This window comes from Patiria miniata, unplaced genomic scaffold (assembly GCF_015706575.1).
Source record: "Patiria miniata isolate m_02_andy unplaced genomic scaffold, ASM1570657v1 HiC_scaffold_24, whole genome shotgun sequence".
In the NCBI taxonomy this organism is placed as follows: Eukaryota; Metazoa; Echinodermata; class Asteroidea; order Valvatida; family Asterinidae; genus Patiria; species Patiria miniata.
In genome coordinates, this window is record NW_024037063.1 from 6,190,581 (window position 1) to 6,469,774 (window position 279,194).

The window sequence follows — 279,194 nt, forward strand, 5'->3', positions numbered from 1 at the left end:
CTATTTTGGCTCGTTTCCTGAGACCCAAGTGTTGCCATAAGCAATGTGGCCACTCTCTGGTATGTGAACCTGGTCACCTCAACAATCTGAACTTGTCAATTTAGTAGGAAACCCCTTTGATGTGAAACAATCACACAGATTCTGAAAAGGGGATTTGAAAATGTTTAAAGCTTTTTAACAGCGCTCTATGATTTGTTACAGGAGTTTTTCCCACGAAAAATATCTGTACTACTTTGCAATTTCTGAACCTCAATTTTTTTATCATCACCTCTATGCCATTCTATCCTTACGAAGTAAGCAAAGAACAGGTTTAATAATGGGTACAAGCAGGTATTTTACAATTGATTGGCAGGTTTTGCAGTGGGATGTATTGATATATACATACAGTTATAGGTTTCAATTCATTTCACTATAAAAACAATAAAAAAAACTTATAAGTTGCTTAAATTTATAGGATTTAGGATGGACTTCCTAGAAAAATATTCACAACCTCATTTCCTTTACAGTTCCAGCTATTAAAAGGGAAAAACCAACCAAACTTAAAAACATCTGTTAGTTAGGTCAGATTTCTCAATGAAAATGTGAACACAGAAAACAGGAAAAGTTCTGGCTACCTTGCCACCTGTGGTACTCAGAATTTAACTTTTAGGGTAATCCCCTGATATTAGCAACTTTTGAAAATTAAATAGTCATATCAATTTGTCAGGGTTTTTTGTGTACCGGTAACTCTTTTTTAATAATTCGTCTATAAATCTTACAAATTCATGACGATATCTGCTACAAATCTGGCAAGAATGTGTTTTGTATTTATCAGACATCCCCTACTGTCATGTTATGAAATATGAGAATGGTAATTCCAATTTGATTTTTAAAAATGTGGTCACCTCAGTGTGGGGTAAACTTCCGTTCACTGTCTCCATGGGATTTATGAATGCATATTCGTGTATGTACTGTACATACTTGGTACGTGCATACGTGTGTAGGCGTATCTGTAGTCTTGGCAAGCTATTGCTGTCCCCCAAACTAGCCTGTTTGGTCATTTCAGTTTCTGTTAGTGGTCAGTGGAAATACAAGGTGAGTCAAAAAAAGAGGAACCCAAACCTCAAAAAATATATTTCATATTTGAAAAAAATGTATAGCACCAAAATAATAATGACTGGAAAGCCAATTTCATAAACTACGTTTAGATAAAAAATAAAATTACTCAAATCGTTTAAAATATATTACCATTTAAACACAATGACCCTAAAACCTCTTTCATTCAAAAATGCGATTTCAAGAATCGTCTTCACAATTGTCTTCAAACATCACCATCGATAAAACCTCAGTTTAAAGGGAATATACATCATTTGCTTTTACTGTAATTTTCAGAAATGGATGGAATTGGGGGGTTGGAAATATATAGCAAATATAGTTACACTGACTTTTTTGAGGTTTTGGGTTCGAAAATGCTATAAAAACCAAGAAAAACAATCATTTTCCTGTAGTCTGGCTCCCTGACTCCATATAAGAAGAAACAGAGCAGTTTACATACATTGGGGAATTGTAAGGTCAGGGAACCAGTCTAGCTGGCTCGTACCCGTTCATAGGTTTGTAATCGATTGCAAACAAGTGCGATGGTCAAGTGGGGCCAGTATTTGAAAAAAAAGCCAGTTTTTTCCAACGCTGATCGGCCGATCAGCGTTGGAAATTGATACAAAAATACCACTTTTCTTGAAAATGACAGTATACCAGGTGCCATGATTTTACAGGAAGCTTTACACTGTCATTCACTAACAGTCCAGCAAGGTATTTCAAAATGATTTGGTAGTTTTATTTTTTTAGGTTTGCAAATGTTGTATTTTCCCTTTAAAAGTAAAAAAATATTCAACAAAGTCCTTTTGAAGACCCGTCTTTTCAAAAAAGTGGATTTTTATCAATCATACATGTAAGCAGGGTTAATTAAGATATTGTGTACTACAGTTGTTGACAGTTGTTGAAACAAGTATTCTGTGTCATTTTCTTTGTTGTTCCAAACAGTCAGAACACACAATAAGTTGCTTTTTTATGAAACAGGTTTTAGGGTCATTGCATTTAAATTGTCTTATTTTTTTAAACAGATTGAGCAATTTCAGAAATGTTTTCACCTAAAAGTAGCTTATGAAATTGGCTTTCCAGTCATTATTATTTCTGGTGCTACAGTGTACGTATTTTTTTAAATATGAAAATAAAATCCAATATAATACTCACGCTTTAATGAATAAGAGGATGAAACTGAAGTGATTCTCAGTTGCTGCTAACCTTGTTAAATATGCGGAATCAGCCAGGGAGAAATGATGCAAGGGGAAGAATCCAAGATGGACGTTTAAGTCCCATTTTGTATGGGGGGGGGGGGAGAGCTGGCTGACATGTGCAGTCAACACATCAAGGCCGTAAGCAATGACAACTGCACTTTAGAATCAATGATGTTATTTCTGTAAAGCCAGTTTGGAAATATTTTAAAGAAATAGGTGGACAATTAACATTGGTCAGATGCAAAGAAGTTGTGGGGGCAGTTAGCCACTTAAATCCATCCCTTGGATTCTCTTTTTACAAGACTAACTTCGGAAAAAAGGCACATCCTACAATAATTGGCCTTAAGTGCCCACATGATCCTTCGTATGATAGTAGATATCTATCATAATTGTCAAATATCTCATTTGGTACCAACACCCCTTGAATAATCCCATCTGTACCTGGCATTCAACACACTACACATGACTGACCATGCAAGAATTATCACTTCATCCCACTCTTGACTAATTAGTATTCTATGATTGATTTTTATGATGACATCACAGGTTGCATGCATCTCAAACAATAAAGGGTTGCATCTGAAAGCAGTCTTTGTGTTTTTTTCTCAATGGCACAATGAACCACACCTGGGCATCCAGGCACAGAAATTCTTCTGTTTCTTTTCTTTTTGGAGAGACACAACATTTTTTTGACTGCTAAAGTAACATAAATACCTACATCTTTTAAAAAAGGTCTTCAAAATTGATAACCTCACAAGCAGCAAATTATTTGAACTCCTCATCAGTGTTTGGTTTAGACATGTGATGACAGCACAGATGGAATACAAGTCTTACAAACAGAGTGAAATCATTTTAAACAAAAACAATATTTTTTGTAGTTGCTCTCTCTTCTTTCTACCACCCCTCTTTTTTAAACAAACAAATGTGAATCTATTCTATGCTTTTGTTGTAATCCAACACAAGGGAAATCTGTAAACTGGAGAAAACAGAGACAATCTGCTATCGAGAAAACAGATAGGAAGCCATAAAGAGCAGGAAATTTAGTTGAATCAAAAGACGAAAACAAATTGTCCCTGGAAATAAATACCAAACATTTACTATTTGCAGGAAGAGGAAATGGAAATCTCAGTTGAACTATGAATTACAGAATACTATTAGTTCAAAGTTTTTTTGGAATTGTTGAGGTTTTCAGAAATTCACTGTGTCTCAACCACAAGAAACTCAATATTACATGATGCAGGATATTTAGCAACCACCCACACTAAATCAAGAACAGCAACAAAGTGGGAGGAGCCTGTACCAAGTATACAATGTAGACACAGCCTCTGGAATGTATAAAAAGGACACCAGATGAGCGGCCAGACAGAAACTGAATGAACATCAGTAGCTGCTTCATACAGGAACACTTCCAACACTACTGAGAGAGTTTGAATTGTTTTCCTGAGCTATCTTCATCGACCAGCAATCCAAGAAAAACGTCCTCCACCATGTTCCCTCATCTCAAGATACTTGTTCTCTGTATCTTGCCTATGGCAACGGTGTATGGTGACTCTTATGATTGTCAGATTCATCAAGACCCTTGTGGTTGTCAAGATCATCCTCAAGAAATCGTATGCGAGGCTCAATTTGGTAAGTTTAAATCGAGATGAATTCTAAACTGGTTTGAGTTTTGCCATTGTAGTAATGTCAAGCTTTTGGAAGCAAACTCTGTCATTTAAAACTGTAAAGACATATTGTCTGACACAAAAACTATTAGAAAAAAATCCTCATAACGGGTGTATTTGTGATTGTCCCAACAGTCATCAAAGGCAAGATTGTATCTAAGCACTTCACACAGGAGAGAGATCCTCTATTTGGTCGTATTCACACTGCTCATTACGAGGTGAACATCACCACTGTCTTCAAGGGGATCGGTATTGTAACATCAGATAACCTAATCATTCAAAGAAGGATGGAGAAGTGTGATCGGACAGGTCTGGATGTTGGAGACAACTACATTATCACAGGTAAGTAGATGCAGAAGCATTGTCTTTATGAGGAACAATTGTGAAAGTAGTGGGAATGCAAAACCAAAGAAATTTATAAATATTATCGAGTTATAAAAAATTAAAAGAAACACGACGCCCTCAATTTTAAAAAATCTACTTTCATTGCATGGACCATGATTTTTTTTCAAAATTCACTTGGAACACAACTCTACATTCAGCACACAATTTTGTTATATTTCTCTCCACAATGAGCTTTGACTATTTACAAAAAAAACACCATACTTTCTTTTCTTAAAGCAACCTTCCCCAATTGTATAAAATATATCACTAAGAAAAGATTCACATGTATCATTTCTCATTCCTCGAGCACCCCCACCCCTTGTAGCAGTGTAGCACAGTAAAAAATGAATCTGTAATGTCAATGCACGTCCCTATCAAATATTTTAACTACTTGCCAAATAATCTACCACTTTTCTTCTGAGAGAAAGCAGATATTTATCTGTTTCTATAATTTCTTATCTCTAGGACACACAGATTTTATTACTGGTGAGTTGCGATCACATGGTTGCCAGTGGAATGCCAAATGGACGAAGTTGACGTCATTCCAACAGCAAGGTTTAATCAACGGAGCCTACCTTGAGAACTGCAACTCTTGTGAGGTGAGAAATTAACACAAGATAACTTCAATTCAAGCCCAGTCAAATAGACTTAGAAATCTGTGTACCAACCGATCAAGAAATACTTGAACATAAAACAAAAGAGGCAGGTCTACTGACTCTACTTTCTTATGTAGAAAAAAAGGTATGAATGATTCTTACTAAAAATTTAAGTTTTGTTACAAATGTATAGAAACAAATACTATCACTTTATGGGACTAATTAAAAATACTTTCATAAATTGAAATGACCTTGAGGTACATATTTGTTCATTTATCAGGTATATAACCTGCACCAACATGTAGCAGTTTTTAAATGACAGGAATGCACTATAGAGCTTGGGTACATGGCATCTGTCAACGGTTCACATTTTAAGGACACAGTAAATTTACAAACACAGTTATTTACTGTAAATAATGTCCTGCATTTTTCTGGTTCCTGTTATTTCAGATTTCTACAGATCTACTCCGTATGGCGTCTCATGGCCGTAAGGTGTCAGCAGCCGGAAAAACCTGCACCTTCAACTACAGAAGCTGCGAGGGTCAGGCACATTACAAGAAAAGAAGTTGTGTCCGATGTGGAAACCAGCAAGACTGCTCATGGGTACGAAATGATAGATATGAAAATTGCTACAATACAAACACACTCCCCGAAATACTCATCTATTAGTGCAAACTGTTTTATGAAAACTCACTTTCGATGTGAAGAAATTTACACATTGCAGGAGCAATCAACCACTCTAAATATTTACAACTTTTTAACCATATTTCTTACCAGATCCATATTTCTGATATTTTCATATTTGTGCTGCCTCCCCCACAGCCCCCCCCCCCCCCCCCGCCACCCTTGTGTGAGACAAAAGAGTGTGTTTAATTTTTACTTGAATTTTAAAGTGTGTAAATCAAGGTTTGCTTTCTTTACCGTGTGCTACAGAAATTTAATGTAATTCTTATATAGGAGTACGTTGTAAAATTAACATCTGAAATAGAACTTTTTGATAAAAAAAGGACAAATGCATTTTTCATTGCAAAATGTAAAAAAAATGAAGGGGAAAAAAACACACCATTGTTACTGTGAGCCAGAAATAAAGAGGCTCGCAATGGTCCCTGCAGGAGACTAAGTCAACATATCAGCTCAAATGTCTCACAGAATTGTTTTAGATCGGTCTTAGCTTATGGCAATTTTGCACTCAAAGTGTCTATAATCCGTCCTAAATTAAGCACACAGAGTATTTGAATCACTGTTTCCATTTTTGTAGTCAAAAATACTGCATGTTTGTGCCTAATGAAAAATAAATTTGATTTTGGTATCAAGATTAATTTAGCCTGAGTATGCAGGGTTCAAAGAACATTCCAATGATTGTGATTTTTTTAATAGAAAATGTGATGTGCAGTGAAAACAAATCAAAGCTTGTAAAGATATTTATATGCTATGATGTTTCTGTCTTTCAAATTTGTTTTGGAAAGAACACACCACTTACATCGTAACTTAATTAATGTGTAAATCAAAATTTAGAATTATATTTATTCCATTTAATTGATGATATTATGAACTCTTCTTCCTAAATGCCTGTTTTATTCCACTCCTTACAACATATGCCTTTGACATCCATGATGAAAGTTGATTGTGAAATATGCATTAAGCACTGGAGATTTATTTAAAAATTGATTCTTCACTTTCTTTACTGTAAACTATTCTTAGTTTAATATCCAAACAACTTTGTAAAACACATTTACATATAATTTGTAAAACTTTGCACATTTGTTCATGTCTTATGATTTATCCTCAAAATCTCTCTAACTTTGTGCAATTTTAACTTGCTTGTTAATTCTGTATTTAGATAATAGACATGTAGATTAGTCATTTATGTTTATCATGTAATACATAATGTTTTACAGTTACACTCTTAGGAAATATGCTGCAATATGACATTTATTACTGATTTTATTAATACACGATTTCATTGACTGAATATAATTTCTTTGTTGTTTTTGTATTTGTTTGTTTCAAAATTGGTTTCTAGAGTGAATGGGATTCCCTCCAAAGCCTCTGTTGGGAGGGGGGGTTGCATGACTGAACTTCACTTGACACTGTAGGGGCATTTTCCCTCTTAATGTAATCTCTCATTACATTAATCTTTCACAAACTGTAGAATGGAAAGAGCATGAGAATAATTAATTACAACCAAAGCGTACATGTGTTTTTTTAAGGGGGGGGGGGGGGCATGGCTTGTTTATCCCCACGTTCCTCAAGTAGGGTGCAGTGAATACATATCAATGGAATTTCTGAGAGTTTTCTTCGGAGTAAGTGTTCTTGGAAGTGTAGGTGGCAGATTAAGGGGAAGAACAAGGGGGGGGGGAGGAGACATTTGCCCTGCCAGAAATCCCCACTTTTTGATTCTGAAAACTTCAGAAATGTATAATTCACATGAACATGAAAAAGCTGGGTACCTCCACTTTCGGAAACAATTATTCCACCGTTGATGTTGCTTTGACTTGGAACTTTTTCTTTTTTAAAAATACCCATCAATTCAAGCTTGAGCTTACAGGGCATGAATCTAAGCTGCCCCTTTAACTTCACCCAAATTCCACCCCACTGGTCTGATATTGACTCCCCATTGAGTACAACGTCTCTGTCATCATGAGTTTAATCACACTGCTCCCCTGGTCTCTGGGCAGTAGATGGCTGTCTGACATGGTGACATTTGCTGAGCCAAAGGCAGACTAGGGGTGGTCTCACAACAAGACACTCATTGCAGAGTTTGAAGGGGCTGAGGTGCAAAGATGGAGGTCGTTTTCCAGACAAGTGTGTGGCTATGGATGGGGGTGCTGCTTGTGTTGGGGCAGATGGAACCACAAAATCTAGCAGCTCAATGTAGTTGTCCCATTAAACACCCACAGGAGAAAATCTGCCGTGCTGATATTGGTAAGAAACTGCAGACTATTTGGTTTATTCTTCTAAAAGTACCGTGTGCACAAGTCCAGCTTACACTGTACAAGTCATGCAGGTCACTCATGAAACAGCATTTGGGAGACGGAGTCGTTCTATACGTAAGGTCCAAAGTGTGACATTTTTTCCTGTCCCAAGTACCGGTACATGTACCGGTATCTTTTTTTTTTTTTCTAAACTGCCATTCAGGAATAATTAAGAATGACATTAAACAATGTTTCATTTTGTTGGATAGGTATAGTTTGCGATTCATGATCACTCTTGGAGGACTGCATTTATGGAGGACATCATAATTATAAAATAGATGTCAGATTGGATATAACAGGGATGGGACCCCCAAATGTGTAGAATGGTATTAAAGCATGGAGGAATGGAATGGAACCACACAAACTTTGAGCAAATTCTCTGGTTTTTAAATTATGATTTTTTTTTAATAAACATGAAGGTATAAATGTCACGATAAATGGTCCTTTCCTTGTTGACTCGATGGGGCTGCTAAAATCTGCATATCATACTTGATTACTGAGAAATAATTAAAAGTTGTTGTGTTGGAAGCACTAATTGGCCAATTCCCAAGGACTGCCAAATATGGATAACAAAAATAACAATAAAACATTCATAACCATCCTTGTAGAACGATTATAACTTTAAGATTAAGCAAAATTAATTCCTGTTAATCTACCCTATATGAGCGCAAGCAGACACTTTTCGTCATAACAGCCATGTGGTAGTCTGAGTATCACCCGTTATCGACGGAGCCAAGTCTCCTGTATAACGTCTGATAATGTGATATGTCTAAACATGCAGATATACATATGCAATCTGCGCACCATCCAATCGGAGTTGAACTTTCGGCATTAACAGCAGTTTGTTTCACTGACATGAAGTTTAGAATTTCTTCTTGTTATAATTTATCATGTCAATCATACTGAGTAAATTTTCTAAAAAACAGAAGGTTAAAAAAGCCATGTTTTGAGGAGTGCATTGATTTCAATGCTGTTTTAGCGTTACTGTACATAATCAGATTTAATTTGCTTAACAACACTAGATGCAAAGCCTTCGCAACCACAAGGCTTATAAGTCATACCTCAGGGCGACAACAATCTCCCTCATGTCACAACTCCTATTATTTAGAAGCAAAATTTTAATCTCGCAAATAGGATACATCGATTGCTTATGGTCCAAAACGACCAGATTTCGTGGGGGAAGGATAAGGAAAATTGGGGTTAGGGGTCCTTAAAGTTGTGAACAATCCTCTGGGAATGTCCCCCTAAGGTACCATTATAAAACAATAAAGAATTAATATCACCCGTATTTCAGTAGAAAAAAGAAATGGAGAACAGTGATAAAATCCTAAAGAATCACTTTGAATACAATTCTTTGATTCAGTGATACAGGGCCGAGTTATTGCGGTCCAATCTTCAGGAACAGGACACTCAGCAATGGGCGGCCTTCTTGAATATACCATCAAAGCAACCAAGGTCTTCAAAGGTTCAGAATCTATCGTATCCCGAGGAAAGAGGATTAAAATGATCACATCAAGTTCAGCAGGGAAATGTGGAGTTACAGAGATGGCAATGGGAGAACTTTACATTTTGACAGGTGAATGAACGGAAGATTTCTTGATAATTTCACAAAGTAGGAATGCATTTTCCTGGAAAAAATCAACATTTCATGGGAAAGATTCAGACTCCAAATTCAAGGAAACAAATTAATTAGCAAATGCAGTAGCTTCACAAATTTTAATCACAAGTACTGAACCTCAGTTTTAGTCCTCCAGAGCACATTCTACTGTCAAGTGTGTAGATACTAGACCTGTGATGATATGAAATTGACTCAAAGAGATTTTATTTGGTTGTTTTCCCTCATCTTGAATGAAGGTCTGGAGCTTGAGGGAGAGGTTTTCTTCAGTATGTGTGAATGGGTTCAGCAATTTCAAGATTTAACATTTGACCAACGTATAGGACTCAGGTCTGGATACATTCTTGGATGTGGATTTTGTCTGGTAAGTGAGAGAACCATTTGCATACAATTTCTTCTTTTAGTGTAAAATACATGTTCTCCAACTGCTTAGCCTTAAAGTCTTCACAGGATAACAATGTAGAAGTTATTTCTCATTTCATATTGTTTTTCAGATTGATCAACAAGATAACAGTATTCCTGGTATCCATGACAACCAATCATCAGTGACTGGTAACATCTGTTACCATGATCCTCTGGGCTCTGCACATCTTATGATTGAAGACTGTGAGAGTCTGTTCTCAAAGTGTGTACCGCAAGAAGACATGGAAGGAAATAGGTGTGCCTGGACAGAGAGTAAACGCTACAATAAGTGTGTGGCCAAACGGCTTAAAAGACACCAAGCAATGCAAATCAAGATCCATAAGAAACTGGATGGCAAAAAAGATGGCTGACTTCCAGTCTATTTGGGTCAATTAATCAAACCCATATCATTTAAGACTATGCTTAAAAATATATTATACATAATTCCTCATCTGACAAAATTCATACAAATTAGACAAGAACTATCTCCGCTAATGTAAAGTTTATATTATAAGTTGTTGAACAAAATGTTAGCTGCCAAAACATAGTTGGACAAAATCTTATAAATTTAAACATAATTCATAAATGCCTGAGACAGTTTACCCATTCGTGTTGGTCAAGAGCCTGTCATGTGGGTGGTTTTAAACTGATGATAAAACACCAGCTGCTTTTAAACACATTTCCTGCATTCTGCACCACATTGCATAGTTTGCTGTGCGCGCCATTTCCATATGATTTTTAGCAATACATGTGTGAGGCATACATGTATTTACCATATAGACATGGCCAGAGGGCTATCTCACAATGGCTGGTTTCAAACATGCGACATGCAGGCCCTAGCCGGTTTTAAATATACGTGTGTTTTTTTTTAAACCAGCCAAGCAAATATTTATTCCCTTAATATTATTGTGAATCCTTAAACTAAAACTGCAATAATGTTTTGTGATTGTTCATATACTCATGTAGAATTTTACATGTAAACAATATATTGCAGTGCTTTTGTATTCTCTTTTGGCATTCATAATGACAGAATGGGCACAAACACATTGATCCTGGGTGTGTATCTGCTTAATACTGTTTTTTTGGTGTTTTTTTTTTTAAATAAAAGCATACATTTTATTGACAATTTTCTTCCTAAAGATTTAACTTTCATGAAACCCAGCACTTACAATAATTTTTTTTTTTATTGACAATTTTCTTCCTAAAGAATTAATTTTTATGAAACCCAGCACTTACAATAAACATCCATGCAACTGGGAAGTCACAAAAAAAGAGGAAATTCAAATCTTTCCAAGACTTTGTACAGTGTTTTTCTATTTTCAATGGCACACATTGGAAGTGAAAAAAGAGGAAATCAGCTGATCCGAGGAAAAGTTGCATGCCTGATTATAAATGAACATTATATTGTATAGCACAAGCACAACATGGCTTTAGTTTAATATGCTGCATAAATATCTGAATAAATTATTAAAAGTAAAGGAAACTTAACAAGTTTGTTTTTGTGACTGTAATTCCATTTGATTTTACATTAAAAGGAATAATAAACTTCAATGAATATTATATTAAAGAACAGTCCCTAATGCAAATTTTCCATGTGGGGTGCTGTGGTTCAGTGGTTACGGTGTTCGACTCGTGTGCCGTGGTTCGAATCCTGACGGTGGGAACATGGTGCTGTGCTCTTGAGCAAAGCACTTTACCATTATTGCTTCGTCCTTTGCACAATTTTCTTGTGCAAATGAACAAATTCAATGTTTCCAGTGAAAACAATGTGTAATTTCAATATCTTATCAAAATAAGGGAACAGGTGAGTCTTTTCGGTATATCATAAATGTTTTTGACGTGAAGACAATGTTGATGGAATGTTGTAAACCCGAGGCGCAAATCCAGAAAGATCTCAGACACACTACAAGTGCAACAACATATCTCATGACGTCACTATTTTGCAACCCACGCTGAGGCACACCTGCTGGCAAAATGCAGGCAGAAATGAAAACCCCATGAAGCAAACTTACAAATTGCTGTTCTGTTTTCTTTACATCCACCCTATGGCATCAAAAGCACATGTATAGATAATAACATTGAACTTGAAAAGCTAGAGGGGTGTAAGTATCATCACAAAAATATCAGCAGAAATCAAATAAATAGTTGGGAAACTTTTGACTTTATTAGTGTGGGAAGCTGGGTAAAAACTATATAACTGTTAGCAAGGTGAATACAAAATCACTTTGTGAGGCCGATTTGTACGACGACAGAACTAGTCCATTTTCTAGTCTTTTCCTCCTGCAATGGCTACCGTAACTTCAAACACAATTGCTGTTCTTTCAATTAGTATAATTATAACCATCTCTGTTACCTCTGTAAAAGGTTGTACTTGTCAACTGAGACATCCACAGCAATATTATTGCGACGCCAATTTCGGTAAGTAGGTTTAAGGTTTCTCATTTGATTTGATGAGTCATGTACACTCAGTGAATGAGTTAGCTTCAATTACATAGTAATTAATATGGATAAAGTATCACAAAGACAATCTAATGACTAATTCTTGCAAGGCACCGGTAAGTTTGCGGTGGCACCATGTGAAATTAATCTCTTTTGTGAGTATGTGGTGGTTCTGAGAAGAACCGGTTGAACTCAACGTTTCGGACAGCATATACTCTGTCCGTCGTCAGGAGACAAACGCTTACCAAAATCACTTAATGAGAAAACATGTCCGCCTTTCATCAATTTCATAGTTTGCGGCTGTGTCTCATTGGTTTCCAACCTGATCAGAGATAACTTTTATCACATTGAATTATGTAACAATTATCATTTTCAATAAGAAACAACTGTACAGAAAGGGTTCAAAACAAGATTTCAGCCCCTTCATACTGTAGTTTCTTAAGAAGCCCATGGCAATGAGGCTTGGCCTCGCCTGCTTATAGCTAACAAGGGGAGCACGGCTTCACGAACAGAGAGGTGTGCCACCTGTTGCCCTCTTCACCAAACACTCCCTGACATAAACACACACAAAAACTGTAGCAGCCTAATTTGCATAAGCAACTAGTTAACACACAGAAGGAAACAGAAGAAAACTGATTTTATTATAGTTTAATATAACCGAATGAGTAGTCCTAGTTATATAGTGGAACACTACCACCCTACCCCCACCCCAAACCCCACCTCTTTGCAAATAAAAACCAACAAATTAGTGACCAAATCTAAACATAAAACACATTTTCAAATGATCATAGTTAATTTTAAAAAATATACTGGACTAAAAAAATGTCCCCATGCAATAGAATGATTAAATTTGGTAAAAAGGTCTGGGTCTGAGGGGGTCATGCAAGTTGGGATGGGGGTTTCGGTGGTGGGGGGGGGGGGGGGATGGCACATGCTTTTTCACACAACAAATACATGTACACAACATATTGCATTTATTACGACCAGGGGAGAGCATGAACCATGTTCTTTCTTTTTGTATTTGCAGTTTTCCGAGGAAAGGTGTTAGGAAAATCCCCATTCCAGTCAGCAGAAAGCTTGCCTGGACAGTATGAGTATCAAGTCCAGGTACAGAGAGTGTTCAAAGACCAGGTGCAGGACGGAATACATCGGCAAGTTAAACTTGTGACACCAGCAATGGAGGCACTGTGTGGTGTACCAGAGTTAATCATCACCAAAATATATCTCATAACAGGTGAGTTAACAACTTGAAATACTGCATCATGGTGAATCCAATGTACATACATCAAATATGTCAATGCCTATACATTTAAAATATTATTTTTGTTCATAGAATAGAACACTTAGAACATTCTTCTGATTCTTTTGTTGATAACAATCTCCAGACGTCAGTGGGAAAGTCCAGTACAGATACATCATTACAGAAAAACATAATTATTTTGAATCCATAATGGTCGTATTGAAATTAATAAACTTTTCTTTTCATAAGGAAGGCCACACTTTTTATGAAAGAAAAATATATTTGGTATCCTTGCAGGTAAAGTACTTGAAGGCCAGATGCAGTTAAGTGTGTGTGACTGGGTTGCAGAGTGGGAGTCCGTAACCAGACCACAACGTCAGGGAATCAAGCATATGTACAAGAAATATTGCAGCAACTGCATGGTAAGAAAGCATAACAGAGTTTCTTTTTATGTGAATGTTGCTCCGACGAATAAGAAAAAGCTGTATTTAAAACTCTTTAAAAAAAATTTCAAATTGTTTTTAAAAATGGGAAGATCTTCCCTCTGTGTAGACGGCTTAAAACAATAGTTTCATCTCTGCAAAACAGTTCACCACAGTACTGTTGATGTTGAAACGTATTATCACACTTTTTTCTCTGAATGCTGAAGTACATTGTAGGAAGCCGGATGGTTGTGGGTAGGGATTCATGTGTGAAGAGTGGGCTGACCATACTGGGGGACTGTACCTACATTCAATGTAGATAACAGATGGCCAAGCTTTCGATAATAATGTATATTAGACGAAGACCGACAGGACAAAGACATTGATGAAGATAATGTTTAAAAACTAATTAAGTATTTCTATCTGGTTCAGTGATCATGATGTATTAGGGAATGCTCTGGTGATTTCCCCGGAATGCTCTCAATTAATCAATTAAAACATTCTAATTTGGTGGCGGTGAACAATGACTTGGGATTTCCCTGAGTGATTGTCAGACGTGTTGTTCATCACTAAATCATAATTATTATAAACATAATTAAATCAAACCTGTCGGCTTACGCTTGACTGAATACCAACCCCCACAAATCACTGTTATTGCTGATTCTGTAAACCAATGCAGAAACCTTCCTTGGTTCACTGAGATTAAAATGAAATCACAACCTTCAAGGATATTTTTAAATTTTAGTAAACAATGAAAAAGATTAAAGGATGAACCAATGAATGGGAGGTCTGCAAATTGGTTTAACTGGACATTTCAAACAGTATGCTCTGCTCATCATCAGGAGACATGATGAAAAAGATGATTGAAACCCAAAATTTATGACCTGTACATAATTATAATAAGTTAGAAAAAGAAATTGATCTTTTCCATTGAGCCACGGAGTTGAAGATTTTTTATGCTTACTAGCAAGAACCAAGTCAATGTATAACACACTTTCTCTGGGAGCCATGTAAAGGCGCCGGGCTGGACGTACCGAGGTAGGCTTAGAACAATAAACCTAAGATGTTGGAAAAAGCTGGCATCGAGAGCGATTTGTTTTGAGTTGGGTCAAAGGTGTGATGATCTAAATGATATTTTGATAACTATACAGTTATACTTTTACAAGAAAAGAAGGAAATAAGCTAAGCTAGAAGTAATTTAGTATCACATTTTTTTATTTAATCATTTAGTTTTTAATTTCTGGCAACAGAGTAAAATTTACCATTTTCAATACCCCTACAGATCCGAGTCAACTCACCCAGTCCTCTATCCCATCCACTGCCTCAAGGACCATTGGGATATTTTCATGGGTGTGCCTACACTTCCTACACACACCTTAGTATTGGCATAGAAGATTGTGAGGTGTCTTATGCAAGCTGTGTGCAACGGCACAACAGTGGATGCAACTGGCTTAATACCACAGGTTACCAAGAATGCTTAGAGAAAAGGAAAATTGAGTTGCAACGAGCAACAGAAAATCAAAAGCTTGGTTTAAACACTATCAACCAAGAAAGCAATTGGTAACTACCTTGCAGGTGGTAACCACTTATCTGGAAAAATAATTTTAAAAATGGGGCTGGCAACAATTTCATGATTGTTTAAACTTCCCCCACTTAAACAACTAAAGAATTGTTACAACAAGCTTTGACAATGAAAAAAGGATGGAATGTTTAAACTAACATTATCATAATAGCCAAGTATAATAGATCACTACATGTATATATTACTAAGCGAGGTGACAACTAATAATTACTGAGGTAAGAGCAAGTTCACACTGATTAACACCTTAAATGTACCTAATTGACTAAATAATATCAATGATGTCACATCATTGTCTTTTTGTAATGAATAAACATAATTTCCCATTTTGAAAAAGACAATGTCTTATTGATATGGAGATATTTTCTTCCGTTTTTGCATTATCCACAACATGAAAACAACACAAAATTTTAATTTCAACTGCAACAATATTAAGCTCAACTTTATCGGTAATGGAGATGTGCAAAGACCTTTGTGCGAGCAATAATAAAGAATTCTTGGAGTGTGAAAAGTATTCCCGGGTTATGAATGGTCCGAGGGCAAAAACCCACAAACGGTGCGCTTCTCGTGTATTATCCTTTACTTATAAACTGGATTTTGATCTCATTAGTGACACTCAGTAACATTTTGAGTGTTTGATAGAGGTATTAATACTAGGTGTTACAAAAACCTCAAAAGCAAACACAGCAAGTGATATATATCATGACACTTTTGCATGCACAAACCTTACTTGCAAGAAGTTTAATTATCACATGAACAAGACTCTTTTCTTTTAATTCTTTTTTCGTTTTTTTTTTTTTGGGGGGGGGGGACAGGAGAGGGTAGGGAGGATTTCAATCTTTCGAGTGCCCACATCAAGACAAAATGTTGTTGGGATAAACCTGCTTAAACTTTAATACCAGATTCTGAACTAGAAAGTAAGAGGTTTGTTTCTTGACTAGGGGTTCAGTTTATCATCATTAAAGTCCACTTATTGAAGGACTAGTGTATGTGGATCACATCAATGTCATGGATGAGTTTGAATTATTGCTCTAGATACAAGTATTTGTAACTAAAAGTCAGTGTATTATGAATCAAATAGAATGGAATTTTAAAATAAATGGCTGAGAAAAAATAAATCAATGAGTTTAATTCTGATTTTTACAAACAAGTGAAATATTGTTTTTACAAAATTAGAAATGGTCTGTAACTGTACTTCCTTTTATTCTGGATAAGTCTGATATGTGGATAAAATAAACAGCTCATTCAAGAGGGCGCTATACATGTCATCAGTGGGTTACCAGTTGAAGGTTTTTAGGAACAACTTGATGCACACATTATGAGAAGTGAGCCCTCTACAGCTGATTAATTTACAGTACAATCGACCGTGATTAGGATGGGAGGGAGGAGGAGAAGGACGGGGGTAGTAAGGAGTGGATGAGAACACTTGTAGGGGTCAGGAGAGGGGAGAGGGGAGGTTTGTGGGTGGCGGATAGTGATGGAGGGGGTAGGTTTGGTGGACGTGGAAGGTAGGCCGTACACAAACATCAACATTGAATGTTGTTATGAATGAATCTAATCTTGCATTGTAAACAACAAGAAGGGTCAAAACATCAGTCTTGTTTCCCTGAGAGAAAACAAATTCAATTGTTGTAGATACAACTGATCCAATCTTTCTTCAAGACCAAGTTGGTCTTGAAGAAATTTAACCCCAGGGTATCTGTCTATTTACACACTCATATCAGATAACTTGTCATAAAAATATCTCAGTTTGTTTGACTTGCATTCCATGCTGATTCAATATCCAATTATAGTTATTTTAAGAATTAGCCGGAAACGTATTATTACTTTCCTTGGAATTTTTAAATTGGTGCCAGACTGACCACAAAGCAGCACCACATCATGTACATGTACCATTGCAGGATGCAGTGTCGATTGCATTGAATTTCTCAGCATTCCAAAGTACTTGGTCTTGGGGCATGCAGGGTGGATTGGAACACTTTTATTCATGAGCTGTAGGGAAAATCCAAGGGACTTGAACCATGAACATTATTATCTTGTACAATAAAAGGCATACCATCCCTGTTTTCCTCCTAAAGCTGATATCAACAGGGATGAAGGGGAAAAGCTGGTGCTCTCATTTCTGATCCTTTCAATGTATCACAGCCTTGGAAACCCTGTCACAGATTGTTTAGATGGGACCATTAAGTCATTTAGTCATCTACCCACATCTTCTATTCCCTAATAGAAAAGATTCTTTGAACCAGAAAAGCAAATAATTACATCTTAAACTTTCTGTTTACAAACAACATATAAAAGGAAAGCTTTCCAGTGCTTTTACTCAGATAAGAGTGATTCATTGAGAAAGGGAAAACAACCTTGTTCAGTGGTTAAAGGACATTAGATGGCAGGGAACTGGTCATTAATTTAAGAATTCAAAGGTTTCTTGGACTGGTTACCAAAACAAGACCAAACTACCCCCTGCTACCCACCCACTTACACATTGTGACATCACAGATTTAGAATGCCCATATATGGTCATTTCAGTCACAGCACCATAGGTGGAACCACTAGAGTTTGACGTCACAGAAGGACGTTTGATGGACCACAAATAATTGTCATGGAATGACCTTCTGTCCTGAAGCATTTTGTGGTTTAGTTGGAGATTTTTATCCAACAGGATCTGGTGTTTTTGAGTGATGAGAGTAAATCTTTCAGGTTGTTTAGCATAACAAGTGGCTTCAGTTGATTCTCTGTGCCTTATATTCTCCCCCCCCCCCAAAAAAAAATCTAAATCTTTGAAATTTATAAATGCAGGAATGAAAGTGAGCTTCGACAGTTTAGTGGGGAATTTGAGGTATGCAAGAAAAAAATATCGCAGTAAATTACACCAGATGAGAAAGTCAAAAAGGTGCTGGTAATGACAAATGATATTGTTTGATCAAGTCCTAAGACAATCTGACAAAACAAGGCATTAAGAATACAAACTATTAAAGATTTGTTTTTATAACTGCTTGCATTTGAATGATGTCCCTTCTGGGACACTTAAATTTGCACTTCTTTTTTTAAAATTAAGTTTACTTAATACTGTCAAAAAACTATTCTTCAAAAATGGGCAACTTTTCATGGTACAAACAATGCCCTGAACCAATCCAATTTTTTTGTGGCCAATATTTACCCACGTTGCCTTTCCTAATGAACTCTGTTAACAACCTGTCACTACTACAAGTCTACCCTGTGGACATAGGAGCCCCATTTCCAAACTGAGCAGGTTGCTAGACTTTCCTGTTTGGCTTTCTTTACTATTTTACAAGCATTTCCAAGACTTCCGTTCCTCACTAGACAAGGGTGGGTAGGAGAGGAGGAGTTAGATTATTTGACCCAGTTTTGGTCCCACAAAAAAGTGTTACTATTAACAAACACAAATGATGGATTTTTGTAAGTAAATTGTGTCAAGATCTTATCAGAACTTTTGACGGTTGAAACATCTTCTGAATTCCAGCAAATTGATTGATGGGTTCCATTATATACCATAAATAACCCAAATAGTCCTGGAGGTATGCACAATCTGTTAAGTTATGGTACGGTGAGTCAGGGGTTACAGAGTTCATCAACTGATAGACGTAGTATCCATTTCATAGTGCCCCCAAATTTAAAGGCACATAAACCATATTATCTCCTTTGTGGGTGTCTTCCAGTTTACTCGACGACGTTGAAAAACAACTTCCCTTTTTTTTGAGGGAGAAAGAACTGAAACTGTAGAAAAAGCACTGAATTCTGCATTCTGCTTGGTTTTATACATGTACGATAATTACAATTGAAATACAATATTTTAGGGCATAATAAAGTGAGGGCTTTACAATGTGTACTTATAGTAGTTTCTTTTTTTTCGTCTTGTGGTCCAATTTGTTTTATGCAGCTGGAAATCTCTTAATAATGCAGTAATTGAAACTGAGCAATTCACTTTTAATTGGTTATGGTAAAACATCCAAAGAGCAGATTGTGAGAAAGTTTGTAAAGTCCAGATGTGTATGAAAATTGCAATTTCCCAGTTACAAATGAGAATTAGGGACACTTTGATATTGGAATGACAAAGCAATAATTCTGGAAATACACAAACAAATGTTCCACACAGCACAACCACAATGGAAATACGGTATGCAGCTCATAAACACTGAGAGAACAAACAGCACTGTATTGTCAGTCTACAAACCAATCTCTTGTATACATTTGTATACAATCAATGTCATTCGATACAATGAATGTCATTTGTATACAATGTATTTTATTTGGATTAATCTAAGCAACATATGCCTGCAACATGCTGAACCAAACTGTGACATCACAACATTGGGTATGACATCATCAGCTTCAGCTTCAACCTTTGCAGATACAATATTACATTTTATCTTGCAAGATTGATCGGCTATATACACATAATATATTTTCTTACTCCAGGAATGCACCATCTAACTTTAGATCTACTTGGATCTAAGAGAGGGCAGGTGGGGCTGAAGGGGCTTTCAAGAAAAAATAGGCCTACAATTAACTCTGTCTGGAAATATAATGTTATGATTAATTTTGAGAGGAAGTTTGATTATGTTAATATTTTATAAAGGAAATAAACGGTGGAGGATCAATGGACTGTGAAGGATGTTTTCCATTAAATAAAACATATTTCTTTCTTTTCTGTCTTCTTTTATGAAAACAAGGATGCACTTGTCACTGAAGATCTTTCTTTACGAAAAAAAGGAAACCTTTGGTTTAAACACCAACTTTAATGAGAACATAAAAACAGCCTACTTGTTTTTGCTGCTGTAGAGACAGGATGAAATTCAAGGCACACCTTTGCAAGAGTCAATAACAGGATGTGCCAAGATTAAAATAACTGGCAAACCTCTCCTAAAATATTACTTATTAGAAATATTTCTGCTTGGACGCTTTTCATTGCCTTCGTGTTGTTGCAATACGCTTCAGCTTGACTTGTTTACGATGGGATTGAACAACAAACTAGATTAACATCCGGAGTTTGGCCTTCAACCTAAAATAAATCATACATCAACATGAAATCTTCATGCAAGAGCAATGATGTCAGACAATTCAATTATATCAGACAATAAAAAATATGGAAAGGAAAAACGCTCTTAATTATAATCGACTTGACTTGTAAACAGCAAATTCGTACACACAAAATTCAAAAATAGTGAGACAAAAACTCAATTTCCGACAACCTGAAATCAGGATTGATGATTATCACTTATCAGAACGTTGAAAAATATTTTGGATGACTTTTCTTATGGCTGAGGACAGCCTCTAAAATTCAAACAAGCAAAGGGCAACATTTTTAATGGAAGTTGCAAATAGTTCATCATCACAGGCAATTTTTATAACTTAAAAAATGTCAAACCATAACAAACATCTAACTATATTCGTTTGGTATGCACAGGTGTTTCCAACATCAAAGGCATTACAATTGGTTAGAGGCTTCTTGCACCAGGTATTTAAAAAGCTATAAGAGAAGAAACACAGTACAATGAACAGCCGCCAAAAACATCATTGCTCGGTCAATGAACCCATGTTTTGTCCAAAATCCAAGACTTAAGCTGGATAAGTGAAGAGTATCAGTTGTTATTATGGTGGAAGTGATTTACACACATTTAGAATGAGAATGACTGGTGAAATGAGCTTATTGTGAGAGCAATGGACCAAGACTCAGAAGGCATTCTGATTGGCCTATCAATTACACGTTCAAATTCGCAGATAGTCTAGTATAGGGTCATAATGGGTCACATGGGGTCAAATTTAACAGAGGTTAATCTTCAATGAAACTAGATGATCCATGTAGACCTAAGTATACGATACCAGCTCTAGTTGGTTGTACAAGGAAGCTCGACACCAGCTCTAGATAGTTGGTTGTACATTGAAGCTTCAATTCTGAGAAATCCAACAGATAGTCAAAGTGTTGAAGTTATGGCTTGACGAGGGTGTGTAAGTTCTTGCTAAAAATACCTGGGTGGTCAATATAATTTCTCTATTAAACATCTCCCCACCCCCACCCCCAACAAGTTTAACTAATAAAGGTACTACTAAATAAAAGACAATCTGATAAAAAACAAGACCAAAACTGAGAATTCAACTGTCCAACTGATTGCCCCACAATTTCAGCCGAGCAGCCAAACAACATAATCTGAAAACTGGATTAGCCAAGAGACTTAGAACTACCCAAATTATTTCATCCATGAACAAAATAGGAAAATATCTTGAGTTGAACATCATGTGTTGAACAATCTATGAATTCTGCCACCTTCAAAATACTATTGTTCATCATTGGCAACATTGATTCAGATTATGGTTATCAATTTGTTACAAACTAAATACCTCCGAAAGAAAAACACAGTGCACATACCCTGTTAATTTAAAGAGAAACACTATCCTTAATCCTGAAATGAAAGAAAACATTTCTAACAAAGTAGGAAATAAACACTTAGTGTATACAGGGAACCATGCATCTTCATTACATTAAAGCAATCACAGAAGGAAATCAAACACATCCAGAAAGTATCGATTGTTCATCTACGTTTGTCAACTTTATTTAACAATTATTTTCCTCAATTACTCTGGCCCACTTATCTTGTAGGACATATTTCCTGTGTAGACTACCAGTAGTGAGCTAGCGTGCTACTCTGTCTTACCTGGAAATCCCCCCATTTAACTCTGTCAATATTCATTAAACATTTGAGCTGAATATAGTCAGTCTCCTCAATCAGCGTATAATCAAAGTATTCAACATTTCAACTTGGCCAAATTCCTTGCTTGACTTAAGGGGATTTCAAACATTTTGCAGTCTGCAGTGCTGGCAAGGTTATATCAGGCATCATGGATAATAAGGCCTATGAGGGATCAGAGAAAAAAATCCAAAAAGCATATTTATAGGCCTACATGTATCAGACAGAGCCTTAGAGGTCAACTTGGGACAAGTGTAGGAATTTACAAGTGATGAGGGTAAATGATTTGGCAGGACTTTTGACATGATCAGGTCAACTTCTAACAATCCACACCACTTAAGTCAAAACACTGCTTCCTTCCTCATGATCACAATCACTAAAAGACTGCAAAAATAATTTCTGTGGAAAACCACAAATATGTCAGGGCGGGTATTATAAAGAAGAACCAATTAAAAACAAGATTTTCTCATCAATCATATTCTTGTGCAATTTGTAAGGTTTATACATGAGAGGTACAGTTTGAAGCAGAACCCTAGCCATTCTCAAGATAAATAATTAGCCCTAAATGTTTTGGAGTGACAATTTGGCAAAAGAAAATAATGATGAAAATAATGAAGAAAATAATGAACAGCAAAAAATAAACTCTAAAGAATTTTTTTTAAATTATTATAAAAACATATGTTAAAATGTTTTGGCCTAGAAGTGAGAAAGCATTGGAAATTATAGAAGTTGAGTTTATCTGACATATAAAAAAGTCTTTGGGAAATTTATTCACTGAAGAATTTGGGTTGGGACCACAGGCAGTTAGCTTCTATGCATGGTGGTAGTGGTAGCGCAGTTTGCAAATCTCCATGATTGTATTCTTGATGAAAGTCGAGCTAACAACAGATTCCATGACCATAGCAAACAAGTGCCTGCCTCATAATGTATCTTCAAGGAACTGTTTGTTTAAGAGAAGCTTCTTGAATTCAAGGTTGTAGACATTGTACCAGCAAATTTTTCTTAATAGAAAGAAGGTGAAGTTTGGTTAGTAGTCCCTCCCGACAGCAACTTGTTTAAGAAATCTTTGCTCCAGGCCAATAGCATGACAATGAATCGTGGGTAGAGGACTAGTTGCCAAGTTTGACCGTGTTCTTATTCCTCCATGGTTTGACCCAGTACCATCCTACATTCAAATGAAAGGTTAACTTGTGGTTACCTGTCTTCCAGGCCTAGGGGGAGCTGTATGCTCCAGGCTGTGAGCATGACTGTAAGAGGTGGGTAGCCAAGTTTCAGCCTGTACCATCCTACAGCAACCACTTACTCTAACCACAGTATAAAACCCAAGGGACTATCAGACATCAAATGAATCAGTGGAGGGTGTCTGTGCGCAGTTGGTTTCATTTGACGTCACTGCGGTCAATGCAGCTTCAGTGTCTAGTCACGTAGTGTGCGCACGATTTATTACCACCTGCTTTTTTATCATCAAATTTGGCAGTTCTTATTGCAGGGTGGCTTGTGATGAGTTGAGTATCTGGGTGGGGGAACAAGCTGATGTTTTGACAGTCTTTCTGTCCTCCTCAAATTCCTCTTAATTCCTAGAAACTGTAAAATCTCACTTTGGGATTTATTTTGACAAAATTTGTACAATGACAGGAAGGCTTAACTTTGAAGTAAAGTTCTGCTGGGAAAAGGAAGAAACAGAAAGGGGCTAAACACATTCTGGGAAAGTTATCAGATTTTCTGTGCCTCCTTTTTTCAGGTAATATGCCTTTGGGGAAATTATGAAAAATCTTTTGCAATAAAAATATTCTTGGAAAATTTTTCCTTTTTGAGAAAATGCAAATAAATAAATAAAATACAATAAAACTTGGTTTGCAGGCTACATTTATTCTTGTACTACTTCATTACATGCACCCCCCCCCAACATACTGGCAGAACCATGCATGCCTCCAGTTTTGCCACACATTGCGTGATTGTCCTCATGGTGTGACAGCAAACAGTTACAACTCCGCCCATACCATCACCTTCATCTCATCATAATGCCAATCAACCTAGTCACTCAAATCCTAACCCTACAGGCATCTCCATCAAATCCTACCAACGTTATTATTTCCACATACTTTTTCACACCTCACTGTCACTTTTACCAGGTACGTGCAAATAACGCTGAGCATGGAATGAATAGTCACAGGTTGGGGTAATATGGAGTGCTTCTTTCCCTTGTCCAACCCATTCAGGGATGGTGTTGGGTAAATATAGTTTGATCTTTAAAACAAACTTCACCGTTTCATCATAAAAAGACTGCAGCCACAGAGGGTCATCCATGAAGTTTCTTAGCAAACAGTTGTCTAATAACCAAACTGCTACTGTGTACAGCCTCTTATGAATCCAGAAAGTACAACCTGCTAATTATCCACTCAAGCAGGAGGAGATATAACATAGTGTTAAACTAAGACATGTTACTTAAGGAAATCTGAACCATGGTGATTGTTTTCTGGAAAGCAACTTGATGGACACATATTGTTCTATGAAGTATACTAAAACACTATATGCAGAACATCTTTTTAAGAACAGAAAACTTGTGAAGAATAGGTGATCATTTATCTTGAATCATTTTCAATTCCAAATGCACACAATATTGCAAACAAAATGGAGAAGGAAATAACTGTTGGAAATCTTTGTTGAACTGTTGAGAATGTTCGGGAATAATGTATACATACATGGTTTGATCATTGTCCCCATTAGTTGAATGGTGATCGGCTGGCACCCCCTTTTTATTTTCATTAAGAGTCAAATGTGGTGTTACCACATAAAGTAGCCCGAATGTAAAATTTAAAAAGCCAAAAAATGACTTTCTCTCTTGTGTTTATTTACTGTATAGTGTTCAAATATTTGTGACTCGAGCTAAATACTTGACTCGACTCGACTCGACTACACACTGTGACTCAACTTGACTCGACTCGACTCGACCTTCTTGACCTAATGACTCAACTCTACTCGAGTCACTTCTTTAAAATGACTCGACTTGACTTGAATCACAAAAATCAGTGACTCGTTACAACTCTGGTCTGCATATAGTACAAATAACCCTGAATACACTCAGGAAAAAAAGAAAAAAAGATTGCAGACGGCTAGATGGAATAAAATAAGTTTCTGCAGACTGGCTCCAGTATCTCATCCATCACTCTGTCTGCATCTCACCTCAACTAGCTCCAGATTGTCTTGATCTGAAGAGTAGAGCAATGATCTGAGAGACAAGACATACTCTAAGAATCAATGAAGACAGCAAGCTATCCCCAACTATAATAGTCAATCTCCTTGCATCTCATTCATCCTAGATCTCCTCAAGGCACTGACAAAAGAGATCGCGTGTCCTCTGCATTCCTGACTGACTCTTGTCTAAGTAGAAGGCATTCCTTGCTTTCTTTAAGTCTCTCAAGAGTATATCCCTTAGTACAATCAAGGTGCCAGCCATTGTAGTCCCTCTCTGAATACTTCACCTGTTTTCGCTTGTTGATGCTGTTGTTGTTCTGATCATCCTACCTCCATGTTCTGTGAAGTGCCCAGAAATCACTGATGGGTGTGTAGTGCCAAACACATTCCACAAGGATTTAATTTCTGTAATCAGATTTAATTAAATCCCACTTTTTTAAGTGACCTGACTGCATGCATATTTCAACTGGATAATCCTGGTCTGATCTCAGGTAAGCTGGGGCTGAGGCTCTTTTAGGGAGGTGTCATCTTTTACAGGATGTTGTCACCAACTCTTCTGCTTATTTGGCACACAAACAAAGCCTGAAAATAGGAGAATCTTAACACAATGAAAAATCACAGGTTGGAGGATTTGCAATGGCAACGCAGCAAAATTGCTCCTCCAGGCTTGACGGAATATTGAATACATGTATTTTAAAATTCACTGGATATTCCAAAAGTTCAATGAGTGTGCCTCAATTGATTCAATGGAATAATGTTAACACTTTCTTTTTCTCAATGAAATAAGACATTTGGACTGAATTGCAAAGCCATTCTTATGTGGAAAGATTAACCTGCACATTAAGTGCTTGTTATTTATACAGACCACAAAGGTTTTAATTTTTGTTTTTTTACATTTTGAGAATGATACTGAACAGATGTGACTTGTTCATAAACCTGCTTGATTTTTGTACTTCTATACAATAATCTGATGATATCTATCATTATATCAAGTAAACATCAAGCTAAAGTTTCAGACCTCTACCTTTCCAAACTACTGAATTCACAGCGCCTTGAATTCTTGCACATATTTGCTATTTAACCAATTGAACTCAACACAGAGAGGCTGGTTTTAGTTTTCATCCATAAAAGCTGATTTATGAACTTCTTGAGTAGATCTGTCTGTGACTGAGTCAAATGTTCCGATTATGACAAGTGAGGTGTGTTTGAGAGGACCTATTACAAAATGTTAGGTCAAGATAATAAATTCACCTGACATGCTAAATCCAGTGGCTTTACACAGATAAATACATGCAGAAATAAGTACAAGTTGAAATCACAGAATAACTTCATCATTGCACTATGATTTCACCTTGCAGCATAAAAACCCGTCCTTGTCCCACGAAACAGATGAATTTTCTACATACTTGGAATTCTTGCTTTTGTGGAAGTATCTTTGGTTGTTAATACTTGTTCACCTGGACAGCCACTGTTTGGAAGCTTGTACCTGTAAGCTTTCCATTGTAGTATTGTTAGTAGGACTATACACTACCCCTTTTGACTGATCTGCCCTATACACCTAACTCACTGAGCTGGTATAGCCACTGGTAGTCCATTCTTCATGTGAAGGATGTATGCTACTTTCCTGCAGCTTTGCAAGAATAAAGACTGTTGTTTGGCAAAGTTTTAACATTTTTGGCATATTTTGCATTCCAATCCAGGAGTTCTACAGGAAAGCATCAGGTGATTTTTTTTTATACATTGTATGATTATAAAATAAAGCAGCTACTCTGAATCTCTGAAGGTTTTATGGGTGGGGTGGGGGGGGGGGGGGGGTGGGGGGCAGGGGACCTAATAGCAATAGTCCTGCTCTCCCACCTCATTCAGTACAGTGTACACAGTTCCTTTTCATACAGAAAGATGCTATGCCTCTAAAAGTTACCCACATCCTGGGGTGGCAGGATTGCATGAAATGCCAGGGAAATCTCCAATTTCTTCCATTTATCTCATGGTACAGTTCTTTTCCTAAAACTAGCCAGAAGGGGTTCATTCATAGATGTGTCAAGGACTTTATGTCAAGGAAACTGAAACTTGGAATTTTACAGTTGGAAAGAAAACGTTTCGTGAGTCATGTAGGAAGTCGATCATAATTATGGGTGGGGAAAAATACGATTCTTATCTCGCAAAGCCTTCTCAGAAAAATATCAAAGCTGGGTTCCTTTTTGCTTTCAATAATCCAACCTACGTCAAAGTCAGGATAGACTGATGATAGCAATTTGTCCAAATTGTCAGAAATTGTGTTTGAGAGTTATGACCAGTATGCGTATGCCAGCGGCAAAACAGAAGACAGGAATGTGGGCTGCAAATGCACAATACAACAGGTTGCATGTAAATCATCTGGGGACTTGAGAACAAACATTCCTGAAATTACAGAACTATATCCCTCCTTACAACTTAGATATGTGGTGGAATTAAATACCTCAGACATTATTCAACCACCAAAATATTCAGGGCTTTCTAAATTCTAGGGATGTTTATCACCCGATACATTTCAATGGGTTGAGAAATCGAGGCTAATGTCAGTAGTATTGTAATATTGATGTAAGCGTTGGCAACTAGCTAATAATGGGGAAAATTTAGAGTCATGACTAATAGACAGACTTTTGAAGAAGACAACATCTGAAGGTTTCTACTCTGCTGAAGGACACAGTTACAAGTACAGTAAATCCTTGAAACTTCAAGAGTGGTATCAGTTTCAAGTTTTTAACTCAAGAGTTAGTAAAAGGTCAAGTTGTAATTCAGACCTAAGGTTTGTGAACACAGACTACTTGAAATATTCAGATGAGTCCAACATTCAATAAGAGCTCAAGGATGATGAAGGAAGGAGTCAGTCGTCATTATTTTCAAAACTTCAAACTTTAATTAACTCTAGGCTCTGCAATCTTTTTCCAAAATTCTCTCAAAAGTTCTAATTATTTGCCTATGTTAGTGAAAGTAGTATTTTCAGTGCCTCAGTACAGCTGCCTTGAAAGACTGCGTTTTGAAAACAAGCTTATGTAGACTGCCAGAAAACTACCATTTGAATAAAGCCTATTCAGTCATTTTCATATTGATGAAAGGCATTAATCACCACACAAATGTTTGACAACCAAACAAGAATCCTTGCAAAGTGGCAAAGTAGAGTAAATGTGAATGTCCTTGAATGCATTGGGTAATCTAGGCTTCTTCCTCACCAAGGGTAAGGAGCAAGCAACCATTAAGTAAACAACATATCACTATCACAAATAAGTCAGAGCTATACCCACTCTGAATTTGATTGGTCTATAACTTGTACACCCACCTACCATAGCCAGTCCCTTGATCTATTAGGCCACGACCACACTGTTATTGGCAGATCAATTGCTCCAGTAACCACAGGCCAAAGGGGTGACTCATGCAGAGGGAGCAGGCATACTACATAGAATAGCCAGTGACTCCTGTAAGGATAAATACAGGCAGCATGGCAGGGTAGTTTTCAGTTTGTCACCCAATGCTCCACGTGTTCACAACGTTCACAACAAACTTGAGAAAACACTCCATGATATCTTAGTGTTCTATGGTTACTTACATGGATGCTCCAGAGAAAACGTCTCATTAAAGCACAGAGCAAGCTGGTGAATTTGCCATTGGACAACTTGAATAAATCAAGCTAATTGATTTTCCAGACAAGTCTCTTGATTCTATCATAAGATGGATTTCTCATCATTAAGTTTGATTTTCCTCCTCTTCCTGGCATATCTTGAGACAACCCAGATGGTCTTAGGATGTCAATGTGCCCACAGACATCCACAGCAACACTTCTGCCAGGCTGAATTTGGTAAGTTATTCCTGGACAATATTGTATGTCATTAGTCTAAATGATGTGTCAAGTTTTTAGAAATTATTTCTACAATGCATGTCTATAACACTTCACATCTGATTACAATACTGGATATTGTGATACCAACTTTATCAGCAAACTTAAGTATCTCTTTTGAAATATGGTAGTCTTGGTCAAGGCGTTCGGCAGTAGTGTCCGATGATCATACACAGCAGCCACACACTTTGCACTCACACGTACGTAAACTACGACCTCAAACGGCTAGGCTGCAATAGGCAAATCAGGTGAGGCTGAATATTTTGCAGACAGTTTTTGTTTTTTTGTTGCTGAATTTATATGGAGTTATATTTGCAGACTCCTCACTTATGTCCATGTAAAATATGAGCCTCCACGACCAAGTACTGAAAAATAATCTCATAATCATTGGCACACGATGTCATTGCTGGAATCCAGTAAAACCCAATGGATGTTCCCAGGCGTTCATTCAGCCCACCTGATTTGCATATCCTAGTCACGTGAGGTTTCTGTTTGCGCTTCACGCAAGTATGTGTGAGTGCATTTTTTTTCTCGGCCAACCTTTGATCATCAGTTTCTATCATCAAATGCCTTGACCAAGGCTGGAATAGAAACATGGGTATTTCCTACTTTCATGCTTTAAGAGTGGACTGAAAATGAGATAGATGCTAAGGTGTTTGTTTTGCCTGTTGGTTGCATGATCTATCAGCTCCCGGGGTTTTTTCTCCATATTTTTGCAAAACAATTCAGCATTTGATTTTGCTCAATTGCATGATTGCACCTGGCAAATCGTGCACAACAGAGTTTTTTTAAAATTTGTACGAAGTTTGTTTCATGCCTAGGAAACAAATCGCCCTCAAAAGTCCTTGCTATCATTTGATCATGCTCATACTCTTGATGAAACAAACCTCTGCAGTTCTATAGTCAAACAACAAAAGTGCAAAGTACTGAAGCTCAATAACACTGCACATTCCCTTAGGCAATGGGCAGTGCTTGGTAAATTCCAACCCTCAATCCACCCAATCATCAGTTCTCACACCTGACCATTATGAAGAGTGTTGACAAAATACTGCCACTTGTATTACAGCTATATCCCTCCAACTTGCAAGACAGTTAACCTCCTGGCAACTTGTTGATTAGTTGACCATTGGTTGATGGTTGTCCAGACATGCAAGGGTATCTGGTTTATGGGAAGGAACCCCAAACCAAAGTACACGAACTAGTAGTCCTACATGTACGTGAGCTTGGACCCTTGATGCAGGAGTCCCTGTAATTAGTGACCCCATACCACTTGGAGTTACACCCGAACAGTACATTAACAACTTATTGTCAGGTTAGACAATAGGAGAGTTACTGAACAGAGTCAGTTTAAACTCCAATTCTGACAGTACAACTAAAATATTTTTTTAAAGACACAGGTATTTCTTGGTGTCAGTAATCAGTTTGTATTTCAGGACAACTTGAAAACAAAGTTTTTAAATTCCCTAATGGTAAGAACTACTCAGAGGCAAACCACGATACATTGGCCACTTGCACAGCCAGTATTATAAACAAGAACAGATTGAAACTACTCTAAGATTTTAATTTATGAAATAAGTTAAAATTGCAATAAACAACAGAATAATCCTAAATTGAAGCACTTTGTTTTGAGCAAAGCCAGAAACCTTTCTGGATAAATCAACAATCACCGAGGAAGAGACCTCAGAGGATCGGTCCCTAGGCACAGGTCAAAAACAAACGGACTCTCTATGGATACTAGTTGAGAAAAGAATATATTACTGCAGTTGAGTAAACAAAAGGCACACATCTCTCTCCAGCTACTTAAAAGTAAACACAAAAGGGGAAAAGTGCATTGTATTGAAGCACAGCTACGAAACTGAAGTGGAATTCCTCTTGCCTAGGGATCAACAGAAACTTTTGCATGTTTGTCTGGTAAATCCATCATAGATTTCATATATTTGCAGCATTTGAAAGTTGTATAAGTTTTTGTTTGTTCCTCCAAATTCACCTGACACCCTGAAATGTACTCCCTCCCGGCACACCCAAGGAAAATCAGCTTAAATTGTCAATCCCCAGTTGGATTATGAAATTGACAACTTCCCAAGGCAGTTGTTGAAAACAGCAGCTATAAAAACACTCTACTCCCCATGAATTTCTTATAAGTCAAGTCAACTTCAAATTATGTGATCCAAAAATATAGAAACATGATTTGCAAAATCAAAATTATTGCTAAGACAATAAGGTTGTTACTTTTCTAGTTTAGTGTTGAAATTCTTACTTTTTTGCATGTTGGCAAAAAGACGGAAAGAACTCATTCATTGATTTTTTGGTCACATTTTATAACTAAATTCCTTGAACCAAGTACAAGAAGCTGACAATTTCTGACCCAATATGACCAGAGTGTGTTTCCAAGGTCAGACAACTTTCACTTTGTGCTCACAATCACCACAAAAAAATCAAACATTTGTTGAGGTTGTAACTCTCAATATCGCCTCATTACTGGCATTAGGCAAGAGATCTATTTTGGTTTCTCTGATTTAACTAACAAGCTATCACATACAACAGCCTGATTATTGTTGGCTTAAGATGATCTATAAATAGCTACTGAGATGTAACAATGTCTTTTTTTTTCAAGCGTAATGAGGCATAATTCTTTCTCCTTCAAAATTGTAAGCTGCCCCTATTTATAGACAGTTCTTTTTTTCAAACCATAGCTGTAGCTCTATGTTCAGACACAGTCTGCCATGAAGCCAAGGAATATTCACTGTACAGCAGAAAATACGTTCATTGTTATTTCCAGACACAAAATGGGGCAGGCCACACACTTTAACAAAATCAACATGCCATTCAACCACAATGTAACCGCAATGCAAGGATAATTTCGTAGTAGAGGGTTTATTTTGGGATGTGTCCCTCAAAATCTGTACTGTGTACATTCATTTGATTGACTGTGTACAAAGCCTTAGAAAATAACGAAGGGGTTGATGTGAAGAAACGCAAACCGCAAACTCCACACACAAGAGCAGTATGAAATCTTCCTGAAATAGAATCAGACTGGAGGATTTGGCTGTGGTGTCTCAACCAAGCAACCACGCAGTGATCCCTCAAATGGCTCAAACTGTCCTTGATTTATAAAACAGCCAACATTCCAAGCATGGATGGCCTTTCATTTCAAGTAAAGGTCACAAACACCAAAGTGTTGATCCCCTAAGCAATACTCTTATTATTGCCAACAATCATTCACCAGTCACAATCAACAAATAATTACTGGATTTACCTAACAATGCAGCTGGAATCCAAGGCCTGATGATAAACACTAAACAAGGTCTCCACCCAACAATAAGCACACGGAGACCTTAGGCCCATGTCACTGTTCCCTCAACAATTGATTTCTCAATGCAGTTTCTATTGGCAATTGTTCAACACTTTAAGACAGCGAAGTACAACCAGAAGTTTTTTAGACAAATATTTAATGATAAAATCTTTTTAAAAAGTTGGAAAGTTACCCCCCCCCCCCCTTTTTGGGGGGTTAACAATATTCCTCCGACGAATTAAGTGGCTCCTGATGATAATAATTTGATGAGTTTGTGAGACTAGCACATTTTTTGGCAATATACATGTACATACAACTCTGTTGTGTACCATGGCATGTTTTTGAAACTGAATACCCTACACGACACAATCATCTACAGTCAAATGTCATTCCTAGAAAACATTGATAGCTATTACTGTTTGTCAATGGATAAGGCCACAAAAAAAATCTCCGGTTTCTGGTATGCGCGCGCGTCGCCGTAGCCATGCGCGTCAGCAAAATGAAAAAGTTTGTTTTTTTTTAATGAAAGATGATATCTCAAAACCGCCAAATTCACTGGTTTGACTGGAATCCTGCTGCTGCACAAATTTAACGTGTTTTTAGATGGGGTTATGATCAAGAATAAGCGTTATGTGGCTTTTCTGGACTCCCATGTATTTGCACTAAGTCTAGTCGGGCACCATTTGCAGTCATCAGCCGACATTTGAGGCAAAAAAATCAGGTAAAAAAAAAAAAGCAGCGTCGCCGCACCACTTTTTGGGCAAGCTCCATACCAGAAACCGGAGACTTATTTTTTTTGGCCTAAGCTTACAACACTGAATACTAGACATACATATTACCACAAATACAAACAAAATCCTGTTCAACAAACTAAACAAACTTTGCAGAGGTATAATTTCAAGATCTGTTGTGCAGGGTACAGGGCAGTGATTGTCTCATTACCAGGAATACAGATTAGCTCAATTTACTGCCAGCTTTTCAGACAAATTCAGTTCCATTGTTATACTGCAGCTCTGACAGTGGTTGTGAATAGGAATCAAAAAAGAGCATTCTCCTTTGTTCAATGGTATGGCTGATCCTGCATGAAACCTAAGGAGTTAACTTTAGCTGGCATTGAGTCCAGCATTCATCAGGCTTGAGTGACTGTAACTGACACACCGTCTTCTTCAAGGAACCATCCTTCCTGATATAATCCCCCAGTCGACCAGGAACCAGGAGGCCTCATTAGCTCATAGGAACACATCCAGGGTAGCTGATACATGGGGGCACACAACCACAAAAGGGGGAGCATACCCCCCTCTCCCCCCCCCCTCCCCCAGTTCTTTCAAGTATCCTTCAGTAGGTTAGAAGATAAGGTAATCATCAATTCAACTATTCAGGATTATCAAGTCATTCAAATAATTTGATAACTGATTCCATTTTCTTCTTTTCAAAACAGTTATTCGTGCCAAGGTCATGAGTAAAACCTTTGAGCCAATCATGCCATCTCAATCCCTACCCACTACCCCTCAACCTACAACCAAACCCCCATGGAGATTCCCTGCAGTCAGCAAACTGAGGATGGCCAAACCTCCCAAGACACTTCGGCCCTTGTCTGAAGGACAGATGGAATCTTGGAATACCTGGGCAATGAGACTGAGGTACATGGTGCAGGTGGAGAAGGTCTACAAAGGAGAGGAGACGATACTAGCAAGAAGCAAGATTGAGATTGTTAGTCCTGCAGATAGTGGCATGTGCGGTGTGACGATGCTGGAGGAAGGACAGAAATACTTGCTGACAGGTGAGGACAATCATTACAATAGCCCTTTTGCACTGAGCAGCCATCTTTGAATGCCCAAGAGGCCTGCTCCAAAATAAAGTACCTCATCAATGATGCCTGCAAAGCAAAGGATCTTTATGAATAATGGTCCAAACCCAGGTTATGTATTAAATAATTACTACAGACTTAAACATGGATGTTTCCAAATGGAAGCATTCTTCATTTTAGGTGTGGGGCTGGGTTGAGGCACAAAAGGTTGAGACTTTTCAAGTTGTGTTCATGTAGAAGGCATCCTCCACACACATCATAACTCGCCATATAAGTTTGATGGTGCAGAATCCCATGGGAATGAATGCAGTTACAGTGTGTCTGGTTTCCAAAAGACCTGTTTCCCTTCAAACTTAGAACAGGATATGTGATTGGGCGGATGATAGCAGACTTTTTTTGCTGTCAGAGGTCAACCGTGAAATAGGTTGAATTAAGGCCTTAAAAGTGTCCTGTAAAAAGTGAAAGAATGTTATCTTTGGAGAGATACAAGTACTCAAAGATGGAACATACTTAACTACTGTATGATGTCCATCTTTCCTAACTGATATAACCAAAGCACGCTGACATCTAAAACTTCTTTGAACTATTTGCAGGATATAAAAACACAGACAATCATGCTTGAAATGTGATTTTTTTTTTTTTACCATCTATATGCAAGTTACGCATTGTGCAATTTTTGGCACAGTTAGCAGGACATTCCAAGGGGCATTCTAAATTTCCTTCCCCTGATAATATGAATGTCCTCACAGCAATTATATTCAGACAAGTTTTTTTTCTGGACTTCTTTACAGGAAGCTTCTCTGAGAAAGGGCCGACAATTCACCTCTGTGACTGGGTGGTTGAGTCACATCTTGTGACCAAAACACAGAGACAAGGACTCAAGTATGTCTACAAGAAATACTGCGATGAGTGCATTGTAAGTCAACTTCTTTACAAAATATTCCTAACTGTGTATTGTGCTTTAGCTTATAGTTGAAGGCCAAAGCTTGATCAAAGGCTAAAATGATTTGAAGAAACTGATGCCATTGAGGAGGCTACAACCTCATTTATTGAAACAAAACACAATGGCTGTAGGCAGATAAATAAACAGTCACTCACAGCAAATAGCTCATCAACATCTTATAATTAGGTACCTTCATGATATGACCTCATAAACAATTTATGAATATAGCTGCAACAACATTGGTATAGACACCTGCTAGACTAGTATAGTTTGTCACCTGCTAGGCCAATCAATTACTAGGCTCTTGTAATAGATTTATCAATAAACCACTAACTCTATTAACTGATGTTTACTAACAGAGTGAAGGGTTTGCAGGATAATCAATACTGACTGGCCTCGCAAACAGTTTGCAATAACAAACAAAATAAGGAGCTACATCTTGTTGATGTCTCTGAACAAAATACTCACTTTAGAAGGCTGAGGATCCACCCATCTAGTGAACAGAATTACAATTTTTTTTTCAGTCTGTCAAATATGGTATCAAAAAGTTATGCGTCATGTTTCAAGTCTGTTTTACATTTATATGCAGCTACTATTGGGTAATGAAAACCAGCTGGAGCAAAACCATCGATAGTTCAGACATATCTTGAATTGATTAAGACATCCTTTTCCCTCTCATTTCAGATCAAGCCTGGTGTCATATACTGGCCTCCGGAAGCCAAGGAAAAAGATGTCTGCGCTTACAATCCCTACTTGTTCCATGAGAATGACTGTGCTGCTTTGTATTCTGCTTGTGTACGCAGGCCAAGTGGTATTTGTGAATGGCAAGTTACAAATAAAATGAAAAGATGTCAGAAGGGGGGTGGCATGAAATTGAGATCAGGGGGAAGACATGCAAAGAGACATAGTGTCTCATGAGCTACATGTACATTTATGAAGAAAAAAACCCAATCAGTATGTATGTGACAATCACACATTGCTAGTGTTCTTCTAAATACTTGTACTGTAATTGTCTGAGATCATAACCCTGCTCATGAGACCTAGCAAATGTGGATTTTTTGACAACCCTTTTGGGAGCAGAACGGAGTGAAATTTCTGTTTGAGACAAACCTGTTGAGTTATCTGTGAGAACAGTGATAATTAAATGCACCTGTCATTTGTAAGTGTACATCATGTCCTTCATGGATGTGACATAGGGGTGCGTCGAGTCAATTTGTGGGGTATGTCATTGTTCCTCAGTAGATGCATCACAATATGTGAAAGGTGGGTCAAATAACGTCAAATGTATGCATTGGTGTGTCACTGACAAAGTGTAGATTCCACAAAAGGATGTTAGACTATGACACACCATTCCAAGGGGTCATGGGTGCGTCATACAATTGATAGGTGCATAATAAAGGTCTCGATAAGACAGATATGAATGGTCGAACTGAATGTTGACAATGAACAGAAATGGCTCAAATTAAATTTGCTAAATGTTCAAATTAAATCACACATGCTTGTTATTGAACTGTAAATAGAATGCTTAGGAACAAAATGGATCAGGCAAAACTATTTTTCATTGACCATTTTTGTTGTTCGGCTTCAATGTTTTGATTCCAACAGAAAAAAAAAACCTGTATGTTTGACCAAATTTAAACATTTACAAAGAAGATTATTTAATGTTTATTTGACACTTTTGTGAAAATCAATCCTGTAAATTATTGGATGCTAAGTTATATATTGCTCTGTAAATACACCCTTTGTATAAATTGCTGACAAATGTTTGTGGACATACTATTATATTTGTAACTTATATCCAATATGCATCATACTGTTCTGATGATTGCTGTTTCGCTGTATGGCCGATACCTGAAATCATTCCTACAAACAGGTGTCTAAAAAGTTCATAAATACAAGGGAGGGGAACCATGTAGCTCCATCTGATCTAATAAGACAAGTCCAAGGCCAAACTGGCCCTGATAACTGCTGGAATGAATGTTTTCAAATCCAAAAACTGGGTCTGTGTCAATTCAAGAAAATGAATGATTTAAGAAAGTCTAACTTTGTTATTAGCACAGTGGAATTGATCACCTGGGATATTATTACACAAGACCACATTTCTTTTTCCTTATTACTGGCGTGAAGGTAATATACATATATGTGACATATATACTGCTGTGATGTTCTATTGGTTATGGACTTGTCACCCTAAAGCAAGACATTTTTTTGATAAAGGTTATTTCCTGAGTGAGGAGTGAGGAGCGTATGAGTCAGATTTACAGGTTTGCACATTCATCAAGAGGAAATGTAAAACTTAACGTTAGTTAGCAGGGATGAAATCATAGCTTGGGCACTATCTTTAAGAAAAACCTTGCAATACATGGAAATGTCTAGAGGTCTTATCTTGATGTAAAACTTCTCACAAGTTTGTTTCCTATGATAGACATGCAAATGATGCAAATAAGACAACACTGTGTTTCTTTAGATTAAGCACCTGTCAATGACGCCACCCATCGCCTGCACAGTGACAAAACCCCTCACCTGTTAATGACCACACCCACCTGTGACCACACCCTTCACCTGCAAGTGACCCCAACTACATTTAAGTAGCCCCACCCATCTGCAGGATGGTTAATGCCTAACTTGGAACACTGCCCATATTCTTATTAGGGACAGGATTTGCTGTACTTTTAACTTCTTGGCTATTTATTCTGAATACCATATTAAGATTCAACATAATCCAACATGTGGAGAATTTAACCAACAGACAGCTTTGATGAGAAGTCTTGGATGGGTAGAACGATTAACAGTTGTAGGCATTGTCTTTGTTTATGCAATTTGTGATTACTACGTGCACCTGCTGAGGTCCTACACATTGTGATGATTTTTCCACAGTTTCTGTTGTTTGAAACAACCTGTAAGAAAATGAAGCATTTTTATATCACTTAACACAGTCTATTGTAATTTTTAAAAAGCACTGAACTTGTTAACTTGACCAAAAACAGAATATTTTCCCTCCCTTATCATGGTTGAAGTGAGGGTACCGGTATAATCTTTTATGAACATATATTGACGGGTACTGGATACAGCACAGGTATTGATATGTACATTATGTAAATATAGGACAAGAACATGTATGTATGGTGCTATATTATATAGCTTCTTTAAGAAGCACCTGTAAGATAATGTAAAGAAAGTATTCATTCTTCTCTATTTTTTACTAATTATTCATAATAGAATTTTATTGTTCTGACTTTTTATGTATAAAAACTGAAATACATCAGCATACATGTATATATCCATTATTTTCACTTACTATCTGTTATCAAACAATACATGTTGAATTTGCTTTGCAGATCAAAATGTTGATAAAATTATTTTGAACAATATTGCCACAAGTCAAGAAACTTACCTTTTCTTCTCAAAACAAACACACTTTCAAGAGCTTTAACTTCAAGATGTACATGTATCAGTGGTAACATTGAAAGGAATTAATGACAACAATGGCAGACAAGTAAGCCTTCTGAATAATTTTTCACCACAAAATCCCAGACTATAATTTCAACTTGAAGGTCACTGCTGCTGTTGCTGCTGACACAATGTCATCACTCCATCTTGACTTAATAGCTTGAGGCATGATTATGAATTTCCTGCTCGGACATTGGTTAATTACAGACTCCTGCTGCCTGACCACTAAGGCTGGGCTGTTCTCACGGAATCTCTATTGACCAGAAGCAAAATTTACTTCACTTTCTCAGCACTTTCTGAACTGTCCTTAAAAACTAATAAGGAAAAGAGTAACAGGACATTGACACTGATGCGAGTGGAAATACAATTACACTGTACGGAACTCTACAATTTATAAAAGTGTTTTAATTTGCTGATTCCTGATTTCCTGGTAGTTTTACTGACATTTCCTGTAAAATGATATGTAATTTGCAAAAAGTACAGTCAACTGTTTACAGGTGTTTTGGACAAGTAACGTTGTAATAAACATACTCATACACATATATCAGATACACCGTTGTGTTTGTTTTGAACCTATTGTTATTTTAATGAATCTGGTTTTATCATTCTTCAAACTTTAAATTAAACAAGAATATTCAATTCATATATTTTAAGCTTAAAAAATTGCAGAGGTTTTGGAAAAGGAAATTTACGTACAACGTCAATGGATTAACAGAGTGACAGTCTTGAGATTGAGCAAAATTCAGAGTTCAAGGGGAAGAGTTGTAGTGTGTTGCTTTCCTGTGACCATGACATCTACCTCTATGTAGGTTTAGTTGGGTGTGGCTTTAGTAAACTCTCACTTCCACCTTTGAGAAAAATCCTGCTACGATTGAAACATCAGGCTCTCTATCTTTCTTTTTATATTAGATGATAAGTCAAGAGCACTTCCATTCAATTTTGGGTACAACTAGAGTGGTAAACAATTTTTTTTTTAAATATTTTCAATTAATTTTGAAATTGTTCATCTGTCGATAAAGGTGATTGTAGATGGAGTTTTCCCCAGCATTAACAACTCATGGCATTAGCACCTACACGGGGTGGTACATTGAATTATATCTATACCAAAACAAATCTGATAATTACAATCTGATAACCACATTGGGGGCAGCATTCATGTAGGTATTTGAGGAAGACTGACTGTAAATGCTCCTGAAATGCAGACAAGTGCATACTAAGAAGATCCTTCCTCAAGATATACTGCAGGTCTCGCACATCTATTGACATTATTCCTAGACTAGTGTAATAGCTTTTATGGTGCATGTAGGATCTGTAATCAGAAGCAACAAGACGAGCAAGGGAACATCTCATGCAAAGTCAAAATGATGGAACATTTGAAACGGTTACCGACGGGAAAACCATCTGTACAATGCAGTAATACAGAACCAAATATGGCTTAGATAATATAAACAAGGTTGTGAATTTCAGTTAAAATTCAGTTTTTGGAGGACGTCTTTCAGATTATTCAACTGGGGTATGTCTACAGCTTCCAACGACCCAACCTGTATGGTGCAATATATGATATCACGACCATAGCAACAATAAAATGAAAAAATCAATCTTCACCAATCAGGAGGCCCAGGAACGCCTCTAGCTTGGCTAACAGGGATCTAGGGAAATTTCTCTTTAAATAAAAAGCTTCCCTGTGGTTGGCTAAATGGAAACATATAGACACAGAGAAAAAAAGAATACAGAAATAGAGAAACAAATTAGTCTAAAATAAACTAGAAAAAAAATTGTTTCCTCCGTCCATGATATCGATGCGCTGTGATGCTTATGTTTTATATTATGTTATGTACATCGTCAAACTTTTTCCTGCTCTGTCCAGGACGGTCCGAGAGTATATACGGTAAATAGGGTAATCATTACCCATTCACTCATCACTTTCACGGTGTGAGATCTTGTTGGACTATTTAATAAATTTTATTTCATTCTGAAATCCATTGTAAGGATGAAAACAGAATAATGGCATCCTGTGATTCTCCTATGTTTCCCAAAGAATTACTATTGTTTGAAGGACGACCGCAAGGCTGGAGAGATGGGAGTTTGGAAATGTAAACAGGGGGCTTGTACAATGTAGGCATAAACGTGACAAATCAGACAACGAATCAGGTGCCTTCCATATCAGACAGGTTGAACTTGAGTAATGATCATGGGAGAGGAGCAATGACTAAAATATTCAAAAATTAGTTCCAGTTTGAGATTTAGTAGTGGGATAACTTCAATCACGTTAAGGAAATAAACCATTGACTTATTGCTTGAGACAGGTTCCCTCATTCACCCATGCTGCTTATTTCATTTTAATCCAACAACCAACAGAAACCATAATGTATAACATTGCCACTTAAGAACAAGCAGTTTAGTCCAGAACAGATGGCTATCTCATTGCCAAGAGTGATATTATTACATTTTTCCTTTGAAGTAGCAATGTTGCGCTTACAAGTGACTGAAAAAGGAATGCAATTGCACGCTAAGATAACAATAAGAGAGCAATCTTCTTACAGATGGTCCAACGATTAGGGACTGGTTTCATTAAGCGATTCTCAGTTTAATTCCAACCTGTTCTGAAGGATGGATTAACTCTTGTTGACCATCTTTATGCAATTGCAAGGACCCCTGGTTACATCAGAACATTCATTCTCATATCAGGACATTCATCCAGATGGTTTACACTGGTCTCAAGTCATCATATTTTTTTATGGGGGGGGGGAGACAAATGATTGTGCTGAGTGACGAGTTACAGATCTCCACATCTCCTGAAAGTACTTCCTCCTTTACTTCTTATTTGAGACTAAACATGACATTTAGCTGAATTTAAACAAAAAATATATCAAGACCAAACTACTCCTTCCTTCTGTCCCATAGTATTACGGCCGTAGGGGCGACGTTATGATGGCATTAGTCACACAATTCCTCCCACAATTCCTCCATTTGTTTTCTGCTGTTCTAAGAAGTTGTGCCCAGTTAAGACCAGTCCCAACCTTGATGTTGTCTGCCCACATTTTCTGCTGTTTTCCCCTTCTGCGGCTACCATGCATCTACTAACAAAATATTATTATAAATAAAAAATACAATTGAGATTAGAATCAATGTCATTTACGATTTGAGGCAGTACAGGCCAGAAAGTTTATTCACTGATCCCCTTCTTTCCATGTTCATTGTAAGTACTAAAAGGTGAAATTATCTGACTAAAATATCCAGAAGGGAGTTCCATACAAACTCACATGATTCAAAGTAAATTGGTTAATCAAATCACGTACAGATTCCAGTGTATCATAGCATGTATCACGTACCGGTACCTGGTCCCTTGAGCCACATGGTATGATGTACAGGGTATTCATCATCATCATCCTTCGGCTGCGGAGCAGGCGACTATAAGCTTCTTCCATTTACTGCAATCTTGGGCAAGTGTTGCGATTTGGTCTGGTTGCAGCATGCCATCACTATCTCCAAGCAGGCGTTGAACATACGTTAGAAATGATGTGCGTTGTCTTCCTGGTCTCTTTTTTTCCATAGGGTGGTGTATAGAGGGCATATAATTTTGTGGGTTGATCGTCGGACATGCGGAGTATGTGCCCAAGGAACTTGAGCTGCCCAGACACACTCCACAAGTGGGTTTGAGTTGGTCATAGTGTAGATGGTGGCATTGGGAACATGGTCGGTTCGTTTGATGCTCAGCATAATGCGCTAGCTAGAAGTGGCAAAAGCCTTTGTTTGTTTGTTTTCTGTGTCTTTGGAGATGACCCATGCCTCACATCCATAGATGAGAACTGTTACACATGTTGTGTTGAACAACCTCATTTTGGTGGTAATTGGTAAAGAGGGGCTTCTCCACAGCTGTTCCAGCTTCCAAAAAGTCATCCAGGCCAGTGCCTTGCATCTTTTGAGGTCGGTTTCGACAACTATGATGAACACAAAAGGAGCAAGTACATCCCCTTTCAGAACTCCAGTGGACACATCAAAAGGCTCAGAGATACTTCCACCCACCATGACAGCACTTCGAGAGTTAACATACATGGCTTGAATGGTGCTGACCACTGCTTCGGGTATGCCATAGTGGTGTAATATATAAAACATGACTCTGTTGACAGAATCAAAGGCTTTCCTGAAGTCAATAAAAGTAACAGCAAGAGGAAGTTGGTGGTTTTAAAACCTTCCACTACCCTATACGAAGGACATGAATCTGCTGAGCACAAATGTGTCCCGGATGGAAGCCAGCTTGGTTGCTCCTCAGTATTGGATCAACGGAGGGGCAAATTCTGTTGAGCAGAATTTTGATGAAAGCTTTTGCAGCTACTAATGTGAGAGTGATCCCGCGGTAGTTAGATCCCTTTTCTTGGGCACAGGTACGATGACATTTGTGGTACACTGATGTGGTGATTATGTTGTATACACCTCAGAAACCATGGATGACATCTAGACCCACTGCCTTGTTGGTTCCGCAATAGCTTTAATGGCTTTGGCTGTCTCATACCGTGAAACGACAGTGTGATGGGCAAGTCCTTTACATCAGGTGGAGGAAGCTCAGTTAGGTGGGCCATTTTCATTGTTGAGTAAGGAGCTGAAATATTTGCTCCACTCTGAAAGCAGTTCTGTGTCACTAGCAAGGACTGTTCCATCTCTTTTTGACTTTGACACTGTTTCTCTTGTCCTTCTGCGAGAGGTCATGGATAATTTTCCACGTTGTGGTGTAGTCTCTCAATTCATCAGCTAGTTTTTAAAAGATCATCAATCTTTTTGTTGAGTGAGGCAGTATCATCCTTATGATTTACTGAGACAGGTATTGAGTTTTCTCCATTCCTCCCCGGATTTTTGTGATTTTTATATTGAGTACCTCTTTTTGGCCTCATCCCTGTCATCTTTAAGTTTCATGGCCTTATCTGACACCCAGCTTGGCATTCCACGTATTTCCCAACCACGTTCTCAACCACCTCCTTTACAATTACACTGAGTGGTTTCGAAGCTGTCATACTGGTCAGAAATTGTTGAAGTGATGTCATTCTGGAGTGCTTCAAATCTATGGGATAGCTCAAGTTGAAACTTCTCAGGGTATTAACAAATACTTAAAAAAAAAAAACAATTTTAAGTGAAGAAAGTAATAATAATATAAAGGAGTAATAATAATGTAACACGCTTTGATCTTAGTTAAAAGCCCTATATAAGAACCTGCTATTGTTATTTTATTATTAGTAACTACAATTATATTGTGCCTCTACTTATGAACCAGTGAGCCCTCTGTTGACAACCTTATTTTTTTTCTCCAAGGCACAGCTTGTAGCTCCAGTTGTTTGTATTTACTCTGACACCTTTCAGCAGTCTGACTTAACATCCCTTTTTGCACAATTTCCCAAGTGACAAACACATACTTCTGAGAACAGACCAGCTACATTAAGGGTATGTTCATACGGAGGGCGGAGAGCTAGTCTGATAGACAAGGCTAAGTCTGTTTGAAAAACATCCATGGTTGCGAGGCCCCTATACTCCATCTGACTCTAACACTCAACCTATGGGCAGCATGATAGGTCAGTTGTGTGGGAGTTAGGTTGTAAAAAGAAGCCCCGCTGAGCTGCAAGTGGAGCTAGCCCCACAATTTTTCCGGGCTAGAATTCGGGATAACTCCAGTCCGGAGCTACAATCCTGGCCAATTCTCGCTGCCTCCCCCCCCCCCCCCCAACCCCGACCCCCACTCAATGTTGTATTTCATTGCGCGGTGTGTGCTCCAAAAGCTTGAGAGAACAACATTGACCATGAGGAGCAGGGGGAGTGGGTGATCATGGGAGGCTAAGGAAGTGTCCCAACCATTTTTGCATTCCAACAACAACTACTTTGGGTGGGGCTAGCTAGCTATCTCCGCAGAAGGCCCCCTGTCTGAATGACCCATTGTAAAAGATCAGGCATTAAGGGGAAGTGGGTTGCTGGTTTGCGAGTTTGTTTTGTTATGTAGGGTAAAATTTGTCTGGACAGGCGTCAATTTGTGTGCAATGGGGCGCAGGTTATCTTGTGTGTGTCTGGAGTTAAAATTAACATAAGCCCAGCAACAGTATAACCACTCTGAAAAAGTTTATGTGGAAGGGAGGGGGCCAACAGGCACTTTGCTGTAGCACAGGGTTCAAAAGTGAATGATGAGTGAGTAGAAACACTCAAAATGTGACGAAAGGGGGGGGGGGGCAATGTGTACCCAAGCATGAAACTTTTCTCTTACTTCAAAATTCATTCAATTCGCGTGAAATTCACTGAAACTATATGGACAAAACAATTTAAAATGAAATTCATTAAATCAAATTCATCATCTTTTAAGTCAAGTTTACACTGGAGTTTCAAAGTATTTAAATCTAAAATAAATTTCCCATGTGATTTTCACTGTAACTCTTTTGGTCCCTTGTTGCAATCTTTGGAAATCAGAGAGTATCGTCAATTTCACTGTAAGAGATGGGGAGAAGGTAGTAGGGCTATCATTTTGCTTTGCATACAATCACGGCACATTATATCTTTTGTTGGCCATTTTTAGGGACAAGGTACATCACTACATGTGGCATGACTCCAAGTAAATCATTTACCAATAATGTCTACAAACGAGGAGAGTGCACAAAGGATGTAAGCAGTTGCAATCACCTTGCAATGAACACACAGCCTAAGGGAAGGGCGGAAACCAGAGCAAAAAATCAGGAAGGCTCAGAATTAGACGTGGAAGGAAGCTGGAGTGTGTGCTCACACTCAGACATTACATGGCAGAAAATACAGTACCACGGTCTAAACGCTGATATCACTAACAGCTGCACAAATTCAAACATTATATTAATCTTAATTCATAGGAAAACACTTAATCACTTACTAATCATCATCTGCTGTTGTTAATTTGTTCAATATGGGCTCTTTGCATTAACTGGGCACTGTTCTATGCAACTTTGAACTTTTGTCTTCTTGGTTCGAGACAATAACCTTATCTGAAGTTCAAACATTCTGAACAAGTCATCGTTGAATTCCCCCTTTTCCAGATAAGTTAAAATGATGCTCCTTGAAATACATGATTCACCCGACATCAGTTTTACTGACATAACATAAACAAAACTTTGCTTTTATTTAGCACTAGCAACAGAGGGCGCTGTTACAGCAATCCTTCAGTAATAAAACTGTATGAGACGAGGAATATATCAAATTATATTAAATAACACCTAATTATATTAAATAACACCCAAATTATATTAAATAACATTGTACGGATATCTTCCTTTAGATGAAGGCTGACCTGATCATTTCATCATGAAACATTCTTATCAATGTAACAAATCAACAAAATCATTTTCCTCTGAAGTTTCGACCTTTGACTAAGCCTTTCAGGAATGACCGTCCTCCCTCTCTCTCTAGCTCTCTTGGGATACGTTCAAGGATTGATACAGTTGATGTGGAATATTGCCACCAAAAAAACAAATTCCACTACTCATGCAATTTGCAATGACTATAACAAACAATCTAAATCACAAAAACTGATAACTTGTTAAAGAGATAATTAAAAAACAAGAAAAAAATTCTGAAATGATATACTCAACCAAAAGGCCCTAAAATGCTTAGCTGATGTTTTGCCAAACAAAAAACTAGCCCCACCCCCCCCCCAACCCCTTTTTGGGTTGGCCAGAAACATTGTTGTCATAAATCACTATACTTTACACAACAGTTCTTTTGTTTAAAAAAACACGAAAATAATTTCGCATTACTTTTGTTAGGAAATCCACCTGATATCCTTAAGTCACACCTTAGAGTTAGACAAAGCTACAATGTAAAACTTAAAAAGAAGCTAAAACTCAAGACAATAACTAAACAAACCAAATAAAATATGAAACAAATACTCACTACAAATCTGTACACAATTTCTAAGCTAGAATTTCAACAACAAAAAATCTTGGAAAAGTGTCAGAAATAAGGTTTAATTGGAAGAAATAGGGAAAATCCCTTGAACGTTTAGATTACACACCAGGATACAGCAGTAAGACTTTCTTGGAAAATATCTAACAAACAAAAACACCCAATGTACTGGTATGTTAGTTCAATACATCGGCCCCTAGGGGGCTAAAATGCAGGATATGCAATTCAAACTGGATGAATTCTAAAGAACGTGAGGCTAACATTGAGTGAGTGCAAGTTGCCAGCAAGTGATGACATTCAGACCACTATAGAGTCATGGTATTCGGGTACTGCAAGTGTAGAACTGGTATCTATGCCAACTTCTTCAACATCAGATCTGTACAAAAGGCCTAGTAAAACAGTTTTTGAACAGTTTTATCAATAGACTTACTCAGCGTCTGTGAATTGAATACATGTACTTGCTTATTTGTGCAGAATAGAGTCTACAATATCCTTGTACCGGTACACGTGTTGCACACACCTGGATCATAATTTGCATGTAAAGGACTGATTACAGTACGTTTTGAAAGAACAAATAGCAACAGTCAACAGCTCTTCATATTTGGATTTCACACACTTGTACGTCACAAGTAATATCTCTTTCCATTGTTGGCCAAACCATCAAGAACCTGAACTCGTCAACTTCGCAGCTCTATCAGTTAAAGAATAAAGTCCATCGATGCTTCTAAAACTCAAATCCTATTCAAACACCTGCTCACTTTGACTCTTTAGAAGGGCAAATCTCTTTGATTAATAAATAATTAGAATAATAAGTTCCAACTTAATTCTGGGGTACCCCACCCCAGTACAAAAGATAAAGCTGGTAACGAGAAAGAACAATGGAATTTCGGAATGCTTGAATCAGGTGTTCAACTTCCATATGTCAAGTGCGGTCTATCTTACATACATATTTGCCCAAGATAAAGTTTTTGACAGCAGTGGTAGATCTTCAGGAAACTTCAGTCACTTCACAAGGGAATCGCTTAGAAGTCAGACGGGACCACGGCACAAGGAACAATGAAAATGCAAGGATCTCCAGGAGTAGTTCTGCTGTTTATGTTCCTTGCAAGGGTTTGCCTTGGTCACATTGAGGAACTAACAACATGGCAAAGTTGCACACCACGACACCCACAACAACATTTCTGCCACTCAGACTTTGGTAAGTGTTTAAAACTTAATAATAGCGTATTCTTTGTTTCTTATTCTATGGTACTGTGCTTTTTTTCCAAGGAATTTAACATAAATTGAACTGTTACTTGCATCTAATGCTATTTTGTAGTGCCACAGATTTTGTTGAAATTTTGTAGAAATTTCAGATTGATTCCAACAAATTTTGAATTCCAAAACTTTATGTTTTCAAAGGCGAAATTAATTTGAGGGCTTAAAAAAATCTGAGTTTTCTACACTTACATTGTGAATCCAGCAGTAATATACTGCCAAACTGAATCAAACATGACAAAACGTATCCAAATATTTACATGTACATAACCAGAGATATCTAAATCTATCGTGAATTGAATGTATAAACTCACAGAATTGTTTTGGTTTTATTTCCAGTTATCCTGGGTAAGGTTTTGAGCAAAGAAAATATAAATGTACCAGAGAAAGATCCCACAGTAGAAAAGGAAGTAGCAGCAACAGCAGCAGCGGCATCTGTTGTCATAGCAGCAACAGCTATTGCAGCATCAACTACTATAGCAACAAGCACCATGGAAATGAATGCAGCTCCAGCTAGAGATCTCCTCACAACAAATGGAACACCAAAACAAGAAGCATCCTTGGTAGTAACTCCTGACGAAAATATATCACCTAGGCAACAGATGCCAGCAGTTGCATCATCGGATGAAGACATGACAGAAGAACACAAAACACTTGGCCACATCATCAAATACAGAGTGAAAATCAACAAGATTTACAAAGGATCACTGTCGATGGCTGCTGGTAATACTGTTATCATTCATTCTGTGTCAGAGAAACCATCCCGTCAAGGGAAATGTCTCCAACTAAATGAGGAATATATACTCAGTGGTACGTAGCAATGCAAAAAAAATTAAACACTAAGAAATTATAAATAACATTCACTATTACAATGTTATCAATCAATGCACATTGCAAGTGAGGCTGTTGAAAAGATGCCCATAATACTAATATGAGAACAGTGTAGTAGGTTTCACTGCATGATTCAATTTTTGTTATTACTTTCAAATGTTCTTTTCGAAATTCAATCCAACTTAACTGATTTGCTGTTCACTTTATCTCCTTCATGAATTAGTCAGATGTGGAGTGTAAGTTAATATAAAAGCTGTTCAACCCAGTCAATTAGCACTCAGCTTCAGCTTATTATAGCTTGCTAAGTTTATTCCACTCAGTCCACTGATCTACAAAAGTGATTTCTGCAATATCTGTATCCAGGGTTATGTATTTACAATCAACATGTTTTTAGGTTATGTAGAACTCCCTGGGGAAATGTTAATTGTTTTCAGGGAGGGTGGAAGATTGGAATTTTTTTAGGCTAATCAAGAGATTACAGATTGATAAAAGGTCACACATTTTATCAATTGTAGGAATAATTGAAAACACAAACAATGTAAAATCTAGGTGAAATATCTACCCTTGACATTTGCAACGTTTGGTGGTCTTGCGGATTGACACCACAAACACAAAACTCTTGATAGGAAAAGATGAAGCAAGATAAGTTTCTGAACAAGAAGAAAGCAAACAAAAGTAAAATGGTTTGCAATTCTTAAAACGTGTACAGTTGAATTATCTGAAAGAGCATAGATGTAACTAGAGCCACTTTTTTCAATTCTTCCCTCTGAGGGTCTCAGACAATTCTCCCGTGACATCAGTTTATATTTGCAGACTTCATGCACCTGTAACAGTTTTCTAAATTCATTAGATTAATGGTAAAAAAAACTTCCTAAAATACACATTTTTCTAACTGAGCTCTCTCATCATACCTTGACATTTAACGTTCAAAGATGATAAGATTGACTTATTTCATCTTGATAGCAAGAAAATGAGGCAGTCAGACGGTAGATGTTTCATGGATTCATATCTTAAAAATGTCTTCGTTACAATATTTAACTGGATAAATTCAACAGGCTTGGGATGCAGTAATGCAAGACTAATGTTGATTATTTTGTTACAGGGACTATTTCTGGAGGTGACTTTTTTCATCATCAATGTGACTGGAGAATCTCTTGTCATCAGATGACAGCCACTTTACAGCAGCAACTCAGACGTGTGTATTCAAGACACTGTAACACATGCAATGTAAGGATCATTTCATCGTCTCATTATTTAATGCAGAATGTGCTAATGACATCTTTCCCTCTCCAAAAACATGTGCTAAATGTCTACCCAGACCGTTATGTGCATCCCTTTAGACAACTTTATGAATCCTTTTTCCAATTCTATGTTCTCTTTTGAGATTTAAACCAGACATATTGCTTTCTAGGGTTTTCAACTCTATTTCCATTAAATTGCATCTCCTACTTAATCAAAAACTGAGACTGAACAACAACAAAACTGAGACCGAACATCAAAACTGAGACTGAACAGCAAGGATCTTCTCCAATACAGGCTTTGTTCAACATTTAAAGTCCTCATGAAAAACTATCTGAATTTAATTACATGTAACATCACGTCTTTGTCATTGCAAATATTTCAAAGTGCATTTTCAAAGAGCAAGGACTAGACTAATCTTCCTGATAAAACAATCAAAACGTGTCTGACTGTTGGAACCATGGACCCACTCATGAAGAATGAGTGTGACTTATCGTAGAACATTAATGTGATATCAACCTGTTTCCATTTTGTTGGCCAAGTACTCTACCATACTGATTTACATCTGCTTACGTGTTCACTCCGTTGTTGGACTTTTGAAAAAAAATAGAAAGGATTGAATATCCAAAAAACATTGTCAATGCAGTATAAAGGCATACATGATAATCTGACTAAATTACATTTAGTGGTTGAACTCTACACCGAAGCAAGTTGAATACTAGTCCTGCAGCACTGGGATTACTTTAAGGGAAGTGATGAGGGGCTGGACAAGGGAAGGAAACAGGTTTGCCTCCTTGCATATTCGTTTCATGGTACCTCAACCTTGCCAAATCAAAGTTTTACAGAACTGCCCTCATAAATTCTCACTCAGAGGAAAATGCTATAAGTAAAAGGGAAATTCATGACTTATCAGAAAGGAAACGGTAAAAAAGCCAGGAACATCAATTACCTCTTCAGTGACCTATATACGGCCTTTGGGTAAAGCTTCAATTTTAACATGTAGTGAACATTTCAGTTCTAACATCATTTTTCAAATCTTTTTTTTTTTTAATCACATCCTTGCACCGAATCTATTTTTGTGACTCTTTTTTTTTACCGGTATCTGTCTCTATGTGATTCAAATGGGAGTGGTACTCCTTCGTTTTTTTTTTTTTTCTTCTACTGTACTGAGGATAGTGATACACTTTAAATTGTTACTCTTCATTATCGGTAATTTTTAACTTCATAATCCTTTATTCCTGCAACAGATCAAGACGGCCCAACAAGCACGCGAGTCACTGACCCTCCAGCCATCCCCAGCAGATTGCACACAATGTGTCTACAACCCCAGCTTCTACACTGACAGAGGATTGCAGGATTGTGAAGGGTTATACTCTGCATGTCAGAAAACTTCGCAAGGCACATGCTCCTGGTCTACACATCAAAAGATGAGAGAGTGTGATAGCATGAGAAAGAAATCCTTCAACTATCCATCACCAAATCTTAATCTTCCATGTACACAAACAGTCATCTCAACTCCAAGTTCTAAGAGAACCGGCAAAGATGATAAAGCATCTTCAAACAAACAAACATCCCCTGACCTCAGTTCCTCTCAAATCATGCCAAAGAAGGAACAAAAGAGAAAACGAACAACTGACACACTTCCTGCGCTGCCTGCTGACAAGAAACTGAATATCTCAGATGAAGATGATATGAAACAAGAACCTACTCCAATCTCTACAGATGCATTGCCAGGTGTCAACCAAGATCCTCCTGCTGTAGATCTATCCTCCACTTCTGATCAAGATATCACCAAACAAGGAACTGCTCCAATCTTCACTGACCAGGTAAAACAAAAAGATTTGCCACATGAACACCAAGATCCCTCCATGTCTGACCAAGGTTCAAGAGATACCAACCCTTTCTTCAGTTCTCATCATGTTCACATGCCGCATCATGCCATGGGCTTACCTCCACCACCAGTAGCAGGCCAGGAAGCATCAGATATCTTAGACAAGATTACACAACAACATCTCCAGAAGCAAAGAGATGAGGATACACAAATGGCAACATCAATTTTGTCACCTCATCAAGATGAACAACAGCCCAACCCTGACACTGGAGACTTTAACACATCAAATGCTATGCCAGTTGATCTCAAGACAAATTTATCATTACAGTTTGAAGAAATTACAGAATCTTCTAAGAATTCTTCTGTACCATTCAGTAACTACACAAATAAACAAATTACAATCCAACCAACAAGTAAACCAAATAAATCAAAGGTGACATTGTTTTCAACTACAATGAATCCTCAGCCAAGTGAAAGTTCAGACAGTAAAGATTATGATTCAGACTTTTTTAAGCCTCATTTTCCTTTATCAGGGGATGATCCAATGGCAGTACATGAGGATGAGTTTAGTAGAAACCCTTTTGATTCCAAGAATCCTTCCTCTATCTCTGACATGGCAGATGCATTCCCTTATCCACCTGTTGACAGTCAGGAAGCCAAAGGAATCTTGGAAAAGATTACAAACCATTACAGGGAGCAGAGGACAAAATCATAGTATGACTTGCCAAAAAAAAAAAATTGGGAAAGGATAATTTTAACCAACCACAACTTGCCTTTAAGTTATAGTTCAGAGTTGAAATGCATATGTCGAAATCTTTTGGATCATCCTAAGGTAATTTGAACCTGTTTTAAATTATAAGTCATTTAATCAAACAATGTAAAAGAAATTCTACATGTACCGGTAGTCCTTAACTGCTTCATGAAGTGACTAAGTATGGCACACAAATTTAAACTCTTCTTCTTAACCGTTGTTTTTAAACAAGTATGCAAACAATTACTTTAATTTAGAAAGTTAAAACAGCAGATTATTTTTATACATAACAGTGAAATTCCAAGAATTATCAATTGGGGTCTGTTGGCTTAATTTCATTAACATTGAATACTCACAGTTTTAATGAAATTATGTAAATTAGAGAAAAACAATTCAGAAGCTTACTTAGGTGGGACTCGAACCCACAACCTCCTGCATGTCTTACCACTTTGCTACAGAGCTCACTGGGGCAGCTGGATTGTTCAAATCCAATCACTTTCTGTTTGATGAAATTCTTTTTTGAAGGGCAAAATCCAATATTTAATTTACATTAATTTACCAATCGCGCCCCCCCCCCTCGCCAAAAAAAGACCTAACAATCATCTTTTGTATTTGTCACAACATGCTGTTGACTTATTTATATCAAGAGAAACTGTAAATACTTGTTAGAGCATTGGAATTATTTTTATGTTCCTCTCTAATTCCTATCTGCAGTCAATGAACATATATTTCCATATCTATATAGTATGCACATTGTACTTCTTTCTGACCCAGTTCTCTAGCCCTGATGAGAAGACCATTAACCTTCACCTATATTTGTTCATCCAGATTGTCAATGCCAAGGCCTTGTATGCATACATGTACATCTCATGGGTGGCCTAATCAATTAACTTTTTTGTTTATTAGTATGCATCTAGATAAATGAACCTGTCGCAGATGAGTTATCACACACAAGTGGGTGCACTAATTGGCTGTTTCGTCACATTGCCAAAACAGCCAATCAGGCATCAGGACCAGCTGTATAAGAGGAACAAAAATCAAAACAAGTCTAGAAACCAAGACTATGAGACGACATCTACATGTAAGTCATGCCTTTCTGAAAGAACCAGCAGAAATCTTTCAACAGTTGTGCTATAACTTTGGAAATAGGTACAAATATAATATTTGATATTCGTCAAAAATGTCACCCATAAATCGTGTATTTATTCACAGATAATTATGCTGTAAACTTGTAAGACTCTTTCATCACCAATCGGTTCACGATAGAAAAAGTAGTTTCTCGACCCCTATATCTTTAAAACCCCCAAGCTCAATCAAAATTTTAGAAAGAGAAACATTTTCTTAGCATTGTTTTTTTTCTTCAATTGTATAAATTATTGAAAATTCGATTGTGGAAATTCTGTAATATTCAAAACTAAGATCAGCGTCATAAAGTTGAGAAAGTTTAAAAAGTCACCAAAGTTTGTTAAGTCATATATGGACCAAAATCAGAATAATCAGTTACTATTCCTGCAGACAAGATACGACTTAGTACCACATTAAGTTGATAAGAAAACCACAAACGAGGCTTATCGGAGTTGGGGAACTCTCTGTCAAAAATAAATCTGGTATTATAAATGTCAAGTGACTCAACTCAAAATATATAGTAGTCAAATCCGTGAATGATAAGATTAAATAAAGTGATCTTTGTAACCAATTTGCATGGTGTGATTTCTGTCAAATTTAAAAAGTTCAAGTATATACAGAAATAAGGGTCATATATCCCAGTACGTTTCCACTTTTCAACCTGGATCTTCAGCTGAATTTGGAAAGCTGGTCTGAGGTTGGTTGTTCAATAAAGCTGATTGCTAAATTGTAATCTAAGCTTAATGCAATTTGAGGTTGAATGCTCAAATTAGAAGGTTATTTAGGAACTTTATATCTGGCAAGCTGCATAATCAGCAATGGGCCTATATGCAGGAGGGATGAACTCTTACTAATAAACGTATTCGATTTTCATACAGCAGCCATCAGGGAATATTCATCCTAACTGACTTTTTGGGGATTAACATAATTGTATAACTAACAAACTGAGCAAATATATCCAAATTTTGAAAGAAACCAAAGAAAAAACTGTCAAAATTTTAAAAAAAAACCCACCCACCCTCACCCCTAAAAAAAAAAGTCTAAAGTTCTTCTAAACCATTTTACATAAGTTAACGCTTATAGTATTATTCTCTAAATTTTTTCAAACGAGATTAAAAAGCTAAAAGAGACAATAACCATCCAATGGGTCTGTGCAAGAACTAAAGTCTGCCCTCTACAGCCTACTGATGTTAAAATTTGGTGTCTGAAGTGGAAAGACATGTGAATCACAAGCCTACCGGTACCACACTCCAGGGCAACACAAATCGAAACCGGAGGAAATTGGACAGAGATAAATGGTAGCCAATTTCCAGATTTCGTTGTCAGCTTTCAACGTGTACGGTCAAAAGTTGGTTCAAAGTCTGTCAAACTTGTCCACATGTGTTCTTCTTTTATCTCTAATTTTTTTCCCAACACAAATTCAGGAACTGGTTTAGAATCAAGTTATGTTTAAATTGTAGATTAACACAATCTAGGTTTTTTTTAAACGGTGGAAATTTTATTGGAATTGGTTAAAACACATATGGAGTGGGATTGAGCAAAAGACAAAATTTATCTGCTACAAGCATCTTTATTTATTACATAAAACCATGGAGCTATTGACAGGATTTCCTGGAGGTTCTTTATTTTGAGTTCACCAGCTTCATCACCAATTTCAATTGCAGAAAGTTTTCATACAGAAACTTATTGTGCAATACATCAAGAAAAATTGATTGAGGCCTCCTTTGCTTTACCATATTTAACTGACTCAACAAAACCCCAGCAATTAAGCTGAGGGGTAGAGTTGTAAGACATCTGTGCTAATAAGCAGGACATCTTGAGTTTGAATCCCACCGAGCAAACTGTGACTTCCTGCAAACTCTTGGACAGCACTGAGCATGCAGTGCTTATAATAACTTATGTTGAAGAGTAAAAAAAATAAATAAAAAGATATTAAAATGTATGTGGGATTGATGAAAAAAATGTTAACATCTTTGGCTGAATTCATGGGGTGACTATAAGTGCAAGTAAATTAGCATGGTCCACTCCCTGTATCTGATGTATAACTTTCCAGTGATTGTACATCCCACATTTTTTGCTTAGCGCGTCAACATTTACTATTCTAGTCAACACTTTTTGGGGCCTTGTCTTAAGGTGTTCATGATTGAATTCAGTGCACTTGACCTTAGGTCACATAAACACTGTGATCCACCACATGAGCACAGAATTAGTACAATCTCTATGGCAACCAATCCCACAGGGAGTAACACCAGTCGATGTAACTGTCATGAGAATGGCAATCTACCTGTAGCTTCCTGAGTCTAGTATTATATCAGATTAAGCAACAAGTTGGACAGGACACCATACCTTGGAATGGTACATGTACATCCTGCAGTGGACAGACAGTGCTCAACGCACACCAAATCATCCTCATTTAAATTCAAGTCAAAATTCCACCATTCTTCAAAAAAACAAAAATCTGTGAAATTAAGATCTAGATCATCAGACACTTTAAGCTGACAAGTGTCAAACCAAACTGTCCTGTGAAATGTACTGAACTCATGTGAAACTGCTTCTTTCCAAACTAAAGCTGTTTCACGACTGAATAAAAAGTGAAAAATTCAATGTTTCCATTTTCTGCTTATCAATAAAACACAAAAAGAAACCAAAAAGGGAAAAGTTACAAAAGTGACACCAGATATCACCAGAGAAGACATCTGAGGAACAACCTGGAGCCAATGTCAAGATGTGTAACATTGCCGCTGGAATCAAGATACTGGCAGTAGCTGCAACTATTGCATCCTTCCAAACTGTGGAGAGTACAGCGAGTTGTAACTGCACACGAATTCATCCACAGCAACACTTCTGTACAGCAAACTATGGTAAGGACTAATTGACTAAGTTTTCATTGTAAAATCTGTAGAATCAAGTACCACATCGCTAACTAGTGATTTAGTTTTTCATGTACAGGACGGTCTGCATTATGTGTCTATTCCCCATCCATCATTTTCAATAAACATGGTGAGTCAAAAAAAGTAGAATCCAAACCCATATTTAAAAAAATAGGCAGCACCAAAAAAAATAATGACTGGAAAGACAATTTCATAAGCTATTACTAAAATTGTTCAATGCGTTCAAAGAATATCACCATTTAAACACAATATAACCTTCGAACCTCATTCCTTCAAAAATGCGATATCAAGAATGGTTGTCACAATTGTCTTCAAATATCTAAAAGTCTAAAAGTTAAAAATATTCAACAAAGTTCTTTTGAAGATCCGTCTTTTTTTCAAAAAGTGGATTTTATAAATCACATTGTTTGCCTAACCAGGTTTGTTGATAAAGATATTTGTAGTACAATAAATGACAGTTGTTGAAACAAGTATTCTGTGTCATTTTCTTTATTGTTCCAAACAGTCAGAATACACAATAAACTGCTTTTTTGTTTTTGGGACAAAACAGGTTTCAGGGTCATTGCATTTAAATGTGATCATTCGACTGAGCAATTTCAGTAATTTTTTCATCTAAAAGTAGTTTCTTAAATTGGCTTTTCATTCTTTATTATTTTTGGCGATACATATTTCAGAAATCTTCAGAACCGTTCACATTTTCTTTTACTTTTTGAAAAGACCAATTATTTTGTTAGATTAAAAAAACAATTTTCTCTTTATATAGGCATAATCATCCAAGCATTAGTACGCTTGGTAGGGCTAATCCTTTCCACAGCAAAACAAGAATTTCAATTATCAACATTACAGACTCAATAAATAAACATGTCACCTTCACTTAAAGTTTAGGGAACCATGGAGTATACACAGCATGATTTATACAGCTTTGTTTGGAAGGAATTCAGATTGTTTATTAATTCTACATGATCTTTCACCATTGCCATAGTAACACTCCACGGTAACAGCACTTCCTTGTTACAGTCTACTCCAGATCGGAAAGTCTGAATTTTATTTAAATGTACAAACTTGAATGCTTTTGCACGATAACTTAATTTCAAAATAATGATAAAATAAATATGTCCTCTAACTAATTTGTCATGTAACTGATAAAATCACTGAACCAACTTAGTTTATGCATATGGAAAGGTTGGTATTAAACAACAAATCTCCCAAAATGGAAGACAGTTGCTTTAAGTTACATATTGTTTGGTGAAATTGAGATCTTCGTTTAACCTTATAAACATTTTACTTTACTACATAAACAAATATCTGTTGATATCATTTTTCTCAGTGATTCGCGGTCGAGTGGTTTTGATACAATGGCAGCTCATTCCAGACTTGGACACAGAGTCAACTACAGTGACAGAAACCCTGACAAACCCTACATCATACATGACATCAAATCCCCTCACACAGGGGCCTGAAGCAACAGGCAAAGAGGTTGACAAGTCAACAGCACTCCCATCATCCCAGGACCAGGACCAAAATGGTATGATAATATTTTTTAATTACATTGTTCCTGGAGGAAACGTAACATATTTGCATACAAGGATTACTGAGAATACCAGTATTTTTGAGTATCACAAGAGGGTTTATTCAGAATATTATCCAATTATTTAAAGGTAATATATACAACATTTCCCATTGCTGTTATTTTCAGAAATGGATGGATTTGGGGGTTTGTATTTTATAGCAAATGTTGTTACACTGACCTTTTCAAAGTTTTGTGTTCGTATGCTGGAAAAACCAAGAAAAAAATGCTGTTCTTGTAGTTTGTTTCCCTGACCCTACTTCAGATGAAACGGAGCAATTTATATGCAGGGGAATTGTCAGGTCAGGGAATCATCAGCTTGCTTGCACCCATTCACGGATGTGTAACCAATTTTAAACAAAATGTGGACAAAATAAATTTGGTAAATTTTGTTTTAATTTTGAAAAAAATTAACTGAATTTGAAAATGACAGCACACCAGGAGCTACGATTTCACAGGATTTCACAGTCAAGTAAGGCATTTTGTACTAATTTGGTAGTTTGTTTGACAAACTTTGTTGATGTTTGCAAATGTTGCATATTACCTTTACTAGGATCCATAAGGGTTTGAAAAAAGCAACCTTTCCATTTCATCCTTCAGGGGGGTCTGTTTTCGAGGAGATTTTCAAAACTGTTTAATTTATTCTATTGTTTTCTCATTCCTTCCCTTCTTATCGATGTTTTTCCAATATTTATAGAAACAGCCAATGAAAAATTTTACATACCTGTACCAGAACTGTCCTTTACTATAAAAAAAACCAAGTTATTTAGTATTGAAGTCTTATTGACTATCAATCAAGGTTAATTCTTAATCTTTAGACAAGAGCACCCCTCCCCCCCCCCAAAAAAAAAGCTGATCTAATCCCAATCTAATATTTAACCTGCAGAATTCATTGACGCGATGCCAGCTCACAGACACAACAATCAAAGAGCCAACAGAAAGGACAAACGACTGCTAAAGAATCGCATCATCAACCAAGAACCATGGAACTATGAGATCATCTATATCATCACGATCCAGACTGTGTATAAGAATGTGGGCGGAGATTCACTGATTGAGGGGGAGGAGCTGGAGCTTAAGAGTCCATATCCAGGCATGGGATTCTGTGGTGTGGAACTCAGAGCAGGCAAATCTTACCTCCTAGCAGGTAGGCTGTGACATTCAAATATGAGCTGTTTTTACTTTTTAAATCACAACGCTAAGAAATATTTTCAAGTCTCACATTGCATACTGATATTTAACACTCTTCTCTGGTAACCAAATTTGCAATCAGGTATTCAGGCTTTAACATGGAAACCTTGTCCACAGTGGCTTCTAATAGGACAGATGTGTGATTCTGAAATTAATACTTATAGGATACGGTAGTACTTTTTTTAGAAGACAGCCAATATCTATTTTCTTTCTTTTTTTCTTCGAAATTTTGTAAGAGAAACAAACACGCCAACACCCCTGTGCAACTTCAATCACTCCAAACAAACAAAGCATATCAAGCTGTGATACCCAAAGCCCCGTTCACCCCTCCCAAACCCCCCTGACCCCCATCTTCCACCCAACAACCAAATCATGCCTGCTCTGATGAGACGTTTCCAACACAAAGTGATAAATGTGACAAAGCTAAGTTTGCACTTAGCCTCCTAATTCTAGAGGGCGCTATATCATTATTCAGCTCCAATAGTTCCTGAGATTGTTTCATTCAACATACGGTAAAATCAAAGCCTCCTAATAAAAGTAAACTTGACAGGACCGACGGTGTTCTTAAACAAGGTCTTGGCATGTTTCATTTCCATCTTCTATGATAGTGTCATTGAATAAAGATTTGTGGGGGGGGGGGGGGTTGAAACTCAAAATAGCACTGACAATACATCTCTAAAAGATGTTGGCTGACTGTTGGCTGCACTTGATCAGATTGTTGAGTTTGGCTCTTCTTTTACCAGGGGGTGAAGCAGGCCAGATCAATATGTGTGACTGGATTCAGGAATACCGCCATATCTCCAAACTACAGAAGAGAGGTCTAAAGAATAACTACGGTCAATTATGTGACATGTGTCAGGTAAGAATACAGCTTTTGAACAATTTGAGAACTTTGAGACCTTATCAGTACAGGTGGCCGTGCATTGTAATTAAGCACCCCTCAATCAATTTCGGAGAAAGAGTTGTCTCTACATCATCTCATATACTGTGTGTGGAATTTTTGAATAAAGACAATTGAGAGGAGCTTGTGGTGAATTTTTATGCATTTTACTTTTTTTTGGTTTGGCGTTATGTGTTGTATGGTACCTTTTTGCTTTTGTAGCCATTTTCCCCCTGTGTTGCATTGGAGGTTTTCTACTTTTAGCACTCTTAAGGTGCATGTGGTATTTGTAAATAATTGATATTTTGAATGCTTTTGATTTGGCTTTTTAAAGGTTTTTTAGGTTTCAATTGTTTTTTTTCTGGCAGTTTGGTTTGCTTTCGTGTTTAAGTACTTGTCACTGTAGCACTTTAACTAACGTTCATATTTTCTTTTAAGTATTTTCATTGCCTATAGGTTCTATAGTTTTTTATTGTGAGGCACTTTGAGGTATTTTTACATAAAGCGCCATACAAATGCCTTTATTATTATTATTAGAGACATTTGGGATTATTTCCCATTTTGTAAATATTATTACTTGGTCAGTTGGGTTGGGGGTAAGCCACCCAAACAACACTTGGATCCACCCTTACCGGTACATGCTCTAACACAATCCATCTGACCTCTGTAGATTATGACCTGTGGTAACCCAGAATGCACCAGTGATCTTCCTTCTACCACATGTGTCTATCTGCCACCACACGACGACCACATCCAACATGGGATAGGTTACCATGACAATGATTGCATTGCCAGGCACTCCCGTTGCTATGCCAAGGGAAGGAAGGCAGACAAATGTGACTGGATGAAAAGCTCTGATATGAAAAACTGCCAAAGAAAAGGTCGTAGAAACAAGAACTGAATTGGGATAGGTTACCATGACAATTGGTTTCCCTTCTGAATGAGTTTTCTGTTTCACAAAATCTTGCATTTCAACTCGAGTAGCCACACTTTAAAATATCATCAGTCACCTATAGAGGGCAGCAGACTATCACCTGGAACTGTGCAACTCACATGTACCATACCACAGGGCATTGATGAGCTCAATAAAAAAATGAATCATATAGTTTGCTTTCTAATTGCTACAGTGTTTAATTTCACAAACTCTAGATTTAAATGAAACAACTATATATTCATGTTTTCCAGTTAAATTAATTGAATTATTAGAATAGTTCATTTCATAGAGCTTATTTTGCACTGTATGTATTTATTAGACTTTTTAAGATTATACACCATTCATAAGCTGTAACTTTATCATTTAATTGGCAGCCTATTAACAAATTTAATCCTTATTTACTCAGTTTGATTTTAGGTAAATTTTATTGTTTGTTTAAGCCAAAAGTGATTTATGTACCATACTTAGATAATAGATGCTGAACACACAATCCACTTTACAAAAATTGTATGTGTCACTATAGGCCCTGCTACAAACCCTGCCAGGAACATGGTGTTTTTACTTTTGGTGGGCAAGACACTTAACTACAATTGCTCTACTAAACCCAGGAGTTATTTTTAATGGGTACCTCTGCGCTGAGCTCAGCTGCTGCGTGGTCTCGTGGCCTAATGAACGGGGTAATAAATTTGTAAAGCGCTTTGAGATTGTTGATGACAATTATCTACAATCCTTCCCAATAATCACTGTATGATTACTTGGACTTCCATCCAACCAAATTTGTGTTATTGGTGACGACTCTTAACTATAAAATTTCAGCTCTTGTAAGCATTCTTGAGATAAAGAATTTTCACAATATAGTATGGCTCCTGTAGACAAATTCAGAGACAGTAAAGAACACCTTTAGGGCACCCTACGTACTGTTTGAGAATTTTAGGTCAAAGGGGTGTATAGAAGAAATTCACACTGTATAATTTCTTCATCCTAATTCCTAGAATTCATGATTCTCTTAATCACATAATAATCCTAAATTGCAATGGCCAGTTTGTAGAGAGAATCTGGAAGAAACTGTGCTGTCCACAAATGCTTTGATAGCAGTTAAAAATAATTTTTGTTTTAAATAAATTGCATGCAAATCCACATGCCTTTGGAGCGCAGTAAAACCATTAATCTTCCCTGCATCCATCCATAGAGGGTGTTCATGTAGGATTATTTCCTTTGTCAATCCTTTTTCAGAGTTAAAAAAAGAAAAGATTCTGAGTCAGAACTACTGCTTCCATTGAAAAGAGAATAGCCATGTCAATTGCAATTAAACAGAATCTTTACACTTGGGTGGCATACTTGGGCTGTATGAAAAGTTTTAGAACAGAGTCCAACATTCTAAGAAGTTGAAGTCTACAATATGTTTCTGAAGGTTTTCAAAATGACATCACCACTTTTAGAGTGGCAAAATCCACCATACTAGGAATCCATATCCCCTACTTTGAAAGACACCTGGTGAGATCAATTGAGATCTCAAGTCTCTTGAAAGATTAATGGCAGAATGAATCAAGCTAGTATACATCCTGTCTACTTGGAAATGGTGATCTCACAAGGATTTAAGACGCTACATGAGGACAATCATCTTTCCTTTCAGTTACAAACACTTCCAAGTCATTTTAAATATTTTGATAACTAGACGGTGACAGTATTATGATGTAAACATACTTTGGCCTACTGTAAACTAGTGATATTTAAAGATATTTGATATTATTTGACTTGAAATTAATTATCATTAGGCCTACAGTGGTTCAACCTTGCCCCAAAAAGTGTCACTTGACATTTTACTTCCACGAAAATCAGTAACTCTCTCATTCTTAACAAGAACTGGAAGAATACAGAGTTAGGGAAGTTTTTGGTCTCTTTATTTGACCCCCAGGCACAAAACCACAAAACCACACAAACCACAAAGCTCTGAATCAAACCACAAGATTCTGAAAAGCTCTGAATCAAACCACAAGATCCTGATGAAATAGGGGCTTATAGGGGCTGGTTATCCATCTGATCAGAGCACGCCTAATTTTGCGTTATTTAATTCAATATTATTTTCACTTACAGATTTTTCCCCTAGTCTTGTGGTAGTGAGTATGCCATCTCTAGGCAAAAGCTGCTGAGAACAGTTTAACAGTGAATATATAACATCTTCTTTTACCACAACTGTGTAGGCATTTGGAGATTGAGTGACTTTTCTGCAGATCACTGCAGAACCACAAAATTGAAAAGACATTAAAGTTGCATTTTTACAGCAAAGACTCAAAGAGTGTAAACGTAACTACGTAAACAATCAAATGGGAGTAAAATATAATTCTTGAAATGTCATGGCAGACACAATAAAAATGGCACTGAAAAAGTATGGTCTGACTTTTTATACTCAAAATGAATCAGCCTTTCAAAATGTCAAGAGTCCTCATATCAGGCCATTCCACCAAAAAAAACGATCCCTGAAAACAAAAACATCGAAGTTGGATAATAAATCGGGATTCCGAGTAAAGAAAATAAATTCTTTGGAACATAAAATGCAGATGACTCAAAACCACATACCATGGTAACACAAGTAGGTGATGAAATCCCAACTACACGGACTAATAATTAAAGGTCAAAGAAGATCCTTGTGTCTCAAACCACCATCTGTCTGATGAACAATTAAGATAAAACAATGACATCCAGTCCATCCTTGGATGCTTGACTGGCTCAACCTTGTAATGTGATATTTAATTAACCAGGAGTGTTGTCACTTACAGGTAAACAATTCTTACAAATTAATTAAATTTTCTTGATTATTTCCTGCTGACATTGAAACTGGCAAGTTGCTTTAATTTCTGTAACATTAGCAAGGTCTCCCAAGAGTGTGTAACATTACTCGACATAGCAAGACCTTTGGATAAGGTTATGAAGTATGAAATCATGTGACATGAACCAAAACACCCCGAGGGGAACAGATTGAGTGGAAGAATGTAACCACTCCCAGAAACTAAACCTTGGCTTGATTCGGGGAGTTTAGGATTTCAACAGTGCCGGATCTAGCAGAACTAGATCAAATAGCACAAGGTGCGAATGTTTAAAAGAGAGCTGTAGACAGCAACCTTTAGTCACTGATCTGTAGAGCAACTACTACAACTTGATTCCATATTTATCCCTGCGCCAACTAAGTATTGGTTTGACGTAACCTTGTTATCTGAATCGTTTCCAATAAGATTTGATTTTAGTAACCAGTATATCATGGGCCCATCTACGGTACTTCTTGTTTCTTTCTTCATGCTTGGTTTGGTTCTTCCGTCAGTCTTGAGCTGTATGTGTCAGCCGACACATCCACAACGACAATTCTGCAGAGCTGATTTGGGTAAGTAAGATCTGTTCCCAAAGTAAGTTTCCCTTTTATTGTTTTCATCTGTCTGCTCTATCTTCAGCATGACAATGCAACAAAACCACTGTACATGTATGTGTGGCGTGGTCAAACCACGATTCAGACCAAAGAGTTTAACAGCAATTAACGACGTACATAATTAGTAAGTACTCAGCTCAGTTACTCAGTCATCATGGGCATCAAGAGCCCCCCCCCCCCAGAAAAGCAAAACAAACAAAAAAAGAGGGGATCAAAAAGGAGAAGAAAAAAAAGGAAAAAGAGGTGTGAAGTCATATTTGCTATTAATTTAATACACATTTAACAAAATGGCATCTGCAGTGATGTCAACTGGGGTGGGGTGGGCAAATGTCTTCCCGAGCACCCTAAAAAAAATGATAAATTGAGATATATGCTAGCGAAAGTACCATTTATTTGGGAAAATCAGTCATTAGTCATCTCAGTCTCATATATTCAGTCTGGTCTGACAGTGACAGAGCCAAAGAGTAGGCTGGTCCTTTGGACCTAGTAAAAATGCTGATGTTTTGACTAAACAAATATTGATGACTAAAAAGGTTGTACTTAAGATGGACAATAAGGGTATGGGCTCCATGCACAAGTACCCCTTCAGGGGTAAGAAAGGGAGGATTGAGGGAGACCACTGGGAGACATTCAAATGCAGTGCCTAAGATGCCTAACGCTCACTTCCAAATTAAAGAAGTTGTGCGTACTTTGCACAAATACACACACACTCCCTGTCCTCTCCACTGGGCTCTCAACATTAGCTCTTGTTTGCACATGGAGACCCTACACTTGTACATGTAGGCCTACACTTGAGATCTGGACTACTTTTATAAGTCCAACCTAACTTATCAATTGTTATTTTTCCTACCACTGCACACATTCAGTCATCATTGGCAGAGTTCAAACCAAGCTATTCCTGCATGGTCCACCAGACCCATCAATCCTATCGGGCCAACCAACCATTGTAAGCTACAAGATTCACATCACCAGTGTCAAGAAGGGGCAAGGATATGCAGGGCAGCTATGGAATGTTCAAGACAATGAGTTGGTCGTCAATACTACAGCTAGGAATGTGTCTTGTGGAGTCCCATGGCTAGAGGTTGGACAACGTTACTTACTCACAGGTAGAACCTCTGAACCCAACTATCTTATATTACATTGACTGAGTAGGCAGAGATACTTAAACTTGATCTAAATCGTTTCCTTGGTATATTTCCTTCAGACTTTTTTTTTTTTTTTTCAAAATATTGTGACCCCTAATAACATCAGATAAAACGTCACACTGATAAAGTTGCATTTAGGACCACAAGTTTATTGATTTTATAAGATTTTTTTGATCGATTAATAGTTCCTTTTTTGATTACGGTTTCGATTTAATAATCAAACGCCCGGGTGGGGTTTTTTTTTTTAGGAAATGCGGGTTGAGAAAAAGCAACGTTATAAAACGACATTGCCTTTATCTCGATTTATTTAAAACTTAGGTAATTCCGATTTGTGTTAGACAGACATCATATTCGTGACGATATATTCTCATCATATGGTCCAGCGCTACGTGGAATGTTTAAGATTTTTGATTTAAGACATTTTGGCCGTTCTCTTACTCCGCCCTCTGAAAGGAAGCCTTATTTTCAAAAAGTGGTTTTCAATTAATTTAATATAAAACTGTGACCGAATAATTGACACTTTGATTGATTAGTCAAGTAACCAAATAATACTTGCGGCCCAATTTGTTTATATGTTGCCAGTTTCATGAAATACTGAGGTTGTTTCTCTAGTGGTGTGTGTCTAATCTACCCGTTTTCAATTCTAGTTTTTTTCTGATTTTAAAAAGAATTCACAATTCATTGCAAGTCATACTATGGTCTTTGTCTTCTTTATTTCATTCTCTTACAATCTGACAGTGAATGTTGTGAATGGCAAAGCTTCCCTGCAATTTTGTCATTTCCATCGCCCTTACTCTGAGCTGACTACCATGCAGCGACGAGGTATCAATGGAGCATACAACAGAGGCTGTGCACCACAATGCCAGGTAAGAAGTATTCATTGCACTGCAGTGCCCTCTCTTGACATTAGACACTGGCAGGCAAAAATACTGCACAGGCAAAAGGACACTTGAGATGAAGTGATGCTCTTAATTATCTTTAGATAATGAAAGTTGAAACTACAAATTCAACCCAAGAATGTTATTTATCTCACTTCTGTATTTATTTTCAGATTTACACTTGTCGTCCCTATGCCTACTGTCCTCCAACCACACCCAATGACATCACCTGTATCCACGGTAACAGCAATACCCATGAGGACTGCTACTATCACCATGGTTACTGCATGGCCAAACCAACTGGAAAATGTGCCTGGAAGACCATTCCCATCTTTGACGCGTGTGTCTCCAGTAAATAAACTGAACAATGTTTTGGTCCAGACACTAGGAAATTTGCTCCATTTTTCAGACACTCCCTTAAGTGCAGTTGTGCGTTCAACGTGTTCTTGACAAACATACACCCCTCCAAAATCACCTTCTGGCCCCTCCCCATTTACCCAAATTTCTTCCACTCACTCCCCCCCCCCCCCCAGAAAAACCCCAATAAAAAACAATAAAGTTTTCAAACAATCTCAAAAGAAATCCTAATTCCCAGACACTTTCCTTCTTCTCAGTCAGGACTAAATTCTGGAACTTCAGCTCTTTACATAGGTTTGTAGTTAAGTATTGATGAAAAAGGAATGAAACTGCTACAAATTGCTCCTAACCAGCAATCTACAAATCAAAATGGTCTAATTTCACTGGGGTGAGATTCCTTATTGGCCCTTGTAATTATTTTGTATTACATTGTATTTATTGTGTATTAAATCCATGACCCCTCCCCCTCCCACCCGCTTCCCCAATGCTGGGTGGTTTGGAGTGGTATAAGGAGTAACAAGCAGGCACTTTGGGGCAGTAAGGACAAATGGATTAATAAAGGAAGGCAGATTTATGAGATGAAGAACAAAAAAGAAAAGATTCAAGTCTAGTTTATTCAAAAGGTCATGTAGTATTGTAATTTCAATACTGTCACTTGGAATGGTCTCTTGCTATCAACGTTTAAGATGTACAGGGTTTAAAGACCCCACATATATAATAGGTTTATAATTTTAAATAAATATGATTATTAGTGTTCAAAACTATTTCATGAATTTTTAACCCTAACCTGATCCAGATTTATAGATATTATTTGCAATGGTAATTATGTTGCATTAGAATCTTCAATAACAAAATGATGATTCATTATGCATAAAGTTTTTTCATAGATTTTCATTTATTTCAAAAATTAATACTAATCACTTTCGCCTGCGCCTACACCCTTTTCTGACTTTCTCACTGTCCCTTTGTCAGAGGGAACACAATTGGGAACTTGAAGGTCTTACTAAAAGCCAGAATCAAACTCATTTGATGATTTGGACAGATGGACCTACCAAGAAAAAAAACACATGTCCACCGTCATAGACTTTCTAAATTATTTCCTCAAATACGGATTTAGAAGCAGTGAAGTTATGGTTGAGTAATCATGCTTCCGAAGTCAATAGTCAAGGATTGAATTTACCACATTGTCCTTCGTCACGGTAAACATACAACCATACCAGATGGTTGGTTAGCTCCAATAAAATAACATGCCATCACCCACGCAATAAGTGCAATGATCTGAAGAGGTCAAAGTGTTCTGGTGCCATGATGTGCCTGGTTTGAAAATAAAAAAAATAACATGCTTGTAGTTGTACCGGTATGTGACCCAAATGTGGGCCAAACAACTGCACAGATATAAACCACAGCGAGACAAAATGGCTGGGCAAAGAGATACTTGGGATGGATTTCAATTTGTCTAGGAGATTGTGTGGGAGGAATAGCCAGCCAGCAGGATGACCAGAGTAACTTCAAATCAAGAATGTTTAATTTCAGAAGGTTGCATTTTACATAATGATTGGAAGGTGGAAATATCCAGGACTGATTTTGTTTTGGTCCCAAACAGTTTGAAAAATATTTTTAAAAGAAAAAAACAACAGAAAAGGTTAGTTTTACACAGAATTAAACCAGTATCAGGAATATTGCAATGGGTGGTTCAGTGGTTTTTGTGGTGGGGTGTTCAGGACACATTTCACTTAGCAGGAGGTAGTGGGCTGAGATCCAGGATTACCTGGTCTTGTTACTGTGGTGAGTGGCAAAGGTTGTACCATGGTTGTAGGGTGCAGGAATAAGATACATTGTATACATCGCTTCATAATCAAAGACCAAAGATTTTTCCTGGAACAGTGTCCCCTTTTGGAGGGAAACCCTAATTACTTGAGTACATAATTGCATTGTAGTATATATAAACCAAAGAAATTTAAATCACTAGGGATAATTTTGAGTTCTTTGCCAAAAGGTGTTATTGTTGATGAAAGATAATTTTGTGAATGCAAAATGTTGCCAACGGCAGAACTTTTTCAGCAGTTTTCATTTCACATGACAAACAAATAAATAGGAAGACTTTTTTATTTTACTTTTTGGATGCTAATTGAATTTCAGTTTTATAACAAATAGAAATGAGAAATTATAAAAAAAAAATTGGCATTGGCATTTTACTCAGGCGCACCCTAGCAGTCAATGCACACAAAAAATCTGAAATAGTTATAAATTATAGATTTGTTGTACTTGGAGAGGAGGGAGTGGCTATTATGTCTTAATGAGTCATCAACACTCCCCTGACCCTTTCATTCATATTAATTCCTAGGAAAGTATTCACGGCACACTGCAGCAGCTCAAGAATCTGATAATTATTAAACCAAAATAGCCTCCACTTTGCCTTTCAAGACTGGATGAAGTTGAAAACATGGTCGATGACAGATCATAATGATATGCATTGTTGGTCAAGCATTCATCTCTTCACATCATCACAGCATGGAACCAGAATCTAACCTTTCCATTTACGTCAACAAAATACAACCAACTCTTTCACTACTTATAATAATTAAAAAGGAAAAAACAGCAACCAAACGAAGAGTTTCTTGCTACTAGAACTTTGATATCTAAACGAATGTGATGAAAAGTCTCACTTGTCTATCAATTAGTATTGGTTGATAAGTTATAATATAGGCCTACTGCCAATATCAAGGTCATTCTATAAATTAACAAATCTGTCATCTTTTAACTTTTTGACAGTGACTTAATGTAAAAAAAAATCATAAATAATTGAATAAACTGGGAACTAACATTTCCGTTAAAGAAACAAATTCTACTTCCAAGCACAGAAAGTGAATTCTTATGGTTACAAAATACATACAAATTGCCATAGGGCAAGGAACATGATTAACCTTGCTGTTTGATACAATAGGCCCTCATCCCAAATGAATGTCCGCGACCAACAGAGATTATATAGTCACCTGACCCAAATCACCTGATACATGTAGCTACTATCATGTGACCTGGGGAGGAATGACCACCACCTACACACTTGTAGATTACTGAGAATCCAGACATACAGTTACAAACGTCAAGGTTATACTGCTGGCCAAGTCCTAGCCTAATGAAACCACAACTACCCACTGCTGCGCCCCCCCCCCCCCCCCAACGCATTCAGGAGATAAAAATAGCACAAACATAGTCATTCTGATTACTGACTCCATCTGGACAATTTAACAGAATTGAATTGTTTTCCACCTTTTGGAACAAACCTCCAGGGACAAACTTTGTCATTCTGTAATAAGTCTAGTCCCTTATCTGGAAAGACTGGTTAAAGACTTTCCAACTAAATGTACAAATTACTGAAATTGATTAGTGTTCCACCTTGCGCTTGCAGTAGTACCTCCCTCTATCTGAAAAAATACTTTGAAAGGATATCTAACTCCATTTACACAACTACAATTTACAAATATAACAACCACCAATATCTTGGCAGAAAATGCACATCATGTGTCAATTCATCCCGCTTTTGAACATCCTTTCCTTGGAAAAACTCAGGGACAGAATTTTAATTCCCAATACACATTACCCTGAATTAATCCACCATGAAAGGAAGTCTTAAGTCCTTGTTATTCTACTTATGGGCATCCTACCCTCTGGCAAAAACCTAACTTCACAGGAGTTATAAATTTGCTATTATATTAGTGAACCACCTTGCCTAACAAAATCCATTTAAAAGAATGAAAAGTATATATGTGACGATAGAAAGGAAGAATTTCTGTGCTGAGATAGAAGGGGAAGAGAAAGGGATAATCATGAAGAAAGTTGAATTAAACAACATAAATAAAGTAATACAAAAAAATGAGAGAGAGAAATATAAACTGGAAAAAAACAAATCCTAAACAACAATCCCCTATAGAAAATAAAATATTTTGATAGTGATTTTTAAAAAAATTTTATGAGGGACAAAGAACTCATGATAAAGCAAGCAGCAAAACCATATATTTTGAAGAACAAACAAATTATAAAAAACTGCCTTGACACTTCCCAAGAAACCGTCACCAGTCAAGTACAGACAATCACAACCCCACAATATCAAAACCAAAATGTCCATAATTAAAATCGTTCAGTGTCATCTCAATCATAATGATGTAGGTTAATGGCCTATTTTAATATGTCTATTTCACGTCAATGCCGGGAAACACGTACATGTACCGTATCCTTGCTAAATTCCGGAACTGAAGAGAAATTTAATAGCATCAATTCATCAGAAAAAACTTCCTTTATTTGGTGACGTTTCCTTTGCTAGCATTTTGCCAGACAGGAGTCAGGATATGGTTAATATTACAGGAGACATGTGTGATATAGGTGAGAATACAAGGTCAATAAAACAACAGGACTTCCAAACCATATCTTCCATGCTAATTCTTGAATCTTGGAGGTTAAAGACACCATTGAAGTCTGAACACTGGTCCAACGTTACACTGGTTGCTATTTGCATTTGTGTCGCAATGAATTTAGGAATAACTTATTCTTGGAGTTTCTTGAATAATTGTTCCACTTTATAAGTCTTTATTTCAAAAGTTTTTGAAATGAACTGATTACCGTTTCCTATGTTTTCTATTATATTATATTTTTTCAATTATTCTGTTACTTGATGATACATACAAGCCAAACATTTTTTTAAATTACACATACATGTACGTGTACATGTAACATTCATTTCAACCAAATGACCACATTTTTGTACCCAATCACACACACCTTTTCTAAGAAATAAAATCAGTCGGTGATAAAGTTACTAAAACTTTCATGAATATCAACAAAAGCAAAGACATTTCCTGTTTATACAGTAACAACAAAACTGGTGTCTGCTTTGACCAAAATGCCGTCTCATTGGCCAGATACGTGGGTGATGCTTCAGGAACTCTGCCCAGAGGGGTCAAACCACATACTGGAACAGCCGAGGGAGCAGGAAGATATAAAGGGCAGAGGTTTTGCATTCCCAGTCAGTGTTCCATGATTTGACAACTCAACACACTCGGACTTCAAACAGCACAGCTCAAGTACTGGTGGCGGAAGTCAAGTGTCCTGCAAAGCGTGCTTTGACTCAAAAAGTTTGACTTTACAGTTTTGTTGTTTAGTAGACAATCCTTGTTTCACACTATGAGGGCTGTTAGTGTTGTTATTCTGGTTGGTGTGTTGTTTACATATCTGACTGGAAGTCAGGCATGTAGTTGTGCTCCTTCGCATCCACAAGACCAGTTCTGCAGAGCAGACTTTGGTGAGTATCCACTCATTTTTGGTTAATGTTTCAAGTCACTGTTTCAACTTTTGTTACTTATGAGAGGCAACATGTCATGGTTTCAAACAAACATAGCAAAATACCCTGGTAAAGGCAATAATTTGATTTAACTTGGCTTTACACATATTAGCACATTTTAAAAACATTTTTACAAGAAACATCTTGGTTTTGTAATGACTCAAACAGATAACTGCATAATAAATTACAAAGTACATGTAGCTATTTAAACAAATCATAAATAATTGTAACAGCAGATAATGCACTAATGAAGTTATAGAGGCCCTAAGTAAAGTTTCTCTGTTGCAATGAAAACAATTAAGATTTGCCAATGTCTCCTTAAAAGAACGTGGATGAACTGTAATTAACGTACAAAAGGTAAGTGCAAAACACGCTCATTTGAAATCACATCTATGTGTTTTTGTTGGAGGTCATATTTCACCAACCAAAACTTAACACAATGACAAGAATTTAATTAAAACAGTTATAAGAACCAATACTTTAAAATTGAAAACAAAGTCTGCCAGCTAACAAATTACATTTCAGATAAGTATTTGGGATTCTTTTTCTTGACTTTTATATGTTTTAGCCATGGTAGTAAGTTTGGTGTTTTCTAAACTGAAAATAAAATCCAGACAACCACATATCCAGCCAGGAAAAGTGTCTAGAAGTTCTGATAAGAGAAGATTTGAAATGAGGATGTGCCCAAAGGAAAGGAACAAGGAAATGAAGATAAGAGATGTCTGATAAGAAGAAGCAATTGATGATGACACAATGGAATGTCTGGCTATAATAAAAGTAAAAATTAGCATATATCTAAATGTTAGAATATATCCATGCAAAGCAGCGAAGGTGCCTTGTTCTTCATAATTCTGGATTTCCTCTTTTGAACAGTAAACAAGCAAATTAAAATGAGTCACATGCTGACTGACAACACATTTAGCAATAAGCCATTGTTTCATAACCCAATTGTTCTGGATTATTAAACCCAACTTCCTTTGAGTTCAGATTCAGGACTTACACTTCACAAATCGTCAGAGATGCCAACTTTACAGACTACAAAATAATAATGATTCTTCCTGCAAAGAGTAATGCTAATGTAAATACATAGTACAACAGTCAAGTTTAAGAGTAGCCACAGTACTTTTCAGAGTAACCACAATGTTGGCGTATAGGACAGCTGGAACTTTCAAGAGTAGTAGCATACCTCAAAATCCTAATAATTACTCCAAAAGAGTAATGGTTGGCATCTCTGAATCTGTTATGTCAATATTAACTGTTAAACAGATTGTATCTACAACATTTGACTATTTTAGAATGAAGAGTCATTTGAATGAAAAATATCTTCATAAAATGATCTTTTCAAACATTTAACCCTAACTCCCTAGGGGGTGTGCAAAATCGTAATTGGAGGATTCAGGACTGTTAGGGCTATAAGATCTCAATGTATTTTATTAAGTCACGGTAACAAAATTCATCTTTTTGAAAAACATGTTCCATTTTGCTTAAAGTCTTCCTTCATGATCTTTGAAATTGTAATTTGCTGCCACTTAACTTACATGTATCTCCACTGCCCTGTACTGTTCTATGTTTATTGAATTTAGTGAGTAGGCTGTGTATTTACTGCATTCATTGAGCAGGCTGTAAAAATACTCCTGTGTGGTCAACCAATCCTACCTTATGCCGCTCACGAACCATCCAAAAGCTTGAACACTTTGAGGAAAGAATATAATGTGGAATGCTGACAAAACATCGGCACAATAGATTAACCTGTTTTCCTTCATCCCTTCTGACGGTAATCTCATGAGAATGCTGGAATGTGAACTTGAGAGACCTTTAGCTAAACAGAGTTCCTTTAAATCTTGCAACTTAACACCACACAGTACTTTCCTGTAGGTGGGTGCCTCATGTCAATGCACTCAGACCAAGGACCTTTGATAGTACACTGCAATAGGGCTCACTTACATTACATGTATATCCTAAAATACAATGGCTGCTTGGAATGTAAACATCAGACGTCACCCAGTTTACACATTATTAATTAAATTGATTATTTTGTGTCTGGTTAATATGACAATGTGTCAGAAACTGTGTAGTTGCCACCTTCAAAACAGTAGCAGTTTGACAAAATACAGGTTTATTAGACCTTGTTTCAATTCACAAAATTATCCAAACATAATTAGCATATTCAGGCATGCAACTGGAAAGTCAACAAAAAAAGAGGAAATTCAAATCTTTCCAACACTTTGTACAGTGTTTTTCTATTTTCAATGACACCCATGAGGAGTCAAAAAAGAGGAAATCAGCTGTTCCCTGGAAAAGTTGCATGCCTGCATATTGAATGAAAGAACTGCAAGTTTGTGAATAAATTCTTTCCAATTGCAGTTACTTTTACCTTGGTCTAGTTTAACTGTAAAAGAAATTGAAATTTCTGAGATAAGTCAAACACAAGGGAATAAGAAGGAACACACAAATTTGTAGACCACATTAGGAGCAGACAAGCTATACATGTTGTCATGTATTCCTCATCATAAGTTCTCAAGGACAAAGACATCACAACAGGATTCCTTCATTTCATTTCAATCACTGTAGGTTACAATCACTGAACATGTTGGATGATGACGTTATGTCATGGTCCAGGGCTCACAAGTTGAAGTGTTACTGAAATATTTTGGAAATTTAATTACAATACAGAAATAATTCACCAACAACCTGATCACAACAGATGTGGAGATACCGGTATTAATTTTTATAAATCAACCAACCGTTTTATTTTGATGATTACTATGATGATGGATGCTTCATATAAATACGAAGGTGTTGGATAAGTTAAATACAAAGCAATACAAATCTCTTGGTCATTTCTCTCTTTCCTTTCATATAATAAGCAACCTTTATTGAGCGAATATGCAACGAATTAATCAAAAGAATATGGGGCCGTGTCATAAGTCCAACACCTCATAGGTCCGACGCTTCATAAGTCCGAAAGTGTCGGACTTATGGGCCTTTATTTGGTTAGGGGATGCGATTTTGTCAGACTTATGAGGCGTCGGACCTATATGAGGCGTCGGACTTATGAGCGAACCCCAAAAATATCAGCTCTCCTTTAGTGTTCACCAAAAATAAAGATCACTTTTGCTTCCAAAGGATTTTTCAAATGTTCGTCCATAATCAGATGATTCAAACACCTCTACTTGTCATCACAAACGTTCACAAAGGCATTGTGTAAATGCCAAACCAGCTTTCCACCCATTCTTCATATTCAGTTTATGTGCAAGAAACAATAATGGTTCAATTGATTGATTTAAAAGTGTCTATCACTCCAAGAATCCACACAAAAAGTGATGAGAAAGCCCTCAATAATGTTATTAATGGTCATCAATGTAACATTTCCCAACAGTCGTCAAGGCAAGTGTTGTTAGCAGCCAATACATCTACAAGCCAACACAAGCACCAGCAACAGAACCCACGACAGAACCCACAGCAGAACCCTCATCAGACTACTGGTCTGTAGTTGATGAGGAGGAAGCCTTAGTGATGGGGAATTTAGCAGAGGTTCCAGGAGAGTTACTACAGCGTCGTCCACCGGCGGGAATGATGGCTCCTGTTTTCATGGCTCCTGGTTTCTCTTCTGAGACGCAGGAAGACAACAGGCCAATCAAGTTGGAGTATACAGTGAAGGTAACTAATTGTAGCAACACTTTTATGAAATAACGAATTGCTACAACTCAAATGTAAAATAAAGGAGTCTGACATCTGAGGTTCTGAAAGTCTTTTTCAAATATTTTTTTTAGTCTAAAAAAAGATGGAATAATATGTGATGAAGGTTGCAGAGCCTGAGAGCCTGTTGATGGAAAGAATTAAATGTGCCATTAAACAGTGTCCATCAAGGTAAAACTGTGTCGAGTATTCCTCATTAAAGTACATGTATGAACTTTGTTTTGTAGGTAGAGAAGATCTTCAAAGGAGACAACTATCTCCAGGAGACTCTGGCTAAAATCTACACCCAGCCAAATGATGGGATATGTGGACGAACAGACCTGACAGATGAAAAGTCCTATGTCATAGCTGGTAAGTACAAATTATGTCAACACCAACAGACAACTCAAGAATCTGATGTCACCTGGGCATGTTGACAACATGTGTGCCTCTCCAAAGCCTTACTGCATGCTCGATAAATGCATGTCCATTTCCCCCCCCCCCCCCCCGACATTTGGTTGCACAACCACGGTTGTTCAACCAACATTATTGGGTAGGAATTAGTGGATCAGTCTATTATGACAGTGAACAATTTCATGTTGAGATAGTTGTGGAAACATTATTTCAAACTGGTCTAGTTTACACGCAACTTTAACTGCCGCTTTTACTGTAGAGTTGATCTGTCAATCATCAATTCTATGATTTACCCTGCCAGCATTTATCCACATTGGTTTTATTAGCCTAATCATGCTTTTTATGGCTTTACGATGAGTCTAAAAAGCAATGCAGGCAAAACATGTATGATTTAAGATGGTACCAGTTGAAACAAGTGCATGTGTGGAGCGAAAATGTCAAAAAAATCTCATCAAAGTACCCAATTTATGGCACATTGTAACTTTTGTATAAAGTTACATGCAAACTTCATTATTATTAAGTCTCATACCCAACACTCATCACCACTTTCATTTCATTTTGTCTAAAACTCTTTTGAACAAGAATCTATTCCGTACCTGTAATAATATTGTTATGAAATTTAGAATTTAAATTGTGGTTTACATTCCCCTTTCAGGCACATTTTATGACAATGAACTTCGTATCAGCACATGCAGTTGGATTGTACCTTACAAGAGCCTGACAAGGATTCAACGAAGAGGAGTCAAATTGATGTACAAGAAGAGTTGTGGAGATTGCAGGGTAAGACTAACAGAGAGAATGTAGATTGGGGTGGCTAGGGGAGTTTAATACAGTGGCAATGTCACCAGGATATGAAATCTATGTATGCAGAACACATGCACTGGTGCAGAGTATGCACGAATTATTGTGCACAAAACTGTTTTGGCATGCATGCCAGACACATTGCAGCAATGCATTCTTAAAGACCCTCTTAGCTCTATCTTTGTTACTGTTGAGGAAGCACTAAGACATGTTGGGGATGGGAGGATATAGACAAAGATGTATAAAGGCAACTAATGGGGTTGAGTATGGAAAAGGCGTGACTGAAATGGCAGAAGGGTGATGCTGAAGGCCAGGCAAAAGTCAATAAGGAGTAATAGGAGATGGTCAAGTACACATTGTTATCTTCATACAGCCAACTTCTTAAGTGACAAGTTAGTACAACTTGCTCTCCTTTCTCTCTGTATACTATTTGCCAGTTTTGAAACATTGCTAATGTTGCTAGCATCTTGACTTTGGCCGTGATCCTTGGCTACTGTACATGTATACAGGTTTATAGCTTCTAACTGGCGCCATTTGCTCGAAGAGATTGACAATAGCTCATTTAGATTATCTTCATTTTCTTTCCATTATGTGTTTCCTCAGATTGCTAACTGCTACAGAACCACCTGCAAGTATGTCCAGCCCAGCGATGATGTCTGTATGTTCGATATCGCAAGGATGGCAAACAGTTGCGAGGGCCAGCATTCCTACTGCTCACGCTCCAAGTCAGCTTGTAAGTGGCAACGAAACAAAGACTATAAACAATGCTATATGCCTTAGAAAAGCTTCCTGAGGCAATGCTTAATATAAAAGCAAATCCTATCAACAAAATAGGAGGCACAATCCAGATCATTCAACACTTGTCAAATCAAAGGTCAAGTTAATATCTGGGCTGTTACTTCTAATTAATCAGCTACCTATATGAGTATTGTACATACTTTGTATCATACAAGTATTCCTGTTTATTAAAGCTTTATCCTAATATTTTCCTATCTATATTTTCCTATAAAACTAAGCTTTTTGTTACACCTAAGCTGTGAAAATGTTGAACTGTCTGTGCTATATCACTTCTCACACTGTAGGCAGTAAAAGAGATTAAAGAACAATATGGACAAAAGGGGTATCTAATTTGTATTAGGAGTACAAACAGAAGAATTTAAGAGAGTAAACTGAACGTTAAAAGAATAGAGAATATTTGTTGAGGAATTACAAACTAGACATGACTTTCACACTCTAATTCTAGATTGATTTAAATAAACGAATTACGGTTTTAGTCAGAAAATGTCATGAATAAGGTACCGGTAGTGTTGAGTTCCATTATGTGACCTTCATTTCTTGACGTCCTGAATTATAGGCTTGATTTACAATGAGGATGTCCTGTTATAGTTCCTGGGGATTTGGAGGTTAAAAATGGGACTTGTGTTTAGTCACGCAGGATACTAGCATTCAAGCAACAGTCCGGTCAAACTATATGAACTCACAGGAACAGACTCATTTCAGAGATACAGAAAGTTGAACAAATTCACATTCAGCAAAATTGTATTAAAAGTTACAATGGTCCATATTGAGGCAATACTAAAAAATGCACAAATTTAAATGTGTGAACATAAAGATGTAAAAGTATCTGCATTTGTGTTATGCGTTTAGATTCTATTTTCAGTGGTACATTGTATATTACTCTGTGTATAGTATATAAAATCTATAAAATGTAAACTGTTTTCTGAATCACTGGATTTGTTTATCCACTATTTGAAATTTCAAAATGAGCACCAAACTGATGAATAAATACATATTGAAGAAATATCTTTTATCATCTTCTTCCAGTTGATTGAAAGTGTTTCCCTACATAATTTTGTTATAACTGACATCATATATTTGACCCTCAGAAAAAAAATGGGGAAATGTGTCCTGCAGACCCCAAAATGTCTACAGTACAGAATGCTGCAAAATGGAGGAAAATGAAAGGAGAAAAAATAGGAAATCCTAGCCTACAAGTGAAATATACCTGATGAAAATATATCAAACAGGTGGGTGTGCTATTTACATGGCACTGGAATTGATTTGGGAGGGTGGTAACAATATATTCAGTGGTCACAATAATATGTGGCAAGATGCCAGAGTATGTGCATGTTTTATTAGCAGGAAATAAGGACATTCCTGTCAAAGCCAACAAGTGAACACTGAACGTGATCTACGTGAGCTACTGGGACACGATATAAAACTCCCAATGGAATTTTGCCAACTTGGAAATCTGAGGACTAAATTTTCATGCCGAGACAGGACCTTTGACATGTATACAAGTATAGGAGTAGAATGATGGACCCCACCTGTGCAGAAAACAGGTGACTTAGGAAGAGTCAAGATCACATTGTAATCCATATCCTGTGACTTCACCTGCCAATTATAGCCTCTATCAAAGGTCAAAGGTTACAGATGGAATGTCTTGATGTAGAACAACAACTTGGGAATGTACAGTGTTTATTTTTAGAATTCATGGAAACTAGCACTTGGAAGTCTGAATACAGATATATTTTCATAATTATATAACTTCATCATCACCTTATTACTAGATTGGATTATCCAGATAGAACAGAAGAATAAACGAGAATAAAAACACTTTTTGTCACTCGAAAAGAAACAAAACTACTACAGCAAGCAAAAAAAGAATATTTGAGAATTGCATTCAAATAAGACATGTATGATGTACAGTACAACAACATACGTTGTATGTGTTCACACTATAGATCCAGGAAGGAGATTAAATGTGGATTACGTAGGCTGATTTTACTCATTTTCAATTTGTTGTCAAGGTAAAAGTGATACCCCCCAACCCGTTTGGTTTACATATTTTGTAATTTCAGCTGAATCCAATGTAAATGTTGCGAAAGGAAATTTATATTGGGGGCTGAATATTATAAGGCTAAATATGACCATGTCAAATAGTATTTTTGCTTCTTTTTTTTAAAGACACATCTTTACTCGTAGGCCTACAGTATCCCAAATAATATGTTGTACGTGGGTCAAGCTCACCAAATCACCAAATTATTAGTTCACTGTATGCAAGAACGAAGACATGTGGTCTTACCAACAGAGGGCAGTATAACACTTCACTGAAGTGCTAATCAGCAGAAAGGGATCTCTTTTCTTTACAAAGTGCATACATACCAGTAGCTCATTTCTTTCCAATACAAAGCCCTTAAAAGTCAACAATCGACTGCATTATCAAAATTCTTACACAGCATTTTGATTAAAAAAATTAAAGGTACATACATGTCATAATGTGCAAACTTAAAAAAAAAAGAAAACTACCAAATTATTATCAAATACCTTACTTGACTGTAAGTGATTAATAGTCTCAAGCATCCTGTGAAATCATGGAACCTGGTGTGCTGTCATTTTCAAGAAAAGTGGATTTTGTATCAGTTTTCAACCGACAAAAACTTACTTTTTCAAATGCTGTCCCCAATTTACCAAATTTAGTGAGTCCACGTTTTGGATACAACAAGGTGCTCCAGGGAAAAAAGAATCAATGGAGGTTACTATGATGACTGTGGATCAGCCCTTCAAACCTGATTTTGAGATTTTATTTTACTCCTATACTTCCTCGAGTCAATAAGCCTTGCTATATAATTCATTTTATTGTACATTTGTACTACTAGCAAACACAAATGCAACAGACTTTCCCATAGGCTCTACAAGATTGAACATGCCACGTTCTAGCCTGGGGAACTGCAAACTGCAGGTGCGCATGGGTCTGCACTCTGCAGTGACTAACAAAGACAAACTATTGAAAGTTGTACAGGCAATCAACAGACCGTACAGGTACACGCAGGTACCTTATTGGAAATGGACTCAGAATAGACAGACTGAAAAATGACTTATAGTCGTTTCCAGGATGGTTTCGCTTAAATGATCCAGAATAATTGTCACCATAAAAAAAGGCGGGAAATCATACGGACAATACCCATCACCTGGCTTCAAAAATCAGATAGTTAAATGGATCACTGATTTCAAATATAATTTGGTTTATAAAAGATACAAAAAAGTCAAGGATATTTCTAAAGTGCAGTATTGAGCACAACTCTTGCTGCACACTTAAACAAAATATGGATAGACTCAGGACATTTGCCAATATCTGGGCTCAATTTGATGCAGATGCTGACCTTCCATCCCCATCCCTACAACCCCCCCCCCCCCACCCATAAAATGATACAATCAAATTAATTTCTTTCTTTGTTCGACCAAGCCAGTGTGTGTTGCTTAATAACTGACAAGAACTTTTAGATCAGCTCAGTTTGTTATTATTTCAGCCCATTAAAGAATTAGTGGCTATTAATTATAAAGAGAAATAGTTCAGACTGAATTAAAGCAATGTTGCATGTGAGCCAAAAAAAACAGGTTGCGATGAATAAAGGTTCAATAAAGACACAATTTAAACAGTTAGGAAAGACAAAAGATATGCAGCTGGGAGAACTGTTGAATGAAAAAAAAAGCACGAGGTGGACAAAGAACAAAAATACTACAGAATTAGGCAGGTAGATCACCGTAGATGCAAAGACTGACAAACAAACAACATGTAATCTGGCTGGAAAAAAGGGAAATATGGCCAGATTTTCAATTTATTGTGAATTAGGCTTTAGTGTCAGGATCCATAGCTTTTAACTATGACAATTATGGACAAGTGGGTTGCTTCAATGACACTTTATCTGCTTAAATATTTTTTTTGGTTATAGACTTCAAGTCTGGACTTGAAAGACAACATTTAACAAAAACTTTGAAGAGCCATCAAAGTGCAGTGGGATAAACCAACTCTATGGATTAATCAATAATGCATTGTTGTGTCTCAAAGGACTAGCGGAAGTCTAAAATCAATTGCCAAAGAGTCCAGAGCCTCATTACCAGGACAAAAGGCACAGAGCCTAAATATCTCAACATGCAAAAGATTCGGTACATGTATGTCCACCCCTGAAGTCTCCATGATGGCCCATGGTCAATACATTTGGTATTTCCCAATATTATCCTCATATAATTGCTGATATCATGATGTACGAATTGAAAAACAGAATATAATATATATTAGCTTTTTTGTCCAATCAATTTTAGTCCAATGTATCACATTGTATTTCACATTATACACTCCTTGAATCCATACAACTATACATTATTGGGTGGTTTGGGGAAATACTGACTGACAGGACAGTTTGGGGCACCTCTGTGTGGAACAGAAATGGGTTCAAGATCTCAATTTTTCTTTAAAAAAAACAACATCATTTTTCAAATCAACTCCAACAGAAACCTTCGACATATAATTATACAATAATCAATATGGCAGGAAATCAATAGGTCCACCTCAGCAAAGACATCTTTTAATTTTCTAATTTATGCCAGACATGATGATTCACCCATTTCTCAAAAAGAAGATTTACCAAAGCAATCCACGAATGAACGTTTGAACAAATCATTCCAAAGTCCAAGTTTCCTTTGATGCCAGTTATATTTCAAAAGCCCTCCACGTTTTCTGTACTCATCAAATTCGAGTCATAAATCATCTCCCCTGCCACTGTGCATTTGTTTCACATTCAAGGTTTGATGCAAGCAATTCCATGAAATAATTTCAAAGATGCTTGATGCTTGATGTGTAGACTCCTAAAAAGCATCTTTACTCTGACTAACTGCAGACATTGTTTTCAGGTATCAATCATCCAAATGCAATTCTTAGGAACCCCAGAAAAAGTCAATCACACAAGTGGTGATAAGTGGTGAAACTTCTACTGGTTTCTGTTGTCCTCAAGCCAAGGAACCATAGGAGGGAATAACTGTATCTTCAGTGAATTAGTTAAGACTTCATCCCAAACAAGTTGGTTTGTAGTCTCAATTTCTTTCAAAACTATGATACTGATGATCAAATGATTTTCTTGGAATAGGCAGTACTTTTTACATGGAACTGCTAACTGCTACCAGCATATTTTATCAATTTGCTCTATACAAATTGTACATATCCTAATTGTACAACATAAGGCTCAACCGAAATCATTTGCATGCTAATCGGCTAAACCACAATTTTTTTTTAATTAGGTCCCACTTGACTTGGTACAGAGTCCCTAGTCCAATGGGACAATAGATGGGTCCCTCCACACTCACGCACACACCACACACGTGCAGGTGTATTGTGGAGGGGTGCGCTGAAGGGTTTGCACTAATGAACAAAGGGCGACACGAGGGGGTAGTTCCTGGCTACGGCTGGCTGGCTAGCTTGCCTCCTATTGGTGGTAAACAGGGACTAAGTCAATAAAGCAGCTGTGTACTGTATACCAACGATCAATATTAGACTACGCTGGGTTCTGGGGGTGATGTTAGTTGTTGTTTGGTGTTCAACGAGTGAGAATTGAAATATACAGGTCTTGCTTGATACCCATGCTGGATCAGTTGCAACTTCAGTCTCACTTCAAGCACAAGTTGGTTGGTGAAGCGAACACAGTTATCTGTCTACATTGATCAGAGAGAGAAGCTTTGCAAGTATCGTTGGATTGGCTGGACGCTCATCAGCTACTGATCTACGATGGCAACGTTTTCATCCAGTGATGTTTCTGGGTGTTTATTTCTCCTGATGATGATAGCGAGCCATCTTGAGCATGTTGCTGCGTGCTCCTGTCTACCACAACACACACAACACCACTTCTGCAACTCACATTTTGGTAAGTTCACTTTCCTTTTACAACATAGATGGGTGAGTAAATGAGTAAACTCTGGAATTTTTATAAATAAACTGTTCATGAAGCTCCTGAAATATCTCGTTTTTACAAAAATGTTTGGACCCACAAGCATTCTGATTACAGCTGCAGATTTAAATCCGAAGTTACCTTTCTAACTCCTTTCACAGACCAATTTTAATTGTACATTTACCTTTCAAATAAAAAAAAAATAATCCATGATAAAGTCCATAATCATGAGAGTCAGGCTTACTCATAATCCTGGTTGTTTGGTTTGCTGGTTGAAAAAGAATTTTGGTCAGGCACGACTATGGACTTAAAGTATGGTGTTTTTTTTCTCACCTTATTTTTAGGCCCTATTTGTTTGAAATGTTTTCAATTTTAATCTTTCATGAACTTGCTTCACACTGTCTCATCAACAAAGCTGCCACGATTCATTTATTTATTTAAAAGTGTACTCCCTATGTTTGGTGCATTCATGTTGCATCAAAAGGTGCAACTCCAGAACATACTGCTACAAAAACAAAACCCTTTAAATTGGTTCACAGTTTAATTGTAGTGTATGAGTTTGCAAAATGCAAAAGAATTCATAATGCAAGAGGATAATTTGCTGAAATGCTTGATAGTCGGAGTATTAACTTCTCAGATTATCACACCACTTCCTATCAGTTGACAACATTACTTTGGGATTATTGTTAAGTTTCCTTTTTGTCCTGTCAATTCAAGTACCGGTAACCATCATCCACCAACAAGTAAGACGCATTACAAATTGGAGGAAAAAGAAGCAATTTTAAGGGGTTTAACGTGATCCAAAGATTATCCTGAGAAAAAACCTTATTATGTAGTCCCAGCAACAGCTTTGGACTAATTTCTTTAACTTCAGCAGCTACAAAACACTCCTGCAGTTCTATTTGGGATGGCCGACACTTTATCCAGCCAGTATTTTGGCTGATTAGTGATGCCAGGCACGCGTCATGCAGATGTTCTTTTGTTCCCAGTAACCTTTTGTCAATCAATGGAGCGGGTACTCGGAATAAAAGCTGAAAGTTTTGGCAGCGGCAGACAATACCAGGCAGGCTTAAGCTCCTTACTGACATAGCTTTTCTCTTTGTTTGACAACAACGATGATAGATGCACAATGCCACTCACAACCCCCCACTCGTGCGGCTTCGCGTGGCGTCGCGTGCCAAAAGCCCTCAGGGTTCTTTTATTATTTCCAACGTCCTTTAAATTTACCACAACCCCCCCACCCCCCATGCTTGCATGAGCCAGTCATCCACAACCGATATGAATGAGGCAACTTTCCTGAATAAACAAGACCAACAAAAGTGATACAAACAAGAGTTAATGAAATCCCCTCCCCATGGTAACTGGACTAGATGCTTGTTGTCTCTCTATTCTGATTACTCGGTATTCATCCTCTGTCTGGAAAGCAGTGACGCCACTAGTCTATTCCTTGGTCAGCGTTGATTGTCCTCTAACCATATGACTGATTCACAGCAACTAGTTCATTGTCATTACAATGGCTTAGTGAAGTGGCCTTACTCTAGTGTATGTTTAGTATCACATTGTTTACTGGCAAAGTATCCATAGTAAATGGGCCAAACAAGAAGTCTAGAACAGCTGCACAGTACAATGTAAATGGGAGAAGCAGATTAAAAAAAACTCAAAATACAAAAACTAAAACTTATTCAATGCAGTCAACAGTTAGTTTCATTTGTTAGATGGTCAGATACTAGTTTTGCATTGGATTGGGGGTTTGTTCTTGATTTCTTCTTTTTTTATTTTGGGTGTTTTGTGTGTGTGTTTCCATTTTTGCTAAATACTTCATTGCTCAATGTTTCAATCCTGCATTTTTTCCCCAAGACATTCAGCATTTTATTTTGTCTCACCATAAAATAAATTGCAACTTGTACATGTAATTAGGGATGCACAAGATCAAATGCTTAGCAGTGCCATAAAACTGCCCCATAGCACATAATAGACTGTGCAGGAGTGTGCCATAGTTTACATAAAGGCAGTATAAATGACTAAACCAACAAACAATTATCAGCTAATCTACCAGCAACAATAGCCAGCTACACCTTGCTCCACATTGCATAATGGCTTCTGTTTGATCAAGGACAGGTGTTGCAGTCAAGGATTTTACATGTTCCAAATAGCAGGTGCATGTTATTGTTAAATCTAACAGTCTGATTCTGTTTATCTTTTTGTTTATCATTTAGGCTTCTTCTTGTTTGTAAAGATAATCTACTTTTTAGGGGATTTGGGAGTTTTCTAAGTTTGCCACTGTTTGCCAACTGTTTACAAATACTGTTTATATGTTGTTGTTTTTTTTGTTCTGTTTGTTTGTTAATGTGAACCGTAGTCAACTATTTACAATGACTAGACTCTCTAACTTTTTTGAAAGACAGTCTAACAATAACATTTTGGTTTTACAAAAGAAACTCTACATATTTTGAGATGTAGAAAACTTTATAAGTAGAAAAAAAACACAGCTTACCACAATACCAGGGAAAACTTACAAGCCTAGTGAGTGGAAACAAAGATTTGATTCGTCATTGTAAATGTCTCAACTCTCCAGAACACTAAACTTATTTCTCAACTGCATTCTATTCTTCCACAGTAATCAAAGCCAGAATCAAGTCAGAGAAGATGTTAGTCAAGAAAGGCTACGATGCTCACAATCTGCAGAAACTGCCCTTACCAGTGCTGACTAGTGCCCAGAGATCTTACAAGCTATGGGTCAGGGAAGTCTACAAAGGACATCAGTTTATTGCCGTTGGTAGTCATCCTGAGATTGTGACATCTTACTATGAATCAATGTGTGGAGTGGCTGATCTGGAGGTCGGCAAAACTTATGTCATTATGGGTGAGTAAGCTTTCGATCCTTGAATCAATTCTGAAAACATTTAAACAAACAGTGTAAATGTGTTTATTCTTAGAATTATCAATCAATTTTTTTTGGACTAGACAATCACAACGATCTGCCTTGATAGCTTATCCCCATTTAATTATAGAACCAACTATAATTCCTTTTTCTCAAACTTGGCACTGTTCATAACATGAAGTCAAGTTAATTGTTTCCCAGCAGTTAATAATTAAGACAACAGTTCTAATAGATAATACTCAAAATGTTAAATACGATTATATTTGGTCACGTCACTAACTTCAAGGATTGTGCATCTTTTTGGCTGAGTGTTGAGGCTATTAAAAAGTTATCAGTAAAGCTTCATTGTAAAGTGATGATAGCGCCCTCTGTTGTTTGCAAATGTTGTATACATACCAGTAGTAATTTTTTTTCACATGAAACAACCAGGATATGCAAGCAAACTAGTACATTTATAGCCACAAAAATGGAGGGGGGGAAACGATTTTTTGGGGGAACCTACAGCTGCTTTTTTTCACAACCATGATCCTAACAAGACAACAAATCAGAAATTAATGCAAATTAGAGAAAAGTAACTTTCAACTCGTTATGATTTGCAGGTCTACTCACCGATACCAAACTGAAGTTCACCAATTGTAACTGGAGGGAACCATGGTCACAACTATCCAAACATCAGAGACGAGGTTTAAGATACTGGTACGAGAAGAACTGTGATTCATGTCAGGTAAGCAGCAGAAACAAGAAACTAACAAGTGGACCCTGACACTCTTGCCTCAAATTTGAGGTGTACAGGAAAAGTACATACATACATGATGCCAATTTTTGTTTACAATTCGAATAAAAAAACTTGAAATCAGGTGATTGCAGGAAAACTTATATCCCAGAACAAATACCATAAGACAAGGGGTTACATAACTAATTAAGGGCCGATATAAAAGGCATCAGAATGCAAACATTGAGAATACATGTCTTCAACAAAATTATGTTGACCAGGCATAGTCAATATGTAGAAGCCAGCACAAGCCACTCAATTCATTTGAATTAATCAAGAATAAAATCTTACACAATCAGGGCTACATGTCCATATCTGTGCCAATGATCAAAACAGCACTTCAAACAAGTTCTCAAATGCAAACTTATTTATCTCAAACCCATGAAAAAAAAAGAAACAAAACATGATCCACCAAGTCATCAAATTGTCATCCTTTTAAAATGAAATGTAGATGAAGCATAACTGACTGAAAATATTTTTTCTCAACTTTTGTCATTAATACAAACAAATTGACCACCGAAAAGAGAACAAAATATGTTTGTGAACTAAGCTCTCAACATGTATTTCTCTTGAGAATTGAAATGTGAATACTTCTGATTGAATAGATGTTTTTCTTGACTTTGTCATCAATGCCACAGATTGACACCTGCGGGAAGTTTTCTCCATGTGGACAGCAAGAGAAGGAGCGTGCAGAGCAAGGAGACAGCTGCTTCTGGGATCCAATGACTGACCAATGTCACAACCTACACTCATCTTGTGTTAGACATGATGGTGGCGCATGTAAATGGTTTCAGACTCATGAACTGATGACGAGACATAACTGCACACGACCAATTCACAAGATGCCTAGACATAATCATGTTATTCCTTGAGTTATGTTGTAAGTCAATGTACAATGTAAGCCATCTTGAGATATGACAGGTGTCGTAGTCGAGCCTGTCACAAGTCAACCACAAGTAAGTCAAGTGACAAGCTATTCAAATGAACTATGGCAAAGGCATTCCTTTGTTACTGTTCTTTCCTCTTACTTGTAGACTTGTGAAATGACTTATGATTTACTTGCGACTAGGCTTGTGATGAACTCAACTAAACACTGTAAATTACTATCATTACACTGCCATGATGTACTGTTTTTAAATGTTAAGATCACCTGTATTACTTTTTGTAAAACTTACACATATCCCTCCCACCCTACTACCAAAGAAAAAGACATTAATGTAAACTGTTTTTTCCAAACTTTTTAAACTCCCAGCACCCCACTTTCTATGACAGCCAAAGATGCACTGTTATAGCATTTTACACTTTTTGTAAAATATATAATACTTTTGTACTTTTTGAACACCATTTTTTAGTACTACAAATGTATGTGCCTTGAATTTTTTAAACAAAGCCACCAAAACCCAAGGAACTATATTTTAACTGTCCGATTGGTATCAGTTTAACTTATAAATAACTTGTACAGAAAACAAGTCTCATACGGTATAGCCTTATTTCATTAAGCAATTAAAAACTAAGCTATCGGTTGGATTTACATGAACTACATGTATGTGTTCAAGAACTAATGGGGACATTACGGAACATCAAATATCATCTCTTCGGCAAAGCAAGTGAAAGACACTGTACATGTCATCAAATCTACTCAGTTAATGAATCTGGAATTTGAGGTCAAAATGTCATATCCAAATTATGCTGTACTATCGAAACAGACAGTATAATGAATGGTATTATAACACAAAATGAAATGACATTTTCATTTTCTGGAGTCAGCATGCTTGAGTCCTCCCTTGATTATTTGAAACCTGATTGTATGAGAAGCAGAACAAATTACCTGTACTCCTACTCATACCCATGACAAAATAGTCTTTCTCGCACTCATACTTATACAAATTTGTGCTCATGGAAACGTACATGACTTCAGCACTGTATGCTTCACTGTCTTCAAACAAATTTCAGTTAAGCTGTTGATAATTTCAATCCTATGATCACTGACTACACAGTATTTATTTTGTAAATTGTACTCTAATGTAAAATACTTGCTTCTGCTTGTAAGAAAATTCTTGTGCATTTTATATGCAATAACATTGTAATTTATGGTCTGAATAAGTTTCCAACTTTTTAATGCTGGTAAACTGACTTGAGTTACAGAGCTCGTATCAGGAGCTTGCGATACCATCATGATGTCTTTATCAACTGGCATTGTCGTTACCCGTCATGTGACCCAGCTTGGTCACATGACAGGAGGCGGTCATACATGTGGGCCAGCTCGTACCCTCCATCCGTGTTCATATAGGGGCAGTGCCTGTGGATTTCTACTTCCTCACAGATTTTGCGCTTCCAGAGGTCGTCCTCCTTGGCGATGGTCTTAACATTGTCCGTGAGGCAGTAGAAATCCGCAGGCATTGCCCTGATATGAACACAGATGGAGGGTATGATCTGGCCCACGTGAACGACCGCCTCCTGTCATGTGACCAAGCTTGGTCACGTGATGGGTCATGTGAGGGCCACAACAATGCCAGTTGATAAAGACACCGTGATGGTGTCGCAAGCTCCTGATACGAGCTCTGTGACTCAAGTCCCAAAAAGGTATCTTCTATTTACTTGACATGAGAATGGGACAGGAAACGAACTTTCATCCTCAATTATTAATTCTGCTTTTCAAATAAGCATTGCATTTCCTAAAAGCTTTTCTTGCATTCTGTTGCTTTGTACAGCTAAACAAGTATCAGTTACTTCATTTATGCTTAAAGTATTGGCATTATTGTAAACGTACAATAGATTTGTTCAAATGTATAATTTGTGGAACACCGTGACCTCGTGTAAGACAACTTTGACATAAACTTAATGGATACAAAAATCATTTTAAGAATTTGTATCATTTGATTAATAGTGATAAGTTTAACAGCGGCTGGTTTACAGTTTATTGTTTTGGCTATTTTTGTTGCAGCGTACCATTTCTGCACTATTTTGTGTCAATTTTTTTTAAATGTCAAATATAAGAGTACCTCATTAGAAAAATGAACAAATTTTGAAGAAAAACAATTTCAATATGTACTAAGTAATCCTTAATATCTTTATGACAGGGCATCTCAAAACCATTAATGTTTCCATCTATGTGATTTGGTTGCATAGTACAAATTCAACCATTTGATTCCAAAAACCTGTTTAAATTCATGTATAAATTCATAAATGTTACAATGTACATAAGTAAGCCACAAATGCTCTTAGTAATGTCTTAAATTATGCTTAAACTAAAGTATTATAATTTATTATATTATTTGTTCAGTTTCACAGCTAGCTGACTTTGAATCATTTCCTTGAATCTTTAATTTAATGTAATGCACTTCGGTCTGACTTGCATGTACTTGTCTGTTCATTTTATTTGCAATATTCATATTTAATAAAGTTTATGTTTACTGTTGAGGAAAATACTGAACATTTCTAATTGGTTGTGTATGTGACTTTTCAGTAATTTTTAAATGATGTACATCTGTAGATGCACTGCTATACATGTAGAATGCATTACCCTGCTAACTACTAATTCTTCTTGTTATAAAACTACAGGTAGAATTGATGTTCAAATATTGTTCCTCTTTCAAGACAAACCATCAGAAAATGTATCCTGAAATAACATGGAAGTACCGTACACCTCCTAACATTGCTTAGGGAATTCAAGAATTTGGCCGAGATCAAATTATGAAGTTAATTAAGAAGGTGTGAAGAATCAGATCAAATGCATTGGTTAATTCAGCGAGGAAATGAAAGAAGATAGCATAATCACTGGAGACTGTGATAGCAATAACGGTAATACTACAGGGACAACTTCACTAGGCCAAAAGCCGTCACAATATCGCCATCTAGTTATTTACCAGTAACTAAGGTACATGTACAGGGCTGCCACAATCAGTTACAATCATTTCTTCCAAATTAACTGAAAAATATTGGCAGTAATTAAAAACAAAAAGATAACGAAAGTTTAATTTTCAACTCGGCTTAAATCCAAACATTGTATCGAATTTACATGAGGAAATTACAGTTAAATTTTTACAGTTTGAACTTTTATAGTTTGAACACTAGCATCACATTCCATTTCCAATGGGGTCCGTTTCAGAAAGAGCTTCTATAAAACCCATTGATGACACACTGCCAATCGGCTATGATACAATCAGCTTAAGGACAGAAAAAAAGGGGGCAATACATGGACGTGACATAATAGCGTAATTTCAAAGCACTTTACATGATACAGTGTATTGTCATGCACATTGGCAGGATATCAGTTATAAAGCCACATAACTACTGAACTAGAAACAAGCTGGTCGTCTATAATGTGAATCAAGAAGTGCACGTTCACCTCCTTGATATCATTTCTCATGCATCCATAATGAGTTGTCTTATTGGATCTACTCAAGACTCATCTTAGATGCTCGCTCATCTGAGAGGCCTCATCATCTTCAGGCCTAAGGAACCGATGGTCTTTTGTCGTCGTGGAGTTCAGATTAGGCCGGTTTAACTGGCCTTGTGATCCTATTAGCCTGGCAATCAGATTGCCTGAGTAGTCTTCTTGTTTCATGGAGATGTTTGTTTAAGAAGAGAATCAACTGAGATGGTATGGATGTGAGGCTAGGCAAAGAAAAGGCTGTTTGCTTGTATCAACATGCAAAGTAGACAACACTTTCTGATATACCGATATTTGCACAACATGCATGTATTGGAAAACAACGTTCTTGCAGTTACTTCGTTTCAGTTCATTTTCAAGTGCTTCAAATCAATGCCACTTATCTCCATGAAACTCTCCAAAACACAACTTTGTTCAAAAAAAAAAATTTCCTCAATTTTATGAATGCTTACGAAAGGTAAAGGTGCATGCATTTGAATGAATTAAGTCGGTCACGTTTTTTTTTCCATCTCTAAAGAACTGGGAAGTTTTGGCTGACAGATTAAAATTTACTTTTAATCACTTTGACGCATTAGACCATGGAAATTTAAGAAAATGGGTGCATCGTGTGTGTTATACTACAAAAAGAAAACCAACCTACAGAAACCTTGCCAATTTATTTGTATTTGTTTTTAAAGAATATTCCTTTCTTTATTTTTTGGCGATCAGGGTTGCTACAATGTCTGCCGGACACAATGTTTGTTGTTTTTGCAATCTGCCTTCCAAATCCCAGTCTGGGTATTAATATTGATTGGAGGCAGAGCGCAGCGCTACCTTGGCAGCGGCTACCGTAGAAGCCTCCAGCCATACCATCCCAGCTTAGAGACTTCAATCCAATTAATCATGCCATGAATTCAGGACGGAGCGACACAGAGAGACAGAGAGACGAGACAGAGTACAAACTTACCATCTCCTTGTGGTTGGGGTAGAAGGCCTGATCAATCAAGGGAAACCTGTCTCTTCCGTGTTTCTCTAGCATCTTGGTCAGTTGAGCAAACTTCAAAAGAAATAAATTAGGCCATGCTTTTCAAGAAATTCTACATAACTTGATAATAAGGACCTTCCAAATTCGTCAGCAGAAAGAAAGTCAAAAGGAATTTGTCAATGTCGTTTTTTTAACATGTACCGGTACCCAATGTATCTAGATACATGAACCTTGTCATTAAAATAAATACATATGTTTAGAACCACCAGAGCATGTTTAGAAATCGTCACAAGGAGTTTATGCATGGATTTTGTCTAATTAAAACACACACCTGTAGAAGTTGTTGCAACTGAACAGAGCATGAGTTCACCTAGGTATAGTAAGTAGATGCCTCTGATTTTATATACAACTGTTTGCACTATACAGTACATATAGACCAGGAAGCCTACATGAGGAAACTTTTAGCATTGTCAGGATGTAAACAGTTGAACAAATATTAACAGTAAAAAAAGTATGGATATTATTGGTGGTTTACCTTTAAAACTTTTGTTTAGATCCCCTTGTAATTCTTCTCTTTTCATACAGTTCATCCAAACAGCCAGACACCTACAATTTCTTCATTCTTTTCATCATAAAACCATTAGGAACAAGACCAAGATGTCAACTTACAACCCAGGGTTTATCCATGAAGTTGTAGATTGCTTGCCATGAGTTGATACTAGGGATGTTACCATACTGAAAGCCGATGACAATGTTCTTCCAATCTTCTTGAACTTCCATGCTTCTTGTATGCTGACGGACGAGAACAAAATCTGGCTTGAAGGTCCTGAAATAAAGAAATTATTGATGGATTGGTAAAAAAGGTAAAGAAATACCAAACTGAATGAAGGGTACACATCGACCAGACTGTTCGGATCACCAAGTAACTAGCTTGATAGCTTGATCCACATCCTACATCTAGATAATAATATGACCCAGACTAAGGGAGGGTTTGGTGAGTGGTTACAGCAGCATTTTCAAAACTTTTATTTCAAAATTTTAAAAATGTTAATATCAATCACAGATCTTCATAAGCACCGTGAACCAGATCTTATCGTACTTTGGCAAGTTTGGCGATTGAGTGCGCTAGTAAGCAGTACCTAGGCATTCCTTAAAACAAAATTATTGCTGAAAACAAAATTATGTCAGTGAAGCGCAAATCCCAATTTAACCCTCTTTGATGTAAAAATCCCAAAATACAAAATGTGTTTTCCCTTGCAAACTTACAAGAAAATACTGAAGTATTAATTTTAAGTTCTGGAATGTTTACATGTTCTTGTGTACATCATCCTCAATTTTTGTTTCTCCTTTGAAACTTTTAACAAACACCAAACACCAGATTATTCCAAACATGCCTATGAAATCTCACACCCTCATTACTTCATTGAAATCAGCAAAAGACTTATACCCTGCTGACTGTGTTTTAAAGTAGGATATTTTTCTCAAATCCACATTAATGGTATTGTGTCACGGACATGCTGAGGATTGTGGGGGAACGTACAGAAGCTAAATATCTCAGTGTTAACTGTCTGACAGTACTTTGATGCAATCACTACAAAAAAAAGCAAAAATCGGTCACTTTTCTATCCATGCACATAAATTATTTCATGAGAGCAATTTAAAACCTGCCAATATGATGACCCAATGTGTCAAATGAAGCAAGCAAAGCGGTGACTGACCTGACAATCTTTTGTCCTTGTCTGTGCCCTCTCAGATCGACAGTGACTCCACCATCTTCATATGCAGCCAGATTCAGCTCACAAAACTCAGCCTAAACAAAAGCAGGAAAGTTGGCCTTCAAACTTTGAAAACTTCACAGCCAAAAAAGTGCAACTGTAACGTCTATATTTTTTGTATTTCCTTGTTTGAACTGATAAAGGACTTTGTGCATAAACCTTCCAAGTGGTTTCCCCCAAATCTCCCTTTGCAACCATTGAGGGGGTACTTTTACAAGGAATCCATAATGTTTAATTAAGTACATCATAAACATCAGCAATGAAGAGCAACAATTGATAATCAACTGTTTTTCACCAAATTATTTCAATTGATGATTTCTTTAAAAAAAATAAAAGCAAACTTATATACATTTCAACAGACAAAATATTGAACAGCATGATTACCTGTTCAACCCTGATGTCAAATTCTCCATGGATCTTTTTGCCTCTGAAATATTTGGGCCTTGGGAGAGAGAAGAAAATAAAGATGCCACGTTGTCAATGAATTCCTTGTTATTCAAATAAATTTGACATTCATGAGACATGTACAGAGTTAGGATAGTTTTCACTTTGTGTTGGTAATAGCAACTTGAGTAAATTACCAAAATGAAAACTAGGAAAAAATGTCAAATTTACAAACTTTTTTATAACTTCACGAGTGAGGGCGTTGTTCACATTCTCACACAGAATTCAGCAGGCCACGTCAAATTACTTGGCTACGCTTGAAATTACACACGTGTCTATGGTAGCAGTTCCAGCCACATCCCATAAACTCATGTGTAAATTCAAGCTGTAGCCAAGTTATTTGGACACGGCCCTAGAGTGAGTTTGTGGTACGTTGGAATGAATGAATTGAAAAAGCTGCAGATATGGCTTCAAATATACAAATTACTTAAGTAAGCCATATCCACAGCTTTTTCAATTCATCAATCAAACACGGCTTACGTGTTGCGGCCAGAGAGAAATTCATATCTGGTAGGACAGTTTCCTTACAAATCCATGAAGAGATCATACCATCATCAGATTGCTACACCTTTTGGCTAAATTCCATGACACCACCATTTCAAACCCTCAGTTTTTCTGACATTACATGTACATGTACCGGTACTTTGAAGTGGAAGTGGATCAGATATGGTGCTCTGTGCTATTTTCAAGCTTCATTCCAATATTCTATCATGCTTTTCTCACCTAGTCATGCTAGTAATACAAAAGTCATTCATTTTGAATATAAAAGACATCGAAAGAAACAATCTGCCCAAACTTAGTCATTACTTTACAACCTTCAAATTATTTTGCAGCCTGGCAATAATTCAGGCAGATGTTGTGCATTAGATGCACAACGGCAACGCAAAGGGTTGCAGATGCCCAAAATAAAAATACAGATTTATTTCATTAAATTGGAAATTTGATTGGAGAAGAGAAAATTGTACATAAGAGCACAGTCAGAGCAACTTTAAAATCATGTTAGTTTTTAGAAACGTTTCCAATGGAAATCAAATTTATACGGGGTGCAGTTCATGTGCAGGTATGCAAACAAAATCATCCGTAAATAATTCAATGAACAAATTAAGAGTGAGCCTAGAGCTAAACGTATATATGTAGACTTCGCAAGAAAATAAAATTGAATTCCATTAAGTTAGAGACGGGTCCTTCCCAATTTTTCAAAAGGGCAAATCTGCGTGGTCACTGCACTTTGCTTCGCCTTGCATGCATGGAGTAGGGAAAAACATGAAAGAAGTTTAACTTGGAAGTGTGTGGATACATAACTTTAATTAATAGTGGGGAAAAATAAAATATTCCATTTTAAATCTCTCAAGCCTTCACTTATACATATTTTATAATTGCTTTTAAAATGATCTTTCATGTGGAACACAAAGATTCTTCTTCCAAGTGCTGTTTTTTTTTTAAACCCCTAACACTGAACAGGTTCCGGTACCATTGTTGATTCATGGACCAATAAACAAACATGTTTGTACATATGTACCGGTACATGTACATTCTTAATTTTCCCCAAATTATTAGCAATTGGGGTCATTCTATAAATTTGGGGTCCACTTTTTGTCCAATATGCCTGTTACATCTGACATAGATTACATACATGGTGCACTCCTTAATGCAGTCATTCTATCTATAGACCCAACTATTAAAAAATCTTTGGAGGCATTCTAAATGACACCTGACTGTCAAATTACAAATTTCCAAGTAAGAACGACAAGAAAAATGTCACACTTTGGACCCTAAATGTATAGAATAACCCACCCACGTGCAATTTGGTAAAAAAATATTTGAATATTCACCGTAGGCCAGCGCAAGTAGGCTCTTTTCACTATTAGTGATGTTTTAAAATACTCTAAGTGGTCATGCTTCAGTAACACTGCCAGCCTATTATATATTTATGGTCTCACTTCAGATATTTCTTATGATCCAGACTGAAAAATTCAGCTCTCGCTCTATCCACCTATTCCATGCCACCACTTATTTGATTGCTTTAGGGCAAATTATCCCATGCAGTCATCAATTTCCCCCTCATTATGCAACACCATCAGTCCAGGTGCCAAGCATTTACCATCCCTTAATGGACAGTTACATGTATGTCTGCTTGATCTTACAGTCAATTAAGCAATTATGCGTCCACAATCATTGGATCAAATACATGTAGGCCTCATTTCACTACATGGTAAATATACCCGGTACAGCTGTATATTACTTAATGAGGTCAACCATCTTTTAAAAAGAAACGTGGGAAAAATCGAAATCTCAGAGGACAACTTTGTGCAAAAGTACATGTAGCTGCACTTGTTTGACATGCATCTCACAACACCTCCCCCTTTTTTTCCTCCTGAAGACGATCAGAGCATAGGCCTATATTGATAACATCGAGTTTCGCAACCAACCGGTTCTTTTCAGAACCACCCATCTTCTCAAAAGAGATTCTTCCACATGGTGTTACAGCAAACCCTCACTAACCTCCCCCTTTCCTACCCTACCGGTACGTATGCCCCAGCCCTCACAACTATTTTATAAAAAAACATGGGCTACGTATTTATTGCTATGGGTACACGAGAGGACTATGATATGTTATGAGTGGCATTTTGGAACACTCGTGCAAGTACCGGGTAAAATTAATTGTTTTCTAAGAATAAAAAATTCTAGATCAATCCCAGGGCATATTTCACAGAAAGAAAAATTTCCTGAAACAAAACTATGTTTTAAATTTTACATTATGAAGAACAAAAATTAAGATGTTGCTACCGGTAGATGCGGCATTGTAATGTACATGCTTTTATGGGAAGAAACCATGCTGTTCCCCCGGCCAACACTGATGTGTTTAAAAAAATGTTACACATGTATCATACACACATGCACCGGTACATCATCATGCAAAACTTTGTTTTAACTGCATCGAAAGTCACTAGTTTGAATTTCCCCAACCTTGAATGGAAAATGCTGTTGAGACTGTTGTTTTGTAATCTTTGTTGACCCCTCAAAGTATACATTAACAAAATGCCCCATAGCACAACGGCTGTACTGTGGACCCCTTGAGTTTTCTTCAGGTCCGTTGTAGATTATGGAAGTTCTTGGCGGAAAGTTTGATTTATCATCCATTCGGTAGTGCATTACAAACTCAACTGGAGCATTAAGCTGATAACGAGTGCACAGGGTGCATTAGCTACTTGATCTACTGTATCCATCATTACTCCAGTTAAGAGGAGGAAAATAGGTCAAGCCATTGAAATCCAATAACAGAAGGTGCTACACCAAATAGCTATGTGAATCATTCAAGTATTGCAATCATGTGCTAACAGTGAGCGCTAGACCAACTAGATGTGAATCATTCAAATCTTATCGCATTCATGCGCTATCACAGATTGGAGACAGAATAGATTTTGTTAGACCAAAAAGATTGATCGGTATAGTGCTTGTCTGTCACATGTACATGGCTTTTAGCCGCAATGAAACAAAACATTTAGGCCTCACTGGAAGTGGATTTTCAATTATTGATAATGTTTAGTATTTAACTAAGAGGTGTTAGTGGGATTGTGCATGAATCATCTTATCTAACTTGACTTGCAGTAAAAGGGTTACAGCCTGGCCAAAAGCTAAACAGATCTAATACAAATGTTGATTTTACCACATCGGAATTTTAAAAGAAAACATTCCTTGTGGCAATTTAAATAAACTTTTTCAAGGAGAAACTAAAAAGCGTTTGCCTGGACAGTAATTTCACTCTAAATCCATATGAAAATAACCAATCAACAAACTAAAGAAGAAACAATAGCCCCTAATAAACAACTCACCAGTCTGTGTGTTGGTCATCAATGACCAGTAACGTCTTACACTTGGTTCTTTCCTGCTGTTTGCCTGTCGTTAATGAACTCAAGAAGCCAAGATCTCTCTTAGGAGGAACAGATGCAGCTGCCAGAGTCTTTTCTCTGGTATCATCAGATCCGATATTCTGAAAATATCCATTGGGGACATTGCCCAGCGAGTTTGGGTCTGAAAAACGTCGCCGAAGGAAATTCATGGTGGCCGCAAAATGCTGTGGTGTTCTGGGCAAAACGCAGACACTAATACGAGATAAGGTGATCCAATTATGCTCTGGTGAAGCGAAGTATGGAATTATTCTCAGAGTGTGTTAGGGATCATCAATCGTAGGAAGATACCTCGCGGGGGGAACTAGACGGCTACTACACTTCACGATCGTTTTGATGATTAGAACGATTGGTTATGAATCGCCAGGGAAAAGTATCTTGTAGAAAATGGTGATATCCAGAAGCAGGACGATAATTCACAAAATATCACCTCCGGCAAACAGGATGTGACACAGCACAACACAATCCTTTGAAGTAGAGAATTGCGAGACAACTATTTCCATGAGGAACTTCAATTTACATCAATTTGCAACTATTTCCTTGCATTTGACGGGAGCCTGTAAAGCATACCTTAAAAGCATCAGTAATCAATACAGTAGCTTGTGTGATTTCCACTCATCAAGAGAAAGTATGTTGTCTCACAGAAAGCTGCAGATTCCTTGTGAGGACACCAACAGGAATAATCCATGAGGAGCTACATGTACTTAGGCAATGTAGCGCATCAGACACACTCTAGAATCGAGATCCATCATCACACATGGTCAATTCCAAAATGCTGGGGCCTTTAAAGCTAGACTTGTGTTCTTGATAGGGATCCACGGCACTTACTGTGCTCGTTTCTTGTAAACGTGCTCACTCGAATGCTCCCGATACTAGACTGAAAGGTGGGTCGGTGATCCAATGTAAAGATTCACTAAATGTTTAAGTAGCACTCTTCTGATGTGACGGTTAGCTGAGGGATGCGGGTGTGTGGTTGTGACTGCTATCCTTTTCCTTGTACAAGATCTGTCCAGCTAATCTGAGGGGGGAAAAAAACAAGAAATACAGAAAATTACATTGGAGAAATGTTACATAATGTGTCAATGTATCACAACGAAAGTTGTCGTTTCTAGGAATTATCATCTAACTTAAAGGCTGTTTTCTGAAAAATCTGATTAAACATTCACCTCATTCAAAAAATAATTTAAGCACACAGCTCAAAATTAACACCACAGGTAGGCTAAAAAGAATGCATGTCATCTGGTTATGGTAAAATCAGAGTGTGTTTACAAACTTGACAGCTCACTCGCTCATAATTATCAAGTGAGCGGGACACTCCATCAATTGTCACTCTTCAATGACTTGAGCAATCAAACCACAACAACATGGCTAATGACAAATACAATCAACCAGAAGAAAAAAAAGCAATTATTCCTCTGTTTAAAGGGAAAATGTTAAATTTAGGGTTTGTATTACACATTTGTATTCAGTTATAAATGCCTTGGCTTGTTATTTTGCAAATGCAATGTTGACATTCTATTATCAAATCCTGACAACAACACTCTCAACCTGCATCAAGGCTTAATTGAAGCAGGCCGACAGGTAAAGCTAAAACGAATCTCAGCAGACAATGACATGGGAAATAAATATCAGCAACCTGAGCCATAGATCACTGTACTTTGTAGTAAGCAGTAACGAGTGAGTGAAATAACACCTCAATGAAATAGCAATTCTGGCTCAAAGATGAAGCAGGGAAATGAATAATTGGCATCACAGCGGGATGGGAATAGTAAATGGCATACTGACGTATGTACCGGTAGTGGACGCTGATGAAAAGTGCAACTGCAAGAGAGTTACAAATAGAATCAAGTTGGATATGTGGATTGGCATGAATGCTTGGAACCATGTCCTACGATCTCTGTCTGATTACCGGTACATGCAAATGGAATCAAAGAGTGGCTGGACTTGGAGGTAGATTCTTAACCACCAAATCTTTCCAACGCTGAGCGCTGGCATGACTAAATTGAATAGGCCACCTGTGACAGGACAGACAGCAGACAAGCACATAGCCACGTAATGTTGCATCACCATGCTTGTAAAAAACACTTACATGTATGCCGTCATTTTAACTGTCATATGGTTTCATGATCATTGGCAAAAGTCACACTCTACCACAGCTTTTCTTATTATTAGGTTTTTTTTATTAATGAAACCAAGGATTCCTCAATTTTAAGCACCCAACATGCACCGCTAGGCACTGAAGCTCAGAAGCCTGAAGAAACTGTAGAGAGAAGACAATGAGAAGAAATTACAGGTTTGTGGGAGGAAAACCCCAGAAGAATATTCTGGGGAAGCCTGCAAAATCAGGTTGGGACTGAAAACCCAATCCACACGTGGACCAGGGCAAGAATCGAACCCATGCCATGGAGGTGGAAGGCGAGGAAAGGGCCACTGTGATTCCGTGATAGATGTGTGTGCCCTGACTTTGGTTTTAACCAATCATAAAGCCCTGCCCCATGATGTTTTGACCAATCACAGCCATCAACTGTGCAACCAAATGACTGATACAAATCTGAAATGTTTGCACTTCACTTTTAAAGGACAGCACCTGCAGCAGGAACATACAGTGTGGCATCATAGACATTAATGTTACAATATTCTAAATGGGGAGACACAAATCTGGCCAAATCGGGAACGGTTTATTGTATAGGTGACACACCTCCCTCTACAGTCCATGCGCACATCCAATATAAGACTGTCTCCAACATAAAATAGCTTGTACTTCACAGTACACTGCACAACTTATTCACCTCTATTCATCATCAGCAAACTGTGTACGTAAGCAATGGAAGCCCTGGTAATTCCTCAAGGTTAAATATAATGCGCTAAGATGCATGCATGCATCAATTGGATTGCTAATTTATCCGTACATTGCACAATCTTACTCTTGATAAAAAAATTGCAGGCTTGTGTTATTTGCATCAGTACATTTTAATTTAGGGCTTTTCTTTTCACAAACGTACCGGTACTTTTATGAGCAAATACTGCAGTCTGTGAGTTTGTGAAGAGTTTGCTCAGTGGGACTTGAACCCAGGACCTCCTGCTTTCATTGTGGATGCCTCAACCACTTGACCACCAAGCTTCTCAGGTCAGCTGGTATAATAGTGACTGGTCACCATTCCTTACTCACAACTAATGCAACCTAAGGAGACAATTAATTTTCAACGATTCATAGCTGAAAGTCTGGCTGAATCCCTGCTCAATTTCACAGCTTTATATAACTGCAACTATATCCCTGGATGATGCTGATCATTATGTCTAGATGAACTGCCAAGAATGAGAAGGAACAGAAACTCTTTGAGTACATGTACGTAGCCGGATTGTAGTGAGGCTTGCTAATGACATCTGGCTGTATGTGGAATCACTCTTGCAGGATTTGGGAAGTTTGTTTCAGGCTTTTAACGTGAAATAGGATCTCCAGGGGTAATTCTGCCATTGGAGGCTTAAAGGCACATTTTATGATTCTTTTACAATCCCCTTTTCTCCTCAAGGACATGTAATCCACATGCTAATCAGAGAACCAAAGTGTGATGAACTACGTGTATTAAAGGGATATGTAATCTACATGCTAATCAGAAAACCAAAGTGTGATGAACTACGTGTATTAAAGGACTGTGCACTCTGTGCTTTGAACCAAGCAAAAGGCACGGTACATACCGGGGTAATGGTATGTAACTACCACCACAACCCCACCTCCAAATTCAAAAAGCAAAAAAAATTCAAAGCAAAAATGCCACAAATTTACAGACAAAAGTATGTAATTTTGGTTTATTTTTTATTTTTTTTATTTATTTATTTATTTATTTATTATTTGTGCATGCATGTTCCAGGGCAATTCAAGTGAATGTGTGATATCCAACATTTTTACCCAGATCTACATGTACGGTCCCTCCAGGAATCAACACCGAGCATTCATTATCAATGCCAATCACAGATATTATCATCTTAATCCCAAAGTGTAATTTCATTTGCCCCAATTTGAGTAATAATCCTGATCTTTCAAAGCCACATAAATGATGATCCAATTCAGCCATTCAGAAAGGTCACTTCACAGTACCTTGCAGACTAATCCCACGGTATTTACAAACTAAGAAGCCTTGAGAGATGGTCAAGTGCATGTCACATGCCTTTTCAAATTTGAAATGAGCATGCATTGTGGCAAATAGGAAATGCCTATTAGACAAAAGTGCATGGCAAGTGTTTGAGCAAGGTGCAACCTCAATAATGGCTTCTCATTGTGGTTAATGGATTAGTCCATATCCCTAGCCACAGATGCAAATTACTTGTACTCCATCATATCCCAAAACCCTGAACAATCATGATCAGAAAGGATGGGCTTCTAAAGATATGGCTTCCGGCCAGGTGCAAAATCAATTTACAAGAAAACACGCACACAACATTTTTCCTGTCACAAACACAATATAACTCAATTTCATACAACTGAGATGAAAAATAAATTTGGCAAAAGAGACGGTTTTCAATTCAAACTGACAGTGTGCAGTATGAGGAACAGTTTATGGTGCAGTAGTGGATGCTTTAAGAATTGTTTACAACAGCCGCCAGTAAATAATTATACTTAACAGTATACAATCAGAGAAACACAACAATTTTTTTATTTATTTCTTTAGTTATTTCTTCATTTCTTATTTTAACCGGGTAGCCCAGATTCCACTGGTTTCCCATTCTGCCCAGTAAAGAGAACACAATGTGAGGAAATTACAGTTTTAGATTTGGGAGGAAAAACCCCAGAAAAATATTCTGAGAAAAACCCATGGAATCAGGCAGGGACTGAAAATCCAATCCACATATTGGCCCAGGCAGGAATTGAACCCGGGTCACAGCGAAGGAAGGCAAGGAAAGTACCGGTACTGCTACACCAACCTGAGCACAGGACAAAATTAACCTTTCAAAGGAGTAGGCCTACCTTTGTCTCAATGCATCAATACAGCAATATTATAAGACATACTGTACTAGAATACAAAGTGAAGCAATGCATGTTCCAATGATATAAGTTCGGTTCAGAGGGTTCACATGACCAAAAGCCCTTCATATGCCAAACTTGTATTTAGTTTTCAGGCCTTTGGAGAAAAAAGCAACACTCTACCGGATGTCAGAAACCCAAGGGGATAAGTCAATCCAATATTTGAAATACCAAGAGCAATGCAAACAAAGTAGGAACTGAAAACCGAGACGAGAAGTCAGAAGATGAAAGGAAGAGAAATTGACAGTCCAAAGAAACGAAGATACAAACTGTATCGAGCCAAGGGAGAATATGGATCACACCCAACATGAATGACAAATGCCAGAACTTATCAGATAGAGTGTTTCTGTCCCCCAGAGAGACACAGATCAGTGTCACCATCCTCAGTCATCCAGAGACTGTTGAAATCTTACATCACGCCTACTTTGAAGATGTTAAACTTAAAGGAATGTTTAACTAGTGGGTATGCATGAAGTTAATCAATTCAATTTATCATGTTTAACATGATGCACTGGTATATATTACTCATCTGCTATTTGATCTAGTCTAAGTACTTGATCATCGTTACTGGCACAATCTTCCCTGGAGGCTGTGTTTGCAATTGCAGCTGAAAAACAGGTTGTAACATGTCTGGACTAACGCTGCATTTTAAACTTGTAGGTCTTCCAATTTGTGCAAATAAACTGTAAGATTTACTTATGCGATGGCAATATAATCTGACTTATGTCTTACAGCTTACAAATCTTTCTTTTTTTCTTTTCAAAAGGCTCATGTAATTCTACGATTTCCTATTTTCATAAAAAAAACATCAATTCACATAATCAGAACAAATATGATAATGAAATTACCCTGGATTTCAGACACCAGAGGCATACCATGTACAAATGTAAGAGACAGAGTAGTTGACCAGTCAATTTTTTTTGTTTCAAAACCCAAGGAAAAAAGTTAAGAAAAGACAAAATAAAAAATTCTTGCTATAAATCTTGAGGAGTTACACCTGTGCAAATGAAGCAATCCAATTCATTATGGACTGGAGTGTAGGCTTACATAACGTGTACGTGTAGCAATTCTCTGGCCATATATTCACAATTGGCCAAAACCTACCGGTAAGATAGAAATCAGGCAAAACAGTCCAAGCCATATATTGCTGACTGACACCTGAACGATGCCGCCAGCTGAATGCCATTTTTCAGGAATTCAGGATCTTCTTTCTGACCTAAAGGTTGATTTGAGTTATTAACATTGTAAATTTAATCAAGGGAATAAATATGTGCTTGGCTGGCTCATCAGGGGCCTGGACACTGATAATGGCCCAAGCTGAAGACAAGGGGAATTATTGGCAACCAGGCCCATGAGCCGGTTTTAAACTTACCTGTTTAATATTTATTTAAGATAAATACTTTTGAGTAAAAAAGTCAAAACAAGTCAAAAATTATAAATTTGCAACGATATTGTTCAACATTTTTACTTCATGTTTTTTAAACCACCCCTTTAGCTATGGTATGTATTATGTACATTTATGTAAGTGCCTCTCGTGAGTACGGTAGTCCTAAACATCTCCTTATATGGAGAATGGTACGCATGCCGCATGGTGCATCCTGCGCGATGTGGCGGTGGCGGTGCCGGTGCAGTGTGAATTTAGGACTCTTATGAAATACAAACTCAATGGTACATGTAGTATTGCGCATGCCTAAGTGGAGACTGTGAATGTTCAACCAATAATAGGGTAAAAGGAAGGTTAAGTCCAAATGTCATGTGACATTTCATGAATATTTCATGTGATAAACATTACATGGAAAAGTGTTCAAAACCAGCCAGCCTGTGTTTTATCAACCGTTTAAAACCACCCATGTGACGGGCTCTCGACCAATAGGGATGGGTAAGCTGTCTTAGTTATTTATGAATACTATTTTCAGTAGAGAACATATATTCTAAATTTTTTGGAGATTTTTCTTTCACATTTCTTTCATTTTAGACAACTTACATGTAGGCCTAAATGCAAATTGTCTGTCACTGGAAAACATGCAACTAGATAAAAAAAACACCTAGAAATACCAGAATCGAAACAGAAAAAAAAAAATGATCCACAAATCTTTTCTCGGCAAAAAAACCAAGTGTCATTTTCTAAAAGCATTGGGAAAAAAATTAATTAAATTCACCGCTATAATCAGAAACTGAAAATTAGCAGAGCAAATACTGGTATTTACTGCCATCATCGATGCCTGACCAAATTATATGGATACAAATTTAAATTACTGATGATGTTACATGTATTTAAGATTTGCTCAAAATGCCCTGAATACACGTTCAAAGTCTCTCAGAGCATTCCCTGTATTATAAACACGCTTACAATAAAAAATCTGGCGATGAGAATGAAACAATATTACAATGCTATTTCAGAAATCTGATAATCATCATGTTCACTGCAGAAGAGTTCGTTTGTCCCTTACCCAGTCGCCATCAGTAAATTAATCTTCAATTGGCAATCAATGAGATTGGAACACAAGACATTTCTGAATCAAGCAATAGGTAAAATGAAACCTAATGTCAACACTAGACACATGAAGGATTGCGCGCCTCAAACACGTCCCTGCTGAGACCAGGAAACTGGCTTGGATCTCTGCCAGGAGACTTTCCAATTTATCAGATGGAATATTGTCAAAGATAAAGCTGCACTGTATGAAAATATATCAGAAATGTACAGCACTGTGAAGTGTGTAAGGTTGTCAGGTGTACAATTCCACCAGCCTAAAATCATGCACACGGCCATCCAGAACGTCATGAGTGAGGCCGAATGCATTTATTTCTGTCAGAACCACGGGTCATACACGAACCCAATCACAAAGGTATTGTTATATTATTCAGCAATGCTTGATCATGTACAATCAAATACGTCTGTAAATAAGACTTGACAATTTGTGCCAAGATAATTTGGGGGACCTGAATTACCGTGGAGCAAGAATTTTTTTTAAGGACTCCTACTCACATACTGGCCATATTGTTTTTAGCAATGAGGGCGATGTGAAGAAGTCCTTTTCTGGGTGTCAATAAGGTAGATATATCATATTAATTTTATTGGAGCAGTTATGTAACTTTACCTCAAAATATACAAATTTAAGATTGTGGAAATCTAAGTTTTGATTTGAATAGAAACATATAAAATTACGCCAATAACCTGGGATACGCGTCTGTTTGTACCAAAAAATGTCATCTTTACAGAGCCCTGATTTACTCATGAATACAGCCTATAGTTAACTGAATGTGGTTTCCTACCCACCCACCCCCCCCCCCCCCCACCCCCAATCAAAATTCAGCTACAATATGTACATGTATGTTCAGGAACCTAAATCTTGGGAGAATATATTCCCTACTTATAACAGCTGCTTCACAATATGCAACTCAATTTATACAACATGTATATTTAAGGCCAAATTTGTTCGCAGGTAAATTGCACACACATAAATTGCACACCTTGATTTAGTGAATGGCATCAACAATAGACTGATTATAAGCTCCAGCCTTTGATGTTTTGACAAATCACAGCCGTGCACCTGCATGACATGTGTGTTTGAACATGCAGCATGGCCATGGCATTGAAGAAGAACAGTGGGTGGCGCTTAATGAATCAATCTATGGATCAAGACATGCGAAGTGTAGTCTACCAAAGAATTGTCAATAAAATGAAAAGCTTCTCCTCCAATGTCTCCTGTATGGGGGTCAAAACTAATATACTGTAAATTGATTAACAGTCTCGTTGTAAATAAGGCAATGTTTAAATATAAAGGTGGAATGCTTTTAAAAAAACACACAGCTTTTCAAAAACTTGAACTGTCTCACTCTTTAGAGTGACAATGCAGCCCTACCAGTATGTACGGTATGTTGACCCAGCTTACAAATGGTTCTGCATTGAAGGGCTGCTCAGCTGTGGGCCATGATGTACAGTGCATGGCCTGGGCTACAATGTACGGTACATCCCAATTACTTGGCTACAACCTGCAAGTGGATTTGGATTTGGCTACTCCCATAGGCGCATGTGTGATTGCCGGCCGCAACCAAGTACAGTCTGACGCAGCCATGCTTCCCGTCAAGATTGTTAAGTGAGGCAGATGGTAGACAAAAATTCACACACTCCAAACTCGTGCCTTGCATGGAAATGATCCAATAGTGAGCAATTGCCAACTGTAAGCACACTGCAGAATGTTGTCATGCAATGCAAGCGAACAGAATAAATGTACTGTAGCTACCGTAGTGGAAAACTTTGTAAACTTGCATGGTACAATGGCCTGCGTAATGGACGCCATAGACAAGTACAGGTACCCCCCCCCCCCCCACCCCCCTCAATGGTTACAAAGGGAGAGATGGGGAAACCACTGGGAGGGACATTCAAACAAACGCGCTGCCAATGAGTAAAATTGGAGTGAAAATAGTTGTGCTACTTTGCGCCATGCGCACGCGAAGTCGTGAACCAGTACATACACGCAGTGTATCCTGTCTACTGGGCTTTTGAAAGTAGTCAGAAAGCACCATCTATTGTTTCTGCACGGATCATAAGTAAACTGGACATTGTACTTTAACTTTGAAGCAACAACCAATCAACTGTGGTATTATCAATTATTATAATTTTTTCTTCATAAATGCAAAGAATACCATCACAATAAAATATACCTGTCTAGAGGTTACAAGAAAGTAACCTGATAGAATCTAAATGGAAATTGAAAGGAATCTCTCAAACTTACGCCTCACCATCTCCTACAATTCTTAAAATGACACTTGACGCAATTTATGAAACCCATCAGCATAAGCAATGTCTATGCATGGTAGGCTATAGTTTAATATTTGTAGTGCATACACATCAACATATACCTGGCTACATTATTGAAGGCTGGCTAAATCCCATCTAATATTGAGCTGTTTATTCTTATAGAGTACATTTTCAAGAAGCAAAATGATGTTATTTTTGTAACATCCTGAAGGCAGGCAATAATATCCAGTCCTTTCGATTATCAAAACAAAAAAAGGAAAGCCGGAAAAGAAGAAGATGGGGAACGCCACGAGCCAAGGGGCTCTTTGTGATATTGATTTTTTTCTCTCCACAGACCAGCAGAGCGGTTGTAGTATATGCAATTCTGCAGTGAGTTATTGAATATTACATGGCATCATATGACGAGTCAGTCTTCGATTTCTTGCTGTCTCCTACATCTGTACTATCCCATTTTTCCCCTTATATTTGGTGGCACATGTACTGTATTTCATTTGGAGACGCAAGAATGAAAGTCTGAATGCAGCCCAAGGGTGTACACGTATGATTCACAGAATTACAGATTTAACTTTTATAGATGGAGACACAAACTTCTTAGTAGCAATGATGTTGCCAGGATTATAATACTGAGAGTCAAAAATTGCTACAAGGTGGAAGTGTGTACAATTGCCACTACCGGTACCTGTGTGGCATGTGCATGTGTTTGCACACAGATTAAAAATTTTCTATAGCTAATCCTTTTAACTTTTGAAACAAAACCTTTACAAAGTTTTGTGACCATTTTTTTCTTAACTTAATCGATAAATGTTAACAAAACATCCCTTTCTTGTCATTGTCACCCTAATGTAATGCACATGGTCACTTTTCCTGAAAAAACTGTTTTGCTACATGTTCATAAATGAGCTATAAGATAAAACACACACACACAAGATGGAATCTAAAACTGTCCAAAATCAATCTATGGTGTCCAAAAGACACTCAGAATACTTGACCATGGAGCTGTGCTTAGTACAACCATGACTGAACCATACCCTGATAAAGCACTGACCTGGCAAACACCATTATTTGTTTTTAAATACAGCAGAATCTAATGGATGAAATGTCTGGACTTCTCCTGGTCACATGACTTGCGAGTGCAAAGCCAATGAACCATGATCAATTGCTTTTACATATTGTTCCACTTGAAGCATTCAGGATGATGACTAATGCTTGAAACCCATCCCCCCCCCCTAAAAACAAAAATCTGTAAAACACTTAGATGTTTTCTGAGCAAATTGAAGTCTAGAAATGTGCTCGTTAATTTGGATATTATACCCAGGTTTTAATTTTGCATTTTGCATTGTGTGCATTTACATTTACTTTTAAAAAGCATTACAGCATGAGTACGTACATGTACATGCACAAAGGAAAAGGACAAGTAAATTATAAAAATGCCCGAGTGAGCGCGCGAGTGTACAAGTGATTCATGTGACCTTTATTCAAATTATCCTTGACCTTCAATTCACTTGCGATCAATCAACCTCAATATTTGAAGATCAATAGTTCTTATTAATGAAGGTAATATAAAGCCATACAGGAGGCTTAAATTATGCAAATCTATTGACCTGAAAGCAAGATCCATGTTACTTTTCTATTAAAAAGAATAAAATATGAAATTAAAATATACTGTATTATAAAAACCACCAATATTTTTTTTCTCACTTAATTTTTGGGAGTGGGATGCATTTTTAATGTCTGAAATATTCACATTGAAATGTATGTATTTTCTTTACAAATTTAACAGCAAACTGAAATGATTGTAATTGTAAATGCAGCCATGGCACTAAATGCTTCTGACTATGTGCAGGATTGAAAGGGCAAGGTTATCAGATTAAAACAGACAAAGAGCACTTGGAATTTTTAGTGGTTAAAACCCTGAAAGAAGCAAAGAATGACATGCATATATTCATGTCACCTTGACAATCCTAATTTCAATGCCAAACTAAATTTAGCTGCTGGACAGCTAGATCTCGCAGGCTTCGGTGTATTTTTGTGCATTTTTTTAACCTACATGTAGTATGTCTAAAGGCATAAAATTCAATCTATTTGTAGAACAAGGATTATAGTTTCTTAATCAAAGATATTTTAAAACCACTTCATTAAGGGAATAAAATTAATAATTGATCATTTCATTGACAATAACATTTGAAAGATGTGGGTTTTTTCCCATTCCTTATTTGAAACAAGATATAAATGTGTAAAGAAATACACATTGCCTGGAAGTGCATATATGACAATAAGAAATGTCATCTAAACAAATACCTCAAGAAACATCATACTTCAAAATAAAACAAGATTTCAAATGCTACATGTATATCACTTACCAACGTACCTTAAATGTTTGACTTCTAAGAACCCCTGAATGTAATGGAGCTTCCTACATCACAACAAACCATATCATATACACCACAGTACACGTGCACAGTACGTTCCTATTGAGCCGACACTATCGACACACCTGACGTGATCCAATAAATGAATTAAACACAATCAGCGGACAGAAAAAAAAATTCAAAATTCTTACCCAGCACGACTGTCTGGAAGAAACAACAGAATCCAGTAAGATAATTCACAAGACCATCTGAACAGAGAGGTATATTCCCAATTCCTTAAGATGTGAACATCAGGAGCATACCGGTTCATCCAATAATGCACGTATATTACACACCACGCGCAGTGAAATTGTCACAGTTTATTCCAGTCAGCGTCTACCTGCCTATGCACATGTGCAGATGGAATCCTACGTAGCTACATTGTAATTAGTGAATCAATACGTACAATGCTAGTCCTATACCGTCTTGCTTCTCTTAATGCTCTTTTCATCAGTTGCCTCTCGGAGGCAACTCTGAGGCGTACGTTGCTTAGTCATCCAATAAACCAAGGGGTGGGTAAACCTACCGCTACACCAGCCAATAGGCGGTGGGGCTAGATTCATGTACCTGGGGCATGAATGATTTTGGTTCTCATTATTAAATAGGTCAGGTAATTAATCAGGTGATACACAGGTGCCAGATACTCAAAAATTCATTTCCTGATTAAGTTCAACTTCAATATTGATATTTCAATCTATCTGTAACAAATGAGGTGGTTCTTATATGGAAGTTTAACTTAAGGACATCTTAAACTAGAAGCAAAATGATATGCTATTAAAATTTGGGTTTACAAACAAATCCATTTTTGTTCAAAAATTATTTGTTACTTGTTAGAAATATTTCATGAAAATAAATAACAGCAAAATCATTTTTTTTTATCCAATATAATATTTCCTCTTCTTTTTATCAGGAGGAAGGTTGAAGTGAATCTCTATGATACTGATAGTACATAGTCAGATGCAAAGCACAACCAATGTTGGGCATTCCTGTCAATCATTATTAAGCAGCAGAATGTTAAGCTGCTTCATCAGGTACCGGTAGGGAAATCCCCTACAGTAAAACAGCTTTGTTTATATACCGGTACTGGAGTGTCACAGAGTCATTATGGTACATATTGACAGCATTGTAAGAGGTGTGCAATGTACCTGAATGGAAAAAAGTAGACATAAGTCCTGTCATCAATTCAAATATTCTGGTCTCTTTTCAATCTTAAAAGTTCATAAAACCTCAAAATGATAACTGAAAGATTGCTTACATTTTACATAAAACAGTAGGCCTATAAAAGGAAAGTGGTGTCAGCAACACACACTGTTTTCCCCTCAGGAATCGACACATTATTGGTAATAAGCTGTGCACAGTAATAAGTGTTTAATGCCTGCAGGATAACCACTTGACTCCAGCATATTCTGCTCGACTTCTTTCACACATCTCAGTAATAGCCAAACTCAATACTTCTAACCCATGGCATTCAGATTCTACTTCACACTTTTATCCATCATTGTCATCTGATAATCCAGGACAGCAATCTTACACTTTAGGGAGTATCTATGGCTTACATGTGTACGTGTAAATGGGAAAGTTCCATTAAATGGAGGGTTCATGTTCAAAGGCTCCCAGCCAGTATTAAAGAAACATAGTGGTCATTTGCTATCAAATATGGACATTTGATTCTACATGAATGGTATAGGTTTACAGTTCATTGGAAGGTGTTTAGCACTATCACTCACCGTGTGCTCAAATGTGTCAAAATTCAAGCCACGTCCAAGAGAAATACAAAGAGCTGAGTCAATGATATTGTACTCGAGTATTTCAATTTGCCCTTCTGACGGACCATTTTATCTGTATGAATGGCCTGTGAATGTGGAACAATTGGGGGGAGGGGGGAAGCATGGCCTAGGGGGATGAGGAGTGGGAGGTGAGGGGGGGGGGAGAGAATAAAATACTTACATGTTGGGTACATGTATATCTGGCGCCCCGTTAAAAGCTCTAGAATGCTATGTTTCAAGACACGCCATCTTAGTGAATTATAAATAGACTGCTCCACTAAGCCCCGCCCAACAATGTCTTGACCAATCACATCAATGATTAATATTCGACATGCATTCATGAATAATGTCCGAAATGCCTGCACTCACATATGGCGTGCGCATCTAGACTATGCAGTCAGGCATTTGAGAGTTGCAGTTATGCTCACTGGGAGGGGCCTATACTTTACAGACAGGTAGGTTTAATATATTGTTCAAATTCTTGTCTAGTATATTTACCTGCACCATTTGATATTGTCTGCTCCACTAAGGTATCCTTCACTCTTAACAACTGAAGAGTATAAAAACGTGCTTCACCACAGTCAAATTTCAATTAATTAGGAGACTTGTTTTGCCAATTGCAAGTATCCTTGAACCAAAAGTGTTTGTATAATGCAATTAAACCAATGTCAATATCAATGGAACAGTAAGTGATTAATTTGGAATGCTCTGACTGCCCATGAATACAATCCCTTACAATCATCCCTCAGTCTAATGTAATTTTCATGAACTGAAGTTTTGTAGTTGGTCCCTGCATGCACCAATGCACAATCTGCCATTAATCTAGTCAGACGTTCCTTACCTGGCATCTTGAGTGTATGAGATAGAACACTTGAAGGGGGAGCAATTGTCAAGTGGGCTTTTGTTGAGCTTGACATTTCCTCTCAAAATTTTAATTTAAATTGATTGGCATACGTGTATGTGTAAATAAAGCGATTTACAATTTTGCATTATTTCTACATGTTGATTGAACTCTTACGATGCTACAGGATCATGGTTTCATTGAATATGGCAAGAATCTTTCACAACATGTCAAAATCTCTGACCATTACATTATTTTTGCAACTTTTTTTTTTTTTTTGACTAATGCCCTGATTTCTTTCACTGAATAACAAAAGGTGAGCAACCGTTACTAATATTAGCAAGTATTCTTGCTATAGCCAATTACATTGTGTGTGTTACAATTACATTTATGTGTTGAGCAAAAATCAACCGAGAAAAATACAGTCGGGTCATTCTATTAAAGTTAGGGTCCCAAGAATGACATTTTTTCTGTCTCTGTTACTTTGCCACATTGTAATTTACTGTTGATTGAGAATGCCTTCAAACACTTTTTTTTGGGGGGGGGAGTTAGTTTGCTATTCGATTATTCTTGGAGGATGACTGCAGCATTAAGAAGTGCAATAAAATCATTTATTTATTTATTTATTTCTGGTAATGAAACCAAGGATTCCTTGAAAGCGCTCTAGGTATTGTTCAGGTAGGGGAATCATGGAATCAGGTACCGATAGGGACTGAAAACCCGGCATTGGACCAGGACAGGAATCGAAACCCAGGCCACAACAGTGGAAGGCAAGGACAGTAGCCAGTGCCAATCTAACTCCCATCATAGATGTCAGAAGTAACAGGTACAGGAAAAACAGTGGACCCAAATTTATAGAATAACCCAATTAGATTGTATGACATCATTTTGGTAGCTGGTAACATTCTTTGGCTGAGCAAGTTCATGTTTGCTAAGCAGCTCCACACAGTTGGCCCCTTAAGTTGTTCTGCATCTGTATTGGGTATCACTCCAAGCCATAAGGTCTGCTCATTTCTCCATTAGAAAAGAGAACAGCAATGATAGCATAGATAAAAGGGTGTATCTTCAGTATACTAGTTATCCAAGTATACTAATCAATGCCATAGGCCTGCATACACTGCACACCTTAGTATTCACCTCTACAGCTACCGTATGCCCGAAAGGCTGACATTGTATCCTGTGTGTCTTCTACATCAAGCTACAAGCTATGGGAGATGCATACTCAAGCAAGCTGTCAATGGATGCATCTAGATCAGATGTAGGGGTTTGGTATTCAAATAGACACCTGTCACTGCATCTTACAGGTGCCTTGATGAGGAATTATATGCAAGAAGGGGAGAACAGGAAATGAGTTCAAGATAATGCAGTGTTAACTATTTATTAAGTGAAGTGAAAACAAACAACTGATGCTTAATACAGTACAGTAAGAAACCATTTTTCATAACATTCTTTTTCAGTGTTTATTTTGAAGAAAAAAAAGATACAGAAAGTGCAACGTTCTCTGCTTAGCCTAATCCAATGAAACTGCATATTCTTGGTGGTTTTTTTTTAGAAATTACACTTATTGTTGTGGACTGATATTTGGAACTTTTCAATTTATTATAGATCAAAAACAGAAAAGTGATTTGAAATCTTACACTGTCATTGTGATAACATGCCGAGTTGTCTGAGAAATGCAGCAGACACCTGATGTACTCTGACTTCCCCTTAGTTCTTTGCATCCTTTGAAGCAGACCTAAAGCCAGGTGTGAACGTGTTACCGATCGATGACCGGGTACCGGTGACTCATTGAAACTGTATCCCAGACTGATGAGGCTAAGATTTTTTCACAAGTGGGTACTGCTTGGCTTGTGAGTATATGGAATCATGGGTCACTTTCCAAATGTAATTTAATGTGTTAAGATTCAGCTGCAGCTCAATATATCGGCAGGAAAGAGGGTGAGAATATCCCCAAGGTTATTTATTATGAACTGCTGAAAATATATTGATGTAACCTTCTATTATACTTCAGAACAGTATTTTTGTATGCACTTTGAAATATAATCAGTCTGCACAATGTACGGTGTACTGTATCTGAGTTCTGGAAACGTTCTAAGACAAACTGACTGTTCCATTCATGACCCATGTGGAATACACAAAATAATGAAAGGCAAAGTGGTCACGAAAAAAAACATTTTCAACTTGGTTTTGAATCAAATCTAACGGGTCAGAGAAGGAAATACATACATGTACCGGTACATACAGTGGGTATAGTCATCAATGAAGAACTTCAAAGACAATTTGAGGTATGCACTAAGGAATGGTAAAGAGATGTGTCCACAATGCCAAACCAACAGATATAAAAACAGCTTTACACCTCGTGTTTGTATAATCGCCAGTAATTTTTCATTATCATTTTACTTAATTTTGTTTTAATTTTATGGATGTGCACCCATCAACATCATTCATTTTAATTATCCTGATAATAATCCTAATTCTTATATTTTTGTTTAGATGTTTGAAATCGTCTTTTAGCCCTTTTGTAAATTACGACCTTTATTTCTCGTTTTATCTTTGCATGTAATCCAACCAGTCTTGAATTTGCGAGGAATGGTTGCAATAAATAAATAAATTAATTTAAAAAAGTTGCACCACTACTCCACTACTGAAATAATCATATCTTTGCCTTGATTCCCCATGTTGTGTTCATTGCTGTGTGACCCATTCCATCTGCAGTCAAGTTTTGAAGTTACTGCCCATGTAAGCAGTAAGCGCCATCACACCGCACATGTACATGTATACGTAGGCCTCTGGCTTCTGGTCACTTACTATAAAACAGGCTAACTAGGACAAAATACACTGATCCAAGGAAGAAGTTCATATCTTAAATCATTTGTATTTATTAGAAAAGAAGTTAAAATTGAATTACTGTGTATGTTATTAAATGATACTGACACACACACTAAGTAACTTGAACACGCTCTTATTCTTAACTGGCCATTTGAAGGATAGTTTCCAGGGGGGGATATGATGCTGCAGGCCAACCGTCTGCTTTTCCACACCCCAACATACCCTCTAACATCCACCTGTCCCCCTCAAAAATCCACCTATCCCCTCCCACACCAGCAGCGTAGCTACGGGAGGGCGTATTTTACGGAGGTCTGGTGTCCGGTGAAAAACCTTCGACCTTTCAGCACAGATGATTTTTTTTGGGCACCCCCCCCCCCCCCCGCCCCCCTAGGATGAGAACCCTGGCTAAGCAGCTGTCTCACACTCACAATTATGTAACTGAAGACTGCAATGTGTGCCGAAGGGCGTCATCATTGGCAGTCCATAACAACAATATAAAATGGCTACATTTGAACGTTTATTTGCATCAAGTTTCTTTAAAAAGGGGGGGTTTATATTGCACAGTCAGTAGTACAATGTGCTACTGTTCAGTAAAAGAACATTCAAATGTTTGCATAAAAATTAATTACAACAAAAGCATTATAATATAAACTGTTAGTTTTTCGACCCCACTTGCATTAGTTTTAATGATTAAATTGTTATCGCTGAGTACCTTGAACCCTATCATTATAACAAGGGGGAGACAAAGAGACCTTGCTTGGTGTTTTGCATATCCAGGCACGCTAACAATCCTAGCACAAAGGCCCTGTTCAATGCTACAAGCATTGCGCTAACTATTGTTCAGATAATCCATCATGGGCAGTTGCTTTGTACAATAGCGTGCACAATGGTTTCTCCATTGAAGGGGGCCTGGTGAGGGATCGTCTGTAAAAGACTAGGCGATATTTCAAAAATTGTTACATGAAGAGGCATTTTTGAGTAGAAGTTGACAACATACATGTAACTTATATATTTTACCTCATTTCGGGATGCTGAATCCGAAAATGATGGTAACCAAGCTGGATTTTTAATGGAAATACATGTATACCTAATTTGCATAAATCTTTAATACCTGTCTTGTAATATATTTGTTCCCATATTTGGGTATATTTGTTATTATTTTATTTTTTTTAAAGTTTATTTTGGTGATTCTACTTAAACATGCCTCTTCTTGCTCTAAATGGGCCCTTTTTGGAAATATCACCTAGACTATAAAGCACAACATGCTTGAACATATATGTACACTATGCAGGTACGTGGCTATTTTCAGCTAACAAATAACTGTTCTTCTTAAAGTATCAGACGTTCAAAAATATTTCAGACGTTTGCATGGTGGACTCGCATTAAATGTTCTTCATTTTATTGGCCTTATTCGAATTGGTGAAGTCTTAAAATAAAAACACGAAAAATTCAATGAACCGGTACATGTAGATGTATTCACAGTTACATGCTATGTACCGGTAAATGTACCGGTACCTTACGTTTATTTTTATGAGAAAAAAATGATATCAATGCATGCAATTTCAAAATACTCGTACATACACATAATATTTATTCAAATATTAATAAAAGATTACATATTGTCAATTTTGTCATATTAGTTCAATATGTCATTTTTGAAGACTTTCCATGGTAACGGCATGCATGTCCTTAGCAACTGGTATTAATCCTGGTGAATAAAACAAACAAAATTAACAATTGTAAAAATGATGAATTTGAATAGGTTAATTTACATAATGAAATCATAAACAATGGATTAATGAAATGAAATGGAACAATTGAGAAAAAAAAATGAAGCTTCGCGTGTACAGGTAGCTGTAGAAAAGTACAGACAAATCCAGCAGCAGCCATTTTCTGCGGTGTTGCAAGGCTCGAGCGAATCGTGCTCAGGTGTAGTCAACACGCGCTCAGGGGGGTCTACCCGATGTTCCCCAATACCCATGTTCCCCAATACCGATGTTCCCCGAAATCCTTAGGATTAGGGTTAGGGTTAGGGTTAGAGTTAGGGTTAGAGTTTGGGTTAGGGTTATTTGGTAAGGATTTCGGGGAACATCGGTATTGGGGAACATCGGTATTGGGGAACATAGGTATGCACCCGCGCTCAGGTAGTACACACGTGCTCAGGTAGTACACACGCGCTCCGGGTCCCTTCAACCATTAGGAATACCAAAATGCGCGTGCAGCATATGCATGAGCGTGACACCAAGGCAGTAAAAACTTCTAATTCTGGTCGCCGGATTCCACATTTCCACTATACCGGTAGGATATGATATTCACAATTTGATACAAAATGCATGTTAGTCAAACCATGTATTTATACAGCACCATGATTAAACCAAATTATGTAGTCACAGCCATGCATTACGAATTACATATTCTGTGTTAATTAAACTCTTAAGTTACACATGATCAATGAGTCAAAGCTTGAAATGAGTTAAAATTACAAAGGATATGCTTACAACATGTAAAGCATTTCATTTGTTTGATACAAGAAACAGTGTTACCCGCACGGAGTGAAAAAAAGTTTATTTCAAGCCTCAAGTTAAAAAAAAATCAACTGGAAAGCGATAAATACCGGTACATGTATTAGAGATTAGAGATTAATGCTAAACAGTAAAAAAAAAAAAATACAGAACATGCAACTACATTTGTACATGACATAAGCTTTATATAGCCACTTTCTAAAAATCCCCAAAATAAAACTGCTCACTTTAGGAATTTATCAATGCATTTTCTGGAATCTGATGTATCCCTTACCACTAATTATATACATAAGGATTTGTCACTTTCATTAAATTTGTATCAATTACATGTATACAGGTATTCCATATTTTTCAACACAGATGTGATCCAGGTTACTCTGTTACAGTTGGCACATTAATTGTGCCAACTGAGGCACATATGATAACCCTAATATCGCTAATCTATTGTATGCTGTCATATCTGGTGACACACTGACTAGACACAGCTGGCTGCTGTATCATATGGAAAGCTAAAGGGAAAATGTGGTCAATAATGGATGCAGCCAAAGCCCAGTCAACCACACAAGGACAAACACATACAGACAAATGCCACGGGAAAAAGTCTGCAATTGAGGACGGTAGAACATCAGAAACTCCCATTATTACCGTAGCTATAGGCCTTAAGTATAAACATGGACATTCATTTAAAGGAGTGTATGGTCATATCCAAATAACGGCTGGCAACATGCATTGCCCGAGGAAGAACACTCGTGGTTAGAAATCAAAAACAAATCTACAATGTTCCTGGAAACAATGATGACTACCAGTACATGAGAAAATATGAGCTTATAGGATTTTGTGTTGCAGTAATTTATCAACACCTAAAGCAGTTCTCAAAACATTCCTTGTCCCCCCCCCCCCCCCCGCCCCCACCCACCCAAAATACCCCTTGCTGGCTGTGATGTCATCGGCAATATAATGTATACATGTAGCATGCCCATCCTCATATGCAGAGCCCTGTACAACTCAATGTGTTTGTGTCTTCTCATTTGTGTTCAGCCGTTACGCGTCTTGATTACCAGGATTACCAGAGTCTATTTTCCGTTCTGCAGTCTGCACCTAAGTCCTTGACTTTATTTATTCATTGCCTCTGTTCCTTCATTCGATCATCACGTGTACTTGCCATTGGAGGGTATTTTTAAGACTTTATGTTTGTTTTCCTTTCATTTTATTTCCATTGTTTGTTATAATTTTTTGTTGTTTTTTAAAAACCTTTTTGAAGTTGAAAAATATAACGTTTTCTCCTTTAAAAAAAAATCCACACAGAGCACATTTTTACAGAAATTTCTTTTTGGATTTTAAATTCACTACATCGTACCGAGGTATGTAGCAATAAATATGATTCATCTTTGAAAAGGGGGCTGGATAAATGTAAAAATAAAGAAGTACATATTATATATGTTCAACATACAACAAAATTCTTTTCTTTTGATTTTCTCATATATGTTCCTTTAGGACTTCGTAAACAAATTGTTCATCCTGTAATGTTGTTGAATAAACCTACTCACATACACATCTCCGTTTTGTACATGTACGTATGTTCATGTATAGTACCTCATGTACATGTCCGATGTAGTAACTAGTATGTCCTATCCTTATTCGTGTAACTCCACTGAGAGACATTAAATTTGATCAGTTTGTCTCTGCCTGTGTGACTATCATCTCATCTCCACACAGCCTTATGAGATCTAATTCAGACTAAGGCCACATCGGAATAACTTGGCTATGGCCAGTAAAATATGTGGCATTTGGAAACCACTATTATCCACTCATTTCCCATAGACACGTATGTATCTGCCAGCTGTAGCCAAGTACATGTAATCAGGCCTTAATTGGGTTTGGTGGGCTAGGTCTCATCATCAAGATAGTTTATAGACAGAGCAGAGACAGATTATATGAACGACTCCCTAATGATTCAGATACAGGGACTGCATCTCTCAACAGACTGACATGTACAGATGAGGACATCAATTAAGCACGTTAAGGCAGCTTTTCATTTCATCAGGGAAAAAATGATGTTGTGTTCCTGAAGATACGGTTTGGTTTCTGAGTTATCCAAATTAAGGACTGTGAATGTTTTTTTTGCCAAGATGTTTAATAGAAAATGAACCATTAAATATAAAGAACACTAAGCTATCCAAGGTCTTGCCAGAAAAACCAAGGAAATATAGAGAATTGGTTAAGTACAACAAATTATTCTGTACATAAAGTGTGGACATGTACATTTGCTTTTAAAGAAAAGAAAAATACAGTACGTATTATGCAGCGCTGCATAAAAATGAGAAATTGCCATTGCGAATCCTTGGGGACCTTGTCCTACTGTATGTACAATGTGCATGTACAATGTGTATGAACAATGTATCTTCAGGCCAAAGCAGTGACAACTGGAATTGGAATTCTTCAACTATACAGACTGTAGTCCTAAATACAACCTCTAGAGAGAGATTGTACATGTAATGATAAAGCAATAAACAAATTGGAGCAGGTGCAAGAAAAATTAAGAGAGAGTAGGGACACCCTTTCCTCGCCAATAATCTTCCAACAAACTCATTTCTTTCCTACTTCCTTACTTAAAAGGTTATTAATTTGTTTAGTGACCTCAATAAGACCTTGTACGTATTAGTGAATTAAACACACTTTGTTCACTGGCTGTTGTTGCAACGTGTAAGAGAAGAAAAAGTACTTGTACAACACAGTGGTGCAACACAGTGTCGCAACAGGTCTGCACTATCAGCTGCTCTACCATCTTAACTTGGAGTATGTGAAACACTATGTTGCATGGCTTCCTATCAATGTCTCAAAGTCCTTTTACCCACACACACTGCTTAGCCAGTTGTTTCATTTAGAAGAAAAAAACCCAAAATGGCTCCAGTATTCCCTTCACCTTCCCCAACACTTCAGACAAAGAAATGTGTACAAAGTACACCACGATGAATCACACGGCTCAAATCAGGAGACCGATAACAAATGGACAACTTAAGGACAAATTATGCTACAAATAGCATCCAAAATGTCTTTCAAGTTCTCCAAACTAGGAGATGTGTTCCCAACAGGTTTGATCTAGTGACATTAAGAAACACCCTAACCCTCCCGACTCCTCATCTAGGCACCAAAAAAATGACATCACACCAACGAAGGCATCAATCTTGCACACGGTATGAATAACTCACCATATAAGCAATATCTTACCTTCAATATACATGCAGGGTAAGGTGACTAGAAGACCGTCCCTAGAGCATCAAACCAAGCGAGTAGGCTGTTGTCTACGGCCGTCAATTCACCAAACTGCTGTAGTGTGATTCTACAGATACAAAGTACATTAGGAGAGAATATGGAGAATATATATCAGTGTGACATGTGAGGTTTGACTGCTGCTGAAGAGCAGAACTGAAAGAGTATCACAACAGAAGAAATTATAAAAATCTTGAGATTCCAAGGCAAATAAAAGTAAAAATGGAATTACTTTCACAAATTGTCTCAAAAAAAATGACAATGCTAGCAATTTATTTCTCCACACACCATAGTTATGTTTCATTTACATAAGAGGAATTTCAAACAACAGTCTCATTTTCCAAGAATCTTCTTGAATCATCTTTGATCCAATGACAAGCATTTGGCAATGATCCCAACTGACTCCCTTTAATGTCAAGCAAACCAACAATAAACCAAGAAGACCAAATCAGAATGCTGAGCTCTTCAGCAGGCCAATTCTACAGAGATTAGGCTGTGCTATCTTCCCATTACTTAGACGGAGGTTTACATTAGGCGTAACGAGATCTTGTCTATCTCCCTCAGGAGTGGCTACCTCAAACCAGATTCACTGCATCAATGTAGACGGCCAGAAAATGAGTGTGTTTATACTAACACAAGAGGAAAATAAAATGAGGTCAAGAGAGTTTCTACGGTCTAATGTTGTGTGCTGATGAGTAATGTAAAATAGTCAAGCAATATGTACATGTTATAGGACGAGTAATATCCAATGTAAGTAATATTCCTCTAGTTAGCTACATGTATGTGCATATACGGTACTTAGGGCAAATAGTTTTTCCTTAAAAATATTATTTAAAACAGTTATGTATGCTTTTCATTATTTTTCCCTTATTCGTCAGGTTTCTGTTGCTCTTAAAACTACATGCAGTCCTTTCCTTGAAGACAAACACGACCATTCTTCCAAGATTTATTATTAGGGAATAACAGTGTGAGGACCCAGTCTTCACTGCGTGATAATGACCGGGTTAAGGGATGGCCGCTGTTAATGGACCGAGCCGGAATGGTTTTTTTAACGAAATAAACACTTAAAATGCTCCAATTTTGTGACTTTTCTTTCGGCGATATTTCCAGACTTTTTGTGTTCATGTTGAAGGGCCATATTTTAGCTTTTGCCTGTGATATGCTAGCCTGTCTCTTCAATGCATTATTCATCTTCATTGCAATACGACTGACGTCCAAGGTATGAACTTCTGCTGCCATAGCAGAACAAATTACAACAATTTTTTTTCATATTTTTACCTGACGGAGGAAGCTGGAATTTTGTTTACATATTTCTTGCGTCTAGAATTACAAAGACGCTCGGTTTAAAAAAAGGAAATATGTCCGTGGGCGACGTGTTTACAGAAAATAAATCGCAGATCCACGCTTTCAAGGTAAACATCCTCGGTATGAACATGTCATGTGAAGACTTATTCTGCGCGTGCATAGCAATGTGTTGCATACGTGTGCGTGAGGTAAGTCTGCACGAGATGGTGGTTAGGCGCATGTGCACTGCTGTATTGTTACAAGCTACCGTAGAACTGTTGTATATTTGGCCAATCATTGGCTTACATGAGGCTGGATCAATGCTGGTTCAGGGACCATTTATTCGCTTGTTTTTGAAGCCGGTCTTTATATCACATTTTAATGCACACCCACGTGATTGAGTCTCGACCAATCAGAAGCTATCAACTCTCCAAGGTATTTATTAAGTTCAATAAATACATGTATGTTGATTCAAAATAATATGTATGTATTTTAGTAGGATAAATTAGATAATTAGGCATGCAGCATTTGAGACTTGACATAACTGTATATTTATAATTTCAAATTTCATTATCAAATCTAAATGTAAATTAAAACAAAACATACTTGACAAAATATTCTATGAGACAATTATAAAATGGTGATTTCAAATGTCATATAAACAAGATTGCTCATTTGAAAGTCAAAGCAAAATAGAAGACCAACAAACACATCTCTCAAGTTTCTTGAAGACAAACTTCAATTTATGTCATCCTTGTGAAACAGTACTTTCGTGTTATTTATTTCGATCTTGTATTGTATTTATTTATCGGTTTTCTTTTACCAGGGTAGCCCCATCAGTGGTCTAAGAACTGTTCTCCATAGGGCCCTGTCATCAGCACATTAAACACAAACCCAATCTCCACTCCAATACAAACGTTAAAAAATCAACAAATGTTTGACAACATAATAAAATAAAATATGTAAATGATTCCAGTTTTATAGGTGGGTCAAAATACTTTATTCAGTACAAGTTTGATGTATTCCTCCTCTCCAATTACTGTAGATTGTGGGATTAGACACAAAAATGACTTGGACAAAATGAACTATAAAAATTCATCTCTTGGGCCTTCACTTGCAAAGGATCATATTTCTTCACTTAAAATGCACTTACACATGTACAGTACAGAACTTGACTGAGCACATTCATTTTGCTTGGACAATTGATGGTAAATGGTTGGAAGATGTCTGTCTTCTGCCACTTCTATTTATTTATTTATTTTGACAACATCCATCAGCACAAGTACCAGAACAGAATGGATATGACTGACTTCCAGTGGGGTCCCTTGGTAGGAGATGTGGAAGGAAATTACAGTTTTAGTGGTGGAAGAAAACTGCAGAATGATATTCTAGGGAAAACCCACGGAATCAGGCAGGGACTGAAAACCCAATCAAAATATTGGCCCAGGCGGGATTTCGAACCCGGGTCACAGCTGTGGTAGGTGATGAAAGTACCGCCACACCAACCTGATCCCCCTCATGATTATAGATGGCTCTCATCATGGACCCAGGTGACCTGGCCTACATCCGGGTACCACAAACTCAACATTGTAGTAACAACAGCTTAAATGTGTTTTTTCTTGATTGCAACAGGCAGTATCCAAGTGAAAAAGTTCCAAGGGTTCCAAAGTTTTGAGAAAGTATCTCACCTTTGGTCTAAATCAACATTTGCCATCTTGAAGATGTTCTCCACCATCTCTTCAATAGCATCTTGTGACATTGCTTCCATAACTGGCCACATATCTTCCCTGTTTGACAAAACAAGTTTTAATATTGCCATTATTGAATTCATATGTTAACGGACAAAAAAAAAAAATTCAAAATACGGCTATAGGCGGATGCAACTTTGCGTGACCTCAGGTCAATGCGAGGTGACAACAAACGCTTGAACGTATAGCTTTGCACGGCGATGCTAGCCGGAAGTGACACGCAAGTTGCGTCCTCCTATATTTCAATCTTTGTTGAGAAGTTCTAGTCAATTTTCTGCTGCAAAGGTTACCAGGAATTTGATTTGACTGTTTAGGGTTGGGTCTTGTTTAACCCTATCCCTTACAGGTTCTCCAAAGCACAACAGGAGGTTTTCAAGGAATTAACAGAGTATTTAGGCAAAGACACTATTTTTACTTTCTATAAGTTGAAATACAAAAATGTGCGATAGAAGAAGGTGCATGCTTTTGCACCTCTTGTGCATTCACTGTTACTGAAGTAAAATAACTCAAACACCTCAAAGATGTCCGCTGAATGCAAAGGGTCTGTTTAGTTTACTGTTCAATGGAAGATATTCATAGGTTCAGATAACGCTTAGAGGAACATCACTGGAGGCTTTTTAAGGTGTCAGTAGAAAGGCAAATAAGAACCACTGACCAATCAACTCACCTGCTTCCAGGGTTGCCAGGAAACGGTGTCTTAGTGATTTGACTTGGATCGGATCCAGTATCGGTAGGAATGGGTGCACTGAAGAGCGAGGATACAGGTCTGCCTTGAGTGTCATCAAAATTGGCCATCTGAAAGCACAAGACAAGTCTTAGGAATGTAACCAACAAGTAACCACGCATGAAAGCCAAGAGAAAATTGTTCATACTCAGAAAACTGAAAGAAACTGGTTTTTACTCTGAAAGAGCTAGTTACTGTCCATACATGGCACTCAAGCATTACACTCCAATAAACCAATCAAATGGAATCAATCCAATAACGAATTTGCCGTATTATTCTAGGAAGCCAATACTGTGGTTACGAACATGTGCTATCTACCGGTACTCTGTGTCTGGATCACCTTTATGATTAGAAGAACCACTATTTGTAACAAACTTTGCTTTAAATATTTTTAAATCAGGCAGATTTAATGAGTGGTCCCCTGAATCAAAACATTCAGAGATCGAATAGAACACTTGAGGAATATCCCATTTCATCCAAAAGATTTACAAATAGCCCTGGGCCCTACATGTATTTCACTAGACTCATCAATAGCTCAACATACTCATCAATAGCTCAACACTTTATTATTTAAGCTTGATATCTTTTTAAATGGTTTGTATATGTGGATTTTGCATGTGTGTTTTATTCTCTCTTGAATTGTGTTTATTTTTAAATTTAATTTACCTTTGATTGTAAATCGCTGTGCAATTCAGCTTTTGTTCTGCTAAATTATAGTTAGATAAATAAACTTACCATTTCTTCTTCACATGCCTTGACAACATCTCTGACTAGTTCTATGGTGACGTAGAAGTATGCTTTGAACATTTTCCTCAGATTGTCTCGACTGACACAACCAATTCCATCTAGATCATAACCTTCAAAAGCATCTGCAGAAAAATCAGAGAATAATTCACAGCAATGACCCAATGAGGGCTTTCAAAACCTCTGCTTCAACTCCACATTTAGATTCATCCCAGGATTTAGAATCATTAAGAAGCCTTTAATATCAAAATTAAATGGAAATTCTCCTGGCCTCTTGCCTCATATTATAAGACTGGATGTTCCTGAAGGAATTATGGAAACATATAGAGCCAGAGTCTTCCCGAGTCAGGGAACCAAATTCTCCTCAAGGCCAAAGCCAGAATGAAGCGAAAGGTTTCGGAAACAAATGTCAACATTTTACCCCGATGTAATACAGGTAATACAGAAAGACCGTGCACATTGCAGATTTTCTGCGTTATGAATCCCTTCATGTGTTGGTTATTTTGATATTTGTACTCACATCTGACTTTCTCTTCCTGCGTTCCTTTGATGAGAATTGACAGACCTCGGACAAACTCCTCAAAGTCAATGTAACCATCACCATTGGAATCATAGAACTGTGAGAGCCAGAACATCAAAATGTACTACATGTCACTTGTGCAATACTTCTTAATGTCTTATACTGAAGCAGTTTAGACTTATTAACAATTGAACTCTGGGAGCTGTAATTGACTTTCCATTGGCTAAACGTTTGTATGCTACTAATTGTAGTAAGGTCCATCATCACCATTGTGTCCTACATTGTAAATCGATCCCTAGTCAATCCCAAATCAGTCTAAAATCACAAGCCTATGACAAGTCAAAACAGAAGTCAGGTCATCTCAAGTAAACTAACATGAATAATGACAAAGAACATCGTTGTCCTAGTTCAGCCTGTGCCTTGCTATGAATCTGGAGGGGCTTGTGATTTGCTTAAGATGGACTTACAACTCTGTTAAGCAATATTTAACATCCATTCCCTAATATTTGTCATTTACTTCTAGCTGTAATACCAACCTTGAATAGTCTGTCCATGACTAGATTTTTCTCCAGTCCCAATGGTCCTAAGCACAGGTCATATACATCCCTTGTGATGCCTCTATCTTTGGTGCATAGCGTCCGATACTGGTCAAATAATGCTTCAATTTCATGCTGGTCAACTGGATAAAAGAAAGAACAAATTCAAATATATTTATCGTAGGATTTTGTTTGCTTCATCGACAATTTCATAGGCACTGCATGCTTAACATTGTCTGAGGACAAAATCTCACTCAGGTGAGACTCGAAGCCACGACCTCCTGCTATGTAACCATACAACTAACAAACATAACGAATTGGCTAGCTTGTTCCGAGGCAGACGGTTATGCAATATAATTTAAACAAAGATTTGTCAAGTTTTGAACGTGACTATTTGACTTACAGTATGTGGTGGACCTAAGATGCTGCATTTCATCCAATGTTGGTCTTCTTCTTTGAAGTTCTTTACCTGAAGGTCAATAAAGAATACTACAAAGTCAGTATGCCATCTCATGACCAGTCCTGTGAAATTCCACTGCAACCACAGAGGACCTTTTGCTGCTATGTTTTTTTAATACTCCATGTTAGGCTTATTGTTAGGCTTATTGTATCGCCTTTACTGAACATCACGTAGCAAAACTAATTCACAATAAACTGGAACACTCGGAGGCCTTTTTGCAAGGAACATTCCTGACCCTCCCAATATCAAATGCTGAGCAGAAAATGCATGTCATATTCTTCTGTTCACAAACACTGGCTGGGTTGTTCTATCTTGAATCCATCAAAATATTGCAACATCTGGGTATGAGTTTTGAAGAATTTAGGTTTAAACTAAGTATCCAATAGTGCTGTAGTAAAGTCCATCACAAGTCAATCACAAGTTATCCAGTCCAAAGCCACAAGCTATTCAAATCAACTCTGACACAAGTATTTCTTTGATATAGTTCATCCTCTGATACTTGTTAGTGGATTCTTATGTAATTTGATTGTAATTACTCAGTATAGTTTCATACCAACCTGGATAGAATGGTTTGATGAGGACATTTCTTGGATTAGCAAGCGGTGGGATTGGTAGCTTAATCTTGATGAAGTTGTGTGTTCTGTTGTGTCTATCATGTGCCTCACATCTCTCACATATATCGTAATCGATGCAGCTTGCACACTGTTTGAAAACAAATTCAAAACTTCAATAATTAAAAAAGCACATGAAAAGGGTGAGTTTATGTAGCCATCCATTAAAAGTGTGGTACTCTGTGATATTATTCATCCACAGAAGCATATATGTTCAGTGTTTTCCCAACGCCTGTAAGAAATTGCTTCACAGATGTACTTGATATGGTGCACACTTCAACTTTCAAGAGAGTTACTAAGTGAGATAACAGAGACTTGAACGCATTGCCTCCATACACCTGACGCTCACATGACGATGACTGGTTTATACATTCAGAATCAAATCAATCTTGTGCATTACGTGCTATAAAAGCAAACCAGTGCAAGTATGAAATATGTCCTTCAAATCAAGCTCGCACAAATCAGCCTACTGTTCATACATCAAGCCCATAGTAGCTTCCTGGGATTTAGCCAAGATTCCTCAATCCTGCAAAATCCTGCAAACATCCTGATGGATTTGAATGGATCTGGGAAGAGCTCACCTTGTATCTGTTTCCACATATAGGACTTGCATTGCACATGTTACATGATATACCTCGGTGGACATAACTCTCTGTACAATGTGAAAACAGGAGAGAAAGAATCACTATCATGGCATGCATTGGCTCGGTCTATGATTTAATTCATTCATTCTTTAAACGTCTTGGGAGGGTGAACATTTCTGATCTGTAATAAGGGAATAAATATTTGCTTAGCCAGTATTAAACAAGTACATTTAACACAGGTTATGGGCCTGGATGCGGATAATGGCCGAGCAGAAGGCGAGGTTTTCCACGACCAGGCCTCTAGCCAGTTTTAAACCTAGTTGTTTAATACCAGTGAAGCATTTATTCCCATTCATAAGTGGGCAATTCCAAGCAAAAGTGGACACGGCTGGCAAGTGGAAACTGTATGAAGTCTTCCAAACTACAAGCATCACAACATCACATGTGGTGTCGAATTAAAGAGGACAACAAGATCTTTCATTTGAGCGGTGTGCCCATGAGATGGAATGTAGTTAAGTGTGATTTGGGGTAAAAAAAGAAGGGTTTTTTTGGCTAAAATTATGGATTTTTGGTAGTCTTTTGGGCACCTTGTTTTAACATGCAAAATGTGACTGTTATTGAGAGTTTTTGTGTTTAAGGCAGAGAGAAAGGTTCACATATTATCAGAAAAGAGTGTCATTATTTTACACTTCATCAAACTCAGATTTTATGCCGTGTTAGAAACCACGAAGAGGAAGTAACATGAGCGACGTAACGTGAGTGACGGTGCCTCCCTGTAATCTAATGTCCCTTGCATCTAAAATACACACTTATTATTTGATTCAAATATTTATATTTCTATATCTAGCTATGGGTTGAATGCAAGGTAAAAATATGTTACTTGTGTTGCAGACTACAGTTTGAGGAAACTGTAACAACAAAATTGCAGGACAATTTTCCATGTCCTTTTTTGTAACGTGAGTGACGACCAACAAAACACATGTTTTCAAAAACTGAATGAATGGATTGAATTTTTCTTTCCTATTTTTGAGTACTCCTTACCCCAAGGTTGTTGTATGGCTGGTTGGATTCAGCTTGATCAAATACTTTGTAGTGAGAGGTCAAAGTAGCCTCATGGCATATAAATGTAACGTGAGCGACGATGGAATTGCCCAAATACCTTTCAGTCAAAAAGTCAACACAAAACACAAATCCACAAATTTCCAACAAATCTGTTCAACAAATCCACTTCAGATTTTGTGAAACACCCCTCTGGCCATGTCTGTGGTATGTGCCTCGCATGCATAGTGCTAAGAATCTCCTTTATGGAAATTTTAAGAAATTGTTGAATAAAGTTGGAGAAGTACATGAGTATTTTCACTGTAATATATTGTGCATTTACTTCTCTCTTTAATTCAATCAGACTGAACATTTGGGTAACGTTTGGAGTAAAACGCTGATCGGGTGTTAGGCCGTCTCTGAAACAGGCTTCCTGAACTCTGGCTACGTCTACTTTCTAATTGGTGAAGACCTACATAACCAAACACCCTAGACAATACATTCCAATGCGGCTTTCTATTGGTCAGTTAATATTGTACAGATGTGTACCTTTCTTTGACTGATCTTCAGCCATATTGTAGAGTAGATTCAACAAGCTTTGGTTATCACTGTACGCTATACCAGGTTCCCTACTGACACCCGACCTCCCATCATGCTCTCTGATGGCATCATGCTGTGGAGTGCCTGGCAAGGCATGCTGGGTAGTATTGTGTCCTCTGTCGCCTGGTCTTTGGATATGTGCTGGAGTTGCTGGTCGTGATGAGGATGAAGTGATGGCAGGGAATTGTTGGCTATCATTCAAACTATCAAGATGTAAATCTGAATCTATACAAAAACAAAATTCAACTTCTTGCAAGAAATCATTTACGACCCACAAACTATTCATTCTATATGCATTCATTGATGTGTTTTGTGGATATATTTCAAATGCATTTCAGAGATAAATCAAAGATACTTAGATTTTTAAAAAAAAATGTACACTTCCAAGCAAATGGCTCTTTTTACGAAAGTGTTTCTTTCATCTACAAAAAAAATTACCCAACATCCTCAACAGTCCATATCTAATGAAAGTGTTCCAACCCCAATCATTATAATGAATTAAAAAAACTAAAATCATTATAAAATATTATCTTACACTCATCTACGGTTTGTCTGTATTTGGAGAATTTCCACAAATATCCAACTGCTGCTGTAGCAACAGTACCGATGGCAAGACCAATGCCAAACCCTAGCCAAGATTTGGCCTCAGAATCCACGGTAATCACTTTGGCATCACTCATTCTGCTTCTGGAAAATATAAAATTAGATGTCATCATCTCTGATTTCTTTTGGGAAAAAGTTGGTTTTAAGCATTTAAAAACATAACGGTGGTGGTCAGGGACACTTACAATTGGGAAGAAAGAGAAATTTTCCATTCAATTCGAAAACCCTCCTTTCGTCGTGCTGGAGGCCACCATATTTCTTGGCCATTTTTCAAACCCCGGCTTCAGTCTGTGTCCGCGTCCAGCCCTATTGCGAACCTGCATTCTGGTGCCACAGCAGAGCCACAGCTGATGTCTGGGTTTAAAAAACAGCCAAGACGGCAGCCTCCAGCATGATGACACAGTTGATTGATGCAGTACTGAAACGGTGTTGGACTGTTTGTTTCAGGTACCAGTCTATTTTCGGCGATCGTGTAGTGTAGGGCCCAGTTTAGTTTCATTCAATCAAATTAGAGTCAAGGGCATTTTTATTTATTACTCAAAAATTACCTTTTCAACCTAAAGCAGACTTACCTCAATGGGCCAAACCAAAAAAAAACATGTTTAGCGTCCTGCCTTTTTTAAAAAGGAAGGAGGCCCTTCCCCTCCCCCTCCAAAATGACCTCCCAACCGGCTATTTTTCAAGATGGATGGTCACCAGCTTTTTTTTTTAAATGGCTGTCACTCAGGAAATGACATACCACCAGCTTTAAAGTTTATTATACTGTAGTCCCTCGTCTGCTGACATGGCTGACGGAGAGAAGCCTTCTAATTCTAGAAGTACACGATCGCCCTATTTTCTCGTTTTGCATGTTAAGTTTTGGGACTCGTACACAGTACTGAGGAGTGAGGGTCGGCCGGTCCCAAATTTCCCCCTCCCCCCGTTCCAACATTCAACGTTTAAAAATGATTGAGAGTGAGACTGAGAAGTGAGAGATCGAGCATATTGCCAGCCTATATTATAAGCCTAACATTAACAACACTAGTCAACAGTTACTATTTGAATACAGGAATGGAATTTTTCGTTTCAAATTCACCGCGACATCGCCATACCTACCGATTTTTCTACTGTCGATGTCAATTTCGATAGTTTTTACGTTGTCTTGTAACACGTGCCCCAAATGCATGAAATGATATAGAACGCCAAAGCAAAAGTGAAAGAAACAGGTATCAGACTACACATCACAAAGTTGTTTACCGCCCTCTATTGGCATAAACGTTCAAAATCGGAACTGAATAATAATCTCCAATAATTATTGTAAAATTAAGCAATTATCATGAAATGGCTTTTATTGGTCGTTCGTTTTGTAAAGAAGCCGTGGTTCACAAAGGATTTTGTCCTCCAATCGTACTGTACACATTCACGAAATTTGTCCAAGTCAACGAGTCGCTCGTAGTACCAGGGAGGAATAAAAACACGTACGTACCCCGCCCTGTTTGCAGGGAGGGCGGGGGGGGGGGGGGGTCGCTCGTACCCCCGCCCTACGAGCGAAGACGGGGGGGGGGGGGGTACGAGCGAAGTCATTGAGAAGACAGGATCTCAATGTGAAGGCCTAAAGTGACATAAAAAAAACAGCAACCGTTTTAGGCCAAAAAAAGTCTCCGGTTTCTGGTATGGAGCTTGCCCAAAAAGTGGTACGGCGACGCGGCTTTCTTTTTTTTACCTGATTTTTTTGCTTCAAGTTCAAATGTCGGCTGATGACTGCAAATGGTGCCCGACTAAACTTAGTGCAAATATATGAGAGTCCAGAAAGGCCACATAAAGCTTATTCTCGATCAAAAAACACGTTAAAATTGTGCAGCAGCAGGATTCCAGTCAAACCAATGAGTTTGGCGGTTTTGAGACATCATCTTAATTTCATTAAAAACATTTTTTTTCATTTTGCCGACGCGCATGGATATGGCTACGGCGACGCGCGCTCATAACAGAAACCGGAGACCTTTTTTTTTTGCTTTAGAAAGAAAAAATGTGTGGCTCGCTTATTATTATTTATTTTTTGAAAAATAACATAGGAATAAAGTACACATGGACTAGCTGTACTGTGGGAATTTAAGTTATTTAATACAAATATCACACAATCCGGGGCCGTTTATAAGTCCAAGTCCGAAATTTCGAACTTATGACTGAGGCGTCGGACTAACTTGAGGCATAAATTCCGCCTCCGGTCCGACCCGGCCTTATTGATAATGTCTGAAGCCTCATTAAGTCCGACAGTGGACAAACGCCGTTTTGGACTTATGAGGCTCGGAGTTATATGAGGCGTCGGACATATGCGGTGTCGGACCTACCTATGAGGTGGGGTTTATGCCTCATAAGTCCGACGCCTCATATTAAGTCCGACCCCTAAGTCCGAACTTAAATTTCGGACTTATGAGGTGTCGGACCTATGAGGCGTCGGATTTATGAGCGGACCGACATACACATTGATTAATACATGTATACCCTTAACACAATGGACCATATGTGACGCGATCAAGCTAAATGAGTCGTTTGTCGACCCTGGTCAAAATTGTATTTTTTTTTGTTTACAGATTTCAAAAGAGCGAATGTCAGCATTACTGCTGTGAAAACCGCATATGCTGATACCATCTTTAGTTCAAAAATTATGGAATTAGGAACACCAAGAGATGTGATGAAGTGATGTGATGAAGTGGCCCTATTTTGGCCTGTATCTCCAAATACAAATTATAGCAATTTAAAAACAAAATCCATTCAGCAAATTATTAAGGGAATAAATTAATGCGTGATTGGTCGGATGTAAACACTAAAAAAAATCCGCTTTGCCATAGCCGAATATTGTCTGGCAGCTAATAATTCTATTTTTTTTTAAAACATAATTCCATAACCCAACTAAAATTAATTTTTTTTTTTCCGTGAAGATTTTGATTATACTTGGAAAATAGCGCGGGATCGGGATCGGGAGCACATGAGGCCTAGCGCCTGTGACCAACATTTTTCCTTGAGGGCGCCCTCGTTACTTGAGATTTACCCATTTACCGGCGTACTCGCCACTGCTCTCCAGCTAGCTAGCTCTAGCTCCTCCAACTTCCAAGTCCAAGCAAGGCTAAATTTTCCAAATAATTGGATTTTATATTTAAAAAGTCATGTCAGGAGCTATTAAAAAGGTATGGTATTGTACAGATCAAATACTAGCCCCATAAATGTGGCAAATTTGCTGGACTACCTCCGTAATTAGGCCACACTTGGGCCATGGAGTTGGAACATGTACAAAAATGTCAACATATTTTACAAATGTTTGTCAAATTTTGATTTTCACATACTGGCTTAGTTTGTAGTTTATTTTTACTTTAGAAGCATACTCACCCTCTTTTATAGGCTAATCAGAAAGTGCTGCATTTTTCAGATGTTTATTTTTCGTGAAATTTCCAGATTCGTTTGTACACGTTTGCATAGCCCGACTGCGTCTGGCCGTACAGTACTATCGCAAGCTCTGTACTACAGAGCTTGCGATAGTACTGTACGGCCAGACGCAGTCGGGCTAACGTTTGCAATTGCATATCAAAATTTCAACATGAAATTGCACGAAAAATAGACATCTGAATCAAAAAGCACAAAAATGCATGGTGGACATTTGGACATGTTTAAGGATTTAAATAGAGGTTTGCAGATGCCAAAATCGAGGGGAATTTTTTTTTTTCTTCAGTATGATAAAGCGAAAAACTTCTAAGAAATTAACCAAATTTGTTGAAGACAATGAAGTCAATTAAATCTCCCCTTTTTTATTGCAGAGTACAGGTCTAGTTGGTCTAGCTGTTGAAGCTAATCCTCATGAGGTAAATCTGATTTATAATAACATCTGTAAATCATGAGAATTTGCTCAAGCCATTTTCCAGAATCATACTGCACTTGAAATAAATCCCAAGACAAATTCTTTGTAAACAACTGCTGCACTCTTCACAATTTTGAAATTTGTGTAGTCGTTGTATAGTAAATATTAATGTGCTTTCAGGCTTTTCAATTGTATGATAAGCCAACTTTCCATCATTAATTCCTGAAATCCTAGTGACAGTATGTTATGCGTGAAGCACTGGTATAGAAGGGGAATTTTGTTCCATATAATGGCTTAATTCATGTACTTTGTTTAGGATTTTTTTTTTGAGTTTGTCAAAAAGTTTAAATATTTGCTTGTTACATTTCACAATGGAACAAATTCATAATAATGATAAATTTGTCTAAATTTCTCAACAGTTTCTTGAATATGTAACTATGCATAAGATTACACAATTAAGATGTACATGTATTTAAATCCAAGCAGATCTGTATTCAAAGTTTTCATTATTCTCACTTCTAGAAACTCAGAATTCTCTACACAAAGATCTTGGGTGTTCTTCAAGTTATACCCAAGGATGCATCCTATAGACAATCTACAGAACAGATTGTGACTGACAAGTTAGACATGGTCAAAGCTGTAAGTATGACTTGTATGGCTAATAGGTCAAAGACAGCCATCTCTGTAGGAGAACTGCAACTGTGTATTTTACGCAATCATGCACGCATTGCTAAGTGTTAAAAATGTTTCAAACACGCATGCTTGTTGCTCAAAATGTGGTCGAAATACAACGCAGCCGATGCGCGTTATGCAAGTTGACGCTCAAAATGCCGATGCACGTGGCTGGTCTGTAGGAAATGACGTTATTTGAGAGAGACCTATTTGTGTCAGGTGGCAATGTACAATTCAGTTTTATGTAAGCTACAGAAAAGTAATATCATTTTAGTGTGCAGAGTCTGATACAATGTATGTCCTCACTCGCATTCTTTAAGCCCTGCACCACATGACGATGGGAAAGGTGGCGAAGTGCCTGCCTTGTGAAACCGTCCTAGACTAAAGTTAATTTGTTAATCTACGGTTGATTTTGAGTGATTGTAAAAATGAACCGTAAAAATGCAACAATTTTCAAACCCATTTCTGATGGCTAAGACCTCAAAATAACACAAGTATCACATATTCTGAATTCTGCAACAGAAAAAGATGTGAATTTCACTCTTTTTTTCTGTTTCCAGGAGCCAGGCCCAGAAAAGCTAGAGACAAAAATCAATTCTGGTCAAATTGAAGAAGTGATACGTCAGGTGAGACATTTCATTAAATATTTTGTTGAGGGAAAAACTATACAGGCTATCAACTTTTCATTGTGATTGTTTAAGGGTGCTCAGCAAGTAGTGTTATACTCGAGTCCATCACAAGTCCCTGCAAGTCCTCACAAGTCCATCACGAGTTATTCAGTCTCAATTCAAGTCACAAGCTATTCAAATGAACGTGGACGAGGGCATTCCATGGTCAGTGGTCAACCCCTGTTGCTTGTGACTTGACTTGCGATGGACTTAACTACAACACTGTCAGCATTCAGCAAGTAAACCAAACAAATGTTATGCATTAACTAAACTAATCTTAAAGTGTAGTTCATTGGCTTTCCATTGATACCTTATTTGCATCTCTGCTGTCATGGATGACCGAGCAGCATTAATTTCAAAACAAATGCGAAAAAATTAATTTTGTCTTGTGTCCGACTCTCAGTATTTGTATTCAATGCATATCTTGTAACAATCACTTTTCCTTAATGGATCCCAAGGAATTTTATCGAAGTAACATTCACTCTAATAGAAGTAAATTTATTGGCAAAATTAAATCACCAAGTCAGAATACTCAATTAACACAGTGTCTACGTTGATATGTTTGTTTGTAGGCTGAGGCAGAATTGTCTTTGGCACGAAAGATGGTTGAATGGAAACCATGGGAACCATTGACAGATGAAGCGCCATCAGGACAATGGAAGTGGCCATGATTGTAGTCAGCATCCAGACTGTATAAAGAGAATTGAATTTGTAATTGTGCTATTACTTTAAAACTTAGGATCTTTTATTCAATGACCCCTCTGCCTCCAGGATGTTATAACACAACTAATACTCACATGAATGCAACAGATATATTTGCTATTAATAGAAAACGAAAGATTGCTTTGGTTTCACACCTTTTAATGATGCTAGGTTAGTCATGTCAGTTTTCTGAAACACAGTTGACTTGAGTCATAGTTTTCAACAAACATGTAGACATTCATACATGGATATGTACGATGTATACAAGGCTGAGGTATCTATTACAATAACAAAAATAATTTCAAACACCTGCAGTGCAAATAATAATCCTTGTGAAATAATTTATGGTACACAGATAAAAAGCTCATGAAATTACGGAATTCACAAACATTTTGGAGTAAGCAAAACAAAATTGAGCACAAGCCAAATTTTCATGTCAGTTTCTTCAGACTGTTAACACTATTTCCTCAATTCTAAATGCATCTTATATTCTACATTTTTGTGTTATTTCTCTTTCCACAACAATTTATGGTATAGTGTATGCAGTTGAAATGGGAAAACCAGGGTGATGGGAAATGTTTGTAATGATTTTACACAACTTATGTACTAAAAGTTGTTTGTTTTCGCCCTTTTGTCTCTTTTCTTGACTTGATTTCATTTGGACCTTTGAAACTTTGACATCATTTTCTCTGTGATGTGCAGTTAAATTCTATTTTTATTTCTTTTAAAAGATTACTTGCTAGGTCCTAATTCCTAGACATGTATTGTTCTGTCAAATAGTGTCACAATAGCACAAGGATTCATACAAAAGATACAGGAGGAACTAGATGGAGGATTCATTGATGTTGTACATAACAGTTTCATGACGGGTTGGAATTGATGTCTTTTTAAACTATTGTTGTTAGAAATGAACCAAATGCATAGAATTTGGATGTGCCATTTTGAATAATAAATTCAGTGCATAGGAAGAAAATGAACATAGTAATTGCCTGGAATTGCAACTTGTCATCGTCTACGTGGCTTAGTTTCCATACCATCTCATGGCTTCCTTTATTTCTGCCATTTCTGGCCATCGTTTGGGTGGAATGTTTGCAATAAATTTGTTTGAAAATTTTACGTGAATGCAGTAATCGTTCACAAGTTTTCATTTGTTTTAGTCAGACAGTATTCTGCAATATGGCCTATTTATTACATGTATTGCTTTTTACGGAAGACACCTGCTTGATTGCCACTCAAGGTAACAGGCTACCAAGAAAAGTGTGTGTGTGTGTGGGGGGGGGGGGGGGTGAGTGAAGGCGAGCCAAAGGCATGCCTTGCTAGGGGGGTCCAGGGTATACCATGGAGTCATTGCAAAATGGAATAGTTTGATATAAAGACAATAATTTAAGGGGGGGAAGCCCAAACTTAATCAAAGTTAGTTAGAAATTGCTATATTACTGAAAGACAAAATAAAACAGGAAAAGGAAAAATTGAAAGACAAAAAAAAATCTATCCTCCCCGGCGGGGAATCGAACCCCGGTCTCCTGAGTGACAGTCAGAGATACTTACCACTATACTACCGAGGATTGACAATCCTTAGTGGGAAAATATGAAATATATATTATGTAATAGCTTGTCATCTTATTATCGGTTGCATCCTCGAAAATTTGCACCGGAATTACTTCTATATTATATCATTCGATAATACTTCACATCCTTAAACACGTTGAGAGTGTTGAATACACCCCAGACACGTAAACGTGGCTACGTAATTAGCTGGCCAGTTGGTCGTGATAGCGCCCTCTCGCGGCGGTGGGTTATCGCCGCTGCGCTAATCTGCAGCTAGCTAGCTAGCTGCCTATAACTTAACTATGCGCCCCATCATGCATGATACATGCCGCACTGAACTTGACTACAATGCATTGCATTGCCATTGAACAACTGCCGAAGAAACTGTGGAAAGCCTGGGCAGATCGGGCCTCCGGCCCCTAAATATTTTGAACAGTTAAAGAAAAACGTTTTTTTCAACTGTGAAACCAATATCGTCTGCTTTGAAAAGTGCCCCCCCGGCTGTCATGATAACACCTGGCTACCTACTATTTTTACTAGCCTAGCCAATATCACACAATTATTTGCCCCCCCCCCCCTCCCGGCGCTTTCACCCCTCCCAATACATGTCACCAGCAAAATCCTGCATACAGCACTGAGATAAACTCTCAATTAGTACAGGAATGTCCATTTATTTACCCAGATACTTCCATTAATGTATCTCTTGAAAAAAAAAAAACCACTTGGTTTCAGCCTGGAAATATTTGAAGGCAACATAAAGTTACTTTACAAAACATCATTATGGAAGCTAGCTCCCGAATATCAGCTGATAATGATATAAAGCATGTTTACGAAGATTGATAACAACCTCATAAGAGTGCAAGAGTACATGTATACAAATTCCTACTAAAATTCATGCACATGCACCTACTGTTGGTAATCCAGATACCACAAAATGTTAATTCTGAATATACAGCAATGTACGTACATTGTACACCAGGAATACTATTTACATGTGTAATCAATGTGTAATATGCATGCCGAAATTAAGAGTTGTCAAGTATGGCACACAACAGATTTGTAAAAATAAAATTTCCATTTCCAATATGACTCAACAAAAATATAATTATCAATGATCTTAATTGTCAATTGTTTTTAGTATGTTCTGCAACAAAATGTTTACCCAAAGACACGTCCAGAAGCAACATTTTAACTAAATGTCCAGAGATGTATCACATTTACTCGTGTTTATCCTGTACACATTGTACACTCACTGAACATGTACATGTATATTACAAGCTGTGCAAATTGTAGAACAGCACTCCAGAATAATTAAGGCATAAGTAATGAAAAGAAAGGACTTTGAAGTTACATTTTTATTAAATTATTTTGAAAACTCTCGAACTATACATGCTTCAGTACTGTAATTACCTGCAATAAGTTACATGACAATGATGGTATGTATCCCCAACATTATGACATGTATGAAACTGTACTTTGCAAATAAACCAAAATTAAACCCTGGATGTTGAATCTTACACAATGAACTTGTAAAGGATTGTCACAAAGTCGCTGACCATTATCCATCCAATAGACATACAGAATTTACACAAAAAACTGTTTAAGCGGACACAATGAAACATACTCTGAAGTAAAAAACCATACACAGACATGTTTATGTACAGTATATAAACACAGTATATAAGTCATTGTAAGTGGGGCCTATATTACATGCACTTCTTTCTTGTAATGGAAGCAAGAATTGTTCTTCAAAGTAAAGACTGGGCAAGAAATGTCAAAATCTGACATGGCAGGGAAAGTGTTATCTGCCATTTAACAGAGAAAAAAAATAGGAACTTCTGTAACTGAAGGAGGACTTATATCACTGGATAAAGCCCAAATGGCTTCTGGTTGTAGAACAAAATGAGATCAAATAAAACTGCTAACAATCAGTCTATAATCCCAAAGAATCATGTACAATGACAAATACTATGTACACAGTCAATGTAAATGTCATGTTCTTACAACAAGTGTTTGTTAGTTCGATGTCTTTACTCATTATGTCACACATGGTTAATTAAAATGTTTAAATTTATAAGTAATAAGCCAACACTGAGCAGCTAACAAGCCATCGTAAGCTGCCAGGTAAATCATAAACTTACAAAACATTTCTAATTTAAATTCCCACACATTAACCGCAGTTGGTGCACAGAGCGACTGCACAAGAAATGTGGATCTAATCCAAACAATCTGAGCACCAAAGGGTTATATTGAATGCAAAGGATTCCCTGTGTCAACTGGACCAGACATGTCTCATTAGAGTTGTGCCGAACACATCATGATAACATGCAATTGGTACAAGTATGGCAATTTCTATACAATGTATGTACATATTTACAAATGTTCGTAACTGATCAACCATTTAAAGATTACTGCCTTCCTGCAAAAGTTTCTGCACAAAGCTGTATTTTTCAGGATACTGTTGGTTAAGTTGATACATAACTCTCTCTGGTAACTCCCACTGTGTAAGATTACTGACTGAATTCACAAAGAAGACACGCCCACTTTCTGCCTGATCACCAGCTGGTCTATCGATATGCATCATCCAATCTTCTACCAGTATGGACTGTTCCATGTACAAACCACAGGTGCACTTCTTGTACTTCTGATCTGACAACTTGCACAGTTCCATGATCTCATCTATCCGTGATTTCTGGAGATCCTCAGCCCGACAGTAAACGTGGTCATGATAGATGTATATCGGTTCTGTTCCTGGTGTAGGGATGGGAACTGGGGCCCTTGAATCCAGAAATCTGTCTTGATCCCTTGTCGCTGGGGGACTTATAATTCTTGGTGGACGGGGTGGGCGAGACGGTGACTAAATATGGGTGAAAACATTGAGGAAACATTAGCACATATGTAATGAACAACACCATTCCTTGAAATCTAAAGTATTACCTGAACACACAAGCTTTTATTCAAACATCTTTTACATGACATCTGTAAATGTTGCAAGAGCAATGCTAACAGACCAAACATTTCAAGAGGATTCAGGCTAACAAAGCAAGATGTTTTATCCTCTTTGGAAGATTCCTGACTTTCTTTTTTACATACATGTAACTGATCAGTTGCATTGCAGCCGTCTGTGAGCCTGAGGTGCATGCTTTTGTTTGCACAGAGAAGTAGACCTCTTGAATTCATGGTTAATTAATGATCTAAAATAAGAACAATCCTCAAACATGGCTGCCGAATGCACAGAGTCTGTTAACTTGAAGACAATATTGAATTATTAGACATTGCTGTTGTAGATGACTTACTCTTAGTTCCATGGGAGGGCTTCTGGGTGGGCTCCGTGGAGGGCTCCGCTGTGGGCTGCGGGGGGTACTTCTGAAGCGGATTGGATTCACAAGTTTCAGGTCAGCGATGTTTCTGCTTGGGACGTCATTGAAGTGAAAAAACTTGATGAGATCTTCCAGGGAGCCAAAACGGAGTTTATCAGTGACTTCATACACGCCGTTGGGACCCCTGCAGTTGATCTTGAAGTGGTAGATGTGGCGGGGATTATCTCTATTGAAATAAAAAAATAAAACAACGTTCTGAATGACCAGCTACATGTATCATCCATGTGTCTACTGCAGTGAAAATTTTTATATCCTGTTTCCTATGTAAATTCAACTAATAGTTTTCTAATTCCACTTTAAAAAAAGTTCAAAATGTATACATGTACAAAAGTCAATTAAACAACTCATAAAACTTTAGAATTTTCAAAAATACATGTTAGTGTTTGCCTAACAACATCCCATTTTTTTTCTTTTAAAAACTGAAATTACACATACAAAAGAACACATTCTAAAGTTGTAATTGTACTTCACGGCACACCTTTTCACTCAACACCAAACCACACTGATCCAACAACAGCTGTGTAAAGGTCACATTCACTGACTTTAGGGAAAGTCCCTCTGACTTCCCAACTTCCCACACAACAAAGGGCATTGAAATATGGGCAAACAAGTATTCATACAATGTGTGTCAAAATGTCTGTGGATCAAGGCTGCCTTTAATTTCAATTGCTCACCAGGAAATACTTCTGTGAAATCCAACTTTCTCTTTCTGCAACGAACAATTTCCTTATTTGCAGTTTCTTTCGCGTGATATAAGTGTTGTTATTACCAGTACTATTGTTATTATTATTGTATACATGTACATGTACAAATCATTGATGTACATGAATCATGCATGTTGGTGATTTTTAATACTCTTAGTAATACATGTAGTTCTTGGCCTAATAAAGATGGCCTATACTTCTTTGTATTGCAAATTCAGATTACTGTCTTTTTATTTATGACTCAAGACTATAAGCTTTTATAAATAATCATCAGGTTTTTATTGGTGTGCAATCATTTGGTTATTAAAGCTAATTTAGTGCTTGGGATCTCTCTGTTGGAGTTAAATTGGATGAATTGAATGGTTGTATATTTAGGCAATGCAAAGTCAAAGGGCATACAGAAACTAGCCAATGCTTTTTATGTACAGTGCACACATATTGCTCACTTGAACATGTTGAACACTATATGCCCTCCATTAAAGATTTGTTCACTTAACTTACAGTAGTCATTGACAAGTTAAGGTTCAATAGCAATACACATATCTCAATGAAAGTGCCGAGAATCCAAATTCATTAGGGTCCCAACCACCCTCTTCTCTTTTAGTTTTAGGGGAGGGGGACAAATGTCCAACCTTGCCCTTCAACAAACAACTCATAACACATACACGTATATACGATGCAGAATGAATCATGACAAATAGAATGAACCAACTACTAGATACCACCAAAATTATATTACGATGAAAAGTAATCTATTTCCACATTTCAGTAATCTTGAATTTAACTGCAAAATGTTGACTTACACCACAGATATTGTGATAACACCAGGTTCAGTGTTGCTGTCTCGGAGAAGAAAAGACCCTCTAGACTCCATGTGGGGTCTTAAGAGTTCCTCAACCTGCATCAAAAAAAAAAGGAAAAAAAAGAAAAAAAAGAAATAGAATTACTTTTGAGTTCTTGTGCATACACATTAACAAGACTGTATGGAACGACAATGAAAGTACCTCAGTAATTCTTATTCTTGTGAAGGTCATTAAAAATATGCCAATATTTCAGACTGTAGCAATTATTGAGCCAGCCTCACTCATTCAAAATATAAACTATTTGGGCCAAAAAGTGAACAAAAGTGATGCATTTTTAAGAGACCGCATGTCTGAGACTTTAAACTTGGCTGATGATAACATGAAGAACTTTATCTGAGTAAAGTTGGCCATATTCGATTTTCCATGGCTTTTTGTTTTCTGTTGTTTCTCAACTGTGCTCAAGGTCTAAATCTGTGTTAATTAATGCAGCAACTTATTCACCACTAGCAGGTCATTGAACAATTGAGCTAATCATGCAGCAGGTCAAAACATACAATGTTCAAAAGAAAATGGGGAACAAGGAAGTAAAGTATATGTACACAACCATGGGGCCAGAGAATGTGTGTACAATGCAGCAGGAAAAACCAAGGCATAAATAGTATTGTACATTGTATGTTCATGTTTCACTGCCCAGGGAGAAACAGTTAATAATGCTGCTAAGTAAATCCAAACTGCATGAATTTTCAAATTTTCCGCTTAATTTCTTCAAAATCAAGTCTTGTTTTCACCTTAGTCATAGATTACCTCTTGAAAATTAAAGCACAAGACACCGATATTCCATCTTGAAGCCATTTCCCCCCATTCAGACTCAAGTCATCAAGTCACATTTCTTCTGTCCCAAGTCAAATTCAAGTCAAAAGTCAACGTTTTCCAAGTCAAGTCATAGATCTTTTTTCACAAGTTTTTCCACACTATTAAGGGGTACAAAATTGTGACATGGGATTGGGAAATGAAGCAGGATAATATTATCAAGTTGTCCCCTTTCCCTTAACCTTCGCTGTAACATTAAGGACTGTTCTTGACCTGAAGTGAATGACCAACAATTCACACAATTACATGTAATCTCAGTATCTTGGACCAATTTCAAGCTCTGCTTACTGTTAGGTACAAATAGTGATAAATCCCTACTTTACTTGGAGCAGAAAAGTTTGTGCTTACAGCAAGTACATTTCGCTGGTAATAGCGAGGAATTTTGGCTTATGCTCATGCATACCGTACATGTACAACTACATCCCATAACTAAGGATTCTGTGCTTACAGGGTTAGCGCAGAATATTTCTGCTAGCACTGTTAGAATTGTGATTGTCAGTGCGGTATGCTGCGGTTAGCAGACCAATTAAGTTGGGCCCTGTTCATTTACAGAATGCTTCAGAATTATTGGTTGTAAACCTTACCAGTGTATTTTCAATTTTTCCATAGTAGAAGTCAAGGCCCTGGGCATCCACACAATCTCCACCATATGGTCGGAATGAAGTTGCTGGTACTGGAGGCATATTGGATTCTCTCTGATTTGATACGTTCAGTCGCAGATCTGTCGGCCTGGCCATTGTCAAGCGGAGTATTGGTCCATACCTTTATATGCGAGAATGACTTGATCCTGGGTATTCCAATAAGTCTATTTTTAGCACTCCAGTAATGTTTTCCTGGTTGAATACGGTCGACACACTGTGTAAACCGGCACTGTGTTCTGGGATTGTGTGACGATTCACATCCTGAAACTTTCCAATGATTGATAAAACTTGGTACTCCGCCTTAATGACTTCCTACCTCAGGATCTACGTCATGCCTGAAATAATAAGGAATTAAAAACAATGCATTATTAAACGGAATATTGTAATGCAATGAGTTCCAACTAGGCTATTCAAGGACATTTCCTTAAATTGCATCGAGCTGCTAAAAAAACACTTCAAGGAATTGTGGACATGTCATACATTGCAACAAACATGTTATTGTTAACAGGTGAACATGCTGCACAAAGTTTACAGAGGTCACAGATTTGGTTTTTGAAATCCACTAGCAGAATTAGTGGTTTTTGAGATGTGGGGGAGTAGCGCACTGTACTGTGTCAACCGTATTTCAAAAAGGGTTGGGGGAACCATTGGAACGAACATGTATTCGAATGCATAGCTGAGTATGCCTAATGAATACTCATAATAAATTAGCCATGCGTACTTCGCATAATACGAACGCAAACCAGTGTGCGAATGTGATGGTCCGCTCACTGGAGCTTTTGAAAATAGTAAAAAAGTACCATCTTCTGTTCATGCACTGATCCATCAAACAGATCCTACTAAGATTTGACACACAATCACTGTATTGTTGAATGCACGAATGCAGTCAATATTCAGAATCTACATGTACATGTACAAGTTTCTAATTCCATAAATGCTTTCAGAGCTGTACCAGAAATATTTACGGAACCAGAAATATTTAGAATCAAGTTATTTTTTCACCATTCACATCTGAACATCCGTGGAGAAACAATCAACTGGTTGTTCTAGACCCATATCTCAACAACTAAAGAGCCAATTTACAACAAAAAATAATCAGTTCTGGGGGTTTATCATCACACCAAATATCGTTTCAATTTGCGAGGGTCAGAGACAACATCGTGTTGCATTGACACAGAATGACCCATTGGGTTTGTCACTTTGTGCACAGGCATGACAGGCTGACCAGTGATGGCCATGTTGTGCGCTTTCTTGTCATTTACGCAATCATAAGAATGTGCATGTGCATTCTTATGATTGCGCAACTGGATCCTTGTGCAATCTTCGAGAAAAAACATCTTCCAGATTGAGCGCACATTCTTAAGAATGCGCAACAAGAGAAGCGATCTTTTCGATGCCGAGAACCAGCTGCGCTTGGCGAGTCTAGCTGCATCCTCGTTCACTGATTAATTCTTGGGCCGTACTTAAAAAATTATACTGTGGCAATGCAAGGTCACTAAGAAAAAGATATAACGATGTAAAGTAGAGATGAAAGTACTATTATGCGTATTGGGGGGGGGGAATAATAAGAGACATAATAGTTTGGTAAAAAGAATTGTAACGTGTTCCTCATGATCATATGTTCGCTCAGCATGCATGTATGGTGCAGGGACTTGTAACTTGTCTGGAGTAAACGAAGCACTTCCCAAACTACATGTAGTTCCAAGTCCTCCGGAGCTCCGTTATTACAAAACGTCCCATGGGGGGGACAGAAAAAAGCAACAATAACAGCTTTAATTGAATTCAAATTATCGTATTTCAATGGATACAGAACCATAGATCATTTTCTTTTCTCGGATATGATTATTTCCCCATTAACCTCTAATACGTTTAATTTAACATAAACATGATAAAGGCGATCGTGAAGTGTAGGGCCCGGTTCCTAGTACTATTTATATAAGGAAACAAAATCCACTTCAAAATTATTAGACTGACTAGACTAGTTGGCGACATTCTCAATAAACAGGTATGTCATAGATAGATTACAGGGTTTTGATTTTTTGAGGGAAATTTGGGGGTAAAATGACAATGACAGCGCGGCAACAACACGCAACCCAAAAATAAAGATGGCGATCACCGCGGGATGTGCCGTGAGCCACACGGCGCACTGAATCAAGAGGCACAAACCGCGCAGGAAAATCGTGAAACTGTTCAAAATTGCAAAACCGGTGTCATTAAAATTGAGAAAAGTCTGCTTTTACTTGTAAAGGTGATTTTTGAGCAATAAAAAAAGATTTTTTACTCTAATTTGATCAAAACAAAACAGGCATGACGACAGGGGCCCTACACTACACGATCGCCAACATAATTATGCCGTGCAATGTTTGTTAAGAATAAGATTGCGCAAAATTTATAAATTGCGCAAGTAATATTCCCACGCAATCTTAAGAATGAGCGCTCATTCTACAGACTGCGTGCTCATTCTTAAGAATGCGAGCTCGTTTTTAAGAATGCGCGCTCATTCTTAAAGAGAATGTACAACATTTGCTTTTGCTTCAATGGATGTAGCAAATATTGTTAAAATGACTTAAGTTTCACGTTTTGGGTTTGTAGATGCTGGAAAAACCAAGAAAACCATTCATGTTCTTGAAGTCTGGTTCCCTGACCCCACTTAAGATGAAACGGAGCATTTATGGACTTTGGGGAATTGTAACTTTTTTTATGTAAGGTCAGAGAATCAGTCTAGCGCTTGTACCCCTTCACAGGTGTGTAATCAATTGCAAAGAGTTTTTGCAGTTTTTGCACCAAAGAGCTTGCCAGCAGTTCTTGAAAAAACTAAAGCCAGTTTTCTCCAACGCTGGTCGGCTGACGTATCTTCCCTTTATTAAAGATAGCGCAAATTAATGCAAGAATGCGCACAACAGCCGGCAGCCAGATAGGCCTATAACCGCCTACCTACATCAGTACATGAGATTGAGATATGGGATTTATTGGAAATCTTTCCCAAACATGCCAAAGCAAACCATGGAGGAAGGAATTATGCAAAGGTTCACGATAAAAAACAAGACCCGTACCCGTATTCATGGTTACAAATCCAGCGAACGATGGATGCAAAATGAATAATGACGTCTGTTGTTCAAAGTAAACGTCTAGCATCCGTTAAAAGTCTAAAAATATTTGTACTTTTTTGTAGAATATCGGCAAGTTACACACATACGGACGGAAACGACGGCGGACGACCACTTCCTGGTTGCAGTCTACATGGTCTAGTCACGTACTGCCGTACTATACTGCAGTCACGTACGTACTGCCGTACTGCAGTCACGTACTGCCGTAGCGACGACCGCCCTCTGTTGACCCGTAGAAAAAGTAGCACGACCAGTGCTTGTGATCACGACGCGGCCGACGTTTTCGTTTTGAAGATATTTTAAACCAAAGAAATAGTTGAAGAGCAAAACGTCAGAACCTCAACACAGCCTCAAAACTAAACAATGTACATGTACGTGCTCGTTTGAAACGACACTCTGCATTTATGTGGTAAACACAAATGGAAAATGAAAAAAAAAATACAAAAAAACAAAAACATTCAACAGGAGATAGAATTGGAATTTACATTTATTCTGAGAAAATACAGAATTTTGATGATTTCTGCCAATTCAGCAATGGAAATATGTCTGTTTTATGTCATCAATCAGCAAATATTTACCTTGAAACTTGGAAATGGCGAATGAAAAACGTCAGAAAAACACCCCGTAATAAAAAAAGAAAGTGCTGATAATTTTGAACTGGAAGTATTGTTGATGACCTAACATTGAATGCTTTTTCTTTTAGTAGAATAGCTTAATTACTCTCAACGAAGAGGAAAAAACAAATTCTAAATAGGTTGGATATTTTAGTCATCTTCATAAAATAACGTCGCAAAATATTTGCAAATTCAGAACAAAACGATCCGCGGCGAGATCTCTAATTCTGTAAAAATCTGTGAAAGCTCAGAAGATAAAGAGCCATAAAATACCTGCTGTGTTGGACTTGGTTGATTTTAGCAAAGCATACTTTATACTTCATTCATCAAAGTTCATCACGACTCAAAATTGCACCCTACTAACAGTGGAGTAAAACAAATGATGCAAAGGTAAGGAGCCACTTGTGAATTGTATAACCCACAGTCACTGTACTGGCTGAAACTGCCCTGCCTATTACTCCCTGTATGTAGCACTCCCAAGCGCCCAAGCAATACATGGCTAAAATTATTAACATTATTATCTAATACGTGTCAAAAACCATGTCTACTTTTGATCCTAAATAACTCTACTGTTTATCAATGGAATTAAACCAAAATTTCCGATCATGTAAACAAGGCACGACAGCTTTGTGGAAGAGGGTGTGATTTAAATGGCATACAAAAAAATACTCACTTTCAGAATGTCAATGCAGCGTTGGAGACGGTGGACGAAAGACATGCGCTGTGGCCAAAAGCTTCTGAAGGAATGCAGGATCACCCCTGGTGTCATTGCACACCTCGATCACGTGTTGCACCAAATGATCGAGGTGTGCAATGACTTCAGGGGTGATCCTGCATTCCTTCTGAGGCTTTTGGCCACAGCACGTGCCTTCCGCCACCGTCTCCAACGCTGTATCGACATTTTTGTATGTCGTTAAAATATCACCTTCTTGCACAAAGCCGATGAAACTCGCTCCATAAAATTTGTTATGTCTTGTTTACATGATCTGAAATTTTGGTCTAATTCCATCGTACAGAGATGCCACAAGGTTTGCTTGAAAAAAACGGAACTGGGTCTGCTTGAAAAAAACCGGAACGGCTGCTTGAAAAAACCGGACTTTTGTGTGTGTGAAAAAGCCACTCCGTGTCCGACACAAAGTCCCCGCTGTCATCTTTATCTTGTAGCCAAGCCAAGTTCTGTTTATTTTTTAATTTTGCTTCTATGGCCTTGAAAGCTGTCGGTTCGTTCAATCACTTTGACTTTTTCCATCCTAATATTTATTCTGCCTACCCGAATTTCCAACGTAATATTCGACACGAAACATGCATGATTCCACAACACTGCTGTCGGTGTACATGATCCTTGCACTACGCGATGCGCTCAACGAAAACATGGTTGGTACCCGCATTTTTTGTATTCACATATATCACTGCGATCGGAAACCACCGATAGCTGAAATGATAGACTTGATTTCCAGGCTGAATGCTACGTGTGCTTAGCACACAACACGCCCGCACGCGGTGAAGCACGCGCGAGGCGCCGTTGTATACTGCGTGCAATTAAGTACGTTGGCCGTTTGTATCGCATGCAGGCTCGGCAACAACATACACAAAGACTGTTTTTAAGACTACTTCAACGAACAACGTTGTGCCATGCGTGCGCCTAAATGTACTAAATCGAGGTAAAAATCAACGCATTTCCACAGTTTTCTTCTCTTTTTCTGGTTAATTTGACGGCCGGAAAAACCGGAATTTTGTGAGATTTTTTTTAAAAACCGGAATTCCGGTTAAAACCGGAAAAGTGGCATCTCTGATCGTAAATAACAGAGTTATTTAAACGTAGGCTCAAAAGTAGGACATTTTTTTTTTACACTTAGTCCTATGGCCAGCAAACAAAAGTCAACCCCACTCCACCTCCATGCAAAAACATAAATGGCCCTAAATAATGATAGAAACCTTCGTCCAAACAGTCTTAATCCAGAGGGTAAAAAAGTTCCTCATGGGATAGACTCCATGCAGAAAAAGTAGATGGCACTTTTGGACCACATTTGAGAGCTCAGTGGGCAGTGTACACAGCCATAGCACCTTCACGTGAGCGCCAGGCATTGTCGGCAATGCCTTCGAATGTCCCTCCCAGTGGTGTCCCTCAACTTTCCCTTTGTTACCCTTGAGGGGGTACTTGTGCACGGAGTCCATTGTCTACAATCCTTGATATTTACTTCAAATGCTCTGTAATGTTGATAGGTGTTTTTCATTCCTTTTCTTTCCTACTGCTCAGCTGGATGCATCAGATGTAGGGCCTGTCTCTTGGGGGATTTCTCTTGACTTTATTCCTTTTCCGTATCCCCCTGTAAAATAGATACAATCGTATCATCACTTGTTTCTCTTAGAAACAAAAATAACACCTTTAAAACAAAAGTGAAATGCAAGCTATACTTGATCTGATAATTTTGCATTTTAAAGTTATGTAGTCAAGTCCACAAAAAGTCATCACAAGTTAATCACCAGTCCATCACAAGCCCATCACAAGCCAATCATCAGTCCATCACAAGCCAATCACAAGCCAATCACAAGTCCTCCAGTCCCAAGTCAAGTCACAAGCTGTTTAAAAGGACTGTAACAAAAGCTTTTCTTTGGTATTGTTCACCCCTAGCTGGACTTGTGGATTGACTTGTGACCACACTTGTGATAGACTCAAACACTTGACTTGCAGTTAACTCTGCAGTTAACTCTGCCGATTGATGTCTTAAACTAGGCCTCAGATCTTTCCACAATTTAGATAACAACATAATAACATAATTATTATGAATCAAATCTGGGTTTCAGATAACGTGATGCCACTAATCATAACATGATCCCACCAGTTGTGCTGGAATTGTGCATCACTCCTTTATCTTTTATTTCAAAGCAAAATTTAGATTCCCAACACTAAACACGATATTACAATAGTTTTCAATACTTGGTGACAACTTACAATGGATACCATCTATGTTTGGTAGTGTAGAACATCTTTGCCAATTCATGTACATCTGGTCCTCGTTGTTCTTTATTCCAATTCTCATGGTTGAGTTTCATCTTCAGGATTGAATCCACTGATTCCTGAAAAGAAAGTCAATGAAACATTATAACTTTTGCAATTTTTCTCTCTTCTTTAAGAAAAAAAAAACCACTGCAACATTTAACTACCTTTACAGTGCAGAGGAATTAATCTTGAATTTATAAAAATGGAAGTGGACTGTCCAGAAGGTTCATACATTAATTAAATGTTTGGAAAAAAACATTTTTGGGGTTTTTTACCCTTAAAGGTAGCATCTACCATTTGAAATTTGTACATTATGTTCGTGTGAAGCAACAAAAGTGCTCAAAATCTAAAGAAGGGTGCTGACCGACTAACCTGATGAAGTTTCAACTCAGTGAAAGCTGTACATTCTGAGAAAACAATATTCTAGGATCTCGATTTCAAACCAAAAGTTGCTGAGTCATGTTTTGAATTTGGCCTGAATTCAGCGTCCGGACACGTTCTCACTGAGCCGATTGCAGCTTTGCGATGCCGCGCACTGAACTGTCAAATTATAGTGACCACGCGCACGTGTGCATCGTGTCAACGTTTGCGTGTACTTTGCCGAATAAAAAAAAATGAACTACTAACGGCAATTTCCAACGATGCGTCTTTAGACACATCGTTGGAAAGGCCTTCTTTTATTGATTTCTTAAAAATGACAGCTTGCCAGAAAGAATAATTTCAAAGGGAGTTTAGTCCCATTACTATCTTCAAACCAAGCATGCTTTTCAACAATAATAACTTCAGTTACTTTTTGGATAGCTGCAAATGATAGACTGTACCTTTAAATAATAAGTTTGAATTTCAATCTGAAAAGTAAGATGCAGGAAGGGTGCCTTAATTGTTTTGGCACATCGTACTTTATTTCTCCAATTTGCCAATGCAGTATTTTGTTCGAATACACAGTGGAAAGTCTGTATAGACGACCGAGTTGTAAGAGTAGCATTTAAAAAAAAGAGGAACATTGTCAGAAAAAATAAAGAGGAAATATTTTTGCAATTACAGTAGGTGATAATACTGGGTGGTTGATTGATGCACTGGCAAAGGTAAATGCAGCTCAAAGTATAATAATCTGTATATCTTTAATCATAACAACAGTTGTAGTAGTTTACCTACCTCTGGTTTGGAAGGATCTGGTCTTGGAATTGGCTGCAAAACAAAGTTAGATGTAATTAGTTCATTTAAGGCCAAAAAAAAAAGTCTCCGGTTTCTGGTATGCGCGCGCGTCGCCATAGCCATGCGCGTCGCCAAAATGAAAAAGTTTTTTTTTCAATTAAAGATGATGTCACAAAACCGCCAAACTCACTGGTTTGACTAGAATCCTGCTACTGCACAATTTTAACGTGTTTTTAGATGGGGTTATGATCGAGAATAAGCTTTATGTGGCCTCTCTGGACTCCCATATATTTGCACTAAGTTTAGTCGGGCACCATTTGCAGTCATCAGCCGACATTTGAAGCATAAAAGTCAGGTAAAAAAAAAAAAAAAAGCCGCATCGCCGCACCACTTTTTGGACAAGCTCCATACCAGAAACCGGAGACTTATTTTTTTTGGCCTAAAGGCCCATGCAATGTAATTTATTTAATGTAATCCTTGAAACTGCACCTTTGTGTTCCATTTCTTACTTTTAAATTTTTATTTTAAATTTTCATTTTGCCATTTTCAAGGGTAGTTTGGTGCCTTTATGTTTTTATGTCAATGCTAATTTCTATATTCATGAGCAACAGTGTGATGTCATTTCAGGCAGAAACCTCAATGTTACTGCTGTATCAGCACAAAAAGTTACTATGAATTTATATTTTGCTATTGTAATTTTTTTCTTCTTTAATGATTTATTGTTGAGTCATGGCAGTAAGGCAATGAGTAAACGTTTCTCACAAATGTTTTCAATGAGCAGATTTTTGGGTTCACAATGACATCACAGCAACAGTACCCTCAGTTGTTAGGAAAAGCATGGATTTAAAAGCAAAAATGTTTATAGAAGTCCACTATTGAATACAATTAACCAAAAAAGGGATACCAAATAGTTTTCATACATTTTAGAGTAGAAAGTTGCACAAAATGTGTTCCTTACAAAATTCATTTAATGGATACTTTAAGCATTCTGTGCTCCTCGTCTTTTGCCTATTTTACTATATGTACCAGTACTATCATCTAAAGGCAAGGCACAAGTAGCTAATCTGAAGGAAAGTTATATTATGAAAGGTTACACACCTAAATACTTAAAACCCTTCAGAACAAATTCAAGAAATTGAAAAAAACATATGCCATAAATATGATAAATGTTTGAAATCTGCAGATAAATTTACCTTTGTGTTTTCATATGGGAATGGCTCTGAGGGATGATAACACACTATTGTATTACCATCAGCCGTTTCAACCATTGCATGACTCCTGAAATATGAGAATATTCATTTTCTTCAGTAAGACATCTAATCAGAAACAAGAGGATTTAATAATAATAATAATAATAATAATAAAAGAACATTTGTAAAGCGCCGGTATCCGCCAAAAATAGGCGCTCATGGCGCTCGAGGAGAAAGTCAAGTTAAGATTGTGTGTTGTGAGAGTAAGCTTGTTTGTACAGGTGAGATTTTATGTTTGTCTTAAATGTTGTGATGGATGGAGATGATTTGATAGCCAGAGGGAGTTGGTTCCACACTCGGGTTGACGCTGCCGCAAAGGATCTGTCACCCCACAGAGTGGAGGTCCTGGGCTCGTGAAGCATCATGAGCTCACTGGAGCGGAGTCCGGTGCGTGCTGTTGAGTACGGGTGGATGAGGTCGATGAGATACTCCGGCGCATTGCTGTGGAGGATTTTGAACACGAATAGGCCAAGTTTGTATTTAATTCTGTATGATACTGGAAGCCAGTGGAGATCTGCTAGTACAGGAGTGATGTGAGAATGTTTACTAGTGAGAGAGATTAGTCTGGCACTGATGTTTTGTAGTCGCTGCAAACGGTTTAGTTGATTTAGGTTAATGCCATACAATAGTGAATTGCCCATGTCAATTTTGGATGTGATGAAAGCGTGAACAAGTATTTCAGTTGTGTGTTTGTCAAGATATTTTCGTATGTGTCCGATGTTACGGATCGACATGCAGACTGATCTAGAGATTGATGTAAGGTGAGGATTTGAAGACTATGTGGACAGTTGCCCCCTCAAATATTATTGAACATAATGCCGACTTCCCTGACACTCATTCAAAGACACCACAAGTTTGAATATATTGAGATACAAATTAATTGTGTTTGATCAGTCACAGGCAGTCAAAACATTAGATCCTCTTCCCTGCCATGCCTTTTACACAGGCTAGTCACCAACAGTCAGATCATATTTCAATAGGCACTGTGACAGTCAAATTCCATCAACAGACATTCAGACAAAAGCAAGTAGTCACAGCCAGGTTATCAATCACCTACAGTCAAAGCATGGCTATATCAGGTTTCATAACAATCACAGCCAGTCAATCCTGCTTTATGAAGGCAGGGAGCACTCAACTGTGAAAAACAGTCACCTGATTATTTTGACTGCTGGGCTGGCCTTGATGAAATTGCCAGCCAGAGAGGGAGGGTTTTAATCTTCTAGATATCAACTGATGGATGTAAGGGGTGTGGCTCTCCCACTTGGGCCCTCCAAAAATGGCACAAAGCACCATCTGCTCTTCATGCACAGAATCCATTACTATAGCTCATATGTTTCCATAGCTTTACGAAAGAAACATAAAAGACACAAACTTAAGTTGATCTTACCCATCATTTTCTATTGTTCTGGAATTGGAAAACTCTCTGCAAATTGAGCATCCTGAAATAAAATAAAAACAAAAGATATTTGGTTACATCATGGAGCTATAAAAAGGATGCATCATTGAGCAAGAATCTGTTTGATATTGTTATGTTTCTCTTCTTCATAGTCAATTATGTGCAATACTTTGTTCAGATAACTTTACAGAATTCCTCACTAGTTGTAAGAATAATATGTAGAATTAAAAATGCAATACATCTTTTGCAATGTCTTTAGGCAGGCTATAAGTACACTGCTTTGAGAAATTTAAAACAGCGCCAAATTTTGAAACTTTAGTATTAACATTTCACTTTTTTGAAACTTCTGCTCATGATTTCCCAATTGTAATCATACAATGTATGTGCTCAAAAAGGAAGGCTAAAATTGGATGAGAAAAAGAAAACAAATATTAATGCACCCATTAACATGATTACTTAGTTGTTGACAGTCCAATAAACAGGTAGGCCTATGTCCTAGACAGAGGGCAAGGTGTAGATTTTTTGAGGGAAATTTGGGGGTAAAATGACGATGACAGTGCGGCGACAACACGCGACCCGAAAATAAAGATGGCGATCACCGCGCAATGTACCGTGAGCACGCACGGTGCACTGCATCGCAATGTACTAGATTAGTACTAAATAGTAGGTACAAACCGCGCAGGAAAATCGTGATTTCTACCCCAAGATTAGAATCTGTTCAAAATCATTGAAAATTGCAAAATGGGCAACATGATGGGTGTCATTAGAATTGAGAAAAGTCTGCTTGTGATTGTAAAGGTGATTTATGAGCAATGTTGTGCCCATTCTTTAAAATCACGCATTCTCGAGAATGGGCATGCACATTCTTGAGAATGTGCAACTGGATCCTAGCTCAATCTTGGCAAAAAATAACTCTTCCAGATTGAGCGCACATTCTTGAGAATGCGCGACAAGATAACGGTCTTGTCGATGCCGAGCACCGGCTGCGCTTGGCAAGTCTAGCTGCATCCTCGTTCACTGATTCTCAATAATTATACTGTTGCAACGCAAGGCGCTGAAAAGTAGAGTGGATATGATAAGTAAAGGTGTATTGATATGGGGGGGGGGGGGACCGGGAAAATATAAGAGACATAATAATACTAGTGCAAAGAATTCTGATTTTTGGGATAATAAAAGCGGGGGGGGGGGGGGGGGGCGTAAGAATGAAGAATGTGAAGAATGAGAATGAATACTGCAACATTCCATAGTGCTAATGCTATTTCCCATTTAAATTGCCACCAATTTATTGTTCACATCCCACCATAACGTCGCAGAGCTGGATTCTATCTAGTCAAAAGAGCAATTTTGGCAGCTTCTGGACATCGTTTTTTTTCGTGGCACGCATATGATACATGCAGGGACTTGTAACTTGTCTAGCCTAAACAAAGCACTTCCCAGACTAGTTCCCAGTCCTCCGTTATTACAAAACTTCCCATAGTGGGCAGAAAAAAGCAATAATAACAGGTTTAATTTGATTCAAATTATCGTAGTTATACGAGTACAGAAGCATAGCACATTTTCTTTCCTCTTTATATGAATTGTTTCCCTTTTAACCGCTATACAATTCATTTAACATAATTATGTCGTGCAATGTTTGTTAAGATTGGGCAAAATTCATAAATTGTGCACGTGATATTCCCACCCAATCTTAAGAATGAGCGCCCATTCTTAAGAACGCGTGCTCGTTCTTAAGAATGGGCGCTCATTCTTAAGAATGCGCGCCCATTCTCGAGAATGTGCATGCCCATTCTCGAGAATGCGTGATTTTCAAGAATGGGCACAACAGCAATAAAAAACATTTTTGACTCTAATTTGATCAAAACAAAACAGGGGCCCGTCACTACAGAGTACAGTACACGATCGACAATGGCAGTACCATTGATTGACTGCAGCTAGTACAGTGGCTGTGCTACTGTGTCTGTCATCTTAGCCCAGGTTGGACGTCGTCTACGTTGCATTGCGCGTTGGAATGTCGGACACTTCGCCCCATTTCCACGTCGCCCCATGTCACTTCGCCCCTAACCACTTCGCCCCATCCCCACTTCGCCCCATTCCCACATCGCCCCATCCCCACTTCGCCCCATTCCCACTTCGCCCCATCCCCACTTCGCCCCATCCCAAATTCGCCCCATCCCCACTTCGCCCCAGCCGTTACATGTAAAAAAAAAAATCTCATCTATTTTTTTGGCTTAAAAAAACCATTTCAATAGATTCACTAATTGCTAACCAACGGAAAGAATTAGCTCATCACCAAATGAACAATTCATAACCACTAGGCTCTCCCCTATACCGAGAAAAAAGCTTGAAGTAAAAGATCCAACTTTGTTCCCCACCCGGCTATACCAACCCGTCTCCCACTTATCTGAGAACGACAATACCTTTGACATCCTAATTTCACTCTTGGAGGAACCAATCTCATTTAAATGAAGTTGTAAGTGTCACATATCAGACAAATTTTGACGGAACATTTTCCTCAAGGCAGTGAGTTCCTTTTAACTCACTGACCCATACCTATACGGATTCTTTTGAATCCAGCGGCTGATGATTTTATTCACAAGCCAATAGGAGAGGCGTCTCTGAATGGGATAGAGCCATGATCATTTCTCTCATCTGTGTCTCGAGCACCTCATCAGAGAGTTTGTATTTTTCCAGAGTTTCTAGAATTGGGAGCATTTATTATCTGGGGTCTTTGGCAGTTTATTTGGTCTGCACCCCTAGCCTTCACCTTTTTCATACTACATGGGGCGAAGTGGGGATGGGGCGAAGTGGGGATGGGGCGAAGTGGGAATGGGGCGAAGTGGGGATGGGGCGAAGCGGAGATGGGGCGATGTGGGGATGGGGCGAAGTGGGGATGGGGCGAAGTGGTTAGGGGCGAAGTGACATGGGGCGACGTGGAAATGGGGCGAAGCGTCCGACACCCGCGCGTTGTACACAACGGAGGAGTCCACTGGGCTATCTGTCATCTGTGGTTAAATTTAGTGCAAAACGCTCGGCTGTTAGGGCGGCGAATATTAATAACTAAACCTTAGAAGAAGTACAACAGCAATTAAGAGAACACATTTCCTCCATGCCTTACCTAACGGAAATTGACTGATGCGTTTTGCGACGCTCGGGAGTGAAAGGTACGAATGCAAGGGCTGCTGCAGCGAGAGTAGTCGTCTTATGTGCGCTGCCATGTTGAAAACTTGTTCACGTTCGGGATAACCAAACAACAGGCGGCGCTCTTCACAATTAACGGTGTCAAATACAATCTCGTTTACGTAGTGTTGAGCGGTACGCACTGACAAATACATAATACAGGAAAGAAAGTTACAAATAAAGTTAACCCTGGGGACGAGGAGGCGAAAAAGTTTCGAAGTCCGAATTTTCCCATCATGCATTGAGAAATCCCAATTCCTATCGCGATAGGATTTTGGAAGTGGGAATCATTATTCGTTTTCCGTTTTGCTTTCGAAATAGGAAATGGGAATAGTGGGAATCGATATCCGTTTTCCGTTTAACTGTCGGATAGGGAAGTGGGAATCGTTATTCGTTTTCCGTTTAACTGTCGAATAGGGAAATGGGAATCGTTTTTCGTTATTCGTTATCCGTTTTGCTGTCGTGATGGGATTTTGGATTCGAAGTCCGTTATCCTATTTTGCGCGGGAAATTGGAAATAGGTTCGTTATCCGTTTTTCTTTTTGCTTAGGAATTGGGAAATGGTTTCGTTATCCATTTTTCTTTTTGCTTAGGAATTGGGAAATGGTTTTGTTATCCGTTTGTATTTTTTGCTTAGGAATTGGGAAATGGTTTCTGTATGAGAAATGGGTTTGTTATCGGTTTTTTTTTTAGCTTAGCTAGTTAGAAAAAGGTTTTGAGATTGTACCGTTAATTGTGAAGAGCGCCGCCTGTTGTTTGATGATATGATCACCATTAATGTTGTCGGATCGCGGAGTAGCGCAGGCCACTAATGTATAAGTGGCGCACTTTGATTTTTTGCCTGTAGCCCCTAGCTAGAGCAAAAGTTTTAACTGAAATTTCACAGAAAGTGAAATTTCATCAAGTTCTAAACACTCCCGTTCATAAATCGCGAGTTTATTTACCCACTACAAAGTTAGAAGACAAATTCAGTTATTTTGGCGTGATTTTCCGATTTTATTTTCAAGTGCAAAGTGAACCCTTTGAAAATGCCCCGAAAAATAAGGAAATAATTTTCTGACAAACATCTGGCCGGGTATGTAAGTAGAGATAATAATGATTTATCAGAATTTATCAAGTTTACAGAAATTCTTAAATGTTAATTTTGAATTTTCCGAGATTTATATAAGTGCGCCACGTTAGGGAACACGACTGTGTATACCCGAAATGATGAATATACCTTAACCATATATATGTTATAGCGCCCTCTATTGACCATTGTTCTGAGCACACATTCATCAAAGAAATAATGGGAACAACTTGAATTTCGAACAACTTATCGTTTCCATCATCAGATTCAGTTCTGATCATCGCATAACGAGTGAATTGTTCACTTTCTGAAGCGACAAGCTTCAAATTAAATCGTACATAATTAGCCCTGCTCAGTCTGTTTTGTTTTTCGAGCCACATTTAAATTTGATTGATTTGATATGATTTATTCGCAATTTCGATACAGTCTGATCATAAATTAAGATTTAACCAAAAAAGAAAATAATAATACATTTTGTAACTATCTAGATCTGCAAATTAAAAATTAAACATACAGTGGAAAAACAGGGATAAAGCAAAACAGTATTAAAAACTCATTTTCATTGCAGAGATCCTTTAAATTAACTGAGAAAGAGATGTTGGCTACCTTGGATTGGGGCCATCACTTGAAGAGAGGAGGGAATCAAACCAACTAGCATTTTTGTACAATGTCAACATAGTAAACATTCAACCAGATGCGCCGAAAAGTAACAGACAAAGGAGGGGAACACAACTGCCGATTCAATGAAATCACCGCAAGAACCAATGTCTATACATGCAATCGTTCCCACCAAGAACTGTCAGAAAATGGAACAAATTACCCCAAGATGTCATCAATGCCCCAAACCACAATCAATTCAAATCCTTGATTTAGTTGAAGCACCAAGTACCAAGTAAAGATAATTTGTGTATTTGAGTTTTCTTCTTGTTGTAGTACAATTTGTCTTTTTTGAGCTTCCTTACATACTCATTTTGGAAATGTCTGGTATCCGTCTCGCTGCGACGTTATCATGTTAAAAATCAATGCCGTTGTCCAGATTAAATATGGCCGTGCCACGTGCTTTTTATGCGCGTCACACGAGCAGCAGGAATGCGGGATTGTAGCGTAACGTAACACGTGTATTGTGCATAGGCGAACTACAACATCACAACGTGGCTGTTTTGAGTCGAAGTAAGTTCTGTAATATTACTGTAAAGATAGGAATTTTTAGTAGATTCTCACTCCTAAAAGTTTCTAACATTTCCCGAGTATGGATAGATTTCAAATTTGAGACAATTTGAATAATTTAAAAAGAGATTTATGCCTGTTGAAAGTGTTGTCGAACTTAAACCATCTGACCATGGGAGCTATGTATGTCATGTGTTTTATTGTTGATGTACCCTAACGTGGCGCGGCCCCTAACGTGGCGCACTTTGATTTTTCGCCTGTAGCGCCTAGCTACAGCAAAAGTTTTAACTGAAATTTCACAGAAAGTGAAATTTCATCAAGTTCTAAACACTCCCGTTTATAAATCGCGAGTTTATTTACCCGCTACAAAGTTAAAAGAAAAATTTCTTTTGGCGTGATTTTCCGATTTTATTTTCAAGTGCAAAGTGAACCCTTTGAAAATGCCCCGAAAAATAAGAAAATAATTTTCTGACAAACATCTGGCTGGGTATGTAAGTAGAGATAATAATGACTTATCAAAATTTATCAAGTTTACAGAAATTCTTAAATGTTAATTTGGAATTTTCCGAGATTTATTTAAGTGCGCCACGTTAGGGAACACTCCGCCAATTTGTGCCCAATTTCCGGACGCCACCGTTTTTCAATTTCGGCTTAAATTTTATGAAACCGAAATTGTTCACAGAGGTTAAATAGCAAGCATTAATAAGGTAAAAGTACCAGTTTTTCACTGCATGAATTTGAGGTTTGTCAACAAAGAGGTTTGGCAACACTACACGAGGAAAGTTGGGTAAGCTTCGAAGTGCGCCACGTTAGGGTACACCAACAATATACATAGCGCTGTTTAGCCCCACTAGTATTTGGCCGCGGTATGCTGCGCTGAACCTCTGGCCACACACCGTGGTCCCGCGCACTACTGAGGGCGTTTTCATAAAAATTACATGCAGTTTCTTACATATGGTTGTATTCTATGATGTCTCATCTATCACTTCTGGGATGCTTAGGTGTAATGATGTTCAATTGTACGGAGCAACTAGAATGCAGGGCCACGCCGGAGCAAGGGTTTTTTATTTTGCTTGGAGGTGTGGATGGAGGCCGGCGATGTGAGGAATAGGCTACAATATAAGAATATGCAAACCTGCAAAAAGTGCTAAGTACAGCGAATGCACTTGTCTTCTCATCAATGATCAGAATGGGAAGGGAGGGCGCTTGTACGTCGGGGCACGGAGGCGCGGAGCTGCGGAGCTGCGGAGTCGCAGAGACTAGTTGCGGGGCACTGGAGATGCGGAGGCACGGAGTCGCAGAGACGCGCGTTGCCGATAGAGGGCGCAATTTTCGGCGGTATTTTTTACAAAGGAAGGTTAAGGGAGGAGGGCGACAGGGCACTGGAGATGCGGAGTCGCGGAGTCAGGGAGTCGCGGAGTCAGGGAGACGCGGAGTCGGGGAGTCAGGGAGGCGCAGAGTCAGGGAGACGCGGAGTCGCAGAGACGCGCGCCGCCAATAGAGGGCGCAATTCAAGGTTATGTTCATGTGTTTGTTTATGTCCATTGCGCGTGCGCTGATCTTCGGGTGACCTCAGCAGGTCAACTCTACATTTGGCTCGACCATTTGGGATGGAGGGGAGATTGTATGCTTTGCATCGTGAAACAGTACATCATGATGCGCGGGCGGCGTCAGACGGGCCAATCACGAGGCCACGTGATAAATGCTGCGGTTAATTTGGTATCGCACTGATGCTCCGGGCACTCCTCATGTCCAGATCGTAAGTGCGATTCCAAATTATCTGCAGAATTTAACACGTCATGCACATGGCTTCGTGATTGGCCTGTCTGACCACGCCCGCGCAACATGATGTACTGTTTCGCGATGCAAAGCATACAATCCCCCCTCCATCCCAAATGGTCGAGCCGAATGTAGAGTTGACCTGCTGAGGTCACGCGCAGATCAGCGCATGCGCAAGGTACGTAAACACACACATGAACATAACCTTGCATTCGTCAGATCGGAGACGCGAGGCTGGTGAGTAAAAACTCGGATTTTCCACCCAAAAAATTGTCCCATGATCCAAATGTCAATTGCGTGAAAATATTTCAGAGTTATGGATCAACAAGCTCACCTTTTTGGGTGGATTTGTGTTTCAAAAAGTGGAATTTCAGACAAAGGTATTTCGTCTATCAAAGGGCATTTCCAAAAGCCATAGAGTGCTGACCCCCGAATTTGAAGGCTCTCAGAAGGCAGACGGCGGAAGCCTTCTGATTTCAGAAGTATCCAGAAGGCTGCCAAAATTGCTCTTTTGACTAGATACAATCCAGCTCTGCGGCGTAATGGTGGGGTATGAACATAGCAATTTAAGTGGCAAATACATGTAGCATGAAGCAGGGGCCGGGACACGACCGTGATCCGTGTAAAAAAACAAACTTCGCATGTACATCAGGGGATGCACCTACTCCTGTACCGCGCCTTGTCATGAAACAGTCATGTGCATCCCCCGATCTACATGTGGAGTTTGTGTTTTTGGACTCACTGGTGGATTCTGATGGACTCGGGACACCAACATTTTTTGCATGACAAAATTGGTGGACTTCGGCAGATTCCGATAGTTTCTAGTAAAAGTGCTCAAGGGGTCGGGGTTAATGGTGAGGAAGAAGAACATGTACATTTTATCTCAGCCTCTTGAAAAGTAATTGTGTTGATTTGTACTTTTCCACCTGCAGGTTTCCACAAAGCGAGCTGAGGTAGAATCAATTGGGATGGATCGTGGTGCATGTACGTTGAAATAATAACTGTTCATTGTTGAATTCCCTTACCAAGCTATTACTATATAAAATCATGAAATCCTTCTTTGGATTTTAGTGCATCTAACTGAGACTTCCAATGCAGACAAACTGAGATAAAAATCTGCTTAGGTTACTCATAATAGGGCTCGCGCACACGCTTGTTGCAACTGGTGATCACTTTTGATTGCACTGGTCAATTGTGGCCATTTTACCATTATTTGTTTTCTTTTGTTTTGGTGGGTTTTACAATGAAAGCAATCTCTTAAATAAAACCTTTTTAGAACAAGTTTACTAACCCTACTCATAACACATTCAGCAATGTTTTTTTTTTTTATTTCCATTCATATCAAAGATAGATCCATATTTTTTCCTAGCCAAGATATAAGTCTCAGTTCATTTTTAATTGTGTTGGTAAGCACTAACGATATATCTATATATTATTCAATATTATTTTGATATCGATATCGCCAATAGCAACTTTATAATCATTTCGAAATATCAAAATTTTTGATATTGAGAAATCATATTGAAAATTTTAAAAATACATCAGATTATCGTCAAAATAAATCTCCCGTTTGTGCTTATACTTTGTGTATGTTTGCTGTACAATGAAATAAAATTCGTAATAATCTGGGATAAAGAGCATGAGAAATGAACCATCAAGGATAATTGGGGAATCTTGGATTTTTTGGAGCATATATCGGGACTCATAGATTGTCCTACATGTACATAGTGATCTTATCCGAAACTTGTTTTGTGTTTAATTGACAGCACGTGGGAAAAACTGCTACAATTGTGGCAAGCTAGGACATATTTCAAGAGAGTGTCCGACTCCAGGCTCTGGTGGAGGCGGTGGTGACTATGGAGGTATGAGATATGTTGAACAAATTTTATCATGCAGTCATGGCAGTGGGGGAAAATGTGTTAACACAGTCTATCACTGTGTGGTATTCACATGGAAGTGCGTCCATGGCTAACCGGTGGGCACTGGAGAGTTTAATTGACAGCACGTGGGAAAAACTGCTACAAGTGTGGCAAGCCATCGCCGCTGAACATAGAAGATCATGGTAAAACCTGCTGGAGACAACCGACATGACAAGTAACAGCAAAAAGGCATGGTCCTTCATCCGTAAACTCAGCAATGACCCAAAGAAGGCTGAACAACACTACAACATCACACCCAACCAAATCGCATATCAGCTACTACTGAATGGTAAAGCAACCAAGTCCACCAGGAAGTAACCCAAGCTTAAAGTAGATCGCACCAAATACACCAGAAGAAAGGCCTCCCCCAAGGAAGTGTTCTGGCACCAATCCTGTACAATGTCTATACCAAGGACCAGCCAACCGACTTGGTAACTACGCGATTCTTGGCTTCATGAAAAATAGCATATAGCCTCAATCCTGCAAATTCCTCCATTATTTCTTGAATATGGTCCGTGGAGGGGTGACCACTGCCTGAATCCTGCAAAACCCTGTGGCAGTGACTGTCAATATGTTGAGGCTTGGCCAGTGACATCCTAGAGCAGTATGGAGGATTTCAAGCTTAATCCAGGACTATATATAAGCATGGCTGAGCAAAAACAACACAAGGTCTGGCCCAAGACCTTGACAAAGTGCATCCTACGAAATCAGTAACACACTTTTGCCATGTAACCTCAGTCCTCCAAATTCCTCCACTTTGGCAAAGAGGATTATGAAGGATTCAGGGCAGTTAGGGCTAATGCTTGCCTTGTATTTTCTTTGTTGTCACAGGAGACCAGACGTGCTACAAGTGTGGCAAACCCGGCCACATTTCAAGGAATTGCAACAATACAGGCAGTACTTACAGCAACAGCGCCGATAAGGATTGCTACAACTGTGGCGAGGTGGGCCACTTATCCCGAGATTGCCCTAATAAATCCAGTGGAGGTGGTGGCGGTGGTGGTGGTGGTAGTTACAACAAAGACTGCTACACGTGTGGTAGGAAGGGCCACATTTCACGTGACTGCCCTAACGCATCAGGCGGCAACAAGTGCTTCAATTGTGGAATGGCTGGGCATATTCGGGCTGATTGCCAAGAACCATCCAAATCAGGTACAAGTGGATCTATTAGTGCTTTTTTCTCTCTACTTTCCATCTTTTTTTTAATTGTCACAATTTAAGGACCACCGTTTTTCACTTCACTTGATAACGTAATATATAAAAAAAGAAATTCACCATTTGAACACACTGTATGTTTTAACTTTTGTGGGAAAACCCCATAGTGTGTGCACACAAAAGGTTGCAAAACTTTGTTAATCTAGTAATTTCTATAAACTCTTTTGATTTCAAGCTAAATGGCTGAAGTAAAACAGATTTGTCGGGTGGTTGGTACATGAGTGCAAAAGCTTTATGTTCCCATCTTGAATCCAATAGAGTCTGAAGACCGTCTTTCTGATAGATTACCAAAGTGTGACACATAGTCTGGTTTACTTCAGCGAGTGAATCAGCTAGGGCTGTTCCGAATAAACCGAATATTCAAATATTCCATCATCAACCCAATATCTGAATAGCACTTTGCTGGTTCACATATTTGGAAAAAAAGAGGAAAGTATTAGTATGCACGTACACATACGACCGTGGTGTTATTTCAATCGTAAAGTTGCGTCACTTTATTGTCGGATACCACTTTTTTGTCGATGATTACTTTTTTGTCAATGATGATTTATCCTTTTATCAAGTTAAACCCCTTGATAGTTGTTAATACTTAAGCTTGCTGCAAAAACACTCCAGTGGCCCATAATATCGATGCAGCACACAAAGTTTAACTGGCGCACTTTGTGTTCAACTTTTGACTAGCGTGGCATGCTGTTGCAGCTTGCAAATGTAAAACGTGATCAGTGGGTTTCCAATATTTGAATATTCGGTCAAATGCAGTTTCGAATAATCAAAGAATAATGTATTCGGAAATGGCAGCCCTAGAATCAGCACTTGTACAAGAACATTAGAACAATGGCAACCGACATCACATGTGGGCACTCTATGATAATTACACTATTTGCCTTGAAATGTCAAACTCTCTGAAAGGTGGCAATTTGTATATTTCAGCTCAGTTCAGTCAGTAAACAGTTTGCAGCTAAATGAGGCTTATGGGTTTGCATGGTGGACATGATCAATGAATGGGAGGCTTGCAGTAACACCATGTGAATGATATCTCTTTGTGAGTTGTGTGGTTCTCAGAAGAACCAGCTGGTTGAACTCGACGTTTCAAATAGTTTGCTCTGTTCATCATCAGGAGTTTGCAGCTACTGTTTATTTCTCATCATTATAGTTGTATGTAGTCATTTATACAGCTCAAAACATAATTGTAGGAAATGTTAATACCTTTCTGATTGAAACGAACAAAGCAGAAGTTGCAGTGATCTGTCTGAAGTCATCAACAACATACTCGCTAAAGCTTAGTGGTCAGCTGAAGCCCGGTCATCAGTCTCTTCCTCCAGGCTGACCCAACAAACTATTGCATAACTTCTTTTATAATGTGCCACCCTAGGTTACTTGAAATGAATTATAGAGAGCTTTTCAACCACTCTCAGAAACAAGATCCCTGTAAGATCTTTAACTATATGTAAATCCAAGAGAAGAGCATTGATACCATTATGTTTTGTTTGACAGGTGGTGGATCAGGTGTTGTTTGTTACAAATGTGGGAAGGAAGGACACTTTGCTCGTGACTGCTCCTCTGGTGGAAACTCTGATGACAAAGGTGAGATGCCGCAATCATACTTATTGTACATGTTCTAAGCATCTTGCTAAACCCAACGCCCAGCAATTAATCCTAACAAATCTCCTGTCAGATGTGGGGAATCTAAGCAAACCTATGGCTGAAAGGTCTAGGGATTGCATGTTTCTAAAGACAATGTATACAAAAGTGGTGGGGTACAATGAAATACTGGAATGTTTTTGACATTGAGAAGGAAATAGAAAGGAAAGAATTACTGGCAACTGTGTTACAGTAGGTGGCACTGTTCATGAAAGAAGCTTTAAACTTGGGCCAAAAAAATAATAGTTCTGCTTCCGGTTTCACTACCTACCCTATTCTGACAGCCCCTACCCTACTTTTTTATTGGAAAAATGAGGAAAAAAAACAACCAAAACCATCACTTTATACCTTTTACCCTTGACTACACGCAGGTGCCTCCATATGATCATACACAAAAAAATGGCCCCAAAAAATGCCCTACGTACGTACCCTATTTTCGAGTGCCCTGTAATGCCCTTTTTTGGCCTTGCTGTAAACATTTGTATCCATTCAGAGCAGTATCTACCATTAGCAGTTGGACCTGTTTGTTGTTACTGATTTCAATTAATTGTCTTGTTTGTTTTGTGTTTGATCAGAGACGACCTGTTACCGTTGTCACGCTGTTGGTCACATTGCACGCGATTGCCCAGATGATGATAAGAAATGTTACCGGTAAGTATTGGCCTGTCCCCCTGTCTACTCTGTGAATTGAAACATTTGCAGCACATCAAGATTTAAAAGAAATGGAGTCCTTCAGTTTTTAATGACTGGTAATAGAAATTAAAACATCAAGAGCTGCCCTAATTCTTCAACACTACACTTTTGCCTACTGCTACACTTATGGAAGAATCTTGGCAAATATGTCCTAAAAATTCCCCACCATTTCCAGGAAAAGGAATATTCATTTGTTCATGTAGTTATGATGACAATCAGTTTCAGAATATCAGTGCTGGTGGTCAAAGATATGGGGTTGGTAATGACATTGCAAGGGGAATAGCATATATGACCTCAGTGAATATTGTTTAGTTTTAATTTGCCTTTCTTTTTGGAGTTGCTCTTTTAAATGGTGTTCATAAATACCTGAGACAGTTGACCCATTCCTGTTGGTTGGGAGCCTGTCACGTGGGTGGTGTTAAACTGCTGATAAGACACCGCTGTCTTTTACACCTCATCGAGCAATTCCTTGGCCAATATTCAAACGGAATTTATAGTACTACGCGCGCGAGGCACATACCATACATGTACATTTGACCGGAGGGGTTTCTCAAAACCTGAAGTAAAATTGTTGAACAAAACCATTGGAAATCTGTGAATTTGACTTATTTTGACTTTTTGACCGAAATGTGTTTACTAATGGGAATAAAAATATGCTTGGCAGGTATTAAACAAGTACATTGTACAATGTACATTTAAAACCGGCTTTGTGCCTTGTCACGGATAATGACCTTCGCCTATTCTATTATCCGCATCCTGGCTATTCTATTATCCGCATCCAGGCCCGTAGCCAGTTTTCAACATACATGTACTTGTTTAAAACAGCCACAGCCAAGCACAGATTTATTCCCTTATTTATATCTGCACAAAGCCTGCTTCATCCGTGGTCAGTCACAGTGACCATTTTGCACTGGAGCGGGAAACTAAAAATGTATACAAGAACTGGATGAGGAGTTCGACAAATTATAGCCTTTATTTGGCCTGTGTGAAGAGTACCTCAACAATTCAAATTAGGTTTTGCCCTTCACCGACGTATGAACACTGTATACTGAGTGTGTTACCACCCGAGTGAAATCTGAAATTGAGTTTTGTATTTGTGAAATGTTTTTGTCATTTGTTTAATTTTACAGATGTGGGAAAGGAGGTCATTTTGCCCGTGATTGTGATGACGAGTAGGAAAAGCAGCGAGTAGAGCAAGATGCCGACAAAAGTTACCATCTTGAAACCTACATCCCTAAATACAGTGATTATTACCAGCTATGTGCTGTGTAGGGAAATAACAGGTAAATTTAAAGTAAAGTGAAAGTAAACCAAATGCTGCCTTTTGTTGACTGTTTGTTGCGAAGAAATCAACAATTTGCTGAAGACGAAAAGGTTTGTTAATGGTTATTTGATTTTTCCCAACAATGATTGAGTAATTTCCTTACTTTGTATGTGTATTTACATTTCAAAAATGTGAGCTTAGGATCAGTTTGCCAAATTGTGGGGACAAAGTCAAAGTAGTTTTTGGAACAATTAATTTCAAATGAAGTTTCAAAGTTTAATTGATGACAACTAACCTCATGGGTGAATGACAATTTCCCTTTTGTGAGTGTTCCAAATTGTAAAGTGCTAAAATGTGATTAATGTTTATGTCAGTCGTGCAGTCTTGCAAAAAAAAACCCCAAAAATTAAGAAGTCTGGCAAAGATGGATATTTTGGAGAATGACTTAAACAATTTTGTAATTCTCGTAGATATAATTCCATTCTAATTTGTAAGTGTTTTTTCTTTTAACTTCCTTTAGCATAAGCATTCTCAGTAAAACATTTATTTCTTTAATTCACGCTTCAAAAAATTTTCTGTAATACATTGTACATGTCAGGATGTTGAACAATTGCTAGATTTTTCGTTTGCTGTTTGATGTTTAAATGCCGTTCATTCCTAAATGTTCACATTAGTTTTCAAATTTTTGTGATTCACAAGACAAAGTGGTAGTTTTTTCCTTAATTTTTAAAGTGTATTGTGTCTGTTAAAATTGCTGGTAAAAATGCCCTGAAGTAATTTGAAGCCTTATTTTAAGTATACGTACCTTGTTTTATTGGTAATACTGACTGATCTTTTATTGGTAATACTGACTGATTTCACGAAGACAGGAATTTAGAGTGAAGCAAAGAAAATTATTTTCTTGTATGCAAATGGTGACAATCTGAAGTAGATTTTGCTTACATGTATTCCAGGCCATAGTGCAAACATTCAAAATGAAACTGTCAAAATATGAAATATCCTTCTTCGATTGTAAGTAAATGCATGTATTAGGATCAGGCATTCTGTAAAAGAATTGCACCTAGTATGCTGTCATTTTCGAGAAAAGATGAATTTATCATCGTTTTCATCGTGCTTTTTTTATAGAAAACCTGCTTTGCGTCAAGAAAAAGATGAAGCAGTATGACTTACACTGAGCTGAAATTTGGACAGGTTAGATATAATAACCTGCTTCACATTGATTGTATTGTTCCTTGAAAAAAAACACATTTGTCACAAATGGTGTCCATTATCTTTAACAGTATGGACAAACTTTTATAAAATAGTCAATTTCAAGGGAATGTAAACTACAAAAAAAAGGGGGAAAAATCCTGGCCATTCCATTTATGTTTGTAACCAATTGATAGCGATACTTTGTGATTATGTAGTGTGTTTATGTAAAATTGCTTCGTAAGTGCTACATACTAAATATTAAAAATTCCTGTCAATACATTTTGCATTGTACTAGTAATATCGATTTGGGTGTGTGTATATAGTACGGTATGCATCTATTAGTGTTGTAGTCCAGTCCATTACAAGTTCATCACAAGCCTGGTCAAATTCACAAGTCCACTCATAATTCGCTATAACAAAGGAACGCCTTTGTCATGATTCATTTGAATAGTGTGACTTGAGACTTGTGTAATATTGACTTAGTCTTGTTGACTTATGATGGACTTGTCTTCAAGACTAGCATCTTATAAGGTTTGGTTTGGTGAGGAAATTCGTTGTATTTGCTGGAAACAAAATGAGGATTTACAAAGAACTTTTTGTAATGTACGAAATTTAAAGGCAAAACAAGTGTAACTGTTTCTACAATGAAAACAAAGATGAAGGTTGTCTGTTCAGTGCGTGTACAATAAACGGAACTCAAGAGTTGTTGACTGAAGTGTTGTTTTGTGTTAATACTATTAGCTTGTTTTAAAAGGAGTTACTATTCAAAGCCTAACTATAACAATGTTTTGGTTGAGTGCAATCACAAGTTGCTCAGACTCGGTCAAGTTACAAGCTATTCAAATGAATATGGCAAAAGTATTGTTATCTCTTATTTATCCCGTGTTACGTGTGACTGGACGTAAAGGACTTGTGGTTGACTGGACGACAGAAATGGCTGCTGAATTTCTTTAATTTCTCATGATAGTGTTGCCGGCAACATTGTTAATCAGACTGAATTGGTGTGCAGCACACAACAAAATTAGTTATTACTTCTTTTTTATTTGTTGGGGAAATAGGTGGAGACGATTTTGAAATTCCCGCTGAATTGAAGTCACAAGTGGAATATCTTTGGTTCTATTCTTATAAGGCCAAAAAAAATAGTTCTGCTTCCGATTACATGGCATTTGAAAATAGGGTAGGTAGGTGGGGAATTGTTTTTTGTTTTTGCAATTTTTTTGTGTACGATGATATGGCAGCTTCTGCGTGTAGTCAAGGGTAAAGGTAGAAATTGATGGTTTTGGTGTTGTCTTCTCATTTTTTCCAATAAAAAATTAGGGTAGGGGCTGTCAGAATAGGGTAGGTAGGGAAACCGGAAGCAGAAATATTTTTTTTGGGCCTAATTAAGTCAAGATAGATGCCACATGCACACTTCCTGATTAATTATATGTGAAATTTAAAAAGGAGTGCATACATTTTCCAAAAGGAAATGCTCACGAAGGGTAGCAGGGCCAAGCTAGGTGGCTATTGCCAGAATGTGATGTCTTTTTTTAGACAAATACATTATGCATTTATGGCCTGCTTTTGATATCCTGCAGATGACTTACGATGTCATTCATAAGCCACCGTATTCGCACGAAACCGCTCATTTTGCGAGAGTGTCGTGTGCAAAACACGTGCCGAATAAATACATTGATGTGTGTGTACGAGTTTTCGAAACAAGGTAAAGTATGTTTTGCTTGCAAGACGTTTACCGAGTAGTTTAATAATATTACTGAACAATTGTATGAACTGTTTATACTTTATTTATTGCACATGTATGTAAATAATATTGTTAGGTATTAGCGTTCTGGGAAAGCTATTTTTGGAAGCATTTAAGTGGCCACGCGAAGGCGCGTTTTTTCAAGTTTGGGTAAATTTGGCAATGTGCACACTAGTGACACAGTACATGTCGGCACGAACAACACGTACATGACGTAGGCCCTATATATAACCACATACATTGTACATATGTACACAATGTACATGTTTTTGTACATCATGTGTACATGATGATGGCGTGTGCACATGTACATATACAGTCATGACATTGACAGTACAGAAATCAGTGGTGTAGGCTAGCTTGAGCATGTTGAGTAACTCAAGCTAAGGCTAAGCCTAAATAGGAATGGGGTCAAATTTGCACTTGCAGGGACCTCACTTTATCATTATGTTACTTTAGGGCCTAGGCACAATGACTGAGCCTCTGAGTCTGAGGTGGGCATTTTGTGCATGGTCTGATGGTGTGTGTCGCATCGGGTGCTGGGACGGTGACCCATGGAGGAATAAGAACACATGGGTGACCGTAAGGTCAGAGCCAAATTGTGCTAAATGCGCATCAAAAATCTGTCAGATTTATCAAAAATCTGCCAAATTCGCCAGAATTACTCGAAATTCTTGCCAGAAATCTGCCAAAAAAATCCATTTTGTCAAATTTTCTGTCAAACTCGTTTTTTAACAAAAATTCAGTCAAAGTTAGTCGAAAATTGGCTAAAACGGTATAATTTGCCGGTATAACATTTTTTGTTATAATTTAATGTTTGGTTTCTAGCTCATCTCAAAGTTTGCATGTGTGTTGCAAAATGTGATATCCCTAATGCAGTGTACTAGCGGATTTAAACTTAATGTAGGGATTTTTTTGTCCTTGAAATGTGTTCATGTATAGGGATATCACATTTGCAACAGGTATGCCAACTTTGACATGGGCTATAGAAACCAAACAAAAAATAGTATTCACCCATTTTTTTGGATATTTGTAGAAAACATGTTGAGGTATAATTTTCATCAAAGTTCGTCTCAAGGTCGCGTGATCCACAAGGTCAAATTCAAGTTCAAATTAAAGGTCAAAAGGTCATCATACTTCAAATAACTCTGACATGAAAAGTAATGGTAAATTTGGATTCCTTATGATGTTACCTTTCCAAAGCAACTTAGATTAACACATTTGGCCCACAGGTTATGGAGATATCGTCATTTGAAAATTGGTGGCCACGCCCATTTTGACCAAAATTGCCCAACAATGGCTGACGGTAGTGCAAAAACCGTTTGTCCGATGGTGCTAAAACTTTAAATTTCAGCCTTTTCAGCCTAACTTACCCCACGTACTAGTGCTGACTACTAGATATATAGCGAATTTGAAGGGGGTGGGGTTTAACCCATTGTGGGATTTGACACGGATTGACCCATAGATCTTTACGTACGTGCCAGCGATGCACCGTGAATTCGAGTGAAATGGGTGGGTAATTAGTGGCAAAATAAACAAAATCACTGGCCTTAGTCCACCAGTCCAATGGGAATTTCGAACCCTGTTGATTAAACATTTCTTGTTGATGAATCTTATTAACCCTAACCTCACCTAAAGCTACAAATACATGTACATGTATGCTGTACTTCAGCACACAATGTATTAACTATAAGTGGGCACAATACTCATCATAGTATTTTTTAGTATTTAGGTACTGCATACATAATTTTTGTATTACTATGTAGTACAATGTACAGTATGTGGTACTTTACCCCTAAGTAATCTTAAGGAGATTAGGGTTAAAGGTTAAGGATACCATTTACTAACATTCAAAAATGAAATTATCAAAATATCATGAAATATCCCACTTGATTTTAAGGAATAGGATCATGCTGAATATAATAGAAATCATTGTGCCTGGTATGCTCTAATTTTCAAGAAAAAAGGAATGACCATCATTTCCCTGCGATGGTTAGGACCCAACCATCGCGCTTTCAATTGAAACCTTTGCTTTGCATCAAGAATCTGAAGAATGCATTTTCATAGTTTCCATGAAAAATATGACACATGTACCTACTTAGCTGCAATTTCATCAGGTTAAGTTTGTTTTAGTAAACTGCATTGTATGATTTGGTTAAAAAAACTACAATTTTTGCAAATGATGTCTATTATCATTAACTTCCGTTAAAAATGTTTTGTTTTGTTTTCTTAAGTCCAGGCTACTGTGTTGAAGACCAGCTGAACCAAGATGTCCTACAGTCAGCAACGAGACCGAGGAAAGAAGGACTTGAAATGCTACAAATGCGAGAAGATGGGGCACTTTGCTCGTGACTGCCCCCTTAAGGATGACTCCAGTGGTGGTGGTGGTGGAGGAGGCGGTTATAAAAGTGGGAATTACAGAGGTTACAGCAATTCCCGCAGTAGTGAGTATATTCACTTGATGCACGATAAATCTTGGTTGTACACCAGTGTTGTAGTCAAATCCATCATTTGAAGTCCCCACAATTCATCCAGTCCAGAATCAATTCGCACGCTATTTAAATAAATTGTGGCAGAGAATTCTGACCAACTTCAGAAATATCCGATTTTGGTTGACGCGATCATCTGACATGATCATCTGAAAAGAGAAGTGTTCGACGTAAGTCAAATATCAACAGCACTCAATAGCTCTTGAAAAAGACAGTCTTTTTACATGTCAGTTAGGCCAAAAAAAAATAGTTCTACTTCCGATTACTTGGCATTGAAAAGAGGGTAGGTACATGTAGGTAGGGAATTTTTTTGGGAGGGCATTTTTTTTGTGTTGATCATATGTAGGTGTCTGCATGTAGTCAAGGGTAAAAGGTAGTTATTGATGTTTTTTGTCTTTTTTCCTCATTCCCCTCCCCCCCCCCCAAAAAAAATTGGGTAGGGGTTGTCAATTAGGGTAGGTAGGGTAACCGGAAGCAGAACTATTTTTTTCTGTGGCCTTACTATGGACCAATCTAGGCACACTATGAATCACAAAGGCCCCTTTCAATGGTGAAAGTAAAGTTTGCTGATGTTTGAGTTTGTTAGATTTAGTGGAGCAAACATGATGCTATATAAAAAAACAAAATTGGATAATTGGAAACATGGGAATTTCTTGACATTGTTTATACATGTATACGGAATTCTGTAAGGCTTATGGGACCATGTATACAATACCTGAATGAGGTATAACTTGCTTTATGTTTTGATTTGATGAACAGATCGTTGCTTTCGATGCAACCGTGTGGGACATCTTGTAGCCGATTGTACCAGCCCAGCTAGTAAGTATTTAACCCAAACCTTCCCAAATCCTTCAAAATTCTCTTTGCAAAATGGAGGATTTTGCAGGATTGAGGCTGAATGGCAAAAGTTTGTGGCTGATTTCGGAGGATGCACTGTGTCAAGGTCTGAGGCCGGACCTTGTGTTGTTTATTCTCAGCCGTACATAAATTTAGGCCTATGTTATTATCCTGGAGCAGTGCGGAGGACTTCAAGTATAAATTATACTTGATTATAGTTGAAGTCCCCCGCACTGCTCCGGGATGCCACTATGGATGTCTGCCTCAACATATTGACAGTGATTGCCAGAGGATTTTGTAGGATTGAGGCTAAGCACTGTCGATATATCGATATTACTCGATTATTTATTCAATATTATTTTGATATCGATATCGCCGATAGCAATTTTTTAATCGTATTGAAATATTGAAATTTGCGATATTGAGGAATGATATCGAAAAATGTGTCAGATTATTGTCAAAATAAATCTCCCATTTGTGCTTTACTTTGGGTTTAACGTCTGCTGTATAATAAAATAAATTCGGTGGCAATTTTGTGCTTGTGACTCAAATAAAAACATCGCGAAATGCCAAGCGGTGTCGCTTTGTGCTCTGCGTTTACTGGAATGTGTGGTCGCCCCAATGTAAAACCTCAAAAGAAACCGCCCGTCTTGGACAAACTGTCAGTGCTGAGATTTTTTTTTTTTAAATCTAAGTGTCAACTTTATGGTCTTATACTTTTACATGGGATAATCAATATATTGAATATTGGATGTCAGATATATCGTTTATTGAAAATTCTGATATTGACGTTACTTAAGTGGGGCAGTGGTCACCCCTCAGAGGACCAAATTCAAGAAATAACAGATTTTGGAGGATTGAGGCTGTATGCTACTATTACATGGGGGCAGTTAGAGGATTTCGCAGGATTGTGGTTACATCCTAGCAAAAATGCCTATGGAGTTAGGGTTAATGTAAGGTTTTTCACATTGTACATATCCTATAAATCTGTGGCAAGCATCAGAACAAATTCAAGACGGAAGGTAATATACTCGGTGTCGTCAGATAACTTGTGAGAAAAAATTCACAAGTTGCTCAGGTGGGAATTGAACCCTTGACCTCTTGCTTAGTTGCTCAGGTGGGAATTGAACCCTTGACCTCTTGCTTACTAGTGTAGACATTCTTATCCGCTCGGCCACCAAACTTGCTTCAGTGTGAAGCTGACTGGTTCAAATCTAATATAGCAGCAGTACCGTAATCAGTATCTCGTATGGTGGAATTTATGGGTTAGGAGATGAACATTGTAATATTGGCTTGCCTGTCACCGACATCATTTTGTTAATCACTCAATGTTGGTAACCTTTGTTGTCTCTGCAGACAAATGCTACAATTGTGATGAGGAAGGACACAATGCAAGCGACTGTCCTCATCCCCAGAAACGTAAGTAGTTTGGATAAGGCCGAAGATAACTCAGAATGCAGACACACTTTGTGGTCCACGAGAAGATATAAATCATTCTAACCCTCCAGGCATTTTGAGTCTTCCTTAATTCACGGATCCTCTACACAAGGATAAACGATTTCCCCAAATTTCTGGTTAGAGGCGTGATACGGCACTTGCGCGTATGCGAGACTCGGCGCGCGACTGCAGTCTTTCAGTGGTCATATTTCTATCGGGACGCCAGCTGTCGGCGATCATGATGCGCGTGCATTGTTCTACATGTTCTTTGTGTTGTTCTATGCACGGATGCGGCATATCACGCATGTAGACAATCCGTTTTGTACATTTTGTACACAAGCTCAGATGAGTTGTTTATCCTTGTGTAGAGGATCCGTGCTTAATTCAACAAATCCAGAATTGTTTAGTTAACCATAGGTACTGAACATGGACCATTCCTCTTGCAATCCTTTTACTCTAACCGCCCTAGGTGATTTTGGCTAGAAATCCTGCTATACACTTTAACATTCCACACTTGTTAATATTACAAGCCTACTCAGTGTAGCAAGATCCATCAGGTCACAAATCTCAAGGCCAAACTGCCTCAGAGTCTGTGGTTGCCAATTGCAGCAGGATACATCTGTGGCATGTAAATGAAAGTACATGTAGCTCTCATCAGTTTCAGAATTGGCCGTTTATGGCATGCAATGGTATTGATGGCTCAATGCAGCAAGGTCCCACAGACTTCCACACCTGATGCACTATGTTGCGTGCGTCTGGCCGGGGTAGGGTTAACACAGAAGGGATCACTTGGCCCTTGTTTTCATTGATATTTTGAACCTGGTTCTACAATTTTGGATCCATCCAAATACTCTCAAACCTGGTTTAATACATGTACACTAATACTCGTACTTGTGTATATCAGGAATGATCATCCACTTTGCCATTTGTTATTACAGCAAGGACGATTGAGTGCTACGCCTGCCATAAAAAAGGCCACATCTCCCGTGAGTGTCCTGAAAGCAGTCGTGATGATCGCTGCTTCAAATGTCACCAAACTGGCCATCTGAGACGCAACTGCCCGGAGTTGATCGCCGATGGTGAAGATGACCGTGAATGTTACAGTTGTCATCAGAAAGGTCATCTGTCTGGACAGTGTCCCGAAAAGACTTGTCATACGTAAGTCATTTTAGACACATTGGCGGGAGTTTGTTTGGCTGGACCTGAAAGGCCAAGCTATTGTCCTTAAAATGACTGAAACACTGACTAAATGATTGAGTCACTGACTGAATGACTGAGTCACTGACTGAATGACTCCCCCACTAACTGAATGACTGAGTCACTGACTGAATGAGTGAGTCACTGACTTAATGACTGAGTCACTGACTGAATGACTGAGTCACTGACTGAATGACTGAGTCACTGACTGAATGAGTGAGTCACTGACTGAATGACTCCCCCACTAATTGAATGACTGAGTCACTGACTGAATGAGTGAGTCACTGACTTAATGACTGAGTCACTGACTGAATGACTGAGTCACTGACTGCATGACTGAGTCACTGACTGAATGACTGAGTCACTGACTGAATGACTGAGTCACTGACTGAATGACTGAGTCACTGACTGAATGAGTGAGTCACTGACTGAATGACTGAGTCACTGACTGAATGACTGAGTCACTGACTGAATGAGTGAGTCACTGACTGAATGACTCCCCCACTAACTGAATGACTGAGTCACTGACTGAATGAGTGAGTCACTGACTTAATGACTGAGTCACTGACTGAAATGACTGAGTCACTGACTGAATGAGTGAGTCACTGACTGAATGACTGAGTCACTGACTGAATGATTGAGTCACTGACTGAATGATTGAGTCACTGACTGAATGATTGAGTCACTGACTGAATGAGTGAGTCACTGACTGAATGAGTGAGTCACTGACTGAATGACTGAGTCACTGACTGAATGACTGAGTCACTGACTGAATGACTGAGTCACTGACTGAATGAGTGAGTCACTGACTGAATGACTGAGTCACTGACTGAATGAGTGAGTCACTGACTGAATGAGTGAGTCACTGACTGAATGAGTGAGTCACTGACTGAATGAGTGAGTCACTGACTGAATGATTGAGTTACTGAGCATAAGCGATGTCCTCAACTGACACTTTCAGGTCAACTGTTTAGGAGAACTGAACTGTGTGCATGTAGAAGTTGCTATTGTCAGTTCGGTTCCAGCGACACATTTTCATATTGCCATGTATATTAAACTGGTAGTTTACTCTACACTTGTTATTTGCATCAAAGTCTATGCTTTAATATTTATGCATTGTAGCTGTAGTCAGCCTGGACATCTGGCTCGTGATTGTCCCAATGATTCTGGTGAGAAGTCTGGTCGTCGTAGCAACGCTGACAAGACCTGCTACAAGTGTGGCAACACCGGACATATCGCCCGCGATTGCGATGCATCAGAGTGAGACATCAGGCTCTTAACTTCCTGCGCGCCTCACAAGGCATTTTATCCAGTTACAAGTCAGCAGTATGTCTGATGACAACCAGCAGGTATCAGCCAGCAAACTGGTAAGAACTGGCTCCAACTGGTTCCAACTGGTCTGAGGCAGTTCGCCAAGGCTGGGTGTAGTGTGAGTGTGTGTGTGAGTAGGAGGTGCCTGTGTATCTCTCATGAGTTTTTTTCAAGTTAACATCAAAGTAAGTATTTCCAGTAGATTAAGTGTTAATCTGTAAGTAAAAAAAAATAAACATATCTCAACGTAATTCAGAACTGACATCACACAGATCCAATGAATATTCATATTGATTTGATGAGTATGTAGGAGCACAAATGATGCAAAGTGTCAAAACATCAAATAGCAATACTTGCATCCTACCATTAACATCCATTGTAATGTATACAGGAAAACAATGAAAATGAACCAAACTAAAACTCAGTACCAGATGTCGAGAACAGGCACGGTGAGTTGTCGGGGAAAACCTTTCATGGGGAAGATGAAAGGCTGGAGTTTGTCGGGGAGATTTGACCATCTTATGAACATTTCACGGTTTGAAGAACCTGAATAAATGGGGAGAAATTTGAAGAATTCTGAAGAGCCATCATTGAGCTGTTTGTTGGCTGGCGATGGCGGTTTTATGTCTTGAAGTGAAGACATTCAGTTGAAGCGTTAGGGGGATCTGTGGTGGTGGGACGTATTGATGCAGTTTCCATTTATTGATATCATGATCTGTTGTTGATTACTTAGATGCTGCTTTTCGAAGCTTAAGTATGGAGTGTGTAAACATATCTGTTTTGTTTCTTTTAAAGTTAATACGGTTTGAAGTGAAATTAACAAAAGATACACATATTTGAAGTTTGCAGTATCACAGTTCATGGTACATGTTCATGTATTTAGATTTTGTTTAGACCGTCTGGATTATTTTACCCACAACTATTAAACTTACATGTACTCTTCATTTATGCTTTTTATTTACACATGCTAGTAAGTTGACCCATTATTATATCTGTGAGCAGTTTAAGTTAGATTTACATTACAGATGAAGTTGGGACTAAATCAACAATGTTTTCTTCTCATTTGAGTGGTTTACAACAAAGTTATCTCTATTGTCTCTAAGTAGTAATCAAGCATAGACTAAACCAACATATCTTCAGTTTCTTTTTTGGAGATGTAACAGTATGAAATATTTTTAGCATTCATTTACTGGATGTAACTGACGAGTGCAAAGTCAGTTTATGACGTCCAAAGAGAATATAAGATTCATATCACAATGAATAACGTCAAATGTATTTTATTTATACATTATCCAGGAGCTGTTTTATAAAACTTTGATGCAATTTTAGTGCAAAACACCACTTATTGTGATATTGCCTTGGGAAAAATGTAATTATTTTTCTGAAGGACCTCATTTTTCGAAATGTAATCACACGTTTCTTAGGATAAGTTTGTAAAATCCCCGGGACCAGGATTGAGAGGCTCTACATGTACCTGGGTAAAAAATCTGAAATCGACACCGACCCATGAACAACCCAGTGTAACTGTGAAGATTATGGCTTGCTGTTCCATGTTGGATTCATGGTGGACCTATTTCAACACGGATAGGGGAGACTATAGTGTGAAAGGCCTTGAGTGACAAGACTTTTCTGTCCACAAAACTTGTATTATTGTTGACTGCGAAGGTTATCATGTGTCAAAGATCTTTATCTTATCAGAGACCGAACTTTGGTGTTTGGTTTGTCATCTGATGAAACTCTGTCAAGAGAAAAATGTGATTGTTGAAAGCTCTTGTGGCATACATGTAGTTTCTATTAAGTTGTTACTTTGAATGTAGAAAGATCAAGCAAAAAGAGGACCTTAACATGAAATCCTGTGCTTACATTAGTTGCATGTTTAATTGTTAGAATTGTGCTTACAGTGCTGTAGAAATTGTGCACAAACTCAGTAAGCAGTGTATCCATATAGGAGGTATGCATGCACACTTGTAGTCAAAGATTGCTAGCTGACCATTTCAAATCACTTTGCCGTTAGCGCAGATGTGTTGTGTCCATGTAAGCAATCATTCTTCCATTATTGTAAGTAGTGTTATGAAATTGCGCTTGCATCTTACTCAGTGTATAACAATAAGAAGTCCATACAGTCAAGTGTTAACTGTACCTGGAGAATTAAGAAGGAATTATTAAATTGATTTTAGGCTTTGTAAGGTGGAGTACCATATCAGAAAATAGTTTTAACTATACACAATAGTTTTAAGTTAAAATTGGTGGACCTGCAAGTTTTCCTTTTTAGCAAATTCGTTGAAAGTCTTTGAACCTGTACTTTTTGGTTTTTAAGGAGTAAGGTGATTTTAAATCAGGAAGTCGATGAAAACGTTCAAGAAGTGAAAGTATAAATACACTGGGTGCTTCTTTGCTTTTAATTGGATTTTTACGGCAGTTCTTTTTTACATTTTTAAGCCTTCAGTAAAAGAAGTGATAACATTCTGAAATTTTAAAAAGAGCTGAAATTTGGCATTGATAAATCTAGGCATTTTGATTGTTTCATTTTATTGTGCTCAAGAGTATTGCGTAAGCTGTAGATGTTGCAGAGTTCATATGATATAGGTGTGAAAACCATTTGTATGGAAGTGTGCCAAGTATGTTATGATCATTGCAGTTGTCTCATTTTCTTTCGTCCTCTGTTACCATTGTGCTTGATCTTCAAGCCCTTTATTTCTCACAGACTATGATGAATCATGTTTTGACACTCATTTTAGACAACTGTCCTATAGTCTGGCTGAACCAAGTTATTCGTAATTTGATTTACCTTGTAAGTGCTTGAAATGTTCAACGTTTGAAACAGGAGCGACTGCATATTTATCGCAGTCTCTCAGGATGCTTCCAGATGTCACTGCAAAATTTACATGTAAACTTTGCCTGTCTGAAACCAATTTCTATTGGTTTGAACCTGAACATCAGTCTGAATGGAGTGTTAGTCATGCACAATGTACAGAGGAATACATGAGCCTATGGTAAATGTAAGGATCTGTTGATGATGGATGCTGGCATGGCATGATAGATCAAGTTACATCAGTCACAACTGTAGGTTAGATTTATTTCATAACAGTATCCTCTGTTATTTATCGGTTATCACATCAGTAAGTGCTGTATTACAATGTATTGAATAGACAGAATTTTTTACACCCTGCATACTTTACTTATAACCTTGAAATTGTTATAAATTGTGCCATAGTTTCTTTTGAATGCAGTTGTAAATTGTTTTAGGAATGTCTTATGATGGATCATAATGCAACCACATGGTGGTTCTCTTATTTTTGCCGATTTTCAATGAAACAAGTAAATAATAATTCCTTATTTAAGAATTTTACTTATTCTTATAAAGACCCAATTTGATGAATTTATAGTTATTTAAGTTTATTAAATTTTCTTGCTTTTAGTGTTACATCAGTAATATTCCAAACGTCTTTTTTGTTTTAATGTAAGTTGTCTTTATAGTATACCACTTGTATTGGATGGATCAGTAGTGCAGTGTGTGGAAGTAGTTTCGATGTAACCAATGTTATAAAGTCAATCTGCAGAGAAATTTCTAGGTAATTTCAATTTGAGTGTTTTTTTAAGTGGCTGTTTAGGAGTATTAACATCCAAACGACACAAAAAAACTTTATAGACAACGCGATGGTCATGTTTATGCAATGATTGAGCATTTACAGCATTTTATTAACACATTGTATGAGTTACAGTAATTCCCTGTGAAGTTATTTCACACTAGGACGTGTTCATACATGTACGTGACTCTGCTTTGGTCGCGAGGCATTGCATGGTGAGATTATACAGTACAAAGTTTGGTTGAACCTGGACAAGATCAGACTTAATAAAACAAAAAATACTCTCCACAATCTATGCCTGAAACCTTAGCATCAGGGCCTTAGCATCTGCTTTTCAACCAATACAAGAATATTTTTACCCCCCCAAAAAATTGAAATAAATCATCAGTAAATTTCTTACTTTTCCAAAAACAGAAAATCTTTCAAAAATCACTCTGAAATTCCCCAAATCCCTAAAATGGCAAAAAATGGCAAGTTTCTTACTCCGATTTAAATAGTACGTTGTCTTAAAAATGACTTTAGTATTGTGTTTGTTCTTACATTTTTACAATGAGGAAAACATTAAACTTCATGCAGTAATTACTGTGTACAACTTCATTTCAAATTCATTTCATGAATTGTACTTTCAATTAAAATATAAAATGTTACCATTACAAGTTAAGTACTGTCACCAAAGCATAGACTTTTAAACAAGCGATAAATGTTGATAAAAGCAAACAAACATCTAAAGCTTAAATTGTATGATAATTTTTTTATTCCCCTCAAAGAAAAACAAAACTATAAAATAAAACTCTGAGCAAAATGTCCACAATTTATGGAAGACTTGCATCTAAATTATGTAACTTGTCACAGACAGTTATTCAATAATCTTTCAAAGTTAATACAAAGATGCACATGTACTGTCAGTGCTCTGAAGCAAACTAAACATTGCTCTACATAATTTGTAGCGTGTACATTTTATTTTTTAAAACTTTTTTTCTCTTGGGCTTCTGCATCCCTCTAAAAAGAAGGTTTTTTTATTTTTGGTTGCTATTTGCACACAAATTCACCTTGCAAGACTGGTTCCTACCATGCGGGAACTGAATAATTTGACAGTTGGAAAGTTATTCCATTACTAAACAAGGGCTGATTTTGTTTGAAGTCTCATTCAAAAAGTGAATAACGTTTATCCTCTTGAAAATTACTAAACTAGCAATGTCAACAAGTGTACTTTCTGGGTGAATAACTTTGAAAATCTTTTAATGTTTTCAGATTGAGCACACAAGAATTAAACTTAATATCTTTGACCATGGGCTTTATAAAAAAAATCCATTGATAAAACAGAAACTTCAGTCAAAGTCTGCTTCCTACTGAAAGTGTATGTTTTGTTTTAAATAATAGAAGAACTGGCCTATGCTTTGAGACTACGGTCTGAGACAGACAGACAACTTTGACAATAAAGCTTTCAAATTATCGCTTTCAGTATTTTTGCATACTTTTATTATTGCACAGTGGACAAGTGTAGGCAGGCTTGCTTACAAAGGGGTCTACCCGATGTTCCCCGAAATCCTTAGGATCAGGGTTAGGGTTTCGGGGAACATCGGTATTGGGGACCATAGGTATGAACCCCCTTACAAATAAAGGCTTCCAAATCATTCTTTTTATATCTTCCCATGTTTTGATACACGTTTCCCTTCTCTTTCTGAAAATTCCACAAACTATTTGCCTTGTTTTGTCAGTGGTGTTATTGCAAAGCCAGTGCATTGGACACTCGGCAAAGCTCTGAAGTATATTGGGCTGCACTTTTTGATGAGTCATTGGTGAAGGAAGCCTGCTGCATTGTGGGATTCCTGCTGCATTGTGGGTACCCATCATGCTTTGGGCATCAGATGGAAGGGTGCAAATAGCGAACGCCAAATCCGTACAATTCCACTCCATAGTACTGCAGCATAGGATGTACTGGATGGGGATGCTAGGAAAAAGGAAATATGAAAACAAAAGCTATGAATTTTTTAAACCCTAACCTTCCAAACTCCATCAACACTAACCTAGGTTAGACTGACACTAACCTAGGTAAGACTGACACTAACCTAGGTTAGACTGACACTTACCTAGGTTTGTTCTGATAGCAATAAGATAGATGAAGAATCCCAGGCAGGCGATGTCCCTGATGTAGCCAAATCCAGTGACTGGTACAAGTCTAGTAATCAACTGGCCGATTCGTTGAATGATGCGCATTAGGGTCGAAGCTGAATAGTCTATCAGGGTGAGAAAAACAATAAATGTTTACATCATTTTTACAAAATATTCTTAAAGAGTTTTTAGACAAACTGTACCATACCAGTGCTTCATAAATACTTCTCCATAAATAATAATAATAATAAGTTCTTATATTAGCGCTATTTCATATAGATCGCAGCGCGCTGTGACAAGCATCAACTAGCATCAACTCTCATCAGATTTCCAGAGAAGGATGATACTGCAAAGCTGAAAATAAGCGTTTTTTTTAGTGTTATATGCAGATAACAAAGGAGAAATATTTCCTTAACAGTTTAAAAAAATTCCAGAGAGAGTGCTATATTTATCAGTCTCACCAGGATCCTGCAGGATTTTCATTTAGTGTTAGGCAATATTTAAAATGGCAACTTAAGACAAAGTTATGGGTAGGGGACCCTCCCCCTACCCCCAGCAAGGGGTGGGGGAATTTTGTAAATCCATACAAACCATACAGTGTTTGGGCTTTTTTGGGTGTTACGGAGAGTAACAGTTGAACAGCACTAACCATTCACTGAAACCTGATCTTTTTCTGAAATCTTCCTTATCTGCAAATCCTCCTCAACTTTCTCCAAGTATTTCAAGAAACTCATCTTCTTCTCTGGGCTCAATCCAGAATTGAGTTCAACCAGCGCCTTGGCTTGGTCTAGTTTAGTTTGTGGCAGTAGAATCTGGGTGATGAGTAGTTCCATGATGATGGAGTACTGTGGATGTGTTTGGTTGGCTGTGTCAGACAGCCAGTCCACTGCGAGGTTTTCTGCTGTGGTGAAGTCCTGAACTTTGGCATGTAGAAGAATGCTACATCACAAAAAAATGCATGAATTAAATGAAACGCAAATCACACAATAATAAAGAAAAGTTGTAATTTTCTTAATATCAGGAAAATGCCCCAAATATGAAAAAGTAATGTCAGTCTGCATGTAATTAATTGATAAGATGAGACTTTCATGTGCTACGGCTAAGCAAAAAGTTATTTATTAACCACAATAAGAGTTATGTTTCTTAATATTCAAAACTTCAGTTTCTTACCATAACTTAACGATAGTCAGTGGATATCTTGTCCATGATTCGTAATATTGTTTCAGGAATTGATGAACACATTCCCATTGGTCGGTTTCAGCGTAGGCTTGAATGGCCAAAATGCAGACCGACTCATTAAACTTCCTGTGCAAACAAAGAATAATAATTCAACACATATTGAATTCATAGCCAAAAATAATAATACAATAATAATTAACGACCTGTAAAATTAGCTTGGGAAACCCTGGCTCAATCAGATGCTCATTGGAAATTCAAAATTTTACTTTTATTAGACTAAATGTTGAATTTCCAATGCATTTGAGCTGGGATGAAATTTGCCAAGTTAGTTGAAATTTGTTGTCAAATTATGAAGAAGATAATTTTTATACTATATTAACAAAATAATTCAAATCTTGTACTTAAAAAAATTAACGAAAATCACAAAACAATAAAAATACACAAGTAGAAAAATCCTTTAATATATCATTATTTATATTAATGACAATATTTATGACAAACTGAAATTTATACAGCTCACACTTTTTGACATACATGTGTTGTAAACTTAAAATGCTTTTGTAAACTTGAAATAAATGTCGTTGAAATAACAACCTTCTCCAGATAATTTCTGCAGCTTCCCCACTTTCGTCCTCTTTAGAGTCCTTTTCACCATCGAGTAAACCTCCAGTTGCTCCTTGATAGTTCTGCGGGAAGACAATCTCCATTGCGCTTTGTCCATTTGAGGATCCAAAATTACACATGCTAAGAACATCCTCAAACTTTCTAAAGATCATCAAATCATAAGCAACCTCCAAAAATCTTCTGCCATCGATACGCCGGCCTGGTAAACTAAAGCTGGTTGTTGCCATTGTGTCTAGTTCATACTTTTGGTCAAGGAATCTGGTTAAAATGAACTAAAGTTGTAAAGCCGATGAAATTTTGTACATCTGTTTATGAGGAATAAGATTGTTGTGTTCGCAGCTGTACGTCGGCGCGCGGCACTGATAGAGGGCGTTGTTGCAGTTAAAAAGTCCTCCAAGATTTGTTCGGATCGTTTTACATATGAGGGACAGGGCAAGGCCAGTATTGAAGCATTTAAATAAAATTAATAATGTTGACTCAAATCAAGTTAACCTGTAGAGGGCGCATTGTGCTATTATTGGTCTCTTCCATATCCTGTGCATGTGGGAAGCGCTATCGAATCTGGGCAGTGGGGTTGGTTCATGGATAGTTGGTCCACTGCACATAGAGCCAGCACTGTCGCCAGTTCCGGGGGGGGGGGGTAACAGAAGAAGGGCACTCTTTACAAAATTTGGGGGGGGGGGGCTGGTAAAAAAGGAGGCATTTGAATGGAAAAGGGCAGTCTAATTTACACAACATAGGTCCCTTCCCCCTCCCCTGGCTACGCAAATTGTGTCCACACCCCCTCCCCCTCCCCGTCCCCCACCGATTGAAGCTCATGCCGAAGGCGTCGGTGCCCGCCCGCCCTGCTATAGACATTTTCCTGTACATGTAATCTACAGTTTACAGCAAAAGTCTCTTCTTACGGAAGCGTATTTAGGACATGACGAAAAAAAAAATTCCGGACCGCTATTTCGCCCGGGCGGATGACTAATTTGCCCGGGCAGATTACTAATTCGCCCGGGCGGATTACTAATTCGCCCGGGCGGATGACTATTTCGCCCGGGCGGATTACTGTCAAAATTGTGAAACACGTTAGTAAACGTTCTAATTCAATCCACCATGGATAGCAGGACTTGCGAAGTAATCTGCCCGGGCGAAATAGTAATCTGCCCGGGCGAATTAGTAATCCGCCCGGGCGAAATAGTATTCTGCCCGGGCGAACTAGTAATCCGCCCGGGCGAAATAGTAATCCGCCCAGGCGAAATATTAATCTGCCCGGGCGAATTAGTAATCCGCCCGGGCGAATAAGTCATCCGCCCGGGCGAATTAGTCATCCGCCCGGGCGAAATAGTGGTCTGGAAATGTTTTTTAGGTCATGTCCTAAATACGCTTCCGTAGTTTTGAAGTTCTTTCCACGGATCACAAATTTAAGGGGAGTCAAACTACAAATCACATAGGGGTGTGTGTGAATGGTTTTCGTTTTGCTGAAAGAACGCGCGAATTAATAATCCGTAATAACGAATTAATAATCCGTAATAACGAAATAAATAATCCAAAATAACGGATTAATAATCCGTAATAACGAATTAAATAATCCGTAATAACTATTTAAATATTCTGTAATAACGAATTAATAATCCGTAATAACGAATTAATAATCCGAAATAACGAATTAATAATCCGAAATAACGAATTAATAATCCGAAATAACGAATTAATAATCCGTAATAACGAATTTATAATCCGTAATAACGAATTAAATAATCCGTAATAACGAATTAAATAATCCGTAATAACATATACTTGCAGTGGCGCTAATGGGCTTTCGTATTGTCAAGCCTCGCCTGTTCAACTTCACTTCTCCTGTTCAACTTCGGCCTTTTTAATGATTTTCGTCATCTTGCCCACCTCTCACATACCCTTATTTTACGTTGAAGAGGGTTACTTCGAATCAATTATATACGCACGATCGCGAGTAAGTTTTTCTCGCCATTGTCTAACTAGACCACAGGCGCATAAAGCCCATCCATCGAAATATTACTTTTGAGGGCTTAAAAGTAAAATTGTGCAAGTCAAAATACAACATGTAATTGTTTCAAGGGCAGTTGTTGAAGGAACAGGTTCAAACTCCCGCTTATAGGGGTTGAAAAAGTGCTTGAAGGATGATGCCCATCACTTGCCCGGGCCAAACGGGGCCAATGCCCCCTACTATAGCTGGATTTATTTAATTTATCCAAAACGACCCCCCCCCCCTCCCCGGGGAAGTGGTGTAACACATCATTTTCTGAAAACCTCGTTAATTAAAAATCTCATTTTTTTGGTTTTCCTGCCCTGCACTGAAATCTTCAATAATTTTGTTTGCTCATAACAAGCGTTACGTATCAATGGTCCAATAATAGTCGGATTTCAATACTTCAACACTCGTCTACTCAAAAAGTATCCGAATAGATCATGGGCTTGTCGTTTGATCGCCAACCAGCGATACACGACATACAGTTCACGCTGCGCTTTTGGATTGCAAAGCAGAAGTAGGCGTTAAAAAAATAAGTAATAATGGCAGACACCGACACGATTTCTGACGCCGAAAAGGTAGGCAAATTCGACTTGTATGCTTTGTAAAGAGTCACCGAACAACAGAGAAGCATTACACTCTTTGTGCTTTTATTTATACTAATATCCGAGGTCTGTGTTGAGAAAACTGACTGACCCAAATTACTTCCTGCTTTTTGTCAGCCATGACAGTTCCATTCATTACCATACTAATTCCGCCCAGTTTCCGGACAGCTTCCGGACAGCTTCCATTCTCAAGGGCAATATTATCATAGTCCTTGAACATTTTATGGAAAGAATGTAGTATCCAGTCGCCGCTTCTTTGGTTGTGTACAAAGCCTATGGAAAGTTGCATGCATTTTTAAAGTATTTTCTAACAAAATTGGAAATGTTTTTCAGTCCCACGGGCCATATTCATCTTTTCCAAATTTTTGTGATGACTGACCTTCATTGAGATAGGCCTAATATTATATTGAAAAAAGTTGCATCAGGATGCAACATTCTTTTCCATTTTATACTGTGATATTTAAGAAGTTTGATGAAAACATACAGGCCTTTGCTAGTTAGCCCGGTGATCGTGTAGTGAAGTGCTCCTGTTTTGTTTCGATCAAATTAGAATCAGGATTTTTTTTAATTTCTAAAAAGTGACATTGTCAACCTAAAGCAAGCAGACTTCTCTCAATTTAATGACACCATATTGGTCATTTTTGAACAGTTTCGTGGGGTAGAAATTACGTTTTTTCCTTAGTGGTTTACGGGCCGGTTGGTGCTGTGCAGCACGACCTCTTGTGTGCGCTCTTCACCCGCTTTTTGAATGACAGGCAACAGCCGCGGTGCACTTTTTCAAAACCGTCGGAATTCGTCGCCGAACTACTATGATTTTTTGATAACTAGACCTCTGAAGGTACGGAATTCAACGCTCTTTTGCTATTTAGCAGTCATACTAAAGCTGGGGTGATTTTCAAGTGACAAAATAATTTCGATCTTAAATTGATTTTCGGCTCCCCTAGCAACAGGACTATCCATGCACAGACCATATGAACAAAGTGTGACTGTAAATACGGAGGTAGTCCAGTATTTCAGTCACATTTATGGGACTATAGTATTGCCTGTCATTCAGTATTGGTCAAAAGTGCGCCCGCACACATGCACTTTTGACCAATGCTGAATGACAGGCAACAGCCGTTCCGATGCACTTTGAAAGGATGAGAAGTTTAATATAAATGGTTTATTTAGAAAAGGCAGATGACAATAAAGATGAAATTTCTGATTTATTGCAGGTACGCATAGCATCGTCCTTCATTCGACATATTCCACCAGGAGAATTCAATGAAGTCTTTAACTGTAAGTTTGTGTCTCAATGTCAAATTTACGCTCAAACACATGTATTTACGATCTGTATTTAAAGATGCATTCTCCTGACACCACATGTGTGTATATATAATATACTTTTTTTGATGGTAAGTCATTAAGGATTTAAATTATGCCAATTTTTGAAAACCTTTAAAGGAATCCTGAATTAGAAAAAAAGACCTACATGAACGTTCATGTGATCTTCCTTGGAGTTAAACATTCATAGCACAAACATTTTTAAACCCATTTAATTTACAAAACCTCAGAAGCACTGGAATACTTGATCACATGTGAGGTACATGTACCGTAGTTAACGGTGTACTTTTTCAATGTCTGCCCTCTAAATATGACGTCAGTCGTTGTTGATTTATCATGTCAATAAAGCTGATCTGCAGACATAATGGGCGGGAGTCAGCCTTTGTGAAATGGCTAAATGTTTGAACCTTTAAATGGTTCTTAAAATATTTACAAAATTAAATGCAAAGTCACATCGTTATACATACATGTACATGTAACTCATGCAAGCATGTTAAAGTGAAGGTCTGCATGTACATGAAGTCAGGAAAAGCCTTTGAAATTTTGATACATAAATTAATAGTAAGGTTGAACACTTCTTTTTTAAAAGGAAATTTGCAACAATGCTTACTGTATGACCTATGTTATGTGCATACTTACGGTATTCACCCTGTTTATTCTGCAGCTGTGCGAGCCTTGGTCAGAGATGATACATTGTTAAAGGAGAAAGTTGTTGAGTAAGTTGTCATTTCATAAATAGTCTGTCAGGGATTGAAATTATTGTATAAGATCTGAGAAGAGGCTGTTTGAACTTTGGCCTGTTGTATTCAAGAAGAAGTTAATCCATTTCAGTGTGGTAGTGGAGTCCATCCCAAGTCCCTGCAAGTCCATCACAAGTCCCTCAGTCTCAAGTCAGGTCACTAGCGTTTCAAATAAACTGTTACAAACGCAGTCCTTTGTAATTGTTCATCCCGTTTCTTGTGACTGGACTTATGAAAAGATTCGTGATGGACTGGACTACAACACAGTTTCTGGTCAAAACTTTCATTCCTCTACAAAGTTTTGATAACTTAGATATCTTCCATTGTAATCAAATAATGGTCATCAGAAGTATCAGTCCAGTTTGTGTGAAGCATTATTTTATAAAAGTTTTCAGTAATAAGTCACATGATGGCCAATAGATGATTTTTTCTACTTTCTGCCAAATGTTAGTATTTAATTGTATTGATTGTTGATGTTCAAATTTCTATTCAAATGTCTTTTTCCCTTGGATACAGTGCTATTGCTCAGTACAATAATGAGCAGCTTACCCCATGCAAAGTTGAGAATGAAACGGTAAGGATTAATAGGCTTAAATCAAAACATGTTTAAGAATTACTCTTAGATCAACAAGGAAGTAGAATTAAGAATAGTATTAATGATGAATTGTGAAAGTTTAGCAATCAAATAATAAAGAGGCCAGTATTGAATGCCAGTTTATTTGTTTAACCCGATCCGCCAGCCTATTTATTGTCTGCTGACCGACTGAGTTGCTCCCCGAGTCACTGACTGAGTCACTGAGTACAAATATTGTCTTAAACTGAGCCTGATCTTGTTTTTTCATGTTTGTGATTACAATTTTTGTGTTGAGTACTTTGGTCATTTTGTCATACATTCGCGTGCTGGTGATAACATGTTACCTACCTGTACATGTAATTAGGTTGCAAACATATTGCTATGGTTTTCCTTGAAAATTGTATACCGAGGCTTCGCTTTGCCTGCTTTGTTGGGAAGGTGGCAGACAGAAAAGGGATGATTAGCCATCCCACCAGCCCCTCCCACCAGCCCCTCCCACTAGCCCCTCCCACTAGCCCCTCCCACCAGCCCCTCCCACCAGCCCCTCCCACTAGCCCCTCCCACCAGCCCCTCCCACTAGCCCCTCCCACTAGCCCCTCCCACCAGTCCCCTCCCACCAGCCCATCCCACCAGCCCCTCCCACTAGCCCCTCCCACTAGCCCCTCCCACCAGCCCCTCCCACCAGCCCCTCCCACTAGCCCCTCCCACTAGCCCCTCCAACCAGTCCCCTCCCACCAGCCCATCCCACCAGCCCCTCCCACTAGCCCCTCCCACTAGCCCCTCCCACTAGCCCCTCCCACCAGCCCCTCCCACTAGCCCCTCCCACTAGCCCCTCCAACCAGTCCCCTCCCACCAGCCCATCCCACCAGCCCCTCCCACTAGCCCCTCCCACTAGCCCCTCCCACTAGCCCCTCCCACTAGCCCCTCCCACTAGCCCCTCCCACTAGCCCCTCCAACCAGTCCCCTCCCACCAGCCCATCCCACCAGCCCCTCCCACTTGATTGCCCTTGACATTTCTTGGAGTCTAATTGGATTTTCCATTGCAGGTTCTCATCACTGAATTTGGCAATCTTGGAGGAAGTCGATATCTTGCACCCAACCAAAAGAAGTCTTTCAAATACGACCATTTGAAGAAGGAGTCTTCAGACACTGATAGCCATGCTGTAGATGAGACCTCAGAGCCATGGCGAGTGGCTATGGATAAGGCTTTGGCTGGCCATGTCAAGGAACACTTCCCAAATGGATTCTATACGGTAAGCTGTACAATAGACCCTTTGCATTTGACAATACAACTGAGGGCAGATCTTTGTTCCCCTATGATATCCATGAGTTAGACAGTTGCTACTTTCATCGTCACTGAATTTAACTAATAAAACCTGCCATCAGTGAGAGCATACCATGCAAGGAGTCTGTACAGGGAAGGGTTTATGGTTGGCCATCGGAATTCTTGATTGGCTCGTAAGTTGGCTGGCTGGTAGGTTGATTGATTTGACATGGTAATTACAGGTGGACTCGATTTCAATTTGGCTGCAGTTGAAGTTAATGAAAAAAACAGAATAACACCAGTGACACAACTATTGACTATTCTCGATTTTGGCTATGGGCTCCTTGCGAACAAGAGGGCGTTATTTCACCACTTTTTAGAGCACAATGAACTGGACACACCGCATATGCGTACTGATTCACACGTATATAGTTTAAAGTACGCACGACGTATTTTATTTGTGTGAGGGTCGTGCATTACAGGGCGGAATTAGTCTTTTTTCCTTTCCCCTGCATGCTGACTGTTGTATTGTCTCTTATTTTATCAGATCTATGGAAGAAGTAGCGGTGATTCAATCACGCTGATTGTATGCATTGAAGATCACAAATTCAGCCCACATAACTTCTGGTACGTATTATTCTTGACTTTATACTTCCCACTCAATATTTTTTCTATGCATTTAATATTTTAACTTTTTGGTTTCAGTTTATAGTTTCAAAATGTTTGTCATTCATTATATCAGAGTGTCTTGAACTTTGCATCCAAGTTTTCAAGAGTTTCAACTTGAAATTATTATGGTATCCATTCATAATGTTAATGTTTACAAAAATGTAATTTAAGGTTTAATGAGCAAAATTTGTTACAATTTTCTGAAGCTCTATGAACTCAATGGGTAGGTAAAGCTTCAGTAACAACATTTAGTGACAACAAACTATAACTTTTCTTCCGTATTTAATTCAATTTTTCAATAGTTATTCATCACTTACTCATGTGTTTACATACTGTGAATGGTAGCTTATGCTGAAAACCATTTTTCTCATCAGGAATGGACGTTGGCGGTCACAGTTTTCAACGACTTTCTCCGGTCCTGGCAGTAAGAGTGAAATCCGAGGGATAATGAAGACTCAAGTCCATTACTATGAAGATGGCAACGTGCAACTGGTCAGCCACAAGGAAGTCAGGGAACAAATATCAATAGGGGTCAGTTGCTGCCTCCATTGCTTTAATGTTTTTAAAAATTGAAGGCAGTGAAATACTTTAAAGCCTACAATTTTTCCCTTTTTGTTTGACTACACCATTTTATGCTGCAGACCGAAACCAATTTTGAGAGATATGTGTCTTTCATGGAATAATATTCCATTTGACAGGGATGTACAAGAACATGATTGTGGGTATGAATCTACCTTTTAAAATAAACTTTTGGGCAATTCTGTGAATTAGGACGTACATGTCAGACACTTTAATGAGCTGCTGTTGGAAAAGTGAATGTGATACATCACTAATAATGTGACATCTAATGAGTAGAAAACAATTACAGACCAAACTAAGGTACCACCACTTTAACGACCTTGTACATGTCATGTGGTCGGACGTACATCAAATTTCATGGAACTACTTTAATTCCAAGGAATTATTCTCTAAAAGAGTATAAATGTGAAAATAACACTACTCCAATAAATGTTTTCAATACGATCCAAAAAAGTTGCAGTCACGGCAGTCCAAAACACCCGTCTTGCCTACCGCCGTGTTGTAGTGGAAGTGAAGTCCGTCACAGATCATCACAAGTCCATCACAGATCATCACAAGTCCATCACAGATCATCACAAGTCCATCACAAGTCCTCAAATCTCAAGCCATGTCATTGCTCACCCATTGTTACCTGTGACTGGACTTGTGGTTTAATTGCGATCGTGCTTGTCATCGTACATATGAGCGGACATGTGGTCGGACTAGGGATGCACTCGTGACGGACATTACTACAACACCAATACATTTGTGCAGACATTAGTGATTGATGCTAGGATATTAATTGTGCTTTTTCTTAACCTTTAACCTTTGACCCAAGGATGAGGCAGCCACAGCCAAAGCCATCTTGAATGTGATAGAGAAGTCAGAGAATGACTACCAGTCCTCCATGGTGGAAGACTACGGGGTGATGTCTGAGACTACCTTCAAGGCCTTACGACGTCAGCTTCCTGTAACTCGCTCTAAGATTGATTGGAATAAGATAAGTGATTATAAACTGGGTCAGGAGTTGAAGGGGGCTGAGGCAGACTAGAAGAAGCTCCCTGCACCCTTTCGCATTTCTAAGACAATGCCATTTAATATAAGAAAAAAGATTACTGTTGAGTTTTGGTCACCGCTGGGCTTATGTATATGAGTGGTGAGTCATACATATATATATAGGCACTAAATATTTGAATTGTTTTTGGCTATAAATGTGAACTCCAAACCAGATATCTATTCACTTCTTTGGAAGTTGTAGGCAAAAGCCCTGGCACTTCTAGATACCTTTGTAAAATGTTGGAAACTTGTCAGGTTTAGTTTTCCCAGTTATTGATGAAATTCCTGGAATTCGTCATGAATATCAGCAGATATTTCTCAATATTCTCAGCATGCCAATTTAATCTCATGTATAAGAACTGCATTATCCGTATAGGTTGGCTCATCTGTAGATTTGGTTATTCCCAGTCATAAAACAATTTATCTGTCATTTCTTTGGCCTTATGTTTCTGTAAAGCTTTACAAATTCATGACTTTGAGTAAAAAATATTATCTGATAGGAAATCTTTTTTTTACAAAAGCTTTTTGTAATGTGAAAAGAGTAATTAACTTAAGTAAGGTTGGTGTCACGAAGATCCAGTCTCGCCTGTAATTGAGAGAAAAATGAAAGTCTGAAATGGAACTGGGACCAGATTTCATCTAGAAAGCATTGGATGTACTTGTAAAGTGTGGATGAAACAAAAGTGAATATGTTTGTGTTCCGTTGTGCAAAGTTCTCTACAAAACAACAAAACAGAGTGACTAAACTTGGTTTATAAAGATCATTTCAAATTTAATATCTTTTCGTTGTCCGCGACATGACTTCAAACAGCCAGATGATACCAAATACCCATGTACCTTCAAACTGATATTGGCTTATTTATGTTACCCAGTAATTACAGATTATTAGCGATGACTTGCAAGGATGAGGAAGATTTTATGTAAACCAGTTTATAACGAAAATGAATGAGATGTAATTCTTTTAATACTGAATTACCTGTGTGATATTATTTTCATTACGATAAATCTTGTTAAAAGTTTACAACTTTTATGCTGTGTAGTTATTGATTTTGCAGATATTGTAGTTATCAAGCAAGCTTTTATTTGCAGATTCCTCCTCAATTTTTGTATTTTATTTTTGGGTTTTTTTTGGGGCCAAAAAGGTCAGGCTGCTGTCACATCTTTCAATTAACCCTGACGATCCTACATCTGCTAAAACTCAATATGTGGTTTGACAGTATTTTTTATGGATGCAAGATCGCACAGCCCAATCACAGTTACAGGCCAATCACGGTTTGCATGCTTTCTAATATTCCAAGATGTCCCAAGAACAATCAAGTTCTAATGGTTTACTCTACAGTTTGGACTTGGAAGATTAAGGAAACTTAGACACAAATCTTATCATCATGCCTTTAGAGGATATTTATCAAGTAACTTTTATATGATAGGTTTCTAAAAATGTAAAATTCATGTAACTGTGTTATCGGGGAACTCTTGTATCTTTAGTTTCCGGAGCATTAAAATTCTCTTTCAAATGTTAATATTTATCAGGAACCAACACAATTATTCATTTGGAAAGTGCAGGATTTTTCGTCAAAATGATCATTAGTTTAATTTCTGGAGCAACAAACAGATACAGATTTGCAACAAATCCTGCATTACTTTGAAATTGGTTCTGTATTTGCAAGATTGGTGAAATCAGAATTGAAAAAGTGTAAAGAATAATTTAAGACCTTATAAGGTCTTAGTATACAACAGAAACCTGGTTCATGTATTGGTAATAGTCTCCCTGAACCTGACGGTGTAGAAGTGATTAAAACTTCAATTAATGTAGCGCTTGAATCAACACAAAGGGAACTTGAATTAGTTAATTTCAGATCTACCGGTGATCATTATGGATAACAAATTAGTTGTAGATCTTATTAGCACCTTATCTTACTCTAATATATTCAGCAAAATCTTTATAATTTTTTTGATACCTGTTAATCAGCAGTTTTATTTCATTTAAATAAATGTAATTAATGATACACTAAAGAAGGGGTTCGTAAAAAATGGGAATAATTTCGAACATAACACTGTAACCAGACCAGATACAGTTAATTAAAAATGTATCAGTGACGCTATCTGTACCTGAAAAAGGCAATACCACATGATTTTAAAAATACCAAGTTTTAAGGCAGAATCTTATTTAAAATAGACCATTCAAATTAGAAGAAAGTATAATGGAAATTATCATTTCATCATAGTAACTCACAAAACATGTACTGCTTGTATTTTTTATGTACACTGCGTTATTTGCAAGACAAAAAAACCCACTGAAACTTCCAAGGGATTAATTTAGAGATACAACAAGCATATGAAACTGCTGAAGGCGGACAAGTTTATTATATGTAAACAGGTATTTTGTAATTATTGCTGAGCATGTTGTAAGCACTATTTTACGGTTAGAACAGCTGCAGCTGTTCTCCAGAAAACTTGGCCATGTGAATAAACACTTCCTCCTGGTGATGTGTCCTATAAATATTGATTTTTGTCATTGCACAGTACCATGTACATTGTACCATTTTTCATTTGCAATCCTTTTAACTTTTGAAGATCTTTCAATCATTTTGAGACCAAATTGGAAGCAATGTTTGTTTGGCTAATGGGTTACCTAATGTCAAAGTGAAGAAGGTTAATTGCCTTCGTTAATACTGTTGATCTGATCAGATAAATAGTGTGTAGTTATTTACTAAGAGGGAAATTGAGGGATCAGCATTTGCAAGGTGATATTGGGGTACTCAGTTGCTTGGTAACTGAACTATGCTATTTTTGGTAATTTTAAACAAAAACTGCATGCCTAAATACAATCTTGGTAAAGGATTGTATGTTTGTGTCAGTTATTTTGTTTCGAGGGTACATCACCTCAGCATATTCCAGATGTCTGTTAGCTGTCATTCAACTGTGAGCAGTCATATCATAGCTGGAAAATGTGAAAGCAATTCCTTAATTTTTTAACATACAAATGAATGTCTTTATTCATCCAAAATTGCTGGTTATAAGTAATTTTGAAGTTGTAATAACTGTTTTTGTAGCTTTGTTGCAGGCATCATTAAAGATAATCACACAACTATAACCACTGAAGACTGTCTCCTTCAGTAATTCTGACGTCACTTGACTTTGAGGGTCTCTTGATTTCGATCTTTGAAGGCAAAATTCGCTATTCAGCTTTGTATGTTTTGGGGCACTGTGTAAATTTTTTTTGAAAATGCTTTGATTTTTTCTTAAGATTAAAAAAATAAAAAAATTTTTGGCAGACTTCGCACAAGTGACTAAAAAAAGGGAGGGATCAAATTGTGTAACGTGAAAGGCCATTTCTTAAGTGTCCCGAAATCTGAAATCTGCCCCTAAATCTGTTATGTTGCTGGATAGTCATTCATGGTAATTTCGTTTGCCCTAGAACTTAGAAACTGTAAACTTGATTCCCAAAGACCCCGCCCCTTTTACGGACGGCAACGTGTACTAACAGTGCGCCCTCTATTGTTGAGATTTAACTTAATACACGACACCCCGGAACCCCCGGAACGTAACTTGATGGTCTGTTTTTGACAGTTGATCTCAAAAGTACTTATCCTATTCACATAACGTCACAAAAGTTCGACACATGGCCTTTCAGTGTTTCATATGGTAAATATAGTTGTACCAATATTTCCGTTGTTTTATCTTTGTTATTAGCGTTGTTTAGGTTTAAAACGTGTGTAGTTTTGTGTGTCCAGATTCCGGACGTAATTAATGCATCATAAAAAAACGAAGTGGCTATCGTTACGGCAGCCGTTGTTTAGCGCCCTCTACGATACTTTTTTGATACGCACGCAGGTATATAATTATTTGTTTCCCCACGTTTCAGCGAGCAGTGCGACAGCTCAGTCGATAGAGGGTAGGATTTTGCACAGCGAGGTTGCGGGTTCGTATCTCAGTTTTGCACTCGAATTTTTTTCCTTTTCTAACCTGAGCCTAGGCTTTGGAGGATTTTTTTCAAAAGGGAAATAAAGTCCGAATTTCATAACGTTTAAATTCACTTTTTTCCTTCTAATTTTATATTTTCTTCTCATGTTTTTATAAAAGTTGCAGTCTACCGTAACGATAGAAAATGGGAAATGCGTTACGGCTGCCGTAACAATATAGCCACTGCGCAAAAAAGGGGAAGCAAAAAAAGTATTACAAATTACAATAAGCAACATAGGCCTAGGCCTACCCTTTGACTGAGACTTAAATTTGAAGAAAACATCTGGTAGGCCTAGTGGTAACCTAGTCCCATAAAAAAAATCTCCCTTTGTTCAGTGAAAAGAACACAATTTCGCATAGGCCCCCTACAGAGTTTTAAAAACTGATGGGAGTGATTTTGTGAGACAGCAGTGAAGAAGATGTGCTGTGGCTACAGGTGCTAACAAGGTCAAATTCAATGGGATAATGATATATTTTATATTTTTCCTTTGATTATTTGCAGAGTTTCAGTTTTTTTTAGATACACCCATGCTGTGTTCCTGCCACAATGATTCTACCGGTTAACTCTCATCAGCTCCATTCATGATGCCAACACAAAGCCGCGACACAGAACAAACCATGATGACGTGCAGTGCCTTATTCACCATCTTAATTCTCCTCTTCAACATCTCTGTCTTCCTTTTATCCAACGGCAAACAGTTTAATTGGTTTGCACCACGCTCAGGGCAATATGATAAACGTTTTGGTGTGTTCACGGAGGCTGAACGACAACAAAGATTGGAAGACGTCAGGAGAATGTTTTATTACGGTTATGATAACTACATGAACCATGCATTTCCATTGGACGAATTGGATCCCATACACTGCAGAGGTAGGGGACCAGACTACAATAATCCGTGAGTATGGTAGCAATGGATACCAGACCAGTAACGTACATTGTAATTACATTACTTCTTTGACTATGGACTACTAGTTACTGGCCTTTATAGAAATATTGTGAGTGATACTCATTTTATTAAAATATCTAAAGAGAAAAAGATCTAATATTCAAATAGTCAAATAAGTATGTGGGTTGCAAAAAATGAATACATGTAGTTTCATTGCAGTACCTGCTGCTTTATCATTTGAGCCAGCCAGCCAACCCTGGCAAGCTCAGTGGTCGAGTGGTAAGACGTCTGCTCTAGAAAGCAAGAGGTCATGGGTGCGAGTCCCACCCGAGTGATTTTTCTCACAATCACTGGGGTGAAAACTGAGTATACAGTGTTTATAAAAATAAATAATAATAAAACCATTCTTATTTAGGGTATTTCACCCTGAGGTCCCTATAGGATTAAAATTGCATCGGTGAAGGGGAAAACCCAATTTTGAATGAAATTCTTCATGTTTTGTATTTTGTTCAATATCACTACGTCCCCTTTATATCAGTCACTATTGAGAAAGCCAATTGGTTTCAGTTCAACTAAAACAAAACATCTTAAAATTTTCAGAACTCCTCAACATGATTTATGGAACTGTTGCGATCATTTGAGTCTAAACGTTTTATAGTTCAATCAGATATGACATCTTTTTGTCTTTTTTTGGTCATTTCTAGCTCAAACTTAAACATTAATGATGTTCTTGGAGGATACTCACTGACGTTGATCGACGTTTTAGACACACTTGCAGTAAGTACATTCAAGAATGTCTTTTGAATTCAGATATACTGTGAGGCCCCATGCCAAAACCAGGCTGTTCCCAAGTTGGAAAATTGTATTCAACTGATGCAAGTGTGTATGAAAAGCTCCCCCCTCTATCTTTCTTTATAATAATTTCTTTATCAAACTAATTACGAAACTTCAGACTAAAAAAGTGTAGAATAAAAACTTGATTTTTGTAAGCTGGCAACTTTGTGAGTCCTAAGAAAGAGGTGGTTCTGTGGTTGATGTTTACACCTCTGGTTCTTCCCAGCACAAAATTTCAATTATAAATCTAAGATTGTATTTATAAACAAAAAAATGTGCAGAAGATATTTTGGGCTTTACTTTTAAACATTGCAAACAGTATGCCACTGATGTCAAAAAGTTTTATCAGAGCAAAAATATGAGTAACTTTTATCACCCCGTGATTAGCTTGAGTACCAAAAGTTACTTGAGGGCAGTATCAATCTGGGTATATGTAAGAGTTTAACTTTGGTTTGTATTTGAGGGGAACATGTACTGCCTCAGCATGTCTAAGTAGCAAATAAGTGTTTGTTTTTGATTGCAAAATGTGCACTAATCAGTTTTATTAGGCTTGTTTCTGATGCTAAGTATCATTTGATTGGTGTTTAATTTAACAGATAATCGGTAACAGCAGTGAGTTCAAGCGAGCTGTTAGTCTAGTCATAGATAATGTGACTTTCAACCAGAATAGCACAGTGCAAGTATTTGAGTCTACAATAAGGTGAGACATACATGTATGATCTGCAAACTTTATAGCTATGATGAACATAATGGGGTCCACAAACGATTGTTCCGCTAAAAACATCGCTATGGTGGTTGTTTGTCAGAGCACTTTGCTCTGCATTACTGTACATGAAATGTTGGAGCCAAAGAGATCGTTTGTTATAACCAGGTCATTGTTATAGTGATGTTCATTTAAACATCATCTGGTGCTTGAAATCTGTGCTATAGAATTCTGTACTACATAAACTATACAAAATCTGTTTGGTTTGGCTGTCATATGGTATCTGAGAGAAATATTACCATAGTTAACAGAACAATGAAACGTTTATCCAGATTTGAAATAAAACGTACATAAACCCAATCTTCCTAGGCAGTTTGCCCGTTTGCTAGGAACCTTCCTTAATCGTCCAAAATCTTCCTCTTAGAGGAAAACCCAAAGGTACATTCATGTACTTGACTGTCAAGGAGCATCAAGTCAGAAATGTACACATTTGCTTGTCTTGTACCTCCTCAATCCTACCAAATCTTCAAAAAGCTCCTGGTGAATTTGTGAGAGATCTTGGAAAGTTGAAGGTAGAAAATGTTATTGTGAATAATAGTGATAATTTCCAACCAACTTACGTTTCTCCTAGTAACCCCCAAGCTGACGTCATACCTGATTTCTATTGTTTCTTCAGAGTCATGGGAGGATTACTATCTGCCCATCTATTAATCACTGATCCATACCAACCCTACGGTGATCTCTACCCTGAGGATTACGATGGTCAATTGCTTGATTTAGCTCATGATTTGGCTGTCAGGCTACTACCAGCCTTTGAGAATACATCCACATCCATTCCACATCCAAGGGTAGGTAGCAGAAGATCAGTTACAGAAGCACACATTGAAAGACCCCTCTCAAAATTGCAACTGTACACAATGTGTCCTAACCTCCAATCTTTGACAGTATGAACTTTGGAGATTTTTGTAATTTTTGTTTTTGTTTTTTTGTTTTTGTTTATAGTTCACAGCACTGCAGGACTCCAGAGGTTAAAATGTCACCTCTGATTTTGTGGATTCTACTGGTACTGTTAAGCAATCAGTAGATGCAATGGTTTAGGACAGACTTCTGAATTCTATCAATAATTGGCTTACGGATCCTTGGTTCTTGAGTTTGGTGTCTCAGGTTCCTCTAATCCAAGTTTGGTCTTTTACATCCTCAGGTTAATCCATGTGATGGAGTTCCTGTTGAAGGCATCCAGGAAGCATGTACTGCAGGAGCAGGAGCCTTGGTTCTTGAGTTTGGTGTCTCAGGTCCTCTAATCCAAGTTTGATCCTTTCATCCTCAGGTTAATCTATGTGATGGAGTTCCTGATGATGGCATCCAGGAAGCATGTACTGCAGGAGCAGGATCCTTGGTTCTTGAGTTTGGTGTCTCAGGTTCCTCTAATCCAAGTTTGGTCTTTTACATCCTCAGGTTAATCCATGTGATGGAGTTCCTGTTGAAGGCATCCAGGAAGCATGTACTGCAGGAGCAGGAGCCTTGGTTCTTGAGTTTGGTGTCTCAGGTCCTCTAATCCAAGTTTGATCCTTTCATCCTCAGGTTAATCTATGTGATGGAGTTCCTGATGATGGCATCCAGGAAGCATGTACTGCAGGAGCAGGATCCTTGGTTCTTGAGTTTGGTGTCTCAGGTTTTCTAATCCAAGTTTGATCCTTGTCATCCTCAGGTTAATCTATGTGATGGAGTTCCTGATGATGGCATCCAGGAAGCATGTACTGCAGGAGCAGGATCCTTGGTTCTTGAGTTTGGTGTCTCAGGTTCTCTAATCCAAGTTTGATCCTTGTCATCCTCAGGTTAATCTATGTGATGGAGTTCCTGATGATGGCATCCAGGAAGCATGTACTGCAGGAGCAGGATCCTTGGTTCTTGAGTTTGGTGTCTCAGGTTCTCTAATCCAAGTTTGATCCTTTTCATCCTCGGGTTAATCTATGTGATGGAGTTCCTGATGATGGCATCCAGGAAGCATGTACTGCAGGAGCAGGATCCTTGGTTCTTGAGTTTGGTGTCTCAGGTTCCTCTAATCCAAGTTTGATCCTTTTCATCCTCAGGTTAATCTATGTGATGGAGTTCCTGATGATGGCATCCAGGAAGCATGTACTGCAGGAGCAGGATCCTTGGTTCTTGAGTTTGGTCTCCTGGGTCAGCTAGTGGATGATCCAATGTTTGAGCGAGTTGCTAGAAGAGCCATGGATTCGCTGTTTATCAGACGATCAAACACAACAGGATTGCTTGGTAAGTCATGGATGAGAATAAGCCCATCAAAATAAATCAACAAATAAAATGGATAATGAAAATTGTTGGTTCTGACTACATATTTCACACCTTTTAATGTATACATTTTTTGAACATGACTATCAAATTGTAGGAGCTGCTGTCTGAACATTAAAACAGGCTGCTGTTAAAAAGTAAATAAAAGCTACGATTGTGTTAAAGATTTAAGGATATAACTCCACGTTCTGAAATGTATGTACTTTTTGTTTGTACAGGAAATGTGATCAACATTGAGACGGGGGAATGGGTGGGAATTCAGAGTGGCCTAGGAGCAGGAGCTGACTCCTATTATGAATACTTACTGAAGGTAAGCAATCTACAATCAGGCCTGTCAGTGAATTGAGACGGGTGAATGGGTTGGAATTCAGAGTGGCCTAGGAGCAGGAGCTGACTCCTATTATGAATACTTACTGAAGGTAAGCAATCTACAATCAGGCCTGTCAGTGAATTGAGACTGGTGAATGGGTGGGAATTCAGAGTGGCCTAGGAGCAGGAGCTGACTCCTATTATGAATACTTACTGAAGGTAAGTAATCTACAATCAGGCCTGTCAGTGAATTGAGACGGGTGAATGGATTGGAATTCAGAGTGGCCTAGGAGCAGGAGCTGACTCCTATTATGAGTACTTACTGAAGGTATTATGCTCAGGCTTGTCAATTTTTCAGCATGGAATAGTATGACATCTGGGGCCTGTAAAGTTCATTTGTGTCTTCATTTCAGGATTGTCATTTATTATTTTCTTTGTATTTTTAGTCTTTCATAATGTTTGGTGAAGAACAAGATTTACAGACGTTCAATGAGATTTACAGCAGTGTCAAAAAACACATGAGGAAAGGGTGAGTAATCCAGGACATTATTGTTCTTTTCTAAAGTTTTGGCAGGAACTTTCTAAAGCTGCTCTCCATGTGGATGTCCTGTTAAGCAACATGGTGCAAGATTCTCTTGTCTATGGACTACAGTAGATCAATTCACTCACTTGACACGATAATTCTTGGGATATGTTGGAAGATTGTTTGGTTGCCTTTGGTGATTCATTGAAACAAGTTAAGCCCATGCATGACTTGTGACAGTGTTCTCACTGAAGTAGACTGTGATAAAGGCATTGCCTCATTATTGTTCATCCCATACTTTTCAGCTAGACTTGTTAGTGAACTTTTAATGTACTTGTGACTGGATGGGACAACAGCTTTGACTTTGTAATCGTTGTCATTTTCTTGTCATTTTCTTGTCTCGGTTTATTCAGGAGAGAATTCTGTACCAGTGGTGAAGGTCCTGTGCCCATCTACGTCAACGTTAACATGAAGGACGGACGCACAATCAACTCCTGGATGGATGCATTGCAAGCAGCCTTTGCTGGAGTTCAGGTTATGGTCCTAGTAGGATATACTCCAACAATGATTGACATGAATGATTGTGCCTAGTCTGTTGGGTCTTCAAAACACTAGCTTTGTCTATAAATGGCGTTTTCATTATACCTCTACATTGGAATCATTTTAAAGTAAACCTGTAATGTCCAAACCGAATATTTGAAGAAGAAAAAACATGGACTGATAATAAGCGCGAGTCTCCAAAGTCATGGGCCTGAGAAATCTCCTAAAACCGCAGGTGGAGATGTAGCCGCAGTTTGGAAGAATCCTTTGTTAAACCAGGGACATTCTAACGCATTGCTGATGGCGCATGTCGCTCACATGAAGACGCTATGGGTTTCTGCACAGTCAGAATAAAATAAGTTGTGTGTAGTTTGTACCATGTACCTGTGTGAACCAGTATGCGCAGGCAGTGTGCCCCTCCCACTGGGGCCTTCCGAAGGGGTCAAAAAGTGCCATCTAGTGTTTGTGCAAGGAGTTGATAACGCTAGGACATTTTATCTTGGAGCTTCCCGAACCCTTTGAACCTAGCCCTCATATCAATGTATCATTGTCATTTCATGCAAACACCTGATAAGATACACCAGGTGATTTAGATGAAGTCATATGCTCCCATGCTTTATATGATGACAGCCAGCAGTATTATGACAAGATATTGCCTGTATTTTGATTCTGTCTTGTTTCAGGTCTTAGCTGGTGATTTAGATGAAGCCATTTGCTCTCATGCTTTATGCTATGACAGCCAGAAGTATGGGACAATTGAAACCCCATAGATCTGGCCCCCACCATTTCCCTGATACCCCCCCCCCCTTGTTTTATGATAAGATATTGCCTGTATTTTGATTCTGTCTACTTTCAGGTCTTAGCAGGTGATTTAGATGAAGCCATATGCTCCCATGCCATATATTACGCCATCTGGAGGAAGTATGGAGCAATTCCTGAGAGATTTAACTGGCACACCAAGCAACCAGACGTCTTATTCTATCCACTACGACCTGAACTTGTAGAATCTACCTACCTACTATATCAGGTCAGCTGCTGTCATTTCTGCCTTCCAACAAAATGTACCCCACTTTTTTAATTGAGCAATTATTCTTTTCCATCCAGTAATCGTTCCTTTTAATAGGTTTTCATTTAATATGAGCAACTGATTGTTTTTATTGTTTTTGTTTACTTTAAAACAAAAATTGTGTCAACAACAGAAGTTTCAAAACCAGTAATTAAATCACCTTTTCAGAAATTTGCCTCGAAATTATTTTTACCATCCACTTTTTTTTTCCCGTCCCACATTTAAAAGGGTATAATGAGTGGAATTATGATTTTTAGCATTGCAATGTTTGTGCGCATGCCCCATTGCCTTCATTTTCATAAGTGAGTTTTGATAGTTGAACTGGGATATGCAACCAAATAACCAACAGTTTGATCATCAAATCAATCCTGTACTGGTGTCAGCATTGAGTTGGAACTTCCCAGGTTTGTCTCTTTCCTCCCTTCAAAAGTTTTTCAATGTGTATCTTATTTTGAGTTAATTGAGAAATTCTGGGTTTTATCTTTTAGGCTACACGGAATCCGTTTTATCTTCACGTTGGAAGCGACATTCTGGAAAGCTTGGAAATGTACACAAAAGCGAGGTAAGTCTGTCAGCGTGTTCTTCAAGGCCCGATACTATGAATGTAGGTTCCCATCCTTACTTACTGTTGTTGAAACGCTTCATTTGACCATATTGCGTAGTAGTTAGCTTAAAGCTTTGACTGTAATAACAGCTAAGAAGTGGTGACAACATTAAATGTAAGACCCAGAGAAGCATCAATGTGTGCTTCTGTAAACATTCTCTCTTTATACTGTTTCCCAAATTCTAATAATCAAGTTGGATTGATGTTCTTTCTTTCTTTCTATTAGCTGTGGCTATGCAACCCTTCATAACGTCATCACAAAAACCAAGGAAGATCGGATGGAGAGTTTCTTCCTCAGTGAAACCTGCAAATATTTGTTTCTGGTAAGACAATCTAACAAACTATTCTAGTGTCACAAGCCAGATTGCTGACAAGAGGAGAAGAGAGAGAGAAGTTGAGAAATGTCGTCAGAGCTTACATTTCAGTGAGGTGTTTGTGTCTCCTCTAGCTTTCCCCGTGTTTAGGGGTTTATGATCAGACACCTCGGGTAGTCGGTTAAACTTGGTATATTTGATGACACTATTGTTGGCTTTCATGAATAAACATTGCATTCATTGCCAGCAATTGCAATACTCAAGTACTTTATCAAACTGGCCAGCCGTCACAGGAAACTGTGATAATGAAGTGGTTCTGACACCTGCTCTAGTAAACAGCAGGTCATGGGTTCCAATCCAGCCTGTGCAAGCTTCCAGTGTTCCCCCAATCCATCCATTTCTGAAAATGACAGTAAAGGCAAATGTTGAATATTACAAGTAAAGTTTTTTGTTCGTTTTGTTTTTGTTTTTGTTTATCTTCAGTTGTTCGACAGTGACAATCACGTGAATCGAGCAGCTTCCAAGTACATCTTTACTACAGAAGGTCATCTGTTTCCAATCTCAGGGAAGTATCGTACTAAGCCCTGGTGGGTGATGGATGACGACAAACCATTAGCAGACATCAGAGTGCATGGTGATTGCTGCAATCAACTGCCTTATAATCAGACTCTAACTGAGGTGAGCAAACAGTCTATAAAATGCAGAATGTAAACTGACCAAAAAATACCTGCCAAAAATATACCAGAAATAACATCAGTTTTTAAATCATATTTAATGGCAAAATTCTAAACATTACAGCATGAAAACATTTTCAGTAGTCTGTTTGTACAGTGTCAGTAGTGAACTGTTAAGATTGACATGAATTTTGGTTTTTGAGAAACACTGGAATAACATTTCTGAGAAAAAAACATGTTTAATTTGTTTAAGACAGATATGCGCAGATTCAAGTAAAAAAGGTTTCAGCTCAATAGATTATCATCTTTCAGAAATGTTTGACACTGTAATTTAATGCTTCATGTGCATTGTATATCTGTCATCTTTCACAGTGTGCCTATGTTTCTAGTGAGAGTAAACTCAAGTTACCACTAGAAGCCGTCTACTTAGAACAGATAGATCAACTGGTTGGATTATGATGAAACGCCCTATGCCAATGGTTCCTCCTAATAGCCGTCTTCCTGTGTGATGTATCTCCAAGGCCGTGTCTGAATTGATTGGCTATGACTAACAACAACACATGGGTCTATGAAAGAGGCTGTAGCCGCTTCTCATAAACATTTGTATTACTTACAGTCATAGCCACGTAGTTTGGACATAGCCATGACACAAATATCCTGAGATGGACAATGGGGCTCACTGCCTTTAATGAGCAGGTTTGAGGACAGTTAGTCGACTAGTGGTTGGTTCGTCATGTAATTTATGCCTGTCCACTAATGTGTGAGCGTTGTTTTTAGTCAGACGCTGGTCCAACATCATCACAGGACTATTTGGATCTGGCTCGCATGGCTATTGATAATTGAACTCAACAAACTGACGAATGGCTTATTTCAGGTTATGGTCTTATAAAATCATGAGTTAATTCTGTCATTTGAAAATTGATGTTATCCAGAGTGTATAATGTCGATTTATGATTCATGTATGAAACATATCTGCTGTTTTACTGCTTCTAAAGAGGTTTGATTATTACTGTATATTTTGGTCGAGTACAAATATATTTTTGTGGTGCTATTTATCATCATGATCATAAGAATAATTCCATATGCATACACATGTATTTACAAATGTTTAATTTGGTAAACTGGTCACTGCTTGTATTTCGTTGATTTACATTTAGTATTAAAGTTGCAATGAAACTGTCATGTACTTATTGTATACCTGAGTTGTCAATTTCTGGAGATTCCTGAAATCACTTTTAATGAAAATAAGTGCAGTTTTTGCCAGAATTGCTGTCCATTTTGTAAAATTCTTAACAGTATTTAACAAATTTATGTTTTATAAAAACTGAAGAATCTTCTGATATATTAATAACTCTGCCTATCTATGCCTCATATGTTATGACATATTTTCATGACACATTGTTTCTAAAGTTACAGTTCTGTATTTACTTTCTGAATGCCACTGTGAAACAGTCATTAACTTGACATTTCTGTTTTAATCTTGTATTTCCATATTTTTGTTACATATCGGCATGTTGATGATTTAATATTTTAAGGTAAAATATGACAAAAGACGAGCAAAGAAAGTTGTTTTTGAATTTATCATTTTAATGCAAAAGACATATATACATGTACATGTTTATGAGAAACAAAATGACTTGAAATGGAGGTGCATCTTGCATACAATAAGCAGCATGTTTTAGTTATAATCCAGCTCGCTATGATTATCAGGTGAATCCATTTTATATTTTATTTGTTTCAGTTACTGTGTAATTAACCTAATCAATGTTTACTTTTTGGGTTGAGAGTAAAGTAAGGCGGGCTGGTAATCCACCAATCAGTTGTTCCCCTGATGTCCTGCATTTGATGTCAGATGTGGGACATGTGCCATGACCCCAGGGTGGGGATTCTGGTTTCCTGTTGGTTGCACATGCAATGGTTTCTTGGGGATCCGCTCATAAGTCCGACGCCTCATAGGTCTGACACCTCATAAGTCCGAAATGTCGGACTTATGAGGCGTCAGACTTATTAGGCATCGGACTTACGAGGCAAAACTCTACCTCATAGGTTCGACGCGGCATAAGTCCGACGCCTCATAGCTCCGACACCTTATAAGTCTGAAACAGCGTTTGTCCATTGTTGGACCTATGAGGTGTCAGACTTGTGCGGCGTCGGACCTATGAGGCGGAATTCATTCCTCATAAGTCCAACATTTGGGACTTACGAGGCGTCGGACCTATGAGGCATCGGACTTATGATACGGCCCCGTTTCTTACACTAGTTACAATGTATGCACAGATAGTGGAGCCCTAGGGGTGGGGATTTGATCAGTCTGAAAGTGACAAGCCAATCGTATGGCTAGCTTTGGAGGAGGGGGGGGGGCCTGACAATTGATTGTTGCATAATGAAGGTATACATTCATGTAGGGATTCTATTGGTGCTTTCACTAATTAATTTCAGACAATAACTTTGAACAGAAGCAATGTCACAAACTATCCCAAAATATTACATTTTGAAAACGACTTTCAATATGTATAGCGTCTTCCCAACACCAAGAATATGAAATGAAAGGCACAAGAGGCAATTAGTTTAATTCTACAGGTATGTTCAGCAATATGGTAGCTATGTACAGGTTAAATTTCTTTATCCATTGGTGAACACATCTTCCATTTTATGAGAGTTTTAATAACACTATTTATGATTTCATACATGTGCTTCCTTACTTGTTATTACAACCATCCATGACATTTGTTTTGAATTCCTTCAACTACAGTAAAGACGCAAATGAAATTTTAATGCTAACAAGGTAATCTCTACATGCAGTGGTAAGTACAAAAATCATTATTAACTTTCCATTTCACGTTTTTACAGATACATGACAGATGTTGCCTGTAAGTGCGACTTCAACTTTGCCCATAGTTCAGACATTTTTCAGACATGCATGTTTCTGTCATTTTTCAAGATCAGAAGAGAATTCATGTTCCAAAATTCTGAAACGACTGTATTAAGACTTAAGACTTAAAAACAATCAGAATCAGCATATGTACATGTTCAACCGTCTGTAACAATCCTTCAAACGAAATACTTGTACACAATACTAACGTGACTATTTGATAGAAAACAAATGTCCTGTTTACTTTTTATTACACTTTACAGATGTGGCAAAAGCATTCGCTTCTGAATTTATTTTAACATTGTTTTGTTTTGCTGGACGTGGATGCAATAAAACAGTTCCAATCTATTTAAATTTACATCCTACAGATACTAAGTTAGTATCTTCTCCAAGATTTTATTGATTCATTTTTTGCCAGACATGGATGTGAATGATCACCTATCAGTTGACATGATCAGCGATCCATCCGACCGACCGCCCATCCCATCGTCCGTTCCATATCCAGGTAATGTCATATCCACCGGTAGTTGCTGTGATGCTGTCGAGTCTGGAGACACATTACCAGACATTCCTCGTGCCTCGGATAAACCTGAGAGTTCTGATCCGCTGCGTGACGCAGCGCTAGAGTCGGGACTGGGAGCTTCGTAGTAACCAGCAGGGACAGTCTTGGGGCGAGTAGTGCTACCATCTAGACCTTTACCTTGTAGAGTCTCAGGAGCAGTGCCTGGTGGTCTGGGGATACACAAAGGTAATAAACATTTGAATCACAATCTGGGCTCAAACTCATAGCTCTGCTAACCACAGAATTCTGCACTTACAATTACCATTCTGCGCTAAACCTGTAAGCACAGAATCCTTACTTACTGGATGTACGCATGCGCAGAAGCCAAAATTCCCTGCTAACACGTGAAATACGCATACCGTAAGCACAGAACTTTCTGCTATAGTAAGCAGGGATTTTTCGCTAACTGTAAGCAGAACCAAGAAATTGGGCCCTGATGGATGCATTTTATTTTCCAAATGCTTGAAGACTAACAGACCCAATGCATTCAGCAGTCATCTTTGTGGTACGTGTACTTGTATGTTTATTGTAATTCAGTAACAATGCATGCACAAGAGATCTACTCATGTCCATTCCCTTGGAACAAAAGGAAGAACCTCAAACATGACTGCTATGCAAAGGATCTATAGTTTGTGATGGATTTGTGCATTTTGTTTTTAATACAAGTTTTTTTGCCCTTCACAATAATTTGAAAAGAACTGAGTAATCTGTGCTGTCCGACAGACCATGAGAAAAAAAAAAGAGTCCTTAGATGATAAAAAAATTTCCTAAAAATCTTAATCTTTTCTTCACACAAAAAAGGAATATTGTCCCAAAATATCAAGACGTGGTTGAAGACTGTAAACACAGGGCTGGGTAGTTCTGATTAGAGCTCCTGAGTGGTGTTCTGGTGGTCACAGGTTCAAACCCCACTCCAGTCAATTTCATTGGTCCACCTAACATTGATACAAAGGTTGTCTGGCAAGTTCTTGCTGTGGTTTATTTCATGATCCCTACATGTACCTTGCAATTAACTGGTCCAACGGTTTAGGCTCAATCCCTGCTGCTGCTGCTCTTGCTGCACTCTTGCGACGCTCGTATGACGCTTGCTCCTGAAAAGTCCAAAATACCCAAAATTCATTGATTAAAGAATTCCCTCACGGATGCGAAAGAGGTGAAATGTAGGTCCGGGGGTCAAATTGATGACAGTAGATGTACATACCACACTAGATCTCTTAGGCTGCAGCATGGCCTTCATCCCAGGACTCATCAATTTCCGAGATATCTGTGATCCGGTGTCTGCACTCTTAACTCGATCAGACCACGTCTTCATTCCTGATGTAGATCTCAATGGCGTCACTGATCGATCTCCCATGGGAGTCTGGGAATCAGACCTTGCCTGCGTAGGGCTTGGTGAATCACTGGATGGAACCCAGTTAGAAATAGTCAGGTGCTGTGGCTCGGTCTCTCCTAAGCCTAAGTAGCCTGACACTAACTCTCGACATCGATCAAATGCCGCAGTCAAATCACCTGGTTCAACGACATAAAAAAACTTTGTTACCAATTTTGTAAGAAAAGACTTTAGAAGTCATTGCAATATCAAAAATGGAATTCTTTTTCCGTTTGCTTGTCTCCTACTTTAAATTTACAGCCAACATCGTTTCTCAACAAACTAGTAAAAGACATCGATTCATTTCCATGTGTCTTACTTACTGAAGTTTTGGTTTTCTTAAAACTTTGTCAACAGTGGACTAGTGTGAACAACAGCCATGGTTTCATTTGACAACTTATACTTAGTTCACTTCCAAGTTTGATTATAATTTCAAAATTTCATCTGTTCCAAATTTATATCTTGTGTTGGTAGATAATTACACCACTGAAACACAAGTAAATCTTAAAAAAATTATTTCCGGTAACTGATGCACAAAGAAGTGTTCTTAAAATAAATCAAAGTTGGGGAACCATTTTTTGGGGGGTTATTTCTTACTTGAATCCACAGTCATATCAAAGAATCCTGGCTTATCCTGATGGATACCACGGTAGCGCCCCATCTCCCTTACTGCTTGTTCAATGTTTTCTTGGCTAAGGTTCCCGACTGCTCTAAGCCGTGTCTCATGAGCGGCTTGGTCTAGCGGAAGCAGTAGAATGTATCGTGGTTCATAGTAGGACAACTTGAGAGAAAGGACGCCCTGTAATAGTAAGAAAACAAAAAATAAATGTTAGATTAAGGATGAACTTGCAATTATGATCTGAATCAACCCGATCCCATTGTTACAGAAACTAAATATAATTGTCACTTTCTGATAAACTTTTCAAAACCCCAACGGTGCCATAGGCTTACCACAAGTGTGTCCCAAATTGAAATTACTTTTGTTTAAGTTTAGAATAAATTTTCAAAACCTGGATGCAATTCCTTCTTTATTAATCTAACTTTGTTCTACACTGTTAGAGACTTCATTATCAGTACCTCTACTTCCATAGTCAGTATACAGGCTAACCCTTCCTTTGCTACATCTTCAATAGCTTCTTGACTGACTCCATATTGATGTCCCTCCGACTGGTACGTCAACAAGAAAACACCCTGAATATCCAACAAAACAAAGGATTGTTACCAAAGAAAACAATTTGTAATAGTCTAAAAATATAATTACACATGCTATGCAAACATTCTGAAACATAACATTGTACAAACGACCATTCGTGGGAAACAATAAAGCCATATTGTCTCAAGTGAGCAATAACAATGGGCTCCATGCGCGAACAAAAGAGGGCGCCCTTTTACCTAGCAACGACATCCCATGGTTGGGACACATACATTTCGCTGGTTGACGCGTGCCCACCTTTCCATGTGTGTGACGCACGTACACCAGGGGATTTGTACCATGCACACGCAGTGGCCGCGCTTCGCGGCAAAATATTGCAGTCAGGCAAGATGGCGTCGTTCGGTCACCCTCAACTGTGTTTTCTTTGCTTGTGAGGGGGTACTTGTGAACAATGGTTATTGTAACCATTTCATTTTCCTTCATTTCTTTACCTGTTTGATTTTGGAATCAAACGAGCCGGCAGACACAAAATGGAAGTCTTTCTTGTCCATTTCTCCTGTGTATGGAGCTCTGGTTGTGTGTGAAATCCTAAAATGAAACACAATCAAAACCCTATAAGTTTAACAACAAATTAAACTAATCAATAATTTTTAAATTCACCAATTTAACAGGTGTAAGACGGCCAAAGTCTGAGAGAACTGCGCCAAAGCATAAAATAACCTTAATACTTGAATGTGACATGAAGGTCCATTTGAGTTCACCATTATTGCCAAGTTATAACTCTCAGCTCTAGTTCCTGATGTGAGCATATTTTTTTCAGGTCTTGCATCTTCACCTTCTGCAGACATTCAGATCATCAGATACAGTCATCTTGCATCATGACCTGGCATGTCTGGCTTTTCAAGTTTCAAGACAATTCCATTGACAACTTTGAAAACTTCATCTCTTTTTTGTGTGGTCACAACAGCTCTCAAGTTCTGGTAATCTCAGAGATTTAACAATTGTGGAAGTCTCAAACTTTATCAACACATCTTTTGTTTTCGGCAAACAGTAGTTACTCATAGTGATGAAATAAACCCAGCAAAGTCATGCTTACCCATAGCCAAAATATGTAGGGAACTCAGCCACCAGTTTGTGAGCTAGTTCATGTTTGCCTGAACCCGGTGGGCCAACCAGGACAAGCATGGGGTAAGGTGTCTCCATACTGGGCAGGGTACTACAGAGACAAAACATCAAATAAAGACATCAATTATGATGAAGTTTATAATTATAGGATCTACAACACATTATGTTTGATCAAGTGTGCACAACAACTTATAACTGAAAACAATGTTCATATTGCCAAACAGCCTCTAGATGCACTTGATGTTTAGTTGATGTTACACTTGGTCAACTGCCTGATTGTTGTACTGCAGCATCTCTTGAGGATGGGCCGTATTCAGCTTGACTTTCCTTGAGGAACACTATGCTTTATATTACTTCTCATATACACACTGTTTGAGACTTGCATTCTAGTCTGATGTCAGACACAATTATCGCCAAGATTTGATAACGTAGACAGTTCAACTCAGTTACGAGCAGCTCCACATGCAAGTTATCAAAGATGGATCATTGCGGTCATTGAGAATGACTCCAGAGCTTAGTCAGTAAAACCTATTAAAAGTTGACCTCTCTAAAACGAAATTGTGAGACTAGGCTTTTGGGCTGGATGCAACTCTGCAACACCATTCTATAACAGCTGATATCTACTTGAATCGTTCATAAAATCAAGGAACGTTGGTGAATCGTTGATTGACGGTACCTGTCATAGATTCTAGCTGATCTCAAGCTAGCATACACCATACATCGTCTATGGTCCTCAGCTGCCTCTACATCCATCGGAGCATTGAACAGATTACTGGCTGATACCTACAAACAAATATCAAACACAAAACAAATACTGTTAGATTGAGTTGGTTCAGCATTACTGTGTATTTAGGTCGATATATTTAACATTATGGGCTCTGTACATGAACAGTGGCATGATACGTTCAGGAGCCTACCTTACACTGTCTTTGTCATCACTGAGGGGTGTACTTGTGCACTAAGTCAGTAACATTTTATCCACAGATTCCATCTTCATTTTGTCTCTTAAATTTTTTTTATGAATGAATTACTAAAGTTACATATGTTGGTAAATCCATCGGTAAATTGTGCAGTTTTAACTAATAAAATATCACTTTTTTCAAATGAATTGAATGTATTAGCCGAGAAACAGGTTAACCAGACATTTTGTACAAATTTTACCTTTTCTTCAGCCTCCACCTTGTGTCGATCCAACTCGGTCAGTTGTGGAAGGCAATACAACAATGACAGACGATAGTCGGCAACACCTTGGATGGGATTACGAAGGAGATTCAGGTTACGGAGTAACGAGATCTCCTGAACATGCTTGACATCATCAATGCTCTCAACCTGAGCAAAAATCACAGAAGTTACAATTCAATCATTGATCAATGCCCTGTAGAAGACACAAATACCAAATGATTTGGAGTGTAGAACAATTGAGGAATGAAACGAGAGTGAAACGTATATTCACATAGCACTTCAGAAATTAATTTACAAGTAAACTTGTAAAAATGGATTCATTGAGCCCAAACCATAACCTCTATAATTACTGAATAGTACTGAATTCAAGGTAAGCAGCTAACCTCCTTCCAAATTCTTATATTTTGTTTTCAAACAAGTCATGATTCAAAAGCACAATCTAAAAATGGATGGCAGCCCTAAGCATAAACTAGAACATTAAGGTGTTCTCAACATAAAAACTTCCAAATTTCAAGTTTTAGGATTTCAACTGCACCACAAATAGCTCAAATTTAAGACACTGACAGGGAAAGAAATGAAACTATTTACATGATTATTTTCCAGGTCGATTGTTTCCAGTAGTCTGTTGGTTTCCAGTCCTTTAAGGCTACCAATGAAGTTCCCTGATACATCCAACTGCTGTAGCTGACCAAGCGATTCAATATTCTCAATTTCCTTCAAACGATTTCCTCTCTGAAACCAATAAAAAATCACATATTACGTGTAAACTCACTTCTTTGTTACAAGTACATTCTATGAGTATGAATAGATTTAAACCATTGCAAAAAGGCACAGTTTTGGCTGTTGGGAAGTATTCATTTACATCATGTACATGTTGTCTTTGTATTCGAGTCCATCACAGGTCCCTGCAAGTCCATCACAAGTCATCCATTCTCAATTCAACTCACAAGCTATTCAAATGAGCTTTGACAAAGGCATTCCTTTTTTTACTGTTCATCCCCTGTTACTTGTGACTGGACTTGTGAAAGGACTTGTGATTTACTTGTGATGACTTGACTACAACAAGCAGATTACACCACAAATCCTTGGCACAGATTACATGGACTAATATCAACATCCATTGCTTCATTTTGATATGAACAGAGAAAAGAGGAATAAACAGTCAGCACATAACCTCTTTAATTGTGTTTTTGTCAATTTTGTCAACATTTTTATTTTTCCAACTATTTTGTTATCTGTTGCTTTTCTCAGCACTTTTAAGGTCAGTGGCATTTTTTATTGCATTCTGCATTTTGTTTGTTGAAGTCAAATTATTAATAAACAAGAGTAAACAAAGTAGAATAAACAACATACTACAGCATGCACTTACCAGGTTCAGATATTTGAGTGGAAGTGCTTGCAGGTTTTCAATCTTCTCGATACGATTGTGTGCAACACTGAGGTAGGATAGAGACTTACATGCTTGAAGTCCATCCAGACTGCTTATCTTATTGTCTGAGAAATGAACTCATTAAGGCATATAATCAAGAAACAAAAATGTATTAATTTTGTATGAACTGATTTTTAATGACACATATTACAGGACTTAGTTTTTAAAATCATGGAAATATTTGTTGAAATCTCTCTTTCTTTCGTTGTAGTTGTCACAACAGCATTTTGGGCCATTGGTGTTAAAATCAGATTTGATTATGAAGTTGAACACAGAAATCAGGTGATTGGGAGTCAGGTTGGTGTAGTGGTACTTTCCTGGCCTTCCACCGCTGTGATCCGGGTTCAAATCCTGCCTGTGCCAATATGTGGATTGGGTTTTCAGTCCCTGCCTGATTCCGTGGGTTTTCCTCAGAATATTCTTCTGGGGTTTTCCTCCCACCTCTAAAACTGTAATTTCTTCTCATTGTCTCCTCTCTACAGGTTTCTTCAGGCTTGCGAGCTTACAGTGCCTAGGGCGCTCTTGAGGATTCCTTGGTTTTATTACAAGAAATAAAATAATAATAATAATAATAAAATTAACTGGAGCAGAATTTGAACCTGTGACCTACCAAACACTGTACACCTACCAACTGAGCTTTCCAGCCTTTCCCTTTTCCCTATCCAGTCTTTCCCAATTTGTCAAAGTTTTTATTCGGAAACCATATACCCATTATGCCATGTAGCTGTACGTGGCATAACTGGTGTTCGGGTGTTCTGGAGGTAAATCCTACTCCAGTGAATTTCTTTGTTCAACTTTTTGCACCTAGTCAGTTCCCCTTTGTGGTTTATACGCAGATCAAATTTTAATACAATAACAAAAGGATACTGTCGATGACCAGCTTAGTGATTGTGCGGTGCTCAGTGAAGTCATTCAAATCCTCAATGTTATTGAACGACAAATCCACTTCCTGGAAAACAAAATATAATAACACCAAACACATTTACATGAATGTTTCCTTTCACCAAAAATTCAGAAACAAACTGCTAGTACAACTGAAAATTAAATGCATTACATGTAAAGTGCACTCACATATGAAAAACCAATATTAATTTTGCTAAAAGCTGTGTTGACCTAAGAAACTAAACTGAAGAGCAAATATTGTTGCCAAAGATACCTTTAAGACCTCAAGGGACGGTGAACAATGACAATTTTTTTATGTTAACACAATTATCACTTTAAGAGTCACACAATTTCCAACGGCATAAAATGAACCCATAACATTGATTTGGGTTCAGGCTGACTACAGAACGACCTAACTTACCTTGAGATTAAGAGGCGACTTGAATGAGTTGAGATTACAGATCTCATTATTTGAGGCATCCAACTCCACCAAATATGGCATGAAACTCAAAACACTCAAATCTGAAGAAAAAAAACAATAAAGGAAAATATGTAAATCTGGAAATCAATTGTGGAAAATGTACATACGTATTAAACTTTTAATTTTAAATTTGAAGACGTTTGTTAAGTTCTACAAAATGTATGTGGAAATTCCCTTGTAATTTCAAATGGTACAATACACTCCATCTGAATGTCAACGGAAAATACTCAGCAACTTTATTCCCCTGTATTTACAACAAGTAGGATGTGGGAAAAACAATACTATGCATTGAGAGAAAAGTTAGTAAAATGTTTATAATAAATAAATAAATTTGAAAGCTTACCTGAAATCTTATTGTATGGGATCTCCAGTTTCTGGAGATGGGTGTAGTCTTTGAGTGTTGTAATATCCTGCAAGTTGTATCCCTAAAAGAATCAACAAAATTGTTAAAACAAATAATGAAAACTGACTCGATTGTGAGCAAAAAGACCAACCGTACTAAACATTGAGTTACCAGTAAGGTAAGAAGTAGGCAGACCAACGGTACTAAGCATTGAGTTACTCAGGTAAGGTAAGGTAAAAATTCGAGACCAACCATACTTAACATTGAGTTACCGGTAAGGTAAGGTGTAAGAAGACCAACCATACTAAACATCGAGTTACTGGTAAGGTAAGGTGTAAGCAGACCAACGGTACTAAGCTTTGAGTTACTCAGGTAAGGTAAGGCTAAACATTGAGTTACCGGTAAGGTAAGGTGTAAGAAGACCAACCATACTAAACATTGAGTTACCAGTAAGGTAAGGTGTAAGAAGACCAACCGTATTAAACATTGAGTTACCGGTAAGGTGAGACCAACCGTACTACACATTGAGTTACTCAGGTAAGGTAAGGCTAAACATTGAGTTACCGGTAAGGTAAGGTGTAAGAAGACCAGATCATTGCCTCCAGCAGTCCTCCCAAGATTAGACAATCCTTTGGCAACTGTTCTCTCGTCCAGGACACCGTCCGGTGAAAGCTGGGATGACAAGGAGAACATTGAAACTGAATTTAAAATTTTAATCTCTTTCTTTGGTACAACATGTTAAACCTTGGTTTTTGAAATTGCATATTTTTTATTTATTAACATTATTTCAATTCTAATTTCATTAGGCCCTAACATTTATTTCCATGAAAAGCAAAGTAAAACATAATGACGACAAAAAGTAGAAGATGGAGGCATGGCTTTAAAAGCCGATGCTTACAGGGCCATGCATATAATTATAGGCCTATTTTAAATGCAAAATTGTAAAAAAGGATTTCCAAGAAATTAAAGAAAAACAGACAAAGCACTAGACAGGTACAAATGAAACACAAACATTACTTTAAAATGTTAATAGAAATTGTTCACTTTGCCATGTCCGTATACTCAGCAGAATTAAACTTAAAGCCATTTAATATGCTGAATAGGACTAAAAAAACCAAAAAGTGAAAGATTAAAAAAAAAACCTAAAAATTGTTTCAAAAATTCATTCGCAAAAAGAATGAACAAAAACACTAGAAAAAATGTGTCAACTGTCGTCATAAACAAATTTTGCGGCCTACCTCCTCATCTTCAGAAGCTCCTGATTCGTCTCCGTGATCATGGATTTCAAATCGATTGTCACCATTTGGAAGATTACCATTTGGAGACACTGTTGATTCAATAAAATAAGGGGAGGCTCTTTCTAATTCGTCATTTACAGGGCCCGAATCTGGGCGAAAACAATCAACATGAGAGTCCTCCATGTTTACGTTTCCAAGGAATCAGTGTGAAGAGCGCCCTCATGCGGCTCATTCGTTCGTAAGTCGTATTCCCAGACGTCAATATTTATGATAACATTAGATAACACATTTAATCTTCTACAATGAAAAGGAAGCCTGACTGCTCCATTGAACGTACGCTTTGCGACACCCGCTTTGCATATAACAGTAAAGAAATGCAGTTTTAAGGAATATTAAAGGCTTTGCATGTTTTTGAAAAATGGGGGGAAGTTCAAGCACTCGTAATATTACTGTGGAGCAAGATGCTGAAACCGGTGTTGTTAAGGTAGGCCTACGTAAAAGAATTAAAAGATATTTTATATTTACAATGAAATTCACTCACGGAAAGGGGGGGGGGGGGGGGGCATGGGGTTACCCGGGCATGCATGCGGGGGGGGGGGGGGGGGGGAAGGAATTGGGGGGGGGTGGTTGAGAGGGGAGATATTGAAGAGAAAGGTTGGACTAGTACTAGTCATGCTAATTTGTAGCAGCTAATGGCTTTATATATCAATCTTGAAAAAGACTAAGTTACTTTATAGGCAGTGGATATTTTGCCGGAGACGGCAAACCTTTAGTAAACGTTAGTTTGCCGGATATGCACTGAACATGCGCAATTACTGTTTTTTTGTACTTCAAACATTTTCCGGTGACAAATTTTAGTCTGGCTCCATGCCAATATTATCGTTGTAACCTCGTATTCATAAGATGGGATTCAGACCATTTTATAATTTCGGACTTTATTTCCCTTTTGAAAAAAATCCTCCAGAGCCACAAATCTGAAAAAGAAAATGTAATACTCTGCCAAAATTTTTTTGAGACATGTTAAATAATAAAAGAAGAATATTCTTATTTATTTGGGGATGAGAAAAAAAAACTTAAAAATGTGCTGCGGTCGGAATCGAACCCGAGTCATCCCGCTTACTAGAGCCTTTGCTTAACCACTACACCAAACGTGCTACACAACTTTTGGTGGGAATTTAATACATCTTATAATTCAGCCCTATCTTAAAGAGTACAGCGCCCTCTGTTGATATGGATTGCCGCCGGCAAACCTTTAGTAAACGTTAGTTTGCCGTCATTACCTCCGGCAAAATATCCACTATCTACTTTATACTTGTCGAAGTGATTTGAATTTTGATGAAGTTTTAGGAGGAGAAAATACTTGGTCAATTTTTACTGGGATAAATTTGTTTGCTAAAGTAAATAGTGAGTAAGTTGGCCTGAGTTTGTTTTACACTCAAGATCACAGCCTGTTTCTATACCAAATGTCCCAACCATTTATATATCGTCAGACCCCCTAAAGCTACAGGGTCCTATTTCTATGCACTCACCTTGTTTAATTTGTATGGGACAACGCACACGTTCCAAGCATTACCTAGGCAGATGAGGGTCGATGATACATGTAATTGAGATGTAAGAAATATAGCATAGGCCCTATTTAGTTTTACGGTTTCTGTTGTGACTCTCTAATTATACAATTTAAAGCAAACATTTCTTTGACATTTCTGTTCATTTTGTTTGTGGTTGTATGTAGGTTTCAGAGGCTCTACTGCATCGTATGCTGGGTGACGAGAGCACAGAGCAACCAACGCATGAACATCCACAAGGTATACATGAGGAGTTGGGCCAAAACAAACATTAGTTCAGCTTCCTGTTACCCTACCTTGACAGCCCCTACCCTATTTATTTTGGGAAAAATGAGGATTAAATCCCAAAAATCATCAATTACTACTTTTTACCCTTGACTACACGCAGAAACCTCTATATGATCGTACACAAACAAAACTGCCCCCAAAAGATTCCCCACCTACCGACCTACCCTATTTTCAAATGCCATGTAATCGGAAGCAGAAGTAATTTTGTTGGCCTTTTTTTTGGAGCAGCAGCTGTGTAACTGAAATCACAAATTGATACCCTGTGCTAAAATGGAGATTCATCTTAATGCAGAGAGTTTCAGGTCAACGTGTTAGTGATGGAATATCAGTTTTGGTTTTATGATTTGATGCAGAGTGTTTTGTGTCATGTTTTTCAGCCCTAATTTATGCGATTGCCTTTAAATTTCTCAACAGAGACTAATCACAGACGTTATCCAGCAACGGATGAAACAAAGTACAATGTAAGTCATTCACAAGACACAGCTTGCAATAAAGACCAATCCTGGCACGCCATTCCTTCTATCACAAAGGCCCCCTACAATGGCGAAAGCATTGTGCTAGCTACTGTTCAGATAATCCATCACTACGGTGGCAGATGCTTTGTACCATAGTCTTCACAAATGTTTCTCCATTGAAGGGGCCTGGCGAGTGAATATTGATCACATGCCTGGAATATGTGTTTGCTGGTCCATTTTGTAAAGTGCATCTTCTTTGTCCTTTTTTCTTTGTGTTTCTATTTGTCATCTCACCTGCCTACTTTTGTCGTGTTTTTTCTGATATAGTTGAAACTCTTGAATGAAGAATGGAGGGAGCGACTATACCAGACAGAAGAGCGATGGCAAGACAGACTGAATGAAGCTGAGAGAAAAGTGAGTAGAGAGTGACTACAGAATCACTCACGAAACAAAAAAAAAAAAATAAGTAGCAGAAGCTGAACAAATTGAATGAAGCTGAAAGAAAGGTGAGCGCAGAATGGAAGTCACAATGCTGGACAAAATTATTTCTTGTATTAGTGGATTTTGCACTTGCAAAGATGGATTTGCTGTAACTGTTTATATAACATGCCTTTTTCCTGATCTGACCACAGAATGCAGCTCTGTTGCAGCTTTCGAGTGAAAAATTCCAACAAGCTGCTGAAGAAGTGGAAGCTAAATTCATGTAAGTGTCCAGTGATTTCTATAAATTAATGGGTGTGTCCCTCCCCTTGGTACTTTTGAAAGTAGTAAAATCATGGAGTCCATAGTAATTAAAAATTATAATTAATTTTGTTAAAATATTCATTGTAGAAGATAAAGACCTGGCCTTTACAGATTTTTGGATGTGAACTTTTACAGGAAGCATCAGTGTGTGCCTATATGCCAACAGTTGCAGGAGGAGGTTATGAAATGTTATGCAGCCAATCCGGGCAAAGCCTTAAACTGCTCACAAGAAGTCAACGCATTCAACCAATGTGTGGATAACAGTAGAACTGTAAGTATACAATCAACAATGATTCAATGTATTCAACGAATGTGTGGATAACAGTAGAACTGTAAGTATACAATCAACAAGAAATCTATGTATTCAACCAATGTGTAGATAATAGCAGAACTGTACATGTACACAAGAAATCAATGCATTCAACCAATGTGTGGATAATAGTAGAACTGTAAGTACACAATCAACAAGAAATCAACACATTCAACCAATGTGTGGATAATAGCAGAACTGTACATGTACACAAGAAATAAATGCATTCAACCAATGTGTGGATAATAGGTAGGACTGTAAGAACACAATCAACAAAAAGTCAATTAAGTCAAGAAACGTGCTGTTCATCTGAGCTACCAACTTTTTTAGCAGATTTTGTAACATATCTTGCATGGAGAAAGAGTAGAATTCCCTGAATACATTTCCATGTCCCAGAATTTTTTAGTCCAATTAAAAATAATTTGTTTCTTTTTTCCCCCCTTTGTTTCAGAGTATTCTAACAAAGAAAAGTCTTGAAACAGTTTCATAACTGGCTGTCCAGGAAGGTCAGGTCATGTCAAAGGTTAGACTTATGAATATTCATGGTTGAATGCCGTAAAATAGGTCCCATAGAAGAGTTTAATTAAAACTCCAATTTTTTCCTGAAAAATGGCTTGTATTCTTTCAAGTGAAGGAATTGATGTTTGCATTTCCCAAGCATGCTCTCCATTCACATTTTAAAAACCCCAAGTACATAAACATCCAAGATGATAGTTTGTGGAGATCATGCCACAAAGAGGAACTGCTATTAAACTAACAGAAACACCCAGGGAAGTGTTTTAAGTTATAACAGATTAATAACAAAGTTGTAAATAAAAAGGGAAATATTCCTCAACTTATTCAACTTGTTTCATACTAGCCCTGGAGGCTGAATGTATTGCCAGATGACACATTATGACATCACATAGTGATGTATTCCCCTCTTCTTCAAGGGAATCAGTGGCTGGTTGATAAACATTTTTAGAATAGAATACATTGTTCTTTTTTGTGTCTTACTTGATGATTGAAGAAACTGTTTGATTTTACACCATAAGAGGGCGCTGTTGTTTACAACCTTCCCTATCATCTGCATTTGTGGGAAGTGGATTTTGCTGCTTCCCATAGGCATATGTAGTAATTGTGATTCAGAGCAGCCATAGCTTTTGATTTTGTTTTCAATTCTTTGTTATTTTCAAAGGTAACACAAAACCTTATGTACTGGATTTTTGCTTTTACCCGGCATTGCAATGACTTTTACACACCCTAGCCTAGAGTTTATTGCCCTATGGTCAGGCAATTTAGGTCACCCAAAATGATTATGCTACTTGCTAGTATAACATTGGTCAAGCATTACAATGAACCAATTAATGATGTGGTGAAGTGTATAACGTGAAACTGTTTTACTGTAACAACTTTTTTGATCACATTAAAATTAAATCTTACATCTACTGAATACCAAGTGAATGCATAAAATGTTAAGTAAGTAACATTAGTGCAGAAATGTTTTAATTTGTCTTAACAGTTTTTTGTGGGAAGGACTAATCTACAGAATAGGAATGACAGGATAGGAAGTCCACTGATGTTTGTGTTATCCACCAGACTCCGTAAGACTGCATGAATTGGAATGGATTGAAGATATTTTGGTTTCGCTGTGTCCTTTTGAGGAGAAGTTATAAAGTACCCTTATTTCTGCTTTGTACCACATTTGAGGGTTTTAAATCTTTATTAAAGGAGTACATGTATAAGTTTTTTTTATTCACTGTTTTAAAGATATGTAGAAGATTCTACCTATAGGCATATGGTGTTGTCACAGTTAAACACACCCCATGTTTTTGGATTGTTTTAAAATATGGAAAATAAATGCCATCTGTATTTGACATTATTTAAATATTTACCGTGGGACCCAGGGACAGAAACGAAATAATGTATTCCTTTTCATTTTGCAGACATGTGGATAACTCCTTTGAAAACTGAATGGAATCTTTTAATATACAATACACTAATACCCGCGGTTGTGATCAATAGCAAACCTCCTCTCCCTATTGATGTTACCCCCACCGCAATGATTCAGCTTCCTTCGTCAATAATCACAGTAATGAATGTTGCTCATACATTATGAGCTCCGTACACATTACAGCTTTGTTGTGCTCATACGGTTTTGTTGGACAAATTCCTGTACGGGCTCCGTGTCTATAATTTTGCATATTACAGGATAATTTGCATACTGTGAATTTCAGAAAAAGGCCATACATGTATTTTGAGCGAATTATGGTGCAGTAGGCCTAATGATGCCGCTTTCTGGCTACAAACGCTTAGAAATATCCCATCCATCGAAGTAGTTTTGTATAAACTTAACATGAATTGAAAATTAAAACATTCTCAAAAATGTACTTTTTGAATTGCATCAACATTCAAACTTATTACGTCAATAACCTTGCAAACACGTGTGTTTGTACCCTGCACGGCATCATAAGGTCCATTGAAGTACGACAGTCAAATACCAAAAGGAGGAAAAATCACTAAACAAACCACGAGACCACTTCACGATTCACACGATTGCCAGTACTATAAACTCTACCCCCCTACAAATGACGTTAAGCATCATTAATCTCTGACAAGATGAATTTCAAAGCCCTGGAATATGTTTTAATTTCACCCAGAAATCTTGAACCTTCGTCTTTTTTTCAGGTCAGGCCAAATGCGAGGGTAATTATTTCTGTTCATTGTAAAATGCATGCTCTACATTTGAAGCTGGCACTGTTTCTATGTATTGTTGGAAATGCCACTGATATCGAGGTTAATTGAAAACAAATTGTACATCCATCTTTATTGCTCTTTGAAATGAAAAAAAGCGAGGCACAGTCTGCTTTACGAAGGGTAGTTATTGAGGTGAACAAAATGAAGAGTTAAACTATATTCCATTGGCACGTTGCATTTTAGTCATTCATTTCAGATGCTCCGTTTTTGCCGCACTATATACCTCCATATTCAGGTCAAGTCAACACAGCCATTCACAGAACCGTTCTATCATTTTGATGACGACCAAATATCCCACTATTTAGAGCATAAATAATAAGGTCCATCTTGGACTGTATACCGTCATTGATTACTGCTCTGTCCCAGACTTTCCGGTCGCTAAGAAACAATCAGCTAATGAATGTACGATGGGGCCATGCACAATGCTTATATCATACACATAACAGACTAATGCATGGCTTGTCAATGTGTTGTTTTCCCACGGCTGATTTATGCGTCACGAAACAGCCATGGAAACACTTATTATTTCCCCATAAAAGAACCCGACGCAAAAAAAATGAGTAGACTCCCGTGGGACAATTTATGGAAAATGTGACTGATTAAATTGAGAGGTATAGGCCTGCTGTTGGAGGGATGCAGTTAAGGCCGTTTTTGTAGAATGTATACTTTAATAAGATAAATGTACTAAATAATGAGAAAACCATTTTGAAGCCGTAATCTGATTCAAAATTTTCCTCCTTTTTCATTTTTTTTTAGCATTGTCCTTTTTTGTTTTACATTACGACCATTTCGTCATTGCTATTTGTGTTTGTTTTACCATTTGCCCATCATTTGATTCTTAAATGAGACTTAGGTTTGCATGATGGACATGCACGGTGAATGGGAAGTAACAGCATGTGAATGATATCTCTTTGTGAGTTGTGTGGTTCTGAGATGAACCAGTTGGTTGAACTCGACGTTTCGCACAGTATCCTTTGTTCGGCAGGAGACAGTTGATTTTATTGAAAATCTGACATTCGCTGTAAACACAAAAGGTCTTTTTCTATGGGTGAAAATGATACAAAGTGATTTTACAAATTTGCAATCTGCTCTCACTTTTCCGGTCAAATTTAATTTCGGCATTCACTTTTTGAATAATTATCTTCATTATTTGCTTAGTTATATTTATGATTCGCCGACGTCACAAAAGAGGGCTTACCCCAGAAATGATTGTTTGACATGTTTTACACATGATTTTATGAAGAAAACTCTTTAAAAAATTTGAACGTTGAATTTAAATAGTTCGTTTTTTCCCCTACAGTTATCCGATAAAAAAGCGCCTATAGGCCACGTAAATGAAGAAGCAATAAGATCTCTCATTTTCAAAAAGCATTTGTCAAGTTTCAGTCTTAGTTCCGAGCAAGTACTCTGAACATGTCTGTTTTTATCGCCCGAGACTTGAAATCTGCATAACAGGACTGAATTATTGTGTCGACGGTCCGAGAGCGGCCGGCCGCGTATCGCTGCGTCGACGCTCACAAACAAGAAGGAAGTATTCATGAATAAATAAATCCGCCGTCTGTTTAGTTCTGGACCATCAGGCATATCGTCATGACAACCAGTCTAGCAACAGCTTTCGACGCCCTATACTTTATAAGTGATCCATTTGGCAATCTGTCAAGGTGAGACTACTTCAGAGTGTGCGCGGATACCTCAAACAATGAATTCATATTCTCCAAATAGGCGGTGTCATTACCTGGGCAACTAGTAAACGAACCATCGGAAAACACTCTTCATTTGGCGAGTAGATGAAGACCGGCCCGCTGAGAGTAATTCGAGTTGATTAATATAGCGGAGTATCGCTCCAGTTGCGGCGCTTAATGTAAATGATTACTACAGGAAATTAAGCGGACACGCTTTGCACTGTGTGTCTGCTGCTTGGTGTGTGTTTCATCAGAAGATAGCAGGCAGTACCAATGCGAAGGACTTGTACCAGTAGTTGCGTGGCGGATTATCATTGATATCGGACATATTGTACATTCATCAGTGAATTGGATGAGACGAACAGTCTTTTCAACCCTACCATGTGATTTTCAAACCTGTGTGGTTTTCCTGATGTGATTACATTGACCTTTCACTAAGGTAAGCCAGTCATGTTATGAACATTTATATCATAACCTACACCGCAGCAAAGTGACGACGACACAAAATAACGGTTCTAACCTTTATTTGCTATAATGTCTTTGTCAGATTCAATTTTAAATTCAGTTGTGCATGCCACATGCTAAAGTATTTCTTTTACAAATCGTGTTTTAAAACCAGTTTTATAAAGAGACTCAAAATAGGGCCTGTTTGCGAGTTTTTACTACGACTTGCAGAGTATATATAATCTATTTTGACCGATCGATAATTGGGATGTTTTCGTTGGCTCTAATTTCAATTACACTTCATCTGTAATCGTGCTGTAGTGCGCAGTAAAACAGTGTTTTAAATCATATGTCTTAAGATTAAACAGAATCAAAGTAGGCCCTGTATTTTTTTCATTACGAGCCACAAAATGGGAGCGGTGTTCTAACTGCAATATGGGCCATGTTAACCAAAAACTATTACTTGAAACTCAAAATGTAATTTTCAGATTATAAAAAAACATCCAAACAAGTTTGTCTACTTCTGTCAATGTAAATTCTGTTAGTTTTTATTTTTAACCTTATTATTTTAATTGAAAAGCTGTCAATGTGAAAAAAGTACGTTAGGTTAAAAAAAGAGAGGAAAATTTAACAGCTCCGTCGGCAGTAGAAAAAGGAAAAATGAGCCAGCTTGCCCATGTACATGTTGATTTTGTCAGTGGTGAACTTTGCAATAAATCCCTTGGCTTTGTAAATCTCCATCAAATCCCTGTATGTTAATGTAATTTCCCAATCACCCGAGCCACGATATTACATTACGTGCGACACCTGTCACATTCGAAAATGCATCAACTTCGCAATTGTCAAGAATCCTTATAAAGAGAGGAATTACTAAGGCTACGCCTCGTCTGTATTTATTTTTCTTGTTCGCCAGTATGATAAAACCCTTTTTAAAAACTTGTTAAAAGATAAAAATACGGTCGACGTGATTACGATGCATTAAAAACACCAAATGTGCTTCTAACTTCAAACTTTTTAATTAAAACATCATGTGAATAGAATTGTGTCAAATGTGGACTCAAAGATTTTCTCTACGTTTTTATCACTCGATCATCTACAGAAAACAAAATTACCGTTCAGGTTTTGGACAGGATTCGACTGTAAATGAAATTCATTGACAAGTGTCACATACTATTGTCGTCCCTTCAGCTCAGTTCTTAAAGGGTTGACGCATTTTCCCATATCAATCGCAATCCATGTGAAAACACTGTGAACATAACACATGAATTTTGGTGCATTCTGGTGCAAAACAGTTGCTATTATACGCTCCATAAACCAACCGTATGAAATGGCCTCGTCAAATAGAATTCACTAATTAAAATGTACACTCTACCGCTAATTAAAACAAACACTGCTTTTGTATACATAAATAATATTTATTTCCTTAGCCTGTTATAATGCAGTTGTTAATGACTAATTCTAATGGGTTGCGATTTGAAGGAAACAAATAATACTTCGTAAACGAAACACAAAATTGGTTTGTACAGCCGGAAATATTAACATTTACAGTTTTTAGCTATCGTTATTTGTTTCTGTGCAATTCTTTTTCGTCGATTAATCATACCATTTTGCTAACAAAAACCGGTTCCCATTAAACTGTATATTGGTATCGCCGAAAACTTACTCGCGGCACCGCCAAAAGAAAAACCCACCCGAAACCTTCGACATCAACCATTATGCAAATCGGCGTTCATCTACATGTATTATATTTATAGATGTCAACGAATTCATTAGTTTAAACCCGCTTTTAGTCTGGAGGCTATTTTCAATTTTAATTTCACGATGACCATAGCTGTATCAAGTTCAAATATTACAGCCGACATATTCACGTCACTTCAAAATTATCTGTCATTCGAACTATTGAAAAATTCATCTCAAGCGCGCACAAGTGCAAGTCGTATTGCCTGTTTAATGTTTACATCAAGTGTTTAGATTAATTTGAAGCAGTTCTGTCAAACATTCGCAGGGATTTTTCATCATTTTCAATCTAGAAATTAGAAAGATCCGAGCTTCATCAGATTAGGATGCTACGGTAAACATTGGTTTTATGTCGGTTGCCATGGCCGCAGCAAAAACACCTGCCTATGTCCATATTATTGATCTGTGGTTAATAATACACACACTGACCCAGTGATGGGGCGTATAAGACAGATAATAGGCAACAACAGTGCAATACATATCACTCTGAATAAATAATTATTCCGTTGATAATAAATATTCCTGTAGGAATATTGATAGGAATATTTAACATAATACTATAATGTTTACTAGAAGTCCATTCTTTATCGACACTGCACACGTATGGGAGATGAGGTCGAATGACCTCATCACTGGGTCAATTATAGGAATAATAACTATTCCTATAGGAATATTGTTTATTATAGGCCAGTCAAATATTTGTTATTATAGTCAAATGTTTCAAATAGAGTATTCCTTACAATGCTTTCGGGACCTTTAACCTATACTTTTTAAGGAAAACTATCAATCGTTGCTTTTCTAGTTTTAGTAATACGAACAAATTCAAATCGTGCACTGAAAATGAAAGGCATTGAGATTCTAAATCTATATTTGCAATTAAAGGAGATAAGGGATCACCCTTTGTGCATCCTGTTGAAAACAAAGTCGACATATGTACTTTATGTGTAAGATTTACACCACCAAAAGGGTGCACTGTTAGCATAGTTTTACCTCTATGATTGTTTTGATTATAAAGCAGCACTCTCAAATAGAAATGTGTATATAAACCGATATTTGAAAAATTACATTTATAGTTACATATTCCCCATTATATAATCGGTTATGCAGTATGTAAAAATCGACATTACGTTTAATTCTTTCGCCAGAAACTAAGCAATTGTTTTGGAAATTTTAGATAAAAAAACAACCTAAATTAAAAAAACCAATATTATTTCTAATTTATTTTGCATGAGTCAGAGCAAGGCAGTCGTTTCATATAACGAGAATTTTCCTTGAATTGAAATCAATGCTCATGCATGGTGTGTTTTCAATTGACCTCACCTCCCATACGCACATGGAAATTGTCGATAAAACAAATTGACTTTTACATGTACAGTAAACATCCATTTTCTGTTATGAAAACAATCTGTTCCCCCCTTTATTGTGGTAAAATTTTAATAAGCCTTTTTAGGTGCATTCAAAGATTGTTTTGTTGTGTCAAAGTCACCTTTTAATTAATACAAACATTCCGTATACATACAATCGGCGCTCATATTTAGAAAGTATGACGTCATGTATTGTCCCAGCTGTCCTGCGTTTTTTATAGAAAAGAAAACAAGTGAATGATTCAGCTAGCGAAATGCACACAATCTCACAACTGCTATTAACAAATATTAAAGATATCTTGATTTCAACCACTGTCATTTCAAATAAATTTAACATTTTATGAACGCATGCATTTGAATGTACATTGTACTCCTGGAGCATAAAATTAAAATACAAAAGTATATTGCTTATGCTACTTCTCTTTTTTGATAGAAATAGTTGATTTTGTTGAGTTCAAATTTTGTTGAGTTGACAGTTTTTTCGGCTATATAGCATCTCTTGTGAGAGAATTTACAGGGTTTTTTAACACGAGAAGCATTAGTCTACGCAGACTTAAATTTAGTGAGGACTCAAGGCTGACTATTCAAGAAGACTGTTCCACTTTGTTACTGTCCTATGTATGAAAGAAAGTAAATCACATTTTTACAAATAAAAGTATAGAAAATTCTGAGTGGACTTTGGCATCTTTGTGATTCTCGCGTCACTAAGATACTATAACAGATTCACGTGCGGATGTACAATTACCTTTATGCATGTACGTGACAAGCTTCAACACGAACTCCATAAAGAGCACTTAAGAGATTCCAAATGAACTAAGTTAATTTTCAGTAAAATATTAAGTGATGCTTTAAGCTGGGATATAAGACCTGCTGGGAGACAGTTTGAATAGGACGACAGCTTATGACTAATACGCGCTGATACCTAAAACTTGGTAGTGATCATTTGCCGTACGGAATATTCATGTTCTAAAAAAACAAAATTAACTTTTCAATATTCATAAGCGTATAGGCCTATACGTAAAAGTTTTTGAAAACGAAGTCACTTCTTTTATTTATGTATACATTCGAAGGATAAATTTCACATAAAATAAAGTCTTAAACCAAAAAGAAATTCGTAGATATAACATCAAAAATTAAGTTATCTATAAAACACGTTTACTTTTTTTTGGGGGGGGGGAGATGATGGTTTGAAATTTTCATTTTAGGGGGAGAGTTGATGGTTTGAAATTTTCATTTTGAATACAAAGTTGCCACATCTTCCACAAACATGAGGTCCTTTATGTCTTTTGGCTATTACGTCTTCTTATATTTATTTCTCATTATTCTAAACCAAACTCAATAATATATTTTTCCTTCAGTTTGACAACCAATACCGATCATCATGTGTCAAGAATTCCCTGGTTCCCCGCCAGCTATCATCAACAAAGACGCAGACAGCACTGGTGACCTGCAGTCTTTATCTCCCGAGACAAGTTTAGCATACCGGCGTAGAGTGCTTCTACTAGGCGGGTCAGGGAGCGGTAAGACTAGCCTAGCTAAGTCGCTAGTCAGTGGGAGCTCACAAACCTCTGATGGGACTACGGAATCTTTGGATGTCCATGTATGGTGCCCATTTAATGGTACCACATACGGTTAGTTTACTATGGAAAGGACCAAAAGTAAATATCTGTTTTTCTGCTTTCACTGAGACAAGCATGAAGCGGACCGAACGTTGTTTTTGCCAACCGGCGAATTCTAAGGGGGCACATTTTTACCCTTTTGTAAATTTTCGAAATATTCTTATTTACAAACGGGCAAATAGCATGTACTTTCTTGACGTAGATCTAATACTGGTGTGCTCATTCAAATACGTGAGATGAGCTTGCTAGATGATGAAAACCTCTGACATTTTGCCTCTCTACTTTTCAAAGTAAGTCTGTCTATCACCTATAGGTTAGTTAATGTACAGACGAGGTTTCTGGCGTCAAGGCGACAGGTGTTTCATCAATTAGAGACTCATTTATTCAAGACAGTAAGGACACTGTGATGGTACATCATAGCATCTCAGAATGGGACACTGAAATTAACATTAAAACTTGCGCAGTGCCGTCACTCAGTCCAGTTTGAGCGTCGCATTTTTTGTTGGGGTCCTTATTTTCTTGAGCACCGACTCAAGGGTTTCATTAAATACAAAGCTATTTTTCTTCTTGTTTATAATTTAATTGGAGTCCTGCCGTTAAGGTGCAGATTCATCCGTATTTCGCCAAAGTTTAATTATTTAGCTTGTTTACCTATCTAAATTTGAAAAGTTCCTTATCGCAGGAAATCCACCCAATTTCTCGTATTTACGGAGAACATCTTATTTTTGCATCTGACACAGATTTTGGTTTAGTTTAGCACGAGGGCGCATTTCCCGGCAATGTTCATTTAAAACAAAATCTGCTAGGCTGTAGCCGTGGTCCGCCCATCTTAGACACACTTTTTATTCTCGTTGAAATATTTTTTTTATAAAAAATTGTCTATACGATCATGGTCAGTTTTGCGGAAAATGTGTGTTTTTTGTGATATTGGTGGATGAATTTTCTTTGGCTGTTTATGGTGTTTTTGTTGGTCAAAGCAAGAGTAAAGAATATCAGCGAAAAAAATTGTCATCTACAAATCTCTTCATTTGTTTTTTTATTATTTAAATGAGACACTGCAAAAATAAATCAGAATTTAAAAAAAAAAATGACATTTCGTCGACGGAACTCGCAGTGTTACTTGTCTCTGATTTGACAGAGAAGCTCGAGTTTCAGGTTTAATCGGAAATGATTGAAACATCACTTCCATCTAAACAGGTTTTTTCCTTCAGCTCAAGAAATACGATCCATGAGGCTAAAATGGTGGAATTAAACGTCACTATCACGCGATCATATCGACTCTACACATTATAATAAAACTGCAAAATAACCTGTGTTATTCTTCCCCAGAGAATCTACTGGAAAAGGAACTGACTGGGTATGAACGATCATTGGTGCTGGATGTATGGGACTTGGCTGGTCGAAAGGTGAGGGCGCACTTTAAATTACCCAAATATTGGACTGAGCAATTACCCCAAAATTATCCTTTAATAACATGCATGTCACATTGATTAATTGTATGGCCACTAAGCCATAAGGTTAAGTTTTAACAAAAACAACACTCTTTCTCTAATTGTCAAAAGTAATGTTAGAAAATTACACTTCAAATTAACCTGTTATGTACACTTATTGTCACACAGTGTACAAGTTGTAACAATTGCCTCTCTGATTTAAAATTTCATGCGGAGTACCCCAGGGCTCTCTGCTGGGCCCTTTGGTCTTTTTAATCTATATAAATGATACTTCAAAGACATCTAAATTACTATCCTTTATATTATATGCTGATGACACTAGTTTATTCTATGCAACAAAGACCTTATTTCCCTCTATAATAGTGTCAACAATGAAATGATCAGTATCTGTGATTGGTTAAAAGCTAACCGTTTGTTTCTTAACTTGTCTAAATGTAATTATATGATTTTCAGTAACAGGAAAAAGCGGAATAATTCATCAAACTTAAATATTTTATTGAAAGCATAACTGAAAAGAAAGTAAAAAAGTTTAGATTTTTAGGTGTTATCATTGATGAAAAATTGACTTGGAAATATCACATCGATGAGATTGTAAGTAAAGTTTCTAAGAGTATTGAAGTTATCAACAGATTAAAACATGTTGTTCCCTTTGAGGTATTAAATACTCTATATACTTCATTAATACTTCCTTATTTTTCTTACTGTAACACTGTTTGGGGAATATATTCCGCACAAATTTAGATGAACTAACAGAGTTGCAGAAAATATTGTTCGAATCATTACCAATTCACCATTATTATTATTTTTCATAACTTTGTTTTCTGCTTAGAAGCATAATTGTTTTTCTGTAATAATTCGTCTGTTTTGTGTAATGGCACGCCTGATATACAAGCTCTGCTTTCAAGGTTTTGCCTCCTCTACTGGCCTTTGTATCTTAACTAATACTGGTATTATTCATCATTCCTGCCATTAGGAGGAAATAAATGTGTTTGTGATTTGATTGAGATTAGGAAAATATTACATCTCTTAATATATCAGTAAACTCGAATTCCTCATTTCCATCAATACATTGGAAGACGTTTACGGTTTCAAGCAACCAAAAAAACCCCTCAAAATAGGTTTCCCTCCTTTTTAATCTTTTTCAAATCGCTTTCAATTTTTTTAAGTTAAAGGATCATCAATTAATCTTGATCCTACATTAGGTTTGGCAAAAGTTCCATCACTTATTCCTGACACCAGCTACACTTCCGGTTGTGGTCTTCAATTTAGCCGACCAAGATAGCTGTGACGAAGTGTCTAAGATAGTTGAGCTTATATGGGCAAAGGTAAGAATAACCATAGAGGATAGTTTCACCTTGATGATATCATATTTATCATGCATGCAAAGGAAATACACGAAATCGGGAATATCCGAAATATCCCGGGGAAAAAACCCGAAAATCCGAAACAATTACACTTTCCATCTTTTTTCGGCATCCTTCGTCTAGTGTTCTATAAGTTCTACCTCGTGAGGTCTAAAACATCATAATCGCAGTAATCCATGTAAGCCTATTACTGTCTTGATGTAAATGTCATTTTTGTTCTTTTTTTTTGGTCGTAGGTTCCTGGGAGCAAATTGATCATCGTTGGGACGCACGTCGACCAACTCGGCCAAGAAGAAAGAAATGCGGATAAGTGCCAAGATATTCTTGGTGTCATGAGGAACAGACATGCGCACTGCATACAGAAAATCCAACAAGAAATTCACAATCTAAGGCACGTGTACTGTGTTTTATTACATAAGGCCATAATAAAATAATCTCCACGAGATAATAGTTTTCCGTATTGTGGTATAACTTGATATTTATGCTAAATTCAAGTTGGTTAATTAATTTTCCAAATCACAATTATGTAGTAATATAGTAACTGATAAACGGCCTTTACGTTTATTAAGACCCCAAAACTTAGGGAGTGCAGGCAAACGAATTACAATGTAGGCCTAAGCCTACTCGCAATGGAATAATTTCAATTTATGCACACAATTATTGATATAAATGCTCTCCCATCGTTTTGCAGGAATCTTTCCGAGTCAGCCAGAACGCCGAAATGCAACCAAAAGATAAAACACCTGCAGGAAATACTAGAGAGATTTCCCAGTCCTCCAACGTCTATAATCAGATCCAGCAGTAAAACCGCTAAGGTATGGAACACAAAGGCCGAGACACCAAACATATAAGAGCTACGGCTAAGTCTATCGTACCGTAGACATGAGATTTGGACGCTTTATCGTTCAACTGTCCCAAGCGCACATTGAAGCGTTCATTTTAATTAAGAAAAAGGTAAACATACAAAATGTCAAAGCTATACTGTCCAAACAATCCCGTGGATTCCAGCCAAAATGTCGCTGAGTGTATGGCGTGTGTACATTGTAATTTAGTTTGTAAAGGGTAAAACAAAAATAAGGGGATTCTTTAACGAAATTCTCTGTTTTTGTCGCGAAGGGTCTTGATGACGTGAGACGAGATATTCTGCAAAGTATCTTAGATTCCAATCGACAGTCTTCAGTTGAACACAGTATGCCCATACGACCAGCTACTGCAGATGTTTATGATGACATCGTTACTATGAGGAAGGACGCGCATGTTGTTGTCTCTGCTCATGAGATGCATGAACTATTCACCAAACATGAAGTTGGACTGAGCAGTGAAGTGGAGGCAAACGAGGTAGCATTTTTGGAAACTTCGGTAAGCTACAAAAATGCTCGATCTTTTACACACTGTATTTTTTTGTTTTTAGTTTCATATTGTCATAAATCTACATGACAGTTTTTGTTCGACTTTGGCATTGCGCATTGGTGGATCAGGGTGGGGGTGGGGGATGGGGGTTGCAACACGCCCCCCCCCCCGTTCTGAGCCGCTGATTAATGTAGTGAAATGGGGTTAACTATAATAAGTGGAATGCTACAGTTCCTAAATCATTCTCTAAATGGCCTTACAATGCAGGATAAAGCATCGTAGATTTTAATTTTTTCCGGGGAGGGGGCGTGCCCTGGACCCCTCTGGCAGGGCGTTCCTTCGGCACGCCCTCCCTCAACCCCCTCCTTCATCCTTTCCTGCAATCTATAGATCCGCCCCTGTTGCGTTATATTGTTATAGGCACTGTATGTCAATGCTTTTAATAAGTTTTTAGAGAAACGTTAGAGTGTTACGATTGAAGTCCAACCTTGGGACAGACATTTTCACTACTTTACCAAAAGTGGTAGGTCTATATGATTGTAAGGTTAATATCTGGGTGTCGTACAATACATCAGTATCTTTAGGGTTTTTTTTTAGGCAAGGTGAAAATATCCTTATTACTTATTCTAATTCCAGGGCGTTATTCAATGTATCATTGACTTCAGCGACAGTGATGATAACCTCATATGCATCAACCCTCCAGTCTTAGCCAAAGCCTTATGTCAAGTCCATATGAGTGATACCAAGAAAGCCTTTCGATTTGAAGCCAAACGATTCTGGCCCAAGTCAGACAGTGGGCACAGTAAGAAACCTAACCCAGCAGTACTCGTCCAAGCCCTAGAGGAAGTGGCTACTGAAGGACTGGTGAGGGAGTCTATGTTCCCCTTGCTTTGGCAGGTAAAACGTCTTTAAATATGAATACGTAAATATTTTTTTCTCATCCCGATCGGTATAATTTTTTTGGGTTCTTAATCAGCCTATGAATTCATGAATTGTGTTACTTGTGATCTTCGTCGACGCTTACACAATTCATATATGTATTCCAATGATCAACGAAGTTACATACGAAGTGCACTGTACATATCTTGTATTTAATACAGAAGAGACATTTGAAAAAAAAAAAAGATGACATATTTTTTACAACAAAATGTTACCCATTAGAATGACGTCGCTCTATATACTGTTGGGGCAGGCTTTTATAAACCGAGCACATGTCTTTGTTGACAGGATCTTAACATGAATGAGAAGCAGACCAGGCTAATCATAGACCTATTGGCTAGACTAGGTCTGCTGAATCGAGCGGCTGATGCTCATGGTGATGCAGAGAAGAGGTCCTTGGAGTTACCCAACTATCCAGGTCTACAAGCTAGAGTACAACACCGGTTACCGCTGCTGGGTCTGACACCAGACATGGGACCAGTAAGTCATCAAAAATATCAGACAGATGTCACCGAACGGAATGAGTCAAATGACATCCAGAGTGGTATTAAGCTCACAAGCAATTTCCTCGATCGATAATTGATACACGGATTTGTAAAAAAGCAATATATAAAAATTCATGTATTGGATATAAGCGACTTGCCCGATTATAAAGTAAAAATTATTGATATAAATTGTTGTTATGAAATATTAAATGTAAACTATTCACTTAATATATTATAGGCTTATTTAATGTTATCGTATCTATGTCATTTGAACATGATTCAAAATGGCTTGTCAATAGAAAATGATGTGAACAATATAAGCACTTCAGCTGTTAATATGACGTCATCGTAAACACTGCGCTCATACCTAGCAGGTCGTAAGTTCACATCCAACCGAAGCCTGTAGTGATCTCTGCACAGTGATTGACAGACACTTGATACATAAAGGATAGACGATATGATTTTATAGAAATGTCATTGACATTTTAGGTAATGTTTAATAAATCATATTACTTGTATTTATCTCGGCTACGTTAATTTCTGTTTATTTGTCATCCCTCTACAGACCTTAAACTGGACGCCCAAACCCTTCAAAGGTGATGCACAGATTGGTTGGAGGTATACATTCCCCCTCGGTACGCCCCCTGGACTAGTACCTAGACTTTTCGTCATGTGTCGTACTAATACCCCAGGCGCAATGTACAGACATCACTGGAAGAACGGGTTGCTGCTTAAAATGGGCCAGGTAGGCTAATACCGTGTCCGGACCAAGCTTTTTGGCTATGGCCATCGCTATGGCTATGGCTATGTGTCAATGGCAAAAATCAAAGCCACAGCTGCAAAGCGCTCTATTTGGACGCGACCTATACATCTTTCTTATTGGTTGAAAACATCATAAGTAAAAATATGCGGTTAAATCTAGACACTGACTGGATTTGGCGGGGTTCGAACCTGCATGTGATTTCCAACACTTTTGTACCACCATTTAGTAACGATTTTGAGTGAAGAGAAAGAATCTGAATCACAAAACCAGATTTAACTCTAAATCGTTAACTCAATCTTTTTGTGCAGTATAGCTGCAGTTTCGGTCAATGTGTCAAACCGGGAGCAACATCATTAGAACGCTCTCAAAACTCCCGGGTCATGTGAACTGGGACTTTTATGAATGAAGGTATAGGACTGTACCATTACATAATCGCATCTCTCTTATATTGTGTCGGTTCTAGGTATCAGTGAATATCAAACAGCCTGAGGCAAGTCAAGTAGAGAAGGTAGATCTGTATGTCCGTGTCACTGTCGATGAGGAGGGAGACAAGAAAGCTACCGAGGTCTTATGGGTAGTCCTGGCCAGGTTCCTGGTGGTAGCTCAGAGATTCTTAGCATCTTGGCCTGGTGTTTACTATCAGGTGGGTTGAAAGTCACGGTCACACAATAATATGGTCCGATTGTAACTGTTGCATTGTCGTTTTTACTAACAAGTGCAAATGTGAACAAATGATACTCTGTGATTAATGTTTCAACATTAATTGTGCATTATCAACACAAGACTGCGAACTGGTTATGTCTTTGAATTCGGTTGCTTCACTTTTTATCTGATGTTCATACGACTTAGCATGTAAGTGATGCATGAAGACTAGGGAAGTTGAACATAATTCTAAAAACATTATTTGACGATTTAGTGATAAAATCTTCGGCTTTAATTTTGTTGTACCTATGTCTCCTTTAGGTTTCAATCCTTCCAAGCTCCATGTACTACACGAGTGAGTCAACTGTAGATGAACTGGAAATCAATCTTTTAGATATCATGAGAGAGGCTTCTCTGGAAAAGAAAACAATGAAAGTCGATGTCAAAAGCCAAAACTGCGAAGTGAACGTGGATTGTCTGATGCCATTACCTGGTACGTTATTGGAGTTTCTGAGCTCAGTACGTCTTCACATAAATCAAAGTTAGGTTATTTAACGTTGATAAATATAGGAGACTTGTATTGCAGGAGACTTGTAATGCGCCATGTCTGTCACATCGTGACACTCCTGGCGCAGAAAAAATATTGCACCCATGATTCTAAGCCATAGTTTAGAAAATTATTACCACCCTTGATTTTGTGTTTTATATAGATAACATTTCGGATTATTTATAGCCTTACTTAAGTTGGGGGATTTGGCACAAGGTTTTTGGAAACTGAAAATGAAAATAGGTCAACAGTGTCAACTTAAGTGTCAACAGTCAGAAACCATTAAACAGTTTAATCCTACGTGTACAACCCAAAGGAAAACTGACTTGGGCAACTACAAACATAGGGCTGGATAGTTCAGTTGGTAGAGCACCGGAACGGCAATCTGGAGGTCGCAGGTTCAAACCCCACTCCAGTCAATGTTCTTTTCTTCAAATGTAAAAAAAAAATACGTATGAGATTGTCAAAAATAGCTGTTTATTCCTACTGTCCGATACTGGTTTTATTATTTTTGCTGACTCTAAAAAAAAAGACTCTCATAAACCCAAATGAACACGAGTCCAAAGTAAGCGAGTTCACAATTTCCTAGCAAGAAAATAAATGAAAGTACTAATTTTAATCTGATTTAATCCTTTAATCCCAGGTGATTCAGATCTGTCCATATCGCATTGGCTTCAATGGCTTGCTAATCTTGACATCCAGCTCAGTGAATCTACACCCAGCATCAATGAACCAGATGATCAGATATCAGATAATGATTCACAGAGCAGTCTCCGACCCTCCCCCTCCCCACCCAGGGGAAACAGCCCAAGGGTTCTGACATCCCCACCAGTCAAGACCAACAAGAAGGCAGAGATTAAATGGAAGTTGGATAATGGATGGAGGAGGGTGTCAGTGGAAGATGAACTCAAAGAGATCAAGAAGGTAAATAATCCGGATCATCGGCACTGATTAAAATGTCCAAGTCTTCCAACAATGACTAAAGTTCATCCGGCTGGAACGTTCTGACTCTATGTAAAAACTGCTGAAAAGAAGATCGCTGTTGCTATTTGTTCAAAAACTAAGTACAGTACCAATCATCATACTGAGATGTAACACTTGAAACGGACATTATTTTGCTTACTTAAGAAATAATTATTGTTTAGAAGGTCTATAAAATGATTGTGCCCTGGTTACTAAGATCCTCTTGCTTCATATCAGTTGTTACCTGTGATTTATGTTGCAGGTTGCAGCATCTTTCGTAGCCGCAGTCCTAGCCGGTGCCGTAGCTCAACTCATCACAGAGCAATCCAGAGCTGACGACCATGGCCACACATTGATGGAGAGAGAAGCTAAACATGCAGCAGCATTAGCATCAGCACGGGCAGCACAAGCCGCACAGAGTGGCAACGCAGAGGCTGCGGCTATGGCTGTCGTGGCAGCAGCACAGGCTATGGACAATGCCATGCTAGTCAGAAAGAAAGGAAACAAAGGAACGGCTATGATCAAAAGTAGAATGTGCACCATCATGTAATAAAGTCATCGCTTGAAATGACCACAGCAAACATTGTCAGAGATCTGGAGATCACGATCGAATTGTAATGATTATATTTACCGACTTCGTAATTTAGCCTACGTTCTTGCACATCACAGTTGATAATCCGAATTACATGGCTATATGAATACCATTCACACAGCTCAGAAGAATGCAACTTTCTTATAGATCATTTGCACAGCTTTCGTTTGTGGATGGGTGTGTGGCAGGAAGGCGTGGTGTAGCTTCGCCTGTAGGTAAAGCTACATCAAATTTAGCACAATGACAACTTTAACGTATTGCATCCACAGTGCAAATTTATTGCTTAAATCAAAATGTAGTTCATGATACTCCATCAAAAACCTGATAACGTTTTAAAGAAAAGTTGTAATTGTGAGTGCCACCGTTGTTTATAAGGGAAGATCACTACAGCTATCATGAAACATATACTTTCATTTCTGTATATAAGTGTACACAAATATTTATTCCTTTACCAGTTTATTTATTTAATTTATTTGTACTAACTTTACATTAAACATATATTCAGAAGGTCATAAAATATTAATTATAAAACGGTTCGGAGACAGCAAAATGAGAGATCGGATGAGCGTGCTTTGAACCCGCTTATTAAGTTAATATTGATTTTTTTGGTATGAGGGAACAAATTAAGCAACTTGATCAAAATCTACCGCAAGCCAAACACTGACCACTTTATTCCCAAACAGTCTCAACAGACCGTCATTTCTTAAGCGTCTAGCCCGTCAAATGTTATCGATTACATAAGTTGTCCATGGTGATACCATATAACGATAATTATCAAACGCGCCATCATTACAGTCGGCCGTAGCCAGTCTGCTCCAATTGACTCTTTTTTGTTACTACCCAGTGGATACAATGCCGCAACTGATATCTAAAAGGTGCGTATTATATGGTTGTTAACATTGGTCAGTTTAAACATTCGTCTAGACATTTACCAATATTAAAATTGTTTTTTTTCCCCTCATAATCACTCTGGACAACACTGAGTATACAGTGTTTAAAAATACGTCGGTGAAGTAAAAAAAATAATATATATATTGAAGATTGAAATGTGTGGGGAACTGAAGGGCGTACCCAAGATGGCCCATGCATCTCGGAGTGGGTCTTTTCACGTCTTTCCGTTCACGATCTCCCTTGTTACGAGCCTGGTAATTACAGTTACACTTAAAATGAACGGACGATGTCATTTTAAGTATAAACTCCCGAGATCATTAACAGATTATCCTGGAGCTGGCATGGTTGGTTCAAGTGCTTCCTAATATTGCAAATTAAGGGTGGTAAATGACAAAACTGCACATCGCATTGATCCCTTAAGTTCAATTTGTTTTAAAATCAAACTAAATTTATTACTATGTTTGTTAATGCAAATGTTCTATGAAGCAGGTTGGTCGTTATTAATTTGTAAAGATTTTGTTTCGGTTGTCTTGATTTTAATCATATTTAAGGAAGTTGCAAGTTCTAAGAATAAATTAAATCTTCAAATTGAATTGAACAAAAACTCCCACACTTTATTTTATTACAATCCTTTCTTAAAACCACACGAAGAGGACTTTTCCCTGACCTTCCCCGTCATCGATGCCTAACTTTTTTGTTAATAAGAACGTACTAATATTATTTTGAGATGTTGCACAAGAGAATGGATGCTATGCTGCCAAACCAAAAAAAACACCCACTGTTCGTTATCCAAAAAGAGACGCCAGTATAATATATATGAAATAGTGACGGAGATTGAGGATCTGCATCTTTCTAAATTAAAAGGACAAGTTTTTCCCGGGCCGCCCATGCGATTCCTTTACCAAAGTACATTGTTGTAGTATTCATTGGCGGGGTAAAAATATACACGTTGTTCACCGGACGGCAAACAAGAGACTGTGGCATACAATTCACAGACATAAATCAAACACCATGTTCATTCTTCTGCAATCGCAATCTTCAATATTTTGTCCATAAACCAGGGCAGATGGGCCAAACAATGCTCCACTTGTCTCGCTCATATAAACTCATTTAGTTTACGGTGAACCACAAAATAGGCGAACGGATAATAAGCTCGTTGTCCAGGGATCCCGAGGGCCTTGGTTCGAATCTCCGGGTTCTCAACGCACGCGTTCAGCCACAGAGATATTCAGTTGAAGAGTTTCAAGTATTTGAAAATGCGCCAAAGACTGAATGTATATTTTTGCGTACGGTTCTCAATCGCGTGTGTACTCGGACCCAACACGCTGGTAGTCGATAAGAATGAGAAGTGTTGTGATGTGACGGGGTGCAAGGTTTATCGGTCGGTGTGCGCGCTGCAGACGAAAGTTTCAAACACATTTAAGTTCTCTGTTTAAAAATTACTGGAGTTCTCTTAAAATGACTGTACATGTATTTCTAAAAACTAAAGTAATACGTTATCAGAAAATCTGCTTTCTTTGGGGTGATTCTGGCTCGCGTAGGCCTAGCTGCTTTTTTATGCGCGAAGCAGTTTTTGACCGGACGCGCGATCTGGAACGGGTTAAACTACCCCGGAACTAGGAAAAGTGGCATCAGCACTTTTGACGTCGCATATTCCAAATTAAAATAGCTCGAATTAGGAAAGTAATTTATCACTCAAGATAACTAATCAATCCATTATCACTTGAATTCGTGGATTAGTTTAGCCGAAAGAAGACTGAATAATGTTTGCGATCCAGATCTACGAGTGTACGGCGCTCGTCTGGCTGATCTCGGCAGCCAAGACTTAGGGAACTGCCTCGTTTCCTCCCTTTTAAGGTGCTTGGGCCGGGTAATATGAATGGGACAGAGGAGGTGTGGTGCTTAGTACCCCCTATATGGGACTAATATATTATTATAAAAATATGTAATTTGTAAAAGTTGTTTCATGTTTTTATTTTTTTAATGATTGGTAAGCGCCTTGAACGTCATTTTGAAGGATTTAGCGCTATAAGATTGTTATTATAATTATTATTAATATTTGGACACATGGTAGTTAAGGTACAACAGTTGAAGTTCTTCCGAAGACTTCCAAAGAAAAAGAGATGCTTGGATTTTTCTTTTCTTTTCGCTCCAACTGACCACCATATCTAATGGTTATTGATGAGACGCGAAAAAAAAGAGAAAAAATTAATATCAAGCTTGGAGTCCGCTAAAGGGCGCCCTCTGTCGTGCAGCTGCAGCCGTGGCTATCGGACGCACAAGCTCCACCCCTTCATAAAACTTGAGAGCTCGATGTTTCAAGGTTTTTCCCTCAGACAAATTGCATCTTGAACTGTGAGCCTAGTGCCCATTTAGCAGCAGCTGCAAGGAGTCACAATGGAAGCCTTGAAAAGGTTCAAGAAAAGGACGAAAGATGCAGTTGAGGTTAGTCATTAGTAGAATAGAGATGAGTTACGTTAGTTGGAATAGTGTCAGTCGTATATTTCCGACACTTGAAGTCACTGCCTGCCTTACATTTTTTTGTAACCAGTATTAAACGTTAGTACTAGTACGTTAGTAGGCCTAACTGTTTTGCATGGAATTGCCCTACCGTTAAATACATTTCTATTATTTTTTTGCAATGCGGTAAACTATCATGAGACATGACTATAGCTGATGAAGATAATGAAGATGGCACTATGCCATGGCTGCTGTATAGCCACTAGTAACAAATATGTCCTCCTAGGCCTAGGCCTACTTGCCAATTTAACGGCAATTGTGTAGTAACGGACCCCTCTTTCATTTTGATCCTAAGAATGTTTTTATCATTCCAAAATGATTTCTTTTACCTAAATTAAGCAATTTTCTTTTAAGCCTGATTCTTTTTTTAATGATCCTATCTTTTTGTAATTTTGAACAGTATCTTTTGGTAGAAATACAATTTTTTTACACATTTTTTATTTGATACCATGATAATCGAGAGGTTTTGTGCACTCATGGTGTGTTGCGTTTTGGGCACAATTACATTGGCCTTGATCACTTTTGTGATTGCTAGTCGTCATGCATTCATTCCCTTATGTTCGCACAACTTATGCGTGTTCTTGTAGAAGAACTTTGCTCTGTTAACAAATGGTGCATATTGCAGTGAAAGTGTTTAACATTAATTATTAATTGTTAAAATATCTTTGTTTGTGTTACGTTTTCTTAACAGGGCAACAAAGGACAACCGCAAAAGGACTCTCAAGCTGCAGGAGAACAAGAGGTATAAGCAGTCCATCACAAGTCCATCACAAGTCCATCACAAGTCCATCACAAGACCTCACAAGTCCATCACAAGTCCATCACAAGTCCATCTCAAGTCCATCACAAGTCCATCACAAGTCCATCACAAGACCTCACAAGTCCATCACAAGTCCATCACAAGTCCATCACAAGTCCATCTCAAGTCCATCACAAGTCCATCACAAGACCTCACAAGTCCATCACAAGTCCATCACAAGTCCATCACAAGACCTCACAAGTCCATCACAAGTCCATCACAAGACCATCACAAGACCTCACAAGTCCATCACAAGTCCATCACAAGTCCATCACAAGACCTCACAAGTCCATCACGTCTCCATCGCAAGTCTATGACAAGTCCATGACAAGTCAATCACAAGTCAATCACAAGTCCATCACAAGTCCACCACAAGTCCATCACAAGTCCATCACGTCTCCATGACAAGTCCATGACAAGTCCATGACAAGTCCGTCACAAGTCTATCACATTTCATCACAAGTTTATCACAAGTCCTCACAAGTCCTCACAAGTCCATCACAAGCACAATATCAACCATTGTGTCTAGACTACCTTTAAGTATTCTGTTATGATAATGAAATGGAAAACTGATTATGACATTTGTCTTTTGCATTGATTGTAGGGTTTCATATGCCCGGTATGTATGGTGACCCTGGCTTCACCGGAGCAGCTCCAAGTGCACTGGGAGACAGTTCACAATGCACCAGCTACTGAGCCAACTCCTGCCCCTCCTAGCCAATCCCCTAAAGCCACCCCTGCTCCTATAATGGAACCATCCATACAGCACTCATCAGTGGTTAGTCATGTTGTGTCTGAATGACTTGGCTGTGGCTTACAAAACTATACGTGGTTCTATGGAGGTGGCTAAATCCATTCCCACAGACACGTGTGGCTAGCTGTGAGCTGTGGCTAGGTAGTTCAGACGTGGCCATTTCAGGTTGTCTTTAGATCATATTCATTTTGTCTTTAGATTATATTCATTAGGCAATTTTTCTAGTTTGTGTTGTTTAACTTCTTTGTTTAAAAAAAAAATTATCAGCAGTCAGTAGTCTAACCATGCTTCAAACAAGAATTTTCCATTTCATAACAACTTTTATTTCTTTCCTTACTTTTTTGCATGATAAACCTGATGATCAACCTCCCACATTTCCATTGTAGAACAGGTAAGCATAACTTCTGCTACAGTTTCATTGAGTCACAAAACCATGTATGTTCATTTACATTACTGTGTGTGAGATAGATGAATTAGTTGGTTAAACTAGACAGCTTTTATAAACAGAGAGACATTTTTTTTTATACAGTATTTGGAGAAGATGAAGGTTTTGTGTTTGTACAAGTCAGAAATATTATGTCAGTCCCATATTTCAAGGGCACTTCTTTCTAATTGTGTCTACTATGTCACCAGGGATGGAGATGTGCTGGCACTCAGACAAGAACTGGAAGATTTACGTGTTTCATTGAAGGTAGACGGATGGTTGAATTAATGTTCATGTTACTTTAAATAAATCTGATCAGGTATGAACAGTTTGGGTTACAGACTCACTGCTCTGAAATACAAACATATGGCTATAAGTAGTGATGACTTTACTTACACTGAGGTAAGAGCAGACAACTTACGGGAGGGGGGGGGGGAGGCTGCAACATTGTTGAGTCTGATTAAGTACTTTCACTCTTACCCTCAAAGGTATTTTGCCTGAAACCCTGTTAAATACAATATTCAACACTTAGATATCGTCAGATATTCCGAAGGCCGAAGTTCCTTCTAAAGACACTCTGCTTGCAAACTGCAGCAGGATACAGCTGTGTCATTGTTGAATTAGACTAGCTCTCACTAGATCAGAATTGGCTGTTGATGTACTGGTGTTGATGGCTCAACGCAGCAAGGTCCCACAGACTTCCACACCTGATGCACTGTGTTGTGTCTGGCAGATTAGGGTTACGAACATGTGGAAATGAGTACTTGCATGTTCATGTATTACACATTTTTTTTGGCATATGTGTATCATATGAATGAGGTGTGATTTCTATAAAAGTTACGAAATGGATTGGCAGTTTGAAATGAAGGAATTCAACAATGTTCCTTTGTTAAAATGTTGTCATCATCTAAAAATTGAATTTGATTCTCTATTTTAGGAGGAAAAGTGGTATTCTGAGGAACTGAAAAAAGAAGTGGACAAACTACAGCCAGGCCAAGTAAGGGAGTTGTCAAAAAAGCAACAACTGAAGTCAGTTATTATTTTCTTGTTACAGATATTGAATTGATCAGTATGTGTTGATGATGGTAGTCACAAACATGTGAGTTGCAACTCTGATGAAATATTAGTCATTGCAAAATGTGAATAATTTGTTTCTCATTGAGAAAAGAGCCCGCACTTTTTGAAAAATATTGGAAATAATCAGAACAATTTACAATTTCAGAACGTCATTATGTGTAATGTTGCTAGTTTCCTGGTCTCTGTCTTGGCACACCTCTAAGTGTTCGAAACAATGATCGTAGGAAATGTCCCCTTATATAGCCAAGATGGCCTAGCTGTGCTAGGAAAGAAATAATGAAAGGCCACGAATGAATTACTCGACAACAGCTTGCTATCGCACTTGCACTAACGGCAAAGTGACTAGAGCCACTGTGTCATCCCATACTGACAGCCATGCGGATGATGCCATAGTTTGGATAAATACTGGGTGTGCATTCAATATGAACATATATATTGTTTGTAAATTGGAATGATGTTCCGTTTGTTTTGAATAGTCGGCAGCTGGTGGAGGAGATGTGAACATGAAACGAGCAGAGGAAGACAGAACAATGTGTAAGTATTATGAAATTAAAGAAAGACAAGAAGGTTAAAAGTATAACAAAACTTTTTCTTTGCCAAGAAAGTAAAAAAACTGACCGGTAATTAAATCAGCATGTCTTGGAGAGCCATGGACAGTGGGTAGACACTTTGTATTCTTATTTTTTGAACGGTTACTTTTATTTGAATTTTATGTCCCTGACAAAATGCTGAGTGAGAACACTTTTACCCCTAACAATAGCAAATGAATAGTGTTAACAATGAATCAAGGATATTTGACTTCTTTGATTATTGTTGGTGTTCTGTATCATTTTTTGCATTTTTCTTCTTAGTGTCGTCTGAGGTGGTTTTACTTCGTCAGCAGTTAGCGGAATCCATGGAGAATGCTAAAGCTTACAAGACTGTCAAAGATGCCATGGAGCAGAAAGCAGCCTCATTGGTATGAAAACAATGGATCCTACTTCATGGGAAGTGTTAAATGTTGAGAGTAATAATGTTGCAAATTAATATTTTCTGCGGTGGCACCAGGCTTGCACCAGTTGTACTCAGGTAATACGCACGTGCTCTCGGCTCCTTCCACCAATACGGCTGCCAAAATGCACACATGCCTCGTCTTTAAGATCGCATGCGGCATTTGCGTGGGTGTGGCACGACCCCAAAAATAGCTTCTGATTTTGTTTGGCAAATTACACCATACAGTTTTTATGACAAGCAGAGGACATCAACTTGGAATGATTAGTGCTGGAGAGGGAAAAAGTGAATCTAGAAGTTAACCCTTAACTGGTTGAGTTGACTTGTGTTTACCAGTAAGCCTGATATATGCTTGTATCCACTATGTGGAATACATAGGGGGATGCAAACCCCAATCAGTAAAGACTCCAATGCAGGTATTTAGAGGGTACACACATGCTTATCAGAGGATTGGAATGTGGCTGCTCAACCCTGTAATTGAATACTAAAGATGTACTTAAAGCTGGAATAAGACCAGGGATATAGCACTCCAGATATAGCATTGAGATGTTTAAACTTAAGTGAGCGTCACTCATCACTATCAGGCTGGCATTTATCTCTGTTTTCCGTAGCATGAAATGACTGAGAATATTTATAATCTCCCTATACTAGATAGTCCATCACAGGTTAGTCCCCAGCTAATGTTGGGTACTTTTGGGTGGAGAGAGGCAAGTGGGGATGAAGTGGCTTGCCCAAGGACACAACATATGACCAGCAGCTGGACTCGAACCTCTGATCATGAGTCATGGAACCTAACCACCAGCCCACACTCCCATTTTTAGATGTTTAAACCTATTGCTTTTTTGTGTGCTTACTTGTTAATTGCAGGCAACTGAGATGGTGACTTTGAAGTCTAGTCTGGATGAGGAGAAGACGTTGCATAACAGCTTGAAGGAAGCCATGAAGCAAACACAGGTGAGAATGAGTGTATCTAGCTCAGAAATCCACTTCAGAGGATTCAGGAGAAATTATCCTGAATCCTGTAATATGACTGAAAACAAATCACCTTTTGTGGAGTTTGGCAACCACAGGTTGAATTCATCCCTGCACTTTGATCCTGGGTTTGTGCCACTGTGATGAACCACCCAGGTTTTGCCATGATGCCGAGCCACTTAATAGTGGACAACAACATGTGTAGTCTCATTTCCTCACTGTCATTAATATTTACCACAGGTTCTCCTTATATAACAATAATAGAACTTAGAAAAATGATGGTTGAAATTGTCCAGTGCCAGGGAGAAAGGTTAACAGACAAACTCCACGTGAATCTCTTTGAAGGAAACAGGTTGGTTCTTGAAAGATCCAGAAGTGAGAAATGTGTAGCCCTTTTACAGGTTTTAGGTCCGTTTCTCTTCAGAGTTTAGAAAACTAAGATTAATTTCAGTATGTTTGCTAAATAGAAATGAACTCTTTTCAGTTTACTATATTTCCATCCTCACTCTGTAGGTAGCCACAGAAGTAAGTAGTTATTTCAAATCAACAAAGCTGAGTAGTTGTTTGTCGTGTTTTTTTATGCTGTTGCATGCCGGTTGGACGCAGTGGATATTTTGAGTGTTTAAACATAATTATTTGTTTTTGATTTTGATAAAATATGTTTCACGTGGTGGCACAGTGAAATTAATTGAAATTAATCTTTTGAAAGTTGTGTGTTTGTATGATAACAGCACATGATGAGTAATCTGATGTTTTGAGTTCATTTTCTGTTCTGTTTGCATAGCTTAGAGTTTTAAAAGTAAGATTTTCAAATGAGTTGATAATATTTCTTAGAATCTATGGTCTGGTTTCATACTGATTTCCAAATGATACTTATACCAACGACTGCCAAATAAAACAGTGCTTCCAAAATTGAAAAGGTGACCATAAAAAGGCTTTTTTACTTAACGTGGCTAAGTCGTTGTCTTTTTGTGTGTGTAAATGTGATGTACTTGTAAACCTTTTTTTTGGTTATGTAAATGTATACATTTTGTTCTGTTTAACCCTAACAGAACTCAACCTATCAAACCCTAACGGCAGGTTTTGTTAAAATAACATTGAAGAACAATTTTATCATGGACTGTGTATTAAATACAGTGCCAAATTTCTTTGTTTCATAGTAATGTGCGGCTAATTGCATGTGAGTGGTGATAAATACATGTAGGTAATTATCAGTAATTAATGTAAATTTGTTTATTTATGCACATTTTACCTCTTAATTTTCCTCAAATAGTAGGTCACATCGTACTATCCTGAAAGGATTCTGAAATTGTTGTTTACACTAAAAAAGAAAACAATTAACATCAATTCCTGTTGATTGTTGTTTGACAGATTGAGCTTCAAGACAGAGATTCCAGAATGAAGGCAGTCCAGTCTCAACTACTTCAAAGGTGCTTAAATCAGTCCTTCAATGAATGGTTTTCCTTTATAGCATTTGACAATTCAGCTTTAGAGAAAAGAGTTGAGATAGAGGGATATTATATTGAACGTTGTTTTTTTGTGCACAGAAATGTTTCAATAAAATGTTGGGTTTTGTTTGAGATTTTTGTCGTTATTCACTTCACACATCAACACATTGTTCATGGTATTCAATATACTTAATTGCAGGCCTGGTGCTGATGATGTCATGGTGCTCAAGAAGGAACTAGTCTCCGTACAAACCTTAATGGATGAGTTGTCACTAGCCAATGAAGCAGAGATGAATGAACTGAAACAGAAACATGAAGAACTCAAGGCTGACTATGACAAGTAAGTGACAAGAGAAACATGAAGAACCCAAGGCTGACTATGACAAGTAAGTGACAAGAGAAGCATGAAGAACCCAAGGCTGACTATGACAAGTAAGTGACAAGAGAAACATGAAGAACTCAAGGCTGACTATGACAAGTAAGTGACAAGAGAAACATGAAGAACTCAAGGCTGACTATGACAAGTAAGTGACAAGACGTCAAATGTTGGCTTTCACACATACCTGCTGGAGGTAATCTCTGATATAATAATATATTAATTTGTATTTATAAAGCACATGTATGCATCGTTGTTGGTGCTCAAGGTACTACATCATTATTACCCTGCTCATTGGGCCAATGAAACATTCCAAAGACAGCTCCCTGGGGAGTATAAAGCTCAAATCTGCTATTTCGGTGCAAAGCAGCTAAAATCAATCACAATAACCATCTCTGCCCTGACAGGTACCCATGTACTCCTGGGTAGAGAGAAGCAATGAATGACAACTTTCCATGCTCCAGACCACGGGGCTACGCACTCCACATTTATTTTATGTATGAAAAACCTGCATTAAGTCCTTGAAATTTCTTTAGTGTGCACTTGTGTGGGTTTTCTGAGTACTTACAAGAATCATTATCATAACAAAAAGTTGATCGTAATTACCATTCAGAATCCAAAACTAGCTTTCTTAACTATTATCATTTTGCAAAATTTGTTTATTTAGGCTGTTTACTCATTATCTCTATGAAGATGTTCACAGAACTGCAAAGATTCTGATTGGGGATGAGGGCTTCCATACATGCAGTTTTGCAAGACAATTAATGAATTTGCTATTCACTTGTTCCTCTTTTCACCCATCGTTTTCCTTTCTCCTGCAGATTACAAGCATCTGTTGCTGACAGCAGTAGTGGCAATGAAGCAGTCAAACAAGAACTAGAAGCCAAGATGGCAGAAAACGTCGCCATGTCCCAACAACTCAATGAAGTAAGTTGGGAGACCAGATGGATAATTCGTTTTAGGCAAATTTTCCAAACTTGCTAAATTTTCCCAAATTTCCTAATTTCATTAAGTACGTTTCCTAATAACTTGACCACTGTCGTCCTGTACTATAACCCTTCATGACCTAACCGCCTAGACCATTTTGGCTAGGATTCATCCTCAGTCCTTTAAAATCCTCCAATTTGAAAAATCCCCAATGTAAAAAATGGATACAGCCTCAATCCTCCAAAATCATCTGTTACAACGAGCAGTTCGGTGGAGGGGTGACCACTGCCTCAATCCTTCAAAATCCTCCACCAATCACTGTAATACAATGAGGAATAGCCAATGATGTCAAGAAGCAGTGCGGATGATATCTCCTATAAGCTCAGCATAATTTATGCATGGTGGAGTATAAGCAACACAGCGCGCAGCTTAAGACCTTGACACAATGCATCCTCCAAAATCAACTGGCTTAACAATGGAATACAGCCTCAATCCTCCAAATTCACCTGGTTGATTTTGGAGTATTGAGGAAGGTCAGGGTTAATAATGATTGAGTTCTCAGACTGTGACTTGAACCAACTGATTCTTGCTTACCATAGGAATTGGCTGAGCAATACATTCCACTAAGCGGTTGTATGAAGTTGTGTTATGGTGTGGGATAATGCTGATGATAGGAGTCAGGGTCGAGATCTTCTAAGTCTGTGAATGAAATGTTTACATTTTGTTTCAGGTACGCAGTCATTTGCAAGATCAAGAGTCAGCATGTAGCAAACTGCAGCAGGAATTGGAGTTTACTAAGCAGCAGCAACTGCAGCAGGTGACAAGTAAAGACAGTCAGCATGCTGAGCTGCTGCAGCAACTTCAACAGGTAACAGTGACATCGTCTTTGTCCTGCCATCTCCAGACTAGGCTAACATCATGACGAAAACTGTTTAAAAATAATCTTTTACTGGTGAAATTATAGCACATTTGAAGTACACAAATTGACAAATATTGTTTCTTTACTGAAATAAAGTTCTGAATTCTATTTGACAACTGTTTCTTGAATTTCAATGATGTTGTCATAATGTTGACAGGTTTGGAATGATGTCTTAGTGCTGTTTCTGACTGAATCCTGATATTTATAACATTATGTTACCAGCTAAATTACCTCATTACCAAGACTAAGTTTTAAAATGTTATGACCACACTTCCTTATTGTTCAGTAAATTCATGGGGTTGATTCATGCAGCTGCCAAGTAGAAATCTGTGCTAAGCACAGGGCAAAATTACTTACCAAAAACAGGCTATCCGATGAAATGTCATGCAATGTATATACTGCTTGGGCCTGGCTAAGCTGAGTTAGAGCATTTGTTAAGCAACATTTTGTACCTAATGAAACTGCCCTGATCATACAATTGCAGTTGATTTTCTGTTGGATTATTTAGTCCAAAGCTTCTCAAGCAGAGATGGAGACTGAGATATCCCAGATACAGAAGCAGTTAGCAGACAGTAGACAGATGTCAGAGGAGCAGCATCGACAGCTAGAGCAGCAACTCGCTACAGCTCAGCTACAGATTGCCAAGGTATCTACAGTGCTGTAGTCCAGTCTGTCAAATGTTCTCAGATGTCCCAGCACAAGTCAGCCAGTCACATGTCAAGTCAGGTGCTATTCAAATGACATGTGACAAAGGCATTCCATTGATATTGTTCATCTCTGTGACTTGGCATGTGATTTACCTGTGACAGGTATTGTGATTGTTTCTAAATGTTTCACAGGAATTATTTGCATTTACAACCCTTGGAAATTGATAATCCTTAAGTTTTAATTATAATAACCATTCCACATGCGCAATTGTAATGACTACATGCATTATGTTTGCCTATATTACGCTCCGTCCCTGTAAAAATCCCCCCTCAAAAAAAACCAACCACCACCTTGCCTGCTATTCCACATACTGTTCCAAACCCAAGAGAATAATATCAAATGTAACAGGTCATTCTTAACTAATAGTAATTGTTTATTTCTTCATTGTTTATTTTCAAATGCTCCCCTCTCCCCAGACTGAGGGAACAGTGAATGAGAAAGATTCCCAAGTGACGGATCTCCAGCTACAACTGGACATGTTACAGCAGCAATATGAGCAAGAGAGTATGAGTAACGACGAGTTGAGATCTCAGCTACGAGAACGTCAGTCACAGATAGAAGACCAACAACGCTCACTCACAGACAAGTAAGATCTTCACTCTAGCTGCAGTTTGTGTCTGTTTGTTTTTAACCTTTCCTCAACAGAGGACTTGGAACATAAGATTACCTGAGATAACAACTCTGAGGACCTGAGGTGAAGTCCTCAGTAGGTTCTTTGAACAAATGTCATGGGACATGCCAAGAAAAATGTTTAAATCCAAAATATGGGTACCGAAGAAAAGTTGAGTTTCCTCATTTTAAAGGCATATAAAGATCATTTGCTGTTCATGTATTTTGCTCATTTTTAATAATAACACCACTCACAATTCTAAGAAAATGTCACAATCCTAACCTGTTGAAGTTTCAGCTCAGTGGATATTACAGTTTTTGAAAAGGAACTGCATAAATGACAGCACAATGTTAAGCCACCTCAAGAAAATGATGGAAATTCCTCTTGTCTCGAAAATGACAGCGTACCAGGCACACTGACATCATGATCTTATTATTTACTTCCAATCCAGTAGGATATTTCATAATATTTTAGCAGTTTCATTTTTGATTTTTTTGCAAATGATGTGCCTTTAAGTCATTTCATTGTTGTCCTCGGTCCTAACATTTAGCTGTCCGGAATGTTTTTTCCACTTCAAATCTTTGAGAAGTTTACTTGTTTGTTTGCTACGACAGACAGGAGAAACTTGCTGAGTTGGAGACGTCGTTGCAGAAGCAGAAAGATGCAGCAGAGAGATTGGAAGGAGAGAGAGCAGACTTAATGGCCAAGGTACAGACAAGGCCAACAGATTGTCAGATAAAGGAATTAATCCTTCTTGAGATATTGGGGCTACAATAGGCGGGCACCATTTGGTTTGTGTCAAATCTTTTGTATTCAACGTTTGACAATTTTGTATTTACCCAGGCCACTTTCCAACTGACTATCAGGTCTAATTTTGTACTTAACGTGTTACTCATTATTACTACTATGATAAAAACGTTGGTTTCATTTTGGAGACAGGAATTTCTTTCACGACATTGTCCTCGGGTAATAACACTGACCATCCACGTACTGTGCACCAAATTTACAATAGTTCAATGTTTTTGTGTGGAGAATTTGATTTAATGGTCATTTGTAAAATTCGCACTTTGAAAAGGTTTGATTGATGTTTTTTTAGATTGAAGCTGGAGAAGGCATATCCACAGCAATACAGCAACTCAGGCAGGAAAATGTAAGTGCCATCTGCTTCTTGTACAAAGTTATAATGAACATTGTTCAAATTTTAAGGAAGATTTGTCAATTATTATTCCTTGGTTGGGATGACCTGCTTTTTTGAAAAATATTGAATATTTGTAATTTCAATTCAAGTGAACTTTTTTTTTTTATCAAAACGAAACATTTTGGACTTGACTGGATTGTACACTTTCTATTGTTTTCTTTAATTGTGCTTTGATTTTCAATATTTGGAGTTTGTTCTCTGTTGTAGGAAAGCTTACAAGATCAGCTATCTGAGCTGCAGTTGAACAAAGAGAAATTGACAGAGGAACATCGAGCAGCAACTCAAGATCTTCATAAACAATTACAACAGGTAAGGCATCATGAGTACACTGTGCAATGACTTGGAGCTGATTTACAAAAAACATATATTTGCATTTTTTTTTTAGCTAAGTACAAATCTGTGGGGGACCGTTAAACCAAATGTGCAAGGTGATATCTTTTTTGCTATTAACCCATTGTTGCTGTGGATTTTCCTGGACTACAAGAAGCCCTTTGTTATAGTAGCAGAAAGAAATAAGATAAGAATCTTACAGAACTTCCTTTGTTATTGTTCATCTACTGTTCCTTGTGAATCGATGTGTGGTTTACTTATATGATAAGTACATTGACGCATAAAAACATTGGAATAATATCAATGAAGGATGTAAAACAATGTTTTTTGTTTAATCAATTTTGCAGAGTAAAGCGCAAATTGAGGGTGTGACAACACAGCATGAGAGGGCAGAGGCAAACTTGAAGGAGACAAGAACTAAACTGACTACAACTCAAGAAAAACTGGCAAATGCCGAGTCTGATCTCAAAATTAAGGTACGGTTCAATTGTGATATTATTTGAGTTAATTAAGACTCTTACTGACAATTAGAATTCATACTAAGATTTCAAATTTCAAACTTTCAAACCCTGTTCGTCAATCATTTTTCAAGACTTACAGTTGATTTTCTAGCACATACTTTATTTTGCCAAAATTGGAATAAAAATGACTTCAAAATTGCATAATTGGAAACAGTCTTCAAACACATGCAAACTGGTATTACTTTTGCTCAAAGCATGGCAGTTTTACATTTTTGTGGATGCATGGGTTTTGAGTTTTTGAATTGTTTTAGTCGGTAAAGATGAGTTTGTATATTAGGCTTATGAATGCATATGTATAACACTTGATACATTGTATATCACACTTAAATAATGATGGTGGATGATAAACTGCAGGTTACTACAGTAAACTCCTGTTAACTCATATTTGCATAACTCAAAATCTGTTTATCCCGAAGAGAAAGCAGGAAAGTGAGCCAAATAACATGTCCATTTCGTGGCCAGGCATAGTGAGCTATGGTGGCAGCCATTTATGTACATTTGTACGTGTAGATGCCATGACTAGAAAAATCGGAAACCTTGCTTAACTCCAACTCCGTATACCTTAAATTTGTCTTTTTATCCATTCCCTTGAGATTTGACCTAGCTAGATTTTACTGTGTAGGAATTATGTGGACTGTAGATTTGAAATCTTATTGTGGTGCACTGTACTGTGAATGACTCAATCATATTCCTCCGTGTATCAGGGAGAATTACTTCTTGCTATGGAATCCTCCATGGCAACTCAACGAGCAGATCTTGAGAGTCATCTTAGAACATCTCGGACAGGATTGGAAGATAAACAACAGGAAGTCAACAGGCTACAGGAACAACTGGAGAAGGTTAGAGTAATAGACCAACAAAACCAAGATGTAGAAGAATAATGCACAAACTGCCAAAGAAAAAAAGAAAAAAGTTCAGAAGATTCTTGTAGGCTGGTTCCCTATCAATAGTTGAGACGAAACCGAGCGGTTTACATGTATAGATGTCAGGGAATTGTCAGGTCAGGAACCAGACTTGCTGGCTTGCACTCATTTACGGATGTGTAACCGATTGCAAAACAAATGTGGACTAAACTACTGAGGGCAGTATTTGAAAAAAGTTATTTTTTTCCCAATGATGGTGGGCGACCATCTTTGGAAAAAACTGTCTTTCCTCAAATACCAACTGACCATTGTTGGAAATTGATACAAAAACTTAACTTTTCTTGAAAATTACAGCAGACTGGGCGTCATGATTTTCACATGATGGTTACGATAATTATTCACTTACATGTATAGTCAAGTAAAGTATTTCATAATAATTTGATATTTTTTTGATGTTTACAAATGTTGTATATTACTATTAAGAGGGAGATGTGAGCTTTCATTCAAGCGATGTTTTTGAATTCTAGATGCCCTCAATACACTAGAATTGACTGCTATATCTTGATATTTTTTCTCAGACTCGATCTGAATTATCAAGCACCAAGGACCAGCTAGCTGACCTTGATGTCAAACAAACATCAATTCAAGAACAATTGACGTCATCAACTCATCAATATTCATTGCTACAAAATGATCTACAGGCTAAGGTAATGGCAATATTCCAAGTAGTAGTAACATACATTGTATGAACAAATTTCAGGCACGTTTGGGTTGGACCTATGGTTTGAGCCAGAAAGCTGGCTTTGTGTGATTCACATTTTGTTAAAAATATATTAAAGCAAAATAATTTGCATGTCTCATTTTCCAATTCAAGTAAAATTGTTACACTCAATGTTCAAATGCTGACCTGATCAATGGTTGAACTTTTCAGCATTTGTTTGGTTTTGAGAGTTTTGTCTGTGATGTTTGACTTTAGTTTACTCAAACTGAAAAATTCTTCATGGTTTTTTAATCTTGGAGATTAGAAGCTTCTCTGTTAATTTTTTTTTTTAGGAATCCTTGGTTTCATCATTACGTATTCATAACTCAGCTGTTTCATCTGTTTTTTTGAGGGGGATTTCAACTTGCATTTTTCCCCAACAGGTTAGTCAGTTAGCACTTGTTGAAGAGAACAAGAGGGAGTTAGAAGCACAGCTGAATGGTCAGGTGCAGTCATTACAGGCAAAGCTAACGGACAAAGAAGATGCATACAGTAAGATGGCTGGAGAATATCAACAGGTGAGTTTGATGTGGTGAGTTATAGGGGTGACAGTGGTGAGTTTGAAATGGTGAGTGGGATATGAGTTAGATGCACAGCTGAACGGTCAGGTGCAGTCATTACAGGCAAAGCTAACGGACAAAGAAGATGCATACAGTAAGATGGCTGGAGAATATCAACAGGTGAGTTTGATGTGGTGAGTTATAGGGGTGACAGTGGTGAGTTTGATATGGTGAGTGGGATATGAGTTAGATGCACAGCTGAATGGTCAGGTGCAGTCATTACAGGCAAAGGTAACGGACAAAGAAAATGCTGTTACAAAAAGCAATAACTGTTATGATATTGAAAATAAAACTAAAGTTGCGGGGGTTTAATGTTTTTTTTCTGACAAAATATATTGGCTCCAAATGATGCCTGCTGAAGACATTATGCCAATGTATCAGCTGAAAAATCATAACGATTTTGTTTAAATCATACTCAAAAGAGTTTCCATGCATAATGTTCATTATAATATGGATATGCAAAATGTCAGTTTGTGTTATTTTTTTATTTTAGACAAAAGAGCAAAATGCTGCAATAATCTCTGGACTACAAGGAGAGTTGGACTCAACCAAGACGACACTGGCACAGACACAAACACAGCTACAACAACAGGTACAGGACAAAATGGGGATAATATACAACATTTGTCAATAACAAGGAACAAAACACAGTTTTACAATTCTTTTTTAAATTAAAACTTTGTAGACTTCTTAGTACACATCAATTTTCATTTTATTTTATTCAGCGATGAGATACAAAAGAACACATGAATTTGCAGCACGGTGTCGGTATTGATGATTTGTATAAGGTTTTGTTGAAAACAAAGCCACAAACTACTTGGTGGGACTCGAACCCACGACCTCCTGCTTTACAGGTGCGGACATGTCACCACTAATAAGAATAGAAAAATATAAAAAATATGTCAGTCAAGGGTAAAAACTCAATATTGAATTTACATCACACCAACACAAATTTCCTCTTACGACCGATTTGAATTACCATTTTACTCTAAGGTGGCCAAGCTTGAAGAGGAGAAGAAATCTGTTGAGGAATCACTGTCAGCAACACAGCAGAATCTACTGCAGAAAGAGCAAGAATCTACACAACTACAACAACAAAAGGTATCTAGTTGTACATTATTCCCTTATATGGGCTCCTACTACAACAACAAAAGGTATCTAGTTGTACATTATACCCCTATATGGGCTCCTACTACAACAACAAAAGGTATCTAGTTGTACATTATACCCCTATGGGCTCCTACTACAACAACAAAAGGTATCTAGTTGTACATTATTTCCTTATGGGCTCCTACTACAACAACAAAAGGTATCAGTAGAGATCAGTAGCGCACACATTGTGACCTCACAGGGACCTCTCATGGATGCTCACATGGCCCCATCTATTGTTCATGCACTGAGTCTAATACAAGTCAGTAAAATCTTGAAAACAGTACCAGCATTAGAGATTGTTTTGTCCTTTGAACATTTCTTGATAAAGAAAACAAAGTTATCGATGCTGGACTGACAACTCTAAATCTAGATATTATACCAGTGTTTTTTCATGCACCATTTGTGTATCAACAGGCTGCAGTTTTGGTACAAGCTGCGGAAAAAGTAGAGAAATTGACCGCTGATCTGCAGACCACACAGACTGAACTCAGCCAAACTAAGGTAGGAATGAGGTTGTAAATACTCATAGAAATTAAAACTGAATATTTGCTCCATGCTATGAGTAAGAGATTTCAAGTTTGATGTTATGATTGAAAAATGCCTTTTTTTCCAATTACCTTGAAAAATAGTCTTTTCTTGATGTTTGCCATGTTTAAAATTGAATCCGCACGAATGTGAACCAAACTTTCTGGTTATGAAGACTAGATATGAGATGTTTCAGACTTTAAGGAGAAATCAGACTTTTGGAATCTGAGAGCATGACATTATCTGTATAGAAAGGAATGCATCGTTCAGTGAATACCGTTCAGTGAATACACCTTTGTTGAAGAAGACTTTAATGAAGTCAGGAATATGTCGGATGAATTTTCTTTTCTAGACTAATCTAGCTGCCAAGGAGCAATCTGTTCTTGAACTGACTGAACGCCTTGAACGTCTACAGACCGAGAAATCTGAGTTGCAGGATCAATTTAATGTGGAGCAAGATGTGGTGGTTTCTCTCAAGAAACTCAATACTGATCAAGAAGCAACTATTGCTCAAAAGGTATGAAAAGAGTTTGCATCTGAAATAATTGTAAAGTTTCTAAAAATTTATCCAAACTTTTTGTGTCATAGATGCAAATTTAAATAAAAACCTACCAGCCACAATCCTCTGAAATACATGTAAGTTTGTAAGTGTGGTTTGATGAATTTGTTTGTACAGAAATGTGAGAAAATCGTACATTGCCATCATTTTATCTCTCCTTGGGGAAACCTATATATAAAGGTGTATATTTACACTTACTGTATTTTGCCCGTTTGTCAGATATTACATCGCTTCAACAGTCCGTCATTTAAAGATGTTTAGTTATATTTTTGTTTTTGATATTTTTTTTTTACTCCTGAAGTGTCTTCTTCAAATGATCAGTTGTGTTGTAAGAACACAGCTTTATAACGCTACAATACAATGTCATCAGTTATTGCACTCTGAGTGAGGCATTAAAGTATAAACAATGTGGGAAGATTGATTTCATGCAGTAATTTTCACTTCTTTGTTGAAAGGTTGAGCTGTGTGGCAAGTTGGAGAAGCAGTTGGAGAGTAAAGAGAATCAACAGAAGGATTTACAGCAGAAGATTGAGGTGAGATAAGCAGTCATTTATGGTTCTAGAAGATTGTCAAAGTTGTTGTGTGTAATGGAAACTTTCCAGAAAAATCTGTATGAACTTTCCTGAATTTTCAAAAGTATACTGTACTTTGCATGAATTAATGGCTCATCTTTGCATGTGGTAAGCATATTTTTTTAATTATCTTTAAAGGGAATATACAACATTTTTCAAACATAAAAAGAAACTACCAAACTATTACGAAGTACCTTACTAGACTGTGAATGACAGTCCAAAGAATCCTGTGAAATTGTTGCACTTGGTGTGCTGTCATTTTCAAAGTGGTATTTTTTGCATCAACTTCCAATGCTGGTCGACTGACCATCATTGGGAAAAACTGGCTTTTTTTTCAAATACTGGCCCCAATTTACTATCTTTAGTTAGTCTATATTTTGTTTGCAATAGATTAAACACCTATGAACTGGTACAAGCCAGCTAGACTGGTTCCCTGACTTTATAATTCCCTGACGTCTATAAATTACTCCATTTCATCTTAAGTGGGGACCAGACTACAGGAACATTTTTCCAGCATCTACGAACACAAAACTTCAAACAAGTCAGTATGACAATTGCCCATAAAAAACTAACCCCCAAATCCATCCATCTCTGAATTACAGCGAAAGCAAATGTTGTATATTCCCTTTAAGAAGCACTGTTCTGTTGTTGGATAAATAAAGTGCTATATTGGACAATTTTAGGGTTAATGAAGGTGACCTGTGTCTGATGGAGTAAGTTTGACCTTTGCTGACCTTCACTGTATTTTACAAGCCGTGTATACTCACTGCAGTCTGCAAGCTTGGGGTTAAACCTCCCCAGCTTGCTTGGATGGGACTCGAACCCGGGACTTACCTTACCAGGGCTGATGTTATTTTATCTCTCTGATAGGTTCTGGAGCAAGAGATTGCCAAGTCATGTGACCAGTGTCGCAACTATGAATCACAAGTGGTCAAACTTCAGTCACAAGTCAGGGTAAGAAAGGATCCTCTTGGTGGGGTGCATTATTCCACCCCTAATCACTTTAAGTACTCATGAACAGGAAAGTTTAAAGACACTTTAGCGTCATAAGTTATACCTTTGGGAGACACGTCGAACGAGGGAGACATTTCATTCCATATCCCCTACTGAGAGGCAACATTTTATCATCGCAAATAGGCTAGATTGATTGCTGGTCGTCCAGTTAGTAAACCTACAGAAATTTGTGGGGGTAGGATAAGGTAAAATGGGGGTTAAGGGTCATTAAAGTTGGAAAAAAATGTGTGTACAAGTCTATGGGAAAGTCTCCCTAATACCCAATTATTGGTCATTATTATTATTATTATTATTATTTTAACTTGTTTTTCAATTCAATGCCTTGCTATCTGTGTACTTTCTAAAAGTGCATATGTTGTCATTTTTTTTATCTGAGTTTTGGTGAAAGTGCGTGTTTGTGTTTTTAATAGTGACCGTAAATTAATTTTTATTTGATTTATTTTAACTCAAGTTGTTGCTTAACTGTTTTTTTTTTGAGAGGGCTCACTTTTTGTGACCTGTCTTTCTGATTTCTTTTTAATAACTGTATAAAAGCAATTGAATCCACTGGTGGCTATACTGTGCATTTATTTTATATTTCTGAAATGTTGCAGAGAATTCCTCATTTAGGGCATTCTTTGAAAATGCAGCATTGAACATGGGGGGAAAAGCAGTCACTGCATGGTCAACCGTTTTATGAAATGAAATGATTGAATTGGATTACATGTCTCTGTCTGCATTGTTTAGGATGGACAGGAGAAGTGTACAGCTCTTCAGATGGAGCTTGAGAACCTCCACGACACTTTGACAAAGACTGAAGACTCCTTGGAGAAAGTCCGAGGGAGTGAGGCATCTCTCATGAGCAGCGTGGAAGGATTACAGGAGGTAAAAACCATTGATCTAACCCCAGTACACCTGTCCAAAAAACACCTGCTATGTACTGCTGAGTAAACTACAATGACCTGAAGAAGTGTAGATATTATGAGGATCTGACATTACCTATCAGCATCTTAAATTTTGAAGGGAAAGGTTAATAAGCCCTTGGTGTGCCTACACAGCAGCAGTAGTCGGCATTGCAAGAATGTCACTTTCTGATGTTGTAAAATGTAGACCATTGTTAATTAAATATTTTATTTTTGATTTTGCAGGTCAAAATGGTGCTGGATGCCAGAGTGGCTGAACTAGATGAAGAGTTGAAGGTTGAGCTTGGAAGATTCCGGTCTTTGAAGCAGGAAGATGTAAGTATGATGTGTGTCGGATGCCGTCTCCAAACCAAACTGGCATCAAGGGTTACGGCTGTCTATTGTCATCATGCTCCCATGTAGTTGTTAGTGTCAAAGACCTAGACAATAACTCTAAACAAGAAATTGTCCTTCGTGTCCTGCACAGACTTTTACAATTTCTTCACACAGTGCCAGTTACGTTTTTTTCTCTGAATATATAACCAATTCTAGCCAATCTTACAAAGTTACTCAGTGCAAATACCATTGCTCCCACAGTGCTCCCGACCCATAATGGTGAGGCGTTCTGGCAAAATGACACAGAACTGGGCAGAGGTTGAAATGAGGGTTTGCAGATATTAGGAAAGATGATAAAATTCTCCTTACAACACTGTTTGTTGCACTTCAATCAGACAGTCTGATGACAAGTGTGGCTGTGACAAGTGTGCACTCATCATTAAAGTTTCAAATTTTGTGTGTATACGTGAAAATGAAAGATGCTAATTGCTTTCCTTAAAAACACTTTTATTCTACATTTTTATACTAGATATTTGACATGTGTGTAGTAAACACATCAAAGATTACAAATATGAATAAACTGAAAATTATGAAAAGAAATCAAATCCAATTAGTTTTTTCATTTTTCTCCACTACGGCATGTGCCCAGTTCCGTCTCATATTTCCAGAACGTCTCACGATTCTCAGTGGCTGTGGACTATATGTCTCCACGGAGGACATTCAATGAGGTCACACTATGAGTAACAGTCGGCCCATTTCTAAGCACTGAATGTTTTTGCTGCTACTCAATTTGACAACAAATATTAAATGCAATATTTATGACATCATTAGAATTTCATCTATAAATCATAATATGTTTCATCAACAGACTGCCAAGCAAGCCGAAATCGGGAAGTTGAACGGAAAGATTGGAGAGTTAGAAGAATCTAAATCCTCACTGAATGCTCAGCTGTCTGAGTTGCATACAGCAATCCAACATGAAAAGGAAGACAGAGCGAAGGTAGGGAATCATCGCAAACATCTCAACAAAGAATACATGAATTGAAATCGTACCAGTTCTTTTTGAATGGGATGCAGGCCTCAAACATTTAATAGATTGACATTTTGTAATGTATCTTTAAGAGCTAATATCATTTTGCCTGATATTTCAGAATTGTGCTTATTGGGTTCCCGCAGCCTGGGAAAAAACTGGACAAGTCATGGCATTTTATTTTCAATTTCCAGGCCTCGACATATCTTGGAAATTTGTAAAAATGACAAAAGTCAAGGAATTAGTGAGGAGTAATTTGTTTAAAATGTTAACCTTTGTATATTCATTGTAAAACATCGGAAAACTGAGTTTTATACTCGACAAAAGCCGACAAATATCCCTGATACAAGCATTTCATTTCGAAAGATGTTATTGCCTTGTTTTGTTTTTCTGTTTCTGTACAGCAGTTCTGATCTGCATTTTGATGAACTAGGTCATGGATTTTTGTAATTTGGTCAAGGAAAAGTCATGGAATTATATTGTCCAAAAGATGCAGCAACCATGTGCTTAGCCTTAATGAGTTTCCAACAAGAGTTTTTCTTGCAAAAATGTTGAAGCCAGCAAGTCACAATTTGATTTGAGTGAGGAAAATTAGTTATTCACGGACAGAAGTGTGAACTATTGATGATAAAAGTCGCATGCATATTGTAAAATGACTGCACAGCAATCTAACCCCCCTCCCATCAGCTGTGAGAAGGTGGACAAATAATTACTTTTTGAGGGGTATTACTCTTGATGTATTGAAGAAAAACTTCCGAAACCCCCCTAGCACTCTTTAGTTTTATTGATTTTTCAGAGAATAAACACAATATAATATGATGTAGTACAGTTGCTAGTGGGTTGATGTACACTTTTGCCAGTGTGATAAGCTTTTTTTTGGGGGGGGGGCAAACTTCTATAAATTGGTTTATGGACTGCAATGGTAGTTTTGGAGTCTTGGCACTAGTGGAGTCCTCACTTATACCAATCTGCATCAAATACCTGCAACGTTATTACAAAATGGCTTTTCCGCAACTTCGAGAGAATTTTTTTGGGATGATTGCTTTCCTAAATGGGCTTGTCTTGTTTGATTGTAGGAAGTATCAGCCATGCAGGAAGCTAAACAACTCCTGATCAAACAGAAGCTGGACCTACAATCCCAGTTGATGGATAGGGAGACACAGTTAGCTAAAGCCGAGGTGGAATTCAATGAGAGTAAAGAAGTAGCACACAAAGTACAGACAATGTTGAGAGATGAGTCGGCTGCATTGCAGAATAAATTGGTAAGTGAGAAACACAGGAGCACAAAAGCCAGGGGTGAGAACTTATCGTGGAATTAAATATCCTCCGTGTCTTCACTGTTGAGACATTGTGCACACTGAGGTAAACAAATTTTGTAAAGTGTGCATACCAATGCAGATATATAAATAGCCATACAAAAGCTGTAAAAATTTAGAGTTTGTGCACAAACAAGGATGTGCCCAGCAGGCATCACTTTGGACATCGATTCAGTGCTCTAGTCATTTCATATAGCTCTATGGTCCAAACACTCATATTTCTAGTCCTTCAAAGTACTCTGCACAGTCTTCGTGTCTGCTATATTTCAGAATATGTTGCAACTCCCAACACGACTTAACAGCAGCACTAATGTCAGGGTATTTGTCTAACCATGAAAGGTTGACTACGCTCCTTCAAATTTGGAACAGTTTTTGACACTTCCACTCTCGAGTTTAATAAAATGGTTGTAATGCAAAGATCTCTGACATGTACATAGTGCTACCGCAAACTTACTAATATTGCTTCTTCCACCATTCAGATATTCGAATCTCATCACATTTCAGTAGATGTAATTGTTTGATGTTGTAGGCAACTGAGGAAAAAGCTAAGGCAGATTTACAGCGACAAACAGAAGAGTTAGAGCAACGGTCCAGCATGCAACTCAGTGCACTGAATGAAAACCTGGCTACTCTCAGAAGCGATCTGTCACAAGCTGATACCAGGAAACAAGAACTAGAGAAAGTAGTGGATGAACTGAGAGGAGAAGTAGCTGGTGAGTAGACACGGTGATAAGATGGTGGACAGACATGGACAAACAAGGACTGATATTAGGAAGCAAGAACCAGAGAAAGTAGTGGATGAACTGAGAGGAGAAGTAGCAGGTGAGTAGACACGGTGATAAAACGGTGGACAGACATGGACAAACAAGGACTGATACTAGGAAACAAGAACTAGAGAAAGTAGTGGATGAACTGAGAGGAGAAGTAGCTGGTGGGTAGACACGTTGATAAAAGGGTGGACAGACATGGACAAACATTAGCAGGGATAAATAATAATGGGATTTATACAAGGATTGGCAAACGTGGAAATACACTGATTAAAAAGTGAGAAATAGGAAAACATGTTAACGACTCAGCTATTATTATTTCTTGTTTCCAGTTCTTGAAGCAACCATTCAGAATAATCAGGATGAACGAAGAACTCTTCTGGAAAGGTAAGGGAATGAGCAGATTATTTTAACAAACTGTAATCTTTTGTAATAACAAATACTGAGCACTTTTTACACACTCTCTATAAATACTAGCAGCAAATATTTTTTCAGTATAATGTTGAGTCGAGAAATTGACTTGAATGGGATATGAACGTGTGACCTTTGTAACAAGTTACTGCCCACCAAAAATCAAACACTTTTGATCTTAGGCTGTGCTCCCTGGTCATAGATGGGTCGATGACGGCAGCTACAACGTGGTGGACGCGGCTCGACCACGTTGTAGCCGCGTCCTTCGCAATTCAGCATCCCAGCTGCCAGTAAGGATGATTAGCCTCCCAAATTATTTTATTATTATTATTACAAGGACAAGTTACTAGAACGATTTCAAATTGTTGTCTGTAGATGCCTTGCTAGTGAAGGTGACGTGGAGAAGCTACAGAGCAAAGTGGTCGAGCTTCGTCGGAAATTGGAGGATGCTCAGGCCGCAATGCATGAACTAGGACGAGAGAACCAGAACCTACAGATTGTCCAATCCAAGCAGATGGCTCGCAAATGGGCCGATGATACAGAGGTCAAGACCTGTATGTCCTGTGAAAAGGCCTTCTCTGTCACTGTCAGAAGGGTAGGCAGTACCATCTCATTTCCTACATTTTCTCTGTCAGTTACTTAATGTCTGTGGAACTATGCAAGAAAATTGCATGATGTGATGTGACTGGTGAACTGCTTCCTGTGCAAATTTCTTTGCAGGGAAGCTCAATTGCATTGGCCCCAACCTTTATTTCGAAAAAAAAGATGGCCTTCAGGACTGCAAAAAAGGTCCATGTGAGGCCCCCCCCCCAAAAAAAATTATGGGAGCCCAGAGAGGCCACTTACAGCTTATACTCGATCGTAATCCCTTCTAAAAGCGCGTTAAAATTGTGCAGCACCAGGATTCCAGTAAAACCAGTGAGTTAGGCACTTTTGAGACATCATCTTCCATTGACAAAAAACTTTTTTCATTTTGCAGACGTGCATGGCTACGGCGATGCGCGCGCTGACCAGAAATTGGAGACTTGTTTTTGCTGGCCTAATGCTTTTTAATTTTTTTTCCTCTTCTTCCACAGCATCACTGCCGTCAATGTGGTAACATCTTTTGTAATGAGTGCTCTGCCAAATCTGCCACAATCGCATCTTCAAAGAAGCCAGTCCGAGTCTGTGATGGCTGTTACTCAGAACTGATATCATAATTTCCTTCAAGAAACCAGTCAGTGTCTTTGACAGCCGTTACTCACAGCTAATATCCTAGCTTCCTACAAGAAACCAGTCGGTGTCTGTGACGGCCGTTACTCAGAGCTAAGATCCTAGCTTCCTACAAGAAACCAGCCAGGTCTGAGACAGCTGTTACAGCTAAGATCCTAGTTTCCTACAAGAAACCAGCTAGTGTCTTTGACAACCGTTACTCACAGCTAATATCCTAGCTTCCTACAAGAAACCAGTCGGTGTCTGTGACGGCCGTTACTCAGAGTTAAGATCCTAGCTTCCTACAAGAAACCAGTCGGTGTTTGTGATGGCCGTTACTCACAGCTAAGATCCTAGCTTCCTACAAGAAACCAGTCGGTGTCTGAGACAGCCGTTACTCAGAGCTAATATCCTAGCTTCCTACAAGAAACCAGTCAGTGTCTGTGACGGCCGTTACTCAGAGCTAAGATCCTAGCTTCTGGCAAGAAACCAGACAGTGTCTTTGACAGCCGTTTCTCGGAGCTAATATCCTAGCTTCCTACAAGAAACCAGTTAGAGTCTGTGACAGCCGTTACTCAGAGCTAAGATTCTAGCTTCTTACAAGAAACAGTGTCACTGTGACATCTGTTTCTCGGATCGTGCCAACTTCTTTTGCTTTGATCAAAATTTGATATGAGTATTCACTGTGTTTCTGCATTTTTAGGTTCTTTTTTTGTCGAATAGACTAAAAGCAATCAAACTGTCTCATTACCAATCAATAAAAAGCAGTTCTCATTTGTTACATGCACAGTAAAGGTGTTGCCTTTTGAAAGATTTCGTAGACAATTCAGAGCATGAAGCATTTTTTGTAAAGATTTTTATACGAGTAAAGCTTCTACATGTATTGGATTAAACTACATTTAGGCAAGGCTTCTGTAGGTTGTGGCTGCTCTTGGACTGAAGCTGAGCATATTGTACTTTAATCTTTGATAAATGAGGACTTGTTGAAATAATTATATAGACCTACATTTTTGTTTATTTTATTTGGAATGGCTGTCTCGGTATTAATTCTGTAAAATCATACATGCCTTTATCACATGTATTATTGTACAGTAATTGATTATGAAGTTTCGACATTTCGAACAGTTGTGCTTTGTTCGTTATCAGGAGACAACACTTTTTAGATTATTTCCCCTCTATTTTGTAGCTGGACACAATGAAGCTTGTTTTTAGTTATAAATGCATGAATATTGAGATTGTTTTATATTTCTACCCAAGAGAAATTCGTAGTTTTAATCAAGACACTTTGTCCTTTGAGGTGGTCAGGAAATTCAGGTATTACGAAGCTAAATACTGTATCATTTCATTATGATGTCACTTCTTTTTATACTCAAGGTTTTAAGTTTTTAAGATAACCATTGTTACATTTGGTTATTGTATCTAAGTTTGTGATGACATTTATAATTCTATTGACGATGGAAGGCACCTAGGCTGGGCATGGGTAATAATCCCTCCATGTACTCGCTCTCGGCACGCTCCCCAATGAGCATGCAGAGCCTCGATCTGGCAACTTACACAATAAATAAAGTCGGTTCAGTGATTCCCGTGTATACACGGGAATCACTGAACCCCGACACGGGAATCACTGAACCGGCTATTTTTATTGTGTAAAGTTGCCAAATCGAGGCTCTGCATGCTTATGGCGGGAGCGTGCAAAGAGCGAATTGGGTGAGACACTGCAATGCGTAGTCACTGTACACTGATGGCACCAATGCGCGCACGCACCGTGCCCCACACATTATGGTACATGTATAAGCTTTCACCAGTGAGTCATGACATGCCACCGACGTTCATGAACGGAGTCAAACTTGAACAAAAGTGATTTTAACGCTGATGGCGTAATTTTGCTCCGAGTCCATTAATGGGGAGCCAGTGCACAGTGATGTTCAAATATAGGTGTATGTTCAAGTAACTGTTCTATTTCCACGGCAATAACTGTCTCGCCTGAAGTGGGTATAACTTTTACGCAGGTTTTTTTTTTCAACACAGTCTCATATTTAAAGTTACTAAATCGCAAGTAGAATGACAAAAATTTGAGTGCATTACCTTCGATATTTCAATACAAAAATTAAGCAACCTGTGTACATTTTCATAATACATGTATTATTTTTATAAAGACAGTTAAAACATGTTTGTTTTGATTTATTGCTAGCCAAAAGGAAGGATCAAGTAAATAATGCCAGTTACATTTTCGAAATTTTCTACCACCTTAATTAAATTTCTTGCCACATATCTTTGTGATAATAATATCTGTTTGTTTTATGTAATAAACCTTGCATCCTTAATATACGATTGACTGAAAACGTAATTAATAAGTAATTTCTATATATTTGAATTATTTTGTCTATTCTAAAAGATGGGTTTTGGTTTGTTTATACAGTATAATGCCCTTATCAGATAACCTTTTTAATTACGATATTGGTTGATTCTTTTAATTGTATATTTTAAAATTGAAAATGTTGAATCTCACTGTCTTTCCTTATTGGACAAGGATATTATTATTTAGTCGGTTTGATTAAAATAATGTTAAGCACACAGTCTGCGTGAAGTCACTATTTTGTGTTCAGTGTCATGATTTCAGGAGGTTGATTGTGTCATTTTATATATTTCGTAGGTCGTCTTTTTTTTGCATTGAATTTGTGTACGTACCTGTCTGGTAAATAAGTATGTTTATTAGGAAAAACAAGAGTGTCTAGCCCAATCGGCGTTGCTTACTTTAAACACTATTTCAAAAAAAAAAAACCCCAGCTAGCACTCTTATTTTCCCAGCCAATTTAGTTGATAAATTATTTTAGTAATTTGCTGTAACAACCTAATGCGCAGTTTGCAGCCTTCATAACAAATGATATCAAATTAGCGCTTGCTTCTATTCTTCACTTGTCAAGCACTTATGAGCTTCACAATTGAAGGGTGATTGATGGAACCACCATTATTGTTTTCTGTTCTCATTGAAAAGCCATTTAACCTTTAAAGTAGACAAAGCAGGCGCTTTAATGGTTGGATTTCTTTTGTGTGTTTCCCAAAAATCTATAGGTTAAATGATAGTAGCTTACTTCAAAGGTGTCGTTGAAAAACGACTCATATAATACTCTTCAAAAACGGTAAGTTTTTTTTTCCTCCGGTGGAGTGTTTTGGAGATGCTGTGAATGCCAAATATCCTTGCTCTCATAATTTTTTTGGGTTTCTTTTTGCTTAAAATTTGTGAGAATCCAATGTTGATGTTTGTCTTTAATTGTTTAATCCGTTAAGTTTGTCAGACCCGAGGTTGGGTCTTCTCAGGACCGGGCGGGGGGGGGGGGGGGGGGGTGGAGAGGGGCACATTGCGACGGCCAAAATATTCGTAAAATTCAGAAGGGAACGTTTGCCAGATATGAAGATGTCATTCGGTTGCGTTGCCCTTATTACCGCAAGAAGGCACTTCACTGTATCGGTGCCTCATTTTTGGTAAAAACTATCTTTTTTTTAAGCATAAATTTAACATTTTTTATTTAAGAAACAACTTTTGACATCTTCACCACCCTTAGGGCGCTAAATAACATCTTTTTGTGATTGTGACCAAACAGTTGAAGCTGTTTTTAACGAAAATACACACTTAAGAAGGAGTTAAGGAAGTATAATAAATGGTTTGATTATTTTCATGCAAGATTTGCCCAACAGTACCCCAAAACAGAAAGTGTATATTGAGTCACCAGACTAGTTTAAAAGTTGTTTTTTTAACGAGAATACGCACTTAAGAAGGAGTTAAGGTATTGAAAATGCTTTTGATTTTTTCATGCAAGAATTGCCAAAAGGTACCCCGGAACATAAGACGATTCATTGTGCAGAAACGTTGAAAATCAATCGTGAAATTGGTAGCCATATTGGATTCCCATCATGCATTGCAGTTGGTCACGTGACGACGAATTTGAGTATTAATCAAGTAAAACCTTTCAGCCATTTAATGCCATTCATTCGTGTTTATCGTCGTTCTATACAAACAAAACTAGGCAAGCCAATAGTAAAGCTGGTCCCAGTCCAATGTTGTCTCAGGAGTCTACATTGGCATCGCAGGAGTCAAAAAAAAAAAGCTTTGGTTTCGGGTATGCGTGCGTCGCCGTTGCCATGCGCGCCAGCAAAATTAAAAAGCTTTTTTTTTCAGTGTAAGATGATGTCTCACAACCGCCAAACTCACTGATTTCACTGGAATCCTGCTGCTGCACAAATTTAACGTGGTTTTAGATGTTATATTTTGCACTAAATTTAGTCGGGCACATTTTGCAGTCATCTGCATTGAACATCAGTCGACATTTGAAAAAAAAGTAATAAATAATGAAGCCGCGTCGCCGCACCACTTTTGGGGCAAGCTCCATACCAGAAACCGAAGGAAAAACAAGAGTGTCTCTCCCAATCAGCGTTGCCTACTGTAAACGCTAATTTTAAAAACAGCTAGCACGCTTGTTTTTCCCCTACCACGTCACTTTCAGTTGATAAATTATTTTAGTAATTTGCTGTAACAACCTAATGCGCAGTTTGCAGTCTTCATAACAAATGATATCAAATTAGCGCTTGCTACTATTCTTCACTTGTCAAGCACTTATGAGCTTCGCAATTGATGGGTGCATAATGGAACAATTTCATTATTGGTTTCTTTTCATTTGAAAGCCGTGTGACCTGTAAAGAAGACAAAGCAGCGCTTTAATGGTTGGATTTCTTTGTGTGCATTCCAGAATCTACGGGTTAAATGATAGTTGCGCGCTTCATATGTGTCATTGATAAACGACTATACCAGCTCCAACGACAGTATTGTTGGGTTCCTTTGTGCTTAACATTTGTGAGAATCCAATGTTGATGTTTGTCTACTATTGTTTAATCCGTTAAGTCTATCAGGAGCGAGGTACTTGGGGTTTTCTCATGACCGGGCAGCGAATCTCTTTTTACCCCGAACGACATCCAGATGTGGTGTTGTACGCTATGTCGTTTTGGACTTCTCTTAAAAACATGAGAAAACATATACAATTAGAAGGGAAAAAATGAATTCGAAGGTAATTAAATTCGGACATTATTTCTTTTTACAAAAAAAATCCTCAAAAGCCTCATACAGATTAGAAACAAAAATTTGGGTAAAAGTGGTGTTTCCGACCCACATCGTCGGCGTGGATCCCGCGCGATACAAAATCACGACCCTACCAGCTGGGCTATCGAACTGCTCGGGAAACCTGGAAATTCATGGTAATAAATATATACCTGCATACGTATCATCGTAAAGCATCGTACAGGGCGCTCAACAACCATGTAATGCGGATGTTGTTTGGGAAAAAATAATTCGCGACCGGGCCGGGGGGGGGGGGGCATTACTTGCGACGGCGAACATTTTTCGTAAAATTCGGCAGGAAGGTTTGCCGGCCAGTAGCCTACATTTCACTCATTTACGTTGCACTAATTACTGCAAGAGCGCACTTCACTGTATCGGTGCCTCATTTTTGGTAAAACAATTTTTAACATAAATTCTACATTTTTCATTACAGAAGCAACTTCGACATCTTCATCACCCCGAGGGCGCTATGTACCATATTTTTTGTGATTTTGACCCAACAGTCGAATTTGTTTTTGACGAATTACGCACTTAAGAGCACTGAACTCATGCTCTGGTGTTTCAGAGGCAACAGTGGCGTGGGTTCGAGCCCGCCGGGTGTGCCCTTAAGGAAGGTACTTTACCATTATTGCTTCGTCCTTCGGATGGGACGTAAAGCCGTAGGTCCCGTGTGTTAAATGCAATGCACGAAAAGAACCCAGTCCTTAGGAGAAAAACCAACCAAGAACCAAGAACTTAAGAAGAACTTAAGGCAGTATCATAAATAGATTTGATTTTTGCCATGCAAGAATTGCCAAAAAGTACCCGATAACAAAGACGATTGTGCAGAAACGTTGAAAATTATTCGTGGATTGGCAGCCATATTTGAATCACATCATGCATTGCAGTTGGTTACGTGACCATGAATTTTAGTCTTAATCAATCGTCGTTCTATACAAACAAAACTAGGCCAGCCTATAGGAAAGCTGGTCCCAGTAGAACGAGCGACCGGTAAATGCATGATGTATGTGCACTATTAGAATTGAAGTATATAATTTGCACAAAGAAATGAAACCATTTTAAGCCTGTTTCATCCTCTTTGCAAAATGAACCGCTTACAGAATGAACAGAAATTGTGTTACATCTATCATTATTGTGTTGTTTATTAGTGTGAGGAAAGCGTACAAGGCTGATTAAAAAAAAAATATTCGCTTGCGCAAATTGGATGTTATTTTTTGAAGCCCGGGAAGGGAGAGGGTGGATTTTTTTTTTGGAATTTCCTAATTCGTTCGCACGAATTACTAATTCGTGGGAACGAATTAGTAATTCGTGCGAACGAATTACTGGAGTTATTCGTGCGAACGAATTACTGGAGTTATTCGTGCGAACGAATTGGTAATTCGTGCGAACGAATTACTGGAGTTTGCTAATTCGTTCCCACGAATTAGTAATTCGTGGGAACGAATTAGTAATTCGTTCGCACGAATTAGTAATTCGTGCGAACGAATTAGTAATTCGTGCGAACGAATTAGTAATTCGTGCGAACGAATTAGTAATTCTTGCGAACGAATTAGTAATTCTTGCGAACGAATTAGTAATTCGTGCGAACGAATTAGCAAACTCCAAAAAAAAATTCCACCCTGTCCCTTCCCGGGCTTCATATTATTTGTTATTCTTGAAAATGCACATGACGTAGTAAATGCAAAACACGTAATTTATTCAGTAGGATGATTAAGCTGTGCATTGATAGTACTGACGCGCCATAAAGTGTATAATATTGAGTCACGGGAAAGATCTGGGACTTTACAGTTTTAAATTTATCTTATATTTTTAACGTTGATAATTATGAGAAACTTAAAACGTGTTTTCTTAATGCGTTCACTATATTTATGCGATGTTTGTGAACAGTGTATATTTAATGTTTATCAGTTTATCAATTAACACGCTGCCACTCTTCCCCCCTTTTTGGGGTTGCCCCCCCCTTTTTTTGGTTGCCCCACCCCTTTTTGGTTTTAAGACAGATTTTCACATTTTGGTCAGAACATTCTAAAGAATTTGACGAGTGGCTCACAATGGAACCATTGTTGTTTAATACAAAATTGTCATTTTCTTTATATCATAGTTGATAGTCGGTATAAGGACTTTGTTTTCGAGCAATGAAAACAATTCAGTATGAGCAGTCAATGCTCTCGCTGGAGTAACTAAGGCGTAATATTGAACAAAAGTATACACATCACTAGCCTACAGGTGCCACCCCTCCCCTTTGAATAATGTATGCACCCCGAGTGCTCCCTCAGAATTGTAACCCTATTGACACCAATGAGTACTCTGCACAATTGCAACCGTGCTTGGCAAGAGCCTTTTCTAAAAAAAAAAAGTTCACATTTACAATCGAAGTATTTGAAAAAAAGAAACTTCATTTAATAGAGTTTGGAGGCGTCTTTTGATTGTTCGGTTCTTTGAAAGCCGGACAATTTTTTATCCTTTGTGTTTTTTTCTGAGAAGTGCTAAACACTGGTTGGGAAAAACGAAAAAATGTATCAAATGA

At 37.8% G+C, this 279,194-nt stretch overlaps 22 protein-coding genes and 1 non-coding gene across 36 annotated transcripts; 16 read left to right on the forward strand and 7 right to left on the reverse strand.

Moving 5' to 3' along the window:
* The first annotated feature begins 3,626 nt into the window (after positions 1–3,626).
* LOC119731665 lies at positions 3,627–5,739 on the forward strand. Its single transcript, XM_038204870.1, has 4 exons — positions 3,627–3,902; positions 4,073–4,279; positions 4,787–4,920; positions 5,368–5,739. The coding sequence occupies exons 1-4, from the start codon at positions 3,761–3,763 to the stop codon at positions 5,584–5,586; spliced, it is 702 nt and encodes a 233-aa protein (XP_038060798.1). The 5' UTR covers positions 3,627–3,760; the 3' UTR covers positions 5,587–5,739.
* Positions 5,740–7,533: 1,794 nt separating this feature from the next.
* On the forward strand, positions 7,534–11,232 carry LOC119731564 (metalloproteinase inhibitor 3-like). The gene is made up of 4 exons (XM_038204741.1): positions 7,534–7,842; positions 9,256–9,468; positions 9,747–9,871; positions 10,002–11,232. The coding sequence occupies exons 1-4, from the start codon at positions 7,701–7,703 to the stop codon at positions 10,278–10,280; spliced, it is 759 nt and encodes a 252-aa protein (XP_038060669.1). The 5' UTR covers positions 7,534–7,700; the 3' UTR covers positions 10,281–11,232.
* A 655-nt stretch (positions 11,233–11,887) lies between these two features.
* On the forward strand, positions 11,888–16,377 carry LOC119732563 (metalloproteinase inhibitor 3-like). Its single transcript, XM_038206129.1, has 4 exons — positions 11,888–12,327; positions 13,376–13,582; positions 13,886–14,010; positions 15,293–16,377. Exons 1-4 carry the CDS (start codon positions 12,195–12,197, stop codon positions 15,572–15,574), a joined length of 747 nt encoding a protein of 248 aa, XP_038062057.1. The 5' UTR covers positions 11,888–12,194; the 3' UTR covers positions 15,575–16,377.
* Positions 16,378–28,963: 12,586 nt separating this feature from the next.
* Positions 28,964–39,405, forward strand: LOC119732141 (metalloproteinase inhibitor 4-like). The gene is made up of 4 exons (XM_038205541.1): positions 28,964–29,323; positions 34,093–34,434; positions 35,253–35,377; positions 36,089–39,405. Exons 1-4 carry the CDS (start codon positions 29,197–29,199, stop codon positions 36,320–36,322), a joined length of 828 nt encoding a protein of 275 aa, XP_038061469.1. The 5' UTR covers positions 28,964–29,196; the 3' UTR covers positions 36,323–39,405.
* Positions 39,406–46,994: 7,589 nt separating this feature from the next.
* Positions 46,995–53,962, forward strand: LOC119731727. The gene is made up of 4 exons (XM_038204953.1): positions 46,995–47,951; positions 48,350–48,820; positions 49,944–50,068; positions 51,328–53,962. The coding sequence occupies exons 1-4, from the start codon at positions 47,810–47,812 to the stop codon at positions 52,624–52,626; spliced, it is 2,037 nt and encodes a 678-aa protein (XP_038060881.1). The 5' UTR covers positions 46,995–47,809; the 3' UTR covers positions 52,627–53,962.
* Positions 53,963–54,951: 989 nt separating this feature from the next.
* Positions 54,952–63,639, forward strand: LOC119731728. Its single transcript, XM_038204954.1, has 5 exons — positions 54,952–56,648; positions 58,006–58,203; positions 59,132–59,392; positions 60,180–60,295; positions 60,987–63,639. The coding sequence occupies exons 1-5, from the start codon at positions 56,513–56,515 to the stop codon at positions 61,215–61,217; spliced, it is 942 nt and encodes a 313-aa protein (XP_038060882.1). The 5' UTR covers positions 54,952–56,512; the 3' UTR covers positions 61,218–63,639.
* A 589-nt stretch (positions 63,640–64,228) lies between these two features.
* LOC119731834 lies at positions 64,229–79,081 on the forward strand. Its single transcript, XM_038205110.1, has 9 exons — positions 64,229–64,626; positions 65,535–65,774; positions 66,552–66,679; positions 66,865–67,047; positions 72,170–72,344; positions 75,763–76,043; positions 76,310–76,433; positions 77,131–77,255; positions 77,880–79,081. Exons 1-9 carry the CDS (start codon positions 64,506–64,508, stop codon positions 78,054–78,056), a joined length of 1,554 nt encoding a protein of 517 aa, XP_038061038.1. The 5' UTR covers positions 64,229–64,505; the 3' UTR covers positions 78,057–79,081.
* Positions 79,082–83,411: 4,330 nt separating this feature from the next.
* On the forward strand, positions 83,412–91,066 carry LOC119731666 (metalloproteinase inhibitor 3-like). The gene is made up of 4 exons (XM_038204871.1): positions 83,412–83,971; positions 86,613–86,858; positions 87,476–87,600; positions 88,287–91,066. The coding sequence occupies exons 1-4, from the start codon at positions 83,836–83,838 to the stop codon at positions 88,518–88,520; spliced, it is 741 nt and encodes a 246-aa protein (XP_038060799.1). The 5' UTR covers positions 83,412–83,835; the 3' UTR covers positions 88,521–91,066.
* LOC119731667 (synapsin-3-like) lies at positions 90,383–111,714 on the reverse strand. Of its 2 annotated transcripts, XM_038204873.1 has the most exons (7): positions 111,475–111,711; positions 99,058–100,150; positions 95,165–95,222; positions 94,724–94,815; positions 93,675–93,831; positions 92,988–93,077; positions 90,383–91,814 (listed from the first exon to the last, which is right to left on the reverse strand). In XM_038204873.1, exons 2-7 carry the CDS (start codon positions 99,282–99,284, stop codon positions 91,800–91,802), a joined length of 639 nt encoding a protein of 212 aa, XP_038060801.1. In that variant the 5' UTR covers positions 99,285–100,150; positions 111,475–111,711; the 3' UTR covers positions 90,383–91,799. The 2 variants fall into 2 exon arrangements, with proteins under 2 accessions (XP_038060801.1, XP_038060800.1); XM_038204872.1 differs by having other exon boundaries at positions 90,383–93,077; positions 111,475–111,714.
* Positions 111,715–116,787: 5,073 nt separating this feature from the next.
* LOC119731668 lies at positions 116,788–133,200 on the reverse strand. Of its 2 annotated transcripts, none has more exons than XM_038204875.1 (13): positions 133,098–133,200; positions 131,935–132,086; positions 131,349–131,618; positions 129,759–129,829; positions 129,124–129,268; positions 128,510–128,575; positions 128,107–128,249; positions 127,571–127,667; positions 127,042–127,175; positions 126,250–126,377; positions 125,523–125,621; positions 122,509–122,620; positions 116,788–118,466 (listed from the first exon to the last, which is right to left on the reverse strand). In XM_038204875.1, the coding sequence occupies exons 2-12, from the start codon at positions 132,077–132,079 to the stop codon at positions 122,536–122,538; spliced, it is 1,383 nt and encodes a 460-aa protein (XP_038060803.1). In that variant the 5' UTR covers positions 132,080–132,086; positions 133,098–133,200; the 3' UTR covers positions 116,788–118,466; positions 122,509–122,535. The 2 variants fall into 2 exon arrangements, with proteins under 2 accessions (XP_038060803.1, XP_038060802.1); XM_038204874.1 differs by having other exon boundaries at positions 131,349–131,624.
* A 1,825-nt stretch (positions 133,201–135,025) lies between these two features.
* LOC119732379 (NADH dehydrogenase [ubiquinone] 1 alpha subcomplex subunit 5-like) lies at positions 135,026–138,854 on the forward strand. Its single transcript, XM_038205840.1, has 5 exons — positions 135,026–135,166; positions 135,791–135,835; positions 136,354–136,470; positions 137,064–137,129; positions 137,744–138,854. Exons 1-5 carry the CDS (start codon positions 135,146–135,148, stop codon positions 137,840–137,842), a joined length of 348 nt encoding a protein of 115 aa, XP_038061768.1. The 5' UTR covers positions 135,026–135,145; the 3' UTR covers positions 137,843–138,854.
* Positions 138,855–139,366: 512 nt separating this feature from the next.
* On the reverse strand, positions 139,367–139,438 carry Trnad-guc. The gene has a single exon. It is a non-coding gene; the product is annotated as a tRNA-Asp (tRNA).
* Positions 139,439–140,048: 610 nt separating this feature from the next.
* LOC119732374 lies at positions 140,049–149,140 on the reverse strand. Of its 4 annotated transcripts, none has more exons than XM_038205834.1 (5): positions 149,012–149,140; positions 145,763–146,154; positions 144,309–144,403; positions 142,718–142,967; positions 140,049–142,278 (listed from the first exon to the last, which is right to left on the reverse strand). In XM_038205834.1, exons 2-5 carry the CDS (start codon positions 145,913–145,915, stop codon positions 141,823–141,825), a joined length of 954 nt encoding a protein of 317 aa, XP_038061762.1. In that variant the 5' UTR covers positions 145,916–146,154; positions 149,012–149,140; the 3' UTR covers positions 140,049–141,822. The 4 variants fall into 4 exon arrangements, with proteins under 4 accessions (XP_038061762.1, XP_038061763.1, XP_038061761.1 ...); XM_038205835.1 differs by having other exon boundaries at positions 149,016–149,113; XM_038205833.1 differs by having other exon boundaries at positions 148,982–149,112.
* A 2,198-nt stretch (positions 149,141–151,338) lies between these two features.
* On the reverse strand, positions 151,339–159,600 carry LOC119732377 (39S ribosomal protein L42, mitochondrial-like). Its single transcript, XM_038205836.1, has 6 exons — positions 159,458–159,600; positions 156,334–156,385; positions 154,890–154,974; positions 153,697–153,729; positions 152,494–152,618; positions 151,339–151,867 (listed from the first exon to the last, which is right to left on the reverse strand). Exons 1-6 carry the CDS (start codon positions 159,555–159,557, stop codon positions 151,807–151,809), a joined length of 456 nt encoding a protein of 151 aa, XP_038061764.1. The 5' UTR covers positions 159,558–159,600; the 3' UTR covers positions 151,339–151,806.
* Positions 159,601–160,008: 408 nt separating this feature from the next.
* On the forward strand, positions 160,009–172,172 carry LOC119732378 (DNA-binding protein HEXBP-like). Of its 2 annotated transcripts, none has more exons than XM_038205838.1 (7): positions 160,009–160,040; positions 164,467–164,518; positions 165,301–165,396; positions 166,285–166,605; positions 168,163–168,252; positions 168,885–168,960; positions 170,133–172,172. In XM_038205838.1, the coding sequence occupies exons 2-7, from the start codon at positions 164,503–164,505 to the stop codon at positions 170,176–170,178; spliced, it is 645 nt and encodes a 214-aa protein (XP_038061766.1). In that variant the 5' UTR covers positions 160,009–160,040; positions 164,467–164,502; the 3' UTR covers positions 170,179–172,172. The 2 variants fall into 2 exon arrangements, with proteins under 2 accessions (XP_038061766.1, XP_038061765.1); XM_038205837.1 differs by lacking the exon at positions 160,009–160,040 and adding an exon at positions 161,603–161,758.
* Positions 172,173–173,015: 843 nt separating this feature from the next.
* Positions 173,016–181,913, forward strand: LOC119732666 (DNA-binding protein HEXBP-like). Of its 4 annotated transcripts, none has more exons than XM_038206297.1 (6): positions 173,016–173,159; positions 175,433–175,642; positions 176,447–176,506; positions 177,881–177,943; positions 178,900–179,119; positions 180,281–181,913. In XM_038206297.1, the coding sequence occupies exons 2-6, from the start codon at positions 175,468–175,470 to the stop codon at positions 180,420–180,422; spliced, it is 660 nt and encodes a 219-aa protein (XP_038062225.1). In that variant the 5' UTR covers positions 173,016–173,159; positions 175,433–175,467; the 3' UTR covers positions 180,423–181,913. The 4 variants fall into 4 exon arrangements, with proteins under 4 accessions (XP_038062225.1, XP_038062227.1, XP_038062228.1 ...); XM_038206299.1 differs by having other exon boundaries at positions 173,028–173,159; positions 175,438–175,642; XM_038206300.1 differs by lacking the exon at positions 173,016–173,159 and adding an exon at positions 173,170–173,220.
* Positions 181,914–184,130: 2,217 nt separating this feature from the next.
* Positions 184,131–188,317, reverse strand: LOC119732664 (peroxisome assembly protein 26-like). The gene is made up of 5 exons (XM_038206295.1): positions 187,942–188,317; positions 187,339–187,473; positions 186,818–187,107; positions 186,147–186,293; positions 184,131–186,007 (listed from the first exon to the last, which is right to left on the reverse strand). The coding sequence occupies exons 1-5, from the start codon at positions 188,196–188,198 to the stop codon at positions 185,907–185,909; spliced, it is 930 nt and encodes a 309-aa protein (XP_038062223.1). The 5' UTR covers positions 188,199–188,317; the 3' UTR covers positions 184,131–185,906.
* Positions 188,318–190,390: 2,073 nt separating this feature from the next.
* LOC119732665 (F-actin-capping protein subunit alpha-1-like) lies at positions 190,391–199,855 on the forward strand. Its single transcript, XM_038206296.1, has 8 exons — positions 190,391–190,542; positions 191,784–191,847; positions 192,557–192,608; positions 193,149–193,206; positions 194,253–194,459; positions 195,018–195,097; positions 195,514–195,670; positions 196,536–199,855. The coding sequence occupies exons 1-8, from the start codon at positions 190,507–190,509 to the stop codon at positions 196,746–196,748; spliced, it is 867 nt and encodes a 288-aa protein (XP_038062224.1). The 5' UTR covers positions 190,391–190,506; the 3' UTR covers positions 196,749–199,855.
* A 390-nt stretch (positions 199,856–200,245) lies between these two features.
* On the forward strand, positions 200,246–212,167 carry LOC119732667 (ER degradation-enhancing alpha-mannosidase-like protein 1). The gene is made up of 14 exons (XM_038206302.1): positions 200,246–200,398; positions 201,219–201,612; positions 202,308–202,380; positions 203,034–203,137; positions 203,817–203,988; positions 205,231–205,414; positions 205,669–205,760; positions 206,206–206,288; positions 206,696–206,816; positions 207,679–207,849; positions 208,377–208,450; positions 208,719–208,815; positions 209,290–209,484; positions 209,853–212,167. Exons 2-14 carry the CDS (start codon positions 201,299–201,301, stop codon positions 209,937–209,939), a joined length of 1,767 nt encoding a protein of 588 aa, XP_038062230.1. The 5' UTR covers positions 200,246–200,398; positions 201,219–201,298; the 3' UTR covers positions 209,940–212,167.
* LOC119732662 (leucine-rich repeat and guanylate kinase domain-containing protein-like) lies at positions 211,047–222,341 on the reverse strand. Its single transcript, XM_038206294.1, has 16 exons — positions 222,117–222,341; positions 221,443–221,550; positions 220,879–220,960; positions 220,476–220,576; positions 220,040–220,121; positions 219,113–219,237; positions 218,332–218,475; positions 217,723–217,890; positions 217,238–217,344; positions 216,533–216,652; positions 215,928–216,024; positions 215,361–215,474; positions 214,881–215,082; positions 214,116–214,423; positions 213,917–214,005; positions 211,047–213,084 (listed from the first exon to the last, which is right to left on the reverse strand). The coding sequence occupies exons 1-16, from the start codon at positions 222,297–222,299 to the stop codon at positions 212,787–212,789; spliced, it is 2,328 nt and encodes a 775-aa protein (XP_038062222.1). The 5' UTR covers positions 222,300–222,341; the 3' UTR covers positions 211,047–212,786.
* Positions 222,342–222,534: 193 nt separating this feature from the next.
* On the forward strand, positions 222,535–225,968 carry LOC119731837 (MICOS complex subunit MIC19-like). The gene is made up of 7 exons (XM_038205115.1): positions 222,535–222,600; positions 223,849–223,921; positions 224,384–224,430; positions 224,752–224,838; positions 225,057–225,127; positions 225,304–225,439; positions 225,930–225,968. Exons 1-7 carry the CDS (start codon positions 222,535–222,537, stop codon positions 225,966–225,968), a joined length of 519 nt encoding a protein of 172 aa, XP_038061043.1.
* LOC119732661 lies at positions 225,525–245,645 on the forward strand. The gene is made up of 15 exons (XM_038206293.1): positions 225,525–225,617; positions 225,930–230,335; positions 234,800–235,072; positions 236,390–236,466; positions 237,714–237,836; positions 238,112–238,266; positions 238,567–238,690; positions 238,992–239,234; positions 239,862–240,122; positions 240,453–240,644; positions 241,215–241,394; positions 241,876–242,055; positions 242,376–242,547; positions 243,245–243,525; positions 243,827–245,645. Exons 3-15 carry the CDS (start codon positions 234,823–234,825, stop codon positions 244,112–244,114), a joined length of 2,526 nt encoding a protein of 841 aa, XP_038062221.1. The 5' UTR covers positions 225,525–225,617; positions 225,930–230,335; positions 234,800–234,822; the 3' UTR covers positions 244,115–245,645.
* A 1,647-nt stretch (positions 245,646–247,292) lies between these two features.
* On the forward strand, positions 247,293–273,044 carry LOC119731829 (early endosome antigen 1-like). 5 transcript variants are annotated; one of them, XR_005271491.1, is made up of 38 exons: positions 247,293–247,492; positions 248,259–248,309; positions 248,971–249,144; positions 249,507–249,511; positions 249,754–249,811; positions 250,482–250,541; positions 251,098–251,155; positions 251,473–251,579; positions 252,479–252,565; positions 253,097–253,108; positions 253,955–254,013; positions 254,231–254,371; positions 255,229–255,334; positions 256,065–256,202; positions 256,762–256,899; positions 257,378–257,547; positions 258,186–258,279; positions 258,668–258,721; positions 258,977–259,078; positions 259,447–259,575; positions 260,325–260,459; positions 261,062–261,190; positions 261,627–261,761; positions 262,297–262,395; positions 262,797–262,904; positions 263,370–263,456; positions 263,833–263,997; positions 264,495–264,572; positions 265,482–265,565; positions 266,352–266,489; positions 266,753–266,842; positions 267,711–267,842; positions 268,949–269,134; positions 269,718–269,901; positions 270,288–270,342; positions 270,742–270,961; positions 271,443–271,705; positions 271,760–273,044. XR_005271491.1 is itself a non-coding variant. In XM_038205104.1 (38 exons), exons 1-38 carry the CDS (start codon positions 247,445–247,447, stop codon positions 271,563–271,565), a joined length of 3,939 nt encoding a protein of 1,312 aa, XP_038061032.1. In that variant the 5' UTR covers positions 247,293–247,444; the 3' UTR covers positions 271,566–273,044. The 5 variants fall into 5 exon arrangements, 4 of the variants coding, with proteins under 4 accessions (XP_038061032.1, XP_038061031.1, XP_038061033.1 ...); XM_038205104.1 differs by adding an exon at positions 261,852–261,923 and having other exon boundaries at positions 261,627–261,689; positions 271,443–273,044; XM_038205103.1 differs by having other exon boundaries at positions 271,443–273,044.
* Positions 273,045–279,194: the final 6,150 nt, after the last annotated feature.

What these genes read in the sequence shown, in the direction of transcription:
- LOC119731665 (XM_038204870.1), top strand. Translation starts at nt 3,761, where the DNA reads ATGTTCCCTCATCTCAAGATACTTGTTCTCTGTATCTTGCCTATGGCA. An exon ending in CGTATGCGAGGCTCAATTTG is followed by an intron (nt 3,903 to 4,072) that starts GTAAGTTTAAAT and finishes TTGTCCCAACAG; the next exon opens with TCATCAAAGGCAAGATTGTA. An exon ending in AGAACTGCAACTCTTGTGAG is followed by an intron (nt 4,921 to 5,367) that starts GTGAGAAATTAA and finishes CTGTTATTTCAG; the next exon opens with ATTTCTACAGATCTACTCCG.
- LOC119731564 (XM_038204741.1), top strand. Translation starts at nt 7,701, where the DNA reads ATGGAGGTCGTTTTCCAGACAAGTGTGTGGCTATGGATGGGGGTGCTG. An exon ending in AATCTGCCGTGCTGATATTG is followed by an intron (nt 7,843 to 9,255) that starts GTAAGAAACTGC and finishes TCTTTGATTCAG; the next exon opens with TGATACAGGGCCGAGTTATT. An exon ending in AGAACTTTACATTTTGACAG is followed by an intron (nt 9,469 to 9,746) that starts GTGAATGAACGG and finishes TCTTGAATGAAG; the next exon opens with GTCTGGAGCTTGAGGGAGAG.
- LOC119732563 (XM_038206129.1), top strand. Translation starts at nt 12,195, where the DNA reads ATGGCTACCGTAACTTCAAACACAATTGCTGTTCTTTCAATTAGTATA. An exon ending in TTATTGCGACGCCAATTTCG is followed by an intron (nt 12,328 to 13,375) that starts GTAAGTAGGTTT and finishes TTGTATTTGCAG; the next exon opens with TTTTCCGAGGAAAGGTGTTA. An exon ending in CAAAATATATCTCATAACAG is followed by an intron (nt 13,583 to 13,885) that starts GTGAGTTAACAA and finishes GTATCCTTGCAG; the next exon opens with GTAAAGTACTTGAAGGCCAG.
- LOC119732141 (XM_038205541.1), top strand. Translation starts at nt 29,197, where the DNA reads ATGGATTTCTCATCATTAAGTTTGATTTTCCTCCTCTTCCTGGCATAT. An exon ending in ACAGAAATACTTGCTGACAG is followed by an intron (nt 34,435 to 35,252) that starts GTGAGGACAATC and finishes ACTTCTTTACAG; the next exon opens with GAAGCTTCTCTGAGAAAGGG. An exon ending in AATACTGCGATGAGTGCATT is followed by an intron (nt 35,378 to 36,088) that starts GTAAGTCAACTT and finishes CTCTCATTTCAG; the next exon opens with ATCAAGCCTGGTGTCATATA.
- LOC119731727 (XM_038204953.1), top strand. Translation starts at nt 47,810, where the DNA reads ATGAAAATGCAAGGATCTCCAGGAGTAGTTCTGCTGTTTATGTTCCTT. An exon ending in TTTCTGCCACTCAGACTTTG is followed by an intron (nt 47,952 to 48,349) that starts GTAAGTGTTTAA and finishes TTTTATTTCCAG; the next exon opens with TTATCCTGGGTAAGGTTTTG. An exon ending in GACACTGTAACACATGCAAT is followed by an intron (nt 50,069 to 51,327) that starts GTAAGGATCATT and finishes TTCCTGCAACAG; the next exon opens with ATCAAGACGGCCCAACAAGC.
- LOC119731728 (XM_038204954.1), top strand. Translation starts at nt 56,513, where the DNA reads ATGTGTAACATTGCCGCTGGAATCAAGATACTGGCAGTAGCTGCAACT. An exon ending in CCAGGACCAGGACCAAAATG is followed by an intron (nt 58,204 to 59,131) that starts GTATGATAATAT and finishes TTTAACCTGCAG; the next exon opens with AATTCATTGACGCGATGCCA. An exon ending in AATTATGTGACATGTGTCAG is followed by an intron (nt 60,296 to 60,986) that starts GTAAGAATACAG and finishes TGACCTCTGTAG; the next exon opens with ATTATGACCTGTGGTAACCC.
- LOC119731834 (XM_038205110.1), top strand. Translation starts at nt 64,506, where the DNA reads ATGGGCCCATCTACGGTACTTCTTGTTTCTTTCTTCATGCTTGGTTTG. An exon ending in ACAACGTTACTTACTCACAG is followed by an intron (nt 65,775 to 66,551) that starts GTAGAACCTCTG and finishes ACAATCTGACAG; the next exon opens with TGAATGTTGTGAATGGCAAA. An exon ending in AGAGTTGTGGAGATTGCAGG is followed by an intron (nt 77,256 to 77,879) that starts GTAAGACTAACA and finishes GTGTTTCCTCAG; the next exon opens with ATTGCTAACTGCTACAGAAC.
- LOC119731666 (XM_038204871.1), top strand. Translation starts at nt 83,836, where the DNA reads ATGGCAACGTTTTCATCCAGTGATGTTTCTGGGTGTTTATTTCTCCTG. An exon ending in CAAAACTTATGTCATTATGG is followed by an intron (nt 86,859 to 87,475) that starts GTGAGTAAGCTT and finishes TATGATTTGCAG; the next exon opens with GTCTACTCACCGATACCAAA. An exon ending in AGAACTGTGATTCATGTCAG is followed by an intron (nt 87,601 to 88,286) that starts GTAAGCAGCAGA and finishes TCAATGCCACAG; the next exon opens with ATTGACACCTGCGGGAAGTT.
- LOC119731667 (XM_038204872.1), bottom strand. Translation starts at nt 99,284, where the DNA reads ATGAATTTCCTTCGGCGACGTTTTTCAGACCCAAACTCGCTGGGCAAT. An exon ending in CAAGGACAAAAGATTGTCAG is followed by an intron (nt 93,832 to 94,723) that starts GTCAGTCACCGC and finishes TCTTTATTTCAG; the next exon opens with GACCTTCAAGCCAGATTTTG. An exon ending in TCATGGATAAACCCTGGGTT is followed by an intron (nt 93,078 to 93,674) that starts GTAAGTTGACAT and finishes TTTCTTTTGAAG; the next exon opens with TTTGCTCAACTGACCAAGAT.
- LOC119731668 (XM_038204874.1), bottom strand. Translation starts at nt 132,079, where the DNA reads ATGAGTGATGCCAAAGTGATTACCGTGGATTCTGAGGCCAAATCTTGG. An exon ending in TCTTAGGTCCACCACATACT is followed by an intron (nt 128,250 to 128,509) that starts GTAAGTCAAATA and finishes TCTTTTATCCAG; the next exon opens with TTGACCAGCATGAAATTGAA. An exon ending in CCTGGCAACCCTGGAAGCAG is followed by an intron (nt 125,622 to 126,249) that starts GTGAGTTGATTG and finishes TTTGTCAAACAG; the next exon opens with GGAAGATATGTGGCCAGTTA.
- LOC119732379 (XM_038205840.1), top strand. Translation starts at nt 135,146, where the DNA reads ATGTCAGGAGCTATTAAAAAG. An exon ending in TTGAAGCTAATCCTCATGAG is followed by an intron (nt 135,836 to 136,353) that starts GTAAATCTGATT and finishes TCTCACTTCTAG; the next exon opens with AAACTCAGAATTCTCTACAC. An exon ending in TTGAAGAAGTGATACGTCAG is followed by an intron (nt 137,130 to 137,743) that starts GTGAGACATTTC and finishes GTTTGTTTGTAG; the next exon opens with GCTGAGGCAGAATTGTCTTT.
- LOC119732374 (XM_038205834.1), bottom strand. Translation starts at nt 145,915, where the DNA reads ATGGCCAGGCCGACAGATCTGCGACTGAACGTATCAAATCAGAGAGAA. An exon ending in GTTATCACAATATCTGTGGT is followed by an intron (nt 142,968 to 144,308) that starts GTAAGTCAACAT and finishes TTATTTCAATAG; the next exon opens with AGATAATCCCCGCCACATCT. An exon ending in GCCCTCCCATGGAACTAAGA is followed by an intron (nt 142,279 to 142,717) that starts GTAAGTCATCTA and finishes ACCCATATTTAG; the next exon opens with TCACCGTCTCGCCCACCCCG.
- LOC119732377 (XM_038205836.1), bottom strand. Translation starts at nt 159,557, where the DNA reads ATGGCAGCGCACATAAGACGACTACTCTCGCTGCAGCAGCCCTTGCAT. An exon ending in TCCCATATGAAAACACAAAG is followed by an intron (nt 153,730 to 154,889) that starts GTAAATTTATCT and finishes TTTGTTTTGCAG; the next exon opens with CCAATTCCAAGACCAGATCC. An exon ending in CAGATCCTTCCAAACCAGAG is followed by an intron (nt 152,619 to 153,696) that starts GTAGGTAAACTA and finishes CTTTCTTTTCAG; the next exon opens with GAATCAGTGGATTCAATCCT.
- LOC119732378 (XM_038205838.1), top strand. An exon ending in AGGCGGTGGTGACTATGGAG is followed by an intron (nt 165,397 to 166,284) that starts GTATGAGATATG and finishes TTGTTGTCACAG; the next exon opens with GAGACCAGACGTGCTACAAG. An exon ending in TGGAAACTCTGATGACAAAG is followed by an intron (nt 168,253 to 168,884) that starts GTGAGATGCCGC and finishes GTGTTTGATCAG; the next exon opens with AGACGACCTGTTACCGTTGT.
- LOC119732666 (XM_038206297.1), top strand. Translation starts at nt 175,468, where the DNA reads ATGTCCTACAGTCAGCAACGAGACCGAGGAAAGAAGGACTTGAAATGC. An exon ending in CGATTGTACCAGCCCAGCTA is followed by an intron (nt 176,507 to 177,880) that starts GTAAGTATTTAA and finishes TTGTCTCTGCAG; the next exon opens with ACAAATGCTACAATTGTGAT. An exon ending in CTGTCCTCATCCCCAGAAAC is followed by an intron (nt 177,944 to 178,899) that starts GTAAGTAGTTTG and finishes TTGTTATTACAG; the next exon opens with CAAGGACGATTGAGTGCTAC.
- LOC119732664 (XM_038206295.1), bottom strand. Translation starts at nt 188,198, where the DNA reads ATGGCAACAACCAGCTTTAGTTTACCAGGCCGGCGTATCGATGGCAGA. An exon ending in CTGACTATCGTTAAGTTATG is followed by an intron (nt 187,108 to 187,338) that starts GTAAGAAACTGA and finishes TTTGTGATGTAG; the next exon opens with CATTCTTCTACATGCCAAAG. An exon ending in AGATCAGGTTTCAGTGAATG is followed by an intron (nt 186,294 to 186,817) that starts GTTAGTGCTGTT and finishes TCACCCTGATAG; the next exon opens with ACTATTCAGCTTCGACCCTA.
- LOC119732665 (XM_038206296.1), top strand. Translation starts at nt 190,507, where the DNA reads ATGGCAGACACCGACACGATTTCTGACGCCGAAAAG. An exon ending in TTCAGCCCACATAACTTCTG is followed by an intron (nt 195,098 to 195,513) that starts GTACGTATTATT and finishes TTTTCTCATCAG; the next exon opens with GAATGGACGTTGGCGGTCAC. An exon ending in GGGAACAAATATCAATAGGG is followed by an intron (nt 195,671 to 196,535) that starts GTCAGTTGCTGC and finishes CTTTGACCCAAG; the next exon opens with GATGAGGCAGCCACAGCCAA.
- LOC119732667 (XM_038206302.1), top strand. Translation starts at nt 201,299, where the DNA reads ATGATGCCAACACAAAGCCGCGACACAGAACAAACCATGATGACGTGC. An exon ending in CTACCTACCTACTATATCAG is followed by an intron (nt 207,850 to 208,376) that starts GTCAGCTGCTGT and finishes TTTATCTTTTAG; the next exon opens with GCTACACGGAATCCGTTTTA. An exon ending in ATAATCAGACTCTAACTGAG is followed by an intron (nt 209,485 to 209,852) that starts GTGAGCAAACAG and finishes CATCTTTCACAG; the next exon opens with TGTGCCTATGTTTCTAGTGA.
- LOC119732662 (XM_038206294.1), bottom strand. Translation starts at nt 222,299, where the DNA reads ATGGAGGACTCTCATGTTGATTGTTTTCGCCCAGATTCGGGCCCTGTA. An exon ending in TCGACCTGGAAAATAATCAT is followed by an intron (nt 217,891 to 218,331) that starts GTAAATAGTTTC and finishes ATTTTTGCTCAG; the next exon opens with GTTGAGAGCATTGATGATGT. An exon ending in CCTACATATTTTGGCTATGG is followed by an intron (nt 216,025 to 216,532) that starts GTAAGCATGACT and finishes GTTTCATTTTAG; the next exon opens with GATTTCACACACAACCAGAG.
- LOC119731837 (XM_038205115.1), top strand. Translation starts at nt 222,535, where the DNA reads ATGGGGGGAAGTTCAAGCACTCGTAATATTACTGTGGAGCAAGATGCT. An exon ending in CGGATGAAACAAAGTACAAT is followed by an intron (nt 224,431 to 224,751) that starts GTAAGTCATTCA and finishes TTTCTGATATAG; the next exon opens with TTGAAACTCTTGAATGAAGA. An exon ending in TGAATGAAGCTGAGAGAAAA is followed by an intron (nt 224,839 to 225,056) that starts GTGAGTAGAGAG and finishes ATCTGACCACAG; the next exon opens with AATGCAGCTCTGTTGCAGCT.
- LOC119732661 (XM_038206293.1), top strand. Translation starts at nt 234,823, where the DNA reads ATGTGTCAAGAATTCCCTGGTTCCCCGCCAGCTATCATCAACAAAGAC. An exon ending in TAGCATTTTTGGAAACTTCG is followed by an intron (nt 239,235 to 239,861) that starts GTAAGCTACAAA and finishes TTCTAATTCCAG; the next exon opens with GGCGTTATTCAATGTATCAT. An exon ending in GGCCTGGTGTTTACTATCAG is followed by an intron (nt 242,056 to 242,375) that starts GTGGGTTGAAAG and finishes TGTCTCCTTTAG; the next exon opens with GTTTCAATCCTTCCAAGCTC.
- LOC119731829 (XM_038205103.1), top strand. Translation starts at nt 247,445, where the DNA reads ATGGAAGCCTTGAAAAGGTTCAAGAAAAGGACGAAAGATGCAGTTGAG. An exon ending in CAACGCTCACTCACAGACAA is followed by an intron (nt 257,548 to 258,185) that starts GTAAGATCTTCA and finishes TTGCTACGACAG; the next exon opens with ACAGGAGAAACTTGCTGAGT. An exon ending in AAGCAACTATTGCTCAAAAG is followed by an intron (nt 263,998 to 264,494) that starts GTATGAAAAGAG and finishes CTTTGTTGAAAG; the next exon opens with GTTGAGCTGTGTGGCAAGTT.